General features: G+C 42.5%; 7 protein-coding genes and 1 non-coding gene across 16 annotated transcripts; 4 read left to right on the top strand and 4 right to left on the bottom strand.

The window, feature by feature from the left end:
- Positions 1–32374: 32374 nt before the first annotated feature.
- Positions 32375–133998, bottom strand: LOC124022249 (calmodulin-binding transcription activator 1). 2 transcript variants are annotated; one of them, XM_046337196.1, is made up of 4 exons: positions 133922–133998; positions 127607–127708; positions 110263–110366; positions 32375–32887 (listed from the first exon to the last, which is right to left on the bottom strand). In XM_046337196.1, exons 1-4 carry the CDS (start codon positions 133944–133946, stop codon positions 32801–32803), a joined length of 318 nt encoding a protein of 105 aa, XP_046193152.1. In that variant the 5' UTR covers positions 133947–133998; the 3' UTR covers positions 32375–32800. The 2 variants fall into 2 exon arrangements, with proteins under 2 accessions (XP_046193152.1, XP_046193149.1); XM_046337193.1 differs by lacking the exon at positions 32375–32887 and adding an exon at positions 87938–89973.
- LOC124032469 lies at positions 110811–110865 on the bottom strand. Its single transcript, XR_006838285.1, has one exon. It is a non-coding gene; the product is annotated as a U7 small nuclear RNA (small nuclear RNA).
- A 1151-nt stretch (positions 133999–135149) lies between the features above and the next one.
- On the top strand, positions 135150–145666 carry LOC124032024 (dnaJ homolog subfamily C member 11-like). 2 transcript variants are annotated; one of them, XM_046343979.1, is made up of 16 exons: positions 135150–135282; positions 135949–136078; positions 136253–136326; positions 136472–136573; positions 136664–136792; positions 136911–137033; positions 137190–137263; positions 137417–137606; positions 137720–137805; positions 137939–138055; positions 143629–143784; positions 144035–144104; positions 144285–144342; positions 144458–144600; positions 144897–145027; positions 145175–145666. In XM_046343979.1, the coding sequence occupies exons 1-15, from the start codon at positions 135211–135213 to the stop codon at positions 144996–144998; spliced, it is 1626 nt and encodes a 541-aa protein (XP_046199935.1). In that variant the 5' UTR covers positions 135150–135210; the 3' UTR covers positions 144999–145027; positions 145175–145666. The 2 variants fall into 2 exon arrangements, with proteins under 2 accessions (XP_046199935.1, XP_046199936.1); XM_046343980.1 differs by lacking the exon at positions 135150–135282 and adding an exon at positions 135308–135867.
- A 14311-nt stretch (positions 145667–159977) lies between these two features.
- Positions 159978–193608, top strand: LOC124032025 (F-box only protein 6-like). 2 transcript variants are annotated; one of them, XM_046343981.1, is made up of 6 exons: positions 159978–160568; positions 173838–174096; positions 174203–174320; positions 180058–180153; positions 180253–180388; positions 193152–193608. In XM_046343981.1, the coding sequence occupies exons 2-6, from the start codon at positions 173847–173849 to the stop codon at positions 193296–193298; spliced, it is 747 nt and encodes a 248-aa protein (XP_046199937.1). In that variant the 5' UTR covers positions 159978–160568; positions 173838–173846; the 3' UTR covers positions 193299–193608. The 2 variants fall into 2 exon arrangements, with proteins under 2 accessions (XP_046199937.1, XP_046199938.1); XM_046343982.1 differs by lacking the exon at positions 159978–160568 and adding an exon at positions 163141–163289.
- Positions 193609–212403: 18795 nt separating this feature from the next.
- LOC124032026 (F-box only protein 44-like) lies at positions 212404–225711 on the top strand. 4 transcript variants are annotated; one of them, XM_046343986.1, is made up of 7 exons: positions 213112–213126; positions 216812–216985; positions 217242–217500; positions 217608–217725; positions 218441–218536; positions 218636–218771; positions 224877–225711. In XM_046343986.1, exons 2-7 carry the CDS (start codon positions 216890–216892, stop codon positions 225021–225023), a joined length of 852 nt encoding a protein of 283 aa, XP_046199942.1. In that variant the 5' UTR covers positions 213112–213126; positions 216812–216889; the 3' UTR covers positions 225024–225711. The 4 variants fall into 4 exon arrangements, with proteins under 4 accessions (XP_046199939.1, XP_046199940.1, XP_046199941.1 ...); XM_046343983.1 differs by lacking the exon at positions 216812–216985 and having other exon boundaries at positions 212404–213126; XM_046343984.1 differs by lacking the exons at positions 213112–213126; positions 216812–216985 and adding an exon at positions 212404–213099.
- Positions 225712–227661: 1950 nt separating this feature from the next.
- On the bottom strand, positions 227662–231006 carry LOC124032027 (cell division control protein 42 homolog). 3 transcript variants are annotated; one of them, XM_046343990.1, is made up of 6 exons: positions 230747–231006; positions 230166–230294; positions 229912–229984; positions 229703–229812; positions 229301–229498; positions 227662–229055 (listed from the first exon to the last, which is right to left on the bottom strand). In XM_046343990.1, the coding sequence occupies exons 2-6, from the start codon at positions 230268–230270 to the stop codon at positions 228972–228974; spliced, it is 570 nt and encodes a 189-aa protein (XP_046199946.1). In that variant the 5' UTR covers positions 230271–230294; positions 230747–231006; the 3' UTR covers positions 227662–228971. The 3 variants fall into 3 exon arrangements, with proteins under 3 accessions (XP_046199946.1, XP_046199943.1, XP_046199945.1); XM_046343987.1 differs by having other exon boundaries at positions 227662–228598; positions 230747–230888; XM_046343989.1 differs by having other exon boundaries at positions 227662–228598; positions 230653–230748.
- Positions 231007–243758: 12752 nt separating this feature from the next.
- Positions 243759–251094, top strand: LOC124032029 (acidic mammalian chitinase-like). Its single transcript, XM_046343992.1, has 11 exons — positions 243759–243783; positions 243878–243907; positions 244421–244622; positions 244737–244793; positions 245660–245825; positions 245985–246109; positions 246292–246415; positions 246530–246715; positions 249192–249311; positions 250178–250319; positions 250455–251094. Exons 1-11 carry the CDS (start codon positions 243759–243761, stop codon positions 250757–250759), a joined length of 1482 nt encoding a protein of 493 aa, XP_046199948.1. The 3' UTR covers positions 250760–251094.
- On the bottom strand, positions 251000–255042 carry mfsd4ab (major facilitator superfamily domain containing 4Ab). Its single transcript, XM_046343991.1, has 10 exons — positions 254629–255042; positions 253723–253921; positions 253376–253624; positions 253028–253190; positions 252720–252835; positions 252452–252625; positions 252127–252274; positions 251855–251925; positions 251655–251775; positions 251000–251542 (listed from the first exon to the last, which is right to left on the bottom strand). The coding sequence occupies exons 1-10, from the start codon at positions 254856–254858 to the stop codon at positions 251448–251450; spliced, it is 1566 nt and encodes a 521-aa protein (XP_046199947.1). The 5' UTR covers positions 254859–255042; the 3' UTR covers positions 251000–251447.
- Positions 255043–268373: the final 13331 nt, after the last annotated feature.

Below are 268373 nucleotides of genomic sequence, written 5' to 3' on the forward strand. Positions count from 1 at the left end.
AACTGAAGGAATGATGGATGGCGCTAAATACAGGGAAATTCTTGAGGGAAACCTGTTTCAGTCTTCCAGAGATTTGAGACTGGCACAGAGGTTCACCTTCCAGCAGGACAATGACCCTAAGCATACTGCTAAAGCAACACTCAAGTGGTGTTGGGGAAACATTTAAATGTCTTGGAATGGCCTAATCAAAGCCCAGTCCTCAATCCAATTGAGAATCTGTGGTATGACTTAAAGATTGCTGTACTCCAGCAGGAACCCACCCAACTTGAAGGAGCTGGAGCAGTTTTGCCTTGTATGAAATCAATACACTAGTGTCTAGCCTATAGCTGCAGTAGGTAAGGATCCCTATTGTGTGCATACTATACATATCAAAACTCAATAAAATAATGTTTCTCTGTTTTCTGTTTGGGTGTCCAATTAGTGAGGCCTTTTATGACATGAGTGTGGAAGCGGCAGACACACTGCCGTACTGTAGTTACTGATCCAAGTTTACTGCTGCTGTTGTCCACATGTGGCGAAACACTCATATAGAGGCCTATATAGGCTTTGAGTTGGGGTCAGTGCTATGGAGTGTCTAATTAATGGTGACATAATCTGATACTACAGCTTGAAGTTGACGGCTGATCCACCTGACATGCTTGTTCTTTCCTGAAGTCCACGATTATGGGCCTGCTGTACTGACTGTCATTGCAAAGCTGTTGCTCCTGTGTCACAATTAGATGAGGAAATAGCCCTTATTTGGTACACACTCATAATCTCTGTCAGGCCCTATTCACCCCCAGCTCTCCATTTGGATTTCCTTTCTTTTGAAATGATGCCAAGACTGTATCATAAAAAAACTATAGCCGCTCCTAAATCCCTGAATCAATCAACTGCTGCTGGAAGTCCAGCTAAGGAGGCCGTTAATGAGAGCTCACAAGACCACTCAGTGTCATGGCAACAGCGTTGTGGATTCATTCCTGGTATGGAATGACAGATAAACAAAGAGGCCAAGATGCCTGTCCTGAAGAGTTTATGGGCTTAAATTGACTAGTTAAAGGCCCGGTGCAGTCAAAAATGTGATTTTCCTGTGTTTTATATATATTTCCACATTGACGTTGGAATAATAATGTGAAATTGTGAAAATGATAATGCCCTTTTAGTGTAAGAGCTGTTTGAAAAGAATGAAATTTCAACCTGTTTTGTTGCGAGGGAATTTTGACCTTCTATGGTGACATCACCTTGCGGTAAATTAGTTAATAGACTAATAAGAATTAGTTCCAACCGCTCAGCCAATAACAGCCAATTTTCACTCAAACCACTCCCAGACAGTCCTAGCAAAATTCTTGCTTGAGAAATTGCTCTTTGCTAAGATGCTATTTTTGGTTATTTTTGACCATTTTAATTTAAAACAATCACGGCAAAGTACTTCATTTTTACCCAGAAGAAAACAGCTGCATTAGACCTTTAAGATACAGTACATCCATTTCTTCCAGTCACCGCAACAAGCCTGTAAGTCATCACAGGGCGTAGGTTTGTTACATGCTCCAGGGAGCCAGTCACCTCTGACCGCCAAGAGAGGTTTCTCTCCTCAGCTGCCACTGGCCTGAGTGACAACCCTCTCATTGATTCCATTATCTGCTGGGTAAGAGGAGGACACAGGAGGAACTCAAGAGCAAAGTCATTTGTAGAGCGGGTTTGAAAGAGGGTCCTCTGTGTGTTATTAGAACCTTATGGTCACACTAGGAATGCCACTGGTAGAGACAAGTTGAATACTGAACTGACGTCTTGACTAGAGTTCAAAATGCAACGCAGCGTCTCTGAGAGAAATGCTAACAAGTGTCTTCTTTAACACCTCTCTCAGGGAAGACTTCTAACCAGTTACTTTCTCAAGGCTTCTCTACTGCAGTAAGCGAGCGAGACACATCATATTTATCAGAAGAACAGAGGAGCCGTGTGGCAATAAAGAAAGGGAGACCATTTAAACAGTTATCTTTGATAAACCAGTGTTTTTGAAGCATAGCCCGTTTAGCTTCAACAGGACAAGAGGAAATAGCAATGGGAAAGAGAGTCTCATGATGCTGCACCACATCAATACCCACCGCGGGTACCTGGATGCCTCCCAAACAGTGGAGAAGACTCTAAAACTATGCCCCTCCTTCCTTTAAACTTTCACTCTTTGATCTTCGCCTTCCTGAATGTAAAGACTGTTACCACCTGCACCACTGAGAGTTCAACCACCCCCTCCCTCTCCATTCCAACTCCCTACCTCACCCCAACATCCACACTATCTCCTCTCTCTCAGCAAACTTTGGAAAAAAGGAAGATCAACTGTTTCAAGCCAGAAGATAGTCATCTCTGAAAACATTGTTCATGCCACACCTTAGAGGCTGCTGCCCTATGTACATAGAGACGGAATGCTGTTCACAGTCAATGTTTGACTCACTTCATATGTACAGTATATACTGTATTCTAGTCAAGGCCTATCCCATTTACCTATTGGTGTACATGTGTACACCTAATGCAGCACAACACATCTCCTTCATATAGAGTTGATCAGGCTGTTGATTGTGACCTGTGTAATGTGCTCCTCTTCAATCGCTGTCATACACATTGATCCAGAGCATCCCAAACATGCTCAATGCTTGACATGTCTGGTGAGTATACAGGCCATGGAAGAACTGGGATATTTCCAGTTTCCAAGAATTGTGTACAGATCCTTGCGACATGGGGTCACGCATTATGATGTTGAAACACCAGCCAAACCCGGAGGGCACAGGGCCAATTGTGCACGGCCCTATGGGACTCCCCAATCACGGCTGGTTGTGATACAGCCTGGATTCGAAGCAGGGTGTCTGTAGTGACGTCTCAAGCACTGAGATGCGGTGCCTTAGACGGCTGCGCCACTCGGGAGCCCACTTGAGGTAATGACGGCAGATGAATGGCATGACAATGGGCCTCAGGATCTCATCACAGTATCCCTATGCATTCAAATTGCCATCGAAAATGCAATTGTGTTCATTGTCCGTATCTTATGCTTGCCCATACCATAACTTCACGATGGGGCACGTGGTCTGCGGTTGTGAAGCCGATTGGAAGTACTGACAAATTCTCTAAAATGACGTTGCGGCCTATGGTAAAGAAATTAACATTAAATGATTTGGCAACAGCTCTGGTGGACATTCCTGTAGTCAGCATGCCAATTGCACACCCTTTTTGTGCATATGGAATATTTCTGGGATATTTTATTTCAGCTCATGAAACATGGGACCAACACATTACATGTTGCAGTATATATAAAGTATGTGGACACCTACTCGGCGAACATCTCATTCCAAAATCATGGCCATTAATATGGAGTTGGTCCCCCCTTTGCTGCTATTACAGCCTCCACTCTTCTGGGAAGGCTTTCCACTAGATGTTGGACTGTTGTGGGGACTTGCTTCCATTCAGCCAACAAGCATTAGTGAGGTCGGGCACTGCTCTGGAGTCCAATGGAGTCCAGCCGATACTTGTCATTGTGCATGGTGATCTGAGGCTTGTGTGCGGCTGTTCTTGTGCTGATATTGCTTCTAAAGGCAGTTTGGAACAGTAGTGAGTGTTGCAACCGAGGATAGACGCTCAGTGGTCTTGTTCTGTGAGTTTGTGTGGCCTACCACTCCGCGGCTGAGCCATTGTTACTCCTAGATGTTTCCACTTCACAATAATATCACTTACAGTTGACCAGGGCAGCTCTAGCAGGGCAGACATTTGACGAACTGACTTGTTGGTAAGGTGGCATCCTATTATGACGGTGCTATGTTGAAAGTCACTGAGCTCTTAAGTAAGGCCATTCTGCTGCCAATGTTTGTTTCTGGAGATTACATGGCTGTGTGCTTGATTTTATACACCTGTCAGCAACGGGTGTGGCTGAAATAGCAGAATCCACTCATTTGAAGGGGTGTCCACAGACTTTGGTATATAGTGTATAGTGTATTTCAAACATAGTGTAATATCTGTATACCAGATCTTTGTATTTCTCTCTTTGTTCAGATTGACAGTGTTTAACCCTATCAGGACCTTAAGTTGAACTGTTTTTCTATTCATTTTACTCTTCAAACAAGTTTTTCAGGAGGTTGGAGCAAAGTTTGTACAAAGGAGTCTGGGAACCATTGAAATAGTGTTGGATTGAGAAGACAAAGCATTTGTTTCACAGTTGAAGGCAAAAGCATGGCAGCACAGGGCATTTTAAGGACTAAAGAGGGCAGTTCCCTGGGGTTGACAACAGTCCAGCAGTTTACTGTGTCTTTCATAAGCTAAGATAGACTGTTTAACTGTTTATAGTTTGGCACAATTATTTCCGAAACTCATCAACTCTTCTTTCATTTGGTTAGTTTAGCTTACTTAAAATGTGCTATCCAGTAGTGAACGTCTTGGGGAGGCCGTGTCGTCTTCCCACTAGTAAGAGAGTCACACTAGAGTGGGTTCACAGGACTCAGACAACTGGAACTTAGAGTGTGTGACAGGACAGTTACGGCTCTCCTCTCCCCTCTTCTACTCTCCTCTCCGAATCCCTCCCGTCCCTTCCCCTCCTCTCCTCCCAAGTCCTGTGAGGACTGAGACTGTTAACACAGCAATGACTCCAGCTCTGCTGAGTGACACTACTGAGAAAGGGGCTATGGTGGCAGGACCTTTCTCTACCCTACGATTTCCCACATCTGGCGAAAAAGCTTTCTCATGTCTCTTGGTCCTGTGGTGTAATGTACATCAGGATCTCAGGAATTGAATTACTGATCCCTTTTAGTTGTGCCCTAATCCCCCTGTTCCATCCATGTGCTGTGTGCCAGCAGCATACCTCACACCCACACTTCCCTTGACAACTAGCCTCACACCCTCACATCCCCTGACTACCAGCCTCACACCCACACCTCACCTGACAACCCTGCCTCACACCCTCACCTCCCCTGACAACCAGCCTCACACTCACCCGCACCTCCCCTAACAACCAGCCTCACACCCAGGCATCTCCTCACAACCAGCCTCACACCCACACCTCCCCTAACAACCAGCCGCACACCCTCGCCTCCCCTGACTACCAGCCTCACACAAACACCTCCCCTGACAACCAGCCTCACACCCAGGCCTCCCCTGACAACCAGCCTCACACCTGCACATCCCCATGCCTACCAGCTTCACACCCGCACCTCACCTGACAACCAGCCTCGCACCCAGGTCTCTCCTGACAACCAGCCTCACACCTGCACCTCCCCTGACTACCAACCTTACACCCACACCTCCCCTTAACAACCAGCCTCACACTCAGGCCCCCCCTGACAACCAGCCTCACACCCACCCGCATCTCCCCTAACAACTAGCCTCACACTCAGGCCTCCCCTGACAACCAGCCTCACACTCAGGCCTCCCCTAACAACCAGCCTCACACCTGCACCTCCCCTGACTACCAGTCTTACATCTGCACCACCCCTGACAACCAGCCTCACACTCAGGCCTCCCCTGAAAACCAGTCTCACACTCAGGCCTCTTCTGACAACCAGGGGTAGGGGTAGCATGGATCTAGTGTCTATGCAGGCCAACAGGCCACTTAAATCATATGGTTGAGACAAAAGTACGGCCAACACATTAGGGGATACAAATAGTTACTTCAGTAATTGCATCTACTGTTCTCTGATTGGCATCTTGTCTCCATGCTATCCCACTGATCCAAGTCTCCAGCAGCACGCCATGCGATGTCTACAAAAGACCTTACAGATCACGATGATTACATGCTAGTTTCCTTTTCTCTATTTGCACCTGGGTGTTTAATTATAAAAGTTGGTAGGGGGCATTTATACCAGCGCACCAGGAAGTTGTGTTGTTTTCACTGTGATGTGTGTCAGAGACATGGACAGGAAGAGGTGGTGTAGCCACTGGACAAAGAGAGAGAGTGTCCATGGGTAGTCGCCAACCTTTGACAAACATTAGGTTGTGTGTAATTAGCCAGTGTTTACTCTCCTCTCCCTCTATCCTATGCATCAATCTTACAGGCTCTGAAATTCTGACGGAGCTGTCAGGAACTGCGCTGTGGGCCCCCGATGCTATTAACTCAAGTCAACAGAGCGATGATCTACGCTCACCGCCCGCTTGTCTTCTGATAGGTCTGGATCTGTCCCCACCACCTGCCTCTCCTCCCTCAGTTCATTTATTTGGGAGATAAGCAGGTGGACTAGGGGAGAAGAGGACCTGGGAGTGAGCTACACTGAGAAAGGTTCATGCACACAATAATACGATTATTGTGGATAGTCAGATTAATATAATAGTTTGAGTAAAATATGTACATGCTTTGCAAGAATAACAATTTCCCTATTAATCCTGTTTACATGGACACATCTGAAATACGGCTACCTGATGGGACTTTGATAAAGCAGGTTTTGGGACGCCTAATAGATTCTGTAGTTCGGACATATAAAAGTTGTATGTGAAAACTCATTCTAAGATGCATACTCTCAGTTGTTCAGGACCTCACTTCACTTTGGCTAAAGAGGGAGGCTCACCAAGCAGTTGCAAGCACATGTGCAGATCAAATACACCCCTGGAACTCCGATGAAGGTGTTTACATGTTCTAATCATTCAAAAGACTGCTCAGAAAACCAGGTGTGTTAATCGGGCAATGCTTACTTCAATTAGGACCGTATGCCGATTAAGATAAGTAGAGTAAGGTGCTTACATGACTAATGCCATACTCGGCCTTCTGCCATAATCAGTTTAATATAGAAATATTATTAGTGTATTTAAGCGTGCTCACTGTCAGACCTGCCTGGCACACTGAGAGACTGTGTTAATAGCGCAGTCTCATTAACCTCTCCACACGCCAAGCCTTTATCTGCACCAGAAAACACTGCTTGTTTGCTTGTTGAATGATAATATTTACCCCTGGCTTCACCACCCAACCCAGACATGACAAATATATTTGTGCATTTTCAAAAGGCTTTCTTGGGTGGCGCTGAGATTCAAGCAAAGTAACGGGAGAGACTGACTATAAAAAGGAGACAGTGATTTGTGTGTCTGCAACTTCAATCTGTCATACAAAGGATCTCAGGGTCATGGACTCTAACGATGGAACTTTCTATAGATCTTAACCAAAGATTTGCCAACCACACACTGAGTGTACAAAACATTAAGAACACCATCCTATTATTGAGTTGCACCCCTTTTGCACCAGTCTCAATCCCTCAGGCATGGACTACAGGGTGTCGCAAGCATTCCACAGGGATGCTGGCCCATGTTGACTCCAATGCTTCCCACAGTTGTGTCAAGTTGGCTGGATGTCCTATGGGTGGTGGACCATTCTTGATACACACGGGAAACTGTGTGGAAAAAGCCAGCAGCGTTGCAGTTCTTGACACACTCAAACCAGTGCGACAGGCACCTACTACTAAACCTCTTTCAACGGCACTTGAATCTTTTGTCTTACCCATTCACCCTCTGAATGGCACATACACAGTCCATGTCTCAGTTGTCGCAAGGCTTAAACATCCTTCTTTAACCTGTCACCTCCCCTTCATCTACACTGATTTAAGTGGATTTAACAGCTGGCATCAATAAGGGATCATAGCTTTCACCTGGATTCACCTGCTCAGTCTATGTCATGGAAAGAGAACATGTTCCTAATGATATGTACACTCTGTGTATGTCTTGAATCATCTTGCATTTCACTTCCTTGAGCCTTAATAGCCCTATTGACAAGAACGTTATTGTAGTGTTAATGAATGTGTCCTGTGAGTACTGTGCTCAGAACTGGGGTGCCAGGCCTTAAACTGAGAGATATAGCTTTAATTGGAGAGGTACTGATCCTACCAGGCTTTTTGGTGCTAGACGTTAGCATCAATGTTTCTTCTTCTGCTGCGCAATCACAAAATTGATATTGGGGGAGAGCGGATCACCCATAAAAGACGTGTTTTAAAGCCTTAGTTATTCCTTTAGAAGTCTAATGAACAATGGGGATAAAACCCTGAGCAAGGTGAATCTATTTGCAGGGGAGAGAGGAGGAGTCCACATTCTTTCAGCTACTTTAGAGACTTTGCCCCATAGTGATCTGTCAACATGAGTCCCTCCTTCATAAAGGCTCACCTTTATGGTTTGATGTAGGGAATGAATGCAGCATCTGAAATAATATAGCGATGGTATTTACATCTGGCATAATTAGAATTGTATCATTTGAAAACTACAGGTATTTGAGAATGGTTTATTCCATTTAAACAAAAAAATATTGATGTTACAGCGTTTTAAGCATGATTAAACATATTCTGTTGTTTTAGCGGCCATTATGTATTACTGGGCATAATGTATCAAAAGGGTAAATCCCAGCTAGTTATAATAATTCACACATTTAAAAAAAGACTCCCTATTCTGAAAAGATGGAGTTCTTGAATTTCAGGTGAAAGCCCATATTTTGCCTGCATTTCCCAGAGAACAGACGTCATATTCTGTCTTTGGCAGGAGACGGCTTAATGTATGGCAAGTCTGCCAGCTCTTCCCACCGTAGGAGATATGAGAAGGGAGACTAGCTCAGCTACCTCTCCATGACCTTGATATTACGATGAACACGGATAAGAGCTTTCCTCTTCCTCCACCTGCCCAAAGCATACAAGCCTGTTTGAGCAGTCACACGGCAGAAATTCTAAATATATATATATATTTTCTTTTATCAGCTTTCCTTAACCTTCCCCTAAATCAATAAATGGTGCCACATTCCTAGCTAATATTGTAGTTTCTATGGAGGGAGGTGCTGCTTATGGAAATGAGAAGAGCCTGCGTTAGACTGTGGCTGTATTAGTGTACTGTACATACAGTATATCACTTTTACTTTGTCTGGGGGGGTCAAACAAGCCTGTGATAATATAAGACAATCAACAACAGAAACCAGACTAATCATGATAGTTTATCTCCCTATTGAAAATGTATACCGGTACTCAAATTCACCTCCTAAATTACTATCCCTGAACTGGAGCTATGTGGCTTTAAAGATGACCAGTGTTACAGTGCACAGGACCAAAAAGCAAAATATCACCCAATCAAATTCCCTCTCACTCAAACCAAAGGTTGTAAACCAGTAAGTAATGAGTGAGGGTGAGGTGCCTTCCCCAGTCCCCAGTTACCAAACACTGATTATGCAACGCAGAGCGGAGGAATTCAGCAATTGCTGACTAACCTAAAAACAAACTGTTAATGTATACTGCTTTTCACAGCTTTAAGGTTGGTGAAAGTTTTCTTCTCTTTTTACACCACATCCCAAACCCAGACCTTCTCTGTTTATTTAAGTTGTAGTGTCCATCTGCCACAACACCACTACTGTCTGACCATCATGGGTTTTCCCCTATGATGTGTCTTTATTTGGGTCAGGGAAGTGCAAGAGGGAAAGCCTCCTGGATATCAGCAGTGTTGCTGTCACAGGAAGAGAAGCTCTACTGTAGCTCTTATTATCCTCTCCTGCTCTTTTCATGTCCTTTCCAAGAACTGTTCAGAGCTAAAAACTGTGCTTTACAGAGGTGGGACAGAACAGGAGAAGAACCAACCAATCAACAGACAGAATCAGGGCTTTTAGTCCCACTCCCTGGCCTCTGATTGGCCACGTTAACAGTTGACAGATTAATAATTTACTGGTTCTAAAATAGTCCAGGCATGCTCTGCATCAATGTGGTGATTCCCTGTCATATCAGCTCAGGCTGGCTATTCGTCCCAGATTGCATGACAACTGCCTTCCTCTTATTACTGAATCTCACTAAAAGCATTAAGAGTAGAACACTGTACCATGATAACATGAGGAGAGGCTGAGGATAAATGTTGACAAGGCCTACATTCCTTTCCTGGCATAGTGTTTTTCCCCCTAAAGATTACATTACAGTATATTGAGTAAAAAGTGTTTCCCTTACAGTCTGGGTGTTATGGAGCCAGTAGTGGGTGGATGATGCAGTAGTAGGTGGATGATGCAGTTGTGGGTGGATGAAGTTGGACTGTTTCCTGCGTAGTAATTATCTACTCCAGTGTACGGTATGGTTCTACTGAGGGACACACTTGGTTTGGCACCTCTCTTTCCCATGTCAATTTTGGGGTTTTGAATTTAAACTGAACTAAAAACAGGCCTTTCAGAGACAGAGATTTTGCACACATACTGTAACTATGCTAAGTAGAGACCGCACTGGGGGAGACCGCACTGGGGGAGACCGCACTGACTCTGTCCCCTACGAGACCCTGTGTTATAAGCCCCTGGATTTGACTAATAAAGCTCAAAATGCCCTTTTGACCAAAAACTGAACTGATCTCATTTCCAGAGAAAGATAGAGGATTAATATGCAGGCACCAAATGCACTGGAGGGTAAGAAGAGAAAGTGTGGGAAGCAAGAAGGGAGTTGAAAGATGAGAGAAAAAATTGAGGGAAAATAGGTGATGTAGAAGGAGAAAGGGGGAGGGGGAAGCGATGAGGTAGTGTAGAAGGAGAAAGGGGGAGGGGTTAGTGATGAGGTAGTGTAGAAGGAGAAAGGGGAGGGGGTAGCAATGAGGTAGTGTAGAAGGAGAAAGTGGGAGGGGGTAGTGATGAGGTTGTGTATAAGGAGAAAGGGGGAGGGGAAACGATGAGGTAGTGTAGAAGGAGAAAGGGGAGGGGGTAGCTATGAGGTAGTGTAGAAGGAGAAAGGGGAGGGGGTAGCAATGAGGTAGTGTAGAAGGAGAAAGGGGAGGGGGAAGCGATGAGGTAGTGTAGAAGGAGAAAGGGGGAGGGGTAGCAATGAGGTAGTGTAGAATGAGAAAGGGGAGGGGAAGCGATGAGGTAGTGTAGAAGGAGAAAGGGGAGGGGGTAGCGATGAGGTAGTGTAGAAGGAGAAAGGGGGAGGGGGTAGCAATGAGGTAGTGTAGAAGGAGAAAGGGGGAGGGGGTAGTGATGAGGTAGTGTAGAAGGAGAAAGGGGGAGGGGGTAGTGAGGTAGTGTAGAAGGAGAAAGGGGGAGGGGGTAGTGATGAGGTAGTGTAGAAGGAGAAAGGGGGAGGGGGTAGCAATGAGGTAGTGTACAAGGAGAAAGGGGAGGGGGTAGTGATGAGGTAGTGTAGAAGGAGAAAGGGGGAGAGGGTTGCAATGAGGTAGTGTAGAAGGAGAAAGGGGGAGGGGGTAGCGATGAGGTAGTGTAGAAGGAGAAAGGGGAGGGGGAAGCGATGAGGTAGTGTAGAAGGAGAAAGGGGGAGGGGTAGCAATGAGGTAGTGTAGAAGGAGAAAGGGGGAGGGGGTAGCGATGAGGTAGTGTAGAAGGAGAAAGGGGGAGGGGGTAGCGATGAGGTAGTGTAGAAGGAGAAAGGGGAGGGTTAGCAATGAGGTAGTGTAGAAGGAGAAAGGGGGAGGGGGTAGCGATGAGGTAGTGTAGAAGGAGAAAGGGGGAGGGGGAAGCGATGGAGGCTGTTGTGTGCCAAAGTTACTCACTGATCCATGCAGAAACAGTTGCATTTGATCACAGCAAATCTGGGGCTTAGAGCATAAATACATAATAAACAAGAATGTATTGGGCGAGTGCAATGCAGGGTGTTTCATCTCCCTGTGTGTTGCCACTACACTGACTGGAAGGGACATGAACAGGGACCGCGTGGAGGCATCCATATGGATGCTGGGTAGAGAACAGACTTGTTAACATAACTCCACTACTGCCACTACCAAACCGTTACAGAGTTTAAAAAATAAATAAATACTAAACTATGTGGAGGGAGAGACTCACAGCAAAATATCATACAGCTAAAATATTCCCAGCCAAACAAGATGTTAAGTGGATCAATATCTCCAAATAAGTCTGTTATGTACAGTGCAGCACTTCATGCACTGAAAATGGTACTGTAAGTGTTCACCGGTTCATAATGAAAGGGAGGTGAAGAGAGAGAAAGAGAGAGAAAGAAAGAGATACAAAAGAAAGAGAGAAAGAGAAAGGACAGGAGAGAGACAGATTTACTTATTTCACTTTGTTTATTATCTATTTCACTTGCTTTGGCAATGTAAACATATGTTTCCCATGCCAATAAAGTATGAGCTTCTGTCACTTACATATGAATACCCTGATTTGCAATAAAATAAAAATACACTTATTGTCCTCCAAACTTAGAGTGGGAACCATGAAGAAGTCAAAGAAGATGAATTAGCCTAATGATTTCACAGCAATATCGCTCTGAGATAGTCAAAGAAGGAGGAAATCACTGTTCCCAAATGAGCACCCGAAAATGATCCCTAAAAATAATACTGCCACCTGCACTTATACTAACACCATCAGCATCCCGTCCTCTGCTGTTCCTCATTATTCAGGGAGGCGGCCTGTTCTGTTTGGGATGAGTATCACTGTCTGCCTGGCCTCTCCCTGCACCCTCTCCTGTGGCTGCTGTCTGGAGCCTGAGAGACTCACATGCTAGGCTAACGAGCACACAGCCCAGTGGGGAAGCTAGCGCTCACCACCTCCCCTCTTTCTCTCTAACCAACCACTTGTCACTTATGATGGTCCCATCGGAGGATCATGGAGCCTGATGGAGAAGATCCATTGGAGGTCTCAGTTCGGTGGTCTGGGCTCTATAGTAGATAGAGGGTTGAAGAAGTCAACGTGATGGAAACTCCACACACAGATACCACCATGGGGGCTAAGGGGTGAAGAGCACAGGAGTCCTCCCATCGGTTTGGTTGGTTCAGTAAAGAAGCATGCTAATTAGTGCACAGCTCTGACCTCGACAAGCCCCATCCCTTTCTCCTCCGTCAATGAGCACGTCTCTGTCTCAATGCAACGACGCAGAATGAAAAAGAGTCCTCGCTCGCTTGGATGAGATCTATTGACAGGAGGGTAAGCGATGAAGGTGGAGGGAGACAGGCATAAAAAACTGCCACATCACTTGGCATAAGTCCCATGGTGGTCTGGCGTGCTGCTGTGGCTTTTGTCCCCTCATTTGAATGCATTAGTAAACCTCCTAAATACAAAAACACACCTTGATAAATAAGCCCTCTGTGTTTCAGGCCTTGTTTACGCCACAACTAAGGGAATTAGATAAAGCACAATAATCCTTAAAAATGAAATGTAGAAGTTACAAAGAAGCCAAACACAAAGTTCCCAAAAAGTAAAATAAGTAAATAAATATACTGAACAAGAATATAAACGCAGCATGCAACAATTCCAAAGATTTACAGTTCATAAGGAAATCAGTCAATTGAAATACATTCATTAGGCTCTAATCTATGGACACCACCACCACCACCAACATCACCAACCCCACCACCACCACTACCACCACCAACATTACCACCCCCACCACCACCACCACCACCACCCCCCCACCACCACCAACATCAACATCACCAACCCCACCACCACCACCACCACCAACATCACCACCCCCACCACCACCACCACCACCACCACCACCACCACCACCACCACCACCACCACCACCAACATCACCAACCCCACCACCACCACTACCACCACCAACATCACCACCCCCACCACCACCACCACCAACATCACCAACCCCACCACCACCACTACCACCACCAACATCACCAACCCCACCACCACCACTACCACCACCACCACCACCACTACTACCACCACCAACACCACCACCACCACCACCACCACTCCCCCCACCACCACCAACACCACTACCACCAGTTTATAGTGTAGTGTAGTATAGTATAGTATATGAATAGAATATTACAGTATAGTGCTGTGTAATAGCTACAGCAGTACAATAGTGTATAGCGAAGAAAGGTGTAGCTTAAAGTACTGTAGTGTGATGTAGAAATACAATAGTAAATACAGTAAATTCCAGTACAGAGAGGTAGTGTGATGCAGTGTGTGTAAATAGATAATAGTCTGTAATTAATCTGCGCTTGTCACGTCCTGACCTTAGTTCCTTTTTTATGTCTCTATTTTTGGTTTGGTCAGGGCGTGAGTTGGGGTGGGCATTCTATATTTTTGTTCTATGTTTTGTATTTCTGTGTTTGGCCTGGTATAGTTCCCAATCAGAGGCAGCTGTCTATCGTTGTCTCTGATTGAGAACCATACTTAAGTAGCCTGTTCCCACCTGTGTTTGTGGGTAGTTGTTTTCTGTTTTGTGTGTCTTCACCTTCCAGAACTGTTTCGTTTCGTTCACTCTCTCTCTTTGTTGGTTTTTTTGGTTATTGCAGTGTTCAGTTTATTTATTAAAATTAACATGGACACTTACCACGCTGCGTTTTGGTCTGAACCTTCCTATTCCTCATCTGAGGAGGACAACGATCGTTACAGCGCTGTGTACTGTTTTCCTCAAAAGATTACTGCAGTTATAACTTTTTCATAAGGGTTTTCATGTATAATGGAGGCCAGCGGGAGGGAAAGTATGTAAATGAAAGAGAGTCAAGCATGTTAGAAGGCCAGTTTGACTGTTTACATGCCCGGCTTGTCCCGGGTAGACCATAGTTAACTATTCATGGAGGAACTTTCTCTTTGTTTGGACCAGAACGGCGCACAAAATGCTTCTAGAGCCATTAGGCACTGTAGGTACTTACACATGCAGCCTGCCTGTGGGCACTCACTCAACACCCTTTTAGGGCATCTACTCCTCCTCTCGTCCTCCTTCTCTTCCTACAGAGGACCTTCCGGTCAAGGTTCCTCCTGCGTTTCGCCATAGTCTCGGAACACCGAGCATTCAGGCCAAAACACTCCAGCAGCATCAGAGTGGTGCCCAACAGCCAAGTGTTTCAAAGAATAACTGGATACGTTAGGAACCTATTCGGTTGAGTTAAGAGCAGAATTTAAAAGAAAACATGTAACAACCTCTACTTTGAAGCATATACTCTATGGGTTTAACTGTGCTTTGACAAATAAATGTATTGTTCAAAGAGGCTTTAGCTGTTATCATAAATAAATGGCTATTACATTTAAATACTACATTTGAGATATTTATCAGACACACTTATCCAGAGTGACTTTCAATCAGTGCATTCATCTAAAGATAGCTAGGTGAGACAACCACATATCACAGGCATAGTAAATACATTTTTCCTCAATAAAGTAGCTATCAGCAAAGTCATAGTTGGAAGGGGGGAAAAAGGAAAGTGTAAGTGCTAGTTCATGTAAGGCAGAACGGCGTGCTCGGGTTGGTGTGTAGGGTTTGAACATAACCTGAAGGTAGGGAGAGGCAGTTCCTCTTGCTGCTCAGTAGCCAAGTACCATGGACTTGTAGTGGATGTGAGCTTCCACTGGAAGCCAGTGGAGTGTGTTGAGGAGCGGGGTGACATGGGAGGAGCAGGGTGACATGGGAGGAGCAGGGTGACATGGGAGGGGCGGGTGACAAGGGAGGAGCGGGTGACATGGGAGGAGCAGGGTGACATGGGAGGAGCGGGTGACATGGGAGGAGCAGGGTGACATGGGAGGAGCGGGTGACATGGGAGGAGCAGGGTGACATGGGAGGAGCAGGGTGACATGGGAGGAGCAGGGTGACATGGGAGGAGCAGGGTGACATGGGAGGAGCGGGTGACATGGGAGGAGCAGGGTGACATGGGAGGAGCGGGTGACATGGGAGGAGCAGGGTGACATGGGAGGAGCAGGGGGACATGGGAGGAGCAGGGTGACATGGGAGGGGCGGGTGACAAGGGAGGAGCGGGTGACATGGGAGGAGCAGGGTGACATGGGAGGAGCGGGTGACATGGGAGGAGCAGGGTGACATGGGAGGAGCGGGTGACATGGGAGGAGCAGGGTGACAAGGGAGGAGCGGGTGACAATGGAGGATCGGGTGACATGGGAGGAGCGGGTGACATGGGAGGAGCAGGGTGACATGGGAGGAGCGGGTGACATGGGAGGAGCAGGGTGACATGGGAGGAGCGGGTGACAAGGTAGGAGCGGGTGACATGGGAGAAGTGGGAGTGACATGGGAGAAGAGGGAGTGACTTGGGAGGAGCAGGGTGACATGGGAGGAGCAGGGTGACATGGGAGAAGAGGGAGTGACATGGGAGAAGAGGGAGTGACTTGGGAAGGTTGCAGCATTCTGGATAAATTGCAGGGGTTTGATGGCACAAGCGGGGAACTCAGCCAATAGCGAGTTGCAGTAGTCCAGACGGGAGATGACAAGTGCCTGGATTAGGACCTGTGCCGCTTCCTGTGTGAGGTAGGGTTGTACTCTACGGATGTTGTAGACCATGAACTTGCAAGAGCGAGTTACCACTGGCTATAGGCCTGTGTACAGACAGGCAGTTTTCTGTATGAGCAACCAGCCAGGCAGCCATCAGGGAGCTACTGTAGGGCTTGTCTGTGTGTTCAGCAGAGTATATCACATCAGGACAGACAGGGACATGGATGGAGGAATGAGAGAGGAGGAGGATAGCGCAAGTCTGTGATGAGTGGGAGGGGAGGGGGTCGTGTGTGTGCCTGTGACGGGGGGACGGGGGGACGGGGGGTCGTAGAGCTCTACAGTCGACGGGGTTAATGACTTCTGGGAGAGAAGAGTCCATCTCACATTCCCATTCGCTCTCCATCCATACCACCACCACCACCACCACCACCACCACCATCACCAATAAAATGTATCATGAATATTAAAACACAAGGCCTCAACACTGAAAATACAGAGCGCATTAAAGAATACAGGAACGTGGAGAGAAAACAAAAGCCATAGAGGGAGGAGGCCATAAAGAGAGGAGAGAGAAAAGTCTGGGCCAGTGCCAGCCCTCCCTCCCCCAGCTGAGAGATAAAGATGACTGATTCCCGCTCCACTTCCAGCCCAATCTCTTTAGTGCTGAGAGGAGGGAACAGTGGGAGTTAAGAGGCAGAAGAGGGAATTCAGCCTGAAGCTTTTGACTGTGTCTCTCTCGCTGTCTCCACTAAGTTCATTTCAGTTGAATTCAGACGTAGGGAGTTTTTTTCAACGCTTGTTTTGTCTTGACTCGTGGCTGACAAATATCACAAAGCAGCTGATGTGTTCAGCTCTGTTCCACACGGAACGCGTCTGAATGTTCAAACGCTGAATAATTACCATGATAATCATCTTCTCTTCCACGAGGGGGTCTCAAAATGCAGACTGACATCTAATACCCATGGCCCCTCTCACAGTCTACATCATTACATTTCTACCTCATTTTCATATATGTTATGTTTGTAAATAAGGCTCAAACGTGAAGTGAAGACTTGATAACCCTCTTGCCCAGTATGTATGTATGTATGTATGTATGTATGTATGTATGTATGTATGTATGTATGTATGTATGTATGTATGTATGTATGTATGTATGTATGTATGTATGTATGTATGTATGTATGTATGTATGTATGTATGTATGTATGTATGTATGTATGTATGTATGTATGTATGTATGTATGTATGTATGTATGTATGTATGTATGTATGTATGTATGTATGTATGTATGTATGTATGTATGTATGTATGTATGTATGTATGTATGTATGTATGTATGTATGTATGTATGTATGTATGTATGTATGTATGTATGTATGTAAGGGGCGGCAGCGTAGCCTAGTGGTTAGAGCGTTGGACTAGTAACCGGAAGGTTGCGAGTTCAAAATCCCGAGCTGACAAGGTACAAATCTGTCGTTCTGCCCCTGAACAGGCAGTAAACCCACTGTTCCCAGGCCGTCATTGAAAATAAGAATGTGTTCTTAACTGACTTGCCTGGTTAAATAAAGGTACAATAAATAAATAAAAATGTAATGTATGTATCGAGTATGTACTGTATGTATGTATTGAGCTGCTGGGAATTCTAAGCTGTCTTTATTGGACCATGTGATTTATTATAAGCAAGACTGTGGAGAGAGAGTCACAGTAGAAGAGCTAATGATGCACTCTTTTGGAAGGTTACACATTTATTAAAGTGCATCTGCCAAATCAATGATTGGCTTGTCAACACATTGCACAGTAACCCCTTTTTGTTGTTCAGTTACTCTGGCATTTCATTTGAGGTAACAAGTTTGAAATTGTGAGAAGCGATAAGGAGGGATGGAGTTGGCAGGCAGATACAAGGAAGGGAGGCTGTTTTTCACTGTTTTCCACTGGGTGTGAAGACTGTGAGTACACTCTATCCCCCTATGCTCCCCCTTCTCTCCCCCTCTCAGAGACCCAATCACATATTCACAGCTCTGTGGCCTGTGTGTGACAGTGCCAATGCCAACCACAGTCCTCACCCCTCCCACTCACACTGTGTAAGGACACAAGTCCATCTCTACGCTTCAGCGGTCACAGCAGCCACAGTCCACTGATACAAAGCTTTACTGGCAGTCAGATTCAACTCTGTAGCTTTAATGTTGTTTCCACCAAGGAAAACAGGTCTTTAACTGTTATGGGATGGCCACTCACTCGTCTGCATAACAACGTAATGTAGCATTTATGACAGGCCACCTCAAGGTAACTGTCATCCATTCGTAAGAGTGTCATCTGATATGACGTTCTATTGATTGGGGTGACTAGCTGTTAATGTGTCACAATACAGAACAATGTTAGCTACAGGCCCTCACCAGTCATCATAGCACACTGCTACAGAACTAGCCCCCTTCCCTCTCTCATTATAAAGCTAAATGGAATTAAGAGCTTTTCTATTGGGATTTTGCATGGTGCAGAGTTGCCCTTTTAAAAAACCTGAGGGGGATTTTAACATGCCATTACACTTTGACACCAGTCTCGTATTAGAGGTAGGAAAGTTCTGCGAGAGCCCTGATTCTGACTGTGAGAGGAGAGGCAGACGGAGAGCCATGCTTCTCTCCCCGGGTCCCTGGGAGGAGAGATGGAAAGGGGGGCGCTCTGTCGCTCCGTTCAGGGCAGCAGTAATGGTGAGGCCCCAGCCTGGGCTCTGCCGACCGCAGTCTGCCAGAAACAGCCGGAATCCCATTTATTCCCGGTGACCTTAAATAAAATGACAGCTACCCCTGTGGGCCCCATCTGAGGCCAAAATCAAATAGCTGTTCTATGCTCTCCCACTACCCCACTGCTAGGAGAAATTAGTTGTATCTATGGGGGAACTACGGGCCATGTGAATAAAGCCCCTGCTTCCCTGCCTGTGTAACCCCGCTAACTCCGTAGGAGAGTTAATCGGAAAAGCTGTTGCTTTTTAATTACTGCCGTTTGGAATGAAATGAAAGTGCCCCAACGCTCGCTTATACACCTGGGATTACTTTGGGAAGTTTCCAGTGATGCACATCACTATAACACTTTGAGATTGGAGACACTAAAACACACTGACACACAGACATAGACACACATACACACACACACACACACACACACACACACGTTCCCCCAAGGTGACATGAGCTTTTCGACAAATATGTTAGATAATTACTGCAACCAAACCAATATTACTACCAAATGATGCACTCCCATTTCATTACGTTGGAACTGTGGTGACAACTCAGAGTGGTGAGTACCTGTGACATTCATCCCACAGTGTGTCTGGCAGGACTCTCATTCCAAGACTCTGTCAAGGACTCAACAGAGGGCTTACCGGATGTGTTACGTGATGTTAAACCATGTAACAAAAGCTTAGATATTTGAATTGAATTGGGAGAGATTGTTTAGCTTGCATAACATGCATCAGATGAGATTTCCACTCCTTCACCTCCTTGAGCTCTCCAGACAATTTAAAAACCACGACCGACCAACACTTGGCAAGAAAGTTACCGTTCTATCAAGGACATCTCTTTGTCTTGTGGAACCAGATCAAGCAGGGCTACTGGTGTTCAGTCTTGGAGTGCCCACTACATGTCTGGGCCGAGCCAAAGCATGAATCAGTAAGCCTAATTAAAGCAGAGTTAATCACAAATAGCTGGATATGGGGCCACAATCGAGACATAATGTTAAGAAGGAATGACTAATTAGGCCTATCTGGCGAGCGGTGGGCGAGACCGGTCCCAGTCTGCTTGAGGAGTCTCGGCACGTTACTAATATATGAAAAGGTATAAACAAACAGCAATCTGGTTGTTTAGCTTCTCCAACCCACTTCCAAGGATCCAATTATGGCAGATCCCTGGAGCCACCAGTACAATCAGCCAGGACTGAGTCTGCTTTCTGAATAACTGTGAAGGCCACACTCAATGGCTGATCCACCCAGGCAGGCAGGCAGCAGGGTTGCCCTACCGAGGGGGCAGTTATGTGCGTCAGTGAGCTCCGAGGCTCCAACATCCAACCCTAGGGCTGATAGAGACGAGGAAAACACAACACAACATAGCACAATACAGCCCAGCCTTTGACATTGCATTCGAGGCTGTGCATGCATTGTATTCTATTCAAGCTAATTCACTGGATGGCTTGGCTTTATGGTCTCCCCCCATAGGGTGCGGTATAACACATCATTAGCACTGTGGGTTCTTTGAACAATGCTTACGGCGATGATCTGTTCATCTGTACACCTGCTCCTCTCTCGCACTCTCTGTGTTTTATGGAGGTAGGTGGCTATAGTCTATTCAGCAGCACAGCACAGCAATATACAACTCAGCTTCTGGGAACTAAAACTCAGTCAAAGCCGCATTGTTCTACCGACATATAATAGAGGCGCCATCTTTGTTTACTTTGTCTCTGAACTGCCTTGTTTCTTTGTGGTTTTTAAAGGCACTGAGATTTGAAGACCGACCCATCTGTAAACACTATGCATACAGGATAGCAGGCAATATTCAGAGTTGGAATGTTCGGGTGTAGGGGATGGACGAGGGGTGGTGTGGTGGGGTGTAGGGGATGGATGAGGGGTGGTGGGGTGGGGTGTAGGGGATGGATGAGGGGTGGTGGGGTGGGGTGTAGGGATGGATGAGTGGTGGTGTGGTGGGGTGTAGGGGATGGATGACGGGTGGTGTGGTGGGATGTAGGGGATGGATGAGGGGTGGTGGGGTGGGGTGTAGGTGATGATGAGGGTTGGTATGGTTAGGTGTGGGGGATAGATGAGGGGTGGTGTGGTGGGGAGTAGTGGATGAATGGGGGTTGGATGGATGGCAGATGGTGTGGTGGGGTGTAGGGGATGGATGAGGGTTGGTGGAGTGGGGTGTAGGGGATGGATGAGGGGTGGTGTGGTGGGGTGTAGGGGTGGATGACAGTTGTTGTGTTGTAGGGGATGGATGAGGGGTGGTGTGTTGGGATGTAGGGGATTGATGAGGGTTGGTGGGGTGTAAGGGATGGATGACAGGTGGTGTGGTGGGATGTAGGGGATGGATGAGGGGTAGTGTGGTGGGGTGTAGGGGATGGATGAGGGGTGGTGTGTGTAGGGGATGGATGAGGGTTGGTATGGTGGGGTGTTGTGTTGTGTTGTGGATGGATGGATGATAGATGGTGTGGTGGGGTGTAGGTGATGGATGAGGAATGGCGTGGTGGGGTGTAGGTAATGGATGAGGAATGTTGGGGTGGGTGTAGGGGATGGATGAGGGGTGGTGTGGTAGGGTGTAGTGGATGGATGAGGAATGGTGTGGTGGGGTGTAGGTGATGGATGAGGAATGTTGGGGTGGGGTGGGGTGGGGTAGGGTAGGGATGGATGAGGGGTGGTGTGGTAGGGTGTAGGGGATGGATGAGGAATGGTGTGGTGGGGTGTAGGTGATGGATGAGGAATGTTGGGGTGGGGTGGGGTGGGGTAGGGTAGGGATGGATGAGGGGTGGTGTGGTAGGGTGTAGGTGATGGATGAGGAATGTTGGGGTGGGGTGGGGTAGGGATGGATGAGGGGTGGTGTGGTAGGGTGTAGGGGATGGATTAGAGTTGGTGTGATGTAAGGGATGGATTAGTGTTGTTGGGGTGGGGTGTAGGTAAGATAAGAGTTGGTATGGTTAGGTGTGGGGGATAGATGAGGGGTGGTGTGGTGGGGTGTAGTGGATGGAGGAAGGTTGGATGGATGGGTGTAGGGGATGAATTGTGTGTTGTATGGGACGGATGAGGGGTGCTTTTATTTCCATTCATCATTCAATGCAGGAGGTCGTGTACAGTTAGTCGCTCGGCTCCCAGGGATCTGTAAAACACTCTCCCTGATGCCTAGCTGTCAGCAGTAGTGAAGCCAGAGGAAAGACAACACACACGCACAGACACACGCACACAGACACACGACACAGACACACACACACACACACACACACACACACACACACACACACACACACACACACACACACACACACACACACACACACACACACACACACACACACACACACACACACACACACACACACACACACACACACACACACACACACACACACACACACACACACAAACCATCCCTCCTCAGCAACAGACCAATCAATCCTACACCAGACTTTTCACTTTATATTCAAGGTTAGTAGAGAACTGCTACTTTACAACAACAGCCTCATTGACAAAACAGCGATTGAACACTGATGTCATTCATTCAACAGATATCATGTAAAACAAATCCCACATTGACGTTATTTGTGATGACAATGTTTCATTCCTGTTATACTATTCATACTGATGGTATCTTGTGACTCGCCTGTATTCCTTCCGGTTACTCTCTCCTCTCTAAGATGTGTGTAGATGACTCAGATGCTCAGCACCTGTCCAGCCTTAACAAGACAGACACCTACAGCCTCTCTACCGGAGGTAAACAGCATGATCCAGACGATCTGTCAGCTGGCTTCCTTCTCCTCCTCTTCCTCCTCACACACAACATGTGTTTCTCCCATCAAAGAGGCTCACTCCCCAGGACATACTGCAGGTGGCTAACAGCATGCTCCAGCTTTACCAGGCTTCAGCCCGCCTCTCCCCTCATCTCCCCACCTCAGACACATGTACACACCAACAGGCCTCCCTCCTTCCCACCCTGCTAGTGGTCTCCCACCCCCTTCTCCTTCCCTGCCCGGGGAGCCCTCCCACTCCACTCTAATTAGGGGAGAGCTGATTGGCGATGCCCCTTGCTCCAGCATGAAGCCACCCCTTCTTCATCCCATGCCAACCTTTCGGCCCTCCCTCCACTTTGGATCTTCCACCTCCAGGCCTGGCACTCTTTCTGAGCGACACCATGGCAGAGTCAAGGGTAAGGCCTGGGGCGGTGTGTGACTGTAATAACAAACACAACAAAGCACCTCTTACACACATGCTCTCCCATAATCCATCGTGATTAATATGCAGGTCAGTAGATCTGCTGGGACAGACGGAGGAAATTTGTCCGTGGTTTAATTAGTTGCAGCTCTAGCAAATATTCAGTCAGTAATTATGGTCAGGATTTTCCTGACCTTTCTCCTGTTTGGCTTTTATCCGACCATGTACTATGCAGGGACTTTGTTGCGTAGCGGTAGCCTACATTATGCTGCTCAGCTGAGCTCTGCTCTACCTCTGTATCTCTCACAGCTTATCGGATGCACATACAGTCTCATAGAAAAAACCTTGTTTTACAGGATGGCCAAATGGCCATGGTCTATTTTCTATTATTTGCCTTTGATTTTTTTGCTTCTGAAATGACAGAGTTCCACTATGAAACGGCGGGGCCAAGCCTCACACAGTCTGAGCAGCTTGTCCAGAAGGCAGCCATCCATATTTATAAGCATGTCATTCTGTTTGCTTTCATAAGATTCAATTTTGGACGTACAGTAAGAAGACCAACATTGTAACATGTGAATAGCCTGCCAATGTCTTCCCCCCCCCCCCCCCTCGACACCGCCACCACCTCGACACCGCCACCAGACTGAATACTGAAGTCAGGAAAATAATATTATTAAAATAAAATATTTGCCCTCCAAGGTGTTCTTTCATGTTAAAAGGGATATGGGGGGGGGGGACATGGAAAGGGAGCAAAACGTACAGAGGTGAAAAGGAGGGATGAGAAGAGGAGGATGGTACTGTAGAAGGCAAAAGTGTGTCTGAATGTGACATGCAGAGGGTCTCTCACAGTGCCATTCTAACTAGGTTATTAGAGGATTAATTACTGGGTTAACAGTGGGTGTCAAAGCAGGGCCTGGCTGTGTGTTTAAAACCCCACAACCACTAACTCAACCTCTCAACAGACACACATCTCAAAATAATATACACACACAGGAGCAGAGAGACACTGACTGTTCAAATCTGGCTATACATGAGAAGCGCCAGACAAGTTCTCATACTCTGAGCATATTAAATCTGGGCTAAGCTGTGCCATTCTGCAAACAGGATCATAGACCACACAACTAGGCCTGCACACAAAGAATACACACTACAACTACACACAATGACAGGAGCAGGGTTACACATGCTCTGACTGTCTACAACACACTACTAACACACACCCACAAACACACACACTACTAACACATACTACTAACACACACACGTGGTATAAGAGCAGAGGCGGCGCTGAAGGGATTTGAGCTGCCAGGGCCCCTGTGAGGGAAGCTATGGCTTCCTGTTTGCAAGCCTTTCTTTAGTGAAAATGCTTAAAACGGGCCAAACAAGAGCAGTGCTTATCCAGCAAAATTGCTGCTAGATGGAGCAGAAAGTGCACAAATGTTCTATGACACCCCAGTAATGAGGTTTTATATTGACCCAGCCACGGTGAGTGGAAAGGGCCGCTGCTCCTCTCCTCTCCCCCCCTAGCTGCTCCAGCCTTTCTTCCCTTTCCCTCCATTTATTCTGGGTGCTTTCAGTCAGTCACTATCTGGTGGAGCTGCCTGGCTGGCTGGCCTCAGCCATGCAGGTAGAAGAGCACAACACACATCACTCAAAACTCGACATCAACTATTCATAAAGCTCCATTATATTGTTGGTCTGAATAAAGGGCTTAAGGAAATAAAAACGGTTGTTGTTGTTGTCGTGGGGTGCTGTCAGTATACTGTACGTAAATCATAGGTACAATGTGACTTTTTGAGGTTGTTTGAAAGGTTGACATACCATCAAGCTCAGTTGTTTACGGTATAGCTTGTTATATTCAGACTGGCCAGAGAATACAACGCTGAACAATCAGAGCAATAGTTCTAATAAAGTGCTTAAACAGCCATTTCCTATTTCACATGACGTTTATAGCTTTTGTGTAGTTTGTATCCACATATAGAAGTTTTCAAATTGATTTAAACAAGGCTATACGAACTGAACAGAGTAGTACCATTATTGTTGGCAAACACAGGTGTGAGCATTGTGCTGTGACTGCTTTGATAACAGTGCATGTTTCCTCTTTGATCAGATTATCCCTGAAGACATCTCTCTCCCAGAATGCCAAGTGCCTGAGGCTGTGGGCCGTGAGGCTCCGTGAGGCATCATGATGCATAGCTCCATATCCCTATGCTGCTACTCTTAAAGGTCAGGCTTCTCTGGCTGGAGGTGTGTGTGTGTGTGTGTGTGTGTGTGTGTGTGTGTGTGTGTGTGTGTGTGTGTGTGTGTGTGTGTGTGTGTGTGTGTGTGTGTGTGTGTGTGTGTGTGTGTGTGTGTGTGTGTGTGTGTGTGTGTGTGTGTGTGTGTGTGTGTGTGTGTGTGTGTGTGTGTGTGTGTGTGTGTGTGTGTGTGTGTGTGTGTGTGTGTGTGAGCGGGGTGTTGGGGGATAGATAGACACTGATCTCACTGTGATCTTTGAACAGTTATTGCATTCATAGGTTTGGTGTTCTGTCTAGCACCTCACAACGCCCCTCGCCCCTCTCTGAACACTGACATTCAGACCTGAAAAACAAAACAGAATTTTGACCCATCCATCATGTATTCATTAGATGTGTCCCTGGTTCTCTGGACCCTGACACAGATATATAGTGCTGGATGCTGCCTGCTGGAGCTGTGCCTGTCATGGTAACCAAGGCGCTCTCCCTTCCCTCTCTACTCCTCTGCTCCGCTCTGCCACCCAGGCTGGGTTGGGTTCTCTCATTAGCAATATTTTTGTATGTCCGTCAGGGTAGCATGCGCCAAGCTATTTTAAGTAAATGCATCAACCACCAGTGAGATTTTGCAAAGTCTGCAGTCTTCCGATAAATGAAAAATGTATGCTTGGATGGGAATCATTTCTGTATTACACCAATGGTTATTATTATCTTACAGGGCTACACATATCATTTCTAGAGAGGGTCATTATTTTTTCGTAATTACCCTTCTGAACATGTTAACATCTTAAGTAAGGATTTTGGCAAACTTATTATACTCTAAAAATAACTTCCTATCTACACTTTTCTCACATTTTATCCGAGATGCCAAGAATCGGTCACTGCTTTCAGACAAACATAACATACAGTAAGCCTCAAAGGTTACCCATAATGCATTAAGGCTGTTTTCTTTTTGACAGACAGAATGTGACCTTTAAATGATTTTTGTTATGAGCGAAACAGAACAGGAACATGTGTGGGATGCAGCGGGACAGGAGGGATTTACACCAGATTGATCCTTCCATGTCATTTTCATCTTGATCAGAGATGCTCCCGGCAACACACTTCTGCCCCATCACCTCCTCCTGTTTGTTACACACAACCATGTCTTTCTAATAGAAACATTGTGAAGATAAAGATTCTCCCATCCACATGTACACCATAAGTTGTGTCACCGTGAACAGGTCTCTCTTGTAAAATACATGTAATCTCAATGAGAACAAACTGGATAAAACCTGTTCAACTGAAGAAATAAGTCCCACTACAACACAGTGGTTGAGACATAGCTTATGGTGTCTTACTAGCCTCCATCAGTAGGAGGAAATGAGAGGAACATTCCTTTCAAACTAGCGTGTTGGTCCATCACACAATAAAAACAAACACATTAATCATCTGAACAACATTGATAGATCATTAATTATTTTTCCTTACTGTTGTTGTCACACATTGTTGAATCCATTCACGGGTAGCCAGAGCAGTTTGTCAGAACTTTATAAGACACTTTCAGTTACGTACACTGCCATATCTTGATGAGCGGGAATTTGACATTGAGTCTCTGCAATAAAGATGTTTTCTTAAGGAAAATTCCGCAAACATTCAAAAGAGTTGGACTCTTTTCTCCAGTTTCTATGCTCACGGTTGGGATCGTTCGAGCTGCAAATGCCAAAGGCTCTACAAGAGAACAATGATAACAAATCTAGCAGATCTACCAAATGAAAAATGGCACTTCTCCCTTACAAGCAGATACATCAGTGTTTATTAAATCAATGGCAGACGGAGGAATCTGAAGGTAAAATAATGAACCACTTATAAATGATCTTTGCTTCACTGGGCCTTACCTGATCGGGGGCTGCTAGGGGACCACCAATGCGAGTTATATTAGGAGAGGTCTATTAATCCTCGCCTCTCATAGCTGACTATTAAATGGGAGAGTCCTCTGTGACTTGCTAGGCACATCCTTTTTAATTTTCCTATGATAAAAAAAAGAAGTCAAGCCGCACGGCTCTCATTGATTGGGTGTGAAAGTTTCTGTTTCCCTGTACTGTATATCTCTCCTTGTGCAGCCTGAGGTTTTCCTGCTGGTGCTGTGGGAGCTACGCTAGGTCTAGGCAGCCCTGCTACCCCCCCCCCCCCCCCTCCAACACACATACACACACGCGCACACTCACATCCATGGCAACAAGGGAGCTATGGCTAGGCCGCTCTGCTCAGTTCTCTCAACAGCAATGTGCTTTTAATTGAGTGACATCTAATCAGGCGGTGAAATACAGCGGTGGAGTTAACAAAACAGGTCAACGAGGGACAAGCAGCGCCAGCTGCACCAAACGCTATAACAGGACAGCGAGGCAGAGGAGTCAAGATACCGAGGTGGCGAATCAGTCTGGTGGTTTTAATGAACCAAAATCACGGGTTCGGAGACATTTCTGTGTGAGATCCTGGGGTGGATGTGTGATTGGATGGGAGGGGAGCTTCAGAAGAGAATACACAGGCTTTGGGAGGAGGAACACCTTTGATGTCGCTGAGGGGTCTCACCAGCTACATCGTAACACATATTAAACAGGCTCTTCGCAAAGGAGGAATATTTCATTGCAGAACATAGCGGGCCATGTTTAGGGTTTAGGCTTTTTTAAATCAAATGTCAAATCTGTGGACTGGGGGAAAGCATCAAGTTTCCAAACATAAATCACAGTGAACAGTCAGGACTGTGATTGTAGAGGTAGTGACATGCAGTACACAGATAAAGGAGTGAAGGCAGACGTAAGACTAAAATCTCCCTCGTGTTCTTGGTTGGGATCATTTGAATTCATGGCCTTTCTGAGTATGCTAACCATAATCCCCTGCTCTCTCTCTCTCTTCATCCACCTGATACGGCAAACACGGTTCCCTTCATTCCTCACATCTCACTCAGTCTCTGTCTCTCTCTCTCGTCTCTCTCTCTCTCTCTCCTCTCTCACCAAACACATTTAGGAGATGTACTATGTGTTCCCTCTGCGTGTGAGAAACAACAGGCTCGACCTTTTTGCATAGTGTCATTCAGCGCAGCTGAAATTAAATGAGATTTTAAATGCCGCTCGTCACCAGCTTGACGCGCAGATACAACGGGCAGATTGGATCTCATAGAGGACATTGTTTTTGATACACCCCCCCAAGTCACAAATAATTGCCAATGAACTTTTGGCCTTTCGTCCAGCAGAGCAGGATGAGTCTCTCTGATGAGTGTGCTTCCTCTTAAGGCCTCGAACCAGAGGGAGGTTTGCCCTGGGAACAGTAGCCTACTGCGCTAGCTTCCTACTTAGAGGAAGAAAAGAAAAGGGGTCTCTTGTTAAAGTCACTCTAACAAATGTCCCTGTGAAAACTGCTGTATAAATACAACTGAAGAGAAGAGATTTAGCTGTGTTTGTATTTGTTGTAATGTATGCGAGATGCCGAGTGGGCTGGGCTCTAATTGGAAGCACCTCACAGCATGTGAATGTTACACGACTCCATTTTGTTGCTCCCAGCCTATAGACAGAGACTAAAACAGAAATCTCCCGCGCTCAGGTCTGTTCAACGCTGGTCCGACCAATCTGATTCCACGCTTCAAGATTGCTTCGATCACGTGGATTGGGATATGTTTCACATTGCGTCAAACAACAGCATTGACGAATACACTAATTCGGAGAGCGAGTTTATTAGCAAGTGCATCGGCGATGTCGTACCCACAGCAACTATTAAAACATTCCCAAACCAGAAATCATGGATTGATGGCAGCATTCGCCCAAAACGGAAAGCGCGAACCACTGCTTTTAACCAGGGCAAGGTGACCGGGAACATGACCGAATACAAACAGTGTAGCTATTCCCTCCGCAAAGCAATCAAACAAGCTAAGCGTCAGTATAAAGACAAAGTAGAGTCGCAATTCAACGGCTCGGACACAAGAGGTATGTGGCAAGGTCTACAGTCAAAAAGATTACAAAAAGAAAACCAGCCTCGTCGCGGACCAGGATGTTTTGCTCCCAGACAGACTAAACAACTTCTTTGCTCGCTTCGAGGACAATACAGTGCCACTGACATGGCCCGCTACCAAAACCTGCGGACTCTCCTTCACGCAGCCAACATGAGTAAAACATGTAAACGTGTTAACCCTCGCAAGGCTGCAGGCCCAGGCAGCATCCCCAGCCGCGTCCTCAGAGCATGCGCAGAGCAGCTGGCTGGTGTGTTTACGGACATATTCAATCAATCCTTATCCCAGTCTGCTGTTCCCACAGGCTTTAAGAGGGCCACCATTGTGCCTGTTTCCAAGAAAGCTAAGGTAACTGAGCTAAACGACTACCGCTCCGTAGCACTCACTTCCATCATCATTAAGTGCTTTGAGAGACTAGTCAAGGACCATATCATCTCCACCCTACCTGACACCCTAGACCCACTCCAATTTGCTTTACCGCCCCAATAGTTCCACAGACTACGCAATCGCAACCACACTGCACACTGCCCTAACCCATCTGGACAAGAGGAATACCTATGTGAGAATCCTGTTCATCGACTCAGCATTTAACACCATAGTACCCTCTAAACTCGTCATCAAGCTCAAGACCCTGGGTCTCTACCCCGCCCTGTGCAACTGGGTACTGGAATTCCTGACGGGCCGCCCCCAGGTGGTGAGGGTGGGTAACAACATCTCCACCCCGCTGATCCTCAACACTGGGGCCCCACAAGGGTGCATTCTGAGCCCTCTCCTGTACTCCCTGTTCACCCACGACTGCGTGGCCATGCACGCTTCCAACTCAATCATCAAGTTTGCAGATGACACTACAGCGGTAGGCTTGATTACCAACAACGACGAGACGGCCTACAGGGAGGAGGTGAGGGCCCTCGGAGTGTGGTGTCAGGAAAATAACCTCACACTCAACGTCAATAAAACAAAGGAGATGATCGTGGACTTCAGGAAACAGCAGAGGGAGCACCCCCATATCCACATCGACGGGACAGTAGTGGAGAAGATAGTAAGTTTTAAGTTCCTCAGCGTACACATCATGGACAAACTGAATTGGTCCACCCACACAGACAGCATCGTGAAGAAGGCGCAGCAGCGCCTCTTCAACCACAGGAGGCTGAATAAATTTGTCTTGTCACCAAAAGGACCGCCTGGTACGGCAACTGCTCTGCCCACAACTGTAAGGCTGCACAACGCATCACCGGCGGAAAACTACCTGCCCTCCAGGACACATACACCACCCGATGTCACAGGAATGCCATAAAGATCATCAAGGACAACAACCTCCCGAGCCACTGCCTGTTCACCCCGCTATCATCCAGAAGGCGAGGTCAGTACAGGTGCATCAAAGCAGGGACCGAGAGACTGAAAAACAGCTTCTATCTCAAGGCCATCAGACTGTTAAACAGCCATCACTAACATTGAGTGGCTGCTGCCAACATACTGACTCAACACCAGCCACTTTAATAATGGAAAAATTTATGTAAAAAATGTATCACTAGCCACTTTAAACAATGCCACTTAATATAATGTTTACATACCCTACATTTACTCACCTCATATGTATATACTGTACTCGATACCATCTACTGCATATTGCCTATGCCATTCTGTACCATCACTCATTCATATATCTTTATGTACATATTCTTCATCCCTTTACACTTGTGTCTATAAGGTAGTTGTTGTGAAATTGTTAGGTTAGATTACTCGTTGGTTATTACTGCATTGTCGGAACTAGAAGCACAAGCATTTTGCTACACTCACATTAACATCTGCTAACCATGTGTATGTGACAAATAAAATTTGATTTGATTTGATTTGACAGTCTGCAGCTCTAGTACTGTAGGTAGCATTGCTTATAATGCCCCAATTTCCTTTTCGGTGGGGCTAACTGTGGTGCTAGAGACAAATTTAATTTCAATATTGGTGCCAGCAATAGCACCCCCCCTCTCTCTCCTCCAGCTGAAGGGTTGGAGGTTGACAGGCAGGGGAAGACAGCTAATCAAAAAATCTGCCAAACAATCGCGGGTCAGAGCCAAAGATGTTCTCTATCGCTCACAATTTCCTTTATGCAGAGCAGGCACCGATGTGACAGACTGACTGTGTGTGTATGTGTGTGCATGCACTCGTGTGTGTGTGTGTGAGAGACAGTCTGTGTGTGTGTGTGTTTGTCTGATTCTCTGTGTGTGTGAGTGTGTGAATCTGTGTGTGCGTTTGTACAAAACTGTGTGTATGTTTGTGTGCATGCCTGTGTGTATTTGTGGCAGGGCCACAGATAGGACCCAGTCACCCTTGCGACCCTCGGCCACACTGCACTTGTCTGAGGATAAGAGCAGTAGCATTAGAGAGGTCCGACCGCATCACCCTGAACCAGCCAATATGAGGAGGGGCAGATAGGACACTTGTTAACAAATGCAGCGTGATCCCTGTCATCACAAACCGTGTGTGTGTGTGTGTGTGTGTGTGTGTGTGTGTGTGTGTGTGTGTGTGTGTGTGTGTGTGTGTGTGTGTGTGTGTGTGTGTGTGTGTGTGTGTGTGTGTGTGTGTGTGTGTGTGTGTGTGTGTGTGTGTGTGTGTGTGTGTGTGTGTGTGTGGGTAAGTAGGTGAGTGAGTATGTGTCTCTGTGACTATGATAATGCCTGTGCCCACTGCTTTACACAAGGGTGGAGACTCATTGCTTGTTTTTAGGGGGACTGGGAAGGAGAAGATAAAAAAGGAATGCCTGTGTGCCATGCGGCCTGCTGTGCTAGACAGAGCCAGCAGCCAGTCCCTATCCTCCTCATAGTGTTTCTGTCCACGTCCTTCTCTGTTAGCTATTACTGCGTGCAGACGAGGGGTGATGTTTACTCTGCTGAGACAAGCAAGTCTACTGCTCTGGGTGGCAACCTTGTGACTCCCCTCTTCTCTCCTGCCGCCAGCTCACCTCATGTCTAACCCTGGCCCTCACACAGGCAGCCGGGAGGCAGGGAAATGTCTTTCATATTAACCCGGTTGGTGCGTGTCCTTCAAGAATCATTCAGTCAGAATTTGTAAAAGGTGATACCTAACATATGGAAAACAACGGATCCACACAGTTACTTAATAGAATAATATTGAATTATCTTTGTCTCCCGCTCTCTCCTTCTTTCTCTTACACAAATACACATATGCACACACAGGGAGGAGGGAAAGGGGAATGGGAATCCTTGGTAATAAGAAAAAAAATAACATTGTCAATGAAAACGTGACTAATTAGATATTCTATCAAATTCAAATGAAAAATAAAACAATAAGAAGCAAAGAAATTGCTATGTATTTTTAGAAATGTTACGGGTTAAGGACAGAGGAGGTCATTGAGAATGCAGAGAAGTAGGGAATAATGAAAAGGACACAGATATAAATGAATAGAACAATGCAGTCATTTCTAAATGCCTAAATTGAGAACATATCATGATAATCAGAAGGAACAAAGGTATGAAGAAGATGAAATAACAAGACATCTGGAAATGACATCTGGAAATTATATGATGATGAGAAAATGGCCAAATTAATACAACGTATCAAATAAAAATGAAATGATTACCAAGATTATGCAGGAGTTCAGGGTTCAGAGGTCAAGTTCAATATAAACAGGAAGGAGGAAAACCAATATGGCGGATGGATGTCTGCCTGCATGGAAGGATGTCTCTGGAAGAAATAAAGCAAGGTGAGGTAAGTACACTTCACTGTTAAGTGGTGTTGAAGCCCTACACCTACTTGACAATATATAGCACTCAAATATTAATGGGACACAATACAGTAATAAGCACTGGAACACAGCAGCATAGTACTTCACAGCACTGTAGTAGTAACCCATTGCTGCAATCAAATGACAAAATCACCCTAGCAGCCTCATGGGTGGAATGTTATTCATATTTTTCATAATTTAATAATTAATAAACAATCTAACATTTAAAAAAAATGAAAATCTGGTGTTTCTATGTCAAATGGTTTTGCTATATTTCAGTCTTCGGTGATGTACAGGACCAGTCAAAAGTTTGGACACACCTACTCATTCAAGGGTTTTTTACTATTTTCTACATTGTAGAATAATAGTGAAGACATCAAAACTATGAAATAACACATACGGAATCATGTAGTAACCAAAAAAGTCTTTATCAAATCAAAATATATTTAAAATGTAAGATTGTTCAAAGTAGCCACCCTTTGCCTTGATGACAGCTTTGCACACTCTTGGCATTCTCTCAACCAGCTTCATGAGGTAGTCACCTGGAATGCGTTTCAATTAACAGGTGTGCTTGGTTAAAAGTTCATTTGTGGAATTTCTTTCCTTAATGCGTTTGAGCCAATCAATTGTGTTGTGACAAGGTAGGAGTGGTATACAGAAGATAACCCTATTTGGACAAAGTCCATATTATGACAAGAACAGCTCCAATAAGCAAAGAGAAACTAAAGTCCATCATTACTTTAAAACATGAAGGTCAGTCAATTTGGAAAATTTCAAGAACTTTGAACGTTTTTTCAAGTGCAATTGCAAAAACCATCAAGCGCTAAGATGAAACAAGCTCTCACGAGGACCATCACAGGAAAGTAAGATCCAGAGTTACCTCTGCTGCAGAGGATAGGTTAATTAGTTACCAGCCTCAGAAATCGGCAATTAACTGCACCTCAGATTGCTGCCTAAATAAATGCTTCACAGAGTTTAAGTAACAGACACATCTCAACATCAACTGTTCAGAGGAGACAGTGTGAATCGGGCCTTCATGGTCAAATTGATACAAAGAAACCACTGCTAAAGGACACCAATAAGAAGAAGATACTTGCTTGGTTCAAGAAACACGAGCAATGGACATTAGAATGGTAGAAATCTGTTCCTTGGTCTGATGAGTCCAAATTTGAGATGTTTGGTTCCAACCACCGTGTATTTGTGAGACGCAGAGTAGGTGAACGGATAATCTTTGCATGTGTGGTTCCCACCGTGAAGCACGGAGGAGGAGGTGTGATGTTGTGGGGGTGCTTTGCTGGTGACACTGTCTGTGATTGATTTAGAATTCAAGGCACACTTAACCAACATAGCTACCACAGCATTCTGCAGCGATACACCATCCCATCTGGTTTGCGCTTAGTGGGACTATAATTTGTTTTTCAATAGGACAATGACCCAAAACACACCTCCAGGCTGTGTAAGGGCTATTTGACCAAGAAGGAGAGTGATGGAGTGCTGCATCAGATGACCTGGCCTCCACAATCACCCGACCTCAACCATGTTGAGATGGTTTGGGATGAGTTGGACCGCAGAGTGAAGGAAAAGCAGCCAACAAGTACTCAACATATGTGGAAACTCCTTCAAGAATTTTGGAAAAGCAATCCAGGTGACTACCTCATGAAGCTGGTTGAGAGAATGCCAAGAGTGTGCAAAGCTGTCATCAAGGCAGAGGGTGGCTTCTTTGAAGAATCTAAAATATAAAATATATAAAATATATTTGACCCTTTTTTGGTTACTACATGATTCCATTTGTGTTATTTCATAGTTTTGATGTCTTCACTATTATTCTACAATGTAGAAAATAGTAAAAAATAAAGAAAAACCCTTGAATGAGTAGGTGTGTCCAAACTTTTGACTGGTACTGTATATAAAGCGTAATATTTGACTAGTTTCAGGAAACAAGGCTTATGTCTTGAGTCACTACTTCTTAAGAGAGACATTTGAAGATAAACTTTTTTTTCAATCAAAAAGATTTTTTGGCAGAAATGCCTTCTGGAACATGTGAGCTTTCATGTGCCTTAATAACAAACATGTATGCCATCTGTAAATACATTTGTTAAATTACGAGCCTAGTTGGTTTTGTCACAGAAAAAGCCAGGAACCTTCCCTCTAGCCATGATTGGCTAAGATAATGGATGGGCTGGACGCCGAGAGAGGAGTTTGGATTGGTCTGTCATGTACCACGCTTCTGTCTATAACATGAGCCAGTCAGTATGGTCCTTCTGTAGCTCAGTTGGTAGAGCATGGCGCTTGTAACGCCAGGGTAGTGGGTTCGATTCCTGGGAACACCCATACGTAGAATGTATGCACACATGACTGTAAGTCGCTTTGGATAAAAGCGTCTGCTAAATGGCATATTATTATTATTATTTATTAGTATGTGTAAGTAATCCTTTCTAACACTGATTTTTTGAAAGATATCACGTAGTAGAACTGCAAAAATGTTGCTCTCCACTTTCTGGAGGACCAAGTTTTGAAATCAGTGGAATGCCCATTGGAATTAGAGTATGATAGCTAAGGAGACGGAGAAAAATTGTGCATTTTATTGTAAATATGCAGAGGGAGTCGAAAAGAGAACACACAGCAGGCTGTTGTAAGGGCATCCATGGCATCCGTGACAGAGAGTGAGAAGATTCCATTCATGTATACGGGTAAGATTGTCTAGCTAGCTAAATTTACAGATATTATACACATTTAGTCAGAAAGTCGTTTTCATTTCCAGTTAAAGCGTACTGTTAGCTAGCTAGCTAACGTTAGCTGGTTGGCTCGCTAGCTAACATTACAAGTATGATCTGTGTAGTAATATTATTCTTATCTCATATTATTTGCATTGCTAGTTATAGTCTAATGTTAGCTAGCTAACATTGAACATTGTTGGTTAGCTACCTGCAGATTCATGCAGAAGAGTAACGTTATGGATTGGGATTATGGTTCATTGTTTAGCTAGCTAGCTACCTGCAGATTCATGCAGAAGAGTAACGTTATGGATTGGGATTATGGTTCATTGTTTAGCTAGCTAGCTACCTGCAGATTCATGCAGAAGAGTAACGTTATGGATTGGGATTATGGTTCATTGTTTAGCTAGCTAGCTACCTGCAGATTCATGCAGAAGAGTAACGTTATGGATTGGGATTATGGTTCATTGTTTACCTAGCTAGCTAGCAAGCTGCATGACTAAACAAAATACTCCACGATGCAAGTAACCATTTCACTACACCTTCAAATTGGCTCGCCATTAATTAAATTGTAAATAATAATTTTGTTGTGAGTTTATATTTTCCTGTAATAATGAAGACAAATGAGCTAAAGTGAAGGTGTTGTCAGCTATATGATATCGTCGTTATTTGAAATGGCTAGCCAGCTCACTTAACATTAGCTAGCTAGCTAACAAGCTAGAAACTAATCAAAACATTGTTTAGAACATATTTTTTTCTAGATTGATACTAAATTAATTTATTAACAGGTGGGTTTATTTGTGTTAAAACAACACTACTTATGTTTTACCATCATGCAGACTGTAGTTTTGTGTTTATACTTGTTCATAATGACAACGACAAGCTTGGTGTCGGACGACAATAGAATGTACCTGATGTCATTGCGACAACTGTCGATAGATGTAGTATAAACCGGCCTTAAAACGTTTGGTTGTTTAGTACATGGACTCACGTGAATCCTTCACGAGATGGGTGGGGCTAAGGCTTAAAGGGATGTGAACGATGCTGAATGGGTGTAGACAATGAAGACCTCTCCAGCAGGTTTACCAAAAATTTAAGGGTCATTTTCTCAAAAGTGAGGTTATAAGTTTATCAACTTTCAACCGCAAGGGTAGTGGGTACGGCCCAGTACATCACTGGGGCTAAGCTGCCTGCCATCCAGGACCTCTACACCAGGCGGTGTCAGAGGGCCCTAAAATGTGTCAAAGACCCCATCCACCCCAGTCATAGACTGTTCTCTCTACTGCCAAGTCTAGGACTAATAGGCTTCTCAACAGTTTTTACCCCCAAGCCATAAGACTCCTGAACAGGTAATCAAATGATTACCCGGACTATTTGCATTGTATGCCCCCCCACCCCTCCCAACCCCTCTTTTTATGCTGCTGCTACTCTCTGTTTATCTTATATGCTTAGTCACTTTAACTATACATTCATGTACATACTTCCTCAATTGGCCAGACCAACCAGTGCTCCCGCACATTGGCTAACCGGGCTATCTGCATTGTGTCCCACCACCCGCCAACCCCTCTTTTACGCTACTGCTACTCTCTGTTCATCATATATGCATAGTCACTTTAACCATATCTACATGTACATACTACCTCAATCAGCCTAACTGGTGTATGTATATAGCCTCAACTACTTTTATAGCCTTGCTACTGTATATAGCCTGTCTTTTTACTGTTGTTTTATTTCTTTACTAACCTATTGTTCACCTAATACCTTTTTTGCACTATTGGTTAGAGCCTGTAAGTAAACATTTCACTGTAAGGTCTACTACACCTGTTGTATTCAGCGCACGTGACAAATAAACTTTGATTTTATATGAAGACCAAATTGAGGATGTCGGTCACATATTGGGATGCAAACAAAAAATGTAATACATTTCAACTCTAAATCTGACATGGAACAGGTGTCTTTTTTAAAAGCCCATAACTGTCACGTTCTGACCTTTATTTCCTGTGTTTTGTATTTAGTTAGTATGGTCAGGGCGTGAGTTGGGTGGGCAGTCTATGTTTGTTTTTCTATGTTTTGGGTATTTCTATGTTTCAGCCTAGTATGGTTCTCAATCAGAGGCAGGTGTCATTAGTTGTCTCTGATTGAGAATCATACTTAGGTAGCCTGGGTTTCACTGTGTGTTTGTGGGTGATTGTTTCTGTCTCTGTGTTTGCACCAGATAGGACTGTTTTAGGTTTTCTCACGTTTGTTGTTTTTGTTAGTTATCTCATGTGTAGTTTCTTTATAAATTAAAGAACATGAATAACCACCATGCTGCTTTTTGGTCCGCTTCTCTTTCACCAGAAAACTCTTACAATAACCACGTATGTGTACTTTTGTTTCAAAGAAGACTTGTTTAAGACTACCAAGAAACACCCTGTGTGACCCTGATTTAGCTCACTGCAGTAAAAGGCTCAAGATAAAGAAATACAAATCTGTTCCACTAAGTGACAGTGGTGGGCTACTTTGGTGGTCACTAAATCTCAGACATTTAGTTCACCCCCCATAAAAATCAGACAGGATCTTTTAATCATCCCATAACAGAGGCTAGGTCATCTTCAACACCTCTCAGGAAATTGGGAAGAATTAGCAGGACACCAGAGTGCCATACTGTAGATTGTTAAAACAGCTAACATTCACTCTCTAGTCTCTCTCTCACACATACAGTACATTGTGTACACACCTTAACTCAGGCACATAAGTGTGCACTGTACACATGAATGTAGGCTCGTTTGTGTAACAAAAAAGTAAATATACAAAAACTGAAACAAATGATCAGGCACCAAGACAAAAGAACAAGTATGTTGACCCCACGATCTACTGTATATCCAGTCTGTGTATCTATACTTTTAACAAACATTACATCTAAGCCCCCTGTGTCCTTGATTAGTTATTTTGCCTCAGATACACACATATGCAGAATGCTCCCTCTCCAAAATCCATGTTAAGTCACAGCACTGCCTCCAACACTCAACACACTAACTTCACAACAACCATAAGGTTTGAAAACTTAATGCCACAACACTGAACCACTTTCACACTAACCTTACTGCTAATAACTTCATAAAAAACAACATGAAACAGCCTTAACGCTGTAATTTCACAACACCAAACTCACTAACAACCCTCCGCCTGCCTCAGTTCATTGTGGAGCTGGGAAGGAAGCAGCACGAGGTAGTGCAGAGCAGAAGGGAGATCTCACGGGTATTAGCAGCTAATTGCCATCAACGAAACAAGCTGCACTTTCTGGAAGGAAAAACAATCTATATTAATTCCTCCTATTCTCCCCCGTAGAATACACGCCACAACTTCTTGGGCACACAAGATAAATGCTTATACCGTAATTACGACTAATTGTACAAATAATTGCAACGTTTTTGTGCCACCTAAACCCGACTCAAACAAAAGCAATCTATGGCTCTTGGCTGTGGAATAGAGTGGGCCCTGGCTGGTAGAATATGAAGGATTCAATTATTTTCACATCTCTCTCTCTCTCTGTTCTTTATAGGAAACATGACTGGGCAGAGAATTCATCTGCTTCATGGAAATACATCTAAACATCACAAAATTGACCAAGGGACGGTAAGGGAAGGGAGGGAGGAGGGAAGGGAGGGAGGGAAGGGAGGGGGAGGGAAGGGAGGGGGAGGAGGGAAGGGAGGGAGGGAGGGAAGGGAGGGAGGGAGGAGGGAAGGGAGGGAGGGAGGGAGGGGGGGGGAAGGGAGGGGGGAATGGAGGGAGGGAAGGGAGGGAGGGAGGGAGGAGGGAAGGGAGGGAGGGAAGGGAGGGAGGAGGGGAGGGAGGGAGGAGGGAAGGGAGGGAGGGAGGGAGGGAGGGAGGGAGGGAGGGAGGGAGGGAGGGAGGGAGGGAGGGAGGGAGGGAGGAGGGAAGGGAGGGAGGGAAGGGAGGGAGGAGGGAGGAGTGAAGGGAGGGAGGGAGGGATGGAGGAGGGAAGAGAGGGAGGAGGGAAGAGAGGGAGGAGGGAAGAGGGGGAGGGAAGGGAGGGAGGAGGGAAGGCTGACAAGGAGTCATGGATGTTCCCAAAGGAGACATGCTCTTAAAATGGGACTCATCTCTACAACCAAAACATTTGAAGGCCCCGGGAGCTTAACGCTCCAGGATGGCATCTTTGAGATAATATCCAAGTCCCCCTTTTTAAAGGAGAAAACACAAACAACAAACACAACATCACCTGTATGTCCAGATAGCCTTCTGCTGCAGGTTTTACAGCCTAATCCCTTTCATTTTGGGTCAGGATGATATTAGTGCTTTCTCACCGCTCCCGTGGTCAAAGCACACTTCAAAGATGTGATTCTCTCACCGACAGAGGGGAGAGGGAGAGGGCAGGAGGGAGACCAAGGAAATCCTCAGTCTATTACAGACAAGCCAATCATCAAAGAGAAATTACTGTACACTTCACTGGGATATGCTAATTCCAAATGAGATGAAAGTCATCAAAAGATAAGCACTGAGATATTTTGCATCTACAAATTGAAAATGTCTTGCTTTCAAATATAGTTGTTTTTTTCCGCTAACTTAGGTCCAATCTGGGGTTGCATTGGTGTTGGGGCAATTTGTAATGAATTGGCAAACAGTATGGGAATGTCACATCATATTAATGGTATAGCATTATATTATTGCCTAGCCCTAGACTTAACAGAGAGTACACATCAAGTAACTAGACAGTCTTTTTAAACTCCAATCTGAATAGCATGGATATCACTTGTCATTCATCATGGTTTCATTTGTTTCCGGCATAGATTATTTTGTGAGGAAGCCAGAACAGAGTTAGTTTAAACAATAGAGACACACAGAGACAATGACCCTATCCTCAGGGAGCCCCAGACTAAGGACATAGTCAATACTTCTGTGCTACAGACACGTCAAAACGGCTGGGTCAGCTCCAGCACGCATTCCTCTCACCCTGGTTACCCTCTGAATGCTCCTTTACAATCTTTTTTTCTAAAGAGGAGAGCAATCACTGCCAGCCACTACAGCCCTGAGGTGTGAACTGTGTTTATGACTTTTGCCCGTATGCTTGACATCTGATATGGAAGACCATGGGCTTATGCTCCAGTCAAGAGGGATGAACAGTAGACAATGTCGATATTTTCCCCAACATGCAGACTAGGCATACACACTCATAACAGAACAAGTGTTAGAGCAAATGAAAGTAGAGGGCCAGGGGGGTTGGATGGAACAAATAGCTTGCTACAACAAATGATGATCTGACACCACAAATACATGACACACAAACAAGCTGCAAAGATATGCCAAGGGGTTAGATTTCTTTAGTAAATACAAGAATAGAGTTTGACCATAAAAGAAATGCATGGGTGTTTGAGAATGAGGGGAGACGCAAGGCAGTCATCGTTGCCATTGAAAGTAGTAGGTAGGCTAGTGTTCATAAGCACCTTCATCGTCACAGCCTCACCGAGGGCTACAGACGTAATAGTTTTGTGTCAGTCACTCCTCCTCCAGGGTCAGTTTATGTACCGGTACACCATTGGAGGTGAAGTCAGGGGATTCAAGGTTCTTCAGTAGAAAAACGTCTCACCTACACACCATTTGATGTCTTCCCCCACCCCATCTTCTCCCCCCACCCGATGTCTCCCCCCTTTCCCTCAGAATATGATGGGGCTTATCATAAAAGCGCAGCGTGGAGATATTGTCAAGACCCCTTTCAAGTAATCCTGATTAAAAGCTTGACTTGTATTCTCTCAAGAGCACTCTCTCTCTCCCTGCCCTCTACCATGGCCCACAAGGGTGCCATTCTAGTGCTGTTGGACTCCATCCATTCACCATGCACCCCATTTGGGTGTAATATCACATATCAGGTGCTGGGCTGGCCCCTGTTAAATCATCCGTTTTGTTGTCCTGCCTGTATAGATAACTGGCTCAGCCCAGGCAGCTGTGTGTGTACACACCAACACCACAGATATTACTGTAGAGAACTCAGAAAAGGAGAGGAAGTGTTTTCATGAATTTTGAAAAACTACTATCTAAAAGCACTATGAGAAATATGAAAGTATATTTACATCTAGATGACAAAAAAGTACTTGGGTAATGACTTGAGTAAGACCTTAAACTGCGTGCCAGTAGGTGGAGCCTGACACAGCTGTGTGCCTGTAGGTGAAGCCTGACACAGCTGTGTGCCAGTAGGTGAAGCCTGACACAGCTGTGTGCCTGTAGGTGGAGCCTGACACAGCTGTGTGCCAGTAGGTGGAGCCTGACACAGCTGTGTGCCTGTAGGTGGAGCCTGACACAGCTGTGTGCCTGTAGATGGAGCCTGACACAGCTGTGTGCCTGTATGTAGGGAACTACATACGGACTGGGAGGATTATTTGTCCATTTTTATTTGTCCTTTATTACACAACCACTTCCTTGCATTATTCATCACTATTCATCCTTATTCATGGTCAAACAGAATCCAACACCATGTTTTAATCACACACAGATTGACAAAGCTGAAAGGACGCTCTGGCTGCGAGAATCCTCTCCTCTTTTTTTAGTGTCACCAATGTTAAAACATCAACAGATTAAAAAACTTTCTGTGCAAATGTTGTTCCTAATTTCAATGGAAAAGAGGGAAGCTTACATACTTTGTGTAAATGGATAAAGAAATGTACCTTTAATAAATGGGAAGTATGCGGAACAGAAAAGTGGCAGATTGCTGTTTGTGACTGTGTTCCCTCTCTTTTCTGTCCCTGTCTACTCTGTTCCATCTCTTTTCTGTCCCCCTATACTCTGTGTTCCCTCTCTTTTCTGTCCCTGTCTACTCTGTGTTCCATCTCTTTTCTGTCCCTGTCTACTCTGTGTTCCCTCTCTTTTCTGTCCCCCTATACTCTGTGTTCCCTCTCTTTTCTGTCCCTGTCTACTCTGTGTTCCCTCTCTTTTCTGTCCCCCTATACTCTGTGTTCCCTCTCTTTTCTGTCCCTGTCTACTCTGTGTTCCCTCTCTTTTCTGTCCCTGTCTACTCTGTGTTCCCTCTCTTTTCTGTCCCTGTCTACTCTGTTCCATCTCTTTTCTGTCCCTGTCTACTCTGTGTTCCCTCTCTTTTCTGTCCCTGTCTACTCTGTGTTCCCTCTCTTTTCTGTCCCTGTCTACTCTGTTCCATCTCTTTTCTGTCCCCCTATACTCTGTGTTCCCTCTCTTTTCTGTCCCTGTCTACTCTGTGTTCCCTCTCTTTTCTGTCCCTGTCTACTCTGTGTTCCCTCTCTTTTCTGTCCCTGTCTACTCTGTGTTCCCTCTCTTTTCTGTCCCTGTCTACTCTGTGTTCCCTCTCTTTTCTGTCCCTGTCTACTCTGTGTTCCCTCTCTTTTCTGTCCCTGTCTACTCTGTGTTCCCTCTCTTTTCTGTCCCTGTCTACTCTGTGTTCCCTCTCTTTTCTGTCCCTGTCTACTGTGTTCCCTCTCTTTTCTGTCCCTGTCTACTCTGTGTTCCCTCTCTTTTCTGTCCCTGTCTACTCTGTGTTCCCTCTCTTTTCTGTCCCTGTCTACTCTGTGTTCCCTCTCTTTTCTGTCCCTGTCTACTCTGTGTTCCCTCTCTTTTCTGTCCCTGTCCCTGTCTACTCTGTGTTCCCTCTCTTTTCTGTCCCTGTCTACTCTGTGTTCCCTCTCTTTTCTGTCCCCCTATACTCTGTGTTCCCTCTCTTTTCTGTCCCTCTCTACTCTGTGTTCCCTCTCTTTTCTGTCCCCCTATACTCTGTGTTCCCTCTCTTTTCTGTCCCTGTCTACTCTGTGTTCCCTCTCTTTTCTGTCCCTGTCTACTCTGTGTTCCCTCTCTTTTCTGTCCCTGTCTACTCTGTGTTCCCTCTCTTTTCTGTCCCTGTCTACTCTGTGTTCCCTCTCTTTTCTGTCCCCCTATACTCTGTGTTCCCTCTCTTTTCTGTCCCTGTCTACTCTGTGTTCCCTCTCTTTTCTGTCCCCCTATACTCTGTGTTCCCTCTCTTTTCTGTCCCTGTCTACTCTGTTCCCTCTCTTTTCTGTCCCTGTCTACTCTGTGTTCCCTCTCTTTTCTGTCCCTGTCTACTCTGTGTTCCCTCTCTTTTCTGTCCCTGTCTACTCTGTGTTCCCTCTCTTTTCTGTCCCTGTCTACTCTGTGTTCCCTCTCTTTTCTGTCCCCATCTACTCTGTGTTCCATCTCTTTTCTGTCCCCCTCTACTCTGTGTTCCCTCTCTTTTCTGTCCCTGTCTACTCTGTGTTCCCTCTCTTTTCTGTCCCCCTCTACTCTGTGTTCCCTCTCTTTTCTGTCCCTCTCTACTCTGTGTTCCCTCTCTTTTCTGTCCCTCTCTACTCTGTGTTCCCTCTCTTTTCTGTCCCTCTCTACTCTGTTCCCTCTCTTTTCTGTCCCCATCTACTCTGTGTTCCCTCTCTTTTCTGTCCCTCTCTTTTCTGTCCTCTCTTTTCTGTCCCTGTCTACTCTGTTCCCTCTCTTTTCTGTCCCCCTCTACTCTGTGTTCCCTCTCTTTTCTGTCCCTCTCTTTTCTGTCCCTGTCTACTCTGTGTTCCCTCTCTTTTCTGTCCCTCTCTACTCTGTTCCCTCTCTTTTCTGTCCCTGTCTACTCTGTGTTCCCTCTCTTTTCTGTCCCTGTCTACTCTGTGTTCCCTCTCTTTTCTGTCCCTGTCTACTCTGTGTTCCCTCTCTTTTCTGTCCCTGTCTACTCTGTGTTCCCTCTCTTTTCTGTCCCTGTCTACTCTGTGTTCCCTCTCTTTTCTGTCCCTGTCTACTCTGTGTTCCCTCTCTTTTCTGTCCCTGTCTACTCTGTGTTCCCTCTCTTTTCTGTCCCTGTCTACTCTGTGTTCCCTCTCTTTTCTGTCCCTGTCTACTCTGTGTTCCCTCTCTTTTCTGTCCCTGTCTACTCTGTGTTCCCTCTCTTTTCTGTCCCTGTCTACTCTGTGTTCCCTCTCTTTTCTGTCCCTCTCTACTCTGTGTTCCCTCTCTTTTCTGTCCCTCTCTACTCTGTGTTCCCTCTCTTTTCTGTCCCTGTCTACTCTGTGTTCCCTCTCTTTTCTGTCCCTGTCTACTCTGTGTTCCCTCTCTTTTCTGTCCCTGTCTACTCTGTGTTCCCTCTCTTTTCTGTCCCTGTCTACTCTGTGTTCCCTCTCTTTTCTGTCCCTGTCTACTCTGTGTTCCCTCTCTTTTCTGTCCCTGTCTACTCTGTGTTCCCTCTCTTTTCTAGGGTATTGTAACCAGGAGAGGAAGGGGATGGAGAAGGCAGAGAGCAGAGAAGAAAGAGAGGTACCCATTCCCCTCACAGAGACAGACCCCAGACAGTGGTGATGGTGTTCCTGCTATCTTCCCGTACTGAAGCTGTCATTCGTAGCGTCAGGGCTGGGAGGCAGGCAGGCAATTTTAGCGCTGTGCAGAGGAATCGATACCCCATCACAGCACGTTCGCGGGCAGCACACCGCCCTGAAGAGGCTGCAGCGCAATTTACAGCATATTGTTTTTGGCCCCTGACGCAAACAGGCCACCGCCGCCTAGAGCAATGGAAGGAGCATGGAGGAGCAGGACTAAGTCAAGGCGTGTCATTGCCATATCTGCCTTATCACTGGACAACATGGAGGGGACAAGGACGAACATTCATATGAAACACCTCAGACCTCGTCCTCAGACTAGGGGAGCACTTACAAAGGCTGCATGATGCATCAATTTGTCTGAAGCTAAATCGTTGAGGCTAACTTGTTTTACTTTCTTATTTGCTGACTATTGTACATGAGCCAATGTAAAGGTAGGAATCAGAGAGAGGAGAGAGAAAAACATCCGCCCAGGTGTTCAAGATGCACACTACAGGAGGTGTACAACAACACATGCAACAGATGATTCATTTGGTGGATAAAAAGCAGCAGCTATGAGTACGTGTATGCTGCTGTTCACTCACCGGTATGCCAACAAGTGCCTTGCATACACCTGCAATCATTACCATCACACAGCGGGACAGACACTCTGGAACAGACACACTGTGCACAGTAGGCACTATGGATCAGGATAGAGCAGCAACTCCAATAGGATTCACGCGAAACAAACACCAAGTAGCCTACACTACAAATAGTCTGGCACACATACCTTCAAATAGATACGGACTCTGTCGAACCGGCAACACTGATCCAGTACATAACAGTGATGTGAATAGGCATGTGTGAGATGAAGAACGCGATCTGGTTTAATCGATAGCAACAGCCTCTTATGGTGACACGCTTCAACAGTCATTACTGCTATGCAGATCCTCTCTTGCATGAGACACATTGTGTTGTTGATATTCTGTAGGCCTGCCCACAGACCTCTAGGGAGATCTAGGCGACAGTAAACGACGCCTCCCGTGTTCATACAGTGAACACTGTGTGCACCTTGCCTGTTTTCCTGTTTCTGTGTTTGACATTGGTCTGAACGCAAAGCCCACAGGATTTTCAAGTACCTTTTCAATCTAGGTATGTGATGGGGGTTTATGTGGGGAAGGTGCAGCCAGTGTGCTTGTTGTGTTCAATCACTAATCTTGTCCAGGAGGCACGGTGGGAAACAGGGCTATTATAGGTCAAAATGAAAGAAAAATCATTGCTGTTTGATTGATGGACCTATTCCCCTGGGCGATAAGCCACTATTTCACTTTCACCAACTGCAATTGACACAATCCTCTGTAGCTAGGCTGGTTACTATACTGTAGGTAAATCTCTTTAAAATTATACTTTCATACACTAGAAAATCAACAGACGTAACACAGTCAAGGGCACTTAATGTCTGTCTGTCTGGGTGGGTGGTTGCAGACAGACTAACTACCTCTAATGTCACAGTTGTGGCTTCTCTTTAATAATGCAGCTGTTGTGACGAGACAAGAGGACAGCAAGCCTGTATTGGGATAGAGATGAAGAGCCAGTCTTTAGACTAGATTGATAGTGATTGGCCAGGGAAGTCAAACAGAGCTGGAAGTGGCCTATTATTTGGCTGTGTTTTTAACAGCTGGAGCAGGAACGTCATTACGAGGAGAGCTATGGTGGTGACAGAGCAGGAGCTAATAAACATGAGGAGAAAAGCAGACATTAGGGTGTCTGGGACACCTAACCCACCACAGCCGTTAAACTGGAGTTAAGGATAAACAGGCCTTTCTAAACAACAAGTGCATTGTTTGGCTGCTAGGCTACGTCTTAAACTACTTCAATTAGATTATTTATCTACACATAATCATATAACTCAGTGAATTTCCCCAGATAAGGTCCAGCAAATAAATTATTACACACGCAGTTAATGTGTACTGCACAAATAATTGCTTTGCTTCTCAGTTTTGTTTCATACAAGTCTCAAACCATTGAGCATTTAGGGACCAGCACAAAAACACTAATTTGATTTTGAGGCTCAAGATTTAAATCTACTTTACCACGCAGTATATTCAGTACGTCAGTGCTACAGTCAGTACATCACTCCTCAACCTCATCCACTCTGCTCAGAACAAGACCTCCATCTCCCATCTCACCCAATAAGTCATGCAATAAGGATGTGTACCTTCTAGTGGGAAGGCAGAGGGCCATGTGGCTGCAACCAGACATTTTCATTTGAAGATAGATAGATATCTCTAATGCCTTGACACTGATTAGGAGGTGTCAGTCCTGAATTTGATTAGTAATCAATAGATGATGTACATAGTGCTGGAATAGGGTGGAGGGTCAAAGATGGCCATGTGTGTTTGCGTCTCAAATGGCACCCTATTCCCTTAATAGTGCAGTACTTTTGACAAGGGCCCACATGTGCACTATAAAGGACTAGGGTGCCATTTGGGATGCAGTTTCTCTCTATCACCATTCCAGATAACATCCCTCATTGGGATGCAGCCTCTCTCTCTATCACCATTCCAGAGAACATCCCTCATTGGGATGCAGCCTCTCTCTCTATCACCATTCCAGAGAACATCCCTCATTGGGATGCAGCCTCTCTCTATCACCATTCCAGAGAACATCCCTCATTGGGATGCAGCCTCTCTCTATCACCATTCCAGAGAACATCCCTCATTGGGATGCAGCCTCTCTCTATCACCATTCCAGAGAACATCCCTCATTGGGATGCAGTCTCTCTCTATCACCATTCCAGAGAACATCCCTCATTGGGATGCAGCCTCTCTCTATCACCGTTCCAGAGAACATCCCTCATTGGGATGCAGCCTCTCTCTATCACCATTCCAGAGAACATCCCTCATTGGGATGCAGCCTCTCTCTATCACCATTCCAGAGAACATCCCTCATTGGGATGCAGCCTCTCTCTATCACCATTCCAGAGAACATCCCTCATTGGGATGCAGCCTCTCTCTATCACCATTCCAGAGAACATCCCTCATTGGGATGCAGCCTCTCTCTATCACCATTCCAGAGAACATCCCTCATTGGGATGCAGCCTCTCTCTATCACCATTCCAGAGAACATCCCTCATTGGGATGCAGTCTCTCTCTATCACCATTCCAGAGAACATCCCTCATTGGGATGCAGTCTCTCTCTATCACCATTCCAGAGAACATCCCTCATTGGGATGCAGTCCTCTCTATCACCATTCCAGAGAACATCCCTCATTGGGATGCAGTCTCTCTCTCTATCACCATTCCAGAGAACATCCCTCATTGGGATGCAGTCCTCTCTATCACCATTCCAGAGAACATCCCTCATTGGGATGCAGCCTCTCTCTCTATCACCATTCCAGAGAACATCCCTCATTGGGATGCAGCCTCTCTCTCTATCACCATTCCAGAGAACATCCCTCATTGGGATGCAGCCTCTCTCTCTATCACCATTCCAGAGAACATCCCTCATTGGGATGCAGCCTCTCTCTCTATCACCATTCCAGATAACATCCCTCATTGGGATGTAGCCTCTCTCGCTTTCACCATTCCAGAGAACATCCTCATTGGGATGCAGCCTCTCTCTCTATCACCATTCCAGAGAACATCCCTCATTGGGATGCAGCCTCTCTCTCTATCACCATTCCAGAGAACATCCCTCATTGGGATGCAGCCTCTCTCTCTATCACCATTCCAGATAACATCCCTCATTGGGATGTAGCCTCTCTCGCTTTCACCATTCCAGAGAACATCCCTCATTGTGCATTACTAGCGCTTCCACAAGGAAATCAGTGTGCATATGAGGCACATAAATGTGAATTTTCATCATATTTCACATGCAGGGAATATTAATCAGCAGCTACATCCCCTACCGACCAGAACTCATCCATATTCCTGTCTGGCTTACTGCTCGGAGAGCCAGTGGCGATAAAACAGGATCGATATGCAGAATTGGTGAAAACACAGCCAGTACAACAGCAGGACACAAAAGCAAAGAGCAGGAATAGAGAAGTGGAGAGAGGGCAGATCAGAGAAGAGAATGAGAGAGCAGAAAGGGGAGAGAAGTGGAGAGAGGGCAGAGCAGAGAAGAGAATGAGAGAGCAGAAAGGGGAGAGAAGTGGAGAGAGGGCAGATCAGAGAAGAGAATGAGAGAGCAGAAAGGGGAGAGAAGTGGAGAGAGGGCAGAGCAGAGAAGAGAATGAGAGAGCAGAAAGGGGGGAGAAGTGGAGAGAGGGCAGAGCAGAGAAGAGAATGAGAGAGCAGAAAGGGGAGAGAAGTGGAGAGAGGGCAGATCAGAGAAGAGAAGGGGAGAGCAGAGAAGAGAAGAGAATGAGAGAGCAGAGGGGAGAGAAGTGGAGAGAAGGCAGAGCAGAGAAGAGAATCAGAGAGCAGAAAGGGGAGAGAAGTGGAGAGAGGCCAGAGCAGAGAAGAGAAGGGGAGAGCAGAGAAGAGAATGAGAGAGCAGAAAGGGGAAAGAAGTGGAGAGAGGGCAGAGCAGAGAAGAGAATGAGAGAGCAGAAAGGGGAGAGAAGTGGAGAGAGGGCAGAGCAGAGAAGAGAATGAGAGAGCAGAAAGGGGAGAGAAGTGGAGAGAGGGCAGAGCAGAGAAGAGAATGAGAGAGCAGAAAGGGGAGAGAAGTGGAGAGAGGGCAGAGCAGAGAAGAGAATGAGAGAGCAGAAAGGGGAGAGAAGTGGAGAGAGGGCAGAGCAGAGAAGAGAATGAGAGAGCAGAAAGGGGAGAGAAGTGGAGAGAGGGCAGAGCAGATAAGAGAATGAGAGAGCAGAAAGGGAGAGAAGTGGAGAGAGGGCAGAGCAGAGAAGAGAATGAGAGAGCAGAAAGGGGAGAGAAGTGGAGAGAGGGCAGAGCAGATAAGAGAATGAGAGAGCAGAAAGGGGAGAGAAGTGGAGAGAGGGCAGAGCAGAGAAGAGAATGAGAGAGCAGAAAGGGGAGAGAAGTGGAGAGAGGGCAGATCAGAGAAGAGAATGAGAGAGCAGAAAGGGGAGAGAAGTGGAGAGAGGGCAGAGCAGAGAAGAGAATGAGAGAGCAGAAAGGGGAGAGAAGTGGAGAGAGGGCAGAGTAGAGACGAGAATGAGAGAGCAGAAAGGGGAGAGAAGTGGAGAGAGGGCAGATCAGAGAAGAGAATGAGAGAGCAGAAAGGGGAGAGAAGTGGAGAGAGGGCAGAGCAGAGAAGAGAATGAGAGAGCAGAAAGGGGAGAGAAGTGGAGAGAGGGCAGAGCATAGAAGAGAAGAGCAGAGAGGGGAGAGAAGTGGAGAGAGGGCAGAGCAGAGAAGAGAATGAGAGAGCAGAAAGGGGAGAGAAGTGGAGAGAGGGCAGATCATAGAAGAGAAGAGCAGAGAGGGGAGAGAAGTGGAGAGAGGGCAGAGCAGAGAAGAGAACGAGAGAGCAGAGGGGAGAGAAGTGGAGGGTAGAGCGGAGAAGAGAAGGGGAGAGCAGAGAGGGGAGAGAAGTGTAGAGAAGGCAGAGCAGAGAAGAGAAGAGAAGGAGAGAGCAGAGAGAGGATAGAAGTGGAGAGAGGCCAGAGCAGAGAAGAGAAGGGGAGAGCAGAGAAGAGAATGAGAGAGCAGAAAGGGGAAAGAAGTGGAGAGAGGGCAGAGCAGAGAAGAGCATGAGAGAGCAGAAAGGGGAGAGAAGTGGAGAGAGGGCAGAGCAGAGAAGAGAATGAGAGAGCAGAAAGGGGAGAGAAGTGGAGAGAGGGCAGATCAGAGAAGAGAATGAGAGAGCAGAAAGGGGAGAGAAGTGGAGAGAGGGCAGATCAGAGAAGAGAATGAGAGAGCAGAAAGGGGAGAGAAGTGGAGAGAGGGCAGAGCATAGAAGAGAAGAGCAGAGAGGGGAGAGAAGTGGAGAGAGGGCAGAGCAGAGAAGAGAACGAGAGAGCAGAGGGGAGAGAAGTGGAGGGTAGAGCGGAGAAGAGAAGGGGAGAGCAGAGAGGGGAGAGAAGTGTAGAGAAGGCAGAGCAGAGAAGAGAAGAGAAGGAGAGAGCAGAGAGAGGATAGAAGTGGAGAGAAGGCAGAGCAGAGGAAGAGCAGAGAGGAGAGCGGGCAGAGCAGAGAAGAGAAGGGGAGAGCAGAGAGGGGAGAGAAATGTAGAGAAGGCAGAGCAGAGAAGAGAAGGAGAGAGCAGGGGGTATAGAAGTGGAGAGAAGGCAGAGCAGAGAAGGAGAGAGAGAATGGTATAGAAGTGGAGAGGCAGAGCAGAGAAGAGAAGGAGAGAGCAGAGAGGGTATAGAAGTGGAGAGAAGGCAGAGCAGAGAAGGAGAGAGCAGAGAGGGTATAGAAGTGGAGAGAAGGCAGAGCAGAGAAGGAGAGAGCAGAGAGGGTATAGAAATGTAGAGAAGGCAGAGCAGAGAAGAGAAGGAGAGAGCAGAGAGGGGATAGAAGTGGAGAGAAGGCAGAGCAGAGAAGGAGAGAGCAGAGAGGAGAGGGCAGAGCAGAGAAGAGAAGGGGAGAGTAGAGAGGAGAGAGGAGAGAGGGCAGAGCAGAGAAGGAGAGAGCAGAGAGGAGAGGGCAGAGCAGAGAAGAGAAGGGGAGAGTAGAGAGGAGAGAGGAGAGAGGAGAGAGGGCAGAGCAGAGAAGAGAAGGAGAGAGCAGAGAGGAGAGCGGGCAGAGCAGAAAAGAGAAGGGGAGAGGAGAGGGAAGAGCAGAGAGGAGAAGGGGAGAGCAGAGAGGAGAGCGGGCAGAGCAGAGAGGAGAAAGGGAGAGCAGAGAGGAGAGAGGGCAGAGCAGAGCAGAGAAGAGAAGGGGAGAGCAGAGAAGAGAAGGGGAGAGCAGAGAAGAGAATGGGAGAGCAGAGAGGGAAGAGGAGAAAGGGAAAGATGACTGGTAAGTCAGACTTAAAAATATTGCATATTGATGAGAGAGAAGGCAAAGTCCTGATCTTCTGTTGTAAATATCACAAAGGAAACATGCATGCACATCTGATGTAGTCACAGACGAAGAACCAATTATGTTGAGGGAAATGGATGTCACAGTCAATCTTCTCAGTGAATTTGTTGTAAATCATGTGACATCTGTAGATCTACTTGTTGCTTTGGAGGTGCAAATTCTCAAAGCATAGTGCAAAACAAAAACCTATATATTTCTTTACATAAGATAATGATAATGCACACAGCTTTCATTACATTCATAAGATGAATGAGCATAGGCTATGTGCATGAAACACATAGTTAACCAAAAAATTCAATATAATTTTAAAGTGGAAAATGTATAATCCTGTATCGAAACAGGATTGGCAGATTGATGAGTCTACCTTTACACCAACATTTATTTGGTCAATGCATACAGAGGTACAGAACAGTAGGATTTGAGTTTTTACATTCCACATGGGGAAATCTAGACACAAATCAAACATTTTCCCTCTCTTCAGCACATCTGAAAAACTGCTGCAGAAAATGAGTGACAACTTTATTCCTCATGTGTTACGTGAACCAACTGAACCAGAAAGAATAAACTGAATCTTTAACTAAGAAATGTTCCCAGCATTCTTAGCTTCCAAGCATTTTCTCAGTAAAGTTTCACCAAAAAGAGAGTAATTTCTTTGACAGACAGGCTTTATGTGATAGAAGGGGACTTTTACCCACATAAAGAAAGGAGAGTTTCAAACAACACAACAGATAGCAGCTGTTTAAAAGGCCAATTTCCCAGTCCACATTGTCATTGTCACCCCTTTAACGCCAAAAGCACATACCCACTCTAGCATCAAAGGCCATTGATTTTATAATCAAGAGCAAATGATGATTAAGGCATATATGCTCCCTTATCTTTCCGTTTAAAATCCTCATTTCTGGATTCAGTTTGACTCTGGGTGTTTTCCCCCGATGTTGAAGGGAATCAGGGGAGGCAAAGACACCACGTGACTGAAGGTGTCATAAATGATTAAGTCACACAGAAAATAACTGTGCCCCCCAAAAACCGGCCTGTTTTGGAGGTGAAGAAGGGCTAGCGTTGTGTAAAAGGAGGACAGGCCTAGGTCTGCTTTTCAATAGCTATCCTTCAATATTAAGAGATAATTTGTCCCCTAAAAGTAGATGTTAAAATGAGAGTAGTTTATGGAGGTTGGATAGGAGATACCAACCCCTGCCAGGGGCATCAATAACACCCATTACTCATCCCTGACTGACTGAGGCAGCTCTAAGGTCTAACACAGAGTACTATTAATTCCCCCTCTGGAGCTCTATGGACTCCCCCTCTGCTCCCATACACCCATCCCTAGCTGGGGCTTCCTGGATCTGGGCAGCAATAAACAACATTTAAACCAATGCCTTTGAAGACTCGTAGAGTCTGAGTCCTTCCTTGAGCTTGATAAAGTTAAGAAGTAAGGCAACGCAACACTGCTGTTGACTACTAGCCCTCAGGATGCAGCTTGAACGTACATTCTATCTTACCAGACTTGAATTATCCTGCTTTCTCCCCTGGCCTGTCTGACTGTGTATCTGTTTACCCTTCCTTTAATACACCTGCCTGTGGCTCCAGGATTAACCCCTACCGTAGCCTATCTAAAGCCCAGTCTGGTGTATCTGGTGTAGGTCTGGCCTGGGTTGAGGTCTGTATCTGTTTACCCTTCCTTTAATACACCTGCCTGTGGCTCCAGGATTAACCCCTACCGTAGCCTATCTAAAGCCCAGTCTGGTGTATGTCTGGCCTGGGCTGAGGTCTGTATCTGTTTACCCTTCCTTTAATACACCTGCCTGTGGCTCCAGGATTAACCCCTGCCGTAGCCTATCTAAAGCCCAGTCTGGTGTATCTGGTGTAGGTCTGGCCTGGGCTGAGGTCTGTATCTGTTTACCCTTCCTTTAATACACCTGCCTGTGGCTCCAGGATTAACCCCTGCCGTAGCCTATCTAAAGCCCAGTCTGGTGTATCTGGTGTAGGTCTGGCCTGGGCTGAGGTCTGTATCTGTTTACCCTTCCTTTAATACACCTGCCTGTGGCTCCAGGATTAACCCCTACCGTAGCCTATCTAAAGCCCAGTCTGGTGTATCTGGTGTAGGTCTGGCCTGGGCTGAGGTCTGTATCTGTTTACCCTTCCTTTAATACACCTGCCTGTGGCTCCAGGATTAACCCCTACCGTAGCCTATCTAAAGCCCAGTCTGGTGTATCTGGTGTAGGTCTGGCCTGGGCTGAGGTCTGTATCTGTTTACCCTTCCTTTAATATACCTGCCTGTGGCTCCAGGATTAACCCCTACCGTAGCCTATCTAAAGCCCAGTCTGGTGTATCTGGTGTAGGTCTGGCCTGGGCTGAGGTCTGTATCTGTTTACCCTTCCTTTAATACACCTGCCTGTGGCTCCAGGATTAACCCCTACCGTAGCCTATCTAAAGCCCAGTCTGGTGTATCTGGTGTAGGTCTGGCCTGGGCTGAGGTCTGTATCTGTTTACCCTTCCTTTAATACACCTGCCTGTGGCTCCAGGATTAACCCCTACCGTAGCCTATCTAAAGCCCAGTCTGGTGTATCTGGTGTAGGTCTGGCCTGGGCTGAGGTCTGTCTGTCCTTCAGGAGGATGGATGCCTGATGAAGACATAAGGGTGGAAACATTGTTATAAATAAAATCACCTGGGAGCCTGAGCAGCAGTGTGCAGCGTTTTCCTTTCTGTTGTCCATGATTTCACCTACAACTCCAGCACCTGCAAAAAGTACCTGGTGGTGCATATGTTCTTCAGCTTTTGTCCTTCAGGAGCCTGGAGCTCAGCTTAACAGAACTCTCTCTCTTTCACCCCCTCTTTATCCACACTGACTCGGTATCTCTCTCTTTCACTCCCCTCTTTATCCACACTGACTCTGTATCTCTCTCTTTCACCCCCCTCTTTATCCACACTGACTCGGTATCTCTCTCTTTCACTCCCCTCTTTATCCACACTGACTCTGTATCTCTCTCTTTCACCCCCTCTTTATCCACACTGACTCGGTATCTCTCTCTTTCACTCCCCCTCTTTATCCACACTGACTCTGTATCTCTCTCTTTCACCCCCCTCTTTATCCACACTGACTCTGTATCTCTCTTTCACCCCCTCTTTATCCACACTGACTCGGTATCTCTCTCTTTCACCCCCCTCTTTATCCACACTGACTCGGTATCTCTCTCTTTCACTCCCCCTCTTTATCCACACTGACTCTGTATCTCTCTCTTTCACCCCCCTCTTTATCCACACTGACTCTGTATCTCTCTCTTTCACCCCCCTCTTTATCCACACTGACTCTGTATCTCTCTCTTTCACCCCCTCTTTATCCACACTGACTCTGTATCTCTCTCTTTCACCCCCCCTCTTTATCCACACTGACTCTGTATCTCTCTCTTTCACCCCTCCCCTCTTTATCCACACTGACTCTGTATCTCTCTCTTTCACCCCCCTCTTTATCCACACTGACTCTGTATCTCTCTCTTTCATCCCCCCTTCATCCACACTGACTCTGTATCTCTCTCTTTCATCCCCCTCTTTATCCACACTGACTCTGTATCTCTCTCTTTATCCACACTGACTCTGTATCTCTCTTTCACTCCCCCTCTTTATCCACACTCACTCTGTATCTCTCTCTTTATCCACACTGACTCTGTATCTCTCTCTTTATCCACACTGACTCTGTATCTCTCTCTTTATCCACACTGACTCTGTATCTCTCTCTTTCACCCACCCTCTTTACCCACACTGACTCTGTATCTCTCTCTTTCACCCCCCTCTTTATCCACACTGACTCTGTATCTCTCTCTTTCACCCCCCCCCTCTTTATCCACACTGACTCTGTATCTCTCTCTTTCACCCCCTCCCCTCTTTATCCACACTGACTCTGTATCTCTCTCTTTCACCCCCCTCTTTATCCACACTGACTCTGTATCTCTCTCTTTCATCCCCCTCTTCATCCACACTGACTCTGTATCTCTCTCTTTCATCCCCCTCTTTATCCACACTGACTCTGTATCTCTCTCTTTATCCACACTGACTCTGTATCTCTCTTTCACTCCCCCTCTTTATCCACACTCACTCTGTATCTCTCTCTTTATCCACACTGACTCTGTATCTCTCTCTTTATCCACACTGACTCTGTATCTCTCTCTTTATCCACACTGACTCTGTATCTCTCTCTTTCACCCACCCTCTTTACCCACACTGACTCTGTATCTCTCTCTTTCACCCCCTCTTTATCCACACTGACTCTGTATCTCTCTCTTTCACCCCCCTCTTTATCCACACTGACTCTGTATCTCTCTCTTTCACCCCTCCCCTCTTTATCCACACTGACTCTGTATCTCTCTCTTTCACCCCCCTCTTTATCCACACTGACTCTGTATCTCTCTCTTTCATCCCCCTCTTCATCCACACTGACTCTGTATCTCTCTCTTTCATCCCCCCTCTTCATCCACACTGACTCTGTATCTCTCTCTTTCATCCCCCATCTTCATCCACACTGACTCTGTATCTCTCTCTTTCATCCCCCTCTTCATCCACACTGACTCTGTATCTCTCTCTTTCATCCCCCCTCTTTATCCACACTGACTCTGTATCTCTCTCTTTATCCACACTGACTCTGTATCTCTCTCTTTATCCACACTGACTCTGTATCTCTCTCTTTATCCACACTGACTCTGTATCTCTCTCTTTATCCACACTGACTCTGTATCTCTCTCTTTATCCACACTGACTCTGTATCTCTCTCTTTCACCCACCCTCTTTATCCACACTGACTCTGTATCTCTCTCTTTCACCCCCCTCTTTATCCACACTGACTCTGTATCTCTCTCTTTCACCCCCCCCCCCCTCTTTATCCACACTGACTCTGTATCTCTCTCTTTCACCCCCTCCCCTCTTTATCCACACTGACTCTGTATCTCTCTCTTTCACCCCCTCTTTATCCACACTGACTCTGTATCTCTCTCTTTCACCCCCTCCCCTCTTTATCCACACTGACTCTGTATCTCTCTCTTTCACCCCCCTCTTTATCCACACTGACTCTGTATCTCTCTCTTTCATCCCCCTCTTCATCCACACTGACTCTGTATCTCTCTCTTTCATCCCCCTCTTTATCCACACTGACTCTGTATCTCTCTCTTTATCCACACTGACTCTGTATCTCTCTCTTTATCCACACTGACTCTGTATCTCTCTCTTTCACCCACCCTCTTTACCCACACTGACTCTGTATCTCTCTCTTTCACCCCCTCTTTATCCACACTGACTCTGTATATCTCTCTTTCACCCCCCCTTTATCCACACTGACTCTGTATCTCTCTCTTTCATCCCCCCCTTTATCCACACTGACTCTGTATCTCTCTCTTTCACCCCACCGCCTCTTTATCCACACTGACTCTGTATCTCTCTCTTTCACCCCTCCCCTCTTTATCCACACTGACTCTGTATCTCTCTCTTTCACCCCCCCTCTTTATCCACACTGACTCTGTATCTCTCTCTTTCATCCCCCTCTTTATCCACACTGACTCTGTATCTCTCTCTTTCACCCCCCTCTTTATCCACACTGACTCTGTATATCTCTCTTTCACCCCCCCTCTTTATCCACACTGACTCTGTATCTCTCTCTTTCATCCCCCCTCTTTATCCACACTGACTCTGTATCTCTCTCTTTCACCCCACCGCCTCTTTATCCACACTGACTCTGTATCTCTCTCTTTCACCCCCTCCCCTCTTTATCCACACTGACTCTGTATCTCTCTCTTTCACCCCCCCTCTTTATCCACACTGACTCTGTATCTCTCTCTTTCATCCCCCCTCTTTATCCACACTGACTCTGTATCTCTCTCTTTATCCACACTGACTCTGTATCTCTCTCTTTATCCACACTGACTCTGTATCTCTCTCTTTATCCACACTGACTCTGTGTCTCTCTCTTTATCCAAACTGACTCTGTATCTCTCTCTTTATCCACACTTACTCCGTATCTCTCTCTTTATCCACACTGACTCTGTATCTCTCTCTGTATCCACACTGACTCTGTATCTCTCTTTCACTCCCCCTCTTTATCCACACTGACTCTGTATCTCTCTCTTTATCCACACTGACTCTGTATCTCTCTTTATCCAAACTGACTCTGTATCTCTATCTTTATCCACACTGACTCTGTATCTCTCTCTTTATCCACACTGACTCTGTATCTCTCTCTTTATCCACACTGACTCTGTATCTCTCTCTTTATCCCTCTATTCTTCTCTCTCCTTCTTGACACACTCTTTGGTCTGGGATTTAATCACACTCACACGCCCCTGGACCTCATCAGTTCCTCTGTCTTTAATAATACCATCCACCTCAGTACCCCTTTTCCTGCATTCAAATGACCTAGTGGCCTCATGGGTGGAATGTTATTCATATTTTTCAAAATTAATAAACATTATTTCAAAAAAATCGCTGAAGATCTGGTGTTTCTATGTTTGTTATATTTCAATCTTTTGCGATGTATATAAAGTGTAATATTGGGACGCAAACTCAAAATGTAATACATTTCAACTTTATATCTGACATGGTGCAGGTGTGTTCTTTTTGTAAGCCCATGACCACGTGTGTGAGGTGTATACTTTTGTTACAAAGTAGATTTGTTTAAGACTACCAAGAAACACTATGTGTAACTCTGATTTAGCCCACTACAGTAAAAGGCTAAATAATATGGAAACCAACCCACATCGACCAGCTACAGGTGAATATTATCTGTGCAGAAGACCACTGACAAAGGCACTGTTTTGGTGCTCAGCTGGGAAGCTGGTACTCAGTACAGGATTTTGTCTTCTTGGAGTCAGAGTGATGAAAAAGAGAAAATAATAATTGCAAGGCCCAATAGCTTTTGATGAATAGGGGTCATTGTGTTACAGCTGCTTGTGTTAATTACCCCAGTTATATGAGTTATTACTCTCTGTGTAAACCTCTCTCTCTCTCTCTCTCTCTCTCTCTCTCTCTCTCTCTCTCTCTCTCTCTCTCTCTCTCACACACACACAAACGTTTACTTTCAGATTCATCATTGCTACTATCCAACAACTAATATACTGTAACTACCATTCCTCAAAACCCTGTGAATGTTCTTATCTAGCCAACTTCACCTGTTGGTAATTGATGGGTGTTCCTAGTTCATCTCTCCCTATGAATGCCTCTTCTTTGCCAGCAGCAAACAATCTTGCATCCCACTGCTGGCTTGCCTCTGAAGCTACGCAGGGTTGGTCCTGGTTGGTCCCTGTATGGGAGACCAGATGCTGCTGGCTTGCCTCTGAAGCTACGCAGGGTTGGTCCTGGTTCGTCCCTGTATGGGAGACCAGATGCTGCTGCCTTGCCGCTGAAGCTACGCAGGGTTGGTCCTGGTTGGTCCCTGTATGGGAGACCAGGTGCTGCTGCCTTGCCTCTGAAGCTACGCAGGGTTGGTCCTGGTTGGTCCCTGTATGGGAGACCAGATGCTGCTGCCTTGCCTCTGAAGCTACGCAGGGTTGGTCCTGGTTGGTCCCTGTATGGGAGACCAGATGCTGCTGCCTTGCCTCTGAAGCTACGCAGGGTTGGTCCTGGTTGGTTCCTGTATGGGAGACCAGATGCTGCTGCCTTGCCTCTGAAGCTACGCAGGGTTGGTCCTGGTTGGTCCCTGGATGGGAGACCAGATGCTGCTGCCTTGCCTCTGAAGCTACGCAGGGTTGGTCCTGGTTGGTCCCTGGATGGGAGACCAGATGCTGCTGCCTTGCCTCTGAAGCTACGCAGGGTTGGTCCTGGTTGGTCCCTGGATGGGAGACCAGATGCTGCTGCCTTGCCTCTGAAGCTACGCAGGGTTGGTCCTGGTTGGTCCCTGTATGGGAGACCAGATGCTGCTGCCTTGCCTCTGAAGCTACGCAGGGTTGGTCCTGGTTGGTCCCTGGATGGGAGACCAGATGCTGCTGCCTTGACTCTGAAGCTACGCAGGGTTGGTCCTGGTTGGTCCTTGGATGGGAGACCAGATGCTGCTGCCTTGCCTCTGAAGCTACGCAGGGTTGGTCCTGGTTGGTCCCTGTATGGGAGACCAGATGCTGCTGGAAGTGATATTGGAGGGCCAGTAGGAGGCACTCTTTACTCTGGTCAACAACAAAAAATATCTGAATGCCCCAGGGCAGTGGTTGGGGACATTGCCCTGTGTAGGATGTGATGTTAAACGGGTGTCCTGACTCTCTGTGTTCACTAAAGATTCCATGGCACATATTGTAAGAGTAGGGATGTTAACCCTGGTGTCCTGGCTAAATCTGGCCTTCATACCATCATGGTCACCTAATCATCCCCAGCTTCCAATTGGCTCATTCATCCCTCCTCCTCTCTCTTGTAACTATTCCACAGGGTGTTGCTGTAAATGAGAATGTGTTCTCAGTCAACTTATCTGGTAAAATATATATTTTTTTTGGTTAGCTTGATGTTTTCAGTTCTGTATCTATCAATGGTGTTTCCTTGATGCAAAGGGCTGTGATTTGACAGTGTGATTAGCTAAGAGAGGGAGGATTAGATACCTCCAGCATGAAGGCTTGGTACAGTTCTGTGGAAGAGCAAGAGAAACGATGGAAAGCAAAGCAGGCGGACACTCGTTGGTTGCACGGTTCTATATGGACGACAGCGAGTGAGAAGTAGTTTATTCTCTATGTATTTCTTCGTATCTGGTGGACGCATATGCTTGTTGAGTGCATCTCATCTCTCCGTGTAGCTGCTCAGAGAGAGGGAGATGAAGTTGTGCCATTTTTAATCTGTTTATTTGGCTGTGTGTAGTGGAGTCATTGACAGCTTCATATAGACATAACAAGGTCTTTAAAAGCAGATGCCTTTTTGCACTTTCCACAGTCTAGTGTTCATATGAATATATCCGCTTTCATACTTTGTATGTAATCTATGAAGGCCTATTCTGTGCGTCGTCCACACGCCCAGCTTATGACCTTAAAATGTAACTGCTTGTTTTTTATTTGGTTCATTAAAGATGCACTACACAGAAATCGCTCCGCCATCTCATGGTTGCTAAAATTCTAATAGTTTTCCTAATTTCAGTTGATGTGACAAAACAAGCAAGTATAGTGTACAGAATCATTGCACCATCTAAACCAAGCTGGTGAACAAAATCGGAAGTAAAAAGACGCCAAAAAGTTCCCTCTGTGTCCAAATCACTAAGTACTTCAAATGGTCCAGTCAGAAGAGCACAGTGGTGAAGAAGACAGCACCTCTTCCCCCTCAGGAAGTTGAAAAGGTTTGGCCTCATATCCTCAAAAAGTTCTACAGCCAGAGGTCCTGGATGGCAGGGAGAGGATCTTGACTGGGTACATCATTGCTTGATATGGCAACAGTAGCGCCCTCTATCGCATGGCGCTACAGAGGGTGGTGTGGACAGCTCAGTACACCACTGGGTTTGAGCTCCCTGCCATCCAGGACCTCTATACCAGGGGGTGTGAAAGGAAGGCCCAGAAAATCATTAAAGACTCCAGCCACCCAAGCAATAGACTGTTCTCTCTTCTTCTACAAGGCAAGCGGTACCGGTGCATCAAGTCTGACACCAACAGGCTCCTGAACAGCTTCTATCTCCAAGCCATAAGACTGCTTAATAGCTAACAGAATGGCTGAGTTGACCCTTGTATTTTATTTTCATCACTCTTTGCACACTCACAGGACTCTACACACTCAAGCACACTGACATTCCGACACACACATAACATTCACACACATTTATGCTGACTCTACACACACACACACACACACACACACACACACACACACACACACACACACACACACACACACACACACACACACACCCACACACACACACACACACACACACACACACACACACACACACACACACACACACACACACACACACACACACACACACACACACACACACACACACACACACACACACACACACACACACACACACACACATAATCAGAATGTACGCTGATGCCACTCTATTCATCATGTATCCTGATGCCTGGTCACCTTACCCCAAAACATACAGTGCATTCAGAAAGTATTCAGACCCCTTGACTTTTTCCACATTTTGTTATGTTACAGCCTTATTCTATAATGGATTACATCATCATCATCATCATCATCATCATCATCATCCCCCTCGTCAATCTACACACAATACCACAAAGCAAAAACAGTGTTTTAGAAATGTTTGCATAACAAAATCAAAAATGTAAATATCACATTTAAATAAGTATTCAGACCATTTACTCAGTACTTTGTTGAAGCACCATTGGCAGCGATTACAGCCTCGAATCTTCTTGGGTATAACGCTACAAGCTTGGCATACCTGTATTTGAGGAGTTTCTCTCATTCTTCAGTGCAGATCCTCTCAAGCTCTGTCAGGTTGAATGGGGGGCATCCAGAGATCGGGTTCAAGTCCAGGCTCTGGCTGGGCCACTCAAGGACATTCAGAGACTTGTCCCGAAGCCTCTCCTGCATTGTCTTGGCTGTGTGCTTAGGGTCGTTGTCCTGTTGGAAGGTAAACCTTCGCCCCAGTCTGAGGTCCTGAGCGCTCTGGAGTAGGTTTTCATCAAGGATCTCTCTGTACTTTGCTCTGTTCATCTTTCCCTTGATCCTGACGAGTCTCTCAGTCCCTGCCGCTGAAAAACATCCCCACAGCATGATGCTGCCACCACCCTGCTTCACCGTAGGGATGGTGCCAGGTTTCCTCCAGACGTGACGCTTGGCATTCAGGCCAAAGGGTTCAATATTGGTTTAATCAGACCAGAGTATCTTGTTTCTCATGGTCTGAGAGTCCTTTACAGTAGGTGCCTTTTGGCAAACTCCATGTGGGCTCTCATGTGCCTTTTACTGAGGAGTGGCTTCCGTCTGGCCACTCTACCATAAAGGCCTGATTGGTATAGTGCTGCAGAGATGGTTGTCCTTCTGGAAGGTTCTCCCATCTGCACAGAGGAACTCTGGAGCTCTGTCAGAGTGACCATCGGGTTCTTGATCACCTCCCTGACCAAGGCCCTTCTCCCCGATTGCTCAGTTTGACCATGCGGCCAGGTCTAGGAAGACTCTTAATGGTTCCAAACTTCTTCTATTTAAGAATGATGGAGGCCACTGTGTTCTTGGGGAACTTCAATGCTGCAGAAATGTTTTGGTACCCTTCCCCAGATCTGTGCCTCGACACAGTCTCGGAGCTCTAAGGACAATTACTTCAACCTCATAGCTTGGTTTTTGCTCTCACATGCACTGTCAACTGTGGGACCTCATATAGACAGGTGTGTGCCATTCCAAATCATATCCAATCAATTGAATTTACCACAGGTGGACCCCAATCAAGTTGTAGAAACATCTAAAGAATGATCAATGGAAACAGGATGCACCTGAGCACAATTTTTCTCCCCAATTTCGTGGTATCCAATTGTTGTAGTAGCTACTATCTTGTCTCATCGCTACAACTCCCGTACGGGCTCGGGAGAGACGAAGGTTGAAAGTCATGCGTCCTCCAATACACAACACAACCCTGCTTCTTAACATAGTGGGCATCCAACCCAGAAGCCAGCCGCACCAATGCGCCGGAGGAAACACCGTGCACCCGGCCACCTTGGCTAGCGCACACTGTGCCCAGCCCGCCACAGGAGTCGCTGGTGCGCGATGAGACAAGGACACCCCTACCGACCAAGCCCTCCCTAACCCGGGCGACGCTAGGCCAATTGTGCGTCACCCCACGGACCTCCCGGTCGCAGCCGGTTACGACAGAGCCTGGGCGCGAACCCAGGGACTCTGATGGCACAGCTGGCGCTGCAGTACAGCGCCCTTAACCACTGCGCCACCCGGGAGGCCCGGAATTGTTTTATTTACTCCATTTTAGCATAAGGATGTAACATAACAAAATGTGGAAAAAGTCAAAGGTTCTGAATACCTTCAGAATTCACCCTATCTACCTCTATCACTCCAGGATCCCTGCACGTTGTAAATATGGTACCGGAACTGACCCTGTATACAGCTTCTTACTTTCTCCTGTTCTTCTTATTTCTTATTTTTATTTCTCGTTTTTTTGTGCTACCATTGTTTGGTTTGGACCTTGCAAGAAAGGCATTTCACTGTACTTTTGCATGTGACATTAAAAATGTGAAACTTGCCCCATTGGGTTATCCAAAGTCAACCTAAATTTGCCACGGGTATTACAATGGGTCGTGTGCAGCTGTACTCCGAAATGATGATTATTTGTGTGCTTTCAGCTGTGGGCCTGTGGGCACGATTGAAACAAACCCAACCATTACACATACTCAGAATTGTACTTGGTGATATGGTGCTGCTAGTTGTAGACACCATTTAGAGACAGAATACAGACAGTGGAGTTTAAATAAAGTTTACATACATTATATACAACTCGGTAGTGAGCATAGCACTATAAGAGAATGAGCATATATACACATATACAGTACACTGGGTTGATATAGAGTGGATGTACATATTTACAATATCAGAATGAATATCTCTAAATGCAGAGAGATGAAAAAAGTACAAATGCAGTACAGTGCAGTTATTTTGTGTACAGTTCAGAGACGGCTTGATGCGCTGTGCAGCATAGAGTGCATCGTCCGGCGATGATCTTTCCTGAACATTGTGCAGGACCTTGATGGAGGGCAGGTGGCTGCCGATGAACCTCTCTGCAGACCGGACAATGCTTTGCAGTTTGCCCTTGCTGCAGGCAGATGCAGACCCAAACCAGAGGGTGATGGAGGAGGTGAGGATGGACTCAAAGATTCATTTGTAAAACCGAATGAGGATTGACTGGTAGATTTTAAAAAATCAGCTGCTGCAAGTAGTTGATCCTCTGTTGTGTCTTCTTGGTGACCGGTGTGATGTTGTCCTCCCACTTGAGGTTGTGGGAGATGATGGTCCCAAGGAATTTTAATGATTCAACCGAGCTAAATCCACAAGTTTCACAAAATACAATTTTCCACAAGACTGACTTTGCGACTGAAATTGTACTATTTACGCTTTGTAGTCAATTTTGACAGTAGAATAAATGTTTCTAACTCATATCGATGCCACATAGGTTGTTTTCTAAATGAGAAGTTGGTTTTAGTGGCAGTTTCTCTTTAAAATAAGATGTATAATAAATCACTTCTTGTTTTTATAAGAAATGTTAGTGTTGGGAATTCCAAATTGTTTGCATAGTCAACTTACACACAGCAATGACACACATACTTACCCTACCAAACATACCACCAGGGGTCTTTTCACAGTCCCCAGGTCCAGAACAAATTCAAGGAGACGTACAGTATTATACTGAGCCATGATTGGATGGAACTCCCTTCCATCTCATATAGCGCAAGAGAACAGCAAACATGTTTGTTTTTTAAATGAATAAAGCAACACCTCACGGCACAATGCCTTTGCCTTATGTGACCTACTTTTTGTGTGTATGTATTGGCATGTATGTGTAACTGATAAATGCACACACACACACTACATGTTAATGTTTTTAAATGTATGTAAATTGTAAAGTCTTTTGTCTGTAATGTATTTTTCATTAAATGTCGTATCCCAGGAAGACAAGTCTCCATTGGCGTCGGCTGATGGGGATCCTAATAAATCACATCAAAATTAAACAGTCAAAAAAATATATATATATAAATAAATAAAAATATATTTTTGTATTTTACCCCCTTTTTCTCCCCAGTTTCGATCTTGTCTAATCGCTGCCACTTCCCTACGGGCTAGGGAGAGGCGAAGGTGGAGTCAGGAACCCTCCGAAAAATGACCCGCCTAATCACACTCCTTAACACCCACCAGCTAGCCGCACCAATGTGTCGGAGGAAACACCGTTCCACTGGCTGACAGGGGACAGCCTGCAGGCACCAGGCACGCCAAAAGGAGGGCGCCAAGTAAAGCCCCCCCCGGCCAAACACTCCCCTAACCTGGATGACGCTGGGCCAAACCCTCCCCTAACCTGGACGACGCTAGGCCAAACCCGCCCCTAACCTGGACGACGCTGGGCCAAACCCTCCCCTAACCTGGACGACGCTGGGCCAATTTGGCACCGTCCTATGGGACTCCCGGCCACGGCCGGTTGTGGCACAGCCCGAGAATGAACAGTGCCTTAGACCGCTGCGCCACTCTGGAGGCCCAAGATTAAACAGGCTTAATGACATCATTGTTGTAAGGAAAATAATGAGACTCATAATGCTACAAGGTTGCTGGTTAAGGTTGGCTAGAGGCTGGTGATGCAGTATCAGATAGGAGACCTAGGTCATGTGATCTCCATCATCAGATTGGCGGAGCAGAACCTGTCTGTCATGATTACTTCCTAACTCCTCTTCTTATCTACCAAACCACCAAGCATACACATAACACCTCAGTGTCTGTACCTAGGATTGTGTTTTTATCAAGAGGTTTCCTGTCACTTTTTACCTTAATCCTATCAGCTAATGTGAAGGCACTGATCCGCGTCTGTCTTGAAGGTTATCTGTGTATGTTTCACACCCCGGGGCATTCATTATTTACATAGCTGCTCCCCGAGGCACCGCCAGGTCTTTCTCCACAGGAGGTGTGGATGGAAAAATCTCCCTCCCCAATCTACCCGGGGACACATCCATATCTCGGCTGCAGCGCTCCGTTCTAACGCCACGCCTGACTTACTCAGAGAGGATGCAGTGTCAGAATGATCATCCTCTCCCAAGACACTTCATCATCATCGGCTTGGGAGCAGTAAGGCACCAGGGAGTAGACAGAAACAGCAACATCAGGGAGGGAATCAGGGATTCCCCAACTCTGCAGCCCCCAGGGGACCAGTCTTAGAGAAGAAGGCTGTTTCTTAAACTCATTAGGAAACAAATCAGAATGTAACAACGCTACGCCAGCTAACAACGAGCTCCTTGTTATGAAGAGCCCCCAGGACATTTTGTCTGCGTGAGAAGGAGTGGAGTGCACCAACTTAAACTTACATTGAAGTGGAGAGTAAGAGAATGTTTTCCTAATATCATATATAAATTCGGCTCTCGTTTCTGGATGTGATAGAGGCGTTAAGAAAGCTTGGTGTTTTTACCCAGATATTTTCCCTGAGGAGGTGGAGGGAGAGAAACGGACTGACTTCCTGAAAGGGTTTATAGTGACTCAGCTCATGCAAAAGTGCTAATAATTCATGTTTTGTAAACATCTATCCACACATGAATACATTCTACATCCACACAGACATGTGAAGTAGAATAGCTCAATAGCAGCTGTTGCATAGCAAGGATTTTGTTTCACAACAACCTCATCTCTCTAACCTCCCTCTCCAACCTCCAACTATTTCTAATGATACTGTTATACTGCTATCTGTGACATTCATTATGATAAACGTCAATACACCAGCCCACTCATCTGAATGTGTTATTGAGCAGAACGTTGACTTTTGCAGAGCCCCCCATACCATCTCCGATATGGGTAAAAAACATCCACGCCTGCCCTTTCAGAGCACAGGGCTCATTTGATAGAAGCGTGACAGGGGTATTTATAGAAACAGAGGCAGACAGGGCAGAAAGCGTCCTCCTCCTCCTCCTATTCCATGGGCATGAGCCTGTTCTAGTCCAGTCCAGACAATATTGGCAGCCCCGCTCACTCACAGGAAAAGCAGCACACAGGCAGCGCCTAGAAACATGTTGAGGTAACCGGTTTGGTAGGGAAATAGGGACAGCGGCATATCAGGACAGTGCTGTCCATTCTCTATGGCCTACCCTAGAAATGGCCTAGCAATACATCAGTACTACATTCTCTATGACCTACCCTAGAAATGGCCTAGCAATACATCAGTACTACATTCTCCATGGCCTACCCTAGAAATGGCCTAGCAATACATCAGTACTACATTCTCCATGGCCTACCCTAGAAATGGCCTAGCAATACATCAGTACTACATTCTCTATGGCCTACCCTAGAAATGGCCTAGCAATACATCAGTACTACATTCTCCATGGCCTACCCTAGAAATGGCCTAGCAATACATCAGTACTACATTCTCCATGGCCTACCCTAGAAATGGCCTAGCAATACATCAGTACTACATTCTCCATGGCCTACCCTAGAAATGGCCTAGCAATAAATCAGTACTACATTCTCCATGGCCTACCCTAGAAATGGCCTAGCAATACATCAGTACTACATTCTCTATGGCCTACCCTAGAAATGGCCTAGCAATACATCAGTACTACATTCTCCATGGCCTACCCTAGAAATGGCCTAGCAATACATCAGTACTACATTCTCCATGGCCTACCCTAGAAATGGCCTAGCAATACATCAGTACTACATTCTCCATGGCCTACCCTAGAAATGGCCTAGCAATACATCAGTACTACATTCTCTATGGCCTACCCTAGAAATGGCCTAGCAATACATCAGTACTACATTCTCCATGGCCTACCCTAGAAATGGCCTAGCAATACATCAGTACTACATTCTCAATGGCCTACCCTAGAAATGGCCTAGCAATACATCAGTACTACATTCTCCATGGCCTACCCTAGAAATGGCCTAGCAATACATCAGTACTACATTCTCCATGGCCTACCCTAGAAATGGCCTAGCAATACATCAGTACTACATTCTCTATGGCCTACCCTAGAAATGGCCTAGCAATACATCAGTACTACATTCTCCATGGCCTACCCTAGAAATGGCCTAGCAATACATCAGTACTACATTCTCTACGACCTACCCTAGAAATACATCAGTACTACATTCTCTACGACCTACCCTAGAAATACATCAGTACTACATTCTCTATGGCCTACCCTAGAAATGGCCTAGCAATACATCAGTACTACATTCTCTATGACCTACCCTAGAAATACATCAGTACTACATTCTCTATGGCCTACCCTAGAAATGGCCTAGCAATACATCAGTACTACATTCTCTATGACCTACTCTAGAAATACATCAGTACTACATTCTCTATGGCCTACCCTAGAAATACATCAGTACTACATTCTCTATGACCTACCCTAGAAATACATCAGTACTACATTCTCTATGACCTACCCTAGAAATACATCAGTACTACATTCTCTATGACCTACCCTAGAAATACATCAGTACTACATTCTCTAAGGCCTACCCTAGAAATACATCAGTACTACATTCTCTATGGCCTACCCTAGAAATACATCAGTACTACATTCTCTACGACCTACCCTAGAAATACATCAGTACTACATTCTCTACGAACTATCCTAGAAATACATCAGTACTACATTCTCTATGGCCTACCCTAGAAATACATCAGTACTACATTCTCTACGAACTATCCTAGCAATACATCAGTACTACATTCTCTATGGCCTACCCTAGAAATACATCAGCACTACATTCTCTACGAACTACCCTAGAAATACATCAGTACTACATTCTCTATGGCCTACCCTAGAAATGGCCTAGCAATACATCAGTACTACATTCTCTATGACCTACCCTAGAAATACATCAGTACTACATTCTCTATGGCCTACCCTAGAAATGGCCTAGCAATACATCAGTACTACATTCTCTATGACCTACTCTAGAAATACATCAGTACTACATTCTCTATGGCCTACCCTAGAAATACATCAGTACTACATTCTCTATGACCTACCCTAGAAATACATCAGTACTACATTCTCTATGACCTACCCTAGAAATACATCAGTACTACATTCTCTATGACCTACCCTAGAAATACATCAGTACTACATTCTCTATGGCCTACCCTAGAAATACATCAGTACTACATTCTCTATGGCCTACCCTAGAAATACATCAGTACTACATTCTCTACGACCTACCCTAGAAATACATCAGTACTACATTCTCTACGAACTATCCTAGAAATACATCAGTACTACATTCTCTACGACCTACCCTAGAAATACATCAGTAGTACATTCTCTACGAACTATCCTAGCAATACATCAGTACTACATTCTCTATGGCCTACCCTAGAAATACATCAGCACTACATTCTCTACGAACTACCCTAGCAATACATCAGTACTACATTCTCTACGACCTCCCTAGAAATACATCAGAACTTCATTCTCTACGACCTACCCTAGCAATACATCAGTACTACATTCTCTATGGCCTACCCTAGAAATACATCAGTACTACATTCTCTATGACCTACCCTAGAAATACATCAGTACTACATTCTCTACGACCTCCCTAGAAATACATCAGAACTTCATTCTCTACGACCTACCCTAGCAATACATCAGTACTACATTCTCCATGGCCTACCCTAGAAATGGCCTAGCAATACATCAGTACTACATTCTCCATGGCCTACCCTAGAAATGGCCTAGCAATACATCAGTACTACATTCTCCATGGCCTACCCTAGAAATGGCCTAGCAATACATCAGTACTACATTCTCCATGGCCTACCCTAGAAATGGCCTAGCAATACATCAGTACTACATTCTCTATGGCCTACCCTAGAAATGGCCTAGCAATACATCAGTACTACATTCTCCATGGCCTACCCTAGAAATGGCCTAGCAATACATCAGTACTACATTCTCAATGGCCTACCCTAGAAATGGCCTAGCAATACATCAGTACTACATTCTCCATGGCCTACCCTAGAAATGGCCTAGCAATACATCAGTACTACATTCTCCATGGCCTACCCTAGAAATGGCCTAGCAATACATCAGTACTACATTCTCTATGGCCTACCCTAGAAATGGCCTAGCAATACATCAGTACTACATTCTCCATGGCCTACCCTAGAAATGGCCTAGCAATACATCAGTACTACATTCTCTACGACCTACCCTAGAAATACATCAGTACTACATTCTCTACGACCTACCCTAGAAATACATCAGTACTACATTCTCTATGGCCTACCCTAGAAATGGCCTAGCAATACATCAGTACTACATTCTCTATGACCTACCCTAGAAATACATCAGTACTACATTCTCTATGGCCTACCCTAGAAATGGCCTAGCAATACATCAGTACTACATTCTCTATGACCTACTCTAGAAATACATCAGTACTACATTCTCTATGGCCTACCCTAGAAATACATCAGTACTACATTCTCTATGACCTACCCTAGAAATACATCAGTACTACATTCTCTATGACCTACCCTAGAAATACATCAGTACTACATTCTCTATGACCTACCCTAGAAATACATCAGTACTAAAGGCCTACCCTAGAAATACATCAGTACTACATTCTCTATGGCCTACCCTAGAAATACATCAGTACTACATTCTCTACGACCTACCCTAGAAATACATCAGTACTACATTCTCTACGAACTATCCTAGAAATACATCAGTACTACATTCTCTATGGCCTACCCTAGAAATACATCAGTACTACATTCTCTACGAACTATCCTAGCAATACATCAGTACTACATTCTCTATGGCCTACCCTAGAAATACATCAGCACTACATTCTCTACGAACTACCCTAGAAATACATCAGTACTACATTCTCTATGGCCTACCCTAGAAATGGCCTAGCAATACATCAGTACTACATTCTCTATGACCTACCCTAGAAATACATCAGTACTACATTCTCTATGGCCTACCCTAGAAATGGCCTAGCAATACATCAGTACTACATTCTCTATGACCTACTCTAGAAATACATCAGTACTACATTCTCTATGGCCTACCCTAGAAATACATCAGTACTACATTCTCTATGACCTACCCTAGAAATACATCAGTACTACATTCTCTATGACCTACCCTAGAAATACATCAGTACTACATTCTCTATGACCTACCCTAGAAATACATCAGTACTACATTCTCTATGGCCTACCCTAGAAATACATCAGTACTACATTCTCTATGGCCTACCCTAGAAATACATCAGTACTACATTCTCTACGACCTACCCTAGAAATACATCAGTACTACATTCTCTACGAACTATCCTAGAAATACATCAGTACTACATTCTCTACGACCTACCCTAGAAATACATCAGTAGTACATTCTCTACGAACTATCCTAGCAATACATCAGTACTACATTCTCTATGGCCTACCCTAGAAATACATCAGCACTACATTCTCTACGAACTACCCTAGCAATACATCAGTACTACATTCTCTACGACCTCCCTAGAAATACATCAGAACTTCATTCTCTACGACCTACCCTAGCAATACATCAGTACTACATTCTCTATGGCCTACCCTAGAAATACATCAGTACTACATTCTCTATGACCTACCCTAGAAATACATCAGTACTACATTCTCTACGACCTCCCTAGAAATACATCAGAACTTCATTCTCTACGACCTACCCTAGCAATACATCAGTACTACATTCTCCATGGCCTACCCTAGAAATGGCCTAGCAATAAATCAGTACTACATTCTCCATGGCCTACCCTAGAAATGGCCTAGCAATACATCAGTACTACATTCTCTATGGCCTACCCTAGAAATGGCCTAGCAATACATCAGTACTACATTCTCCATGGCCTACCCTAGAAATGGCCTAGCAATACATCAGTACTACATTCTCCATGGCCTACCCTAGAAATGGCCTAGCAATACATCAGTACTACATTCTCCATGGCCTACCCTAGAAATGGCCTAGCAATACATCAGTACTACATTCTCCATGGCCTACCCTAGAAATGGCCTAGCAATACATCAGTACTACATTCTCAATGGCCTACCCTAGAAATGGCCTAGCAATACATCAGTACTACATTCTCCATGGCCTACCCTAGAAATGGCCTAGCAATACATCAGTACTACATTCTCCATGGCCTACCCTAGAAATGGCCTAGCAATACATCAGTACTACATTCTCTATGGCCTACCCTAGAAATGGCCTAGCAATACATCAGTACTACATTCTCCATGGCCTACCCTAGAAATGGCCTAGCAATACATCAGTACTACATTCTCCATGGCCTACCCTAGAAATGGCCTAGCAATACATCAGTACTACATTCTCTACGACCTACCCTAGAAATACATCAGTACTACATTCTCTATGGCCTACCCTAGAAATGGCCTAGCAATACATCAGTACTACATTCTCCATGGCCTACCCTAGAAATGGCCTAGCAATACATCAGTACTACATTCTCCATGGCCTACCCTAGAAATGGCCTAGCAATACATCAGTACTACATTCTCTACGACCTACCCTAGAAATACATCAGTACTACATTCTCTACGACCTACCCTAGAAATACATCAGTACTACATTCTCTATGGCCTACCCTAGAAATGGCCTAGCAATACATCAGTACTACATTCTCTATGACCTACCCTAGAAATACATCAGTACTACATTCTCTATGGCCTACCCTAGAAATGGCCTAGCAATACATCAGTACTACATTCTCTATGACCTACTCTAGAAATACATCAGTACTACATTCTCTATGGCCTACCCTAGAAATACATCAGTACTACATTCTCTATGACCTACCCTAGAAATACATCAGTACTACATTCTCTATGACCTACCCTAGAAATACATCAGTACTACATTCTCTATGACCTACCCTAGAAATACATCAGTACTACATTCTCTATGGCCTACCCTAGAAATACATCAGTACTACATTCTCTATGGCCTACCCTAGAAATACATCAGTACTACATTCTCTACGACCTACCCTAGAAATACATCAGTACTACATTCTCTACGAACTATCCTAGAAATACATCAGTACTACATTCTCTATGGCCTACCCTAGAAATACATCAGTACTACATTCTCTACGAACTATCCTAGCAATACATCAGTACTACATTCTCTATGGCCTACCCTAGAAATACATCAGCACTACATTCTCTACGAACTACCCTAGAAATACATCAGTACTACATTCTCTATGGCCTACCCTAGAAATGGCCTAGCAATACATCAGTACTACATTCTCTATGACCTACCCTAGAAATACATCAGTACTACATTCTCTATGGCCTACCCTAGAAATGGCCTAGCAATACATCAGTACTACATTCTCTATGACCTACTCTAGAAATACATCAGTACTACATTCTCTATGGCCTACCCTAGAAATACATCAGTACTACATTCTCTATGACCTACCCTAGAAATACATCAGTACTACATTCTCTATGACCTACCCTAGAAATACATCAGTACTACATTCTCTATGACCTACCCTAGAAATACATCAGTACTACATTCTCTATGGCCTACCCTAGAAATACATCAGTACTACATTCTCTATGGCCTACCCTAGAAATACATCAGTACTACATTCTCTACGACCTACCCTAGAAATACATCAGTACTACATTCTCTACGAACTATCCTAGAAATACATCAGTACTACATTCTCTATGGCCTACCCTAGAAATACATCAGTAGTACATTCTCTACGAACTATCCTAGCAATACATCAGTACTACATTCTCTATGGCCTACCCTAGAAATACATCAGCACTACATTCTCTACGAACTACCCTAGCAATACATCAGTACTACATTCTCTACGACCTCCCTAGAAATACATCAGAACTTCATTCTCTACGACCTACCCTAGCAATACATCAGTACTACATTCTCTATGGCCTACCCTAGAAATACATCAGTACTACATTCTCTATGACCTACCCTAGAAATACATCAGTACTACATTCTCTACGACCTCCCTAGAAATACATCAGAACTTCATTCTCTATGACCTACCCTAGAAATACCTCAGTACTACATTCTCTACGACTTACCCTAGAAATACATCAGTACTACATTCTCTACGACCTTCCCTAGAAATACATCAGTACTACATTCTCTATGACCTACCCTAGAAATACATCAGTACTACATTCTCTACAACCTACCCTAGAAATACATCAGTACTACATTCTCTACAACCTACCCTAGAAATACATCAGTACTACATTCTCTACGACCTACCCTAGAAATACATCAGTACTACATTCTCTGCGACCTACCCTAGAAATACATCAGTACTACATTCTTTAAGGTCTACCCTAAAAATACATCAGTACTACATTCTCTACGACCTACCCTAGAAATACATCAGTACTACATTCTCTACGACCTCCCTAGAAATACATCAGAACTTCATTCTCTACGACCTACCCTAGCAATACATCAGTACTACATTCTCTATGGCCTACCCTAGAAATACATCAGTACTACATTCTCTATGACCTACCCTAGAAATACATCAGTACTACATTCTCTATGGCCTACCCTAGCAATACATCAGTACTACATTCTCTATGGCTACCCTAGAAATACAACAGTACTACATTCTCTATGACCTACCCTAGAAATACCTCAGTACTACATTCTCTACGACCTACCCTAGAAATGCATCAGTACTACATTCTCTACGACTTACCCTAGAAATACATCAGTACTACATTCTCTACGACCTACCCTAGAAATACATCAGTACTACATTCTCTATGACCTACCCTAGAAATACATCAGTACTACATTCTCTACGACCTACCCTAGAAATACATCAGTACTACATTCTCTACGACCTACCCTAGAAATACATCAGTACTACATTCTTTAAGGTCTACCCTAGAAATACATTAGTACTACATTCTCTACGACCTACCCTAGAAATACATCAGTACTACATTCTCTACGACCTACCCTAGAAATACATCAGTACTACATTCTTTAAGGTCTACCCTTGAAATACATCAGTACTACATTCTCTACGACCTACCCTAGAAATACATCAGTACTACATTCTCTACGACTTACCCTAGAAATACATCAGTACTACATTCTCTATGGCCTACCCTAGAAATACATCAGTACTACATTCTTTAAGGCCTACCCTAGAAATGGCCTAGCAATACATCAGTACTACATTCTCTATGACCTACCCTAGAAATACATCAGTACTACATTCTCTATGGCCTACCCTAGAAATGGCCTAGCAATACATCAGTACTACATTCTCTATGACCTACTCTAGAAATACATCAGTACTACATTCTCTATGGCCTACCCTAGAAATACATCAGTACTACATTCTCTATGACCTACCTTAGAAATACATCAGTACTACATTCTCTATGACCTACCCTAGAAATACATCAGTACTACATTCTCTATGACCTACCCTAGAAATACATCAGTACTACATTCTCTATGGCCTACCCTAGAAATACATCAGTACTACATTCTCTATGGCCTACCCTAGAAATACATCAGTACTACATTCTCTACGACCTACCTTAGAAATACATCAGTACTACATTCTCTACGAACTATCCTAGAAATACATCAGTACTACATTCTCTACGACCTACCCTAGAAATACATCAGTAGTACATTCTCTACGAACTATCCTAGCAATACATCAGTACTACATTCTCTATGGCCTACCCTAGAAATACATCAGCACTACATTCTCTACGAACTACCCTAGCAATACATCAGTACTACATTCTCTACGACCTCCCTAGAAATACATCAGAACTTCATTCTCTACGACCTACCCTAGCAATACATCAGTACTACATTCTCTATGGCCTACCCTAGAAATACATCAGTACTACATTCTCTATGACCTACCCTAGAAATACATCAGTACTACATTCTCTACGACCTCCCTAGAAATACATCAGAACTTCATTCTCTACGACCTACCCTAGCAATACATCAGTACTACATTCTCCATGGCCTACCCTAGAAATGGCCTAGCAATAAATCAGTACTACATTCTCCATGGCCTACCCTAGAAATGGCCTAGCAATACATCAGTACTACATTCTCAATGGCCTACCCTAGAAATGGCCTAGCAATACATCAGTACTACATTCTCCATGGCCTACCCTAGAAATGGCCTAGCAATACATCAGTACTACATTCTCCATGGCCTACCCTAGAAATGGCCTAGCAATACATCAGTACTACATTCTCCATGGCCTACCCTAGAAATGGCCTAGCAATACATCAGTACTACATTCTCCATGGCCTACCCTAGAAATGGCCTAGCAATACATCAGTACTACATTCTCAATGGCCTACCCTAGAAATGGCCTAGCAATACATCAGAACTTCATTCTCTATGACCTACCCTAGAAATACCTCAGTACTACATTCTCTACGACTTACCCTAGAAATACATCAGTACTACATTCTCTACGACCTTCCCTAGAAATACATCAGTACTACATTCTCTATGACCTACCCTAGAAATACATCAGTACTACATTCTCTACAACCTACCCTAGAAATACATCAGTACTACATTCTCTACAACCTACCCTAGAAATACATCAGTACTACATTCTCTACGACCTACCCTAGAAATACATCAGTACTACATTCTCTGCGACCTACCCTAGAAATACATCAGTACTACATTCTTTAAGGTCTACCCTAAAAATACATCAGTACTACATTCTCTACGACCTACCCTAGAAATACATCAGTACTACATTCTCTACGACCTCCCTAGAAATACATCAGAACTTCATTCTCTACGACCTACCCTAGCAATACATCAGTACTACATTCTCTATGGCCTACCCTAGAAATACATCAGTACTACATTCTCTATGACCTACCCTAGAAATACATCAGTACTACATTCTCTATGGCCTACCCTAGCAATACATCAGTACTACATTCTCTATGGCTACCCTAGAAATACAACAGTACTACATTCTCTATGACCTACCCTAGAAATACCTCAGTACTACATTCTCTACGACCTACCCTAGAAATGCATCAGTACTACATTCTCTACGACTTACCCTAGAAATACATCAGTACTACATTCTCTACGACCTACCCTAGAAATACATCAGTACTACATTCTCTATGACCTACCCTAGAAATACATCAGTACTACATTCTCTACGACCTACCCTAGAAATACATCAGTACTACATTCTCTACGACCTACCCTAGAAATACATCAGTACTACATTCTTTAAGGTCTACCCTAGAAATACATTAGTACTACATTCTCTACGACCTACCCTAGAAATACATCAGTACTACATTCTCTACGACCTACCCTAGAAATACATCAGTACTACATTCTTTAAGGTCTACCCTTGAAATACATCAGTACTACATTCTCTACGACCTACCCTAGAAATACATCAGTACTACATTCTCTACGACTTACCCTAGAAATACATCAGTACTACATTCTCTATGGCCTACCCTAGAAATACATCAGTACTACATTCTTTAAGGCCTACCCTAGAAATGGCCTAGCAATACATCAGTACTACATTCTCTATGACCTACCCTAGAAATACATCAGTACTACATTCTCTATGGCCTACCCTAGAAATGGCCTAGCAATACATCAGTACTACATTCTCTATGACCTACTCTAGAAATACATCAGTACTACATTCTCTATGGCCTACCCTAGAAATACATCAGTACTACATTCTCTATGACCTACCTTAGAAATACATCAGTACTACATTCTCTATGACCTACCCTAGAAATACATCAGTACTACATTCTCTATGACCTACCCTAGAAATACATCAGTACTACATTCTCTATGGCCTACCCTAGAAATACATCAGTACTACATTCTCTATGGCCTACCCTAGAAATACATCAGTACTACATTCTCTACGACCTACCTTAGAAATACATCAGTACTACATTCTCTACGAACTATCCTAGAAATACATCAGTACTACATTCTCTACGACCTACCCTAGAAATACATCAGTAGTACATTCTCTACGAACTATCCTAGCAATACATCAGTACTACATTCTCTATGGCCTACCCTAGAAATACATCAGCACTACATTCTCTACGAACTACCCTAGCAATACATCAGTACTACATTCTCTACGACCTCCCTAGAAATACATCAGAACTTCATTCTCTACGACCTACCCTAGCAATACATCAGTACTACATTCTCTATGGCCTACCCTAGAAATACATCAGTACTACATTCTCTATGACCTACCCTAGAAATACATCAGTACTACATTCTCTACGACCTCCCTAGAAATACATCAGAACTTCATTCTCTACGACCTACCCTAGCAATACATCAGTACTACATTCTCCATGGCCTACCCTAGAAATGGCCTAGCAATAAATCAGTACTACATTCTCCATGGCCTACCCTAGAAATGGCCTAGCAATACATCAGTACTACATTCTCAATGGCCTACCCTAGAAATGGCCTAGCAATACATCAGTACTACATTCTCCATGGCCTACCCTAGAAATGGCCTAGCAATACATCAGTACTACATTCTCCATGGCCTACCCTAGAAATGGCCTAGCAATACATCAGTACTACATTCTCCATGGCCTACCCTAGAAATGGCCTAGCAATACATCAGTACTACATTCTCCATGGCCTACCCTAGAAATGGCCTAGCAATACATCAGTACTACATTCTCAATGGCCTACCCTAGAAATGGCCTAGCAATACATCAGTACTACATTCTCCATGGCCTACCCTAGAAATGGCCTAGCAATACATCAGTACTACATTCTCCATGGCCTACCCTAGAAATGGCCTAGCAATACATCAGTACTACATTCTCTATGGCCTACCCTAGAAATGGCCTAGCAATACATCAGTACTACATTCTCCATGGCCTACCCTAGAAATGGCCTAGCAATACATCAGTACTACATTCTCCATGGCCTACCCTAGAAATGGCCTAGCAATACATCAGTACTACATTCTCTACGACCTACCCTAGAAATACATCAGTACTACATTCTCTACGACCTACCCTAGAAATACATCAGTACTACATTCTCTATGGCCTACCCTAGAAATGGCCTAGCAATACATCAGTACTACATTCTCTATGACCTACCCTAGAAATACATCAGTACTACATTCTCTATGGCCTACCCTAGAAATGGCCTAGCAATACATCAGTACTACATTCTCTATGACCTACTCTAGAAATACATCAGTACTACATTCTCTATGGCCTACCCTAGAAATACATCAGTACTACATTCTCTATGACCTACCCTAGAAATACATCAGTACTACATTCTCTATGACCTACCCTAGAAATACATCAGTACTACATTCTCTATGACCTACCCTAGAAATACATCAGTACTACATTCTCTATGGCCTACCCTAGAAATACATCAGTACTACATTCTCTATGGCCTACCCTAGAAATACATCAGTACTACATTCTCTACGACCTACCCTAGAAATACATCAGTACTACATTCTCTACGAACTATCCTAGAAATACATCAGTACTACATTCTCTATGGCCTACCCTAGAAATACATCAGTACTACATTCTCTACGAACTATCCTAGCAATACATCAGTACTACATTCTCTATGGCCTACCCTAGAAATACATCAGCACTACATTCTCTACGAACTACCCTAGAAATACATCAGTACTACATTCTCTATGGCCTACCCTAGAAATGGCCTAGCAATACATCAGTACTACATTCTCTATGACCTACCCTAGAAATACATCAGTACTACATTCTCTATGGCCTACCCTAGAAATGGCCTAGCAATACATCAGTACTACATTCTCTATGACCTACTCTAGAAATACATCAGTACTACATTCTCTATGGCCTACCCTAGAAATACATCAGTACTACATTCTCTATGACCTACCCTAGAAATACATCAGTACTACATTCTCCATGGCCTACCCTAGAAATGGCCTAGCAATACATCAGTACTACATTCTCCATGGCCTACCCTAGAAATGGCCTAGCAATACATCAGTACTACATTCTCCATGGCCTACCCTAGAAATGGCCTAGCAATAAATCAGTACTACATTCTCCATGGCCTACCCTAGAAATGGCCTAGCAATACATCAGTACTACATTCTCCATGGCCTACCCTAGAAATGGCCTAGCAATACATCAGTACTACATTCTCCATGGCCTACCCTAGAAATGGCCTAGCAATACATCAGTACTACATTCTCCATGGCCTACCCTAGAAATGGCCTAGCAATACATCAGTACTACATTCTCAATGGCCTACCCTAGAAATGGCCTAGCAATACATCAGTACTACATTCTCCATGGCCTACCCTAGAAATGGCCTAGCAATACATCAGTACTACATTCTCCATGGCCTACCCTAGAAATGGCCTAGCAATACATCAGTACTACATTCTCTATGGCCTACCCTAGAAATGGCCTAGCAATACATCAGTACTACATTCTCCATGGCCTACCCTAGAAATGGCCTAGCAATACATCAGTACTACATTCTCCATGGCCTACCCTAGAAATGGCCTAGCAATACATCAGTACTACATTCTCTACGACCTACCCTAGAAATACATCAGTACTACATTCTCTACGACCTACCCTAGAAATACATCAGTACTACATTCTCTATGGCCTACCCTAGAAATGGCCTAGCAATACATCAGTACTACATTCTCTATGACCTACCCTAGAAATACATCAGTACTACATTCTCTATGGCCTACCCTAGAAATGGCCTAGCAATACATCAGTACTACATTCTCTATGACCTACTCTAGAAATACATCAGTACTACATTCTCTATGGCCTACCCTAGAAATACATCAGTACTACATTCTCTATGACCTACCCTAGAAATACATCAGTACTACATTCTCTATGACCTACCCTAGAAATACATCAGTACTACATTCTCTATGACCTACCCTAGAAATACATCAGTACTACATTCTCTATGGCCTACCCTAGAAATACATCAGTACTACATTCTCTATGGCCTACCCTAGAAATACATCAGTACTACATTCTCTACGACCTACCCTAGAAATACATCAGTACTACATTCTCTACGAACTATCCTAGAAATACATCAGTACTACATTCTCTATGGCCTACCCTAGAAATACATCAGTACTACATTCTCTACGAACTATCCTAGCAATACATCAGTACTACATTCTCTATGGCCTACCCTAGAAATACATCAGCACTACATTCTCTACGAACTACCCTAGAAATACATCAGTACTACATTCTCTATGGCCTACCCTAGAAATGGCCTAGCAATACATCAGTACTACATTCTCTATGACCTACCCTAGAAATACATCAGTACTACATTCTCTATGGCCTACCCTAGAAATGGCCTAGCAATACATCAGTACTACATTCTCTATGACCTACTCTAGAAATACATCAGTACTACATTCTCTATGGCCTACCCTAGAAATACATCAGTACTACATTCTCTATGACCTACCCTAGAAATACATCAGTACTACATTCTCTATGACCTACCCTAGAAATACATCAGTACTACATTCTCTATGACCTACCCTAGAAATACATCAGTACTACATTCTCTATGGCCTACCCTAGAAATACATCAGTACTACATTCTCTACGACCTACCCTAGAAATACATCAGTACTACATTCTCTACGAACTATCCTAGAAATACATCAGTACTACATTCTCTATGGCCTACCCTAGAAATACATCAGTAGTACATTCTCTACGAACTATCCTAGCAATACATCAGTACTACATTCTCTATGGCCTACCCTAGAAATACATCAGCACTACATTCTCTACGAACTACCCTAGCAATACATCAGTACTACATTCTCTACGACCTCCCTAGAAATACATCAGAACTTCATTCTCTACGACCTACCCTAGCAATACATCAGTACTACATTCTCTATGGCCTACCCTAGAAATACATCAGTACTACATTCTCTATGACCTACCCTAGAAATACATCAGTACTACATTCTCTACGACCTCCCTAGAAATACATCAGAACTTCATTCTCTATGACCTACCCTAGAAATACCTCAGTACTACATTCTCTACGACTTACCCTAGAAATACATCAGTACTACATTCTCTACGACCTTCCCTAGAAATACATCAGTACTACATTCTCTATGACCTACCCTAGAAATACATCAGTACTACATTCTCTACAACCTACCCTAGAAATACATCAGTACTACATTCTCTACAACCTACCCTAGAAATACATCAGTACTACATTCTCTACGACCTACCCTAGAAATACATCAGTACTACATTCTCTGCGACCTACCCTAGAAATACATCAGTACTACATTCTTTAAGGTCTACCCTAAAAATACATCAGTACTACATTCTCTACGACCTACCCTAGAAATACATCAGTACTACATTCTCTACGACCTCCCTAGAAATACATCAGAACTTCATTCTCTACGACCTACCCTAGCAATACATCAGTACTACATTCTCTATGGCCTACCCTAGAAATACATCAGTACTACATTCTCTATGACCTACCCTAGAAATACATCAGTACTACATTCTCTATGGCCTACCCTAGCAATACATCAGTACTACATTCTCTATGGCTACCCTAGAAATACAACAGTACTACATTCTCTATGACCTACCCTAGAAATACCTCAGTACTACATTCTCTACGACCTACCCTAGAAATGCATCAGTACTACATTCTCTACGACTTACCCTAGAAATACATCAGTACTACATTCTCTACGACCTACCCTAGAAATACATCAGTACTACATTCTCTATGACCTACCCTAGAAATACATCAGTACTACATTCTCTACGACCTACCCTAGAAATACATCAGTACTACATTCTCTACGACCTACCCTAGAAATACATCAGTACTACATTCTTTAAGGTCTACCCTAGAAATACATTAGTACTACATTCTCTACGACCTACCCTAGAAATACATCAGTACTACATTCTCTACGACCTACCCTAGAAATACATCAGTACTACATTCTTTAAGGTCTACCCTTGAAATACATCAGTACTACATTCTCTACGACCTACCCTAGAAATACATCAGTACTACATTCTCTACGACTTACCCTAGAAATACATCAGTACTACATTCTCTATGGCCTACCCTAGAAATACATCAGTACTACATTCTTTAAGGCCTACCCTAGAAATAAATTAGTACTACATTCTCTACGACCTACCCTAGAAATACATCAGTACTACATTCTCTACGACCTACCCTAGAAATACATCAGTACTACATTCTCTATGGCCTACCCTAGAAATACCTCAGTACTACATTCTCTATGGCCTACCCTAGAAATACATCAGTACTACATTCTCTATGGCCTACCTCAATTGAGTTGAGGTCGGGTGATTGTGGAGGCCAGGTCACCTGATGCAGCACTCCATCACTCTCCTTCTTGGTCAAATAGCCCTTATACAGCCTGGAGGTGTGTTGGGTCATTGAAAAACAAATGATAATCCTTCTAAGTGCAAGTGGATATCAGAGCGGCTGTAAAAAATTCTGTATTCTATTCTACTGTATTTAGTCTATGACACTCCGATATTGCTCATCCTAATATTTATATATTCCTTAATTCCATGATTTTACTTTTAGGTTGTGTGTATTGTGTGTATTGTTGTGAATTGTTTGATATTACTGCACTGTTGGAGCTAGGAACATAAGCAATAACATCTGCTAAACATGTGTCTGTGGCAAATAACATTTGATTTGATTTGGAACCAGATGGGATGGCGTATCACTGCAGAATAGTGTGGTAGCCATGCTGGTTAAGTGTGCCTTGAATTCTAAATAAATCACTGACAGTGACACCACCAAAGGACAGATTTCCACTGGTCTAATGTCCATTGCTCATGTTTCTTGGCCCAAGCAAGTCTCTTCTACTTATTGGTGTCCTTTAGAAGTGGTTTCTTTGCAGCAAATCGACCATGAAGGCCTGATTCACGCATTCTCCTCTGAACAGTTGATGTTGAGATGTGTCTGTTATTTAAACTCCTTGAAGCATTAATTTGGGCTACAATTTCTTAGGCTGGTAACTCTAAGGAAGATATTCTCTGCATCAGAGGTAACTCTGGATCTTCCTTTCCTGTGGCGGTCCTCATGAGAGCCAGCTTCTTCGTAGTGCTTGACGGTTTTTGCAACTGCACGTTCTTGACATTTTCAGATTGATTGACCTTCATGTCTTAAAGTAATGATGGACTGTCGTTTTGCTTATTTGAGCTGTTCTTGCAATAATATGGACTTGGTCTTTTACAAACTAGGGCAATCTTCTGTATACCACCCCTATCTTGTCACAACACAACTGATTGGCTCAAATGCATTAAGAAGGAAATAAATTCCACAAATGTAGTTTTAACAAGGCACACCTGTTAATTAACTGAAATGCATTCCAGGTGACTGCCTCATGAAGCTGGTTGAGAGAATGCCAAGAGTGTGCAAAGCTGTCATCAAGACAAAGGGTGGCTACTTTGAAGAATCTCAAATATAAAATATATTTAGATTTGTTTAACACTTATTTGGTTACTACATGATTCCATATGTGTTATTTCATAGTTGTTATGTCTTCACTATTATTCTACAATGCATAAAATTAAAATAAATAAATGACTAGGTACTGTATATAAGTCTGTAATGCCAATGTTAACGTTTTAAATATAGCCGTTGCCCTTGGCGTTGGCTAATGGAGATCCTAATATATCTCATCTCCATGGGCCTGCCATCCTATGTATCATTAGCCTACACATTAGCCTACACATTAGCCTACACCAGGAAGGAACAATTTTCCTAAACATTTTAAATGTATGTTTTATCAAACCCTACAAAAAATGTCCATTAATTATAATGCCCCCAAAAAATTACATGTTCCGTTGCTGTAGAATTATTTTCCTGCTGTAGCAAACTGGCTCAAATTAAGATCCTACATCTGTAGGAAAAACAGATGTGACATTTTCTTCATTGAGCCACCATTAAGCCCACATTGTGCAATCATTGTCATGATATACTTAGACCATGTGATGTGTCTTGGTAACGACAAACAAATTAACATATTAGGACAAAAAAAATCTGATCTGTAAATCTGGCTGATCCACACTGACATGTTTCAATTCCTATTCATCACCAAAGTATAGGCTACCCCCTGTAGCTAGCAGGGTTTATGTCCCTTCTTCAGCCAAACCATTACAATCAACAAATCAGTCACACAAGCCAGCAAGGGGAGATAAATAAATCAAATGAATAAATGAGAATAACACCCCGAGCAGGTGTTTACATAAACATTATTTACAAATACATTATGCATCACAATGCACATTTGACTCCTACTGAAGTCTTTCATTAAGATTCCAGGTGTTTCTTTAGGGTGTCGAGATATGCAGGCACAGCTTTGATCAGCATATCAGAACAATCCCCTCTTTCATACCCAGGACTGGAGGGAGGGAACATGGTTTGGTTAAGGGTAGATTTTGGATCAAGGTTGGTTCAGCCTAGCCGAGACTTGGCACACCCTGCCTCCCCTCTCGTTTGGTATTCAATCCCAGTGCACTAATCTGGTGTTGTTCTACTGGAGTCATCGGCAACATCAATCTCCCATTAATACACAGCGCAAATATTCCAGGAAGCAGAGGAACCGATGCTGTGCGAATACAGTTCTGGAGAAAAGACCCAAAACAAACAATAACACAAACACAAAGAGAGAAAACAAAACAACGAAAATGAGAGAATCTTTCAACATGCAAAGCCTGTATCAACATAGTTTTAGTTAACTTCTGATTCTAAACTTCGAGTTTCAAACTTTGATGTATCACTGGTTATTATCTTTTCCATTGTCTAATCTACAGCATGATGTCTAATAATATTTCATGAATTCATCTGAGAAAGGCATGCTGTAAAAATGCCTGTAGGACTAATGATTCATTATTAGTATTACTTATGCCCTCAAAATAAATCTAACAACTAACCACACTCAAAAAGGAAGCATTAAAAACAATACATTGTTTTTATAAAAATTTAATTACTCTGATTTTAAAACCAAAAAAGAGCCTTCAGCTGCCAACGTTCGCCATTGAGACTCTAAGCAAAATCCATAGTTTGTTCTTATAAATGAAAACAGTTTTATTCTCCGTGCCGACACTGCTGCGTTGAGCTCCAGTGTTGACTCAAGAGGTTATAACTGGAGGCACAGTGGCCATAGGAGACTACAGAACAAGCGAGAGATTAATAAAATACATGAATACAGAACTATATAGGCAAGTAAAAATCTGTCTCCTCTGTGGCCTATCTGTCATTAGTGGAGAGGTGGCATCCTGTTACTCTAGCTAGCAGTAGGCCTGGGTCTAGGCTACAGAAGATAGTTACACATACATCTAACTTGAGTCAACTAAGAAACTTGGGCTGGAATAAATATCACTGCCTATTGGGCTAAAACAAGACAAAGACAGAGACTGAGTAAGTACAGCCTGGGCTCAAAAAACTAAATAATTTAGCCGGGGAGACAAACTGATAAATGGTGGAGTTACAGGGACCTGTGGACAGGGATTTATTATGCATGGGGGAGATTAAGGCCATTGATTGCCTCCAACAAGGTCACCATGAGAGGTTGTGCTCGTCTAAGGCCTCGGTCCGTCGTGGTAACAACTCTCTACGACCAGTCGAGAAATACATATGCAATAAGGTTAATGAAATTCGCTAAAAGAAATGCTGAGGTTGAGGTTGGGACTGGTGCTGGCCTCTTACCATGAAAATAGAACTTGGATAATAGCCTGTATTTATTTGAGGGAAAACTGTCCGACTTGTACATTATTCATAGGGACCGGAGGAAAATGTGATAGCTGTGCTAATATAATACTGACCTGACCCATACACTACAAGAATGGCAATAGAGACATCGCTAAACCCACAATGACATACTGGGTTACTCTCATTGAAAGATATCACTTTTTGCCTCAATCAATTCACATGTACCTACAATACATCATTTGGAACTCAATATACCATTGTTTTAAAGGTCATGGGAGATTGGGATTGACTGGACAGTGGGCAGAGAGGACCATTGAGGTTCATAAAGAAGTAGTGAGACACAATCATCTCTCCAGCTATAGTTGAACAGCATTGGATTGAGCTTGTTGTCCACAAATACGCAAGAGGGAGTTTTCTCTCTTTATTTGGCTTACTGTGTGGGTGGACAAGAATACATGGAAATAAAACAGTGCACGAATGGATTAATGGTTTATCAACCCACATCTAATGAAGATTTGTGTCTGTCGGCCTTTGTAGTGAGACACAATCATCTCTCCAGCTAGCAACAAAGGAGGGAAGAAGAGACTTAAAACAAGATCTGATTTGCAATTAAAGACTTTCAGGGATGTGACACTTAACAAGAGTAAAAATCTTGGCAATGAAACAAAAGCATGTGCATTCATCTTTTCACAGTTAAATAGCAAATATAATCGTCTTCCAATAACAAAGTGTGCGATTCTTGTCATGGTAAAATGTGTTCAGACGATGAGAATGTTTTTTTACTCATCCTAGCAGCCCCCATCGTCTCTCACTCCCTGCTCCTCCAAAAACAGTTTTTGTCCTCTATCTTTAAGAGAGTCAACGGCAAACACTCTCACATAAACACTTCTGTGTTCCGGCTGGTTCATGACTGGGATTTATTCAAACTGTGTACCAGGTTGTCACAGATCATTAGTTAGATGGTAAAGTAACCCCTGAAGAATGACAACATAGAAACTGGGGAAAACACTAACAACATTTCCTACTGAGCGAGAGAGTGAGCGAGTGTGTGTCCCTCCCTGAGCTGAGACTGAGAACAGGTCTCAGTGAAGCAGTCAAGCCTCTCCTTCAGTCCAGATGAGACTGCTAAGCATTTCCATTATAAGGAAATCGTCAAAGCACTTTGACTCCTTGCTAATTATATAAACATGACTTTGAAAAATGTCCAGCGCTGAGAGAACAGAACAGCAGACTAGCAGAGTTATGGTGGCTGAGCGGCTCTGCTGCGTTGCCTCATCAACAGAGATTTCCAAGGCGGGCAGCCTGGAATTTCAATGGCTCCTCAAGGTTCTGCTAAAGGACAGGCCAGGGTAGAAGACAGGAGGAACAAGGGAGGGAAGAGGACGGGACGCTATAAAGAAGTGTTGAAGCGCACCGTTGTCGACACCTAAACTTTTTGGGCTCTTGCTAGAGAGCATGTGCTGGAGGCGATCTCCAGGGTTGAGGGTTCACATTTTGAGAAACTTGAGAATTTAGAGAGAAACCCAATTATGTCTAAAAATCCACCCGTGTTTGCAAGTGGAGATACAGTAGGCCTAGATGTTCCCCAGCACAAACAAATGTATGAGCTCTGAAAGCCACAGCTGAGCACTTACTAATCAATACTAGGCTATTTGTCAGACATATTGGTTATCTATACATTCAATAGGTTTGAGGCCCAGGCTTTGCAAGCACTGGAATAGAAGGGATTGTAGAAGCCTACTGACCTAGGATCAGGTGCAGGAAATGTTCAATACATTGAACCCCATCCAGGTAAAGAAGCGTGCCTGGTAAACATTATCATTATACTATCTTCACCGCCCCAGAAGACACAAGGTGTTCGGATAATAACAGCTAAATCACTGTTTGAAGTGATTAAGAGGCAGAGACAGATCCCCCTTCTGTAACTCGGCCTAGCATTAATCTCAGTATAGAATAGTCTCTTTTCTACAACAAAACATGTTGTTTTCATCTTACTTTCCTAATAAAACAAAACATAGTTGATCACATATATAAAGAGCAATTCAACGGTTCAAGAGGAACCATATTATACCATTCAATCTTTATCATGGAGACTGAAGTCTATTGCCTTGTCAACCAATCTCAACAACTTACTGAGACAGCCTCCTGACAAAGCTTATCACTTGTGAGCATTACAAACTGTTTAGAAGAGATATGCACAGTTTAGATTGAGTTAATATTCTATCAACATAATTAAGAATCATATGATTGTTTATACAGTTACCTAACAGAGAGATTACTTAGCTCTATAACTATGCTGTTCTATTTTGGTGCTGAAATGGCTTTCAGAACATGTCCAGTCCCTGATCTGGGACCTGCGAGATGGATCATTATGGCCTTGTCAGCCTGTTTCTCAAATCCCAGCAGTTCCATTGATGTGTAAACATTTCTGAGAAAAAGGGCTTCACAAGTGGCCCAGATGAACAAAGAAGGCTGAAGGACATCCCTCCAAGAGGACGTCTGAACCGTGCGGGTCTGGGATCCGGTGAGCTGTGGGATACAGTGGAGGACAATGCCTAAATGAGCAGCTCTGACAGGATGAAGACAATGCACAACTAAAAGGGGATAATCGTTGATATTTCAGAAAGACTTTTCTATATCATGTAAAAGGCCTTGTGAGGTTCCACCTAGGGATGTGCAAGGTTATTAGAATATCCGAACAAACTTTAGCATTTTAATACATGTTAAGAGTATTTATTTTTGCCCACCCCAAAAAAATGATAGGCCTATTTCAACACTGAAAAGGCTTTAAAAATATATATATATCCATCTGACATTGTAACATACAACAGTATACCATGACATTTAAAAATATTAATTTAATAAAAGAAAACACTTTACAAAAAAAATGTATGAGGTACGGCCCATAATAAAGACTGGTAGCCGTCCAGTAGCCTTCATGGGTGTAGCTTGGTGTTTATGTTGGCCAATCACAGCCGCAAAGTTGCTTAATGTGTAGCAAGTGTAGTGAGAGTTCACTTATGTCCTTCTGTAGCTCAGTTGGTAGAGCATGGCGCTTGTAACGCCAGGGTAATGGGTTCAATCCCCGGGACCACCCATACGTAGAATGTATGCACACATGACTGTAAGTCGCTTTGGATAAAAGTGTCTGCTAAATGGCATATATTATTATTATTGTTATTATGCAATGCAAGATGGAATCAAATTACGGAATTAAAAGTTAGCGAAATGAGGAGTAGGCTGTTGTTTTATCTGAATGGAGTTGTGGAGAAAATGCTAAATGTGGCCTCCATTAGCCTAGCTAGCTAAACGTAAAAATATATTTTTTTAAACACATATTCAAAAATCTGGCTATCCGACAAAAATTCATGATACTATTTGAATAGTGAAATTATTTCAAACTCCCATCCCTTGTTCCACCAAGGTTAAAGCGTAGATTATCTCCCTAGTTTTGTCAGTAACCGTGAAGTACAAGTTTTGATTGGGATGAAAATACTCTAGTTAGTTCTTTCAGCACCATATTCTTACTACTCTTTGTATTCACACGGGAATACAATTCTACATTGTAAATTCTAGTGTAACTAGGTCTTTGCTAAAAGGTGAGAAAGTAAGCTCCCCACCAATTCCATTCAAATGGGAAAAAAAAGAAGAAGAAAGGGATGGTGAGGAAAACACCTTGTTAGCTCAATGGACGAGGGCCTTGGTGTTTGACGGAGTACCTGGGTTTAACTCAGGGAGAGATGACAGCCCAGTCAGCTGGACATGCAGAGAGTCTTAAATCTCATAAATGCTTAACACTTACAGTGTGAGTGCTAAGATTGGACAGGTCGGGCAGAGCTCCTTCCATAAGAGAGGGAGAGAGGGAGAGAGGTCTCACCAAAGAGGAGGGAAGTGCCGCCATCAGCTTAACTGCCTCTTTGAGTTTGTGAAAAATGATTACTCTTGAGGATATGAAAGGATCAGATAAATGCATGAAAATGCCTGTATTGTAATGATGTACCAACTTAACAAACAAGGTCAGTGAGAGCTCCCGCTCTAGTTTCCTTTCTCTTTGACAATGAAAGGGGGGGGGGGGGTATCAGGCAAGCAAAGCCCTCAATATGTCAGGGTTGTAGAGGGGAGGCATGAGAGGCGAGGTGCTGCCTGAGCTTGTCATGACTGGAGCTGTCCATCAGATGGAGAGAGGATGATGGGAAGGGATCCAAGCAGGCCCAGAGAGAATCCCAGGGTGCTGCTGCCTGGCTACTGCTGGCTCCTCATTCTCAAGGACCTTTAAAGATCAAAGCCCCACACACAACAAGAAAGGGAAGAGGGGGTGAGAACAAGCTAGAGTGAGATCGAGAGAAAGGAGAGAGAAAGAGAGAGAAATAGAGAAAGACAGAAAGAGAGAAAAGCAGGAAGGGTGCCATGAAGCAGAAGTAGTAGAGCCCATGCGGCCTTCCACTGATTACCCAACGACATCCCTCCTACTGGGCCGAAGAGGAGCGGCGTCAAACGGATTTCCTGGAGAACCTCTATGAAACATCCACCGTGACTCATCCCAGCCTCCCGCCCTTCCGGAGCCAGATAAAGTGCCTTGCCTTCCGACCTCAGTCAACACCAGCCTGCTTCTTACTCTTTTCATGTTATATTCTGTAGTGTGGAAGTGATGTGTTCTTTTGATCCTCTAAAAAAAGACTGGCTCCTTGTGGAATAGAAGATTGCGTCTCGCTCGGCTCCCAATAAAAATATAAAGATACATAGTGTCCTCTCTGCTGACCAGCTGTGACTGCATTGTTTGACCTTGATGGAAAACGAAATAGGACAAGCAGCTTGACCAAACAGATACTGAGCTAGGAGACAACCGTTATGAAATTGAATTCAGTCAAAGACAAGTGCCAAAACAGAAATAACAGGAAACAACGCTGTAGCTAATGTGTTAAGATATACACTACCATACAAAAGTTTGGGGTCACTTAGAACAGTGAAGAGGCGACTCCGGGATGCTGGCCTTCTAGGCTGAGTTCCTCTGTCCAGTGTCTGTGTTCTTTCGCCCATCTTAATCTTTTCTTTCTATTGACCAGTCTGAGATATGGCTTTTTCTTTGCAACTCTGCCTAGAAGGCCAGCATCCCGGAGTCGCCTGTTCACTGTTGACATTGAGACTGGTGTTTTGCAGGTACTATTTAATGAAGCTGCCAGTTGAGGACTTGTGAGATGTCTGTTTCTCAAACTAGATACTCTAATGTACTTGCCCTCTTGCTCAGTTGTGCCCCCGGGGCCTCCCACTCCTCTTTCTATTCTGGTTAGATCCAGTTTGTGCTGTTCTGTGAAGGGAGTAGTACACAGCATTGTACGAGATCTTCAGTTTATTAAATCTGGGCATTTTGAGCCTGTAATTGAACTCACAAATGCTGATGCTCCAGATACACAACTAGTCTAAAGAAGGACAGTTTGATTGCTTCTTTAATCAATACAACAGTTTTCAGCTGTGCTAACATTGATGCAAAAGGGTTTTATAATGATCAATTAGCCTTTTAAAATTATAAACTTGTATTAGCTAACGCAACGTCCCATTGGAACACAGGAGTGATGGTTGCTGATAATGGGCCTTTGACAACCTATGTAGATATTCCATTAAAAATCAGGTGTTTCCAGCTACAATAGTCATTTACAACATTAACAATGTCTACACTCTATTTCTGATCAATTTGACGTTATTTTAATAGACAAAAAAAAAGCTTTTCTTTCAAAAACAAGGAACTTTCTAAGTGACCTCAAACTTTTGGACGGTAGTGTAAATAGTTGAGATGTAGGCCCTAATCAATGGATTTCACATGACTGGCCAAGGGTGCAGCCAAGGGTGGGCAGGGGAGGGCATAGGGGGAGCCAGGTCTAGCCAATCAGAATGAGTTTTTCCCCACAAAGGGGCTTTATGTTGTGGGGGTCTTGGGCTGGCATGGTTACAGATGGTCTGTGGTTGTGAGCCTGGTTGGACGTACTGCCTAATTCTCTAAAATGACGTTAGAGGCAGCTTATGGTAGAAAAATGTACATTCAATTCTCTGGTGGCCCTTCCTGCAGTTTGCATGCCAATTGCACGCTCCCTCAAAACTTGAGACATCTGTGGCATTGTGTTGTGTGATAAAACTGCACATTTTAGAGTGGCCTTTTATTGTCCACACCTGTGTAATGATCATGCTGTTAATTCAGCTTCTCGATATGCCACACCTGTCAGGTGGATGGATTATCTTGGCAAAGAAGAACTGCTCACTAACAGGGATGTACAAATTTGTGCACAAAATTGCAGATAAATAAGCTTTTTGTGCATATGGAACATTTCTGTGATTTCTTATTTCAGCTCATGAAACATGGGACCAACACTTTACATGTTGCGTTTATATTTTGTTCAGTATAAATATTAGAGACCGACTACGATCACTGAAATGCACAAACAGAAGAAAGATGAAAGAACTCAGGAAAAGAAATCAGGATTGGAACTCCTTTCCCTTTGTATCTAGTAAATAAACTTCAAGTCCATTACAAAACGGTTCCGCCCAAAAAACCCTGACCCAGCAATTTAGTGCAAAAAGGTATAGAAATCTATTCCTCCATCCCTGAATAGCTTTGCACCTCAGTGAACACATGAGGGAAAAGGAAAAGAGTAAGGGAGGGAAACTAACGTGAGAGAGAGAGAGAGAGAGAGAGAGAGAGAGAGAGAGAGAGAGAGAGAGAGAGAGAGAGAGAGAGAGAGAGAGAGAGAGAGAGAGAGAGAGAGGGGGGGAATGGAAGACACAAGCTGGGTTCAATTTAGAGTCTTCCCACAGGAGGTGGAGTGACCTGTATGTGCTACAATAGAGGTCATGCAATTTTGAGCGGGCACCCCTGTCTTCAGAGGAAACCGAGGACCCCTGCCTTGATGTGCACATCCATAAGAAGAACCCAAAAGGTCTCTGTAGCATGAACCTTACTGGTGGGTTGCTATTGCAAACAGACTCACCACACCAATGCTACAAAATGTACACTTCACAGTAAGTTACAGCACTGGCAATTACTAAAGCTATCAAGACATAGAGCAGGGTACTACGAGGCCAGGCCAGTCGACCTGAGGCCTACTTTTGTTCTGCACATACTTCATGTTCTTTTCACAAGAATATGGATTTGGGATTGAAATGTGCTCAAACCCCTAAATAGCGATGTGGTGTATGTTTACGCCTTTATCTCGATTACCTACACAAAGCTAATGACTGGAATCCCTAGCCTAGGTGGAAGCACATGGATCACGACAGGATGGAGATGGTATTTCCCCCTTCATCTCACCCCAGCCACTTAAAGCACTAGTCCAGACTCCACCTGAGACAAAGCCCTGAGCACCGGGCCCATTCATATTCACAACACACACCGGACACCTGTTCATGGTGTAGAAAAAACATTAAGGGATCTCCATTTGAAAAAATAAAACAAATAAACAAACAAACAAACATGACCTTTAATTTCCACTGATTGCCCCAGAGAAGCTAATGAACATTTCCGTAAACATTTGTGGATTCGGAGGGAGTCATTTTAATTAGGCTACATTCCGTAGAGGAAGGATGAGGCCGGGCAAGGAGCTCAAATGAAGATAAACATTTAATCAGACGCAGCCTTGAGTTCGACGAGGTGAATTCTCCGAGCACTGACGTCCATAAAAACAACACTGACAGGCCCTGGAAAAAGATCCAATTTGTTTGTGTAGCAACAACGACCAAAAATGCATTAAAAGGAGAGTTAAGGGAGTCAAACACCTGGCTGTTTGATGAGGGCAGGCCCAATCATCCTAATCAGAATGATCCTATTCCATAGGAGAAAGCCTTAATCCAGCCACTGTTGTAATGAGGTCAGGATATTCCGTGGGGGATTCACCAGCCTCAGCAGTAAGCAGCAGCACTAGAGAAGCTGCAAGCCACAGTAAAAGGGTTCTGGGAAGAACACAAACCTTACAGAGTTGAGCATCCAGGGCTACAGGGAGGACATCATGTAAATGAACCTCATTTAGCTTTCAGCAAGATATTAAAAAATTGCATATTCATTAATGATACAGTATACAGTACATGCTTCATTTGGGTAGAATGGAACGACAAGACATTGGTAGCTAGCTTGTTTAGAAAGGAGAGACGCTCTGAGCTCAACTGCCTTTGTAGTCCTTTCATATTGTGTTCAATAAACACTTAAAAGGTAATCATTACCGTTACAAAAGAACAGAGGAAAGATGAAAACTGTATCTGATTGAAGCAATCTCCTGCAGCTCTCTGAAAGATTGTGCCGTGTATTCTCAAATAATAACAGTTGGGAGTTGAAGCAAACAAAAGCAGAAGAAAGGGTTAACAGACATGACGTTCCAGCCAGAGATAAGGTTCCGAATGATTACATCACGGTATCCAATTGTCCTTATTATTATTGCTGCCTATCTCCTATTGTCAGTGAACAACTCCCGAGGATACCTCCCTTCCTCAGCCATATGCATTTCATTACTCGTTAGCTGATTTTGTCCAGCACTGTGTCGCTAATGTAGCTGCCTTCCTAGCCCTCTCTCCCTGTTGGTCTGATTCACCCACTGCCCAGCAGTGTGTCCACTGAGTGTGTCCAGTCTCCAGTGAGGCTGGCTGGGTGCTGTCCTGAGCGGAGGCATATTGCATGCAAGCACCATGCCGTGCCACTGCCAGCATTGGATTATTACTGACAACAGGGGTATTAAATGTGCAGCAGGCCGAAGGAGGCCTGAGCTGATGCTGTCTTGTCTCTCTAGGTTCAGCACCAGTTCAGCGGCAGCAGGCAGCAGCAGCACTCCCACTCTAAAGCTGAGGCTGTGGGGGAGGTTTTTCTCACAGTGCAGTACTCAGAGTGCTGCTGCTGCGGCGCTGTATAGCGTTCATTAAAGACTGAGGGTGTCACACCAGCTAAGGTTCCAGGTCCCCTTCGACTGTGGACTAGTGCTTCTGCTATTCAAGACACGGTGACTGAGGATCAGACTCTACTCCCCTCAATATGGTGTTTCTGGTTGCTATATGTTTTTTGAATGCATTGATCCAGAATTTATGCCTTGAATTTATATTGCTTGGTGGGTATTTGATCAACTATTTTGGAGACAATTCAACTTAATTCTGTCTGATTCGCGCCTGTCTGAGTGGACTGATCCATTCTGGAGGCCATGGGGATGGCACAGCCTATCACTCTAAGACATGTGCTACTGAAATTGTATGGTTATATTATGTAAGAACAATGGTACAACACAAATAAAAATGATATTATTTTATAACCAATGTCCTTTCTCCCTTGATGGATAGTGGTAGCTGTCCGCAGTTCCGAAACACATCAGTGTGCTGTTGAATTGGTGCCTTTTCCTAGACCATGTAGCTATGTGCATAATAGCAAAGTTAACCAGCATATTGGTGTTGCTGTCACGACTTCCGCCGAGGTCGGTCCCTCTCCTTGTATGAGCGGCGTTCGGCAGTCGACGTCACCGGTCTTCTAGCCATCGCTGATCCATCTTTCATTTTCCATTGGTTTTGTCTTTATTTTCTACACACCTGGTTTTCATTATCCAATTACATGTTCATGTATTTAACCCTCTGTTTCCCCCATGTTTGTTGTGCGTAATTATCTCTATGTTCAGTTCGGTTCATGATGGCTGGTTTTTTCGACGTGGTGCTGTGTTCACCCATGAGTAATATTTACTGTTGGTTTTTGGTCAAGTGTATTTGTTAACCTTGTGCCTTTGTTTTTTGATTAAAGTACGTTGCTCACTCATTTTTCTCTCCTGCGCCTGACTTCATGCACCAGCTACACTCACCTTCTGACAGTTGCGAACAATGTGGCGGAGGCAGCAGTGGAGTTAGGAGACGAGAAAACACCCCTTCCCTTAATTGTCTAAGAAAAGTGAGGAGAGCATAAACCCCAACTTAATTAGGTCTATAATCAATAGCCTAACTGTTAAATGTGCCTGGCTTTAGAAATCATCCATATACTGTATATCTACAGAAATAATACAGATCCTGCTTGTGTTGCCTGTTTGAGTGTTTGTTTAATAGCCTACTGATTCCGTGAGCACAAAGCCTGTCGGACAAACAATTTCACAAATTCTGCTGTTTTTAATCTTTCCTATGCTGTAATAAAGGCTTTACACTTTTTCTGTGAGAGCAGTCTCTCTGGTATTATTTATAATATATTTAGTGTTGTTTACATTGTTCCAAATTGTCAGCAAAATTATATTTATAATAATAATAACCCTCATTTTTGCTTTATCGCCTTGTTATTGTTATTATTACTATTATGATCATCCTTATAATAATAAGTAATGTCATTATCATTAGTAGGCTTAGTATAGCAGACTTGTATAACCACCATTGAGCTGTAGGACTAAGAGCACATCCTGTTTAGACTTCTTGGATATAGGGGGCGCTATTTAAATTTTTGGATGAAAAACGTTCCCGTTTTAAACAAGATATTTTGTCACGAAAAGATGCTCGACTATGCATATAATTGACAGCTTTGGAAAGAAAACACTCTGACGTTTCCAAAACTGCAAAGATATTGTCTGTGAGTGCCACAGAACTGATGCTACAGGCGAAACCAAGATGAAATTTCAAACAGGAAGTGCCCCAGATTTTGAAGGCGCTGTGTTCCAATGACTCCTTATATGGCTATGGCTCACAAATGAGCTTACACTTTCTGTCGTTTCCCCAAGGTGTCTGCAGCATTGTGACGTATTTGTAGGCATATCATTGGAAGATTGACCATAAAGACACTACATTTACCAGGTGGTCACTTTGTGTCCTCCGTCTTAATTATTGCGTAATCTCCAGCTGCAGTACTTTTCCGTTTGATACTGAGGAGAAACCCAACTGCCACGAATGATTTATCATCAAATAGATATGTGAAAAACACCTTGAGGATTGATTCTAAACAACGCTTGCCATGTTTCTGTCGATATTATGGAGTTAATTTGGAAAAAAGTTTGGCGTTGTAATGACTGAATTTTTGGGGGGTTTTCTTAGCCAAACTTGATGAACAAAACAGAGCGATTTCTCCTACACAAATAATATTTTTGGAAAAAATGAACATTTGCTATCTAACTGAGAGTCTCCTCATTGAAAACATCCGAAGTTCTTCAAAGGTAAATTATTTTATTTGAATGCTTTTCTTGTTTTTGTGAAAATGTTGCCTGCTGAATGCTAGGCTTAATGCTATGCTAGCTATCAATACTCTTACACAAATGCTTGTGTAGCTATGGTTGAAAAGCATATTTTGAAAATCTGAGATGACAGTGTTGTTAACAAAAGGCTACGCTTGTGAGTGAATATATTTCCTTCATTTCATTTGCGATTTTCATGAATAGTTCACGTTGCGTTATGGTAATGAGCTTGAGGCTATGATTGGGATTGATACGGGATTGCTCGACGCAAGAAGTATCCTAACTTATTTAGGTCTATATTACAATACTTATATATAGTAGGCTACTTTAGTAATCAATAAGGTTTTCATTCATGTCATCACACTGGATTCGACACATTCTTTATTTGAAATGCAATCAAGCATTTTAGTTTCAAAATAAAACAACAAAGTGACTATTGAATAATTAGCGTAAAAAAATAAATAAAAAACTTCAATTTCGGAAATTTCATTCATGAATGAATGCGACTGTTTTTAGTCTTTGCTGTAAAAAATGTTTTACAAATTAACTTTACAAGAGACTCTGGTACGCTTATAATTTATTTAGTGTTGTTTACATTGTTCCAAATGGTCAGGAAAATGCTATTCTAATCTAACAACACGTGTTTGAACACATAAAATGAACGCAGCACTTGCTCCTTACCTTCTTTTTCTTGATCTCCAGTATTTTCTACAACTAGTGGAATGTATTACACACATCTGACTTCCCCTTTACCTCCTGAGCAACCAGTAAACATTCCCCCATTTTGAGTTTATTTGTCAAGTCCTCTGTCACATGTGTTACGTGTTCAAAATTGGTTATAACCAATTTATTGATTTGATTATGATATGCTATAGGTCAGGTTCTGTTGGTCATGTGCATGTGATGCATACATGTGTCATGGAAAGAGAGCAAGGGTTGAGGGAATAGGGAATGTTATTCCTAAATAAATTAAGGATTTCGGCGACATCATTTTTCAGTCAGAAATGGCTGTAATTATGTTGCAGCTTCAGCAACACGTGCAGTGTGATACACAATGATGATGTTCTGTGGTGGTCGCTGCAGCAGGGAGGAGAGAGCGACAACAGATGCTAGTCATACAGTCACTCGCTGTCTTTTCTTTTTAACACAGCACAGCAAGTCTGAGCTGGGCCCGGCACACTCAAATAAATTGTGGTCGGACTTCCTCTAGTAATTTGTGTGTCTTAATTATTTCATCAAACAGTACGCTTAAAGCAACATACAAGAAATAAAACACTATGTGCATATAGTGGATTTAATTCAAACACATAGAATGTGTCTATATATGGAAAAATACATGTAATAAAATTTTGACCAATCGATTGGTTGATAGAAAAACGAATCTTGGTCGATTAAGATTTTTTTAGTCGGAGACAGCCCTAGAATGAATGCAGTTGTTTTATTCCCACAATGATAAAGCCAGGGCGAGACTCTGGACACAGAGTTCCAACGAGAGCCAAAGAGCAAGTGATGCATATAAAAAAAGCACTTATGCATGGCATTGCAATTCTGCCACACATCTCTGGTCCTCCTACCTTCCCATGCCGAGGTAACCTAAACATGGAAGCGGTTCTGTTTGATCTGGAAAGGAATTTAAGCTTTAAGCCCTTTTGTGTGTGAGGTGTATTTCTATACAAATATTTTAATCTCAACAAGACTGTCCGGAAAATAGAGGTCATGGCTGCCAGAGCAGCCAGCAGACAATAGCACTTGGTTGCAGACCTGATAGGAATAGGATTAGGAATAGGGTAGGATTTGTTTCTCCTGGACCTATAGCCTACTCCTCTCAGAAAGACAAAAAAGGGTGAAGGCTGCTGACTGAATAGAAAGAGCAATGACACAAAATGATAGGCCTACATGCTTCGACTACAGGAAAAGGCGTGGCTAGTCTTAGTGACTAAAAACATTGGAATAGATTTAGTTTTATGGGGGATAATAGCCTAATAGTCTGCATGTAAATCAATGTTCATGTCATGCAACGCAAGATATGTAAACTCTGCCATAAAAGACAAATGATAGGTAATATTTTAAACTCTCTGCATTAGCCGAACTTGAGGTACAAAATGTCCTATTCTTTATGAATGGTTCACATTTTTTTTACTATTATTATTTTTTATTATTTATTACAAAAAACATAAGGAAGAGGTAACATTAAAGTATTAGAACATGAAGGACAAACAATACAGCATCAAGACACTATCAAGATCCCCCCCCCCCCCACAGTTCCCCAATAGCTGTCCCTCAAACATTCGAGATCCATCCCACAGCCCCCCCCTCCGAAAAAAATACAATTAATTCCATTACCCACCCACAAGAACCCCCCAATGCACCAACAACCAAGAGAATGAACTAAAGAGAAAAAAGGAAAAGACAGAAGAAAACAGCAGACAACAATGCAAATAAATAAATAATAATAATACATTTAAAACAAAGGACATCAAGGACAACTGAAATCATAACATCAATGCCTACTTTATGTTTGTGTGCATGTCTGGCACTATTACATGTATGTGTGTGTTCTTGTATGTGCTTATTTGAATGAGTGTGTGTATATGCATGTGTACAAACACCTGCACGGCATCAGCATCAGGCAAACCTGCATTAGTTGTAAAAACACTGCCACTTAGTGTCATTCAAATGTACTTTTATTATGTTTTATTTTGACTTGATTTCCCCCTTTATCTTTTGACCATCATTCTTTCTCTCTCTCTCTCACACACAGCAACTCCACTCCCACTTGTCTCCAATTCCACAGACCAACCCTCAGCTTCCCTTAGCCCATCCCATCTATCTCTGCTGGCCACCCACTTCGTATTTCTACGCAACACATATCTTTCAACTATGCTATGATGTTTAACGTACAATTTCAATCTACCTAATCGAATAGAATTGCGTATTGAAGATAAATACTTTCACTAAGAGTATTAGTATATTAGTAATTGACTGACCCAGTCTCTCCAGATCTCCTAACAGTACTATTTCTAGGGGCAATTTTAGATCAATGCGATGCATTTTCATCCATTCCTGAACCTGAGACCAGAAACAGGCTACCTGAGGGCAATACCAAAACAAATGGTCTATTGATTCTGTATCCTCACGACAAAATCTGCAGAGCTTCGATGATTTTATGCCCCAAATATTCAACATTTTGTTGGTGGCAAGAATTCTATATAATAATTTTAGCTGAAAAGCATGAAGTCTTGAATCTTGCATTGTGTAATATATCAACTCATACACCCTGTACCATGGAATCGGTACATCAAAAATCTCTTCCCAACTATTTTGCAATCGGTATGGCACAGTTGGCAACATCCTGGTCCTCAAATTAAAAACTGGTAAACTTTCCTATTTATGCTATTTTTATTCCTCCGTCAGTTTTGATCCTTTATATTGGGCAGACAGACCAGTTCCCAATCTCCTCCTACTGCCTGTCAATTGGTTGTACTCTTGGATTGAGCAGACCTTCCCGTACAATTCTGATAACTCCATGAAGGACATAACTCAACTATTACAATTTACAATATAATTTAAGAACAAAATACCCTTTTCAAACATCTTTCCCATAAATACAGGTATTTTATCAACCAGCACATTTGAGTTCAGCCATAATATTTGTTGTAATATTTGTTCTATCTTTTCAGGGGGATGAAATTGAAATTGTAGCCAGCTCTGCAATTGCTTGTTTGAAAAAGACAGATACTTTGAAAAAAGTATCATTTTCAATTAATTGAAAATGAGACATGGCAATCTGCACAAAGGCAACATTTTTAAACAATGGGTGAGCTTTTCTTATTAATCTACTTGAGAACCATTTAGGATTCAAATACAACTTTAGAATGAGTGAAGCTTTTAGAGAAAGGTTTAGTGCTTTTATATTTAATAATCTCAATCCACCCAATTCATATTCATTATATAGATAGGCATGTTTTATTTTGTCTGGTTTAGCGTCCCAGATAAAGTGAAATATTTTTTGCTCATATGATTTGAAAAACGAATCATCAGGAGTAGGCAGCGCCATAATTAAGTGACTAAACTGAGATATGACTAAGGAGTTCATTTTTCCATAAATGGACATAAATCAATTTACCTCTCCATGATTTACAAGTTTTCTATTGAAATTCATTGTGGAGAGCTTATTTATATCTGTTGTGATATGAATACCGAGTATGTCTAATTCACCATCAGCCCATTTTATAGGTAAGCTGCAGGGTAATGTAAAAGTTGTATTTTTTTTTAAGGATCCAATACGTAATATTGTACACCTATCATAATGAGGTTTTAGTCCAGAGAGCACAGAAAAGTTATCTAGATCTTTAATGAGACATTGCAGGGATCTAGCTTGCGGACTTAACATAAAACTTGAGTCATCGGCATACATGGACACCTTTGTTTTTAAGCCTTGGATTTATAATCCTCTAATGTTGTTATTGGATCTGATTTTAATAGCTATCAATTCGATGGCCATAACGAATAGATATGGTGACAGCGGACACCCTTGTTTAACTCCTCTTGACAATTCAAAACTCTCTGAGAAGTAGCCGTTATTTACTATTTTACACCTGTGGTTGCTATACAATATTTTTACCCATTTTATAAGAGAATTACCGAAATTGAAAAAATCCAGGCATTTATAAATAAAATCCAGACTTACTTTATCAAATGCCTTTTCAAAATCCGCTATAAATACCATTCCTGGCTTCTTATATGTTTCATGATGTTCTATTATTTCTAGTAGTTGTCATATATTATCTTCAATGTATCGTCCAGGTAAAAAGAATTGTCTGATCAGGATGAACAATACCTGGTAAAAACCCTTTTAATTCTGAGTGCTATGCATTTTGCTAGTATTTTTGCATCACAACATTGAAGTGTAAGGAGCCTCCCGTTTTTTAGATAGACTGGGTCTTTATATTTGCCATCTGGGTTTTGTTTAAATAATAGAGAAATTAGACCTTCCTGCTGAGTACCTGACAGACTACCATTTTGATAGGAGTAGTTAAAACAATCTAACAATTGAGCTTTTAGTATATCAAAAAATACTTGATATACCTCTACCGGTATGCCATCAAGCCCTGGGGTTTTTCCAGACTGAAAGTATTTAATAGCCTCAAAAAGTTCTTCCTCTGTAATTTGGCATTCGCACTGATCTTTCTGTACATTTGTTAATTTTCCATTTTTTAGGATTATTTGAAAATAATTCCGTACCGTAATCTTCATTCAGTGGGAGAGGATGAGACGGAAAGAGAACATCTGCCTAAAATAATTTGCTTCCTCTATTCAAATATTATTCGGAGAATCATAGATGACTCCGTCTTCAGTAACGAGTTTCTGCAAATTATTTTTGTTAGCGTTCCTGTATTGGAGAATCAGGAAGAATTTTGTGCATTTTTCTCCATATTCCATCCAGTTTTTATAGATTACATTAGATCGTTCTTGAATAAGTTCCTCAGGTTCTTTTTGTTTGTCCTCTAACTCTGGATAAGAGCGTCTGCTAAATGACTTAAATGTAAATGTAAATGTAACTTATTTTGTATCTCTGTAGTGTCGTTTTTTATTGCTATCTACCTGTACTATTATTTTATGGATTTCCATAGTTAGTCTTGTTTCCTTAACCAGAAACTGCTTTTTTATTATTGATGAATATTGAATTGAATGACTCCTGAAGATACATTTAAAGGTATCCCAAACAATAAGGGGATTTGCTGAACCTATATTATACTGGAAAATTCTTGTTATAAATTATTTTGTCTTAGTTAAAAATAAGTTGTCCTCCAGTAAACTTTGATTACATTTCCAATATCCCCGTCCATGTGGAAAATCTATAAGAGTTATGTGAATGCCAATTAGATGACGATCCGATCGCATTCTGTCTCCTATTAAAACGTTTTTAACCTTTGACGCAAGAGAGAAAGAGACAAGAAAGAAGTCAAGATGACTAGCTTGATTAAGTCTCATTCATGTATATCTCACTAGGTCAGGGTTTTTTAGTCTCCAAATATCCACTATTTCTAATGTGTCCATAATATTTGTGATTTCCTTAAGGGCACGGTGATGACAGTCTGTAGAGTGATTACCTTCACGGTCCATTTAGGTACTTAACACTGTGTTGTAGTATCCTACCATAATGATTAGATAATTTGTTGTCTGTAAGTTCAATAAATTGGTAGAAATGTTTGAAGTGAAGTATGGATCATCCTGATTTGGAAAATATAGATTCATGAGCCAATATCTTTTTTTTGTCCACTTTCATATTCAAAAGGATCCACCTAGCTTGCAAATCATTCCTGATTCCATCATTATTTGCACATTCAGATCAAAATTTTTGTTAATTAATATCATCACACTCTTTGAGTTCCTTTATCCATGACAGAAAATGATTTCACCACCCCATTCCTTTTTCCACGCAACTTCATCTAAGGATGTAGAGTGAGTTCCCTGTAAACAGTATATGTTATATTCATTTTCTTTTAGCCAGACTGATCTTCTTTTTTGATAATCTGCCAAATCATTACATTTATAACTAGCTATATTTATTTCACCCCTTACCATAACTAGATACTATTCTCAGGCTAAATTGACCATAATTAGTACTTGTAAAGTTACTGCCATCAGAGGTATTATGAAGGTCAAAACTAGAGCTTTCAAATGTCTGATATTAAGAATTCAAGAAATAGGTTCTAGCAATATTTTTTTTATTCCCTTGCCTGTTTGCCTGTGATCCAATGCCACAGATGTTAGAAAATGGAGACAAATTATGTGTGTAACAAATATGAGTAGGTTGATGTGTATGATATTGGATATGATATAATGAGAGTGTGTATGATGTCTGTATAAGAATAAGACTGTAATGTGTGATGTCCAAATAAATAATAACTCTGGCAATTTGCTTGTTTGACTGTCTATGTGTGTAACATGTAGTGCGTATAGCCTTAATATTCATAATTGTAATCCATATCATATCACCATCATAGTTGCATCATAATTACCTTTAACATAATTGAAAAACACATCCGAGCATTTCCATAGCAATTGACGTTTCACCTGATCATGAGAGACCTTGCATTACACTAGAGACGTCCTCACTACAGTACAAATGTATTCCATACAATATTTTATTATTCCCCAATGCCCCTATTTTGATATCTTCAAGTTGATTGTTGTAAACATATTAAATGTGTAGACAAATACATAAAAAGATAGACAAACAATAAACACATTCAACGGTTCACAAATTGTACAAATCTAATACTTCCCTCCATGAGAAAACACAGATTTCTGGCATGCACTCCTTGTAATTTCTTTAAAAACATCCCTCCCTTTCTTTCTGCTATGGTTGTGTCAACTAAATTGTCAAGCTCGCCCCATATTTCCTCTTAATCTCACTTTGACAATTTAGAAGCTGAGAGCAGCATGCCTGCCTATCAGCAGCTCTGAGAGAGGCTGAGGCTGCTTCAGAGTTACTGAGGCCAGCCCCCTTCCCTTCCTCCGCCAGCCCCCTTCCCTTCCTCCGCCCGCTTCCTTCCCTTGCATTTTGATCAGATTGGTTTATCTAATTTTCCAGTAAATGCTTGAAATGTATTCATGCACACCTTCTCCCCATAAACGTACACAGGGGAATAGGGAGAATGAGATAGAAATTAATAGCTCGGCATTAGCACTCTTCACACCCTCGTTCCTCCATTCCGATACACATTTGGGGCAGGAGGAGCGAATCTGTTCCACCTATGGAGGGATGACTAACACTTATTCAGCAACAAGGGAGAAACCAAGACCTTTCCAACCTGTAGACCCTATAAGGGATGTGGCCTTTACACAATACAGAAAGGTGAGAAAGGCATATTTTCTTGAGGTGCTATCTAACCAGATACTTTTGTATTCAAAGAGAAGTGAATTGCCCTTCCGTGGGCAGTATGACAATAGCTACACACTTTATGATCATTTTAGGTTTTAGGAAAGCATTTAGTTTGAGAGCAGTTGTATTGAATCGTGCATTCAAGCTAAAGTGGTCATCAAATGCACTCTCTATACCCCCAAAATGTTGAGAGTTTAATCAGAGGGGGAGAAAAACAACAAGGTGGCATTAGGCATGCTGAACCAGCGCCAGGAATATGCAGAGAATTGATGAGGTGTCACTTTCGCTAAGAGTCACACAATCGCTGCCGACAAGAGACTCTGTAATCCCCTGCCTGCCTGCCTGCCCGCCCGCCCGTCCGCGTGCCTGCCTGCCTGCCTGCCTGCCTGCCTGCCTGCCTGCCTGCCTGCCTGCCTGTCTGTCTGTCTGTCTGTCTGTCTGTCTGTCTGTCTGTCTGTCTGTCTGTCTGTCTGTCTGTCTGTCTGTCTGTCTGTCTGTCTGTCTGTCTGTCTGTCTGTCTGTCTGTCTGTCTGTCTGTCTGTCTGTCTGTCTGTCTGTCTGTCTGTCTGTCTGTCTGTCTGTCTGTCTGTCTGTCTGTCTGCCACCAACGAGCCACAGCAAAGAGAGAGAGACCCTGGTTCACTTCGCATGGTGCTCATGAAAGGGAAACGCCCTTGATTTTAGGGAAGGTTACCTCGGTCTCCTTCTCTATCCTCAACCCTGGAAAGTATTGCTCCGCAGCACTAACGCACATCGTGCAACATAATTAGGATTGATGCTTTTTGGTTGTGCTATTGGAAAATCTTGACAGGAGGTACCTTACCTATGACGTTAATCCTAAACCCACATGCCAATATATGTAAAAACATTTCAAATAAATAATACCAGTGACATAACTTGGTCTGCCTTTTAATAACATGTCTGTTGTTTGTGTTGTTAGTAATAAATGACATGACAACAGCTGTAGCCAACAACAAGTGCTTACATTTATGAAATCAATTTCAAAATACATGAATGAATTTAAACTGCTAGCAGAACACTACAGGTAGAAAACGTGAAGGTGGATTATTTGACATTTCGTATGGAAAAGAGAGGCAGACTGAGAGAAAGATAGACTGAGATGTCTAATGCAGCGATGTAAAAGTGTGTGTTTATGTGTAGGACTTTGCAGCACTGTAAGAATTAGGCTACTCCAAAAGGCTGATGGGTTAAAACACATCAGATAGATTGCTGTGCAAATCATCTAAACAACAAACACAATAGAAGTAAGGACTTTTGTCTTGTGGTACAGATAACATGAATAATCTCCCGTCATGTTTGTGCTGACGCTTACACTTGTTTTTCACTCAATTAATTAGAAAACCAATGATGACAGTATTTCTGGCCCAAATTTGTAATCAAAAGTACGGGTGGCTGGGTTTTGCACATCGCTTTCATTTCCTCTCATTAGTAGTGGCAGTGACTTTGATCAAATCTTCATGCATCTAATTAGATTGATTCACTCATTAACAACTAATTATATCAAAATCGAGATCAATATTTGAAATTAAAGCCATGGGATCATTGAACTAAATTGACCTGCACCCAGAGGAAAAGTGGTGACAGAATTCAGACAAAACTTGACGCTTGAATGTCATACCAAAAACTGCTTCCTTCTCTCTCTGTCTCTATCTTGGTACTGTCATGAATTCCTTATACAGCATATTCAAGCACAAATACTTGTCACTACATGAAAAAAAAACACTTCACTGTTGAAGGATCAAAATGCCTTAGTATTTCATAAAAACACCTTTAAGAGAGGATGGATTCTGATTTGTAACTCCAGAGGTTTGGCAGGGCCTGAGTTGATGTGAGAGTGACAGGTAAGTTATGAAAGGAGGGCTGAGACCAATCACTGTGCTCCATTATACAATTAAAACAGTGCTGCTTTTCTTTGCCTGGGCTCCTCTGATGATTCCATTGCCTGTCGGTTAATGTGCTGAAACCACCACGTTTGCTTCATTGGGATCAATTGTATTATAAATGCAGCAATGCCTTCACTGGCAGCAGCTTATGAATTTCCTTAGAGAAACTTTTGTAATTGCAATCATTCAAAATCCATCCAGCATTAGGCAGCAAGCTAAATAATGTTTAGTTCCAATCTCCCTGACAGTCTCCACGTACGTAGACTAGAGAGAGAACCCATACCCCAAAAAGAGATTGAACATGAACGACAAATAAAATGTGAACATCAAGCAAGACACTGTCTCACTTCCATTAAATGATAAAGTAGCTGTACTGAAAAGAAAATAACTAATTTAAATGGCTGGCCTATAGGTCAAGGACAGCCGGAGCAAATGGCTTCTGTGATTTCTTTTCACAACGGCATACAAATAAAAACATTTTGCACTTTCATTTTCTGTGACAGAAAGCTAAACAAGTTGTGTTATCTTTTCTTATTGGTGTGATACAGTATATGAAATGTGAAACACCTCTAGGCTTATGCAACCTATGCTAAATACTTGTTTATGTTAACATTATGAGTTCTACATAATGCTGGATGAATACAACCTCACTGAATAAGAACCCAGGTGTGATTGACAGTTACATTTATGGTTGAGGCCAAACAGGAATTCCTTTAAGAATGGGTAACGTAAAAATAAACATAAGCTAAGCGATAAGACACATCAATGATCTAGCTCTTATTCCACAGATACATAGGTGAAAATAGACTGTTGCAAGTTCTTATGTGTGTAGGCTTAGTGCTTTATTCAGCCAGTAAGCATCATCAAGGTCGCACTATACTTAAAGGGATACTTTGGGATTGAAGGGCAACGAGGCCCTTTATCTTCTTCCCCAGAGTCAGATGAACTCGTGGATACCATTTTTATGTCTCTGCATCCAGTATGAAGGAAGTTGGAGGTATTTTGGGAGCCAATGCTAACTAGCGTTAGTGCAATGACTGGAAGTCTATGGTATCTATTAGCATGCTAGCAGTTACCATAAACTTCCAGTCATTGTGCTAACAGTAGTTAGCAATTATGCTAGCGCTAGTTAGCAACTTCCTTCAAACTGCAAGCAGAGAACTAAAAATGGTATCCACGAGTTCATCTGACTCTGGGGAAGTCGACAGTAAAGCTCTTCACTGCCAAAATCCCAGAGTATCCCTTTAAGGAGCTCAATGACACTGTTCTCACAATACAGATGAAACCTCCAATTAAGATCGGCCGAGAACATCATGCTCTCCAATGTCCTTTATACAGCAGCTAAACACAAAATGAGCCTATTCCTATTTTACAGTGGTTTTCATAATGTACAGTGGGCATGCACATGATGAAAATCACCATCTTAACTGTTCAATAGATGGTGTACATGCTCAATTCTGTATCATACATTCTTCCTCCTTGTCTTACTGTTGGCAGATAGACAACAGTCCCAAATAAAAACAGGAAAGGGGAAACTAGGTGACAGGAACAAATGACATTAAAAACTCATTCTGTCAGCTGCAAAAACATGTGTTGATGTTGGAACCTAAATAAATGGAATCATGTGATTCTACACAGAAGACAATCAAGATACTTTTAGATAATATGTACTTTGCCAGTATGAATAAAATATCTATAAATTAGATTAGAAAAATAATAAAGTAAAATAATCAAGTAAAATAATCAAATGCTCATACCTATATCCCTGAAGAATATGGCTGATTTTGTGTCTGAAGTGGTTTTACATTGTCACGGAGGACATCAGAAACATTTGCAATGATAGCCACAGAGTGGCGAGGAGAAGAAGGGGCCATACCTCATTGGTGTTCCATCTGTGTCTCTCCTTTGGCAGCGACGAGCATTTTGGTAGACATTCAAGCAGCTTTTTGGGCAGGTATATTTTCAAATGTCCATGTTCATCTGCAAAGAGAGAAAGAGATAAGTCACATTACAGTGCATGCTTGCTCCTTTCTCCTTTTGGGTTTTTTGATTTTTTTGTTAGACCTGAGGAATCAGAACTGTGTCATAGATGGGGCAGCTTTTAGTATAAATAATGTAGTGGAAAAAAACTGTAGAATATACTATAGTAATTCATGTGTTGTTTTTGCGGATGGAAGTATACTGTAGTATTTACTGTAGTGTTTTTGTGGACTGTAGTATACTGTAGTATTTACTTTTGTGTTTTGCGGACTGTACTATACTGTAGTATTTACTGTAGTTCTTTGAGGACTGTAGTATACTGTATTATTTACAGTAGTGTTTTTGGAAATTGCACTATACAGTAGTACGTACTGTAGTGTTTTTGCAGACATTACTGTAGTATTTACTATAGTGTTTTTGTTTTATTATCTTTGACATAGAAGTGGAGGCTTTCTCCTTCAGAAAACCAAATGGAGAAATACTAAAAGAGCTGATTTTCCATAACCTTTACGTAGGTAGGACTGGGTTCTGAACGGCCAGCTTCTGCTCTTTTTGATAACCTGTAGGGAACACAATATATAGTCTCTACTTGGCATGTAAGTTTCTCAGTTATGGGGGAGGGGCATGGGCAGGGTATGTGCAAATGAAATACTGTAGTATTTACTATAGCTAAAAAAAAAGTGTTGTGTTTTTGGGGACTGTAGTGTTTTTGCAGACATTACTGTAGTATTTACTACAATTTTCTACAGTATAATACAACATTCTATACTAAGTACTACACGTGATAGAGGGATACTACAGTGTGTAGTGTAGTATTCTACAGTAGCTTATGCTAAAGTTTACTATAGAATTCTATAGTAAGTACTGTATTATTCTATAGTAAACTGTAGTATTTTTCATGTGAGCACTCTCCACTGTTTCAGTGATTCAAACTGCAAGCTGAAGTGGGACCACATCCTCTCACACAAGCTCAAATGCCAGTGGATGATACAAAAAGGAAATAGGCCAACAAGTTGTTGAGTAGGGAAATTAAAGCTGTGTTGTATCTTCCCCTCTTCTCCCAGTTTCAAAGGGCCTGGCAGCCCAGTCAAATCAATGTCGTTCTGAAGCAGTGATACTGTCTGTAGCCTTATCTGTGAATCAGCTTTAATTACACACTTGTTATTATCTGTCGATTATATCCATCTCCTAAAGTTGTCCACTAACTTTATTTTTACATAAATGTTTCCATATTCACAAAGAGAACCATGGGGCCTAATGCAGAAAATGTAAAAGCCCAATCATAATACCATAATTCAGTGAATTATTGAAAGAGTAGGCCTAACCTAGTCAATAGAAAGCCCATTGCTTTACATGGTTACACGTCATGTTACATTTCACAATCATTTCATAAAGATTATGTAGCAAATTCAGTGCAGAGGAGACATGCTTAGATACAATCATGCATTAGGCCCATGCTGTTTAAGGTCCTATTGCTCATTCAAGTTGCACTGCCTCCTCATTCCTGCTATTCAAATATGCAGATGGCATTTCATCCAAGACTTAAGTGGGTGCAAATTCTATTTGTCTGGAGACCAAATTTACTGTGAATTTATAATTATGAACAAAACTAATATAGTCTTTGGGATGAATATTACAAGGAAATTAAAATAATATTTTTTGTAAGCATAAACACACAGCTTTTAGAAAGCCTATGCATCCATAGCTTTTGCAATTTACATACCAAATGAGCATATCTCATTCCCAGCCAACAGCTTATCATTAAGGGTGGGTTTAAAGACAGAGAGAAGCTACTGGCTGCCAATCATAATGACATGACATCATAGTAGCAGGTGGCCTTTCAAAGAATGGAAGCAATGCTACTGTACGAAGAAAACAACCCACTAACCTTGGCTACTATGTAAATCAAGTTTTCTGGATAATTATTTGTTAGGAGAGAAGTTCACACTGAATAATAATGTGTTTACATAACAAAACAAAAATGATCAATTATAGACAGTGTTATGTTTTGTAGGCCTACATTATGGCTATGGGCCTAAACAATAATATTCCTGCTCAGCTTTACCTCTTCCGACTAAAGTCACCAATCAAGGCACATCTGCTGAACAAATTGTACTGTTTCCTGATACATTTGTTGTGAAGATTCAGACTGAATAATACTATTTCCAATTACCATTACATTTGTTGATATGTGAAAGAAATGTTGATCTTCTTATCCAGTTGTAAGGTTTTTTTAGTAGAATGATAATAATAGAACCTTATAATAAAACCTTATAATAGAACCTTATAATAGAACCTTATAATAGAACTTCATAATGGAACCTTATAATAAAACCGTATAATAGAACTTCATAATAGAACCTTATAATAGAACTGTATAATAGAACCTTATAATACTACCTTATAATAGAACTTCATAATAGAACCTTATAATAGAACTGTATAATAGAACCTTATAATAGAACTTCATAATAGAACCTTATAATAGAAGTCTATAATAGAACCTTATAATATAACCGTATAATAGAACTGTATAATAGAACCTTATAATAGAACTGTATAATAGAACCTTATAATAGAACTGTATAATATAACCTTATAATATAACTGTATAATAGAACCTTATAATATAACCTTATAATAGAACGCTTTAATAGAACCTTATAATATAACCTTATAATATAATTGTATAATAGAACCTTAGAATATAACTGCATAATAGAACCTTATAATATAACTGTATAATAGAACCTTATAATAGAACTCTATAATAGCACCTTATAATAGAACCTTATAATAGAACCGTATAATAGAACCTTATAATAGAACTGCATAATAGAACCTTATAATAGAACTGTATAATAGAACCTTATAATAGAACTGTATAATAGAACATTATAATAGAACTGTATAATAGAACCTTATAATAGAACTGTATAATAGAACCTTATAATAGAACAGTATAATAGAACTGTATAATAGAACCTTATAATAGAACCTTATAATAGAACTGTATAATAGAACCTTATAATATAACTGTATAATATAACCTTATAATAGAACCTTATAATAGAACTGTATAATAGAATCTTATAATAGAACCTTATAATAGAACTGTATAATAGAACATTATAATAGAACTGTATAATAGAACCTTATAATAGAACTGTATAATAGAACCTTATAATAGAACAGTATAATAGAACTGTATAATAGAACCTTATAATAAACCTGTATAATAGAACCTTATAATAGAACAGTATAATAGAACTGTATAATAGAACCTTATAATAGAACCTTATAATAGAACTGTATAATAGAACCTTATAATAGAACTGTATAATAGAACTGTATAATAGAACATTATAATAGAACTGCATAATATATCCTAAAAATAGAACCTTTCTGATTTGGCATTACAATTTAAGCAACCACACTTGCTTTAGAGTTGGGATGGATATCAGTAAAATAGAACCTTATAATAGAACTGTATAATAGAACCTTATAATAGAACAGTATAATAGAACTGTATAATATAACCTCATAATAGAACCTTATAATAGAACTGAATAATATAACCTTATAATAGAACATTATAATAGAACTGTATAATAGAACTGCATAATATATCCTTATAATAGAACCTTTCTGATTTGGTATTACAATTTAAGCAACTACACTTGCTTTAGAGTTGGGGTGGATATCATTGTGAGGTATACATCATCTTTAGTACCAGGGGAATACCATCTTTCTCAGATTGTCATCCTCCTACTAAAGTCACTGGTGACACATCAAGGCACATCTGCTGAAAAAATTCCATAGTTTCCAGCAATTCTGGTGAGGCCATGCACAGAGAGCCCATGGCAAATACTTTGATTTTAAGTACAGAACCTCCATTCCAGTCGTGTACTAGGCCTATGTCAAGAGACCTATTGAAAGGAACAGAATTTATAGCCTAGGCCGAGTAGGCCCGAGCTTGTACAATCCCATTATTCATTCAGATGGTACAAACAAACTGCTGTTCCAGCCACCTGATCAGGGAGGAAGAGAAACATCAGAGCCGTGTTTAGTGTTGCTCCCACTGGGAGCCGGTAGTAGAGATGGATTTGTAGAACTGTAGCCGTTTGCTGCATCCAACTGTACCTGGAAATTCTGCGTGTGTAAACTCTTTTTATATGAGATGAACAGGTATCTGTAATCATTCGTTTCGCCCAATTACCAAACCCGTACAGCATCTGCTTGTAGGTTCCACCAAAGTGGTGTTATTGTTGTCATCAGAGGTAAACAGGATGGAGCTGAATGATCAGAGATGTATCAGGCAGGGAAATGAGAGGGGAAACGGGACATGGGCAAATTAGGGAAACAACTAAATAGGTAATAAGGGAAAGAATCACACAAAACAAAAAGAGAAACACATAATGAAAAGGGAGAAAAACAAACAACTATCACCTTATAATGAAATGTTTTCTCTTTCCTTTTTAAGACTAGACCAATTAGCTGTTGTTGGACTAATTGCATTTTCTACATTTTTTCTAACTGTGGATTGGCTTTCAGCATGTGTCACACACTCTGCCTGCGGAATGTTTATCTGTTGTTTGTTTTCTAATGAGAAGCCATGAGTCCACAGTCCACTGAGTCCTGGCTCAAACATTAAAGGTGATGCTTAAAGGCAGACCAGACCACTCAGATTGAACTAGTTGTGTCCAGGGGAAGCCAACTCTCACCTCCCTCTCTATAGTACAAACAGAGCAGAGTTCTCCGACTGCCTGCTCTTGAAATCAATCCTCAACAGAGCAGCAGCAGGCCCACTCGCCAGCCAGCCTATCCCACCATGGAGCTCTGCCAATGATCAATGCTAACCTATGACATACCCTCAGATGACATCATCGAGGGGAGAGACTCCGTCAGAGAGACTCAATAATTATTGTATTCAACGTCACTACAATTTCATTTTAGAAATCAAGAATATGTACTGCACTACTGAATTCAACATCAAGCCATTGATAAAACTTCCTTAAAACCTGGTCATATAATGTTTTGGATAATGTCTCAAAAAGCTCTCTGAGTGGTGTAATGGGAATTTCCAGGTGAACAAAAAGGAAAGTAGCCGTTGACAACATCAATAAAAAATCTACCCCGGTTTATTATTTTATGCACAAAACTCGGTGATATACTGCAGGAGGTAACTTAAACTGTAAACTTGCCACCTGTTTGCAAAACTACATGGAGATATGATATCAGAGCATGACAATGTTATATTTCACACCGAGGCTCGGTGGTTATCGGGGGGGAATGCTGGAAAGATTTTTCAGATTCTTCACAATGACACACTGTTGTCATTCAAAATGGATGTTTAAAAAACAGACTTTGTTGACTTTCTGTGTAATGAAAATAAAATGTGTCTCCTTGCCTATGTAACAGACATATTTGGGAAACTGAATGAACTGAACACAAGCATGCAGGGGAAATACAAACACATTCTACAGATGTGTGACCAAATCAGTGGATCAAGTGGAAACAATTCTTATTGGAGATTCTTTCAAAAGCGAATCATGCCCCCTTCACTAGGCTGTGCATGTTTCTAACAGAAAACAGCATCAGTAAGTATCACAAATGAGTGATGACTGTTCACCTCCGACGCTTGGGAGAAAAAAACGCGCTCCGACTGGGAAAAATCGCTTTGAAAGGGTCATCCGACCTGAAGGTCACTGATGTCATGATTTGACCTCGTATTTTTCAGTTTCCTGGTAACCTTCACCAGCTCATATCTGTTTGAAGCTGGATTCAGTGCTCTCGTCTGCATTAAAACCAAATATTGATCCAGGTTGGATGTGACAGCAGAGATGAGGTGTGCGCTGTTGACCACGTCCCCTGACTTTGAGAAGCTCCGACTCGACATGCATCACACATCCATCTCATTAGTGGTGATGAGATAAGATACATTATGTTAGACTAATTTCCAATTGACTGTCATTAGCCCCACATTAAAAGTATGTGATGGTGAGTTGAGAAGACAATCAGAAATAGTGTTAGAATGTTTTTCAATTGACTGCCAGAGCCTCAAGTAAAAAAGTCAACATTGGATGTTAATTACATCATTTTTTTTTCACATGGTTGAAGTCGCGAGATGTTTCAGATATCAAAATGGGGTCGTGGGCCAAAAATGTTTGAGAATCCCAGCTCTAAACTGAACAGGAACTTTATTCACCTTAAATTTCCCAATTACAAGTGGTCTTATAGTTCAAGACCAAAATGTTTAAGACATTGGATCTATGTTTCAGATTTTAAATGGTTGTCTGTCTAAGCCCTGTATACCAGATATGTTCAGTCAGAGTTCATTTAACTACCTCTTAACTTAAGCACCTTAGGAGGGTGTTCTCCACCTAACGTTCACCTCCTGTTATGAGGCTATAGGCTGTATCTCTCTTTGGAGAACAGACAACGAACCACAGAACTTGTTTCAAATGCTAAACTGAAGCATCTTTTCTCCCATTTATTAGGCCCACATCGTCAATTTGTTCACGTTATTCCAGCGATCCTCAGATGTTCTCCAGCAGGCTTTTCTATGGCCATAGTGGAGGAGAAGGGGCTCCTTTGGAAGTGATAGTTCAGAGTTTTGCACACTAATAAAAGGTTTGTCAACTGTGCCAGTGGGACGAAGGGAATCAACATAATGTAGATGTGGTAGAGAGCCTCAGCCTGCTTCCACATGGGAATAGGTTGGATGCCAGACACACAACACAAACCTTTGACAAAATTCTGAAAGTCACTGATTAATCTACAGCTGAAACACAGGTTATACCGGAGACAAATTATATTTGTGAATGTTTATACAGAAAGGAAAATCAAATCATAAAATGAATAAAATAGGGTGGCTCTAATTGGGTAAACAGTAATATCTATATGATACACGAAAACACACTGTTTCTTTTTTCAATTAATAATTGAAACGATGTGACTGTTTAAAAAGAAAACGTCTTACAGGCCTTACCACTTTATAAAACTTGTCATTTTAAATTTCTCATCTACTGAAAGGATAACTGGGCCTAAATGTTCATCAGATTCAGTTATAATGAAATACTCAATCGACATGGTCTTCCTCTCCATTTCAACATTGAAAAGGGACATCCTGGGAAATCTGGGATTTCTGTGCTTCTAATTAAATTAATCAGACTAGCTAAATGAAGGCTTTGCATTTAGATATAACAGGTTTGTATAAAGGTTTGTTTTGCGTGTCTGGCATCCAACCTATTCCCATGTGGAAGCAGGCTCTCCATCACATCTACAACACATTGATTCCCCTTCATTTCACCGGAACAGTTGACAAACCTTTTATTAGTGTGCAAAACTCTGTTTGAACTATCACTTTCAAAGACTATCTTAAATAAAACCTTCTGTGTTATCCCCCCCTTAAAAAAGAAACAACATGCACCTGGCGTTTCCTACTGGCACTGACTTAGCTGATAACTTCTTTAAGAGAGGAGAAACGTATTTGACACCCCCCTCCACAAAGCAAGTCCTACAGGCTCTAGTTTAATTGTATTTGGATTATTGTCCCGTCACATGGTCAATATCTGCAAAGAAATAGCTAATTCATCTGCAGCTGGCCGGGAACATAGCGGTACGTTTTGCTCTTCATTGTAATCAGAGGGATAATATGAATACTATGCATGCCAGTCTCTCTTGGCTGAGAGTTGAGGAGAGACTGACACACTTACCCCACCAAACATACCACCAGGGGTCTTTTCACAGTCCCCTGGTCCAGAACAAATTCAAGGAAATGTACAGTATTATACTGAGCCATGATTGGATGGAACTCCCTTCCATCACCTGACCGCTGGCTACGTCCCTTCCGTCTTCAAGAGAGCGAGAGTTGCACCCCTTCTGAAAAAACCTACACTCGATCCCTCCGATGTCAACAACTACAGACCAGTATCCCTTCTTTCTTTTCTCTCCAAAACTCTTGAACGTGCCGTCCTTGGTCAGCTCTCCCGCTATCTCTCTCAGAATGACCTTCTTGATCCAAATCAGTCAGGTTTCAAGACTAGTCATTCAACTGAGACTGCTCTTCTCTGTATCACGGAGGCGCTCCGCACCGCTAAAGCTAACTCTCTCTCCTCTGCTCTCATCCTTCTAGACCTATCGGCTGCCTTCGATACTGTGAACCATCAGATCCTCCTCTCCACCCTCTCCGAGTTGGGTATCTCCGGCGCGGCCCACGCTTGGATTGCGTCCTACCTGACAGGTCGCTCCTACCAGGTGGCGTGGCGAGAATCTGTCTCCTCACCACGCGCTCTCACCACTGGTGTCCCCCAGGGCTCTGTTCTAGGCCCTCTCCTATTCTCGCTATACACCAAGTCACTTGGCTCTGTCATAACCTCACATGGTCTCTCCTATCATTGCTATGCAGACGACACACAATTAATCTTCTCCTTTCCCCCTTCTGATGACCAGGTGGCGAATCGCATCTCTGCATGTCTGGCAGACATATCAGTGTGGATGACGGATCACCACCTCAAGCTGAACTTCGGCAAGACGGAGCTGCTCTTCCTCCCGGGGAAGGACTGCCCGTTCCATGATCTCGCCATCACGGTTGACAACTCCATTGTGTCCTCCTCCCAGAGCGCTAAGAACCTTGGCGTGATCCTGGACAACAAACTGTCGTTCTCAACTAACATCAAGGCGGTGGCCCGTTCCTGTAGGTTCATGCTCTACAACATCCGCAGAGTACGACCCTGCCTCACACAGGAAGCGGCGCAGGTCCTAATCCAGGCACTTGTCATCTCCCGTCTGGATTACTGCAACTCGCTGTTGGCTGGGCTCCCTGCCTGTGCCATTAAACCCCTACAACTCATCCAGAACGCCGCAGCCCGTCTAGTGTTCAACCTTCCCAAGTTCTCTCACGTCACCCCGCTCCTCCGCTCTCTCCACTGGCTTCCAGTTGAAGCTCGCATCCGCTACAAGACCATGGTGCTTGCCTACGGAGCTGTGAGGGGAACGGCACCTCAGTACCTCCAGGCTCTGATCAGGCCCTACACCCAAATAAGGGCACTGCGTTCATCCACCTCTGGCCTGCTCGCCTCCCTACCACTGAGGAAGTACAGTTCCCGCTCAGCTCAGTCAAAACTGTTCGCTGCTCTGGCTCCCCAATGGTGGAACAAACTCCCTCACGACGCCAGGACAGCGGAGTCAATCACCACCTTCCGGAGACACTTGAAACCCCACCTCTTTAAGGAATACCTAGGATAGGATAAAGTAATCCTTCTCACCCCCCTTAAAATATTTAGATGCACTATTGTAAAGTGGTTGTTCCACTGGATGTCATAAGGTGAATGCACCAATTTGTAAGTCGCTCTGGATAAGAGCGTCTGCTAAATGACTTAAATGTAAATGTAAATGTAAATCTCATATACCGTAAGTGAACAGCAAACCTGGTTTCAAAAAAACAAATAAAGCAACACCTCACGGCACAACGCCTCTCCCTCATGTGACCTACTTGTTGTGTGTATGTAGGCTCCCGAGTGGCCCAGCGGTCTAAGGCACTATATCTCAGTGCTAGAGGCGTCACTACTGACCCTGGTTCAATCCTGGGCTGTATTACAACCGGCCATGATCAGGAGTCTCACAGGGTGGCTCACAATTAGCCCAGCGTCGTCTGGGTTAGGGGAGGGTTTGTCTGGGGTAGACTGTCATTGTAAAATAAGAGTTTGTTCTTAAATGACTTGCTTAGTTAAATAAAGGTTAAATGATGTGTAACTGATAGATGCACACACACTACATGTTAATGTATGTAAATTGTAAAGTATTTGTCTTTAATGTATGTAAATTGTAAAGTCTGTAATGTATTTTTCGTTTTGTGTCGGATCCCAGGAAGACCTGCTGTCGCCATTGGCGTCAGCTAATGCGGATCCTAATAAATCAAGTCAAATCAAAAATGCAGCACCATTGGGTAGGCATCCCTTCTATAGGCCTAATCACTTCTACAGGCCTAATCCCTTCTATAGGCCTAATCACTTCTATAGGCCTAATCCCTTCTATAGGCCTAATCACTTCTATAGGCCTAATCCCTTCTATAGGCCTAATCACTTCTACAGGCCTAATCCCTTCTATAGGCCTAATCACTTCTATAGGCCTAATCCCTTCTATAGGCCTAATCACTTCTACAGGCGCCTAATCACTTCTACAGGCCTAATCACTTCTATAGGCCTAATCACTTCTATAGGCCTAATCACTTCTATAGGCCTAATCCCTTCTATAGGCCTAATGACTTCTATAGGCCTAATCCCTTCTATAGGCCTAATCACTTCTATAGGCCTAATCCCTTCTATAGGCCTAATCACTTCTATAGGCCTAATCCCTTCTATAGGCCTAATCACTTCTACAGGCCTAATCACTTCTATAGGCCTAATCACTTCTATAGGCATAATCACTTCTACAGGCCTAATCACTTCTATAGGCCTAATCCCTTCTATAGGCCTAATCCCTTCTATAGGCCTAATCCCTTCTATAGGCCTAATCACTTCTACAGGCCTAATCACTTCTATAGGCCTAATCACTTCTATAGGCCTAATCACTTCTACGGGCCTAATCACTTCTACAGGCCTAATCACTTCTATAGGCCTAATCCCTTCTATAGGCCTAATCACTTCTACAGGCCTAATCACTTCTATAGGCCTCATCACTTCTACAGGCCTAATCACTTCTACAGGCCTAATCACTTCTATAGGCCTAATCACTTCATTAGGCCTAATCACTTCTACAGGCCTAATCACTTCTATAGGCCTAATCCCTTCTATAGGCCTAATCACTTCTACAGGCCTAATCCCTTCTATAGGCCTAATCACTTCTACAGGCCTAATCACTTCTATAGGCCTAATCACTTCTATAGGCCTAATCACTTCTATAGGCCTAATCACTTCATTAGGCCTAATCACTTCATTAGGCCTAATCACTTCTATAGGCCTAATCACTTCTATAGGCCTAATCACTTCTATAGGCCTAATCACTTCTATAGGCCTAATCACTTCTATAGGCCTAATCACTTCATTAGGCCTAATCACTTCTATAGGCCTAATCACTTCTATAGGCCTAATCACTTCTATAGGCCTAATCACTTCATGGGCCTAATCACTTCATTGGGCCTAATCACTTCTATAGGCCTAATCACTTCTATAGGCCAAATAATTTCTATAGGCCTAATCACTTCTATAGGCCTAATCACTTCTATAGCCCTAATCACTTCTATAGGCCAAATCACTTCTATAGGCCTAATCACTTCTATAGGCCTAATCACTTCTATAGGCCAAATCACTTCTATAGCCCTAATCACTTCTATAGGCCTAATCACTTCTATAGGCCTAATCACTTCTATAGGCCTAATCACTTCTATAGGCCTAATCACTTCTATAGGCCAAATCACTTCTATAGCCCTAATCACTTCTATAGGCCTAATCACTTCTATAGGCCTAATCACTTCTATAGGCCTAATCACTTCTATAGGCCTAATCACCTCATTAGGCCTAATCACTTCTATAGGCCTAATCACTTTTATAGGCCTAATCACTTCTATAGGCCTAATCACTTCTATAGGCCTAATCACTTCTATAGGCAAAATCACTTCTATAGCCCTAATCACTTCTATAGGCCCAATCACTTCTATAGGCCCAATCACTTCTATAGGCCTAATCACTTCTATAGGCCAAATCACTTCTATAGCCCTAATCACTTCTATAGGCCTAATCACTTCTATAGGCCTAATCACTTCTATAGGCCTAATCACTTCATTAGGCCTAATCACTTCTATAGGCCTAATCACTTCTATAGGCCTAATCACTTCATTAGGCCTAATCACTTCTATAGGCCTAATCACTTCTATAGGCCTAATCACTTCTACAGGCCTAATCACTTCTACGGGCCTAATCACTTCTATAGGCCTAATCACTTCTATAGGCCTAATCACTTCTATAGGCCTAATCAAATTCCTCATAGCCAACATGGGCAACACATTTTCAAGGCTATGATGTAAAATCTATCAGAATGCATAGTTTACAACAAACAGAACTCACAAGTTGGAGCAACAACTGAAAATATAACTAAGTGTCTAAGATCTAAGATGACCCTCAGATGGCCTTCTAAGCCAAAATGATGAGTAAGGCGCTTATCTTTCAACATACCTGCCAGTCTGTAATGACTGAGGATTTTAGTCGCTAATACTCTCAGATTAAGGAATGCTCATGTACCAACAAATAAGCCTACTGAGTTAATTGTGTGCAAGATTACATAAATAGGGTAGCCATCAATAGACACCCATTGGGTAAAAATATGGAACATTTTTGATTTCACCACCTTTCATAACTGCATCATTATAAGAATAAATAATAATAATATATGCCATTTAGCAGACGCTTTTATCCAAAGCGACTTACAGTCATGACATTATGAGAAACAATGGTCTTGTTTTGCAAATCAGATCAATGTTGGTCAGATGTTATGCCGGTGTGATTATTATTACCTTCTGGCTGAAGAAAGAACAACAAACAATTGGTTGTACAACACTAAAGTGTAACAAACACTGAAACAAGAGCTTGTTAATCAGAAGGCGCTGAGCTGGGCTGAGCAAGGCTTGGCTGAGCTGGGCTGAGCAAGGCTTGGCTGAGCTGGGCTGAGCAAGGCTTGGCTGAGCTGGGCTGAGCAAGGCTTGGCTGGGCTGGGCTGAGCAAGGCTTGGCTGGGCTGGGGAGCAGCCAATTACTGCCCTGGTGTTGACGAAGGAAGGGAGAAAGTCTCTAAAGGGAGTTGTCCAAGAGAAAATGTACCTAGGGCCTACCCACCTACCACCCATCTCATCAGCTGCTTAGGTCAGGAAGAGGTAGGGCTGGGAATTGCCAGGGACCTCACGATACAATATTATCACGATACAACTTTTTATGTATTGCAATTCGATATTGCGATTTTGTTGCGATTGGATGTTCCAAACATATTGCTCACTATATGTCGGCTGCAGAGAGACTAGAGAAAGTCATGAGAAAGCATCAGGGAAATAAATATGCTGAAAATATGTTGGCTAACTATTTAAAAAGAAGATGGAGAACAAGCCATAGGATGAAAAACACCGCGTTTTGGCGCAGGTACAGCCAACTAGCGCTAGCCAATGCTTTTCAATAGCAAAAAATATTATAATTTTTAGGCCTTACAAGTACAATATCAATACAATATGGGCCCAAAATAATATTGCGATATGCAGCTGTATCTATTTTCTCCCCATCACTAGGAAGGGGCCTATAAAACCACGTTTACTGCCCGCTACAGGGCCTGTTTTTGAGGAGTACCACTGACCAACACTGTAGGCTATTTCTATTCCTTGGTTGTAGGGACTGCAGAGGGTAAAGCATGTCTGGTCATCAGTTACAACACCCTCAGTCAAACGGACCACAAAAATATATTTCTCTGTGCTGATCTTTGGATTATCACTGATCCTACCAGTGAAGCAGCGAACAGTAGGGGAATTGAAGGGTATCTGTCATGCTAGCTTGCTCCGGCTCCACCCTGGAGACCAGAGCGTGGGTCATAAGGCTGGAAAGGCTGACAAAAACAAATCTTTAATCAATACCCTGGCCCTCAATGCAAACCCCTCTCTCCTCCGTCTCTGTCTCAGTGCGTTCCGTGAGTGACAGTTTTTCCTTTTCATCTGTGCCCAGTGCTGCTCATATTGTTCGGAAATAGTGAGCTAGTGTTACGGTACCTTGGCTAATTCAGCAAACTATTGTTGGCTGCGCATAGTGTCTAGGCTATGTAGTAAAACCCTCATGAAGATCTACAGGTTCAACACTTATAGGGCTTATTTCGAAAGAACTGGGCTGAAATGCAAAACACTCCGCAACAGGCCAGTATTCACTTTGCAATGTTGGCCTCGTCTAGGAAGCCTCTGTCTTTAGTGACAGTTGAACAACACTCTACCACAAACATGTATACACAGTCCTCTATATATATATAACAGAAAAATAACTCCAATCAGAGAAACAAAGAAAATGTTAAACAACAGTAAATGACCATATTTAAGGCATTAAGCAGCCATGCATGAAAGGAAATCAAGCACACAGCCATGCAACAATTGTTCTATAACATGCAATTCTACCATGCATTATTCTGCACTCAGTACTACATCAGGGACCATTCAAGCATCTGAAACCAATGGCAGAGTAAAGACATCACACACACAACCAACAGAATGGTTGGCTATACAATTAGAGTGTCTGGTATATTTACAGGGTCATTGTTAACCGATCCATATGAATTACAGAACCAGATAGAGGGATCACATCAGTGAATAGCGTGACAAAGTGGACTCAACACTTTTCTAACTCAGAATACCATCTCTGCGCAGACAGAGACACATCCCTCAAGAACTTCAATCATGTGGCGCAAAACACCCCTAATCCTCAAGGCGCACTAAAGGCCCACTGTCTGTCTGTCCAGAAACACTGTCCCCGCCTCAGCAGCTGGCGCCACACTAAAAACACTTATTAGGATAGAAATAAAAACACTGTGATTGAATCAAAACCGGAGCAAGAAGGCATTTGTCAGCCAAGATGCGGTGGCCGGTTACTAACATGCTGTCAATCAAAAGCAATCAATCTGGGTGAGCTGTTGTGAGGCATATGGGAGGAGGGAGGAGGGGAGGGGGAGGTACAAGGGGTTAACCTGTGTTATGTGTTGTTGCCATTAAACAAACCATTTCTGATGACAAATAACGCACTTGAGTTCCACCTCCAGAATGAGCTAATCGTGACACTCAGCATATGATTGGCATCAACAAGGTCATTTTAAATGTCCATCTTGACTGCCATGTTGCATGGGTCATACCTAGACTCTATTTACAGGAAATAGCCTATAAAACAAAACATAGGAGGCTATTGCTAAATGGACCTCTTCTTCACTCAGTTCAACTTTATAATATGATGCCAATATCCAGACCTCTATCCAAACTAAAAAAATATTTAAGATCTCACTGATTTTTGCATCTGGCTTAACAAGGCTTTGATTGCACTGGACCTCTACTTGATTAGCACAATCTTTTCAAATATTAATGATCAGAGAGGCAGAGTATTCCCCACACTTCTGAAAAGTCAACACAATGCTTGATTAGGCCACTGCTAGGGGGGAAACTTGAGCCTGGGGTTTACTACTACAGAAAGCAAATTAAAGTAGCTGCGTCATGTTTCCCTGGCAGTAATAATAAGGGCAACTTTCTTACGGTCTGGTGACTCTTGATGGGGGGAAAAGAGGGGGAGCTTTTTGGGCAACCAATTATCGTAATTAGTCTATATTATTTATATAACAGTGTTAGTCTACTTAGAGTTAAAAAAATATGCAACCTGGCTACTTACTCTAGTAAGACTTGAGTACTACGGTGTTGCTTAATGTATAGATTCATAAGTGAGGAGGCTAAGCTAGGCTAGGTCAAAAAGCTGCAAAAATAATTCAATGGGAAGTTCAACAAACGTGCACTCGGACGGTTAACTGCCTGCAACAAACTGAAAAGGTCTCTTTTCAAACTTTGTGTGCTCCAACCCTCACCACACACACACATCCATGAACATCCCATCTCAAGGAGAGCAGAGGTGAGGGCTTGTGGTGCGTACACACGGCACACACACACACAGTCAGCCAGTGAAGGACGCAGCCACGCTACAGCCCTTTATCCTTATCAGACCTACTTCCACAATTACTCAGATCACTGATTTACCTGCCTGGGCCTGGGCTCTGTGCTCTGGGCTCTGTTCCTGGGCTCTGGGCTCTGGGCTCTGTGCCTGGGCTCTGGGCTCTGGGCTCTGGGCTCTGGGCTCTGGGCTCTGGGCTCTGGGCTCTGGGCTCTGGGCTCTGTGCCTGGGCTCTGTGCCTGGGCCTGGGCTCTGGGCTCTGTGCTCTGGGCCTGGGCTCTGGGCTCTGTGCTCTGGGCTCTGGGCCTGGGCTGTGTTACAGTGTCCTGGTGGTATAGAAACCTCCAGCCAGCCAGCCAGGCAGAGAGAGCACATTAACGAGGCCGTCTGACATGGGAATAGGATGCCATAATAAAAAGCACCAGCATGAAGGGAGAGCTAGACTAGAGAAGACACACAAGAAGTCCAACTAGTCAGAGCTGTCACACATTGTTTTTACATTTGAGTCATTTAGCAGACACTCTTATCCTGAGCGACTCACAGGAACAATTAAAGTTAAATGCCTTGCTCAAGAGCACATTAACAGATTTTTTTTTTCCCTAGACGGCTCAGGGAGTCAAAGCAGCAACCTTTCAGTTACTGGCCCAACACTCTTAACCGCTGGGCTACACAAGAGGGGTGACGTGTTAGTCAATCAACAATGACCCGAATCCCAATCATTAAGAATCACAGACTACAACACAAACCAACTCTTCTGCTTCCTTTAAATCTACATCTCAACATGTGTTGAGTCAAATCACTGAGCTTTACAGCAGCTAAAGCAATATTAAGGACATCAGCGTAACGATGAAGACTCTCTTTTCAAAACATTACTGCAAACATGAACACACTTAATTACCTAGATCAACAGAGCCTTTGGCAGTGGAGGAACTGTAGAGGAAGCTGCAGTGTTCATTAAGCATGAAGAAAGTAGTCACTTTCACAGAGACACAAACTGCTGTATGGCGCCAAAGCGTGCATGGCAATCTTTCAGTAACGGAATGTTGTGAATTCAAAGAATCCTCCTCTTGATTAGGCTACATGTTAAAACAGAAATGATACAACGTATCAGGGCAATAAAAACACTTCCAGCACATTCTCTCTGTGCATTTCTCATTCTCAGGCCTACTCTTATCCCACTGCAGTCATCACTCAGATGAATGGAGGAATCCTCATTCAGATGAATGGATAGGAGAGTTTTCCACTCAGAAACATACAGTAGGTGTCCTAGCAGACTTCCTACTCTCTCCCGCTCCTGATCTCAACCTGAATCAATCACTCTTAGTTAACGGCAACACCTCTACTGTTGACAGCAGACACTTCCATCAACAGAGCAGTGAGCTCCTCTCTGGTCTAGGAGGAACACCCAGAGGAGGAAAGGAGGAAGTGGAGAGGAGAGGAAGGGGGGGGGGTGAAAATCAAGAGGTAAATAAATGACTCAATGAATGAATAATAGATTGACCAACTATAGTGGGCTCTTGGAGAAGAGCACAGTGCCACGGGGGGGGGGGGGGGGGGTGCAGTATTAATAACACTCTCTTACTGTTCATCTCTGTGTCATCACTGATACTCTTAGGAGGAGCATGGCCGGCATAACACACAGCTGATCTGTACATTCCATCCGGATTTCGAATTTTCTTCAGTCCTTCAGGAGGCAAAAAGAGAGTAGAGAAAATCGAGGAAAAGAAGTAGGGCATTCTCCCAGCTGCTTACAATAGCCCCATACCGCCCTGTTTCCCCTCATGCAAACACATTGACAGACAGACGCTAGACAGTAAGGATGGTTAAGTGCAAACAACACATTAGAAACAAATCCCACAATAAAGGAATGAGGCATGAGCTGTTCAACAGACAGAGGTTGTAAACACACAACAGAGGCTGGCTAGCTGAGTTCTATTGCTATTCCTAACCATGACCTTGGCTTAACCTAGACCCTTGGCTTAACCTAGACCCTTGGCTTAAACTAGACCCTTGGCTTAAACTAGACCCTTGGCTTAACCTGGACCCTTGGCTTAACCTGGACCCTTGGCTTAACCTAGACCCTTGGCTTAACCTAGACCCTTGGCTTAACCTAGACTCTTGGCTTAACCTAGACCCTTGGCTTAACCTAGACCCTTGGCTTAACCTAGACCCTTGGCTTAACCTGGACCCTTGGCTTAACCTAGACCCTTGGCTGGTGAATCAACAGTTACATTACATATTTTTACCCCCCCCCCCAAAACAAACACAAAAAGGACAGTTGCTTGGGCATCACTGCTGAAGTATAATGCAAAATAGTCATCCACAGATATACAGTAGCCTATAGCCTATTCAAGCTATTGACAAAGAGCAACTGGTGAACCTAAGCTCCAATAAGAAAGTTTATACACCCCATAATACTTCCATTATGAGGCACCGCTACTGACAAGTGAAGGGATTGTATTGATATATGGTGCTCAGTTGAAACTTTCAGACAGTTAGAACAAAAAAACATTATAAGTCGGGAAAGTATACAGAATCTCAGTAACGGTTCCATGTGCCTAGTTCACTGTTCTGTTGAGAGTTCAAGGCTGACACTTCTACTGTCACGGATTCTGGCATACTTATTTGACATCTTATTGATCTCAGAGATCCTCTTTTCAAACTGCTCTGACAGGCCACAGCCTAGCATACTATACAGACATCTTATTTAAAACATCAAACAACAAATAAATCATTGTATCATGGTTTAAAAGGCAAATATGTAGAATAAACCAGAGATCTAAATGAGCAGTTGAGAACAAAAGAAGCGTATCAGAAAATGCAACCTAATTGATTGGTTCTTCTGCAGTGCCAGACATTCAGCTTGCTCGTAGGCTTAGGTACACATGCTTGTTTATCTAGTCTATTTAGGATTTGTTTTTCTATGTTGCTGAACGACGCATCTCTTGGTGAGAACAACCAGTTAAATGTTTTATATTCTGGGAATGCTCCCTAATGAATGGCAAGTGAAGAGGCCAGCAATCAGGCTCATTGTAGGCTGGGTTTGATTCAGGTCGATATTGGTCCAGATCATATCAGTAGTAAGCTGGATGAATCAATGTGATCAATCAGAGAGGGCCTTGTGAGGCAGCTTGTAAAGGCTTGTTAGAGACAGACAGGAATGATACCAGGTCTCAGCAGACAGAGTCAGCCAGAGTCTGTAGCACGGAAGGAGCAGACTACCATCCATCCACGCCTCACTAATTCAATTAAGAGGCAGGAAAAGGGAGAATCTCCAGCCTGATTGTAGGTTATAATAATAATAATAATATATGCCATTTAGCAGACGCTTTTATCCAAAGCGACTTACAGTCATGTGTGCATACATTCTACGTATGGGTGGTCCCGGGGATCGAACCCACTACCCTGGCATTACAAGCGCCATGCTCTACCAACTGAGCTACAGAAGGACCACAGGTTGATTCCACACGGGTCTGTCTGAAACCAGGAGAAGGCCACTTGTTTGACGATGTAAACACTAGGTTACAGCCAGCACTGACTGAAGTTAATGACAGTGGGATTTCCTGATGCTGTATTCTATTGTTGCAGCCTGTCAACTTTCTAACTCAGACATCAATTAGAAATAGCCCTACACTACATTTGATTTGTAAAGCATTGATGTTTTTAATGGGTATTCTCTCGTCTTTTACTCACAGGGCTATAGTACTGTTTCACATGTATTGACTGCATTCAGGTTTTGACATACAAGATTATGTTCTCTTTCTTGAGGGAGATACCTTTCAGTGTGAACATGTTATTACCACGTTAAATTGCACTAATAACTAATTGAGAGATCTAGGCTATTAATTCCGTCATATACATTAGACCTACTACTAAACTATCAGCGTTAACTATGTCCTGGCGTGGTCATCCTTTCCACAGCTCCATACCACCCCCCTGTGGAGCTTTGTTTATAAGTTGACACTATCAGATCACAGGCTCAGCTCTCTGATCTTTGTTACAGTGGTCACTAGAGTCTGGGAACACATTCACCACCAGCGTTATGTTTATTGTATAACCTAGATCGTAAATGTGTTTCAAATCTTTTATTTTGCGTTGGAAGAGGCTCAAGCGGTGACACACCTACACACACAAATAGGAAGTAGATGATGTCAACTCTTTTCTTCGCTACTGATGCTAAAAAGACCAGCCGGACTTAAAACCCTCCCCTCATGTTCTTGCTGTCAACAGTTACCTCTGCAGTGGTGTGTCAATATGGGACGTCGAATAATTGCACGCCTGTTTTAGGCACTATATCTATGTATTCCAGTGATTGACAACAATTTGAAAATATGAGATCGCTCTTTGTCGCCACCCACTGGTTACACATGAACAATACAACTCCATGTATTTGTAAACAATTTGAAGAGCATCATTGACTAAACGCAAGCAAGCTTGATTGCATGGTAAGAAATCGACGCAGAACAACAACTAATATTAATGAAAACTGTGCAAACTCGGAAGTTTAAATGTGTGTACCGTAAGTCTATATTGTATATGACTAAATAGGCTGTCCATTAGATTGTATTTTCACATGTTATTAGTGATACAGCAGCCTACAAACGAAGAGTTTCATTCCAAAATGCTATATCCACATATTTTTCGCATTTATGTTTTTTCATCAGAAATTATTGCTTATGGGCACCTTCATTTGTGTGTAAAAAAAGAATGTCTAAAAATTTTGTTAGATGTATATTAAAACGTGTTTTGTTGGAAAATGCTATATATCCATTGTTTAGCTGAAATGGAATACTCTTATCCTGTTGGCTGTGATTTGTGGTTGTACTAAGTGTAAGTTGCTCTGGATAAGGGCATCTGCTAAATGACAAAAATGTCAGAATATCTCATATTACCATATTGATTCATTTTGTTTTTCACATTTGTGTTGTATATATATATATATAGTACCTTCGGAAAGTATTCAGACCCCTTGACATTTTCCACATTTTGTTAGGTTACAGCCTTATTCTAAAATGTATTAAATAGTTGTTGTTTTTCCTCATCAATCTACACACAATACCCCATAATGACAAAGCAAAAACAGGTTTTTATAAATGTTTCCGAATTTATAAAAAATGTAAATAGCACATTTACGTAAGTATTCAGAACTCAGTACTTTGTTGAAGCACCTTGGCAGAGATTACAAACTCGAGTCATCTTGGGTATGACTCTACAAGCTTGGCACACCTGTATTTGGGGAGTTTCTCCAATTCTTCTCTGCAGATCCTCTCAAGCTCTATCAGGATGAATGGGGAGCTTTGCTGTACAGCTATTTTCAGGTCTCTCAAGAGATGTTCAATCGGGTTCAAGTCCAGGCTCTGGCTGTGCCACTCAATGACATTCAGAGACTTGTCCTGAAGCCACTCCTGCATTGTCTTAGCTGTGTGCTTAGGGTCGTTGTCCTGTTGGAAGGTCAACCTTTGCCCTAGTTTGAGGTCCTGTGTGCTCTGGAGCAGGTTTTCATCAAGGATCTCTCTGTACTTTGATACATTCATCTTTCCCTCGACCCTGACTAGTCTCCCAGTCCCTTTTGCTGAAAAATATCCCCACAACATGATGCTGCCACCACCATGCTTCATCGTAGGGATGGTGCCAGGTTTCCTCCAGACGTGACGCTTGGCATTCAGGCCAAAGAGTTCAATCTTGGTTTCATCAGACCAGAGAATCTTGTTTCTCATGGTTCTGAGATTCTTTAGGTGCCTTTTGGCAAACTCCAAGCGGGCTCTCATGTGCCGTTTACGATCTGGCCACTCTACCATAAAGGCCTGATTGGTGGAGTGCTGCAGAGATGGTTGTCATTCTGGAAGGTTCTCCCCTCTCCACAGAGGAACTAGAGCTCTGTCAGAGTGACCATCTGACATGCACTGTCAACTGTGGGACCTTATATAAACAGGTGTGTGCCTTTCCAAATCAAGTCCAATCAATTGAATTTACCACATGTGGACTGCATTCATGTTGTAGAAACATCTCAAAGATGATCAATGGGAACAGGATGCACCTGAGCTCAACTTTGAGTCTCATAGCAAAGGGTCTGAATACTTATGTATATAAGGTATTTCTGTATTTTTATTTTTAATACATTTGCAAATATTTCTAACAACATGTTTTTGCTTTGTCATTATAGGGTGTTGTGTGTAGATTTTGAAATGGTTTTATTTAATACATTTTAGAATAAGTCTGTAACGTAACAAAATGTGGAAAAAGTCAAAGAGTCTGAATACTTTTCGAAGGCACCGTATATATTGATGTCACAAATGTATCATTTGTACAGTTCTTAATTAAAGATGTAGTTACTTGTCACGTTTGACATGTCACAAAACGTATCACTACTAGTCATTTCTCTGAAAGTAAAGGGAGATATATAGCGTTTTGCAGTAAAACATGATTATTTGTCTCTCTGAAATGAAAGCATCAATATTTAAACCAAATACATGTCTGTCATTGAACAACCCCATGCCATCATTAGATGGTGAAAAAACACATCAATCTCTTTCATAACTTCTTTAAACAATAAATACTCATTTACCAACATGTCTAAAAATGGATATGTAGCGTTTTGGAATGAAACTCTTCAACTAGTTCTACTACAATTAGGCTACTAATCACAAACATTGCTTGAAAAAAGATATATAGTTCATACAGGTTCACATAGTTTAGTCATACTCTCACTTCAAACAAAAACCATGAACAGAGTCAATTGTAGTGTATGCATTCTTGTCTCATGCAAAGGTGCTGATCTTTAAAGCGACAATGTGCTATGTACTTGTCCTCTGTAGTTTCGACTCTATAATTCCGACTTGTAACCAAATACTCAGGAGTATTACCCTCTAACTCAAATGACATATTCAAATCAATATATGGATCCTGACCAGAAGCACATTTCAACCCAAATCAGCTTTAAATATTCAATAGACTAGAACATCAAACGTGAATTTTAAGATCATGCCTTAAAAAGAAAGATAAACTACACTTTCTGCCTAAGATATAAGAAAAACGCTCTTTAGAATCTTACTGTTCATTAAAAACCCACATCTGGTGTCATTCCATTCCAAAGCTGTGTATGACACAACATCCTAGCTTTAAAATATATCTGATTGCTATATCAAACATCGAAATGATTATAAAATACCACTTTTAACTGAACAATAATATAATAGGATGCTCTCTGTAATATCGACACCAGTCAAAATCGCACTTGAAATTAGAGTAGTACAGGAGCCTCAACCAACGCGGGTGGACTGGTGGAGTAAATAAAAAGATTGTCCAGGACTTGCAAGCAAGCATTTTTGTAACCAGACATGGTCACTGGATGGCTGAAATGCATTTGAAAGAAACTAAACTACAATCCAACGTTTGATACATAGGATGTTAACTTCGAGCTGTGCAATGTCAAATAGCCTATGTAATAGCTTGCTTGCATTTATGTAATAAAAACAACATTTTCAAAACTGGATAAATGGAAGAGAAGTTGGTCGATGGCAATGACATGTTGTCATTAACTTAGCTTGGTTGTAAACTACTTAGCTTGCTGCTTCACTGAACTGAATCTGGAATAAAATAGGATTCTTCAATTCGGTTCTTTGATCATGCTGGCTATTTTGTCTCGTTGTTTTTTATCATGTGTAGACGGGTATATCTGGATAGAAAGCTAGCAGATATTAGCTGGCTAGGTAATGTTGTATCCACGTTTAGCTGCCTAGTATTTCGGAAGAAATATATTTCGGAAGAAATATAAGAGTGCGATTCTTTTTTTAAACTCCACGTCTCTTGTCATGTATGTCACCATTGTCTGACTTTGTAATCTTGTATATCACATAGTTGTCATACTGTTAAATTAATCCCATTATATCGCTCTTACCTTCCGGCTTGTTTTCGGCAGCCATTTCCCCTTCGCGCGCAACATCCTCCTCCTCCTCACGACCGTGGGTACCACGCGCGTGCACGCGGCGAGGACAGCACAAGGAGGGACTCGAGGAGCAGCAGCGAGTCCAGCCAATGCAAACTTACCATTGGTTGTGAGGCAATGACTGACAATGAAACTCTGGAATGGCTAGTGACATCAAGAAAAATAACCATCCAATGCAATTACCAGAACACGTCATTGGACAAAGGGTATTATTTAACTACACCTCGAAAGGATATCTGCCAATCGGTTTTGGAATGGACTAACAATTAGTGTTTAGTCTACTTGAAACAAAATATGATGTGGTGAACTGTTATGTTGAAACAATATTTGGAATTGAGCATGAAGTCAGATTTAAATGTATATTGCTAAGATTTGGCTAAATACAATAATGTCATAAAGTCAAGCATTTAGCTTATGCAACACAATAAAATAATATAGATACATGTATAAGTGTTTTATATAGGCTAAATGATAGACATGTACATGTACTATGTGGCTCTGCTTGAGACAGGCCCAGACGGAGAGGTGCTGAAAAGACAGCTCCATTCAGCAAGAAGGCGGATGATGTCACAGAGCAGCGCCCTATCTACACGCTTGCACAGCAGTATCACAAACGGAGCAAATACCACTGAGAAAAAAGGCCTTACTATTCAGAAGTACAAGACAGGCATTGAATCTTTATTCCGAAAAAATATATAAAAAGGAATGAAAAAGCATAATGTGCACAATGCACTGAATATGGTATATATTTTTCTTTACCCAATTATTTAATTTGGCTGTAATCAAGTGAATTATCCCACGGAATTATGTAATTGGATGAGTCATTTAATAACAACTGTGTAACAGTTGGACAGGCAGACTCAAAGTGTGAGTTTTCACAAAACTGACCTGTAACGCAAGCTTAGAGAGATGCACTGCGTCCATTAAGCCTACCCAATTATTTATTAAGCAGTTGCCAAACAGTTGTCAAATGTATTTTTTGTTGCGATTTTTAACTGAACATATTCCCTTAGGACTAGGAACTAGAACACCCGTTTGAGGCACATTATGGATCAAATTGATTAATATAGCCTAATTTGGCAATTAAAAGTTATTTATAATATTTCTGGTGCGCTGGTTTTGGACACTGTCAAAAATGTTTATAGACGCGCTTGATAAAGACATCCAGTCCACAAGGTGGCAACAACAGCGGAAGTTTTGCACAGAGACATAGCGGAAGTGGAGATGAAAGGTTGTAAAACATGGCGCCGGCCTTAGAAGACGATGAAATCGACAACAACGATTACTATTCTTTACTTAATGTCAGAAGAGAGGTAGTGCATGTTTGGATCCTGTTGGATGTGTTTTTGTGGATGTTTTGAGAAGTGTTTTCACAGTCGGTTTAATTAATTTGTTAAAGTTTTATGGGACAAATTGAAGCGGCTTCCCGTTTTGCTATCCATCTAAGCTAGCTAGCTAAGTCAGTTGACCCTCGCTTATCATTGATTTCGGACTGTTCTGTGGCTAGCCTAACTTCTATCAAATGTGGCTAGCCTAAGGCAATATTGATAGAATTTAAGAGGATGCGCCCTGATTCTACCTGCCACTGGCACCAGAAGCCAAACATCCCAACTCTCCACTAGAACCAAATCCAGTAACTATCAGGATGCCACTGTTCACGAGAGGTTTGGTTCTGAGTAGACTAGAAAATGGCCAGCTTTCAAATTGCTAGCAAGTTTGTTTCTGCCAAGCAAAGACTAGCTGCTTTGGCTTGTCACCCGTCATAGTCAGGCCTTAATTGCAACATCTAATTTTAGGTGTTGTCACTTTTAAACCTATTTGTAAAGATGTATATGTCTACTTGCAATGTCAAAGAAGCCAAGGCAACACTGCACTGAACTTAGTGACTTTGCATAACTGTAAGTGGAATCATATTAACTAACTAGTACTTTCTTACAAGTAAGTTGAAATTCTCACTTTTTGTTCTGTTTGTCCATTAGGCGACACAGGAGGAGCTGAAGGGATCATACAGGCGACTGTGCATGCTCTACCACCCAGACAAGCACAGAGACCCAGAATTAAAGAGGCAGGCAGAGCAGCTCTTTAACCTAGTGCATCAAGCTTATGAGGGTAAGATGAATCCTAGACTGGGACTTCATGTAATTTACCATCATGATTTTGATCTGTTTTAGCTGAACATTTAGCTCAACTTACCTATTATTTTCTCTGCTCAGGATTGTATGCAGGATTGTATTCATGTGTACCTTTCATTGAAACTGATCATTTGCATGTTTCTCGCTGTAGTCCTAAGTGACCCACAGTTACGAGCCATCTATGACATCTATGGCAAGAGAGGGCTGGATGTTGAAGGATGGGAGGTTAGTCCAGCAGTTTTTCATTGGCTTGTATTTATAACATACATAGGGTACTGTGGCAGGAAAAGTACTATATATTTTAATTGTCAAGGTAATGAGTGTCGCTGATCATCAGGCAGCAATGGCTCAAATGGTATACTGATTCCAGGTGATGGAGAGAAAAAGAACTCCAGTAGAGATCCGAGAGGAGTTTGAGCGTCTGCAGAGAGAGAGGGAGGAGAGACGGCTACAGCAGAGGACCAATCCCAAGGTTTGTGTGTATTGCTAATGTGTTTGTAACTATATGACTGAAATCCTGCTATTACATGATCAATTATTGATGTGACTGTGTCTCATTCAGGGGATGATCAGTGTGGGTGTAGATGCCACAGACCTCTTTGATCGCTATGAGGAGGATTACAAGGATTTGCCCGGAGGGGGCTTCCCACATGTTGAGATAAACAAGATGCACATATCACAATCCATAGAGGTAATAGAACATCTTGAAATGGGTTTGAAAATGGGGCAAAGTCACAGTGGGTAAAAGTATGGCTGATGGACCATCACATTGGATAATCAGTAGTATTGTTATTTGTTACCTACTGCAGGCCCCCCTCACCACCACAGACACGGCTGTTCTCTCTGGCTCCCTGTCAACCCACAACGGAAACGGAGGAGGAAACATTAACCTGGCATTACGGAGAGTCACCTCTGCTAAGGGATGGGGGGAGGTCAGGAACCACTTCATCATTTACAATTTCTACCTACATATCACTCACACACAATGCAAGCTAGTGCTTTCACATGCTCACACACCTACACATTTGTGTTTTATTTTACACTGAGTAGTCCAATGTGAGAGGTTATATATTTGTGTACCTACCCAGGTAGAGTTTGGGGCAGGAGACTCACACGGGCCCCTCTTAGGAATGAAGATATTCCGCAACCTCACTGCTCGCTGGTAAGTCAAGATTCCAGAACATTTGAAATCTGTAAAGCTGCATCAAATTGTGTTTGGGCTATAGTTGAATCAGAAAGGACATATGGTAGAATGAAAGTTGTTTTTCTCCAGGCTGAAGACATATACTGAATAATGACTGTTGTTTTTCTTCAGCTTTGTGACTGCTCAGTGTGGACTCCAGTTCTCATCCCGTGGCGTGCGGCCTGGTTGCACCACGGTGCTGGCTCGGCACCTGGACAAGAACACCATGGGTTACCTGCAATGGCGCTGGGGCACCCAGTCCTCCATGAACACCAGCATCGTCAGGGACACCAAGACCAGCCACTTCACCTTCGCCATGCAGGTCAGCACAGCATAAGATAATTATATACAGCAATTGTAGTATATTTTTTTCACCTTCTGTTGCGGATGTATTCTCTATTTCCTGTCCTAACTGTATTTGTTGGCCCTCTGCAGCTTGGGATCCCTCACTCCTTCATGATGATGAGCTACCAGTACAAGTTCCAGGACGATGAACAGACCAAAGTCAAGGGCTCAATCAAGTATGACAACTTCATGATACAATTTTTAAATTAAGGCCATTGAATCTTAGAACTGAAACCTTTATTATAAATCATCAGGTCAGGCCACTGACAACATGGGAAGACTTGCTGACTGTCTGTCATTGTCTTGTAGATCAGGCTTTTTTGGGACAGTGGTGGAGTACGGTGCGGAGAGGAAGATCAGTCGGCACAGTGTCCTGGGGGCAACTGTCAGTGTAGGAGTACCTCAGGGAGTCTCCCTCAAGATAAAGTAAGTATAGCTCAGTTTTCTTCTAGGTGTGCCAAAATGTTTGTTGCTATACTAATTAAATGTTTGGGAGCATAATTATTGTGCAACTTTTTATTTTTAGTGTACTCTCCCTTAAATAGCACCTCTATACAAAATGTTCCGTCAGCTTATGCCTTTTACTAGTAAGTTTTGGTGCAACAATCAAAAAGCATTCAGTCAGCAACAGTCCTGCGTGGGAAAACAGCTCATTGATGAGAGGTCGAAGGAGAAAGGCAAGAATCGTGCAAGCTAACTGGCGGGCCACAAACAGGCAAATGTGTTTTTGCAGTGGATGACCATCCCGGGTTCCACTCCTATCAGCTAAAAATAATAAAAGGTGACTCCAGTGGGCATGCGATCACCATCATTGGACAATTGAGGAGTGGAAAAACATTGCCTGGTTCGACGAATCCCGATTCCTGTCTAATAATCATGCTGTTTAATCAGCTTCTTGATATGTAACACCTGTCGGATGGATGGATTATCTTGGCAAATGACAAATGCTCACTTACAGGGATGTAAACAAATTTGTGCACAAGCTTTTTGTGCATATGGAAAATGTTTGGGATCTTTTATTTCAGCTCATGAAACATGGGACCAACACTTTACATTGCGTTTTATATTTTTGTTCAGTATAGTTAATCCACAATACTAACCTAAATGAGTTAAAAGAAGGAAGCCTGTACAGAATAAAAATGTTTCAAATCATACATCCTGTTTGCGAAACGGCACTAAAGTGAAACTGAAAAACATGGCAAAGAAATGTAACTTTATGTCCTGAATACAAAGCGTTACATTTCGGGCAAATCCAACATAACACATCACTGAGTACCATATTTTTAAGCATTGTGGTGGCTGCGTTGTGCTATGGGTATGATTGTCATTGGCAAGGACTAGGGAATCTTTTGGGGATAAACATAAATGGAATAGAGCTAGGCAAAGGCAAAATCCTTGGAGACAAAATGTACCTTTCAGGAGGAGAGAAACCTAAAACCCAAGGCCAACTATACACTGGAGTTGCTTACCAAGATGACATTGAATGTTCCTGAGTGGCCTAGTTAGAAATTTGACTTAAATCATCTTGAAAATCTGACAAGATATAAATGACTGTCTAGCAATTAACAACCAACTTGACAGAGCTTGAAGAATTTTAATGTGCTAATATTGTACAATCCAGGTGTGCAAAGCTTTTATATGGTGACCAGACCGGACGCGCCATGTGCGCGAGCGTTGCAAAATAAATGTACACGTTATTCAATCATTCCACCCACACTGCTCGCTAGCGTCTGCGTGGCCAGGTGCTAAATAGAACTTGGTTCTATTTGTGACACTCGACACGCTGCAAGTCCTGCCTCTCCCACCTTCTCATTGGTTTTTAGGAGCATATACCCACGTGGGTGATTGAAAGATGAACTGAGGTCCACACTTCAGTCAGTTGTGGTAATGCACCTTTTAAAGTTGGTGCCAGTCCAAAGAAGAAGAAGAAGCCTGAAGGGGGAGAAATGGGAGAGTTGGAGTATAAGGCAAAACTTCGGCTGTTTTGTTCCCATGGTAAAAACATTGTAAGACCGTAAAGTGAACCCGTGCACATGCGCAGTGTGTGCGCGAGAATGTTTTTTTATATACCAGGACAAATTAGCTAGCAATAGCAAGCTAGCTAGCTAAATTGCCATAAATGTTTCATGCTTTTCGACCAGTCCCCAAACTAATATAATTGGTCGAGAGTTCGTTTTGATATTTCAACCTGCATGTCCTGATCGCGTCTGGTGTGGGGGGGACAAAATCAACGCATGCAGACTTGCGGTCTGGTCATTATGTTAAGACTTACCGAGAAAGACTCACAGCTGTAAACAATCGCTGCCTAAGGTGATTCTAACATGTATTGACTCATTTACTTATGTAAATGAGATTTCTATATTTCAATACATTTGGAAAATGTTGGAAAATGTTGAAATACATAGTTTCACTTTGTCATTATGGGGTAATGTGTGTAGATGGGTGAGATTGTTTTTTTAAATTCCAGCTGTAACACAACAAAATGTGGAATAAGTCAAGGGCTATGAATACACTCTGAAGGCACTGTTTATACATTTGCAAAAAAGAATCTAGTGTGGGCCTTATGTTCTAAAAATAAGAGAGGAGGATGAGGCAAATAAAGCAATTATTATCCAATTCTGAAGACTGTAGACTTTGCTTCTCTCCAGCCCATGATTTATAACCTAACTCACTACAGCAAGACAGCATGTTCCTCATCAGTTGACTATCACTTTGCTCAGTCGTGCTATGTGCACAAAGCTGTTTCATGCTGAGGCTCCACCAGAAAGGAAAACGTAAAACATGTGCCTGCACTTGGCCTCTCTCCAGGCTTTCAACAACATTCGCTTTCATTATGATTCGTCCAGTTCATTATGATTCGTCCCCCAAAATAAACAAGGTAAATTGGTTGGCCAACCATCGTATGTCACAATATTTTATGAACAAAGGTTGACATCGCCCCGCCCTATTTACACACCTTCACTGCAGAACATTTTCTCATGAAATCATATGAATTTAGTTAGAGAAAAGGATTCCTGTAAGTTATGGATGAACCTGAAATGTGACATATCAATGAAGAATGTCATCTTTTTGGCTAACCGCATTGGAACATTCTAGTCTTTAGGACATGAACTGGCAGAAAAGGTTTAAGCAATGTATAGTGCCATTGTTTTCAGGAAGGTGCACCATGGCGATAGGGGGGACAGGAGTGAGACAAAGGGAGGGCTTCCAAATGTGTAGTTACTGCTGTTTGCACTCATTACTGGGAGGGAGGCGAAGTATTTTCTTGCTCGCCCTAAGTACTTAGGTAGAGTCAGCTAAATGATGTAGCAGCACCGCAGATATTGCGAAGAACGAGGTGCAAGACCTCGCTCTCGTGCAAGGGTTCACTTTACGCTCTTACAATGTGGTTACCACAGGAACAAAACAGCCAAAGTTTTGCCTCTTACTCCAACTCTCTTAGCTGTTGCGTAAATTGACCCACTATGCTGCTTACTTTGTGCATCCATGTCATATCGTTGACTCCAACTTTAAAACAAATTATTACAGTAGATAGTATAGAATACAGTATACACATATGAGATGAGTAATGGAAGATATGTAAACATTATTAAAGTGACATTAGAAGTGACTAGTGTTCCATTTATTAAAGTGGCCAATTATTAAGTCTGTATGTAGGCAGCAGCCTGAGCTTTGTATGCAGATTTGTAAACTGGATTGAAGTTTACCTGCATTAAAGTCTCCGGGCACTAGGGGCATCGCTTCTGCAAGGGTAGTTTTCTTGTTTGCTTATGGCCTTCTATAGTGAGGTCTAGTGCCAGTATCGTTTTTTTTGGTGGTAAATAGATGGCTGCGAATAATATAGATAGTGGTCTACAGCTTATCATACAGTGCTCTACCTCAGGCAAGCAATACCTCGAGACTTCTTTAATATTAGATATCGCGCACCAGCTGTTATTGACAAAGACACACAGCCCCGCCCCTTGTCTTACCAGACGTAGCTTCTCTGTCCTGCCGATGCATGGAAAATCCCGCCATTGTCGTTGTTTAACCACGACTCAGTGAAACATAAGATATTACAGTTTTGAATGTCCCGTTGGTAGGATAGTCTTGATAGTCTCGTATATCATCCATTTTGTTTGCCGATGATTGCACGTTGGCCAATAGAACGGATGGTAGTGGAGGTTTATTCACTCACCTACGAATTCTCAGAGGGCACCTTGACCTCCGCCCGCTTTTTCACTGACTTCACGCAAATGATGAATTTGGGCCCATTCGCGAGAAAGCACTATCCTTCGCGTCAGACTCTCGAAAGAAAAAATATTTGTCCAGTTCGAGGTGAATAATCACTGTTCTGATGTCCAGAAGTTATTTTCGGTCATAAGAGATGGTAGCAGAAACATAATGTACAAAATAATTTATTTTTTAAATAACAAACCATACGAAAAAACTAACAAAACAGCACATTGTTTAGGAGCCCGTAAAACGCCAGCCATCCCTCTGGCGCTATTCTAGTGGACTCTTCCTAGTGCTGGCTGCCTGGTCAAGCTGAGCAATCGTGTGAGAAGGGTCTTGGTCAGGGAGGTGACCGTGAACCCAATGGTCACTCTGACAGAGCTCCAGAGTTCCTCTATGGAGATGGGAGAGCCTTTAGTCCTTTTACGGTAGTGGCCAGACGGAAGCCACTCCTCAGTAAAAGACACATGACAGCCCACTTGGAGTTTTCCAAAAGACACCTAAAAGACTCTCAGACCATGAGAAACAAGATTCTATGGCCTGATGAACCCAAGATTGTACTCTTTTGCCTGAATGCCAAGCATCACATCTGGAGGAAACCAGGCATGCTCATCACCTGGCCGATATAATCCCTACAGTGAAGCATGGTGGCGGCAACATCATTCTTTGGGGATGTTTTCTGGTACTGGGAGACTAGTCAGGATTGAGGGAAAGATGATCTGAGCGAAGTACAGAGAGATCCTTGATGAAAACCTGCTCCAGAGCGCTCAGGACCTCAGACTGGGGCAAATGTTCACCTTTCAACAGGACAACGACTATAGGCACACAGCTAAGATAATGCAGGAGTGTCTTTGAGACAAGTCTCTGAATGTCCTTGAGTGGCCCAGCCAGAGTCTGAACTTGAACCCGATCAAACATCTCTGGAGAGCCCTGAAAATAGCTGTGCAACCTGACAGAGTTTGGGAGGATCTGCAGAGAAGAATGGGAGAATCTCCCCAAATACAGGTGTGCCAAGCTTGTCGCGTCATATCCAAGAAGACTCACGGTTGTAATCACTGCCAAAGGTACTTCAACAAAGTACTGAGTAAAAGGTCTGAATACTTAGGTAAATGTTGTATTTCAGTTTTTTATTTTGAATACATTTGCTAATAAAAGGCTGTGCGTAATGACATAGCCCAAATAAAAAACAGTGCTCTCTGTTTCCATCCCAACTCTGTTGATGGTTTTGGCACAAAATGTCTGCAATAAATAGCACGTGTCTACTCTGGTCTTGATACTTGCACTCTAGCCAAAAGTTTGCAGATCCAGTGAAGAGGGTAGATTATGGATAACAGCAAGATCATTTGCCAATTGGCAGCCATCATCATGTCACCAGCATACAAATGAAGACCCCCAATATTTATTGGAAAGGAGCATTAAGCTCATCACCATGCACTTTCAGCACCCTGTGATGTTCATTATTACTTATTTCGTATGTACCCTAAAACTCAACGTTTTTCCAAGTCGTAGTGGGGGGACCCCACAACACTGCTAACGGTGACTGCGGCAAGTTTACTGCCACATAGAAAAAAATATCACCAAATGCGCAAGAAAACATTTACACTGCCATTTGTTGTATGATCTATTTCACCAACCCAAAAAATATCCACACCTGTCAAGCGTATCTGGTTCTGTCGACATTTAGAGTTTACTGAAAGTTATACTTTTTTTATATTCAGGTATTTAACTCTCATAAAAATGTTTGGATCGAAAAGGGTTATTGTTGATGCATCTTATTTGTGCAGGCTGAACCGTGCCAGCCAGACATATTTCTTCCCCATCCATCTGACTGACCAGCTCCTGCCCAGTGCAGTGTTCTACGCCACGGTTGGACCACTCGTCTTCTACCTCGCTATCCATAGACTTATCATAAGGCCCTACGTGCATGCCCAGCAGGAACAGTAAGATTGCCCACTTATCTACAGTTAATGTTAGTCTGTGTCACTCTGACAGTATTTCAATTGCTCAAAATGCATACGTACTACTTTCTGTCAACCTACCTAAAACACATAATGGATAGTGTGTGATGGCCTTACAGCATCCTAGCTTGGCTTTACTAATAGAAGTAAGAAGTAAAAGTAAAAAAAATTGTGTGCAATGAAATCTTGTGAAGCTCTCCTAATTATTCCATTATTCCTCTCCACTGTATAGGGACCTAGAGAAGCACCGGGAGAGTTCAGCCTCGGACATTGCTAGGAAAAAGCAGGAGGCAGAATCTGCTGTGAGTGCATGATGTCTCCTTATAGACATACAGAAACAACTTCTCCTCATAGACGTACATAATGTATATTGGTGTCAAGCAAATACATTTCTTATACATGATTAAAACACTAGGACTGGATGCTCTATTGGTCTCCTTTTTTGTGTGAATTTTAGCAAATCTGACATTTCTCTTCTGAAGGTTTTGCTAATGCAGGAGTCTGTGCGCAGGATCATTGAAACTGAGGAATCCAGAATGGGTAAGTAAATGGGCTTCTGTCAGCACCAGAATGATCAGTATAAGAAAACATTAGAAAATATATCAAACTAGTTGATTGACTCAACATGCTGACAGGATGTTATGTCCTGGATCAGGTCTCATCATCCTCAACGCTTGGTATGGCAAGTTTGTGACCGACAACAGTCGGAGGCATGAGCGGGCAAAGGTCATTGATGTGTCTGTTCCACTGCAATGCTTGGTGAAGGACTCCAAGCTCATCCTCACTGAGGCTACAAAGGTATAAAGCTATAGTTATTGGACTAACTCTATCATAGCTCGGTTGCCCTGAATGTCTGAATAAAAAAATTCCCTCTTAAAAAAAAAACATGTTTTTGCATGACTGAATGCAAAATGTCAGTTGAGTAATGTGTTGGTTAACATTTTTCGGTATATGATACTGATCATGGTACTGCTAATGCTACTGCAATTGTGTGATTACAGAAACTCACCTTGAAACTATAAACCACCTTAGGTGTAGAAAGTAGTGTTAACAGGTCTGTGATGATGACAAATGTTATTGTGTTGTTCTCCCAGACTGGATTACCTGGGTTCTATGACCCCTGTGTGGGGGAGGAGAAGAGCCTGAAAGTCCTGTATCAGTTCCGGGGGGGTGATGCATCAAGTTCTCTCCCCTGATGGGGAAGCACTCAGGATACCAAAACAATGTAGGTAGCCTTATCAATGTGTCTGCTCAACTAAATCAGTTACATTTCTTAAAATACAGTGTATTTGTATTCAAGATTTGCAATTGAATGTGTTTCATAGATTTGTTCTTGGTTTTGTTATTTCTTTTCTTTTTTTACCTCATGTAGCTCACAGGATTGATGCTGACACATAGGAGCCTCTTTTCTGGACCAAAAGGGACACGACACAATGTTAAACGTTGACAATGGATGGACAGACGTGTATTGTAGAGACACGGAGTTACTCATTGTGCCCTAAAAAGTCATGCATATCCACCTTCATGTTGTCCATCTAATTATGCCGATGAGACATGTCAGAAATGTACTCCGCAGGGGTTGCCCTTTTGAATGAAATTCAGTCTAAAGTCTAAATTCACTCTAAAAATGGGATGGTCATAATCTTGCTTTCCTCAGCCTACAGTAGTCTATGGATCTTTAAAGTACTCTCCTTTCAGGTATGGCTTGTAATGTCTGACTCTGTACTGTACTAACACTGCAGTGCCTATGTGACCCTATTGAAGGTATGAATGCATCTCTGTATATGCCATATTATTAAAGTCTATTTTTCAAGCTGCAATAACTCATTTGGGAAATTGTGCTTGAAACAATATTTTGTCACAATTTCGTTTATTTTACTTTATTTTTAATTAAACAAACTAATGGGCTTTCTGAAATGTAAATAATGATACAAGAGTATAAGGATTATTGGCCTGCACATTTGTACAAAATAATCAAATATTTGTCAAAACATAAACCCAAAGATGATTGGAAGTGTGCCCCACCTTCTGCACTGTCAGGAGATCAATTGATAAGCCTATGACATTTGGAGGTCCAGTGCCTGACTGGTTAGTGAATAGTACAAGGCTGACTATCTCCCTTCTCATGCAGTATAAAATCACTCTTATAACATGACATACTGTACTTAGAAGTACCAGACCAGGTGTAGGGCTATAATCAGTTATGTCATTTGAGTGGGATATTGTTGACATTTTAGATCGAATTCACTGTAGTCACAAGTTTTAGGGTAACTTGACAGATGGTAATATATTAGAAAAAGTACACTACCGGTCAAAAGTTTCAGAACACCTATTAATTCATAGTTTTTTTTCTTTATTTTTACTATTTTCTACATTGGAGAATAATAGTGAAGCCCTCAACTATGAAATGACACACATGGAATCATGCAGTAACCAAAAAAGTGTTAAGCAAATCTAAATGTATTTGTTATTATTCAAATAGCCATCCTTTGCCTTGATGACAGCATTGCACACTTTTGTCATTCTCTCAGCCAGCTTCACCTGGAATGCTATTCCAATAGTCTTGAAGGAGATCCCACATACGCCGAGCACTTGCTGGCTTTTTTTCCTTCACTCTGCGGTCCGACACATCTCAAACCATCTCAATTGGGTTGAGGTCGGGGGATGGTGGAGGCCAGGTGATCTGATGCTGTACTCCATCACTCTCTTTCTTGGTAAAATAGCCCTTATACAGAACGGAGGTGCTTCTACACCTGCGTTGCTTGCCGTTTGGGGTTTGAGGCTGGGTTTCTGTACAGCACTTTGACATCAGCTGATGTAAGAAGGGCTTTATAAATACATTTGATTGATTGATTGTCCTGTTGAAAAACAAATTATAGTCCCGCAAAGCAGATGGGATGGCATATCGCTGCAGAATGCTGTGGTAGCCATGCTGGTTAAGTGTGCCTTGAATTCTAAGTAAATCACAGACCGTGTCACCAGCAAAGCACCATAACACCACCTCCTCCATGCTTTATGGTGGGAAATACACATGCGGAGATCATCCGTTCACCCACACCGCGTCTAACAAAGATAAGGCGGTTGGAACCAAAAATCTCAAATTTGGACTCAAATTTCCAACGTCCAATGCTTGTGTTTCTTAGCCCAAGCAAGTCTCTTATTGGTGTCCTTTAGTATTGGTTTCTTTGCAGAAATTTGACCATGAAGGCCTGATTCACACTGTCTCCTCTGAACAGTTGATGTTGAGATGTGTCTGTTACTTGAACTCTGTGAAGCATTTATTTGGGCTACAATTTCTGAGGCTGGTAACTCTAATGAACATATCCTCTGCAGCAGAGGTAACTCTGGGTCTTCCTTTCCTATGGCGGCCCTCATAAGAGCCAGTTTCATCATAACACTTGATGGTTTTTGCGACTGCATTTGAAGAAATTTTAAAAGTTATTGAAATTTTCCGGATTGACTGACCTGCATGTCTTAAGGTAATGAGGGGCTGTCGTTTCTCTTTGCTTATTTATTTGAGCTGTTCTTGCCATAATATGGACTTGATCTTTAACCAAATAGGGCTATCTTCTGTATACCAACCCTACCTTGTCACAACACAACTGATTGGCTCAAACGCATTAAGAAGGAAAGAAATTCCACAAATGAACTTATATTAAGGCACACCTGTTAATGAAAATCCACTCCAGGTGACTACCTGGAAGCTGGTTGAGAGAATGCCAAGAGTGTGCAAAGCTGTCATCAAAGCGTGGCTATTTGAAGAATCTAAAATATATTTTCACTTTTTTTCGTTACTATATGATTTCATGTGTTATTTCATAGTTTTGATGTCTTCACTATTATTCTACAATGTAGAAAAGAGTCAAAGTAAAGAACAACCTTTTGAATGAGTAGGTGTTTCAACTTTTCACCGGTAATGTACGTGTTCATTAAATGCCATTTATACAGTTGAAGTCGGAAGTTTATATACACTTATGATGGAGTCAATAAAACTCGTTCTTCAACCATTCCACAAATTTCTTGTTAACAAAATATCGTTTTGGCAAGTCGGTTCGGACATCTACTTTGTACATGACACAAGTCATTTTTACAACTGTTTACAGACATTATTGTACTTATAACTCAATGTCACAATTCCAGTGGGTCAGAAGTTTACATACACTAAGTTGACTGCCATTAAACAGTTTGGAAAATTCTAGAAAATGACATCATGGCTTTAGACACTTCTAATTTACATAATTTGACTCAATTGGAGGTGTACCTGTGGATCTATTTCAAGGCTTACCTTCAATCTCAGTGCTTGCTTGACATCATGGGAAAATTAAAAGAAATCAGCCAAGACCTCAGAAAATAATTGTAGACCACAAGTCTGGTTCATTCTTGGGAGCAATTTCCAAACGCCTGAAGGTACCATGTTCATCTGCACAAACAATAGTACGGAAATGTAAACACCATGGGGCCACGCAGCCGTCATACCGCTCAGGAAGGAGACTCCTAGTTCTGTCTCCTAGAGATGAACGTACTTTGGTGCGAAAAGTGCAAATCAATCACAGAACAACAGCAAAAGACCTTGTGAAGATGCTGGAGGAAACAGGTACAGAAGTAGGTAGGTACACTTCAACTATGACAGACAAAATGAGAAGAAGAAAAAATCCAGAAAATCACACTCGTTACCTGTATTAATGGCACCTGTTTGAACTTGTTATCAGTATAAAAGACACCTGTCCACAACCTCAAACAGTCACACTCCAAACTCCACTATGGCCAAGACCAAAGAGCTGTCAAAGGATACCAGAAACAAAATTGTAGACCTGCACCAGGCTGGGAAGACTGAATCTGCAAGGAAAGCAGCTTGGTTTGAAGAAATCAACTGTGGGAGCAATTAGGAAATGGATCCCTCGATCTGGGGCTCCAGGCAAGATCTCAACCCGTGGGGTCAAAAGGATCACAAGAACGGTGAGCAAAAACCCCAGAACCACACAGGGGGACCTAGTGAATGACCTGCAGAGAGCTGGGACCAAAGTAACAAAGCCTATCATCAGCAAGGGCATTGAAGATGAAACGTGGCTGGGTCTTTCAGCATGACAATGATCCCAAACACACCGCCCGGGCAACGAAGGAGTGGCTTCGTAAGAAGCATTTCAAGGTCCTGGAGTGGCCTAGCCAGTCTCCAGATCTCAACCCCATAGAAAATCTTTGGAGGGAGTTGAAAGTCCGTGTTGCCCAGCAACAGCCCCAAAATATCACTGCTCTAGAGGAGATCTGCATGGAGGAATGGGACAAAATACCTGCAACAGTGTATGAAAACCTTGTGAAGACTTACAGAAAACGTTTGACCTCTGTCATTGCCAACCATAATAAAGTATTGAGATAAACCTTTGTTATTGACCAACTTATTTTCCACCATAATTTGCAAATAAATAAATTAAAAATCCTACAATGTGATTTTCTGGATTTTTCTCATTTTGTCTGTCATAGTTGAAGTGTACCTATGATGAAAATTACAGGCCTCATCTTTTTAAGTAGGAGAACTTGCACAATTGGTGGCTGACTAAATACTTTTTTGCCCCACTATATATCCACAGTATAACGAGTCCTATATCGGCCACTCAGCAAGGAAGAAGCCACTGCTCCTAAACCGCCATAAAAAAGCCAGACTGCGGTTTGCAACTGCACATGGTGACAAAGATTGTACGTTTTGGAGAAATGTTCTCTTGTCTAATGAAACAAAAATAGAACTATTTGGCCATAATGACCATCGTTATGTTTGGAGGAAAAAGGGGAGGCCGAAGAACACTATCCCAACCGTGAAGCACTAGGGGTTGCAGCATCATGTTATGGGGGTGCTTTGCTTCCAGGAGGGACTGGTGCACTTCACAAAATAGATGGCATCATGAGAGAAGGAAAATTATGTGGATATATTGAAGCAACATCTCAAGACATCAGTCAGGAAGTTAATGCTTGGTCACAAATGGGTCTTCAAATGGGGTCAATGACCCCAATAATACTTCCAAAGTTGTGGCAAAATGGCTTAAGGACAACAAAGTCAAGGTATTGGTTTGGCCTTCACAAAGCCCTGACCTCAATCCTATAGAAAATTTGTGGGCAGAACTGAAAAAAACTTGTGCGAGCAAGGATGTCTACAAACCTGACTCAGTTACAGCAGCTCTGTCAGGAGGAATGGGCCAAAATTCACCCAGGTTATTGTGGGAAGTTTGTGGAAGGCTACCCAAAACATTTGACCCAAGTTAAACAATTTATAGCCAATGCTACCAAATACTAATTGAGTGTATGTAAACCTCTGACCCACTGGGCATGTGATGAATGAAATAAAAGCTTAAATAAATAATTCTCTCTACTATTATTCTGACATTTCACATTTTTAAAATAAAATGGTGATCCTAACTGACCTACGACAAGGAATTTGTACTAGGATTAAATGTCAGGAATTGTGAAAAACTGAGTTTAAATGTATTTGGCTAAGGTGTATGTAAACTTCTGACTTCAACTGTATATACAGTCGTGGCCAAAAGTTTTGACAATGACGCAAATTAATTTTCACAAAGTTTGCTGCCTCGGTTTGTATGATGGCAATTTGCATATACTCCAGAATGTTATGAAGAGTGATCAGATGAATTGCAATTAATTGCAAAGTCCCTCCTTGCCATGCAAATGAACTGAATCCCCAAAAACCATTTCCACTGCATTTCAGCCCTGCCACAAAAGGACCAGCTGACATGTCAGTGATTCTCTTGTTAACACAAGTGTGTGTCATGCAGGTGAATGAGGACCCAAAAGCGACTTAACAGAAACAGAGTTTATTCCAGTCTTTAACAAAAACGATAATCCTGGATACTATCACAGGTAAAGTCAAAACAGGAGAACTGAAACCCTCTAGTCAGTAGAGGGGAACAACAGGAGATGCGACCACAGACTGCAGGTCGCTTCGGGAAGACGCAGGCCGTAGCTGATATAGACACCTGCTCACACGCAGCATCTGAAGAAGGCAAAAACACGACAGGACGGAACAAGGACACAGTACAGCAAACATCAAACAAGGATCCGACAAGGACAGACGCAGAAAGCAGAGAGAGAAATAGGGACTTAATCAGAGGGCAAAATAGGGGACAGGTGTGAAAGAGTAAACGAGGTAGTTAGGAGAATGAGGAACAGCTGGGAGCAGGAACGAAACGATAGAGAGAGAGAGGGATAGAGAGAGAGGGATAGAGAGAGAGGGAAAGAAACCTAATAAGACCAGCAGGGGGAAACGAATAAAAGAGAAAGCACAGGGACAAGACATGACAATATATGACAAAACATGACAGTGTGAGTGTTCACAAGGACAAGGCTGGAGATCACTCTGTCATGCTGATTGAGTTTGAATAGACTGGAAGCTTCAAAAGGAGGATGGTGCTTGGAATCATTGTTCTTCATCTGTCAACCATGATTACCTGCAAGGAAACACGTGCCGTCATCATTGCTTTACACAAAAAGGGCTTCACAAGCAAGGATATTTCTGTCAGTAAGATTTCACCTAAATCAACCATTTATCGGATCATCAGGAACTTCAAGGAGAGTGGTTCAATTGTTGTGAAGAAGGCTTCAGCAAGGACAGTCTCCTAAAGTTGATTCAGCTGCAGGATCGGGGCACCACCAGTACAGAGCTTGCTCAGGAATGGCAGCAGGCAGGTGTGAGTGCATCTGCACGCACAGTGAGGCAAAGACATTTGGAGGGTGGCCTGGGGTCAAGAAGGGCAGCAAAAAAAACACTTCTCTCCAGGAAAAACATCAGGGACAGACTGATATTCTGCAAAAGGTACAGGGATTGGACTGCTGAGGGCTGAGGTAAAGTAATTTTCTCTGATGAATTTCCTTCTTGATTGTTTGGGGCATCTGGAAAAAAGCTTGTCCGGAGAAGACAAGGTGAGCGCTACCATCAGTCCTGTGTCATGCCAGCAGTAAAGCATCCTGAGACCATTCATGTGTGGGGATGCTTCTCAGCCAAGGGAGTGGACTCACTCACAATTTTGCCTAAGAATACAGCTATGAATAAAGAATGGTACCAACACATCCTCCGAGAGCAACTTCTCCCAACCATCCAGGAACAGTTTGGTGATAAACAATGCCTTTTCCATCATGATGGAGCACCTTGCAACAAGGCAAAAGTGATAACTAAGTGGCTCGGGGAACAAAACATTGATATTTTGGGTCCATGGCCAGGAAACTCCCCAGACCTTAAACCCATTGAGAACTTGTGGTCAATTCTCAAGAGGCGGGTGGACAAACGAAAACCCACAAATTCTGACAAACTCCAAGCATTGATTATGCAAGAATGGGCTGCCATCAGTCAGGATGTGGCCCAGAAGTTAATTGACAGCATGCCAGGCCGGATGGCAGAGGTCTTGTAAAAGAAGGGTCAACACTTCAAATATTGACTCTTTGCATCAACTTCATGTAATTGTCAATGAAAGCCTTTGACACTTATGAAATGCTTGTAATTATAGTAGTAACATTATTATAGTAACATTATAGTAACATCTGACAAAAATATCTAAAGACACTGACGCAGCACCAAACTTTGTGGAAATTAATATTTGTGTCATTCTCAAAACTTTTGGCCACAACTAGTCAAGTTTGGACACACGTACTCATTCCACGATTTTTCTTTATTTTTGCTATTTTCTACATTGTATAATAATAGTTTCGACATGAGAACTATGAAATACCACTGCTTTGCACACACTTGGCATTCTCTCAACCAGCTTCAAGAGGTAGTCATCTGGAATGCATTTTTTTTAAACAGGTGTGCCTTATTAAAAGTACATTTGTGGAATTTCTTCCTAATGCTTTTGAGCCAATCAGTTGTGTTGTGACAAGATAGGGTTGGTATACAGAAGATAGCCCTATTTGGTAAAAGTCCAAGTCCATATTATGGCAAGAACAGCTCAAATAAGCAAATAGAATTGACAGTCCCGCATTACTTTAAGACATGCAGGTCAGTCAATCCGGGAAAATTAAGAGCTTTGAACATTTCTTCAAATGCAGTCGCAAAAACCATCAAGCGCTAAGCGCTTTGATGAAACTGGCTCTCGTGAGGACCGCCACAGGAAAGGAAGACCCAGTTGTTACCTCTGCTGCAGAGGATAAGTTCATCAGAGTCACCAGCCTCAGAAATTGCAGCCCAACTAAATGCTTCACAGAGTTCAAGTAACAGACATCAACTGTTCAGAGGTGACAGTGTGAATCAGGCCTTCATGGTCAATTACTGCAAATAAACCATTACTAAAGGACAACAATAATAACAAGAGACTTGCTTAGGCCAAGAAACACGAGCAATGGACATTAGACCGGTGGAAATCTGTCCTTTGGTCTGATGAGTCCAAATTTGAGATTTTTGGTTCCAACCATTGTGTCTTTGTGAGACGGAGAGTAGGTGAATGGAAGATCTCCGCATGTGGGGTTCCCACCATGAAGCATGGAGGAGGAGGTGTGATGGTGCTTTGCTGGTGACACTGTCTGTGATTTATTTAGAATTCAAGGCACACTTAACCAGCATGGCTACCATAGCATTCTGCAGCAATACGCCATCCCATATGGTCATTGTTTTTCAACAGGACAGTGACCCAGCACACCTTCAGGCTGTGTAAGAGCTTTTTGACCAAGAAGGAGAGTGATGGAGTGCTGCATCAGATGACCTGGCATCCACAATCACCTGACCTCAACCCAATTGAGATGGTTTGGGATGAGTTGGACCGCAGAGTGAAGGAAAAGCAACCAACAAGTGCCCAGCAAATGTGGGAACTCCTTCAAGGCTGCTGGAAAAGCATTCCAGGTGAAGCTGGTTGCTAGAATACCAAGAGTGTGCAAAGCTGTCATCAAGGCAAAGGGTGGCTACTTTGAAGAATATAAAATATATTTAAATATATTTAGATTTGTTTAATGCTTTTTTGGTTATTACATGGTTACTACATCATTCCATATGTTATTTCATAGTTTTAATGTCTTCACTATTATTCTACAATGTAGAAAATGGTCAAGTAAAGAAAAGGCCTTGAATGAGCAGGTGTGTCCAAACATTTGACTTGTACTGTGTGTGTGTCTATATCTTTGAAAAAAAATCAGGTCAAGTTTTAAATGCCTGCATGCGCAGGGTTTTTGGAAAAAGTGGACCCTTGCCAATTGGCTGATCTCTTTGTAGTTTCAGGGTGGGTCAAAACAGAGTTTTCGGTGAGGGTAACCAGAAGTGGTCTTGTGATCATTGTTTCTGCTGGTCAGAGGGAGAAGGCGCTCCGCTTTAAACTAATGTGAATTATTTTGCTCTCATGAAAAGGGCGCCACTGTGAGTCTTTGCTCAACAATGTGATGATAGGATATACAGTATAAGTTATCCTGTGCAAGCTTTTGTGTCGAATACATTACGTTGTTAGAGTTGTCAAGCCTATGGGCATGTGGCAGCAGTTTGTAGGAGGGAGGTTCCTAGGTGTGAGAAGTATGCAGAAGGGCATGAGACTAAGGAATGTGTAGCATTGGGGAAAGTAGGGGTAGGTGTTAATTGTAGGGGTGCCCATGGGGCTGGGGATCAGAAATGTCCCGTGCGAGAGAGGTAGGTTGAGGTTTCCAGGATTGAGGCAGCGAAGAAAGTAGAAGAAGATGAGACAAGGAGGAGGGATCTTGAGAGGAGGGGTGTGAGTAGTAGATTTGTACCAGTACAGAGGGATAGGCCAACAGGTGATATCTTTCAGTAAGATTGGATTTTTAACTGTACTGCAGGAACGTAAGTCGCAGAAAATTGAGGTTGTGGTGACAGCTGCAGAGAGGTATTAGGGTGTGCGAGACTTGACATCAGAAGAGTTACAGGGTGTGTTAGGTGGTGGTGTCCCATCCTTTCCAGTTGTGTGCCTGAGGTAGGAATAAATAGATTTAAATAGTGGAGTAGAATGGTGCACTTTTTTTCATATATACTTTTTGGGGGGGGTAGTGTTAGATGGTAGGGTATTGTATTTTTATTTTTTAAGTATAGTATAAGGGAGTTGTACCCCAGTCTAGTAGGTGGTGGATGTGAAACATTTATTGGATGCCAATCACCATTAAACCTCATTGAAGAAGAAGAATGCTGGTGACAAAACTATTTATTTTTATTAAGAACAAATCAATACAAAAAGTACATGGGGAACACAAGTGTATATATAAAGAATATACAACGGACATTTGGGCTAGGGGGTATAATATCACATTACACAAGAATCTTAAGGGACATACACAGAATTCAAACAGCTTTTTTTGTTGGTAGAGTATTTACTTGTCTTAAAATATAGTTACATTTCTTTTTGCAAGGTAATAAAATGTGGTGTTTTGATGGTAAATTGACATTTGTGAATATGAAATTTGGCCAAAATATTGAACGGAATCTATAGTCCCTGTAACGTGTCTGGGTTACCCCGTTGGACAGCGGCGCTACTTTATGGCAGCATTCCAAACACATAACAGACACACCCTCTCCCCTCAGCCCCCAACTGATGAGGTATCATGACGTCTGACGAATTTTCACTTGCAGGGCGAGGGAGCAAGGAAGGAATCCATTAGCCCGTTGATTAATGATGGGAAATTATTTGCCCCTGTATTTGCTAAGAGGCTGAAACAAGGCTTGCATCATATAATTGATGAAGAACAATCTGGTTTTATGCATGTCGACACATTAGTAATAACATCAGGTTGATCTTAGATATGATTGACGATAATGACCTCATCCTTGATGATAGTTTTCTTATGTTTGTTGATTTTTATAAAGCTTTTGACACTGTAGAACAGTTATAGAACAGGGCTCCGGGCAGCCGTGCGGAAATGGAGGAAAACTCGCCTCCCTGCGGACCTGGCATCCTTTCGCTCCCTCCTCTCTACATTTTCCTCTTCTGTCTCTGCTGCTAAAGCCACTTTCTACCACTCTAAATTCCAAGCTTCTGCCTCTAACCCTAGGAAGCTCTTTGCCACCTTCTCCTCCCTCCTGAATCCTCCTCCCCCCCTCCTCCCTCTCTGCAGATGACTTTGTCAACCATTTTGAAAAGAAGGTCGACGACATCCGATCCTCGTTTGCCAAGTCAAACGACACCGCTGGTTCTGCTCACACTGCCCTACCCTGTGCTCTGACCTCTTTCTCCCCTCTCTCTCCAGATGAAATCTCGCGTCTTGTGACGGCCGGCCGCCCAACAACCTGCCCGCTTGACCCTATCCCCTCCTCTCTTCTCCAGACCATTTCCGGAGACCTTCTCCCTTACCTCACCTCGCTCATCAACTCATCCCTGACCGCTGGCTACGTCCCTTCCGTCTTCAAGAGAGCGAGAGTTGCACCCCTTCTGAAAAAACCTACACTCGATCCCTCCGATGTCAACAACTACAGACCAGTATCCCTTCTTTCTTTTCTCTCCAAAACTCTTGAACGTGCTGTCCTTGGCCAGCTCTCCCACTATCTCTCTCAGAATGACCTTCTTGATCCAAATCAGTCAGGTTTCAAGACTAGTCATTCAACTGAGACTGCTCTTCTCTGTATCACGGAGGCGCTCCGCACCGCTAAAGCTAACTCTCTCTCCTCTGCTCTCATCCTTCTAGACCTATCGGCTGCCTTCGATACTGTGAACCATCAGATCCTCCTCTCCACCCTCTCCGAGTTGGGCATCTCCGGCGCGGCCCACGCTTGGATTGCGTCCTACCTGACAGGTCGCTCCTACCAGGTGGCGGGGCGAGAATCTGTCTCCTCACCACGCGCTCTCACCACTGGTGTCCACCAGGGCTCTGTTCTAGGCCCTCTCCTATTCTCGCTATAGACCAAGTCACTTGGCTCTGTCATAACCTCACATGGTCTCTCCTATCATTGCTATGCAGACGACACACAATTAATCTTCTCCTTTCCCCCTTCTGATGACCAGGTGGCGAATCGCATCTCTGCATGTCTGGCAGACATATCAGTGTGGATGACGGATCACCACCTCAAGCTGAACCTCGGCAAGACGGAGCTGCTCTTCCTCCCGGGGAAGGACTGCCCATTCCATGATCTCGCCATCACGGTTGACAACTCCATTGTGTCCTTCTCCCAGAGCGCTAAGAACCTTGGCGTGATCCTGGACAACACCCTGTCGTTCTCAACTAACATCAAGGCGGTGGCCCGTTCCTGTAGGTTCATGCTCTACAACATCCGCAGAGTACGACCCTGCCTCACACAGGAAGCGGCGCAGGTCCTAATCCAGGCACTTGTCATCTCCCGTCTGGATTACTGCAACTCGCTGTTGGCTGGGCTCCCTGCCTGTGCCATTAAACCCCTTCAACTCATCCAGAACGCCGCAGCCCGTCTGGTGTTCAACCTTCCCAAGTTCTCTCACATCACCCCGCTCCTCCGTTCTCTCCACTGGCTTCCAGTTGAAGCTCGCATCCGCTACAAGACCATGGTGCTTGCCTACGGAGCTGTGAGGGGAACGGCACCTCAGTACCTCCAGGCTCTGATCAGGCCCTACACCCAAACAATGGCACTGCGTTCATCCACCTCTGGCCTGCTCGCCTCCCTACCACTGAGGAAGTACGGTTCCCGCTCAGCCCAGTCAAAACTGTTCGCTGCTCTGGCCCCCCAATGGTGGAACAAACTCCCTCACGACGCCAGGACAGAGGAGTCAATCACCACCTTCCGGAGACACCTGAAACCCCACCTCTTTAAGGAATACCTAGGATAGGATAAAGTAATCCTTCTCACCCCCCCCCCCTTTAAGATTTAGATGCACTATTGTAAAGTGACTGTTCCACTGGATGTCATAAGGTGAATGCACCAATTTGTAAGTCGCTCTGGATAAGAGCGTCTGCTAAATGACTTAAATGTAAATGTTATATCTATATAAAAAAAAAATATAACATTTAACATCTTGGAGTACTTCTCCTGTCCTATTCGGTGTCCTGTGTGAATCTAAGTGTGCGTTCTCTAATTCTCTCCTTCTCTCTTTCTTTCTCTCTCTCGGAGAACCTGAGCCCTAGGACCATGCCCCAGGACTACCTGACAGGATGACTCTTTGCTGTCCCCAGACCATGCCCCAGGACTACCTGACATGATGACTCCTTGCTGTCCCCAGTCCACCTGGCCATGCTGCTGCTCCAGTTTCAACTGTTCTGCCTTACTATTATTCGACCATGCTGGTCATTTATGAACATTTAACATCTTGGCCATGTTCTGTTATAATCTCCACCCGGCACAGCCAGAAGAGGACTGGCCACCCCACATATGCTCTCTCTAATTCTCTCTTTCTTTCTCTCTCTCGAGAACCTGAGCCCTAGGACCGTGCCCCAGGACTACCTGACATGATGACTCCTTGCTGTCCCCAGTCCACCTGACTGCGCTGCTGCTCCAGTTTCAACTGTTCTGCCTTATTATTATTCAACCATGCTGGTCATTTATGAACATTTGAACATCTTGGCCATGTTCTGTTATAATCTCCACCCGGCACAGCCAGAAGAGGACTGGCCACCCCACATAGCCTGGTTCCTCTCTAGGTTTCTTCCTAGTTTTTGGCCTTTCTAGGGAGTTTTTCCTAGCCACCGTGCTTCTACACCTGCATTGCTTGCTGTTTGGGGTTTTAGGCTGGGTTTCTGTACAGCACTTTGAGATATCAGCTGATGTATGAAGGGCTATATAAATACATTTGATTTGATTTTGATTTGAAGAACAAGGAGGTCTTGAGGTTTTAGATTTCAATACTCTAAATAATACTTTTAAAATAAATTTGATTCTGAAGTATATTAAGAACCAGAACAGTATTTGGAATGTCTTCCCTAAGTATTTATTTGACTCTGTTGGTGGTTTAGAATTTTTGCTTCAATGTAATTTTGATGTTGATAAAATCCCAGTAAAATTGGACAAATTCCATAATTCATGTACAAAGTAGATGTCCTAACAGACTTGCCAAAACTATAGTTTGTTTACAAGAAATTTGTGGTGGTTGAAAAATGAGTTTTAATGACTCCAACCTAAGTGTATGTAAACTTCCAACTTCAACGTTATGCTTGTTTGCATGTGACTATTCCTCTTTTGTTTGTTGAGGTTTGTTAAATTAAAAATAAATTAAAAACGAGGGAGGAACGAATTAATTTTAAATGGACCGTACTTGCCCAGAAATTCGTCACTCATTCGTCCCTTGACGAATGTGTTGTTTTCAGCCACCTGTAGCTTGCTTTATGCTGTACAGTCAATTATGTTTGCATGTCTACTTATATTTACTATATCATTTTTAATAAACATCTACTGTATGATAGCTAGCAAATTAATTAGCTATTTAATGTTAGCCTGCCTAGCTACTTCTGAAGTAAAATGCTTTATTTGTACAATTTCCAAAAGCTAACCAAACAAAAGCATATTTACTTTTACAAGACGTGTTTGTGCATTAGTAGCAGAATTTCTAACTTATGTACATTCGTTTTTACTTACACTTGTATGTTGAGGTTTTAAGTTTTGGTGGACATTTCTTAGCGGATGCACAATCATTGCGAATTGAATTATGGGGCATTTCAGGCCCCGAAGTGAACATAATTGTTCACTCGCAAACTCTATTAAAAACGAGTGCTGAGGGGCTTACGTTGCAAACTTTGACGACAAATATGTCCCCGGCAATTCCCCCAAGGGCATAACACGGAACCCAAACCGGCTGCGTGCGTGCGTGCGCCATCGTGCATAAATGTATTTTGTTCGCCCACACCAAACGTGATCACGACGCGCAGGTTAAAATATCAAAACAAACTGAACCAATTATATTAATTTGGGGACAGGTCGAAAAGCATTAAAATGTTATCATAATTTAGCTAGCTAGCTTGCACTTGCTAGCTAATTTGTCCTGGAATATAAACATTGCGTTGTTATTTTACCTGAAATGCACAAGGTCCTCTACTCCGACAATTAATCCATGCATAAAACGGCCAACCGAATATTTTCTAGTCATCTCTCCCCCTAGGCTTTTTCTTCTCTTGACTTTATATTACGATTGGCAACTTTCGTAAATTAGGTGCATTACCGCCACTGATCTCATTCGTCTTTCAGTCACCCATGTGGGTATAACCAATGAGCAGATGGCATGTGGGTTCCTGCTTCTATAAACCAATGAGGAGATGGGAGAGGCAGGACTTGCAGCATCGCGTCAGAAAAATAACTGTTTTCTATTTTAGTCCTTGGAAATTTAGATGCTCGTTGGTGCAAGCAATAATTGAATAACATAGATTTCAAAATGTATTTTGCCGTTGTAGTCAGCCTGTTATGAGTTTGAAACGTAGCCGTTATGTCTGGGGAAGCACAGGCGACTATGTTATTATTATTATTTTTTAGATAGAATGACTCCACAACCAACATTAAAAACGAGTGCTGAGGGGCTTATTGTTGCAAACTTCCCTAACTTGCCTGACGACAAATATGTCCGCGGGGATTCCCCCAAGGGCGTAGGTTTGAAAGGTAGCCGTTTATGTCAGGGGAAACACAGGGGATTTCATGTTGTTAGGGGAGTTTGAGCCCGATTTACTATATACAGGCAAGTTCAACGTTGTGTCCTGTTTCGTTCACGGTAGTCTGAAACATAAGTAGTATACGAGCTAACTAGCGTTCTAACGTTTCACTTGTGTATTTAGTTTGACGAGCCTATAACAACACAGGAGCCCTTGCATTCGTATGTAGACTACACCTCTTCGTGATGGAAAGGAGAGCAAGAAATTGCCAATTACAAAGCCATTCGGACTCGAGTTTGGTCTAGGAAAACGTAAGTATGTCCAAAGTATGAGGTTTCTGTGTTTTACACTATAGCCATTACCATATATATCATTGAATATTATCTGCTGTTGGCTTGTGTGGATGTATGTAAGTATGTGTTATGCAACATAGCTGACTTGAAACATTGTTAACAGTTTCAAGGCCATTGGCCTTTCTCATTATGGAAAAGTAGCATGAAGACAGGAACTGTTCAATGAGTTGGGAGTGGGGCACATTCAGAGCGGGGTGTTGCGAGAACAAGCGGTCTTTTGTTAGATAACAGGAGCCAGGTGCGAGATAACGGTATGAGCGCATGGATGTTCTTCACAGCAACACTTACATCTATCAACAGAAACGCCAAGAGGCGGGGACCCGCCTGAGCGCCTGCAATAGGCTGAGCAAGTTTAAACCACGCCCAGTCTCTACTGTGATAGGCCAACAGACGGGTTGGAACTGTCTATCACAGTATAAAGAATACTGTTTTACACACGTCTTGTCAGTTCTATGTTCTGCCCTGCGTGGTATTACAGTGAGCCCGTATATACGAAAATTGCATTTACCACTTATTGCTTAGCTAATTAAAAATACATAGTATACAATCGGTGACTCATTGTCATATTTATCCTGATACCAGATTTGAATTGACGCAACTCTAACAAAAGTCATATGTTCTTTGTCAAACAGATTGAAAAGGAGTCTTAGAAAACAGTACCAGAAAGTCAAAAAAGGTATTAAATATTGTGTTGTACTTTTAAGTAACGACCCCCGCTAATTAATATCAACACTTATATTTTGTTTTTTCTTCTTCTCCCGTCTTCAGTAAATTTAAGATAAATTGCCCTGTGCCTGTAATTCCGTTACCAAAAACCCCAGGTCGTTAAGATGTTTTATAATTTGTCTCAGGAGGGAAGGGAATAAAAGTTCACATAAGTAACAATTAAGGTAGACCTGTCAATTAGACTGTTTTACTGGTAATCATTTTAGTTTAATCATTAAGTTATTTAAACTAAATTATGTTACCAAATCAGTAACAAGATTTCTGAAAAATAGTTCATGGGATTTATTCAATGGAATTTGCTACAATGGGAAATTATTGTAGTCACAAACCACATTGCACGTGCACTACGTTTTTTGATCGCCCCAATAGTAAAAACCTTATTACCTTGTTTAATGTGGCATGAACACAACCAGGCATGTTTTCATCAGATTGTAAAACGAATCACTTAAAGTAGACTACCTGCGCATGTTGTCCACTCCAGAATATACTGAACAAAAATAGAAACGCAACATGACACAATTGCAACGATTTTATTGAGTTACAGTTCATATAAGGAAATCAGTTCATTTGAAATAAGTTCATTAGGCCTTGATCTATGGATTTTACATGACTGGGCAGGGGAGCAGCTACGGGTGGGCGCCAGGTGAAGAAGATCCTGGGCTAGCATGGTTACACGTGGTCTGCAGTTGAGGCCGGTTGGAACTACTGCCAAATTCTCTTAAGCAGGTGTTGCTGCTTTAAAAAAAAACAAGAATGAAAGTCTAGCCTATGCCTAGGCCAAATAAAGCAATTATTATCCAGTTCTGAAGACTGTAGACTGCTTCTATCCAGCCCATGATCTATAACCTAACTCAATATGTTAAGACCATTCCTCGTCAGACTCACTGCTCCATCACGTGCGTGCCACACACGTGTTCCATGCTTAAACTCCTCCACCAGAAAGGAATATTAAATAAGATTTGTCTGCAATTAGCATTTGCCAATTCTTTCAACAACTATCTTTTGTCATGATTCGTCCAGTTGTAGCATTCAATTTCGTGCTATAGCCCAATGGTCGTTTGTTTTATTTTTCATGAAATAAACATTTATTTGGTTGGCCAAAAGGGGGCGATACCATTTTATATCACAATGTTTTATTGGTACATAATCATGATAGGATTATTTAGGATATATCACCTATTTAGGATAAATCACCATGTAAAGAATTACATTGATATCCATAATTATGCATTTCTGAATACAAATCAGAACAGGGACCCATGAGGAAATTCAGTTTCCTCTATTCTGTTACCAGGTGTAAGACACTTCACTTACTCTAGTTCAATAACCAAAATAGATGTTTTCAAACTCAAGGAGTCATGTCATAGCTGACACCCCATTCTTTCTGCAGACATCTTTGAGTCTTAATTCGGAACAGATATCCCACATGGAAAATTATAATGAAAAACAAATAAGAATCTTGTATGGCACAAACAATCCTATTTAGTATCTAAGACTTAATATATTTAGCCTTATGTCATTGTATTTGTATATGTGTCAGAGGTTGGAACCAGTTCAGGGAACAGAACATTAAAATACGTTTCAATTAACAGAAACTGAACAGGAACGAAGGTGATCCGTACTGTTCCGGAACAGACCCGTTATTTTAAAAGCATGGGAAACGGTTAATAACGTTATTTTACAATCCGTTTTTTCTAGTCCCACAAAAAAACGCAACAAAGCACCAATGCAAAACCCTCAATCTGTAACAAAAGTTATTCCAGTGTTGACCTGCAAGCTGCAAATCTTTGACAGAGCGTGTTTAGGCCCCTCCCCCCTCCGAAGGATAGGCTACTGTACTTACGTTTCAAGCGTTATTCAGAAAATGGGATTTTTAAAAATTAGCTACAGAAGACTAGATTAACCTTTTCAATGCTATATGTATGGATACGTTGGATTTACTAACTACAAAAGGTAAGATGTGTTTTTCGTTCTGGTGCTGCTCTGCACACACAAGCTTGTTAGCTCGGTAGATCTAGCTAGTTAGCTCAATGGACATTCAAAGTTTCTCCTTAGAAACCGCTCCTCCTAGGTATAATTCTGTGGACCTGATTCAGATAATGCATGTCATAACAAGATGCCCAGCGCTTCTAGACTCCTGAACTCTCTCTCGCTCTCTCCCCACCCTAAAATTTCAGTCGCATCTTGCGCTATAGGCAAGGTAGTTGTTTGTCCATCTGAACTGATGGGTAAAGTAATTTAATGAGCTAAATATAAACTTGATTTCACAGGTTTAAAAAATGAAACTGAAAGAAACGATATAAACACCTTTTTTTCCTTTTTTTTGAACCGGTACCAGAATGTATTTTGCTGGTTGGACGAGTGGAACGGGAAAAAAATTGTGGTTCCGTTCAAAACTAAACTAATGGAAAATAGTTCAGGTTCCAACCCCTGATGTTACTGTTAACTAACTTAATCCTAGTAAAAAGTTCCCTGTCTTAGGTCAGTTAGGATCACCCCTTTTATTTTAAGAATGTGAAATGTCAGAATAATAGCAGAGTGATTTATTTCAGCTTTTATTTTTCATCACATTCCCAGTGGATCAGAATTTTACATACACTCAAGTAGCATTGCCTTTAAATTGTTTGACTTGGGTCAAAGGTTTCTGGTAGCCATCCACAAGCTTCCCACAATAAGCTGGGTGAATTTTGGCCCATTCCTCCTGACTGAGCTGGTGTAACTGAGTCAGGTTTGTAGGTCTCCTTGCTTGCACACACTTTTTCAGTTCTGCCCACAAATTTTCTTTAGGATTGAGTGATGATGTGTTGGCCACTCCAATACCTTGACTTTGTTGTCCTTAAGCCATTTTTCCACAACTTTGGAAATATGCTTGGGGTCATTGTCCATTTGGAAGACCCATTTGCGACCAAGCTTTAACTTCCTGACTGATGTCTTACATTTACTTGAGATATTGCTTCAATATATCCACATAATTTTCCTTCCCTCATGAGGCCATATATTTTGTGAAGTGCACCAGTCCCTCTGGCAGCAAAGCACCCCCACAACATGATGCTGCCACCCCTGTGCTTCACGGTTGGGATGGTGTTCTTCTGCTTGCAAGCCCCCCCCCCCCTTTTTCCTCCAAACATAACGATGGTCATTATGGCCAAACAGTTCTATTTTTGTTTCATCAGACCAGAGGACATTTCTCCAAAAAGTACCACCTTTGTCCCGATGTGCAGCTGCAAACTGTAGGCCTTTCAGGTTATGTGGCTATAGATACTTTTGTACCCGTTTCCTCCAGCATCTTCATGGGGTCCTTTGCTGTTCTGGGACTGATTTTCACTTTTCGCACCAAAGTACGTTCATCTCTAGGAGACAGAACGTGTCCGCTTCCTGAGCGGTATGACTGCGTGGTACCATGGTGTTTATACTTGCATACTATTATTTGTACAGATGAACGTGATACCTTCAGGCATTTGCTCCCAATGATGAACCAAATCAAATCAAATCAAATTTATTTATATAGCCCTTCGTACATCAGCTGATATCTCAAAGTGCTGTACAGAAACCAGACTTGTGGAGGTCAACAACAAAAAAATTCTGAGGTCTTGGCTGATTTCTTTTGATTTTCTCATGCTGTTAAGCAAAGAGGCACTGTGTGTGAAGGTAGGCTTTGAAATACATCCACAGGTATACCTCCAATTGACTTAACTGATGTCAGTTAGCCTATCAGAAGCTTCTAAAGCCATGACGACATAATTTTCTGGAATTTTCCAAGCTGTTTAAAGGCACAGTCAACTTAGTGTATGTAAACTTCTGACCCACTGGAATTGTGATAGTGAGTTATAAGTGAAATAATCTCTCTGTAAACAATTGTTGGAGAAATTACTTGTTCTGCACCAAGTAGATGCCCTAACCGACTTGCCAAAACTACCGTTTAACAAGAAATTTGTGGAGTGGTTGAAAACGAGTTTTAATGACTCCAACCTAAGTGTATGTAAACTTCTGACTTCAACTGTACAGCTATGCGTTTGGTCTCCCATCCAGGATTTTAACCAAGCCCTGCTTAGCTTTGATATTTGTCACTGACTACCAATGTGCTGTCATGAGAACGATTGAGTAGTCTCCACTTAATAATGAATTGGATTCACTGCTGTTATCGGAGTCATTACTCTTCCTCCCCAACTGTCCCTCTATCTCTTCCCCTCCTCTCCTACTTGCTACTCCTCGCGGCGGACTTTGCGTCTTTCTTCAATAAGTGTGACGTTGCATGTGTCAGTGGTATGCAAGCGCTTTGAAATATGTATGTGAGACCTTAGAAGGTTTAGCTGTTTTATTTTAATGCAGTACTTGCAACATTTCTGTTATGTCTAAATGTTATCCAACCATGTAAGTCAGATTTTTAAATAATCTTTGCGAATTTACTGCCATAGGGATTACTGACCAGTTCCGGGTAGAACATACAGGAATCTTGTTAAATTCTCCTAGATCTTTTGTATGATTTTAAGAGTTTTTGGAAAATGTGGTCAAGTAAGAAACTGAGGGAAATATGACAGAAATTCTATTAACAAACTTTGCATCTGCACAGTTCTTTCATCAGTCTGTTTTTGTAAATCGTTGTGTAAATTGTTAAAAGTAGTCCTTGTGCAGGTTTGTTAAACTCTGAAATCATTGTTTTGCTTGGCATACATTTTAAGTGAAAGATCTGAGTCAAGACAGAATGTCTAGGAAGAGACGTTCTAATCATGTCTGTCCACTTGTCTGTACAGAAGCGGAAAGATGGTGGACTGAACACAATCTGGTGGGTAATAACCTTCAATCTGGATAACAACACCAAACAAATCATAAGACTAGAGAAATGTATTGACAAATATTAGGAAAACGAGCAACACCCAAACATGACAGAATAAGACAGGAAATCTATTTCAAAATGAAAACGTGACTCTTCTACAGACAGACAATTTTAATATTTTCACCACCGGGAATGGTAAAGGTCGAAACCGACATGTTAAAATCAATAAATGATAAACTGGATATATTTGAACAAGTCAGTAAGGATATAAAAGAGTTGAAGGCAAGCCTCGAGATGAGTGACGATAAAGCTGCAACATTGTAGAAAGACACAAACGAGCTCAAAGGGACAGTAAGATTGAAACCGAAGTTAATGAACTTAAAAAGGCAAACACCGTTCTGAGAGAAGCCTTACTTGACATAAAGACTATGTCCATGACAGAGAATCTGGTACTTACAGGTATCCAAGAGAAAGAAGTTCCTGAATCTGTAGTTTGAGTTCCTCCTTACAGCGCTTCAGATTCCACGGGAAGCCATCGACAAAATCCAACTCGAATGTGTACACCGCTTCGGGCAGAGGTATGAACACCCATTTGTTGTCAAATTTGCTTTCTTTAAAGATAAAATAATGGTTAAAAGCCTGGGTAAAAGACTTGCTGGCATGAAAATAGGCATGAAGGACCAGTTACCGAAGTAAATTCTAGAGCGGGTAAAGTTCTATATCCAATTTTCAAGGAATACAGATTGAAAGGGAAATGCGTAGCTCTCGTTGTCATTAAACTGTATATTGGTAACCAGTTGTTCAGAGACACAGACTACTCCATGGCTATTTTAAAAATTAAAGTTCTCATAGAGGAGGCAAATATGGAGCAAACAGAAAAGCTATATTTTTTTTATCTTCAAATTTAACTAATTGGAACACAAAAGTACTAATTCAACATGGTGGAGAAACTCAGTAAACAGAAGGCACAGTATCTTTGGGAAAGTGTGGTGTTGAGTGAGAAAGGAAATAGTTGCATATACCAGAACCAATGTATTGCTGTGAGCAGGGGTTGTGAGAGCTTTCAACTTTGCTCAGATGTGGGATATACATTTTATGATGAATGATACACATGTATTTATTGTCCTAATGTGGTGGAACAGTGTTTAAAATATATTTAATTTATTGTCCTGTCATGGGGATTTAAAAATAATTGCTGATCCTATATTGATGGACTAGTCCACAATCTAATACCCTAGACATCCATCTGAATGACCCAAATACTAAGGAGAAGTCCCTAACTGTTTTATGGGCCTGCTGTAAGCATTCTGTATGCAGCCATAATGCAGTCAGAGACCTAGAGCAGCACCGCCCCCTCAAGATTCTGACTCTGCTTGGCAGGGTTGGTCCTGCAAAGCCCGCTGAAGGGAGAGCATAATATACAAGGAAATTCTTAAAGCTGCTAATGAGATCCTTGACGAACTTGTACCTAGCCGGTGGGGATTCTGGTTGGGTGGCAGTGCTGGCAACACTAGCTGCAGTAGCCCATGTGGGGGGGTCACACTCAGACATTCAGAGAAGGGGCAAATTGTGGCACAAAATCAAAGGTCTGGCTGCACAGAGATGCTTGGTAATATGGTCACTACGGAGGACCATCTTGTGGGTGTTTCATGGTAAGGGAGGAAATCTGACCTCCATCTAGGATGTGACGACAATTTTAAAAAATCTCCTTTTTATTTTTTGGGGCACAGCTTTGCAGGCCTTCTCACACCGCTGCAACTGTATATGCATTTGTAAATCAATACCTTTTATTGAGGTGGGCTCTGGGATGGTGCAACAGTTGAGAATCTGAGTCTTTGGTTGTTGTGGGGGAAAGGGGTTGAGTGTGTTAGTATTATACAACTGTTGCGAGGGAGTAAAAGGTGTTGGGGACAATATAGGATGATTCACAAGAATTGTTTGCTAAAATAATAATTGCTTGCCATAATGTCATTTTGGTAATGGCGAGACTAGTGAGGTAAAAATCGTTTGCATAAATTGCCTACATTACTACAAATGTTAATAACTAATTATGGAAAATAAGAAACAGGATGTAATATATTTAAAGGCTATATATAATTCAAATCGAGGTGAGGGCAATGGAAATGCATTTGGCGGTTGATCTGCTTCTGTTTTATGGATGGCACTGTGTGCTCTTTTCGATGGATCCCGGTCTCTCCAGGGCTATGGGATCCGGGGGGTTGGGGGTGGGCTGCCGGACATTGGGATGACAACCCAACTCGGGATGAGGAAGGATTTTAGTGGTGGAATAGTGGGAACCAATAGGAGGTTTGCTTATCAGCAATGCAAATATCATGGTACAGCTATATAGACACTCAAACATCATGTTACTTTTTTTAATGGTATGTTTACAAACATGTATAGATAAATATAATTGAAACGTGTCTTATGTTAAGTGATGGAGTGAGTATAGCCAGTTATAATTGTAATGGCTTAGCAGATAATAAGAAAAGACTATCAATCTTTACCTGGCCAAAAGAGAAGGAATATACTATTGTTTACAGGGAACTCAACAATTTTAGATTCAGTTTTGTGGAAAAACGACTGGTGGAGAAAAATATATTTATCCCATTGGCAAAGAAATTCAAAAGGGGTGAAATTAATTAACAGTAATTTTGATCCAAATGTGCAAATTGTCCAAACATATCAAGGTAGATGGATTATTTTAAATATGTTATTGGAAAATAAACAGATATTGCTTATTAACCTATACGGTCCAAATAATGATGATGATCCAAGCTTCTTTGAAGATAAGGTTGAAGTCGGAAGTTTACATACACTTGGGTTGGAGTCATTAACTCATTTTTCAACCACGCTACAAATTTCTTGATAACACTACTGTGTGCTTGACACATCATTTTTCCAACAATTGTTTACAGACAGATTATTTCATGTTTAATTCACAGTATCACAATTCCAGTGGGTCAGAAGTTTACATACACTAAATTGACTGTGCCTTTAACATCTTTGGGCTAGGGGGCGGTATTTTCACGTCCGGATGAAAAGCGTGCCCAAAGTAAACTGCCTGTTTCTCAGGCCCAGAAGCTGTGATATGCATATAATTGGTAGATTTAGATAGAAAACACTAAAGTTTCTAAAACTGTTAAAATCATGTATGTGAGTATAACAGAACTTATTTGGCAGGCGAAACCCCGAGGATAAACCATCCAGGATTTTTTGTTGTTGGAGATGACTGTTTTCAATTGGCTTTCTATGAGATACTAGATTTGAGGCATCTGGTTGCAGTTCCTATAGCTTCCACTAGATGCCAACAGTCTTTAGAAATGAGTTAATGTTTTTCCTTTGAGAAAGGAAGAAGGAGCCCTTTCCTTTCTGGGAGTCGAGCCAAGTGGACTGTTTTGTTTGGGGCGCGCAACCTGAAGCTCGCTCAACATTCATTTTATCTGCTATTGAACACAGTTTATCCAGTCTTAAATTGTATTGATTATTTACGTTTTAAAATACCTGACGTTGGATAAGGAAAGTTTGGACCAAGTTTACAGATAACATATTAGATCATTTGTAGTCATGTTGGGGGAGTTGGAACCGGTGCTTTTCTGAATTAAACGCGCCAAATAAACCGACATTTTGGGGATATAATGATGGAATTAATCGAACAAAAGGACCATTTGTGATGTTTCTGGGACATATTGGAGTGCCAACAGAAGATCTTCAAAGGTAATGCATGAATTATATTGTTATTTCTGAGTTTTGTCGCGCCTGGCGGGTTGAAATGTGATTGTCATGTGCTGGTATGATGGGGTGCTGTCTTCACATAATAGCATGGTTTGCTTTCGCTGTAAATCCTTTTTGAAATCTGACACGGTGGCTGGATTAAGAAGTTAAGCTTCATTTTGGTGTATTGCACTTGTGATTCTGAAAGTTAAATAATTTAATTTGAATTTGGCGCTCTGCCATTTCACCGGATGTTGTCAAATCGATCGCGCTAACGCGATTTGATCCATAAGATGTTTTAAACAGCTTGGAAAATTCCAGAAAATGTCATGGCTTTAGAAGCTTCTGATAGGCTAATTGACATAATTTGAGCTAATTGACACAACCTGTGGATGTATTTCATGGCCTACTTTAAAACTCAGTGCCTCATTGTGACATCATGGGATCTTCAAAATAAATCAGCCAAGACCTCAGAAAAATAGTAGACGACCTCTACAAGTCTGGTTCATCCTTGGGAGCAATGTCTAAATGCCTGAAGGTACCACGTTCATCTGTACAAACAATAGTACGCAAGTATAAACATCATGGGACCACGCAGCCGTCATACCGCTCAGGAAGGAGACACGTTCTTTCTCCTCGAGATGAATGTACATTGGTGCGAAAAGTGCAAATCGATCCCACAACAACAGTAAAGGAACTTGTGAAGATGCTGGAGGAAACGGGTACAAAAGTATCTACATCCACAGTAAAACGAGTCCTATATCGACATAACCTGAAAGGCCGCTCAGCAAGGAAGAAGCCACTGCTCCAAAACCGCCATTAAAAAAGCCAGACTGTTTGCAACTGCACATCTGGACAAAAATCATACTTTTTGGAGAAATGTCTTCTGGTCTGATGAAACAAAAATAGAACTGTTAGGCCGTAATGACCATTTATGTTTGGTGGAAAAAGGGGGAGGCTTGCAAGCCGGAGAACACCATCCCAATCGTGAAGCACGGGGGTCTCAGCCTCTTGTTGTGGGGGTGCTTTACTCAGGAGGGACTGGTGCACTTCACAAAATAGATGGCCTCATGAGGAAGGAAAATGATGTGGATATATTGAAGCAATATTTTAAGACATCAGTCAGGAAGTTAAAGCTTGGTCACAAATGGGTCTTCCAAATGGACAATGACCCCAAGCATACTTCCAAAGTTGTGGCAAAATGGCTTAAGGACAACAAAGTCAAGGTATTGGTTTGGCCTTCACAAAGCCCTGACCTCTATCATTTAGAGAATTTGTGAGCAGAACTGAAAAAGCGTGTGCGAGCAAGGAGGCTACCCATGAAACGTTTGACCCAAGTCAAACAATTTAAAGGCAATGCTACCGAATACTAATTGAGTGTATGTAAACTTCTGACACACTGGGAATGTGATGAAAGCTGAACTAAATCATTCTCTCTACTATTATTCTGACATTTCACGTTTTTAAAATAAAGGGATGATCCTAACTGACCTAAGACTGGGAATCTTTACTAGGATTAAGTGTCAGGAATTCTAAAACTGAGTTTAAATGTATTTGGCTAAGATGCATGTAAACTGCAAGCAACATTAGTCTATTATGGTGGGGGATTTTAATACGGTTTTAAATACCTCTGGGGACCATAAAGGAAATCACACTACAAACTATCACCCTCAGGCACTTAAGGAAATCATGAATGTCATGGATATATTGGAATTGGTGGAGATATGGAGTCTTAAATACCCTGACCTAGTGAGATCTACTTGGCGGAGGCTTAATCAAGCTAGTCGTCTTGCAATCCTTCTTTGTGGCTTCTACTGATCAGCTTCTCTATTGACCCACGCACACTGCGTTTCCTGTTTCTCCCTGGCGTTCTTCAATCCTGCTCTGCCACTTAGCACTTCCCTAATAAACTTCTGTTTCCTTTCCCTGATTAGAATTTATTCCTTTGCTTTTCCCGGGTCCTCTTTCACCTTTTCTTCGCACCCCCGTGTTTTTTGCCTTCACAGAAGGGTGTCTCTGTCTACTACCGGTTACCCTGAAGGAAGTGGAGTTGGGTTCCCAGACTGCTGGACCCGTTCACTCATCGATGATTTCTCCTGACGCTGTTAAATCGGATTCCCTGCATGACAGAAGGAACCGACCAAGGAATGCCCAGTCAGGCGCTCGGTGACTGGGATCCAAGGAGCTTTGTCATTCTCTCTGGCACCAAAAGTTAGTGTTGATAGGGGACAGAATGCAGTTGGATTATATATACACTGCTCAAAAAAATAAAGGGAACACTAAAATAACACATCCTAGATCTGAATGAATGAAATATTCTTATTGAATACTTTTTTCATTACATAGTTGAATGTGCTGACAACAAAACCACACAAATTATCAATGGAAATCAAATTTATCAACCCATGGAGGTCTGGATTTGGAGTCACAATCAAAATTAAAGTGGAAAACCACACTACAGGCGGATCCAACTTTGATGTAATGTCCTTAAAACAAGTCAAAATGAGTCTCGGTAGTGTGCGTGGCCTCCACGTGCCTGTATGACCTCCCTACAACGCCTGGGCATGCTCCTGATGAGGTGGCAGATGGTCTCTTGAGGGATCTCCTCCCAGACCTGGACTAAAGCATCCGCCAACTCCTGGACAGTCTGGTGCAACGTGGCGTTGGTGGATGGAGCGAGACATGATGTCCCAGATGTGCTCAATTGGATTCAGGTCTGGGGAACGGGCGGGCCAGTCCATAGCATCAATGCCTTCCTCTTGCAGGAACTGCTGACACACTCCAGCCACATGAGGTCTAGCATTGTCTTGCATTAGGAGGAACCCAGGGCCAACCGCACCATCATACGGTCTCACAAGGGGTCTGAGGATCTCATCTCGGTACCTAATGGCAGTCAGGCTACCTCTGGCGAGCACATGGAGGGCTGTGCGGCCCCCCAAAGAAATGCCACCCCACACCATGACTGACCCACTGCCAAATGATCATGCTGGAGGATGTTGCAGGCAGCAGAACGTTCTCCACGGTGTCTCCAGACTCTGTCACGTCTGTCACGTGCTCAGTGTGAACCTGCTTTCATCTGTGAAGAGCAAACACCCTATCTTGGTGTTTTCTGGCAAATGCCAAACGTCCTGCATGGTGTTGGGCTGTAAGCACAACCCCCACCTGTGGACGTCGGGCCCTCATACCACCCTCATGGAGTCTGTTTCTGACCGTTTGAGCAGACACATGCACATTTGTGGCCTGCTGGAGGTCATTTTGCAGGGCTCTGGCAGTGCTCCTCCTTGCACAAAGGCGGAGGTAGCGGTCCTGCTGCTGGGTTGTTGCCCTCCTACGGCCTCCTCCACGTCTCCTGATGTACTGGCCTGTCTCCTGGTAGCGCCTCCATGCTCTGGACACTACGCTGACAGACACAGCAAACCTTCTTGCCACAGCTCGCATTGATGTTCCATCCTGGATGAGCTGCATTACCTGAGCCACTTGTGTGGGTTGTAGACTCCGTCTCATGCTACCACTAGAGTGAAAGCACCGCCAGCATTCAAAAGTGACCAAAACATCAGCCAGGAAGCATAGGAAGTGGTCTGTGTTCCCCACCTGCAGAACCACTCCTTTATTAGGGGTGTCTTGCTAATTGCCTATAATTTCCACCTGTTGTCTATTCCATTTGCACAACAGCATGTGAAATGTATTGTCATTCAGTGTTGCTTCCTAAGTGGACAGTTTGATTTCACAGAAATGTGTTTGACTTGGAGTTACATTGTTTTGTTTAAGTGTTCCCTTTTTTAGCAGTGTATTTCCCAAAAAAGGTATGGGGGATTGGAACTGATGCAGACAATTACATTGATGGAAGCAACAATCGTTCTGCAATATTAAAGCTGATGCACCCCTTAAGATTAAAAAAAACAACTTGTTGCTAGAGCTATCATCATCCTAACATAGAGCTAACATCATATTCTAAACTGTACATCGTTTGTCTAAAGTCTCTCATGTCAATGAAAACTGATGTTCTTGTTCAGTTCACAGGCATGCTACCTGTGCTCCCTCTTGATGTCCTGGAGGAGATGCTCCTAAATGTCCCTCCACAGCAGGTGGTGTGTGTCTGTCGACTTGTGTGTCGTGAGTGGAAAGAAGTGGTGGACAGTGATTCTCTTTGGAGAGAGAGGTGCCGAAGAGAAGGATACCAGACATATGTGACTAAACTACCTAAAGACTGGCGTTTGTTTTACTTCTTGTGTAAGAAGAGACGTAATCTTCTCAAGAACCCCAGAGCAGATGGTAGGAGTCAAAACAACAATGTTTAAATTCTCTGTTGGTGTATGGGGGTCCTGTTATTAACCCCAGAACCCACATTTCAAATCCCTCCCTTACTATTTTTCTCCAGATAAATTCAAGGGCTGGCAAATTATGGAGAATGGAGGGGATAAATGGAAAATAGAGTCAGTGGAAGAAGTGCCGCTTCCTGACAACACTGTCCAAAAGTACTTTGCGACTTCTTACTCGTGAGTATACTACTATACCATTTTAGTTTTTCAGTGAGAGAATATCACTTGGTCCCACTTCGTTTCACATCGACATTGGTGTTGACTTATTTTCCAGCTCTTCAAATACATTTGGATGATAACACCTAATAATGCCTATCATTGGCAATGACCTTGCTGTCTAGTTTACATTGACTTCAGAAAGTTTTCACACCCCTTACGTTTTTCTACGTTTTGCTGTTACAAGGTTGGATTTAAAATGAATTGAGTTGTCCATTTTTGTCAACAATGTACATAAATAAAGAACATGCATACATCCAGTCCCAGTCAAAAGTTTGGACACACCTACAAGGGTAGAAGGTTGAATAATAAAGGACATCAGAACTATGAAATAACACATGGAATAATGTAGTAACCAAAAAAGTGTTATAAACAAATCAAAATATATTTTGGTTTCTTTCAAAGTAGCCACCCTTTGCCTTGATGACAACTTTGCACACGCTTGGCATTCTCTCAAACAGCTTCATGGGGAATGCTTTTCCAACCGTCTTGAAGGAGTTCCCACATGCTGAGCACTTGCTGGCTGCTTTTCCTTCACTCTGCGGTCCAGAGGTCAGGTGATTGTGGAGGCCAGGTCATCTGATGCAGCACTAATCACGCTCCTTAGTCAAATAGTCCTTACACAGGCTGGAGGTGTTTTTGGACATTGTCCTGTTGAAAAACAAATAATAGTCTCACTAAGCGAAACCAGATGGGATAGCGTATCACTGCAGAATGCTGTGGTAGCCATGCTGGTTAAGAGTGCCTTGAATTCTAAATAAATCACGGAGTGTCACCAATAAAAGCACCACCACAACACCTGCTTCATGGTGGGAACCACACATGCGGAGTTCATCAGTTGACTCAAATTTGGGCTAGTCAAACCAAAGGACACATTTTCACTAGTCTAATGTCCATTGCTCGTGTTTCTTGGCCCAAGCAAGTCTCTTTTTGTAGTGGTTTCTTTGCAGCAATTCGACCATGAAGTTCTGATTCACAGTCTCCTCTGCAGCAGAGGTAACTCTGGGTCTTCCTTTCTTGTGACGGTCCTCATGAGAGTCGTTTTATCACAGCGATTGATGTTTTTTGCGACTGCACTAGAAGAAACTTTGAACATTTTTTAAAATTTCCGGATTGACTGACAGTCATTTCTTAAAGTAATGATGGACTGTCGTTTCTGTTTGCTTATTTGAGCTGTGCCTGCCATAATATGTACTTGGTCTTTTACCAAATAGGGCTGTCTTCTGTATACCACCCCCAACTTGTCACAACACAACTGATTGGCTCAAACGCAGTAAGAAGGAAATAAATCACACAAATTAACTTATGAAGGCACATCCATTAAATTAAATGCATTTTCAGGTGACTACCTCATGAATCTGGTTGAGAGAATGTCTTGACAGCTTTGCACACTTGGCAAAGGGTGGCTACTTTGAAGAATCTCATAAAATATATTTAGATATGTTTAACCAGTGTTTCCATATGTGTTATTTCATAGTTATTATGTCTTACATAGAAAAGAGTAAAAATGAAGAAAAACCTTGGAATGAGTAGGTGTCCAAACTTTTGACTGGTACTTATAGTGGCAAACCAGGGGGTTTTATCTAGACGTTTACACAGATCAGGCACCGACACTAGTGTGGTACTTCAGTTTCAAGTGTTTTTTTTTGTTTGATTTAAAACAATAAAAAATACACACAGGTCTCCTCCAGGAGACCTTTTCTGGGTTACCTCCTTCTGGAATCCAGGGAATGCTGTCTCCTCTGGGGTAGAACACCTAGCCCCTCGGTTCTACGTCTATCCGGTAGTAACCTCTTACTACCTCCAACCCTCCCGTGTGCTGTCTTCCTGGCAACATTATGGACACTGTACGGCTGTTGAACAATCAGCTCCAATTTAGACCTGGCCGGAGGACCTGTCAAAACCTGGCACGTCCAGCAGAGGGAACCACCGCTGCGGGATACAGGCTCTGTCACCAGGCCTTGAAGTGTCTCCCCTCGGTGGCTTGTCCGCGGTACGCCCGCTTAGCCCTGCCGGGGAGACTCCCTTCTCGATAGGGCATCCGCGTTCTCATGCATCTCCCCTGACAGTGCACAACAGAAAAAGAGAAGCGTTGAAGTTGCAAGAACCACCTGGTGACTCGATCGTTTGTGGCCTTTCCCCTGGCCATCCAGACCAGGGGAGGATGGTCTATGGCCAGGGTGAAGTAGGTGCCCAACAGGTAATACTTAGGAGTGTCTAGCTCCCACTTCACAGCTATTTTGCGACAATCAAGTATGTATTTTCTCAGGCTATCAACTTCCGGCTTATGTACATGGGGTGTTCCTCCCCATCATCTACCTGGGAGAGGACAGCCCCTAGTCCCGTGTCGCAGGCATGCATCGGTACCAGACAATCGTCCGTAACAAGAATCGGGTGGGAGCACAGAGCTTCTTTTAGGCGCCTGAACTCCCCTTTGGCCTCATCTGATCACTTCACTGTTTTTGGTAGGCAGGCAAGCCCTGGTCAGATCGGTAAGGGTGGAGGCTATACCTTCCTCTTCTGGACCTTGATGTTCCTCTGTCCCATCAAATACCCCAGGTACTCCACCACTTCAAACCCCATTTTGCATTTCTTGAGAATCCATGCAATAGCTATTCTCGCGGCAGTCGACGTAGGGACAGTAAATGGAGGAGTATTAATGGCAGCGAAGGATGCTATATTGACAGTGTGGAATTGGACTATGGCACAAATGAAGGATTGTGAAGTACACATCATGGACAGTGTTAGCAGTAGTAGCGGTTACTTTTCTGAGGGCATTGATGATGAAACATATATACAGTGCTGAGTTACTTCAAGATGAGGCAAAGTCCATCGCACATCGGCGGCTATGGAGGAAGTAGCAGATGGGGAGCAAAGTGAAAGTGACATGGCTTGGGAAAACCTTGGCGCTTTTGGCCAGATGGGGGAAGACTGGGTGAAAGCATGAGTTTTTTTTTTCATTGTTGTGTACCCAGCAGAACAGAATCCAGAAGGCATAGATTTGAAGAGTTTATTACTTAATGTCCTTCCTAGCAATGAAGATGTAATGGGAGATTATATACACACACACATATATTTATATATACGCATCAAGTTACATATTGCAGCTTTAATAACTCTCCGATTTGGGCATCTCCGGCGCGGACCACGCTTGGATTGCGTCCTACCTGACAGGTCGCTCCTACCAGGTGGCGTGGCGAGAATCTGTCTCCTCACCACGCGCTCTCACCACTGGTGTCCCCCAGGGCTCTGTTCTAGGCCCTCTCCTATTCTCGCTATACACCAAGTCACTTGGCTCTGTCATAACCTCACATGGTCTCTCCTATCATTGCTATGCAGACGACACACAATTAATCTTCTCCTTTCCCCCTTCTGATGACCAGGTGGCGAATCGCATCTCTGCATGTCTGGCAGACATATCATTGTGGATGACGGATCACCACCTCAAGCTGAACCTCGGCAAGATGGAGCTGCTCTTCCTCCCGGGGAAGGACTGCCCGTTCCATGATCTCGCCATCACGGTTGACAACTCCATTGTGTCCTCCTCCCAAAGCGCTAAGAACCTTGGCGTGATCCTGGACAACACCCTGTCGTTCTCAACCAACATCAAGGCAGTGGCCCGTTCCTGTAGGTTCATGCTCTACAACATCCGCAGAGTACGACCCTGCCTCACACAGGAAGCGGCGCAGGTCCTAATCCAGGCACTTGTCATCTCCCGTCTGGATTACTGCAACTCGCTGTTGGCTGGGCTCCCTGCCTGTGCCATTAAACCCCTTCAACTCATCCAGAACGCCGCAGCCCGTCTGGTGTAGGTCTGGTGTAGGTTCATGCTCTACAACATCCGCAGAGTACGACCCTGCCTCACACAGGAAGCGGCGCAGGTCCTAATCCAGGCACTTGTCATCTCCCGTCTGGATTACTGCAACTCGCTGTTGGCTGGGCTCCCTGCCTGTGCCATTAAACCCCTTCAACTCATCCAGAACGCCGCAGCCCGTCTGGTGTTCAACCTTCCCAAGTTCTCTCACGTCACCCCGCTCCTCCGTTCTCTCCACTGGCTTCCAGTTGAAGCTCGCATCCGCTACAAGACCATGGTGCTTGCCTACGGAGCTGTGAGGGGAACGGCACCTCAGTACCTCCAGGCTCTGATCAGGCCCTACACCCAAACAATGGCACTGCGTTCATCCACCTCTGGCCTGCTCGCCTCCCTACCACTGAGGAAGTACAGCTCCCGCTCAGCCCAGTCAATACTGTTCGCTGCTCTGGCCCCCCAATGGTGGAACAAACTCCCTCACGACGCCAGGACAGCGGAGTCAATCACCACCTTCCGGAGACACCTGAAACCCCACCTCTTTAAGGAATACCTAGGATAGGATAAGTAATCCCTCTCACCCCCCTTAAGATTTAGATGCACTATTGTAAAGTGACTGTTCCACTGGATGTCATAAGGTGAATGCACCAATTTGTAAGTCGCTCTGGATAAGAGCGTCTGCTAAATGACTTAAATATAATGTAATGTAAAATTTAGTTGGTTAGTAAATAAATTACGAAGACAGTTGGTGTATGGATGATTCATAGTAAAGGCTGGGTTCGTGCAGATAACCAACCATTTACGACGTTTGGAATGCGACTAACGTGAGGTAAAGAATAATTCATTAATTAGATGACTAATTGATCAGACATTAAAATATCTGAAGAGTTATATTAGGAAAATTATAACGTTAATCTGAAGATTCTCCTTGGTGCCCCGACTTCCTAGTTAATTACATCTGCATGATTAGTTTAATCATGTAATAATAATTAGAGAATTGAGTTGATAAAATAAGTCTTCACTTTAATGATGCCAATGACACGACACCTCCAACACTCTACTCAGCAAACTGGATGTAGTCTATCACAGTGCCATCCTTTTTGTCACCAAAGCCCCATATACTACCCACCACTGCGACCTGTATGCTCTTGTTGGCTGGCCCTCGCTACATATTCGTCGCCAAACCCACTGGCTCCAGGTCGTCTAAGTCTTTCCAAGGTAAAGCCCCGCCTTAGCTCAGCTCACTGGTCACCATAGCAACACCCACCCATAGCACACGCTCCAGCAGGTATATTTCACTGGTCATCCCCAAAATCCAAACCTGCTTTGGCCGCCTTTACTTCCAGTTCTCTGCTGCCAATGACTGGAACGAATTGCAAAAATCACTGAAGCTGGAGACTTATCTCCCTCTCTAACTTTAAGCATCAGCTGTCAGAGCAGCTTACCGATCACTGTACCTGTAAATGGCACACCCAACTACCTCCTCCCATATTGTTATTTATTTGTGTTTTTGCTATTTTGCACCCCAGTATCTCTACTTGCACATCTATCACTAATGCTAAATTGTAATTATTTTGCCTTTTATTTCCTTAACTCCCTAATCTTACTATAGTTGCACAAACTGTACATAGATTTTTCTATTGTGTTATTGACTGTACGTTTTGTTTATCCCATGTAACTCTGTCACACTGCTTTGCTTTATCTTGGCCAGGTTGCAGTTGTAAATGAGAACATGTTCTCAACTGGCCTACCTGGTGAAATTAAAAAAATAAGAATAAAAATGGCCTCCTAGATATGATGCATTGAATTGAAATAGCTTTCAGGCTGCTTACTATCAACCTTGGTAAATGTGTTGTCTGTGTGTGTCGTCTTGTCTTTGGTTCATCTCAGGACCTGCAGGAAGTCTCAGCTGATTGACTTGGAGAAAGAGGGTTACAGGCCTTCTTTCATGGATGACTTTCAACCCGACATCATTATATCTGACTGGTGAGAGGAATATTAGAATTTTGTCATTCAGTGTCTGCTACTCTATACTTGTCAGAGGAATAGTTCTGTACAACTTGTACGTTTGTGTGTCCATATCAGGTATGCTCCACGCTGGGACTGTGGCTCTGAATATGAGATCTGTGTTGAGTTGCTAAATCGTAAGAAGAAGCCAATTAAGAAGTTTAGTCCAGATACTGTTGTCTTTCAACAGTGGGATGATCATAAATGGAATCAGGTAAAACCTTCAGACTTTAAGATAATTCTCCATATACATGGGTCTGTAAATAGCTGACTACACAATCAACAATGTGATTTCTCCTTGTCTTGTGCATTGGACATTTTCAGTGATTGCATTGCACTAAAAAAATGCACACTAAACATTTGAAAGTTAAATAGTGCAGATAAAAAAATAGGCTAAATAAAGTTGTGTGTGTGTACTCACTTTTGTGATACACACCCCTCACATTAGTGAGTGTACAGCTTGTAGTGAGTGTACAGCTTGTATAACAGTGTAAGTTTGCTGTCCCCTGAAAATAACTCAAAACACAGCCATTAATGTCTAAACCGCTGGCAACAAAAGTGAGTACAACCCAAAGTGAAAATGTCCAAATTGGGCCCAAAGTGTCAATATTTTGTGTGGCCACCATCATTTTCCAGCACTGCCTTAACCATCTTGGGCATTGAGTTCACCAGAGCTTCACAGGTTGCCACTGGAGTCCTCTTCCACTCCTCCATGACGACCTCATGGAGCTGGTGGATGTTAGACCTTGCACTCCTCCACCTTCCGTTTGAGGATGCCCCACAGATGCTCAATAGGGTTTAGGTCTGGAGACATGCTTGGCCAGTCCATCACCTTTACCCTCAGCTTCTTTAGCAAGGCAGTGGTCGTCTTGGGAGGTGTGTTTAGGGTCGTTATCATGTTGGAATATTGCCCTGTGGCCCAGTTTCCGAAGGGAGGGGGATCATGCTCTGCTTCAGTATGTCACAGTACATGTTGGCACTCATGGTTCCCTCAATGAACTGCAGCTCCCCAATGCCGGCAGCACTCATGCAGCCCCAGACCATGACACTCCCACCACCATGCTTGACTGTAGGCAAGACACACTTGTCTTTGTACTCCTCACCTGTTTGCCGCCACACACGCTTGACACCATCTGAACCAAATAAGTTTATCTTGGTCACATCAGACCACAGGACATGGTTCCAGTAATCCATGTCCTTAGTCTGCTTGTCTTCAGCAAACTATTTGCGGGCTTTCTTGTGCATCATCTTTAGAAGAGGCTTCCTTCTGGGACGACAGCCATGCAGACCAATTTGATGCAGTGTACGGCGTATGGTCTGAGCACTGACAGACTGACCCCCCCACCCCTTCAACCTCTGCAGCAATGCTGGCAGCACTCATACGTCTATTTCCCAAAGACAACCTCTGGATATGACGCTGAGCACGTTTACCCAAATTCTTTGGTCGACCATGGCGAGGCCTGTTCTGAGTGGAACGTGTCCAGTTAAAACGCTGTATGGTCTTGGCCACTGTGCTGCAGCTCAGTTTTAGGGTCTTGGCAATCTTCGAATAGCCCAGGCCATCTTTATGTAGAGCAACAACTCTTTTTTTTTCAGATCCTCAAGGTTCTTTTCCATGTGGTGCCATGTTGAACTTCCAGTGACCAGTCAGTATGAGGGAGTGTGAGAGCGATGACACCAAATTTAACACACCTGCTCCCCGTTCACACCTGAGACCTTGTAACACTAACAAGTCACATGACACTGGGGATGGAAAATGGCTAATTGGGCCCAATTTGGACATTTTCACTTAGGGGTGTACTCACTTTTGTGGCCAGCGGTTTAGACATTAATGGCTGTGAGCAAATTTACACTTATACAAGCTGTACACTCACTACTTTACATTGTAGAAAAGTGTAATTTCTTCAGTGTTGTCACATGAAAATATATACTCAAATATTTACAAAAATGTGAGGGGTGTACTCACTTTTGTGATATACTGTACATACATACATACAACAATTTTTTTTACCTTGTTTTTATCTGCACTATTTAATTTTAAATGTTTAGTGTGCACATTTTTTTAGTGCAATGCAATCACTGAGAATGTCTAATGCACAAGACAAGGAGAAATCACATTGATTGTGTAGTCAGCTATTTACAGACCCATGTATATGGAGAATTATCTTAGTGTGTATGTGTATATATGCACATGCATACACACTTTTTGTTGGACAAGGTTTTTCTTTTACTATTTTCTACATTGTAGAATAATAGTTTTCATGTCTTTGGCATCATTAAACTGAAGATTAAACTTTATTATTTTATTATTATTATTATGATTAAACTACTTAATCACGTAACTGTAATTAACTAGGAAGTCGGGTCACCAAGGAAAATATTCAGATTACGAAATTATAATTTTCCTAATATAACTTTCAGATATTATAATATCTGATGGCATATATTATTATTATTAATGACTTATTCTTTACCTCGCTTTAGTCTCATTCCAAACATCGTAAATTGTTGGTTATCTGCACGAACCCAGTCTTCACTGAGTCATCCATACATCAATTGTCTTAAAATAATTTATTTACTAATTAAGTACTCTCAGAAATGCATCACACAAACAAAGTAGATATGGTTCCAAAGAAATGACAGAGGAATGTGCCCCAGTGGGCTAAACCGGCATGGCGGCTTGTTAGACAAAAGGGGAGTGGGGGTCAACTGAGATGAGACACTACAAAGTTGATAATTATAACAATTGAAATGCTAATCCTTTGCACATGAACGCTCACTCATTCGGGAATAATTGCAATCAATATATATATTTACGCTCAGTGTGTCGTCGGGATCTCTGTTGAAAAGTTAATTTCTGTTGGAGAGTTTGTCCACTCTCTCTCATGGTTAGAATGGATAGTTCAGAGTGACATTTATTAATGTTATAGAATAGATGTTTCGGCGGTTGTTGGTCTTCGCGTTCAATGATACCGAATTCCTAGCTGTAGACTAGTAATTAATATCAAAGACTTGTTCTTATTATATCGATAGTCTAAGAGTTTAACCACGTGGGATGGTTAAAAGATACAGCAATCTACTTAAACCTTATTTCCTTCTGTGATAGAGGTACTGGTCTCGTCTCAACATTAGCCCGCTCATAATTGAGGTAAGCTCGGTCTGGTGATAGAAAACCCAGGTGGGGGTTTTATTCTGGAAAAGGCTGTCTCATGTTGCCAGGTCCTTTCTGTACCCCTGGGGGCGTCCCAATGACTTAGTGAAACTTTTTAGGGAATTGGAGTTTTCTTCATGAAACGTCATGAAAAGTCCAAAACCACATTACACAATTTCACAAACAGTATCACTCATTCATCTTATACAACAATTAGATGTAAGCCTCATAACTGAGGCTATTGTATAAACAGCGTTATGGCAATGTGGCCGTATTGTCTCCCATGAGTTTCACAAAATTATACCAAACGAACCAGTTTGTAGCTGGATTCTTCACCGATCTTTTATACCTTCTCCAGAACATAAATGTCGTTCCGTTCTCCAGTTCTGAGGTGGAAGAAATTCCTTTGTTCTCTCTATGAAACTCACTCTCTTTCTATACTGTCTGGCCATGAGGCAGGATCTTCTCTAGGAATTTACGATCTCTCTGGCCACAGCAGCCCTGGGTGTGGGAGACAGAGGTAGGGGGATGGTGCTTTGAAAAGGGCTGGTGCGGAGGGAGGGGGAAATGGTGCTCGCTGTACCCAAAGAGGGCAACTTCATGATAAGGTGAAGACATTAAAACTATGAAATGGCACATGGAATAATGTGGTAAACAGAAAAAGTGTTAACTTCTTGCGTCGAGCCAACCAGGATCCGGTATCATGACTACAGCCTCAAGTCCATTACCATAACGCAACGTTAACTATTCATGAAAATCGCAAATGAAATGAAATCAATATGCTAGCTCTCATGCTTAGCCTTTTGTTAACAACACTGTCATCTCGGATTTTCAAAAATATGCTTCTCTACCATAGCAAACTAGCATTTAGCATTTAGCGTTAGCATTTAGCATTAGCATTTAGCATTAGCATTAGGCAACATTTTCACAAAAACCAGCAAACACATTCAATAAATCATTTACCTTTGAAGAACTTTGGATGTTTTCAATGAGGAGACTCTCAGTTAGATAGCAAATGTTCAGTTTTTCCTGAAAGATTTTTTGTGCAGGAGAAATCGGTCCGTTTGGTGCATCACGTTTGGCTACCAAAAAAACCCGGAAATTCAGTTATCCAAACGCCGAACTTTTATCCAAATTAACTCCATAATATCGACTGAAACATGGCAAACGTTGTTTAGAACCAATCCTCAAGGTGTTTTTCACATATCTCTTCAATGATGTATCGTTCCTGGAAGTATGCGTCTCCTTCTGTATCGCATGGTAAAATGATTGCCACTGGGAATTACGCAACAATTTAGACAAAGGACACCGGACGGCCCCCTGGCAAATGTAGTCTCTTATGGCCAATCTTCCAATGATATGCCTACAAATACGTCACAATGCTGCAGACATCTTGGACGAACGGCAGAGCGCATAAGCTCGTTCACAGCATATTCACAGCCATATAAGGAGACGATAGTAAAACAGAGCGTCAAAAATCCTGCTCATTTCCTGTTTGAAGTTTCATCTTGGTTTCGCCTGTAAGATCAGTTCTGGGGCACTCACAGATCATATCTTTGCAGTTTTGAAAACGTCAGCGTTTTCTTTCCAAAGCTGGCAATTATATGCATAGTCAAGCATCTTTTCGTGACAAAATATTGTGCTTAAAATGGGCATGTTTTTTTTTATCCAATAATGACATAGCGCCCCCATAGGTTGAAGAGGTTTTAAACAAATCAATATGTTTAAGATTTTTCAAAATAGCCACCCTTTGCCTTGATGACAGCTTTGTACACTCTTGGCATTCTCTCAACCAGCTTCACCTGGAATGCTTTTCCAACAGTCTTGAAGTAGTTCCCACATATGCTGAGCACTTGTTGGCTGCTTTTCCTTCACTCTGCGGTCCAACTCATTCCAAACCATCTCATTTGGGTTGAGGTAAGGTGATTTGTGGAGGCCAGATCATCTGATGCATCACTCTCCTTGGTCAAACAGCCCTTACACAGCCTGGAGGTGCGTTGTGGTCATTGTCCTTTTGAACAACAAATGATAGTCCCACTAAGCGCAAACCAGATGGGATGGCAATCACTGTAGATTGCTGTGGTTGCCATGCTGGTTCAGTGTGCCTTGAATTCTAAATAAATCACTGAGTGTCACTAGCAAAGCACCATCACACTTCCTCCTCCATGCTTCACGGTGAGGACTACACATGTGGCGATCATCCTTTCACCTACTCTGCGTCTCAAAGACGAGGCGGTTGGAACCAAAAATATCAAATTTGGACTCATCAGACCAAAGGGCAGATTTCCACCGGTCTAATGGCCATTGATCGTATTTCTTGGCCCAAAGCAAGTCTTGTTATTGGTGTCCTTTAGTAGTGGTTTCTTTGCAGCAATTTGACCATGAAGGCCTGTTTCACACAGTCTCCTCTGAACAGTTGATGTTGAGGTGTCTGTTACTTGAACTCTGAAGCATTTATTTGGGCTGCAATTTCTGAGGCTGGTAACTCTAATGAATATATCCTCTGCAGCAGAGGTAACTCTGGGTCTTCCTTTCCTGAGGCGGTCCTCATGAGAGCCAGTTTCATCATAGCACTTGATGATGTTCTTGCCATAATATGGACTTGATTTATTTTTTAACTCTGTTTATTAAGTTTTACACACACACACACACAGACAAGACAACACAAAGCAATATAAATAATATACTCAACTAGAAGAAAAAAAAGAAAAAAAATGCAAAGAAAAAAATAGCTTTAAAGATACCATACTTTAGACAAGATAAACACACCAGGCTGAAGGCTACAAAGGTTAAAGGGCAATCTATAGTACAGGGACAGAGCAAACACCTCACCATTGTTCCTGTAAACAGTCAAGGGATAAGGGTGGAGAAATGCAACCACTCACAGACAGTCATGGCCACAGACCGACCACCCACTGGACCAAAAATAAAGTTTACAATGCTTTAAAATAAAATAAAGCATTATTCATGTAGGCGTGAACAAAATGTAAAAATAAAAATAACTGGGAAAAACAATCTCACACTTCAGTCTCTGCCCTGGCAAGATGAACAGGGCATCCGCGGGTCACAATCAATAAGCACATGAACCTTGATGCCCCCCCAGCAAAAACACAGAGGAAAGCTCCTCCAACCCTTAAGTCACAGGGGGGTCAAATACAGACTTATTTTAGTTTTAATAGGAATGACATCAGAAGATGGACTGTATAAGCAACAGTGTCCGACTGGATTCTTGATAGGGGGTACCTATGGGCAGTACTCCAAAAAGGGCTGTAATTCGGAGACGGATCTATAACAGTGTCATATATACCAGAGAAACATTTAAATATTAATTCCCAGAAACCTGACAGTTTATGAAAGCCCCAAAACATATGCAACAGTGTGGCTGGTTCCAGTTTACATCTGACACAGGTAGGATCAAAATCAGAGAATATTCTTCCAAGTTTGGCCCCCGACCAGTGGATACGGTGAACCACCTTGAATTGAATGAGGCTGTGTCTAATGCTAAAAGAGGACGAGTGCACCCTGTGCAGCACAGATTCCCAGGTGTCTTCACCAAGTTCCTCCCCCAAATCCTTTTCCCATCGAGTCTTTAAAGGCACCAAAGAAGGGTTCTGTAAGTCATGAATGATTGCATATACATCTGAAATTGCGCCCCTAGGAAGCTTGTTCATTTCAAGATGCTCTCTATAGCTGTATTCACAGGCCTATGGGGAAATCCAGGTGGGTTAGCTCTGACAAAGTTTCTAGTCTGGAGATAATGGGATTGGGGGATATTGAACTTTTCCTGCAGCTGAGAAAGAGGCAAATGTATCATCAAAGAATAATTGTGCTAGGGAGGAGAGGCCTTGTGAGTGCCAAATGCCCCATCACTCAAAGGAAATAAAATGTTCTGATTGATTGGGCCTGATAGAGAAAAGCCTCGGAGGCTAAACGGAACTGATTCCAAATTTTAAGAGACTGCTTTACAATTGGGTTGACACACCTTTTGCCTCGGGACACTGGGAGAGATGAGCACAGCACAGAGGAAAGTGCTGCAGGTTTACACGATTCAGACGCCATCTGGACCCAGAGTGGTCTAGGGCCAGTAGGATCAGTCTGCAGCCAGTACAGAAGGGCTCTGAAATTTGCAGCCCAGTAGTATGTCTGAAAATTTGGTAGAGCTAAACCCCCCAATGACCTAGGCTTCTGTAAATGTTTTCTACCAATCCGTGGTACCTTGCCATCCCAAATAAAATGCATGAATGTTTGATCCAGTGAAATAAAAAAAGTTTTTGGAATAGAAATGGGTAAACATTGAAATAAATATAAAAATTTGGGCAACATTTTAATGGCATTAATCCTTCCGATAAGAGAAAGGGGTAGCGAGTTCCAAAAAGTAAAAGATTGTTTCAAACTGTCTGCTGGAGCAACAACGTTTTCCTGAAACAAATTTGAATATTTCCTTGTCACTTTAACTCCCAAGTAGGTGAATTGATCCCAGGCAATCATAAACTGAGAACTTTTTAAAGAGCACTTTAAAGCAGCCTTATTTACCGGAAAAATCTCACTCTTGCCTAGATTCAGCTTGTACCCTGAGATTGATCCAAACTTTTTATGAACAGATAGGGCACGTGGCAATGAGGTATCAGGGTTGGAGATAAACCAAAAGGAGGTCGTCAGCATATAGCAAGACATTCTGCTCTAAGCCCATCCTGATTATACCTTGAATGGCATCATTAGAGCTTAGTGCAATGGCGAGTGGCTCGATTGCCAAAGCAAACAACAAGGGGGAGAGTGGACAACCCTGTCTGGATCCGCACTGCAAGGGAAAATAGTCAGAGGACAAGTTATTAGTCCGTACCGAAGCCATGGGGGAAAAATAAAGGATCTTTATCCACGCAATAAATTTGGGGCCAAATCTATAAAGGGCAGCTGTTACGTAATCCCACTCAACGCGGTCAAACGCTTTTTCCGCATCATGTGAGACCACCACCTCTGGGTCCCCCGACGCTGGGGAGTACAGTATATTCATAAGGCGCCTAATATTGAAAAATAAATGACTATTTCTCACAAAGCCAGTCTGGTCAGAGTGTATTACTTGGTGCAGCGAGTCTATCATACAGATGGCTAAAAGCATGGCTAGGATTTTGTAATCACAGTTTAAAAGCGAGATTGGGCGATAGGATCCACATTCCAGGGGTCTTTGTTTTTCTTTAATAGTAATGAAATTGAAGCCTGATAAAGACTAGGCGGTAGCTTTGAGGTATTAAGGCACTCTGCAAATAGTCGAGACAAGAATGGGCAAAGCAGACTAGAAAACGTCCTGTAAAATTCAGTTGGAAAACCGTCCGGACCCGGGGCGGCAGGGTAGCCTAGTGGTTAGAGTGTTGGACTAGTAACCAAAAGGTTGCAAGTTCGAATCCCCGAGCTGACAAGGTACAAATCTGTCGTTCTGCCCCTGAACAGGCAGTTAACCCACTGTTCCTAGGCCGTCATTGAAAATAAGAATTTGTTCTTAACTGACTTGCCTAGTAAAATAAAGGTAAAATGTAAAAAACAACAACATTTTTTTACCACTTTTCATTGCGGGCACTGCTGTTGCAATCTCCTCAGGTGTAAATTCTTCTTCTAGACAGTCATGGGAGTCTGTATCAATTGAAGGCATATTCAAGCCATCAAAGAAGGAATCAATCAGCGAAGGGTCTTGAGGGGATTTAGAGGTGTGTAGTGCAGAGTAAAATTGTTTGAATTGATCATTGATCTCTATGTATAACTGTGGTGGCACCAGACGGGGTCCTTATTTGTGGGATTAAACGTGAGGCCTCAGATTTACGGATCTGATGTGCAAGGAGTTTACTGGCCTTGTCGCTTTGTTCATAGACTTTTTATTGAGCTCGCAAGAGTAAATGTTCAGCTTGCCTGGTAGAAAGCTCATCAAATTCAGATTGGGGTAGTTGGCGCTCTTTATGCAGATCAGAGGAAGGATCCGTAGCATACTTCTCATCCAATGTGGCTATGGACTCGCTCAGGTCCCGAAATCGCTGAGAGCGAACTCTGTTTTGGTTGGCTGTATAAGAAATATTTTGGCCACGTAGTTATGCTTTGAGAGACTCCCATATGGTAGAGCAGGACATACCTGGTGTTGAATTAGTTTATAGGAATAAGGTGATTTCAGAAGAAATTAAATTGACAAACTTCTTATCTGAGAGTAAAATGGGGTTGAGACGCCATTGATAACACATAGGTCGATGGCAAAACTCTAGTTCAAGCACTAATGGTAAATTGTCAGAAATTATACTCTCAATACAATACTCTCGTAAGTACACTGCCGAAGGTTAGGCAGGAGTGTTTTGTCCAAAAATAAGTAATCAATCCAGGAGTATGTTTGATGAACATGCGAATAAAAGGAATACTGTCTATCTGTAGGATGTAGGAAACACCAGGCCTCAAACATAGCATATTTCTGAAGAAAGGCTTGAATAAGTAGGGCACATTTAGATGGGCCTGTAATTGTTTGTGAGGACTTGTCAAGAACTGGGGACATTTTACAGTTGAAATCCTCCCTAAAATCAACAAATGAGAATCTAAATTGGGTATAGCAAACAAAAAGGAAGAAATGGAACTTGTGTCATTCCAATTCGGAGCATAAACACTAGTCAAAACGAGAGGGGTAGAAAAAAGTTTACCGGTTACTATGATGTACCGTCCCTTAGGATCAGCAATAACCTCAGAAGCTACATAGGGAGTAGCTTTATCAATCAGAATAGCAGTACCTCTTGATTTACTATGAAAGTTTGAGTGGAACACTTGACCAACCCAGTCCCTACGCATCCTAAAATGCTCACCAGTCCTCAAGTGAGTCTCTTGTAGAAATGCAATATTTGCATTCAAACCCTTTAAGTGTGTCAACACCCTCTTACGCTTCACCGGGTTATTAACACCTTTGATGTTCCATGAAATGTACTTGATGGCATTATTTCGGCCCCTCTGGGCATTCCCGTTATTCAACCCTGTCATTAGAGCATAGAATGGAAAAGCAATGAGCGCCCAGAACCCCCGGAATAACTTGTCTCAGAGTAATAATGTACGGTGGTAGATGTTTGGAGAAAGTACAGGGAAAAAAAATTAAAAGACAGAATGACAACATTAGAACTGAACAATTCAATCTCCCCACCCCCTCCCCCCATCCCAGACAATACCTCCCCAAATGAGGTGCAAGCCTAAATAGAACATATTCTCTTCGCACAGTATGTCTGAGAGTGCGGTCTTAAACCTAAACCCACAGTCCCGCTCTTTAAAGTCGCGTTTTGTTAGTGGATCAAGCAGCAAAAAGAAAGTTTTTATTTTATTTTAATTTTTTAATTAAAAAATGTATTAAAAAAAGTGAATCCCTTGTGCAAACTAAATGACAAAAGCACCACTTGTAGATATATAGTATATAATTATATTCCCAGTCTTATAACAGGCATTGAGAGAGAAAATAAATAAAATGTATGAAGGCTCTCAGCCAAAAACCTTAATTTGAAGTAAGGAAATCGTAGTAAGACAATCAAAAATAATAATAATTATAATAGTTGTCCAGTTGACGCTGAGACCGCTTACAACCAATACCAAAAAACTATGTGTGCGCAACGTTGAACGTTAGCTGGGCATAAATGACGCTTAAAACTTAAAAAATTGAAGTGACACCCACAAAAAAAACGTGTATCCTCGAGACATTTACTGTTTACTGGGTCAATGCAAACGGATGCAGTAAACAAATAACCAAAAATATTTTGAGTCACTGAGACACTGTGTAAACAAACTGAATAGCTGAGCGAGAGCCTAGAAACACAGGAGTTAAGTAAAACCTTAATACAATTAATTTAAAATGACTGAATGCTTGTAAGGCACACACACTAGATGATCAAAACATTAGATCACATCAAATAAGCCTGAATGGGTTCGCCAACTATACAAGACTAGCCTGTTATATCTAAACATAATTGTACCACAGGTGGGTTACTTACTATCCACAGTTCGCAAGCAACAGTTGCTGAACTGTGAGCAAGTTCAAGACTTCTTGATGTGACGGTGAATGTGAGCCATAGCCTCAACCGAAGACTCAAATGTGTAGTGTTTACCCTCGTGAGAGAGCCATAAACGGGCCTGGAATCGCAGTCCATACTTCAAACCTGGATTGTCGTTTGGCCTGTCCGAAAGCTGCGCGCTGCCTGGAAACAGTAGGGGAGTAGTCTTGTTAGATGTAGAAGCTCTGTCCTTGAAAGCTCAGTGGTATTGCAGGCTCGTCGGAGAATCTCCATCTTCTCATGAAAAAAGTGCACTCGAAGGATTATGTCACGGGGCCTCTCCCGATCCTGGGGCTTTGGGCACAGCGACCGGTGGGCATGATCAATCAGGGGCTTTTCATCTAAGGTAAGAACATCCTTCAGCAGCCCTGAAACAAAATCCTTGGCGCGATGCATTTCCGCTGACTCTGGGACCGATTATTGCGGCGAGAGAATCCCTCTAAACTCACACAGCTCTCCTTCACCTTTTTCAAATCTGCAGCTAGGCGTTTCACTTCAGCCTCCAGGGATGTAGTTAAGTCGGAGACATTAGTAGCGGAGGTCTCCAGTGCTGCAATCGTTGTAGTGTGCGACGCCGTTGTTGTTTTGAGTGATGTGATTGCTGGCACAGTCTCGTTCCGCAGGATGGTTAAATCTGCTTTTAAAGTATCAGAAACCTCCTGTATTCGGGCCTCAATCGTAGCAACCACCTCCGTTTTCATTTCAACTATTTCAGAGCGTAGTAGTTTGATGGCCTCGAATGTTCATTTCAGCGCCGCCAAGCCGCACCCCCGGGTAAAGTGGGAGTCCCCGGGTCTTCAGACTCAGGAGAGGGCGGTGATGAGAGTGGGTCTTGTTGGCCGGGTGTTCTCAAAGTCATGCTTTTGGCCTTATGTTTCGTCGACATGCTGACATTCGGAAGCAAAGTACAAAGTAATCTTGGTTTTTACGGAAAGGGATCACCAAATTAATATTTGAAAATAAATATGGTTCTGCTGCAAAATTCACAAACTTTAAGAATACCACGGGAGCAAACGGAAAACACGTCACATGGCATCCCTCCAATCCCCCTGGACTTGATCTTTAACCAATTAGGGTTATCTTCTGTATACCAACCCTACCTTGTCACAACACAACTGATTGGCTCAAACGCATTAAGGAAAGAAATTCCACAAATGAACTTTTAACAAGGCACACCTGTTAATTGAAATGCATTCCAGGTGACTACCTCATGAAGCTTGTTGAGAGAATGCCAAGAGTGTGCAACGGGTAGCTACTTTGAATAATCTCACTAAATATATTTTGATTTGTTAATACTTTTGGTTACTATATGATGCCATATGTGTTATTTCATAGTTTGATGTCGTTACTATTCTACAATGTAGAAAAACCCTGGAATGAGTAGGTGTCCAAACTGTATGTATGTATGTATGTATGTATGTATGTATGTATGTATGTATGTATGTATGTATGTATGTATGTATGTATGTATGTATGTATGTATGTATGTATGTATGTATGTATGTATGTATGTATGTATGTATGTATGTATGTATGTATGTATGTATGTATGTATGTATGTATGTATGTATGTATGTATGTATGTATGTATGTATGTATGTATGTATGTATTATATATGTATGTATGTATATATAATTTATTATTATATGTATGTATGTATGTATGTATGTATGCAATTTATATATGTGTATATATAATTTATTATTATACAACATATTTCCCAATTAAACAAAGCATACGAATTACAATTGAACAAATGACCTTTTCAATGTTTCAGATGACTCATGTGTTCAAGAATTATGGCCCAGGTGTGCGTTACATCCGATTCATTCATGGAGGAAATGACACTCAGTTTTGGGCCGGCTGGTATGGAATTCGGGTCACCAACAGTAGCATCGAGATCTGCCCATCGGTGGACAGATAGATTTCGGTGTTCACATTTACTCTCCTAAGAGGTTACATTTGAATGTTTTTTGCTGACCTGCACGCTTTGAAACCTCTCTTAGTGTAGTGAACATCATTCTGTCTTTTCAGCCTTAGGCAATAGACATACTGATGTTTCTCTGTGGATATACATCATTCTGTATTTTCAGCCTTAGGCAATAGGCACACTGATGTTTCTCTGTGGATATACATCATTCTGTATTTTCAGCCTTAGGCAATAGGCACACTGATGTTTCTCTGTGGATATACATCATTCTGTCTTTTCAGCCTTAGGCAATAGACATACTGATGTTTCTGATCATTCTGTCTTTTCAGCCTTAGGCAATAGACACACTGATGTTTCTCTGTGGATATACATCATTCTGTATTTTCAGTTTCTCTGTGGATATACATCATTCTGTCTTTTCAGCCTTAGGCAATAGACATACTGATATTTCTCTGTGGATATACATCATTCTGTATTTTCAGCCTTAGGCAATAGACACACTGATGTTTCTCTGTGGATATACATCATTCTGTATTTTCAGCCTTAGGCAATAGGCACACTGATGTTTCTCTGTGGATATACATCATTCTGTATTTTCAGCCTTAGGCAATAGACACACTGATGTTTCTCTGTGGATATAAATGATTCTGGCTGTACAATACAGGTAACTGCCAAAATAATGGAAAGGTTTGAGTAAATGAGGGATACAAAGTATATTGAAAACAGGTACTTCCACACAGGTGTTGTTCCTGAGTTAATTAAGCAATTAACATCCCATTGTACATCGGGTCATGTATAAAAATTCCCAGCTGCCCATTATTTTGGTTACTATGGCTAGAGGAGATCTCAGTGACTTTGAAAGAGGGGTCTCAAAGCAGCATAGTGGTCTGCCTGTGTCAGTCACCAGATCTCAACCCAATTGAACACTAATGGGAGATTCTGGAGCGGTGCCTGAGACAGCGTTTTCTACCACCATCAATATATCACCAAGTTATGGAATATCTCATTGAAGAATGGTGTTGCCTCCCTCCCATGGAGTTCATCACACAGAATGTGCTCAGGCACATTGAAGCTGTTCTAGCTAGTGGTGGCCAGCGCCCTATTAAGACACTTTGTTTTCTTTATTTTCTCAGTTACCTTTATCATTTGTGTCTATCTCTGAATTGTACAGAGCAAAGCAAAAATTCACATATGCCTGGAATACTTCAATGTATTACAGGCATATAATGTGCATTTCTGTTTGCTCTGTACAATTCAGAGGAAGACAGACCAAAGGAAAGTGTGAACTTCAATGTAATGTATTAGGTACATAAACGTCTGACCCATTTTGACAAACACCTTTTAAGAAACGTAGTTGAACACTTTTGCTTGTACTCACCTATATCTTAACATCTATAATGTAATTGTTGTCACTTACAGTGCCTTCAAAGTATTCATACCCCTTGACTTACTCCACATTGTCTTGTTACAGCCTGAATTCAAAATGTATTAAATCAATTTTTCTAAAACATGTACACACAATACCCAATAATTGTTTCTCATTTATTGTAAATTAAATACAGCTATCTCATTTACATAAGTGTTCACAGCCCTGAGGCAATAAATGTTAGAATAATCTTTGGCAGAGATTACAGCAGTCTTTCTGGGTAACTCTTAAGAGCTTTGCACACATGGTGTATAATATTTGCACATTCTTTTTAAAATTCAAGCTCAGTCAAGTTGGTTGTTGATCATTGCTAAACAGCCATTTTCAAGTCTTGCCATAGATTTTCAAAAGGATTTAAGTCAACTGTAACTAGGCCACTCAGGAACGTTCAATGACGTCTTGGTAAGCAAGTCCAGTGTATATTTGGCCTTGTTTTAGGTTATTGTCCTGTTGGAAAGGTGAATTTGTCTCCCAGTGTCAAGTTTTCCTTTAGGATTTTGCCTGTGTTTAAATCTCTTCTGTTTCTTTAAATAAAAAATACAAACTTTGTCTTTGCTGATGACCAGCATACCCATAGCATGCTGCTGCCACCATCATGCTTGAAAATTAGAAGAGTGGTACTCCGTGATGTGTTGTTGGATTTGCCCCAAACATAACGCTTTGTATTCGGGACATAAATTTATTTTCCCTGTTTTTTTGTTCTTCTTTTTTCAGTTTTAGTTTAGTGCCTTACTGCGAAAAGGGGTCAAGTTTTTAAATATTTTTATTCTGTGCTGGTTTCCTTTTCACACTTATTTAGGTTAGTATTGTGGAATAACTAGTGTTGTTGATCCAACCTCAGTTTTCTCCTATCACATCCATTAAACTGTAACTGTTTTAAAATCACCATTGACCTCATGGTAAAATACCTGATAGGTTTCCTTTCTCTCTGGCAACTGAGTTAGGAAGGACGCCTGAATCTTTTTTTGTAGTGACTGGGTGTATTGATACACAAGTGTAATTAATAACTTCATGCTCAAAGGGATATTCAATGTCAATCTAATAGGTGCCCTTCTTTGCAATGCATTGGAAAACCTCCCTGGTCTGTGGTTAAGTCTGTGTTTTGAAATTCACTACTCAACTGAGGGACCTTACAATTACCTGTATGTGTGCGGTACAGAGATGAGGTCATTCAAAATCATGTGAAACCCTTGCACACAGTGAGTCCATGTAAGATTATGACTTGTTAAACAAATTTTTACTCCTAAACATTTTTTGTTTAAACATTTACCTAATTTAAGTATTGATTGCTAACTATTAATATTAAACAAATAGGACATTTCTGTTCTGTTTAATTCTGTTTCTGTAAAGAGATGGTTTCCACTCCAGCTTCCTGCAGTTAGTCTGCTAGAGATAGTTTGAGCTGACAACGACTTAGTAACAACCTAAAAGCTGGCATTCCATAGACAAGATGTGGTGTGTTACCCGAGAGAGAGAACCTTGAAGAGTTTAGAACAATGTCTCATTTTTCTGGTCTAATTTTTCTTTACCTCGGTCCTGACTAGTCTCTGTCCATGCCGCTGAAAAACGACCCCACAGCATGATGCTGCCACCATCACGATTCACAGTAGGGATGGTGACAGGTTTCCTCCAGACGTGATGCTTGGCATTCAGGCCAAAGAGTTCAATCCTGGTTTCATCAGACCAGAGAATCTTGTTTCTCATGGTCTGAGTCTTTAGGTCCATTTTGGCAAACTCCAAGCGGGCTGTCATGTGCCTTTTACTAAGGAGTGGCTTCCGTCTGGCCAGTCTACCACAAAGTCCTGATTGGTGTAGTGCTGCAGAGATGGTTGTCCTTTTGGTTCTCCCATCTCCACAGAGGAACTCTGGAATTCTGTCAGGGTTACCATTGGGTTCTTGGTCACCTCCCTGACAAAGGCCCTTCTTCCCCAATTGCTCAGTTTTGCCTTGCGGCTAGCTCTTGGAAGAGTCTTGGTGATTCCAAACTTCTTCCATTTAAGAATGATGGAAGCGACTGTGTTCTTGGGCTTCAATGTTGCAAAATGTTTTGTTAGTGGGCCAGTGGGTCAACGAGAGCATTATGTATTGTTCTGTACATAAATTGTTATATTTCCTTTGGTACTGTATATGTTTGTCACGCCTTGATCTTAGTATTTTGTGTTTTCTTACTTTATTTGGTCAGGCCAGGGTGTGACATGGGTTATTGTGGTGTGTTTTTGTCTTAGGGGTTTTGTGGGGTGTCTACGTAGTCTATGGCTGCCTGAGGCGGTTCTCAATCAGTCAGGTGATTATCGTTGTCTCTGATTGGGAACCATATTTAGGCAGCCATATTCTGTGAGTGTTTTCGTGGGGGATTGTTCCTGTCTTTGTGTTTGCACCAGATAGGGCTGTTTCGGTTTTCATTATTTCATTTCATTACTTTTGTAGTTTCTGCATGTATAGTTTTTTCTTTATTAAAATATATCATGAATCATCATCACGCTGCATTTTGGTCCGATCCTTGTTCTACCTCTTCGTCAGAGGAGGAGATAGAAGAGAGCCGTTACAATGTTATTTTGTGGTTGTCCATGATCCATTTCGTTGTATAGGTTACTTAAGGTATATTGCAACTAGTAACATATCTCATGTAATCATACCAAATATGTAACATATCATTCTCATTTGAGTGTCCCGGATTTACGTTTACCATGTTACATCTAGTCTTTGAGACCACTCCTGTTTTGTTCTGTTTCCTTCATTTAAGAAACATTTTGCAACAGAATCAGCGGATTTATCACTCCCTTCAGCGGCGCTCTGCTTTGGAGAGCAAAGCCGGACACAGTTCTCCTCCTGAGCACCGTAAGGCGTAGTGCCTTCTCCTCCTGGGTAGAAGACACTCACAAGATCAACACATCAAGTCCAATTCTGGATACTTTGACCAATTGACAGAAGGTACCTTGTGGCCAATGGTTTTCTGAGTGAAAGCGGAAAATTAGGTTACTTGAAAATGGCCTGGTTTAAAAATATATATATAATAACTGAAAGACGGCTTGTTTTTGTGTTCTCCTTTTTTGCATGGAAACCGTTACTCATGATACTTATGATACCAACGTTTTAGAATACCGTAGTACCGTTTCATATGATACTACCTAATTTTTCAGCCCTACCAATCTAAAGAACCTGCTGGCTCTGGTTATACATGTTTATAAGGTCTGTTTTGTTAATAAATTCAAATTTAAGCAACAGCCGCTAGTCTCTTGTATGCGCCAGTCCAATAATATCCACTTCATTTTCAACTGTATTCAGCCAGCCGCATCCCCTACCTGCCCTCACTCACCTGCTTCTCTCCGTCCCATTTCCTGTGCATTGCCGTAGAAATTATAATCAAAGGAAACAACACTTTTATAAGATTTGTTATTTACTTAACAAATAAGGAATACTCAAAATGTGCACTTATAAATCATAACAATTTTTATCAAAATTCAGCTTTAGACAGAAGTCAAACATCAGACATACAACTGATGTCTCTTCTGAGTTCTGCCCCGAACAAAAGACAGGATCTTATATACCCGAGATCACACCTTATGTGTGATCTATGTCAAAACCTATTCTTAACACAAGGTTTCTGAGAACCTGTCTCAGTGGTATGCAAATCTGACCTTTTTTCAGAGAAAAACAGACGCCGTCTCACTATCACCCACAGTCCCTTTTCTCACAGACGCGGGGCTGCGGGTTTTGGCAGAGAGCTGACACAGACAGAGGTCTCAATATTCAGCTATACAGTGAGCATAAGTACAATGGCACGTAAGCAAATTAATAACATAATCAAAGGTGGGGGTCTTTAGAAGATCCCCAAAATCAACTTTAACCCTTCAAAAGCTTAACAAGCATAGTCTGGTCTCTGCTTTTATAGAAAAATAAATATTTTTTGTGTACGTGGCATTCAGCAGATGGTGTGTGTAAAAGGCACTTAGTTGTGTTATGCGGGTGAGTGAGGACCCAAAAGCGACTTTAACAGAAACAGAGTTTATTCAAGTACAAACAGAAAAACGACAAATCCTGAATCCTTAACAGGAAATGTCCAAACGGGGATAACAGAAATCCTCTAGTTTGTAGAGGGGAACAACAGGATTAGCGGCCACAGACTGCAGGTCTCTTCGGGTAGGCGCAGGCCGTAGCTGACAGAGACACCTGCTCACACGCAGCATCTGATGAAGGCAAAAACACGACAGGACGGAACAAGAACACAGTACAGCAAACAAGGATCCGACAAGGACAGAAGCGGAAACAGAGAGAGAAATAGGGACTTAATCAGAGGGCAAAATAGGGGACAGGTGTGAAAGAGTAAACGAGGTAGTTAGGAGAATGAGGAACAGCTGGGAGCAGGAACGGAACGATAGAGAGAGAGAGGGAAAGAGAGAGGGAAAGAACCTAATAAGACCAGCAGGGGGAAACGAATAGAAGAGAAAGCACAGGGACAAGACATGACAATCTATGACAAAACATGACAGTCCCCCCCCACTCACCGAGCGCCTCCTGGCGCACTCGAGGAGGAACCCTGGCGGCAACGGAGGAAATCATTGATCAACGAACGGTCCAGCACGTCCCGAGAAAGAACCCAACTCCTCAGGACCGTAACGGGAAACGATGAAGAGGGAATCTAGTGCAATAACTCTTATAAAAATGAGACACGGGTAGAGAACTGTAAGCGTTTGAGCAATCAGGACCAAACAGGCCAGGAGAGTAACAACTAGGGACAGACTGAGACACAGCAAGACTAAGACCAGGAACAGGAGAGAGGCGGTGGCTGTGGACAGACTGATACACAGCAAGTCCAGGAGCAGAAACAGGAAGAAAGTTACCGGACTTAGTCTGCGCGCAGTCCGAACAAGCAGCCACGAAACGGCGCGTGTCACGCTCCTGAGTAGGCCACCAAAAACGCTGGCGAATAGAAGCAAGCGTACCCCGGATGCCGGGGTGGCCAGCTAACTGGGCAGAGTGAGCCCACTGAAGAACGGCCAGACGAGTAGAAACGGGAACGAAAAGAAGGTTCCTAGGACAAGCGCGCGGTGACGGAGTGTGAGTAAGTGCTTGCTTTACCTGTCTCTCAATTCCCCAGACATTCAACCCGACAACACCCCCTCAGGGAGAATTCCCTCGGGGTCGGTAGAGGCTACAGAAGAACTGAAGAGACGGGATAAAGCATCAGGCTTGGTGTTCTTAGTGCCCGGACGATAAGAAATAACGAACTCGAAATGAGCGAAATACAGCGCCCAACCAGCCTGACGCGCATTAAGTCGTTTGGCAGAACGGATGTACTCAAGGTTCTTATGGTCAGTCCAAACGACAAAAGGAACGGTCGCCCCCTCCAACCACTGTCGCCATTCGCCTAGGGCTAAACGGATGACGAGCAGTTCGCGGTTAGCCACATCATAGTTACGTTCCGACGGCGACAGGCGATGAGAAAAATACGCGCAAGGATGGACCTTATCGTCAGTATGGGAGCGCTGGGACAGAATGGCTCCCACGCCCACCTCTGACGCGTCTACCTCGACAATGAACTGTTTAGTGACGTCAGGTGTAACAAGGATAGGAGCGGATGCAAAACGCTTCTTGAGGAGATCAGTACAACACTCATACGACCGGTGAGGAGGAAGGGAGGTGGCTCTGGACCGACTGAAGACCGTGGGCAGATCATGATATTCCTCCGGCACTCCTGTCAAATCACCAGGCTCCTCCTGTAAAGAGGGGGCAGAAGAAACAGGAGGAATAGCAGACATTAAACATTTCACATGACAAGAAACGTTCCAGGAAAGGATAGAATTACTAGACCAATCAAAAGAAGGATTATGACACACTAGCCAGGGATGACCCAAAACAACAGGTGTAAAAGGTGAACGAAAAATCAAAAAAGAAATGGTCTCACTATGGTTACCAGATACTGTGAGGGTTAAAGGTAGTGTTTCACATAATATACTGGGGAGAGGACTACCATCCAAGGCGAACATGGCCGTGGGCTCCCCTAACTGTCTGAGAGGAATGTCATGTTCCCGAGCCCAGGCTTCGTCCATAAAACAGCCCTCCGCCCCAGAGTCTATTAATGCACTGCAGGAAGCTGCCGAACCGGTCCAGCGTAGATGGACCGGCAAGGTAGTACAGGAACTTGACGGAGAGGACAGAGTAGTAGCGCTTACCAGTAGCCCTCCGCTTACTGATGAGCTCTGGCCTTTAACTGGACATGAAATGACAAAATGACAACAGAGGCGGTTGGTGATTCTCCGTTCCCTCTCCTTAGTCGAAATGCGAATACCCCCCAGCTGCATGGGCTCAACACCTGAGCCAGTGGGGGAAGATGGTAGTGTCGGGGAGAGGGGGGACACAGTTAACGCGAGCTCTCTTCCATGAGCTCGGTGACGAAGATCTACCCGTCGTTCTATGCGAATAGCGAGTTCAATCAAAGAATCCACGCTGGATGGAACCTCCCGGGAGAGAATCTCATCCTTAACCTTAGCGTGGAGTCCCTCTAGAAAACGAGCGAGCAACGCCTGCTCGTTCCAGTTACTGGAGGCAGCAAGAGTGCGAAACTCTATAGAGTAATCCGTTATGGATCGATTACCTTGACATAGGGAAGACAGGGACCAGGAAGCTTCTTTCCCAAAAACAGAACGATCAAAAACCCGTATCATCTCCTCCTTAAAGTTCTGATACTGGTTAGTACACTCAACCCTTGCCTCCCAGATAGCCGTGCCCCACTCCCGAGCCCGTCCAGTAAGGAGAGATATGACGTAGGCGATACGAGCAATACCCCTGGAGTACGTGTGGGGCTGGAGAGAGAACACTATATCACACTGGGTAAGGAACGAGCGACATTCAGTGGGCTCCCCAGAGTAGCACGGTGGGTTATTAATTCTGGGCTCCGGAGACCCGGAAGCCCAGGAGGTAACCGGTGGATCGAGGCGGAGATTGTGAATCTCCTCCGAGAGGCCGGAGACTTGGGCGGCCAGGGTCTCAACGGCATGTCGAGCAACAGACAATTCCTGTTCGTGTCTGCCTAGCATCGCTCCCTGGAACTCGACAGCAGAGTAGAGAGAATCCTTGGTCGCTGGGTCCATTCTTGGTCGGATCCTTCTGTTATGCGGGTGAGTGAGGACCCAAAAGCGACTTTAACAGAAACAGAGTTTATTCAAGTCCAAACAGAAAAACGACAAATCCTGAATCCTTAACAGGAAATGTCCAAACGGGGATAACAGAAATCCTCTAGTTTGTAGAGGGGAACAACAGGATTAGCGGCCACAGACTGCAAGTCTCTTCGGGTAGGCGCAGGCCGTAGCTGACAGAGACACCTGCTCACATGCAGCATCTGATGAAGGCAAAAACACGACAGGAAGGAACAAGAACACAGTACAGCAAACAAGGATCCGACAAGGACAGAAGCGGAAACAGAGAGAGAAATAGGGACTTAATCAGAGGGCAAAATAGGGGACAGGTGTGAAAGAGTAAACGAGGTAGTTAGGAGAATGAGGAACAGCTGGGAGCAGGAACGGAACGATAGAGAGAGAGAGGGAAAGAGAGAGGGAAAGAACCTAATAAGACCAGCAGGGGGAAACGAATAGAAGAGAAAGCACAGGGACAAGACATGACAATCTATGACAAAACATGACAAGTTTTCTGTGCAGATTTAAGATAGGCTATCAACCTCGTGCTGAGGGCTCAACCGTGTAACTGCATTCACAACAGCAATCACTATATTGTACTCCTTTCTGCAGGTTTCTGTACATGTGACTTGTAGATAGTAAACCCACGGGATGGCACATGCTACAGTCGCACCCAAACGTCTCTTAGCTCTATGCCCAGTCTTATGACTAAGTCACACAAAGATAAGTTTGTATCAAGTTAGAAAACACTAAAATAACGAGAGATTATTCTTTAAGCAGTAAAACACAGGATAGCATGACTAATTATGTAATTTTCCACAACAGCATTTATTCCTCCATCAGTTTAAAAATATATAATTTAGCTGTAATGACGAGCTGGGTGCAGACCCTGATATGGGTTCTGTTAGATTAGTAAATGTGTTACATTGGAACAGCGCACCGAACGAGCAAAGTTGATACATTGTATAATTTGATCACCTGTTATAACCAAGAGCACAGTCCAGCTTGCGTAGAATTTGCAAGTTTGCTGTCACGCAGCCTCAGAGTGCCAGAGCAGAGAAATGGAGCAGCTTCACAGCAAAGAGAGCAGCTTGTGTCTAGCCTAAATTATTTGAAAAAATATGACCCGTATTACCAGAGATACCTTTTTTTTTCCTAATGGAATTTGTGCGCATTTTAGATAATTTCACAAACCATGCCGAGGGCCATTTTAAACTAATTGTAAAAAGAGGCCGTCCTGCTCCTCTCCTCTACCTAACTTCCCCTACCTAACTTCCTCTCACACTTCCTTCAATTTCCCTTAAGTCTCATTAATTTGGCTTCTCAGCCTACCTAAGCAACCCAGTCTCTCATTTTTATTTCCTAATAGCACAAACTTATGGAGCATCAAACTCAGTTACATAGCCCTGCCATTCCCAACCTTGGAAATGCGCATCTGGACACTGCACCCACCCACTCAGGTCAGTGTTATCTTTCTATCTTTGACAGTAACACAAATGTCTGAGTGTTGTGCGTACAACAAAATGGAAGTCGCAGGGGGGGTTATTGGGGGTTTTACATGCTGTGTAATAAAAATAATTACCACTAAATACTTACTGTTACTTTGATAACTTTAAGACATTTGTTCTACTTTATGGCTGTTACTCTTCTTTAATGTTAGCGTTTCCAATATCGCGTTGCCTATTGTGTGTCGTATGTAGTATTATTCCATACTGCCATAAGTGTTATTACATTGGTTGCACAAGGTCTCAGCCTGGCAGATTCTCATGCAAGGCTGAAGTGAGAGAGTGGCACAAATCTTTACCCTTTGCCAATCCAAGTAATTGGTTTCTTTCTCTGTCCAAAAGGTGAATGTTTATGTTAACATTGATGCCGTGTTTATTGCCCTTTATAGACATGTTGTAATTGTAATGCCATTTATTAATGTACACAGGGTTGCAACTTTGGTTTTAGAAGTGGGGGGGACATAACTGTATTACATACACTGCTCAAAAAAAATAAAGGGAACACTAAAATAACACATCCTAGATCTGAATGATTTAAATATTATTATTATTTAATTTCTTTACATAGTTGAATGTGCTGACAACAAAATCACACAAACATTATCAATGGAAATCAAATTTATCAACCCATGGAGGTCTGGATTTGGAGTCACACTCAAAATTAAAGTGGAAAACCACACTACAGGCTGATCCAACTTTGATGTAAAGTCCTTAAAACAAGTCAAAATTAGGCTCAGTCGTGTGTGTGGCCTCCACGTGCCTGTATGACCTCCCTACAACGCCTGGGCATGCTCCTGATGAGGTGGCGGATGGTCTCCTGAGGGATCTCCTCCCAGACCTGGACTAAAGCATCCGCCAACTCCTGGACAGTCTGTGATGCAACGTGGCGTTGGTGAATGGAGCGAGACATGATGTCCCAGATGTGCTCAATTGGATTCAGGTCTGGGGAACGGGCGGGCCAGTCCATAGCATCAATGCCTTCCTCTTGCAGGAACTGCTGACACACTCCAGCCAAATGAGGTCGAGCATTGTCTTGTATTAGGAGGAACCCAGGGCCAAACGCACCAGCATATGGTCTCACAAAAGGTCTGAGGATCTCATCTCGGTGCCTAATGGCAGTCAGGCTACCTCTGGCGAGCACTTGGAGGGCTGTGCGGCCCCCTAAAGAAATGCCACCCCACACCATGACTGACCCACCTCCAAACCGGTCATGCTGGAGGATGTTGCAGGCAGCAGAACGTTCTCCACGGCGTCTCCAGACTCTGTCATGTCTGTTACATGTGCTCAGTGTGAACCTGCTTTCATCTGTGAAGAGCACTGGGCGCCAGTGGCGAATTTGCCAATCTTGGTGTTCTCTGGCAAATGCCAAACGTCCTGCACGGTGTTGGGCTGTAAGCACAACCCCCACCTGTGGATGTTGGGCCCTCATACCACCCTCATGGAGACTGTTTCTTATCGTTTGAGCAGACACATGCACATTTGTGGCCTGCTGGAGGTCATTTTGCAGGGCTCTGGCAGTGCTCCTCCTGCTCCTCCTTGCACAAAGGCGGAGGTAGCGGTCCTGCTGCTGGGTTGATGCCCTCCTACGGCCTCCTCCACGTCTCCTGATGTACTGGCCTGTCTCCTGGTAGCGCCTCCATGCTCTGGACACTACGCTGACAGACACAGCAAACCTTCTTGCCACAGCTCGCATTGATGTGCCATCCTGGATGAGCTGCACTACCTGAGCCACTTGTGTGGGTTGTAGACTCAGTCTCATGCTACCACTAGAGTGAAAGCACCGTCAGCATTCAAAAGTGACCAAAACATCAGCCAGGAAGCATTGGAACTGAGAAGTGGTCTGCAGGTCACCACCTGCAGAACCACTCCTTTATTGGGGGTGTCTTGCTAACTGCCTATAATTTCCACCTGTTGTCTATTCCATTTGCACAACAGCATGTGAAATTTGCAGTGTATATGTATGTATGTATGTATTATTTTTTATCCAGTCAGATAAACACCCCAAACAGCCTACCCGACTGATCACATTCCAATGATAAAACTCAGGGAGACAAAATTTCAGAATGTGGGGGGAACATGTCACCCCCCATCCCCAGTGAAAGTTGCGCCCCTGCATGTACATATGTATATTGCATAGTTATACCCATGAACTAATTATGTTTACATGTGTGCTTATCTTTGTCTTTATAGAATCACAACAATAAGATTCCAAGTCATACAGATTACCAAGTCATATAAACATCTTCAGGTGTGTGTGTGTGTGTGTGTGTGTGTGTGTGTGTGTGTGTGTGTGTGTGTGCGTGCGTGCGTGCGTGCGTGCGTGCGTGCGTGCGTGCGTGCGTGCGTGCGTGTGGTGAATATCAAGAGTACAGTGATGTGCCTCAATATCATCTTCTAACCGGACAGCACTATAGAGGACAGAACCAAACCAATAAGTAAACTCAGCAACAACAAAAAAGAAACGTCCTCTCACTGTGAACTGCGTTTATTTTCAGCAAACGTAACATGTTATGTTCATACAAATATTTACACAAGATTCAACAACTGAGACATAAACTGAACAAGTTCAACAGACATGTGACTAACAGAAATGGAATAATGTGTCCCTGAACAAAGGGGGAGTCAAAATCAAAAGTATCAGTCAGTATCTGGTGTGGCCACCAGCTGCATTAAGTACTGCAGTGCATCTCCTCCTCATGGACTGTATCAGATTTGCCAGTTCTTGCTGTGAGATGGTACCCCACTCTTCCACCAAGGCACTTGCAAGTTCCCGGACATTTCTGGGGGGAATGGCCCTAGCCCTCACCCTCCGATCCAACAGGTCCCAGACGTGCTCAATGGGATTGAGATCCGGGCTCTTCACTGGCCATGGCAGAGCACTGACATTCCTGTCTTGCAGGAAATCATGCACAGAACGAGCAGTATGACTGGTGACATGCTGGAGGGTCATGTCAGAATCAGCCGGCAGGAAGGGTACTACATGAGGGGGGAGGATGTCTTCCCTGTAACGCACAGCGATGATGCTGTGACACACCGCCCCAGACCATGACAGACCCACCACCTCCAAATTGATCCCGCTCCAGAGTACAGACCTCATTCCGTAACGCTCATTCCTTCGACGATACGCGCAAATCAACCATCTCCGCTGGTGAGACAAAACCGCGACTCGTCAGTGAAGGGCACTTTTTGCCAGTCCTTGGTCAAGCAACTGTGGGTTTGTGTCCATAGGCAACGTTGGTGCCTGTGATGTCTGGTGAGGACCTGCCTTACAACAGGCCTACAAACCCTCAGTCCAGCCTCTCTCAGCCTATTGCGGACAGTCTGAGTACTGATGGAGGGATTGAGAGTTTCTGGTGTAACTCGGGCAGTTGTTGTTGCCATTCTATACCTGTCCTGCAGGTGTGATGTTCTGATGTACCGATCCTGTGCAGGTGTTGTTACATGTGGTCTGCCACTGCGAGGACGATCAGCTGTCTGTCCTGTCTCCCTGTAGTGCTGTCTTAGGCATCTCACAGTACAGACATTGCAATTTTTTGCCCTGGCCACATATGCAGTCCTCATGCCACCTTGCAGCATGCCTAAGGCACCTTCACGCAGATGAGCAGGAAGCCTGCTCTTTCTTTTGGTGTTTTCCAGAGTCAGTAGAAAGGCCTCTTTAGTGTCCTAAGTTTTCATAACTGTGACCTTAATTGACTACCGTCTGTAAGCTGTTAGTGTATTAGCGACCGTTGCACAGGTGCATGTTCATTAATTGTTTATTGTTTATTGTCCATTGAACAAGCATGGGAAACAGTGATATTGTGCAACGGTCGCTAATACAATGAAGATCTGTGAAGTTATTCGGATTTTTACGAATTATCTTTGAAAGACATGGTCCTGAAAATAGGACCATGGCATTCATAGCCCGACTGTTCAGACAGGTGAGGGCAAGATTGCGTGCTTTGCGTAACGATAGCTAGTCTACGAACCACTCTTAGATGATTTGTTGAGAGCCCCGACACAAAGGATACACCCCCTTAGTCTACATGACAAAAAGCAGATGTGTGGAATGGGTCACAAGGTTAGACTTGATATATGAGAAAGAGCAATCCCCCAGCCAGATAGCATTTGCCATGAAGACTGTTCTTATTGTACAGAGTTTGGCTCCGAAGACAAGACTTTTAAATCAATTGTCAACTCCAGATACCCCTTTCTCAAGAAAAATTAATGTCCTTGACCACACGCCTAGACGAACTCAAGGAGGGGAGTGAGCTTCTAGGTCCTACACTATCCCAGGACAGGTGCAACATCAGAGGTGACTTACAATGTTTCCAGACACTACCCCACACACATACTGTCTCAGACCTTATCTCCCCCAAAGCCGAAGGAGGGAGTGACTGGGCACAGACATTGTGGAGTAATTGGTTCCCCATTAATCTACATGTGAAGACAATGTTCCCTCCTGTCCTCTTTTCTTTCTGATATTTTGCATAGCAACAGGGACATGTGATAGACAAGCCTGACTTCTCCCCTCTCTGGGCCCCAGGTGACTGAGGCCCATATGAAGGAGGAAGTACAACTGCCAACACCAGAGTGAAGGGATACATTCTAATAAAAAGAGTTCAACAGTTCAATCATATAAGCATATTATGTATTTCGGGTTTCAGGTAAGACCCAGATTCAGACAACGTTGAAGTAAACAACAGCTTATTAATCCAACAGGGGCAGGCAAAAGACAGGTCAATGGCAGGCAGGGGCCATAATCCAGATAGGTGGGGCAAAGGTACAGGACGGCAGGCATTCTCAGGGTCAGGGCAGGCAGAAAAGGTCTACACCGGGAAAACTAGAAAACAGGAACAATCGAAAGACAGGAACAGTGGGAAAAACCCTGGTAGGCTTGAAGAAACAAAACGATCTGGCAACAGACAAACAGAGAACACAGGTACAAATACACAGGGGATAATGGGGAAGATCGGCGACACCTGGAGGGGGGGGGGTGGAGACAATCACAAAGACAGGGGAAACAGATCAAGGTGTGACATTATGCAGATAAGACATCTTAATGATCTATGTTACCGAGCTTCTTCTGATTCTTCCGCCACAATATCCGTGATCCTTGGGACGTCCCTTCCCTAAACCCTCTTCTAAAAGGCAGGATACCTCCAGGCAAATCTGGTTATAAGGATGTGATGGTTGTGATGATTTCATTTCAACCAGTTTTGCCTTCAGGGTAATTTAGGCCTGGAACAAAGTGTCCATTTGTAATTCTTCCATGTTTGGATGTTACAAAATGATGGAGAATAAAAATGAATTGAAGACCTATGTGGAATTGTCTTGATAGTCCTGCACTGCATGATTAAAATGACAATTTAGGGATGGCTGTATTTCTAAACTCTGAACACCCCAGACTTTTAATGTAACTCTTGACCCTATGGGCCCTAAAAGCAAGTTGATTTATTAGCTTGACTCTAGATCAAAGAAATTGATTAGTTATTGTGAGAGGAGACTAAAAATCTACTTCATTATCCAAGTATCGGTTCATAGTCAGCACGTTGCCTTGTTACAACAATATTACTACATAGATTTGTATTATTATATATCTGTTAACTGAATGCAGCAATGGATAACAGTTTGCAGTTGTACTTTCAAATACAATACAAGTTGTTTTAATCACCTACAGTATAAAAACACAACATGTAAAGTGCTGGTCCAATGTTTCGTGCGCTGAAATAAAATAAACCAGAAATGTTCCATATTTTGTGCACAAATTTGTTTACATCCCTGTTAGTGAGCATTTCTACTTTGCCAAGATAATCCATTCACCTGACAGGTATGGCATATCAAGAAGCTGATTCACTAGCATGATCATTACACAAGTGCATCTTGTGCTGGGAACAATAAAAGGCCACTCTAAAATGTGCAGTTTTGTCACAACGCAATGCAACAGATGTCTGAACTTTTGAGGGAGTGTGCAGTTGCCATCCTGACTGCAGGAATGTCCACCACAGCTGTTGCTAGAGAATTGAATGTTAATTCTCTACCATAAACTGCCTCCAAAGTGATTTTAGAGAATTTGTCAGTACGTCCCACTGGCTTCACAACTGCAGACCACATGTAGCCATGCCAGCCCAGGACCTCCACTTCCGGCTTCATCACCTGTGGGATCATCTGAGACCAGCCACCCGGAAAGCTGATAAAATTGGGTTTGCACAACTGAATAATTTCTGCACAAACTGCCAGAAACCGCCGCAGGGAAGCTCATCTGCATGTTCGCGTCCTCACCAGGGTCTTGACCTGACTGCAGTTTGGCATCGTTGCCGACTTCAGTGTGCAAATGCTCACCTTTGATGGCCACTGGCACACTGGAGAAGTGTTCTCTTCACGGATTAATGCTGGTTTCAACAGTCCCGGGCAGATGTGTATTGCGTTGTGTTGGTGAGTGATTTGCTGATGTCAACATTGTGAACAGAGTGCCCCATGGTGGTGGTGGGGTTATGGTATGGGCAGGCATAAGCTACAGGAGACAAACACAATTGCATTTTATCGATGGCAATTTGAATGCCTAGAGAGAACATGACGAGATGCCATTCATCGGCGGCCATCACCTTATGTTTCAGCATGATAATGCACAGCCTCATGACGGAGCTGTAAAACACAAAAGGGGGCATATTTGCACGTTATGGTCTTGTGAAGGCTGGCTGAATTCTGGAAAAGAGTATCTTATCGTAGCATGTCTACAGATTCTCCCTTCTTCCTGTTTTTGTTTGCTTGGAAATCTTGATACTGGAGACTGTTATTTGAAGAAACTGTGGAACCAAGGGTTGGTTATCCTCCTAAAATGTCAAGTTACGTATCACTAGATTTTATTTTATACAAGATTATGGGTATACTGGGCATCTTTCATAAGGCCTGGATGCCTTAAATCGAATACAGTACGACTGCAATGAGAAAATGCCCACGTCAGGAGAGATACGTGTTTAGGCAATCCCTAGCTGCTGGCCTGCTCAGTCCTGGACCTGGGGGTCTGCCATCCTGTGGGTTGTCACTCTAGCCTTGGCCTAACACACCCAAAAACCAATAATGAATATTTCACTAAGATTCTAAAGCTGATGTGTTGGGTTGGGGCACAGCAGAGGGTGAGATGGTTTGTTAAAGAAGAATGGTAGAAAGTGTAAGCAGAGTGAGCTGAAGACAGGAGGATAAATGGAAGTGAATGATCGGAGGTGGTTGGTGTGGTGAAGTTCTCAGAGCCCGAGGCTTGCACAGAGGGTCAGGATAAAGATGAGTCTGATAGTACGGGTGAAGTTTTTGAAGTGTTTGGAGAAAGTGGACCCTTGCCTTTTGGCTGAACTATTTGTAATTTCAGGGTGGGTGAAAACAGAGTTGGGTGATGTGGAATTGGTCAGGGTAACCAGAAGTGGCTTTGTGATAATTATTTGTGTTTCTGCTGGTCAGAGGGAGCAGGCACTCTGCTTTAAATGAATGGGGTAAGAGATGTGAATTATTTTGCTCCCATGAAAAGGGCGCCATTGAAAGGAGTGATTACTGGGGTAGCGGTAAATGTGAAAGTTGACCAACTGAAGATTCCTGGTGTTTGTGATGCTCGTCGTTTGGGGCCCGCAGGAAGGGTGGCGTGAGTGGTGAAACAGAAGAGTCGTTGTCTGTTATTTTGAGTTCTGATGTTGTGTCTTTACCTGATAAAGAGATGTTCGGATATACTGTATAAGGTATCCTGTACGAGCTTTTGTGCTGAATACATTACATTGTTACAGGTGTCAAGCTTATGGGAATGTGGCAGAAGTGTGAAGGAGGGAGGTTCCTATGTGTGAGAAGTGTGCAGAAGGGCATGAAGCAAAGAAATGTGTAGCATTGGGGAAAGTATTGGTATGTGTGTGCGAGGGTGGGTGTGCACATGGGTGTGCGAGACTTCCCAGCTAGCAATGAAGAATCTGCCCAGAAGCCGGCCCTCTTCCGGGGGGGCCGGAACTGATTGAATTGGCCCAGTGTTGGACTCGGCCTGGAATCAAAATGAATGACTGCCCTGAATCGGCCCAAGTATATCGGGCCGTTTCCATCTACCGGAATTCAGCTGACTTTGCCGGCATCTTACCAGAATCCCCCCAGAAGCGGCCCGATGCAAATTTAAATAAATGTATACAAAATTACCTGATTTAGTCATTTTAAATATTACTATTATACATTTTATGCATATAAATTATACCCATCCACCCCCTAAAAATACATGTTGGATCGTACACCTGGGGACCCTGTCAGCGTACATGCGCCTGGCCCTCCACTGGAGTCGCTACAGCGCGATGAGATAAGGACATTCCGGCCGGCCAAACCCTCCCCCTAACTCAGAAGATGCTGGGCCAATTGTGCGTCTCTCCCGGTCGCGGCCGGCACGGGTATCGAACTAGCATGGCTCCATCCACAAAGTTTTGAATGCTTATAAATTGCGTTAAATGAAGTACTAAAATACTACTTAATCTGGACTCTGAAAGAATGTAATTTAAATGTTAATTGTATTTTTTGATCACAGTGAAATGAGAAAATATGGAACAATAAATAAATAATGAAATGTTATATAAAGCAGCCCGTGTAATCATCTGCCAGAGAGTAGCCCCAATCGGCCTGAGACCCAAGTAATACATTTGGGCCAGAAAACTCACACCAGAATCGGCCCAAGCTCAATCCCCACATCCTAGAAATAAGTAATACTGCCTAAAGCGGCCCAGGGTCACATGGCGTCGGCCGAGTCTGACTCTCGGAATTGGCCCAGATCCACTGTGCTAGCTGGGTTGAAAATCAGAAGATTTACAGGGTGTGTTAAGGGCTGGTGTCCCATCCTTTCATGCTGTTGGCCTGAAGTATGACTAAATAGATTTAAATAGTGTAGTATTGTGCGTTTTGTTTTGATGTATTTTTTTTGTGAGTGTAGTGTAAATGGTAGGGTATTTTTATTTATTGAATCAATGTATAAGGGAGTTACACCCCAGTCTAGTAGGTGGCGGTAATGCAACATTTATTGGATGCCAACCGCCGTTAAACCTCATCGAAGAAGGACAGGGGCGAGGAAGGAAAACTAACAAAAATGCTGTAAACTTATGTTAAGTCGTGCTGACGTGATTAACATGCAAGTAAACAGTACCTTTCGCGTTTGAGTTTATAGTACAAGCTCATAGAAAGGGTAACAAATTTGGAGGCACAGCTGGGAGTTATTTACATGTGAGCACAGGCCCATATTCATTGAACGGAAAACGAATGAGAGACGTTTGAGAGTAACTAGCTAGCTAACGTTAGCGGGCTAACCACACAACGGATTTCTAGCTATCTTGCCATTGCCTGCATTGTCGTTATTTCCACGTGAGTAGGAAAATATGAATCTAGAAAGAGAAACGTTGTTGGATGAAATCGAACAGAGTTTATGGACTTTAACTGAGGACAATTTACGGCACCTGTGTGTACGTTGTGGAATAGGAGGTGTAGATGATTCTGAAGTGAAAGGAAAGAGCCGTCGCGCATTGCGGCGCAAACTGATTCAAGATTACTGTGAGAAGGAGGATTTAATGGAATCAGAGGATGGGGGAATATTTTGTCTTTTACAACTGAAAGACGAAATAAAAGTAATATCAGACTCGGAGGATGCTGCGAACCGTCTGCCTACAAGTCCTAGCCAGTCGGCGCCAACGACGCACTTGGACAGTGAACCCAGCGGAGAGACAGGAGCTGCGGCAGGACGGAAAGAGGAGGTAGGGTGTCCTCAGTCCAGCAGAAAGGTGAGCCCAGCTACTGAAAAGCATACATCACAGAGAGAGTGGAGTTAGTATGCCCAGTCATAAAGACTTAAAAAAAATCCACGGACAGATAGATCAGAATCAGAAAGCGAAGCTCAGCTTCAGCAGCCTAGAACATCAGATTGAAAATGTACTGAGAAAAGGATACACTGAATTAGAAATCATAGAAGCAGTAATCAGAGTTGTGAGCCCAGGGTTTTAAGATGAGGTGTTATATGGAGGGAAAAACAGACATGACATTCTACACACTTAAGTCAAATCTTGAGGACACATTATGCAGAGAAGGACACCACTGAATTCTATCACAAGTTCACTAAGGCAACAAAAAGAGCATAGAGAGTCTGCCTTGAACTTCCTAGTCTTTGACCTGAGACCGTGTTATCAGCCTTAGCTCGTGCCCAATCAGGAATGAAATATGGGTGAGTTAGTCAAGAGCCAGTGCCTGCACGCCATCGTTACTGGATTAACAAACGATAACGTCAGGACAGAGATGAGAGTGCATCTCCAGAATTTTAACACCAGTCATGAACTGTTGCTTGAGAAAATGAAAATTTCTCAGGGCAATGAAAGCGAACACATGCAAAAGGCCAGGATTTGACGTGAGTTCACACCAACATGAGTGAACGCACTACAGAGTGAGGATAATGGGGATAACGGAGAGGAATGTGCACAGGCAGAGCCCCCACAGACCACAGTCCAAAACAAAATAAATACAATTGATGCACGCGATCAAAGAACTGACATGTAGCATCATTAGTACAGTCAGTGCAAGGCCAGGGTGACAGTTAGGAATCGCTCCAACAGAAAATCAAGTACAACCAACAGGGAGAGAAGAAAATTCAGAAGTTGTTATGAGACTGGTCAACAGACTGGTCATCAGACTTGCCAGCATTACTACAATTGTGGCAGTGATAGCCATTGGGCAGTAGGATCAGGGGCAACGCACAGCCATCAGGAAACGCCTGAGGGTCACAACCATGGAACGGTGTGTGACCTTAGATACGTCTAGTTCCATCCAGTGTTGCTGCAGTGTAAAGGGAGAGAGAACCTCAGAGTTTAAGATGTGTTCATAAAGCTGAAGACCAGCACTATAGGACACAGGGAATCAGGTACCCATCATAAGTGAGGAATGGAGAAGACCAGCACTATAGGACACAGGGAATCAGGTACCCATCATAAGTGAGGAATGGAGAAGACCAGCACTATAGGACACAGGGAATCAGGTACCCATCATAGGTGAGGAATGGAGAAGGACACAGGGAATCAGCACTATAGGACACAGGACACAGAATCGGTATCCATCATAGGTGAGGAATGGAGAAGACCAGCACTATAGGACACAAGGAATCGGGTATCCATCATAGGTGAGGAATGGAGAAGACAAGCACTATAGGACACAGGGAATCAGGTATCCATCATAGGTGAGGAATGGAGAAGATTGAATTTGCAACACACACATTATAGACCTCTGGCAGAAATCATAAGCAATACTAGGGTTGCACATTTTGTGGAATATTCAGAGGTGGAAACTTTCAGTGGGAATATATGGGAATTAACGGAAATATATGCACATTAATATTAATACCATTTAAATGTAATGTTTTTTGCATTTGATATATTTACCATATCATATGCAGACAGAAACATACACATTTGGACTTTAATCCCACACTGAAGTATCGTCCTAAAAATGTAAACACTGACGCAGACTTTGTCACGTTCTTCTTTGCATGCTGAACATTAAATGGAAGAATGCACCGAGAAACACTCACCTGAGACGGTAAAAGCAACACTCAATAATGTTCAGACACAACAGAATGACTGTGTAACTTGGATATCCACAGTCACACTAAGGCCATCGGCGCAAGAGGAGCTGTTAAGGTGGGTGGGAACAGTTACAGACCGACTGTCTCCACACGATCTCATGCAGGCTCAGTTAAAGAATGCAGCTGTATGGTGAATCTTGGAACTGAAAAGGCAAAGGACTAAGACAAAACCAACAATGTCAACAACATTCATGCTAAGTCAGTTACTGCAAGAGTGTAACAGGCTCTATGTCTCACCAGAGGTATTCTTACAAAGGGAAACAGCAGAAAGGACACAATTTGTGGTACCAAGTCAGTACAGAACACTAAATGACAAGTACTTAGGCACCGAAATGGCCCATCTAGGAACAGAAAGAGTGTTGAACTTATTAACACAAACACTTTTATTGGCCACGCATGCAACATGGCATTGAACAATTTATCACTAAAGTGTGTATCAAACAAAATAGACCCTGTGTAATAACTAGGACTCCAATGCAACATGTACGGGCTACAGGTCCTTTCCAGATTTCAATTGACTGCGTTTGGAGAAGAGCAGAGGGTGCTATGAGTACATTTGAGTTATTTTAGATAACTTTACAAAATATGTACATGCCAACCCCAACAGAAATAAGTCAGGGAAAACTGCAGCAAAAAAGCTTTTCGAGGACTTTTTCCTGAAGTTTTTGGCTTTGTCATAAACCATCATGATCAGGGAAGAGAGTTTGAAAATCAGTTCTTCAGAGCCTTCCAGAACCTCTCCATATTATCCACAGGGGAATCCGGTGGAGAGATTTAACCGTACACTAAGGTCATTCATGCATATATTGTACCACAAGTGAAGCTACTGGATTCGCACCACATTTCCTGCTATTTGGAAGGGCTCCACTGCTACCTATTGACCTTTTTTTTGGGTTACAGATAAAGGAACAGGAGAAATCATGCTAAGAAGTTGCAGCAACAGATGGCGGAATACTATGATATCGCCATAAGAAACATGGAGAAATCAACAGCAAAGTTAAAAGCCTACTACGATCGGAATAAAATGAGTTTGGTTCTGTTCTCAGGGGATCATGTCAGAACGTGGGGCACCGGGAAAGCTAAGATCACACTGGGAGGACCAAATACACATGGTAGTAACAAGGAAAGGTGACTGCCCTGTCTAGGAGGTCAAACCCAAGAGGGGTACAGACAGGGCCTGGGTTTTGCGTTGCAATATGCTCTTGTCAGGTAATTCTCTACCATTTGAGGAACCATTTCAAGCACCGCATAGTCTGTGGAGAAGGGAACCGCCCCAGTGTAGAGGTCTGTGGAGAAGGGAACCGCCCCAGCGTAGAGGTCTGTGGAGAAGGGAAATACTGAGAGCACTGAGTCAGAGCTCAGATGAGGATTCTTATCCAGTATTCATCAACAGGCCACTTATGGATGACGAAAGCAGACAGAGTAGCACACAGCTGGTATCCGATAATAGTGAGGAACAGGATCAAACTGATAGAAACTTCACTGTGAAGGAGTGCCAACCTGTCCTCAGGGAGACTCACGAAGAGGACAGGGGTTCAGCCTGGCAGAGGAGGCCCAGAGACATCCTAACCTATAACAATTTAGTGCTGCCAAGCTCTTATCAGGATACGAACAAGAGATTCTCTTATTATTAATGAACAGTACCTTTCGCTTTGGAGTTTATATTATAAGCTCATTGAAAGAGTAAAATAAACGTTTGTTGTAGCTGTCAATGAGCTTGCTGCACCCGCTACTGAGAATTTTGACAATTTTTCAGCAGCAAACTGCTCTAACTCTTCAATGTTTGAGGGGTGCTCTCCACCAACTGCTTTTTTCATCTTTTGGTTTTGGATGTGATTCAGATCTGGACTCGTTGCTGATTCAGATCTGGACCCCACAACAGTCAGCATCTCTTGTTAACCATTCCTGGTTGCTTTTTGATGTGTGTTTGGGGTCGTTCTCCTGCTGGAAGATCTACAACCTTTAATGAAGACCCAGTTTTGGACACTGTGCTGAACATTGGACTCAAACAGCTGGTAATCTTCTGATTTCATGATGTCTTGTGCACATTCAAGACATCCAGTACCAGAGGCAGCAAAGCAACCTCACAGCATTATCAAACCTCCCCCATCTTTTATTCTTATTCTAGGGAGTTATTTTATTTTCACTTAATTTGGTTGTAAGTAAACACAACACTCATCTGTATTGCCAAATAGCTATAATTTTGTTTTATTAGTCCATAGTACATAATTTGTCTCCCATGTCAACGAAAACATCCATTCTCTTGTTCAGTTCACAGGCATGCTACCTGTGCTCCCTCTAGAAGTCCTGGAGGAGATGCTCCTAAATGTCCCTCCACAGCAGGTGGTGTGTGTCTGTCGACTTGTGTGTCGTGAGTGGAAAGAAGTGGTGGACAGTGATTCTCTTTGGAGAGAGAGGTGCCGAAGAGAAGGATACCAGACATATGTGACTAAACTACCTAAAGACTGGCGTTTGTTTTACTTCTTGTGTAAGAAGAGGCGTAATCTTCTCAAGAACCCCAGAGCAGATGGTAGGAGTCAAAAACAACAATGTTTAAATTCTCTGTTGGTGTATGGGGGTCCTGTTATTAACCCCAGAACCCACATTTCAAATCCCTCCCTTCCTATTTTTCTCCAGATAAATTCAAGGGCTGGCAAATTATGGAGAATGGAGGGGATAAATGGAAAATAGAGTCAGTGCAAGAAGTGCCGCTTCCTGACAACACTGTCCAAAAGTACTTTGCGACTTCTTACTCGTGAGTATACTACTATACTATTTTCAGTGAGAGAATATCACCCTGTCCCACCTTGTTTCACATCCACATTGGTGTTGTATTTCTTTTCCAGCTCTTCTAATACATTTGAATGGTAATAATTCCTATGATGCAAGATGGATACAGTGCAATTGACAATGACCTTGCTGTCTAGCCCAGGGTTGGGAGCCACAAAAAAATCTGAACTCATCATGGGAGTCCTCAGTGGCTCGCGGGCCTGCATACCCACATCCATACCCCCAGCGTGCGAGCAAAACATATTAGCGGCCCTCTTGACAGTGGAGAGAAAAAGTTTTAGATTTAATTTCCTGCAATTCGACACATTTTGCCTTGGGGTATAGAAAAATTGTAGGTAATACGACCATGATTAAGACAAGTTTAGATAGCTCGCCGCTGGACTAACTTACCAACCTTAAAGGTTTTTGCTGACGTAAGCTAATTGAGTGACTATCAGTGACTAACATAAGAGAGAAACTGCTGGTGCACAACCTAATTTTGAGATTGCACCTTGTGTATTCTACTATTTACATTTCACTGAACCTTTATTTAACTAGGCAAGTCGGTTAAGAACAAATTCTTATTTACAATGAGTTGCCCATCCCTGGTCTAGCCTATATGGACACTTAGATGGCTGCTTACTATCAACCTTGGTAAATGTGTTGTCTGTGTGTGTCGTCTTGTCTTTGGTTCATCTCAGGACCTGCAGGAAGTCTCAGCTGATTGACTTGGAGAAAGAGGGTTACAGGCCTTCTTTCATGGATGACTTTCAACCCGACATCATTATATCTGACTGGTGAGAGGAATATTAGAATTTTGTCATTCAGTGTCTGCTACTCTATACTTGTCAGAGGAATAGTTCTGTACAACTTGTATGTTTGTGTGTCCATATCAGGTATGCTCCACGGAGGGAATGTGGCGCTAAATATGAGATCTGTGTTGAGTTGCTAAATCATAAGAAGCAGCCAATTAAGAAGTTTAGTCCAGGAACTGTCATCTTTCAAAACTGGGATGATCATAAATGGAATCAGGTAAAACCTTCAGACTTTAAGATAATTCTCCATATACATGGGTCTGTAAATAGCTGACTACACAATCAACAATGTGGTTTCTCCTTGTCTTATGTTTTACTAAGATTGTGTGCATTAGACATTTTCAGTGATTGCATTGTAAGATGTTTGTTTTATTAATTTGCACCAAAAAATACTATTAAAAGACTAACAGTGCAGATAAAAACAAGGTAAAAAGGTGTGCATGTGAGGTTGTAAACCTACGAAAGAACTATATATTAGAGTCAGTCAAAGTTTGGACACTTACCCATTCCAGGGTTTTTCTTTATTTTTACTATTTTCTACATTCAAGACATCAAAACTCTGAAATAACACATATGGAATCATGTAGTAACCAATTTATTTTATTTTTTACTTTTTATATTTGAGATTCTTCACAGTAGCGACCCTTTGCCTTGATGACAGCTTTGCTCTTGGCATTCTCTCAACCAGCTTCATGAGGTAGTCACCTGGAATGTGTTTCAATTAACAGGTGTGCTTTGTAAAAAGTTAATTTGTGGAATTTCTTTCCTTAATGCGTTTGAGCCAATCAGTTGTGTTGTGACAAGGTGGGGGTGGTATACAGATGAAAGCCTTATTTGTTAAAAGACCAAGTCCATATTATGGCAAGAACAGCTCAAATAAGCAAAGCAAAACGACAGTCCGTCATTACTTTAAGACATGGGGAACATTTCAAGAACTTTGAAAGTTTCTTCATTTGCAGTCGCAAAAACCATCAAGCGCTATGATGAAACTGGCTGTCATGGGGACCCGGACAGGAAGGGAAGACCCAGAGTTACCTCTGCTGCAGAAGATAAGTTCGGTAGAGGTAGATGCACCTCAGATTGCAGCCCAAATAAATGCTTTACAGAGTTCAAGTAACAGACACATATCTGAATTAACTGTTCAGAGGAGACTGCATGCATCAGTCCTTCATGGTCAAGTTGCTGCAAAGAAACCACTACTAAAGGACACCAATAAGAAGAAGAGACTTGCGTGGGCCAGGAAACACGATCAATGGACATTAGACCGGTGGAAATCTGTCCTTTAGTCTGATGAGTCTAAATTTGAGATTTTTGGTTCCAACCGCCTTGTCTTTGTGAGATTCAGAGTAGTTGAACGGATGATCTCTGAGTGTGTAGTTCCCACCGTGAAGCATGGAGGAGGAGGAGGTGCGTTTGCTGGTGACACGGTGGGAACTACACATGCCGAGATCACGATTTATTTAGAATTCAAGGCACACTTCACCAGCATGGCTACCACAGCAGTATGCAGTGTTTTGCCATATAATCTGGTTTGCACTCAGTGGGGCTATCATTTGTTTTTCAACAGGACACTGACTCAACACACCTTCAAGCTGTGTAATGGCTATTTGACCAAGAGAGAGAGTGATGGAGTGCCGCATCAGATGACCTGGCCTCCACAATAACCCGACCTCAACCCATTGAGATGGTTTGTGATGAGTTGGACTGCAGAGTGAAGAAAAAGCAGCCAACAAGTACTCAGCATTTGTGGGAACTCCTTCAAGACTGTTGGAAAAACATTCCAGGTGATGCTGGTTGAGAGAATGCCAAGAGTCTGCAAAACCATCATCAAGGCAAAGGGTGGCTACTTTGAAGAATCTCAAATATAAAATATAGATGTTTGGGGGTTACTACATGATTTCATGTGTTATTTCATAGTTTTGATGTCTTTACTATTAGTATACGATGTAGAAAATAGTAATAAATTAAGAAAACCCTTGAATGAGTAGGTGTGTCCCAACTTTTGACTGGTACTGTATATACAGTGCCTTCGGAAAGTATTCAGACCTTGACTTTTTCCACATTTTGTTATTAAACTAAATTGTATTGGTCACATACAGGTGTTTAGCAGATGTTATTGCGGGTGTAGCGAAATCTTGTGCTTCAAGTTCCGACAGTGCAGTAATATCTAACAATTTCACAACATATACCACACACAAATCTAAGGAAGGGAATTAAGAATATATAAATATATGGACGAGCAATGTCAGAGGCGCATAGAATAAGATACAGTAGAATAGTATAGAATACAGTATATGAGATGAGTGCAAGATATGTAAACATTACTAAAGTGACGAGTATTCCATTTATTAAAGTGGCCAATGATTTCAAGTCTGTGTATATAGGCAGCAGCCTCTCTGTGCTTGTGATGGATATTTAATTAACAGTCTAATGGCCTTGAGATAGAAGCTGTTTCTCGGCCCCAGCTTTGATGCACCTGTATTGACCTCGCCTTCTGGATGATAGCGGAGTGAACAGGCAGTGGCTCAGGTGGTTGTTGTCCTTGATGATCTTTATGGCCTTCCTGTGACATCGGGTGCTGTATGTGTCTTGGAGGGCAGGTAGTTTGCCCCCAGTGATACATTGAGCCATACCAGGCGGTGATACAGCCCAACAGGATGCTCTCAATTGTGCATCTGTAAAAGTTTGTGAGGGTTTTAGGTGACAAGTCAAATTTCTTTAGCCTCCTGAAGTTGAAGAGGTGCTGTTGCGCCTTCACCACACTGTCTGTATGGGTGGACCATTTCAGTTTGTCAGTGATGTGTGCGCTGAGGAACTTGAAGCTTTCCATCTTCTCCACTGTTGTCCCATCTGTGGATAGGGGGGTGCTCCCTCTGCTGTTTCCTGAAGTCCACGATCATCTCCTTTTGTTTTGTTGACGTTGACTGAGAGGTTATTTTCCTGGCTCCACACTCCCAAAGCCCTCACCTCCTCCTTGTAGGCTGTCTCGTCGTTGTTGGTAATCAAGCCTATTACTGTTGTCTGCAAATTTGTTGGAGGCATGCTTGGCTACGCAGTCATGGGTGAACGGAGTACAGAAGGGGGCAGAGCACACACCCTTGTGGGGCCCCACTGTTGAGGATCAGCGAAGTGGAGGTGTTGTTTCCTACCTTCACCGCCTGGGGGCGGCCCGTCAGGATTTCCAGGACCCAATTGCACAGGGCGGGGTTCACACCCAGTGCCTCGAGCTTAATGATGAGCGTGGAGGGTACTATGGTGTTAAATGCAGAGCTTTAGTCAATGAACAGCATTCTAACATAGGTATTCCTCTTGTCCAGATGGGATTGTGCAGTGTGATGGCGATTGCATCGTCTGTAGACCTATTAGGGCGGTAAGCAAATTGAAGTGGGTCTAGGGTGACTGGTAAGGTGGAGGTGATATGGTCCTTGACTAGTCTCTCAAAGCATTTCATGATGACAGAAGTGAGTGCTATGGGGCTAAATTTATTTAGTTTAGTAACCTTTGCATTCTTGAGTACAGGAACAATGGTGGCCATCTTGAAGCATATGGGGACAGCAGACTGGGATACGGAGAGATTGAATATGTCCGTAAACACACCAGCCAGCTGGTCTGCGCATGCTCTGAGGATGTGGCTAAGGATGCCTTCTGAGCCGTCAGCCTTGTGAGGGTTAAGACGTTCAAATGTCTTACTCACGTCTGCCTTGGAGAAGGATAGCCCACAGTCCTTGGTACCGGACTGGGTCAGTGGCACTGCGTTATCCTCAAAGCGGGCAAGGAACAGGTTTAGCTTATCAGGAAGCAAGACCTTGGTGTCCGCAACATGATTTGGCTTTCCTTTTTTAGTCGGATGATAATTTGCAGACCCTGCCACATACGTCTCTTGTCTGAGCGATTCCACTATGTATAGAGACAGACGTTTTGCCTGTTTGATCGCCTTGCGGAGAGAATGACTACTCTGTTTGTATTCTGCCATATTCACAGTCACCTTGTCGTGGTTAAATGCGGTGGTTCGCTCTTTCAGTTTTGCGAAAATGCTGCCATCTATCCACGGTTTCTGGTTAGGGTAGGTTTTAAGTCTTTTGGTACAACATCTCCTATACACTTCCTGATAAACTCAGTCACCGTCTGTGTATTCATCAATATTATTCTCGGAGGCTGCCCGGAACATATCCCAGTCCGTGTGATCAAAACAATCTTGAAGCGTGGATTCCAATTGGTCAGACCAGTCTTGAATAGTCATTAGGACAGGTACTTCCTGTTACGTTACAGCCTTGATATAAAATGGATTAAACAAAACATTTTCCTTAGCAATCTACAAACAGCGAAAACAGGTTTTATTTTAATATTTTGGCACACTTGATAACAAATAAAGAAATACCTTGTTTACATAAGTATTCTGACTCTTTGCTATAAGATTTGAAATTGAGCTCGGATGCATCATGTTTCCATTCCATTGATCATCCTTAATGATTCTTCAACTTGATTGGAGTCCACCTGTGGTAAATTCAATTGATTGGACATGATTTGAATATTCAAGCACCTGTCTATATAAGGTCCCACAGTTGACTGTGCATGTCAGAACAAAAACCAAGCCATGAGGTTGAAGGAATTGTCCGTAGAGCTCCGAGACGACACAGTTCCCTCAATCATACTTAAATGGAAGAAGTTTGGAACCACCAAGACTTTTCCTAGAGCTGGCCGCCCGGCCAAACTGCGCAATCGGGGGAGAAGGGCCTTGGTCAGGGAGGAGACCAAGAACCCAATGGTCACTCTAACAGAGCTCCAGAGATCCTCTGTGGAGATGGTTGTCCTTCTGGAAGGTTCTCCCATCTCCGCAGCACTCCACCAATAAGTCCTTTATAGTAGAGTGGCCAGACGGAAGCGAGTCCTCAGTGAAAGGCACATGACAGCCTGCTTGGAGTTTGCAAAAGGCACCTGTCCGATGTAATCAAGAATTGGCCTGAATACCAAGAGGAGACCTGGCACCATCCCTACGGTCAAGCAAGGTGGTGGCAGCATCATGCTATGGGGATATTTTTCAGCGGCAGGGACTGGGAGACTAGTCAGGATCGAGGGGAAAGATGAACGAAGCAAAGTACAGAGAGCTCCTTGATGAAAAGCTGCTCAGGACCTCAGACTGGGGCGAAGGTTTACCTTCCAACGGGACAACGAAGAACACAGCCAAGACAATGCAGGAGTGGTTTCAGGACAAGTCTGAATGTCCTTGAGTGGCCCAGCCAGAGCTCGGACTTAACCCGATCTAACATCTCTGGAGAGACTTGAAAATAGCTGTGCTGCGACTCTCCCCATCCAACCTGACAGAGCTTGAGAGGATCTGCAGAGAAGAATGGGAGAAACTCCCCAAATACAGGTGTGTCAAGCTTCTAGAGTCATACCCAAGAAGACTCAAGGCTGTAATTGCTGCCAAAGGTGTTTCAACAAAGTACTGAGTAAAGAGTCAGAATACTTATGTAATATTTCAGTTTTTGTATTTTTTTAAATACATTTGCAAACATTTCATTGCTTAGATTTTTTGGTATTGTGTGTAGATTGATGAGGGGAAAATACTATTTAATCCGTTTTAGAATAAGGCTGTAACATAACAAAATGTGGAAAAAGTCAAGGGGTCTGAATACTTTCCAGAAAACACAGTACACTGACTGGTAATGTACAGTTGAAGTCGGAAGTTTACGTACACTTAGGTTGGAGTCATTAAAACTTGTTTTTCAACCACTCCACAAATGTCTTGTTAACAAACTATAGTTTGGGCAAGTCGGTTAGGACATCTATTTTGTGCATAACACAAGTCATTTTCCAACATTTATTTACAGACAGATTATTTCACACCTATTATTTCAAACCTGACTGTACACACCAGCTCTGTCAGGAGGAATGGGACAAAATTCATCCAATTTATTGTGGGAAGCTTGTGGAATGCTACCCAAAACGTTTGGCCCAAATTAGACAATTTAAAGGCAATGCTACCAAATACTAATTTGAGTGTATGTAAACTTCTGGCCGACTGGGAATGTGATGAAATAAATAAAAGCTGAAATAAATAATTCTCTCTACTGTTATTCTGACATTTCACATTCTTAAAATAAAGTGGTGATCCTAACTGGCCTAAAACAGGGCATTTTTACTAGGATTACATGTTTGTGAATTGTGAAAAACTTAGTTTAAATGTATTTTGCTAAGGTTTATGTAAACTTCTGACTTCAACTGTATATACAAAACAGATTGTTCCCAATTAAACAAAGCATACTAATTACAATTGAACATTAAAATATGGTCTCTTCAATGATCCTCTTCCATGTTTCAGATGACTCATGTGTTCAAGAATTATGGACCAGGTGTGCGGTACATCCGATTCATTCATGGAGGAAAGGATACTCTGTACTGGGCTGGCTGGTATGGAATTCGGGTCACCAACAGTAGCATTGAGATCTGCCCATCGGTGGACAGATAGCTTTCGGTGTTCCCATTTACTCTCCCAAGAGGTTACATGTGAACATTGTGCCTACCTGCAAGCTTTACTTTAGCATCTGTACCTTAGCATAGTGTACACCGTGTTCTGTCTTTTCTGCCTTTGGCACCCTGTTTCCATGTGGATATAGACGATTCTAGCTGTAGAATATATACTTTTTTATATATTAATATTAATTTTCCCCTAGTCTGATTTAGTGCCTGTTTTTGTCCACTCTGTCCTTGTGGACACTGTAGAGAGAAACGGAAGACAAGAACGTGTTCCTCAGTCTTGTCTTTCAGTGATGGGGTTAGAGTATTTTGTATTTTAAACCGTAAGAAGGATATAGCCACATTTGTAGTAAGAAAACAGAAACCACTGTTTATTACAACCACATCTAGCTGCTGTCGTCAAGGGAAAGGGTGGCTACTTTGAAGAATCTCAACATATATTTTGATTTAATACTTTTTTCAGTAATTACATGATTACATATGTTATTTCATAGTTTTGATGTCTTTACTATTATTCTACAATGCACAAAATAAAGAAACCTGGAAAGGGGTGTCACCTTTTGACTGGTAATGTACAGTTGAAGTCTGAAGTTTACATACACTTATGTTGGAGTCATTAAAACTCGTTATTGTTTTATTTTATTTTACCCCCCTTTTTCTCCCCAATTTCTTGGTGTCCAATTGGTAGTAGTTGCTGTCCTATCGCTGCAACTCCCGTACGCCTCAGGAGAGGCGAAGGTCGAGAGCCATGCTTCCTCCAAAACACAACCCAACCAAGCCGCACTGCTTCTTTTTTTGTGTCTAAAAATATATATAATTTGCCCTTTTTCTCCCCAATTTCGTGGCATCCAATAGTTTTTCGTAGCTACTATCTTGTCTCATTGCTACAACTCTCGTACGGGCTCGGGAGAGATGAAGGTTGAAAGTCATGCGTCCTCCGATACACAACCCAACCAAGCCGCACTGCTTCTTAACACAGCGCGCACCAATGTGTCGGAGGAAAAACCGTACACCAAGCAACCTGGTCAGCGTGCACTGCTCCCGGCCCGTCACAGGAGTCGCTGGTACTAGATGAGAGGAGGATATCCCTGCCGGCCAAACCCTCCCTAACCTGGACGGCTGCGACAGAAACTGGACTCGAACTCAGAATCTCTGGTGACACAGCTAGCACTGCGATACAGTGCCTTTAGAACACAGCGCCACCCGGGAGGCCTTAAATCTCGTTTTTAAACAACCCCACAAATTTCTTGATAACAAACTATAGTTTTGGCAAGTCGGATAGGACATCTACTTTGTGCATGACCCAGATCATTCTTCCAACAATTGTTTACAGAAAGATTTTTTCACTTATAATTCACTGTATCACAATTCCAGTGGGTCAGATGTTTACATACACTAAGTTGACTGTGCCTTCAAACAGCTTGGAAAATTCCAGAAAATGTCATCCCAACACCATCCCAACCGTGAAGCACAGGGGTGGCAGCATCATGTTGTGGGGGTGCTTTGCTGCAGGAGTGAGTGGTGCACTTCACAATATAGATGGCACCATGAGGAAGGAAAATGATGTGGATATATTGAAGCAACATCTCAAGACATCAGTCAGGAAGTTCAAGCTTGGTCGCAAATGGGTCTACCAAATGGACAATGACCCCAAGCATACTTCCAAAGTTGTGGCAAAATGGCTTAAGGACAACAAAGTCAAGGTATTGGTTTGGCCTTCACAAAGCCCTGACCTCAATCCTATAGAAAATTTGTGGGCAGAACTGAAAAAGCATGTGCGCTCTAGGAGGCCTACAAACCTGACTCGGTTACACCAGCTCTGTCAGGAGCTTATTATGGGAAGGTTGTGGAAGGCCACCTGGAACATTTGACCCAAGTTAAACAATTAAGGCAATGCTACCAAATACTGAGTATGTAAACTTCTGACCCACTGGGAACGTGATAAAAGAAAGTGAAATAAATCTCTCTATTCTGACATTTCAAATTCTTAAAATAAAGTGGTGATCCTAATTGACTTAAGACAGGGTATTTATACTCTGATTAAATGTCAGGAAATGTGAAACTTAGCCAAATATATTTAACTATGTAAACTCCCGACTTCAACTGTAGGTGAATTAGACAAGGATTTCATTTTTATTAAAAAGACTGCATGGAGGCTTTAAACAAGGCAGGCCGACCAAAGGAAAGAAAGCAAAGTGAACTTGAATGTAAATTTGTATGTACATAACCATCTGACAAAGGACACCTTAAGAAACATAGTTAACACTTTTGTAAACATTTTATTTGTTAACATGTACAGTATATATTGAGGATACACAGAACATGGTGCACTACCTTACTATATGTATGAAGATCATTATTTCAAGTGTTGGTATAACTGTTTGTAAAACTAATACTTTTCAATTCAATAATATAATGTAGCCTAATTTGGTTGTACTGCAATCCTGTCGAGATTGCTTCTTATGCCTTTACAATATTAAATAAAAGTGTACTGTCCTTGTTTCTTCAACTAGTGTGATTGAGTGTCATCCTCTATGCCAGAACACTGACAATACAATATACTGAGAGCCCATACTTAAAATCAGGGGCATATCAGCACTCCTATTCTGAGAATGAATCAGAAAATAATGCACACTTGAGAATTCTAAACTTTATTTGGTTGATACATTTCAAGAAATTCACTTATACTCAAATTGTGACAACGGGAGATGTACATTTTTGTATAAAACAAATAAACATCCTGTAAGATTCTGTTCCTGTCAAAGGAGGAACAATTTGTCAACTGAGGGAAATTCTAAAGCCAAAGTCTCATGGTGGTTTTACACTGCAACAATGAGCCGTTTCATTCAGAGCAGTAAAGACTTAAGTGCCTAGAATGCAATAGAGTATGTGACATCAGACAAGGCATTTGCTTTAAAAGACAAAAAAAAAAGACTATATTGCCCTGACAAACATAGCATATGTTGTAACTGGGTTGGCACCAACATATTGTTACTACCGACTGTTACAGAATCTATTATCACTTTCCCAATTGAAAGGGGATTTATGTTCACCTCAGGTGTTCATGAAAACATTATATACACCTGAAAAAAGGGAATCATAAAAATAAAAAAACTTGTGGAATATTGCCGACAGTATTGAAGGTAAAATTGTTGTCTTGTTGTCACTGGTCCCAATCATCAGCTGTGTGTGTCTGTGACCCTTCCACACATCTGATAAGACTATGCAGCCACCAATCTGTTTAACTGAAAAATACTGAGATGGCTCTAGGAATGATGTGTACTACTACATAAGAGGGTTATATTGCAAAGGTTCTAGTAGAGAGCAATCTAGTTCAGTTCACACACTACTTTGCAAACATTGTAAAAATATTTGTGTCAGTTACCAATAGGAGTGAAGTAACGTTGTGCAATAATGGTTTGCTTTTCTCCGAGTAGTGTTGATGAAATGCTCTAACCAATAGAAGAGAGGAAATGCTCAGAGCAGCACACATTTGCGCCTCTTCTTGGGTTCCGGAGGCTCCAGGGCAGCCAGTATTGCCTCATCAAACACATTCTTTAGTCCTTTCTGCAAACACAAAACATGAATGTACCAAATACATTTTTTACCTTGCAGTGTGTAACCACAACTGGTAATACCATCTTTTAAAAGGAAAACAAACTCAGCTGCTCTCTTACGTAAACTTGCCACTTAAGTGCCAAACTGGACATGTTCTCTCCCATAGAAAATACAGGTTAGCATCCTTGCCGTGAAGGCCAAGGTAGTATGGGTTATTATGACTAGGCTAGGCGTAAACAAAATTGACTATGAAATGAAAGAAGTTAATGGGCACTCATTTAAAAAGAGCATCTTGGTTATTTACTTGACAAATAGACATTCCTTTACATTAAAAGACGCAGCAGACGATCAGAGGCAAAGCAAATATTTTAAAAGACCGCCGTCAAAACAGACAGCACTTTCTCTGGGTTTCAGGGGGTTCTAGAGCTGCTAGGATAGCTTCATCAAATACATTCTTCAGACCTCGCTATAGAGAGGGAGGAGAAAGAGGGGAATATGACCAGTGTTAGATAGAGGTTAGTTAGCAGACATACAAGAGTAAAGTGATTTCGGATGGGTTTCCAATACTAGGCCACCACTAACACAGAAAGAATGAAGGCAAGACAAGCTTAGCACAAAGACAACACAGACTATATGCACATTAACATAAGTTGCTATTATGCAAGTCATAACTCTATTCCCTATTTTATATGTTTTAGATAGAAGTCTCACCTGTGTTAGGGCAGAGCACTCAACGTATTTGACTGCTTTCAGGTCACGGGCGAGCTTCTCAGCTGTCTCAGGGCTGATGGGCTTCTGTTTGTTCTTGGCCAGCTTCTCTACTGTGGAAGGGTCATCTCTCAGGTCAATCTGAGTTCCAACCAGCAGGAATGGTGTCTTCGGACAGTGGTGAGTGATTTCAGGTACCCACTGCAAGAGAGAGGAAACATTATTTTCAAACAATCAGAAAAGTTAATCCATCAGAATGTGTCATAACTAGCATCTTCCCCATCACTTCACATGTTACCAATTTAACATTCTATTTAACCTACTAGAAATAATGTATAATTTAGTCAATATTGCTTTATTAAAATGTGTGCATTGTATGCTTCAAGGGCTTGGCGTTGTACTCACCTTTTCTTTAACATTCTCAAATGAAGAGGGTGAAACACTAGAGAAACAAACTAGGAAAACATCAGTCTGGGGATAGCTCAAAGGTCGTAACCTGTCATAATCCTCCTGACCTAAGAAACAGATAACGTGTTGATTAAATGAATAGCATTCAACGAAAAATATGATCTATTCAAATTGTGAACATGTCCTTGAAAAGGATCCACTCTTACCCGCAGTATCAAATAATCCTAGGGTGTAAGGTTCACCTCCAATCATGACAGTTACTGCATAGTTATCAAACACCTGTGATGAGAAAATGAAAAGAATGAGATGTCCTGTTCCATGATTATTCTGAATGGTAGTTATTGAGAAGAACAAGCTACGCCTCTTTAAAGCGTGCGAAACACGAGAATGAGACACCTAACTCTGGTGATCAATAATCACTGTGACTGAGATAAACCCAATGTATAGAAGATACACATACTGTTGGTACATATTCAGAGGGGAATTTGTTGGTTGTGTATGAAATCAAAAGGCAGGTTTTTCCCACCGCTCCATCTCCAACCACAACACATTTAATCGTCTGCATATTTGTGTTCTGTTTACTGTATGTCTGAAAGAGAAAAGACAAAGAAAAAACTTCCGCATAAGTTAGCTACAAGACTTAAGACGAGTGGCAGGGAAGACGTATCCAGTAGTAGCTGGTTGTATGCTACGAACGTTAGCTAGCTAACGTCTGAAACTTGTTTCCTACGTGGCTAGCAAGCCAGGTCTAAATGAAGAAGTTGTAGCAACAACCAACTAGACTCAATAGAAATCCATGACAAAAGATAACTAGCTACAATTGATACTTTTCTCTAACTAATTTAAACTGACGTCGCTAATGTTTGCTAGCTATCTGGGTTGGTGTTCGCAGATCTCATTCTCAATTTCATATTCATTTGATTTGTTACTAACGATGAATGACAAACCTATAGCTAAAACACCTTCATGAACAGCGTTGGTATCATTTCAATTGATACCCTATTGATGATGATAACATGTAATTCGAAAGATTTCCCTTACCTCTTTCTTCTTCTTGTGCGTTTCCGGCAGACTAGACGCTGTATTGCTGCCGGTCTCAGATCGGAGGGAGAATTACACATTTAAATATCTAATAGCCTATCAACTGTAGGTGCAGGCTGGTGCAATAAAGACCGACAACAGTTTCCTTTCTATTTTGTCTCTGCCTGTCATTTGAGCCCAAGATTGTTACAAGCAAAAATTCAGTTACACCCAACTCGCAGAAAAGTGTCCTCAGCAATATTTTTGATTTAACTAGGCAAGTCAGTTAAGAACAAATTCTTATTTACAATGACGGCCTACACCATCCAAACTCAGACGACACTGGAGAAATTGTGCAATGCCCTATGGAACCCCAAATAATAGCCAGGTGTGACTCTGTCTGGATTCGAAACAGGGACTGTAGTGACGCCTCTTACACTAAGATGCAATGTCTTAGACTGCTGCGCCACTCATCAATATAACAGGGCATGCTTCACAGTCAATACCTCTTCATATGCCTTACACTTTTCACCTGGGTGTTTCCCCACTAACAATAACCCACTTCCCAATCCACAATGACCCAACCTCAGCCTTGTCAACAGAACCTCATCCCTCCTTTCACGCCACACATACTTACTGACCTTTCTCACAAAATTCTGGATAGAATCCCCCATTTACGTTCCCACTCCTGTGTCAACCAGTCTGCTATGATGCTTCTACATTCCCCTTAATGGGAACCCCACATATATCTCCTACCTCTTCAGAGCTTTCTTCACAACCTTATCCACTGCCTCATTTCCCCCTACCCCAGCATGAGTTCTGGGATCCACAGAAAACGTACCTTACACTAGTGATGGGTCGTTCACAAACTAATGGCTCTTTTTGAACTGATCTTTTTGGTTAAAGTGGAGAGCCGTATCGCATCGGTGAAATATTTTCATTCTACTGGTTTGCATTCTTCTTGTGTTTCTGCAGTTACGTTACAAAATAATTATCTTAAGAGGGTGTATCCTCACTGCAGAAAGAAATTGTAGGGCGAGCTCATCAATCTGGTCCACCCTGATTTTCTACAGTGCATAAAAAAACGTAGGAGTTGTGCTGTTCCTGCGGTGATCTCGGTGGTGCATGTAGCTTTTGTCTTCAACACCTGTTGCCAAAAACTCCCCAACAGCAAAATGAAGAGGATCCACTGAAGAATAGCCCACCAACTACATCAGGAAAAACTAAAAGTAGTCTAGTATAATTACTTGACTTGGCGTGTCTGTCTACCAAACACCTGGATCTGCTTGTTTGAGTTGGTTACCCTATAAATATTGGAAGGACACAATGATACTTTTTGTTTTCCCCCTATAGACCTAACATTCTAACCATTAAAATATATTTTTTTTTAGGACTCACGATGTTGCACTTTCCTCTCTTCCAGTTTTGTTGTTGAATTTATAGATGTAGTTGTAGCAGTTGAAGAAGATATGCCTGTAAAAAATATATGCAAAAAATAACAATGCCATGTTATAATTTACAATATGATCAAATACAAGGACATACAGTGTTTGCATATTCTCATTTTCTCCAGAAAGCTATGTGGAAGGAACACAGTAGTTGAATTTAAATTCAATGATAAACTTCATTCAGATTATACTCATCTGGCTTATTGCATGGTCTTACAACACTGTGGGTAGAACATTCTGAAGTTGAAGCAGGACAATCTGAGTGGCATTACCTGCGTTGAGGACTTGTAGCTTCAAACCTGTGTAGACAATCCTCCCTGGTCTGGAGATGACACACCAGTACTTCCCCTCATCACTTTACCTCAGTGCACTCATTGTGATAGTGAAGATCCCAGCTTCCTGATCCTCCCCTCTCTCACTCTGGGCTTGCTGGTCTTCACCACAATCTGACAATAATCATAGACTGGTCCCCTACACCAGTACTTTGTGTTCTGCCTGTAGTTGGAATTGTACTGGCAGGAGATGGTTACATCTCTGGTTACCACGTTGGGAGCAAACAGCTGAATCGAGCCCACACTCCTCCATGTTAGAGGGAGGAGAATGAAAAGAGCTGTACAAACATTTAACATGGTCAGGAGATGCAAAGTAAACTTTGGAAAAATACTTAAGTTTAAATTAGTCCATTTTTACTATTTTCTTTTAACCATTTCCAACTGATATCTTAATCACAATAGAATCAAAATTGTTGACTTAATCATGTTTCTCTTGAAGCTCGTAATAATCATCTTCTAAATATAACTATCTATTATAAACTGGGTGGTTCGAGCCCTGAATGCTGATTGGCTGACAGCCATGGTATATCACACGGTATACCACGGGTATGACAAAACATGTATTTTTACTGCTCAAATTACATTGGTAACCTGTTTATAATAGCAATAAGACACCTCGGGGTTTGTGATATATGACCAATATACCATGGCTAAGGGTTGTGTCCAGGCACTCTGCGATGCTTGGTGCAAAAGAACAGCGCTTAGCCGTGGTATATTGGCCATATATTACACCCCCTCGTGCCTTACGGTGACATATAAACTTTACCATTGACAAATGTAATATACTGTATATCACAGACGTCTTCATGATGAGAAGGAAAATACTATGTGAAATATTTATGTAGAACTATGTGTTCTTCACTTTGTGTATGTGGTTTATTGTCTGTCCTTCCCCTTAAAACACATTGAGCAAAATCTGCTTGCCAATTCTCTCTCTGTGTGTGGGTGGGTGGGTGTAATATTATGTTCCTCATTCAAATGATGGGCACTACTCCAAGTGTACTGCTTAGACAAATTATCTGCAGTAGGTGGCAGTAAAGGCCTCCTTCTGAAATGTGTTTTGTCATGGCAGATTATCGATTGAAAGGAATTTGACATTTACATTTTAGTCATTAAGAAGATGCTCCAGACTGATTTACAGTAGTGAGTGCATACATTTCCATACTTTTTTTGTACTGGTCCCATGTGGGAATCGAGCTCAAAACTGTCATGCCCCTTAGGACAAAACCCACATATATACACTACTGTTCAAACGTTTGGCGTCACTTTGAAATGTCCTTGTTTTTGAAAAAAAGCACATTTTTTGTCCATTAAAATAACATGAAATTGATCAGAAATTCACTGTAGACATTGTTAATGTTGTAAATAACTATTGTAGATGGAAATGGCAGATTTTTTATGGAATATCTATATAGGCGTACAGAGGCCCATTATCAGCAACCATCACTCCTCTGTTCCAATGGCATGTTGTGTTAGCTAAACCAATTTGATAATTTAAAAGGCTAATTGATTTGAAAACCCTTTTGCAATTATGTTAGCACAGCTGAAAACTGTTGTATTGATTGAAGAAGCAATAAAACTGTCCTTCTTTAAACTAGTTGAGTATCTAGAGCATCAGCATTTGTGGGTTCGATTACAGGCTCAAAATGGCCAGAAACAAATGACTTTCTTCTGAAACTCGTCAGTCTATTCTTGTGCTGAGAAATGAAGGCTATTCCATTTGAGAAATTGCCAAGAAACAGAAGATCTCGTACAACGCTGTGTACTACTCCTTTCACAGAACAGTGCAAACTGGCTCTAACCGTAATAGAAAGAAGCCTCATTAAATAGTACCTGCAAAACACCAGTCTCAACGACAACAGTGAAGAGGCGACTCCGGGATGCTGGCCTTCAAGGCAGAGTTGCAAAGAAAAAGCCATATCTCAGTCTGGCCAATACAAATAAAAGATTAAGATGGGCAAAAGAACACAGACACTGGACAGAGGAACTCTGCCTAAAAGGCCAGCATTCCGGAGTCGCCTCTTCACTTTTGACGTTGTGACTGGTCTTTTGCAGGTACTATTTAATGAAGCTGCCAGTTGAGGACTTGTGAGGTGTCTGTTTCTCAAACTAGACACTAATGTACTTGTCCTCGTGCTCAGTTGTGCACCGGAGCCTCCCACTCCTCTTTCTATTCTGGTTAGGGCCAGTTTGCACTGTTCTCTGAAGGGAGTAGTAGACAGCGTTGTACGAGATCTCCACTTTCATTTACAACATTAACAATATCGACACTGTATTTCTGATCAATTTGATGTTATTTCAACGGACAAAAATTGTGCTTTTCTTTCAAAAACCAGGATATTTCAAAGTGGCCCCAATCTTTTGAACGGTAGTGTATATTTTTTTAGGATCCGCATTAGCAGACGCCAATGGTGACAGCTAGTCTTACTTGGGTTCGTCTTACTGGAAAAATACATTACAGACAAAAAACTTTACAATTTACATACATTTAAAAACATGAACATGTAGTGTGCGAGTGTGTGCATGTATGTGACACATAGATGTCAGTACATACACACAACATGTAGGTCACATGATGGAGCTGCCTGCATTGTGCTGTGAGGTGTTGCTGTATTTGTGTTTTAAACCAGATTTGCTGTTCACAATATGAGATGGAAGATAGTTCCATGCATTTATGGCTCTGTATAATACTATATGTTTCCTTGAATATGTTCTGGACCTGGGGACTGTGAAAGGATCCCTGGTGGCATGTCTGGTGGGGTAAGTGTTTGTGTCAGTGCTGTGTGTAAGTTGATTGTGCAAACAATTTGGAATTTCCAATATATTCATGTTTCTTATAAAAACAAGAAGTGATGCAGTCAGCCTTTCGTCTACTCTTAGCCAACAGAGACGGGCATGCATAGTAATAATATTAGCCCCCTGATTACAATGAAGAGCAAAACGTACCGCTCTGTTCTGGTCCAGCTGCAACTAGGTCCTTCTTTGCAGCACACAAGATAAAACTAAAGCCTGAAGGACTTGCTTTGTGGAGTGGGGTGTCACGGCCAGACCTCTCCCCATCTTTACAACCATTGAATCAATATGTTTTGACCCTGACAGTTTACAATCTAAGGTAACACCAAGTTAGTCTCCTCAACTTGTTCAATAGCCACACCATTCATTACCAGATTTAGCTGAGGTCTAGAATTTAGGGTAAGGTTTGTAACCATTCCAAAAATGACTGAAACTTTTGTTAAGGGTTTCAGTAGCTTTGTTAGCTGTGGTTGCTGAATCATCAGCATACATGGACATACAGGCTTTGTTAAATGCCAGTGGCAGGTCATTGATTTTAAAAAAAGTTTTAAAAAAGAGTGGAGGGCCTGAGGGCAAACACTTTCCTCTAGGCTCAGAATAAAGACATGACAGATTGGAGTAGCTATAGTGTCAGCTACAGTACCATCCCACGTAGCTTTCCATCTATGTTGTCAATGCCAGGATTGTCATTATTAATCCATAACAATATTTTTCCACCTCTCCCACACGACCTTTACAAAATTCAAACTTACAATGATTTTCTTTCTGTAAATTTTTTTAAATGCATGAATACAGTGGCTCACTGTTCGTTGTTGGCATTTCCTGCCTGAGTTTGCCTACTTTACCAATGAAGTAATCATAAAAATAATTAGCAACATCAAATGGTTTTGTGATGATTAAACCAACTGATTCGATTAAAAGTGGAGCTGAATTTGTCTTTCTGCCTATATTTACATTTAAAGTAGTTACATGTTTTTCAAATAATTATTGATATAATTTATCTTTGCTTCTTTATATCATTGATTTTGAGAGACACCATTTACATATTTAAAAGTGATATCATGAAACTTCATGTGATATCATTTGAACGTTTTCACATGTAAAACTGCAAATTAGATTTTCACATTTTTGGGGGGACGGGAAGTAATTAAATGGTATAGGAGTTTTAAGGTTAGTGGTACGCTGTTCGGCTAAAATAGTGTAATATGATTACATTTGACATGATCACTTAGTGCTGACTTTTTTTCAATGACCCCACCTGGGATTTGGGGTAAACTGATCTGCTGTGTTACGAAGTCCCCCACAGATTCATTAGCTATATGTGACTACCCTCCACTCTGTCTGCCATATTCTCTCTTTGTTGTTTCCTTATTAGGATGCTGGTGGGCGGAGTTGGGAGGGTCGTCAGCTACATGGGAAACACCTGGGCCCGGTGTCTCCCAGGATAAATACACCACTTCCCCATTCATGGAGGAGACTCTCTCCATGCAGACACTTTGATAGTTTTTGTTGTGTTGCTTGGTGGTTTTTGGTTGTTTGCCTTAGCACCTTTCAAAACCCTGCATTATCACATTCATGCATGAAAAACACTCACTTACACTACTGATTACTGATTACACACACCATTGTATATTTTCCTTAGTTGCTTTAGTTAATAAATATATCTTTTGTTACTCCTTATCTCCACGTTGTCTCCCTTTTGTTACGGGCTTTGAGCCGGTTTGTGACATATAATACATCTCTGCACTTAGCAAAAAAGTGCCATCGGCACCACTTTTAGTTATCAGTTACAGTGCCTTGCGAAATTATTTGGCCCCCTTGAACTTTGCGACCTTTTGCCACATTTCAGGCTTCAAACATAAAGATATAAAACTGTAATTTTTCTATGAAGAATCAACAACAAGTGGGACACAATCATGAAGTGGAACGACATTGATTCGATATTTCAAACTTTTTTAACAAATCAAAAACTGAAAAATTGGGCGTGCAAAATTATTCAGCCCCTTTACTTTCAGTGCAGCAAACTCTCTCCAGAAGTTCAGTGAGGATCTCTGAATGATCCAATGTTGACCTAAATGACTAATGATGATAAATACAATCCACCTGTGTGTAATCAAGTCTCCATATAAATGCACCTGACTGTGATAGTCTCAGAGGTCCGTTAAAAGCGCAGAGAGCATCATGAAGAACAAGGAACACACCAGGCAGGTCCGAGATACTGTTGTGAAGAAGTTTAAAGCCAGATTTGGATACAAAAAGATTTCCCAAGCTTTAAACATCCCAAGGAGCACTGTGCAAGCGATAATATTGAAATGGAAGGAGTATCAGACCACTGCAAATCTACCAAGACCTGGCCGTCCCTCTAAACTTTCAGCTCATACAAGGAGAAGACTGATCAGAGATGCAGTCAAGAGGCTCATGATCACTCTGGATGAACTGCAGAGATCTACAGCTGAGGTGGGAGACTCTGTCCATAGGACAACAATCAGTCGTATATTGCACAAATCTGACCTTTATGGAAGAGTGGCAAGAAGAAAGCCATTTCTTAAAGATATCCATAAAAAGTGTTGTTTAAAGTTTGCCACAAGCCACCTGAGAGACACACCAAACATGTGGAAGAAGGTGCTCTGGTCAGATGAAACCAAAATTGAACTTTTTGGCAACAATGCAAAACGTTATGTTTGGCGTAAAAGCAACACAGCGCATCACCCTGAACACAACATCCCCACTGTCAAACATGGTGGTGGCAGCATCATGGTTTGGGCCTGCTTTTCTTCAGCAGGGACAGGGAAGATGGTTAAAATTGATGGGAAGATGGATGGAGCCAAATACAGGACCATTCTGGAAGAAAACCTGATGGAGTCTGCAAAAGACCTGAGACTGGGACGGAGATTTGTCTTCCAACAAGACAATGATCCAAAACATAAAGCAAAATCTACAATGGAATGGTTCAAAAATAAACATATCCAGGCGTTAGAATGGCCAAGTCAAAGTCCAGACCTGAATCCAATGGAGAATCTGTGGAAAGAACTGAAAACTGCTGTTCACAAATGCTCTCCATCCAACCTCACTGAGCTTGAGCTGTTTTGCAAGGAGGAATGGGAAAAAATGTCAGTCTCTCGATGTGCAAAACTGATAGAGACATACTCCAAGCGACTTACAGCTGTAATTGCAGCAAAAGGTGGCGCTACAAAGTATTAACTTAAGGGGGCTGAATAATTTTGCACACCCAATTTTTCAGTTTTTGATTTGTTAAAAAAGTTTGAAATATCCAATAAATGTCGTTCCACTTCATGATTGTGTCCCACTTGTTTTTGATTCTTCACAAAAAATACAGTTTTATATCTTTATGTTTGAAGCCTGAAATGTGGCAAAAGGTCGCAAAGTTCAAGGGGGCTGAATACTTTCGCAAGGCACTGTACAGTACATCTGACTATTCTCTCATCATTGTTTTCATTTACTGATTTCTGTCACACCCCGATCTGTTTCACCTGTCTTTGTGCTTGTCTCCACCTCCCTCCAGGTGTTGCCCATCTTCCCCATTATTCCCAGTGTATTTATACTTGTGTTCTCTGTTTGTCTGTTGCCAGTTCGTTTTGTCCGTCAAGCCTACCCACGTTTTCCCCTGTCTTTTTCTATAGTTCATGTTTTCTAGTTTTCCCGGTTTTGACCATTCTGCCTGTCCTGACCCTGAGTCTGCCTGCCATTCTGTATCTTGTCAGACCGCCCTGGATTATTGACCTCTGCCTGCACTGACACTGCCTGCTGTTCTGTACCTTTTGACTCTGATCTGGTTTTACTGACCTCTGCCTGTCCTTGACCTGTCGTTTTGCCTGCCCCTGTTCTAGTAATAAACTTCTGTTACTGTCTGCATCTGGGTCTTCCTAAAATGTGATAATTTCACCAATTGGAGTCTTTTTTGTATAGTTGGTGTGCATATGTTTTATGTAACTCCTGAATCACTATGATAAATATAGTTTTCCTTGAGTGTATTTTTAACAAAGCTGAGAGTTATTTTGAATTCCAAAGTGTAGGAATACAGGTGAAATCAGTCATTGACACAGACATGGTGGCGTAGCAGGAAGCTCAAAATGCCATGAACCAAGAGGTTTGGTTGTGAGTTCAAATCCCAGATGAGGACATGTTGAATAAAATAATACTGTATAAATAAACATACACAATGTAATCATTTACTGTGTGTCAAATAGGTCATTTGAAAACACTGCAATAACATGACATTGAGGGGACATTTTTGTTTAATTGTGAAAAATATCCAGATGAAATATCATCACATGTGAAGTGTTCCAAAACCACATGGTTTCACATCATTTCACATGTGAAATGAAACGTTGTGTGTGCAAAACATGTCTTTTTTTTCATAAGGGGCTCTACCAACTGAGCCACAAGGACAATTAATGACACTAGAGCCAAGGTGTTCCCATAAAGAGTTAGGTTTGATTTACTTATAAACAATGGTTTATTGGTAAAGTTGTGAGGAAACAACTAAATAGGTGTAATGCAGTTTTTTTCATTAAGCTACAGTACATGGTATCTAAACTATATTATAGCCTACTTTACTCTCATGATTCAAAACATTTACAAAAAGGATACATACTAATACTAATATATTAAATGTATAGAATACAAAACATTATGATAAGTAGAATCATTGCAATCTAAATCATATTTTTAAAACCATACAAAATAAACTTCAAAAGATTCAATTCTGAGCTGCCCCCACCCTTGTGACTTTAGAGCATTATCCTTGAAGAGATGTATATTTGTGCATTATTATGCATGCTAAATTTCAGAAGTGCTGATTACAACACTGACATATTCAGTCATCTCTGTGGCTGGCGATGGTTTGGCGTCAGCCCTTAGGATGGTCAGGTCACTGTAAGTAATGTGGTCTTCCATCCTCTGCACCTTGGATTTACCAGCGTTCGCATGTGTGTGCTCATTTGCAATAACAAACACCTGAAAATAATATACAACCAAGTTACAGACTAAATGTGTCTTTCATGACAGACAGTTCAAATGTTGCTTTTATCTCCTGTACAAATAATATAAATGTGTCTAAATGCTTAGGAATAGGGTCTGCTTTTGTGCTCATGTTGTTGAGTGATGCATTTCTGTACCTGTGGTTTGTCTGGGGTATTTGTTTCATCATCCAACTCTCTTGATTTTGACACACATGCTGGAGAAAAAAACATACAAGGGGAAAAAGAAGAAAAGGAAAACATTTAGAATCTTTCTTAGAATAAATCAATATACATCTTTTGTCTGTGTTAGGTTCAAAAGGATCAATATGTTTTAAAAGAAGATGTTACTCACGTAAAGCTGTCTTTCTCCAGAGGGTATAAACGAACAGACCTGATGCAGCCACAACAAGAAGTAGACAAATACAGGTGACCAGGCCAATTATGATCTGCTCTGCTGATACGGGCCTGAAGAGTAAAAAGGAAGGAGAAAAACAGTGATTTAAGAGTGATAATATAAGCCGTAAACATGTTTTATCTGATTTGGTGTGTGTGAAGAAAATGTATGACTTTAAGCGACTGTATGAATTAGTCGTAGAATTCAATGCTTACCTTTGGTCAATGAATGGTGTTGTTGGCATGTATGTGGTTGTAGGAATAGTTGTTGTTGCTGCTGTTGTTGGTGCTATTGTAGTTGTTGTTGCTATAAAGGATATTAGTACATTTGAAGTAGGCCACTTAGTGCTTTAAAATATTGTCAAAAGAAGACTACATAATAACAGAAACATGTGTTCATGACAATGTTTCTTAAAGTCCCATCACTACCACCACAAGGTCACCTTTTATTTATCCATGTTCAACCAAGGACCAAAACCACTAACCAGTCTGAGGTGTGAGTCCCACATGTAGACTATTACAACTAAATACACACCTTTGATCACATCGCAATGTAAAGATTTATGTTGTGTACATTATATTATCTAAGGCAGGGAACATCAACTAGATTCAGCCTCGGGACAATTTTTTCTTGAGCAGATGATCAGGGGGCCGGAACATTATTACAAATAATTGAAGACTGCAAATTGACTACAAAATCCCAAACATATATTATTTGACTAAAACATAATTTCAAACCTTGCTTACATGTGTATATGATATTTTATCTCTCTCTATTATATGTGGGAATACTTTGGATCAGATTAAAATCCCCCTCGGGCCAAATTGGGCCCGCATGCTGCTAGTTGGGGAACCATGATCGAAGGGATACTCTGGATCTTCTATCTCATTTTGGGAAATGACTTACTTGCTGGTTTGTTTCCCATTTTCATCAGAAAAGGTTGTTGTTTTCTATAAGTGAACGGAACAAATTAGTGACGCACACACAGGGAGATGAATAATCCTCAAATGTATTTCAACACATCTTTGTCTAAACTAACCGTGAAAATGTTACATGGCATAATGCATTAATCAAGCTGAAAACTTAGTCTCTGGTTATACAGTAGCCTAAGTAAACTTGTATACTATTATGGCTTAAAGGGTTATGAGGAGAATATGCAGACATTCTCTAAAATATAAAAGTTCTTACCTTTAGTAACACTTCTAGAATGAGCCAAGTCTGAAGTTTCTAAATGTGCCTAGAATCTCACTATTGTAATAATGTATGTCTCAAAATCACAAGTATTCCTTCAAATTACAGTTTCGTCAGCTCAAATTATATGTATTAGGGGAAGTGATTCCAAAATGAGAAATAGGACATTTGCTATTTGCTTAAGCAAGAACGCAGCAAATGAGAGAGCAGAGAAGTGTGTGGTTATTAATGATTCATTATGTAACATTTGTCCATTGGCATTATAATCACCGACTAATTTCAGTAGTTATAGGCCAATAAGAGATGTTGAAACCTGGTTTGGTGTGAATCTGACCTCAGATTAGTTCACCATGAATTCACCAGGTTTTAATAGAGGACCTTGGATTGTGGCCAGTGTTTAACAAAATACTGTAGTTGCACACAGCTACTCCTGACAACATGGCCTACATTTGACCTTGGTAAGTTGAGATCCAATGAGGATACTAGGAGGGATCCCCTGCTGCTGTCCCACTAACATCTGGTTAGCGTCCCTGTTCACTTTACAAACACCTCCAGCAGAACAAACAAGGTTTCTATGGGAAATCCATAAAACAAATGGTCACTTATTAAAATAACTTTTGCTTTAAGGTTTTTACTCACACTATAACTATCACTGTTCAACATGTTCCATTAGCATCAGCATTTCTGTTGCATAATCTGATGCAGTCTGAAATAACGGAAGCCTGAAATAAGGAAGGAAAGATTGAGATAAGTAATCTATTGACTTTAACGTATCACATAGGTTGAATAGCTACAGTGTAAGCATCTCTATTTTGTGCCTTGTTTATGTTAGCAGTGCGATAACAGTATATGTTTTTTAGGTTACCACTTAGCTGTTCAAACAGAAAAACTTCACCATTTATTCAATGTTACTGTAACAATGTTCATCTGAGGAAGAAGTAGTAGACCAAAGCGCAGCACGTGTTCATATTTCCTTAAATTAACTGAACACTAAATACAAACGAACAAGCGCATAAACAAAAATATGGTGCAAACACTAAAAAAGGAAAACAACTACCCACAAACACAGGTGGGAACAGGCTACCTAAGTATGGTTCTCAATCAGAGACAACGTTTGACAGCTGCCTCTGATTGGGAACCATACCAGGGCAAACACATAGAAGTACAAAACCTAGAACAAAACATAGAATGCCCACCCCAACTCACGCCCTGACCAAACCAAAATAGAGACATAAAAAAGGAACTAAGGTCAGGACGTGACGGTTACATTATTCTGGCTTATAGTGCAATAAAAAAACACAGCCGAATCTTCAACACATTTTCCAGTCAATGTGTTTTTTATTTATTTTGATTGAACAAATTCTTATTTACAATGATGGCCTACTGGGGAACAGTGGGTTAACTGCCTTGTTTAGGAGCAGAACAAAATATCTTTACCTTGTCAACTTGGGAATCCAGCAACCTTTCGGTTACTGGCCCAACGCTCTAACCACTAGGCTACCTGCCACCCCTGTAGTTTTAATATTTGGGATATTGTGTTCCCCTAAATTCTCAGTGCCAATATGTGCATACATATTTTCTTAGTTGCCAAGTAGGCCACATGTACTTGTTAGTTACTGTTATGATCAGTATGTTCATGAAACAATCTACCATAAAGGTCCTTCACACAAGGAGAAATCCAATTTGGCAGTGTACCTGCAGAACATAATGGAAAGATAGGTAATCACACCTCACAGCTTACGCCAGCACAGCAAATATGTTAATCTTTGGTAATGCACAACAATCTTTAGTAAATATTCCCTTTTTTTGCAAAAATGCACGTCAAGGCGTTTTGAGCAAATGCAGATTGTATAAAAGTGGTAACCGTAGACACAGTCTTTATTCAAGGCAATCATGGGCAAAGTACTGTTTGTGACGGGTAAAGTAGTTATGGTGAAAGCTCAACACTACATTATTGTATGGTATCCAACGTATGCATAACAAAATGTAATCTATGTCTTCTCTTTCCATAGCTCTAGCCCTGCTGCTGCATGCACAGCTCGGTAAGTGGACTCCAGAACACAAACTCTTTGTGGGCTGGGGATAGGGGTCTCAATTGAACTCAATTGGTCCATAGACCAAGTACAGTACATACTGTATGTAGTATCTTAATTTGAGCCAGTTTATGACAGCAGGAAAATAATCCTGCAGTAACAGGAAATGTGAATTATTATGTGGATTATAATTAATTTACATTCATTGTTGTAGAGGTTTATGCATTTTTCACAAGGTAAAATCTAGTCTGAAATGTCTAAGTGAAAATTACAAACTTCAGAAGCCTTTTTAAACCTCAAATACACTACATGTTTTACATTTCCTGCATTGATGGAAAGTTCTCCTGCAACAGAGTGATCAAATTAAGATCCTACATCTGTAATTGACTAAATATGGGGCAATAGAATATGTAAACTAGGTGGATTATGTGACTATAGTTGAAAATTAAGTAATTCCATCCTATAAACAAGTGAATGAGCAAATATCAAACTATTCATATCCTGTTTTAACTTGTGTCTCAGGGTCCTCCTACATTTTGTCATGCTACTTCACAAACTGGGCACAGTACAGACCACCCCCCGCCATTTACATGCCCAATGACATTGACCCATGTCTGTGTACCCATCTTCTCTATGCCTTCGCCACTATGAAGAACAACGAACTGGCCACCTTCGAGTGGAATGACGTAGAGCTCTATAGCCAGTTCAATGGCCTGAAGAACCAGTGAGCTCCTACTGAGAAACTAACACCTCATGAGATTGTGTCAAGAGAGACAAATGTCATCAATTTACTACTTTAATTTCCCTTAATATGGAATAACATATTGTATTTCAACAGGAATGGCAACTTGAAGACTCTTCTGTCTGTTGGAGGATGGAACTTCGGCTCTTCTGGGTAAGATGATCCGTTATATCTGTTCGCATCCTTTCCTCTTGATAACGGCCATCAGAGTCTCTCTATTTCCCTCTATTTCTCTCTATAGATCATCAGTATATTCATCAGAATATTCTCAGATTTTTTTCATGCGAATATTCTAAAATTGGCATGGTGAAAATATGTATTTTCCCCCCAGTTGTGTTTCCACAAACAGACTTGTTGCAGAAAAGATGTACTTTTTCGCTTACATTTTCATGTACCAAATACAAATCTGAAGTTCAATCTGTTTCCATTGCATTTCGACTCTACTGATAGTTTTGTCACAAAAACTGTTGCAAAATAGCAAATATGGTCTTGGAATGTGAGACCTATCCAACAGCTCGCAGACAGGCCGACAGTGCCGGTAGGCCAGTCTACATTATGATATTATTATGGTTAAGAGCATCGATCATCATGTCAAAAAAAATCATTCCCTCTATATTTATTGAAAGGAGCATCAAACTCATCACTGCACACTTTCACCACCCTGTGAAGTTCATACTGTATTTAATCTGTAGCCTAATAAACTGCATGGTCTCCCGAGTCATAGTGGGATGACCACACAGCATATCATCGCGTGACTCCAAAATTTACTTCAATATGATGGTCATTATATTATTATTTGAGCATAGAGGCGTTTCCACCGCCATTTCTCGCAAAAAAATAATTTTACAGACACAAAACGATTCCACCATGTCAAACAAACAAATTATCTGTAGGCTTTTATAACATTCTAGCGAAAGGTAATGCTTCCATCACAGCTGTCGTGATTTTTTTACAAGGTCTTTACTCGCCTAAAAACTGTGGATGGAAACGTGATTTGAGTCATTCTATTCCCCCATCAGATTCTCTGCCATGGTGGCCAGCCCCACCAACCGCCAGACCTTCATCAACTCTGTGATAGTGTTTCTGAGGAAGTATGAGTTTGATGGTCTGGACATCGACTGGGAGTACCCAGCCAACAGAGGGAGCCCTCCTCAGGATCAGCAGCTCTACTCTGTTCTCGTGGAGGTAAAGTTGACTAAACAAGAACAACAATAATACAACTGAGAGAGTTTAATATATTTATTTTGCAATAGTTATTGTAAATAGTAAAGCCCTAATACTGACTTTCCTAGTTAAATAAAGGTTAAATCAAAAATATTAAAAATAAAAATGTGTTTATAACAGGAAATGAGGGCAGCATTTGAGACTGAGGCTAAGCAGACTAACAAGGCCCGTCTCCTGCTGTCTGCTGCTGTCTCCGCTGGAAGGGATACCATCAGCTCTGCTTACGAAATCCCCAAGCTTGGACAGTAGGCATCATCCACTCTGTAGTTACCTATCCACTCTACACTCACTCTGTAGTGGCCTATCTACTGTATTTTGTAGCCTGTATACTGCCATACAGTCATTGTCTTTCTCAAAAAGATATTACTGCTACTCAGGCTATGATACTGACCATATAATAACAGTTTGCCACTTTTGCAACCTCTAGGGCCTTGGACATGATCAATGTCATGTCATATGACTTCCACGGCTCCTGGGATCCCTTCACTGGAGAGTGCAGCCCCCTGTACAAGAGCCCTGCTGACAATGGTGGCTTCATCTACTTCAATGTGGTGAGTATGTCAGGACAAGGGTGGATGGCTCTTTGTGGGTGTGATGAGTCTGCTGAAGAGCAAAGTTCATCCAGCAGGCAGCAAACACTAACATATGAAGCTATTGTGTTCCAGGACTATGCTATGAACTACTGGAAGAACCATGGAGCACCAGCAGAGAAACTGATGGTTGGGTTCCCCACCTACGGCAACACATTCACCCTGAGGAATGCAGCTAACAACGGAATCGGAGCATCTATTGCCGGGGCTGGAACTCCAGGCAAATACACACAGGAGGCTGGAGAGCTGGCTTACTTTGAGGTACTTTAAATGGTGATATTTCTTTCATCATAAAAAGTGAACCCTAACTGTTGAGGGCCTCCTTATGATCTGGTTTCAATTGTATCTCAACTTCGACTCAACTGGTTGCTTCTTATTTGATGGCTTTATCATAACAAGGGAAATCATACTGAACAAAAATATAAATGCAACATGGAACAATTTCATTGATTTTACTGAGTTACAGTTCATATGATGAAATAAATTAATTAGGCCCCAATCTATAGATTTCACATGACTGGGAATTCAGATATGCATCTGTTGGTCACAGATACCTTTAAAGCCCCACTAAAGGCTTCAGGACCTCGTCATAGTATTTTTGTGCATTTGAATTGCTAAAAATAAAATGCAATTGTGTTCGTTGTCCGTAGCTTATGCCTGCCCATACCATAACCCCACCGCTATCATGGGGCACTCTGTTCACAACGTTGACATCGGCAAACCACTCGCCCACACAACACCATACACGTAGTCTGCGATTGTGAAGCCGGTTGGACGTGCTGCCAAATTTTCTAAAACTATGTTGGAGTCGGCTTATGGTAGAGGAATTAACATTACATTTTCTGGCAACAGCTCTGGTGGACATTACTGCAGTCAGCATGCCAATTGCATGCTCCCTCAAAACTTAAGATATCTGTGGCATTGTGTTGTGTGACAAAACTTCACATTTTAGAGTGGCATTTTATTGTGCCCAGCACAAGGTGCACCTGTGTTATGATCATGCTGTTTTATCAGCTTCTTGATCTGCCATACCTGTCCGGTGGATGGATTATCTTGGCAAAGGAGAAATGCTCACTAATAGGGGTGTAAACAAATTTGTGCACACAATTTGAGAGAAAAAAGCTTTTTGTGCTTCCGGAACATTTCTGGGATCTTTTATTTCAGCTCATGAAACATAGGACCAACACTTTACATTTTGCATTTATATTTTTGTTCAGTGTACTTTCAAGAACAACAAAAGAAAGTGATGACACTTGATGGAGATAGGTGTTGTTGATCCCCTGTGCTTTCATGTACAGTTGAAGTCGGAAGTTTACATACACTTAGGTTGGAGTCATTAAAACTCATTTTTCAACCACACCACAAATTTCTTGTTAATTAACAAACTATAGTTTTGGCAAGTCGGTTAGGACATCTACTTTGTGCATGACACAAGTATTTTTTGAGTCAATTGGAGGTGTACCTGTGGATGTATTTCAAGGCCTACCTTCAAACTCAGTGCCTCACTGCTTGACATCATAGGAAAATCATCAGGAAAAAAATTGTAGACCTCCACATGTTTGGTTCATCATCGGGAGCAATTTCCAAACACCTGAAGGTACCACGTTCATCTGTACAAACAATAGTATGCAAGTATAAACACCAGCCATCATACCGCTCAGGAAGGAGACGCGTTCTATCTCCTAGAGATTAATGTACTTTGGTGCAAAAAGTGCAAATCAATCCCAGAACAACATCAAAGGACCTTGTGAAGATGCTGGAGGAAACAGGTACAAAAGTATCTATATCCACAGTAAAATGAGTCCTATATCGACATACCATGAAAGGCCGCTCAGCAAGGAAGAAGCCACTGCTCCAACACCGCCATAAAAAAGACAGACTACAGTTTGCACCTGCATATGGCGACAAAGATCATACTTTTTGGAGAAATGTCCTCTGGTCTGATGAAACAAAAATTGAACTGTTTGGCCATAATGACCATCGTTATGTTTGAAGGAAAAAGGGGGAAGCTTGCAAGACGAAGAACACCATCCCAACCGTGAAGCACGGGGGTGGCAGCATAATGTTGTGGGGGTGCTTTGCTGCAGGAGGGACTGGTGCACTTCACAAAATAGATGGCATCATGAGGGAAGGAAAAGGATGTGGGTATATTGAAGCAACATTTCAAGACATATATCAGGAAGTTAAAGCTTGGTCGCAAATGGGTCTTCCAAATGGACAATGACCCCAAGCATACTTCCAAAGTTGTGGCAAAATGGCTTAAGGACAACAAAGTCAAGATATTGGAGTGGCCATCACAAAGCCCTGATCTCAATCCTGGAAAATTTGTAGGCAGAACTGAGAAAGAGTGTGCAAGGGCAAGGAGGCCTACAAACCTGACTCAGTTACAGCATCTCTGTCAGGAGGAATGGGCCCAAATTTACCCAACTTATTGTGGGAAGCTTGTGGAAGGATACCCGAAACGTTTGACCCATGTTAAGCAATTTAAAGGCAATGCTACCAAATACTAATTGATTGTATATAAACTTTTGATCCACTGAGAATGTGATGAAAAATAAAAGCTGAAATAAATCTCTACTATTATTCTGACATTTCACATTCTTAAAATAAAGTGGTGATCCTAACTGACCTAAAACAGGGCATTTTTACTAGGATTCTATGTCAGGAATTGTGAAAACTGAGTTTAAATGTATTTGGATAAGGTGTGTGTAATCTTCCGACTTCAACTGTATCACAGATCTGTGGGTTTTTGAAAGACGGAGCCACAGAGGTTTGGGACACACCACAGGATGTGCCGTACGCCTACAAAGGAACCCAGTGGGTGGGCTATGACAATGTCAAGAGCTTTGGGATCAAGGTAAGAACAATACAATAAAAAAATAGTATTTGTTGCAATGTGAAACTACTTCGTTAAGCATTATGGTCACATACACTGAGTGTACAAAACACTCGGAACATGCTCTTTCCGTGACATAGACTGACCAGATGAATCCAGGTGAAAGCTATGATCCCTTATTGATGTCACTTGTCCACTTCAATCAGTGTATATGAAGGGGCGGAGACAAGTTAAAGAAGGATTTTTAAGCCTTGAGACAATTGAGACATAGATAGTCCATGTGTGCCATTCAGAGGGTGAATGGACAAGAAAAGTATTTACGCGCCTTTGAACGAGGTATGGAAGTAGGTGCCAGGCACACCGGTTTGAGTGTGTCAAGAACTACAATGCTGATTGGTTTTCATGCTCAGCAGTTTCCGTGTGTGTCAAGAATGGTCCACCACCCAAAGGACATCCAGCCAACAAGACACAACTACGGGAAGCATTGGGAGTCAACGTGGGCCAGCATCCCTGTAAATCTCTTCCAACACCTTGTAGAGTCCATGCACTGACAAATAGAGGCTGTTCTGAGGGCAAAACGGGGTGCAACTCAATATTAGGAAGGTGTTCTTAATGATTCATACACTCAATGTATAAAACGTGGGTAGGAATGACAATGCGTTATATTAATAGGTGTGTGAATTGGACCATATTGCTGTTCTGCCTAAGCATTCAAAATGTACTTTTGGGTGTCAGGGAAAATGTATGGGACTAAAAAGTATATATTTTCTTTAGGAATGTAGTGGAGTAAAAGTAATAAAAATATAAATAGTAAAGATACCCCAAAAAACTACTTAAGTAGAAGTTCAAATCATTTTTACTTAGTTACTTTACACCACTGTTTATAGGTTGACTGGCTGAAGAAGAACAACTTTGGAGGAGCCATGGTCTGGACTCTTGATATGGATGACTATACCGGCACCTACTGTGGCCAGGGAAAATATCCTCTCATCAACGTCCTCAAGAAAGGCCTCAATCTGGAATCAGCACGTAAGAGACCTGCACACTAGATTGGGTTCAATAGCAGAAAAGTATGACATCTCTGACTGCTGTGCTACATAATTATATCAAACACCTAAAATGTGTTCTTTCAATTCATGATTTTGTTTTTAATACCCATTTCAGCTTGCAATCCCCCTGCAACTCCCCTGCCCCTTATTAAGGGAACTACGAATGGAGGTGATGATGGTGGGGACTCTGGAGGCAGCTCGAGCGGAGGCAGTTCCAGTGGAGGCAGCCCCAGCGGTGGGACCACCAGTGGGACCAGTGGCATGAACAGTAACTTCTGTGTTGGCAAAGCTGCTGGGCTGTACGCCGACCCCAAGAACAAGAACCAGTTCTACAACTGCAGTCAGGGCAAGACCTACTTCCAGTACTGTGCTACTGGCCTGGTCTTCGACACCTCATGCTCTTGCTGCAACTGGTCCTAAAGTCCCTATTTCAGAATGGCAGGTGACATTTCATGGTCAGATACCCTCCATTTCAGAACTGGAGGCATCCCTTTTTGACTATATATCCTACATTATATTTCAGATAGCAATAAAAAAAAAACTTATTTCAATAAATTGTTCTAAAATGTTTTGAATTATCCCCTTCTTGTGATCAACTATTAATGAAAGCAAAAGAGTTCACTGTCTTATCTGTTGAAATAAAAAAACTAGTCATTCAACTCATGTTCAAATGTTTTTAAACATTTCAACATTGTGACAATGAGCAACAATGAATACCAATCCAAATGCCTTGAAAATAAAGCACATTATTTTCATATACTGTAACCTAACTACCCCTTGCTCACACACTTATTACAAAGTCATTATCTATAGGGGCTTTAAACAGAAGGTAACATTAGCATATCTAAAGGGATGATGATGATTGGAATAAGAAGCAGTATCCATTTTCAGGAAGGAAAAAAGGAGGGACTAAATCATTTTGAATATATTAATAACTTAAACATGACTTATTCACTCCTCTGGCTATTGCAGCCTTCAGGATGGCTAAAACATTACACATGTCCTGGTACTGTACGTATTTGTCTTCACTGACGGCGTGTTTTCTTCCTCTTCACATTGTTGGTCAATAACAATACTGAGCACCAAATGGCCCCAGCTACATAGCCTCTCAGCTACTCTCCTTCTGTTCTGTTTTCCTGTCTACTACTACTGCTGCTGCTGCTGCTGGGAGCTCCTCCACCATGGCTGACTTCACTGAGGTTCCTGTGGGGTGGAGAAAGATTAGAATGTAAACAGATGGGTTACAGATCAATTATGTACTTTTTCCTCTATGTACAGTTGTTCAACTGTGATATGGCTGAGGTGGTCCTAGTACCAGTGAGGTATTTCCTGTGCATGCGATGTAAGAACAGCAGCCCGAAGAAGAGGATGGAGCCCATACAACCGATTATCATTCCACAGAGCAGGAAACTATAGCTGCCTTCACTCTGGATGATCTGGAGAATAAAAAGCACAATTTTAGACTGTTAATCTTCCCCTCTCTTTAACATGTACTACGTCTCTGAGCAGTCTTACCGATCCAACAAGGACTTGCATGACCATTTCTCCCATCCCAGCACTTGTTACCAGAACTGAGGTTGCACATCCTGCCAAGAGAGAAAAGATAAGCAGAGTAAGACAGAGAGATTATATACTGTAGTATCATCATTTATCAAACCACTCTATTACTGTGTCATTACTGAGTTGTTACTGTGTTGTTACTGAGTCGTTACTGTGTTGTAACTTAAAAGTAATGTAAATGTTACTGAGTCATTGACACTTATTGTGCTGGCGATTGAAGAATGCACCTTGGTAGTCCAGGATGTCCTCAGTGTAAGCCAGCATACAGGGGAAGATGCTGCTGAGGAACAGGCCCAGTAGAGTGGTCCCAACAAACAGGAATATACTGCTGGTGTCGAGGACAAGCAGCAACAACACTGTGACAATGACACCGGCCTGCAGAGATGAAGAAAGACTTCAATTGGATATATAGACAATCAATTATTGAGAGAAATGCCCATTTAAATATAAACATATTGGAATTGAAAGACAATAAATATTTTATTACAAGCCTTCATTAATGTTAATTCATTTTCCTTAGGGATTAATAAAATATTATATCATTGACATTACCAGATTAATCATGAGCAGTCGAACGGGCTGGAAGCGGAAGGTGAGAGGGATGGACACCAGACGTCCTGCAGTAATGGCTGCCCAGAAGATACTAACCAGGTATCCCGCAGTCTTATTAGGTAGGGAAATGGGGGGAGACACTGCATATGTGTACACAAAGCCTGCATACGCACCCTAGGAATAGAAAGTGGAGGTCCTCAGATGAATCCATTGCTGCATACATACACTAATATGGAGCAGACTGCATAACAGAATCGGTACTACTCACCACAATGCCATCGGTCATGAACAGGACCATTCCACCAACGATATGAATCCCAAAGAAGGACACAGGCAACTCACGCAGGTTGTTATTCTGACAGCAGCTGAAGATATCCCCATGACCTGCAAACCGAGAGAAACATTAGGAGAGATCTAAACCACTTGGCTAGTACAGTGGGTGTGAATTCTCAACTGATCCAAACTCAGAATTTGATGTGATCCAAGTATTATAATCAAATTATCTTGGGTACACTGTTATCTTATAGAGGAAATGAGGAGTTCAGGTCAGATCCAAAAGATCCCAGATCCCTTTACCTCCTCCCTCCTCCTGGTCTTTAGGTTCTGTGTCAGGCCCCTCGGCCCCCTGGTTCTCCATGGACAGCTCGTCTTTGTCCAGCAAAAGAGGTGTGGTGCTGCGGCAGCAGGGGATCAACTGCTCCTGGTACATCAGGAATAACACTGCCATTGGCACTGGCAGCTGGGAGAGGAAAATATCATTCAAATGATGTATCATGGGAAGAAATGTAAACTCTTGGACCAAAGCCTTTGCAATAATCAATCAACATTATTAAACGTTTGGAGTGAGCGGAATCAATATTAGGAGCCGTTATGCTTGAGCTTACACACTATGTTTCACCTCACTATGCTTGGCCAAGATCTTACATTGATCATTGCCATGATCCAGAAGGCGTAGGACACGATGGACTCCTCTGGCTCCTCTGCTAGGGGCAGTTGGTCCATGGACACGTTGTGCATCATAATGGGGCTGTTCCTCAGTGTGTTCCTGAAGTGGTGCATGATCTCGGTCACATTTTCTGTCACATTCCCCACCCTGCAGCCTGTCTCCGACAGGAAGGGATCAGCAATCAGAGGGCTCACCAGTGCTCCGAACCCAATGAAGAAGTGGAGGGCCTGCAAAAACAACAAAGTTTCTATCATTCATTCTAAATATAAAGCACTTTGGGTATATTCTGAAAGCTGAACTGAACTGGGCATAGTTACTCTCTCACCTGGAGAAAGACAGCCGAGTCCTTCTGATATATGGCGACCAGCTGGATGTTGGCGATGGTGTCAATGATGCCCATGGCCAGACCGGACACAGCCATGGCAATAGCCAACAGCAGCACATTATGGCAGAGAGGGATGATTGCAAATATTACAGAGATGAGTAGCGAGGACAAGAACAGTGCAGCTAGAGCACTGAACAACCTTTGGGAGAGAGGGGAGGAATTATTACTACTAGAAATAACATACACATATACTAGAGGTTTGAATGGCTCAAACATTGAACAAGATGTTAGCCAACACTATGGTTGAAATATGCAAAGGACTGCTGGCTAGGGGCTCACTGTTGATAGAATAGGCTACAGAGATAATTGCCAACTGATGCATACACACACCTTCACACTCTTAAAGGCTCTGCAAAGTGATTTCACAGTTTAAGCAAAAAGAAGCTACGGAACTGTTTGCATTGTGTTTTAAAAAAATGCAGTATCTAGAACTACGTAGAAAGACCTTTAAATTACAGCTATCTTTTTGTAATTGGTTTAAAGTGAGAATCCAGGGAACACAGTTCCCATACTGTAGGAGAACCCTTTTTGGTTCCAGGTAGAACTCTTTTGGGTTCCATGTTCCACCTGGAACCAAAAGGGGTTCTTCAAAGGTTTCTCCTATGGGGACAGCCGAAGAACCCTTTTTGGTTCTAGATTGCACCTTTTTTTCTAAAAGTGTAGGGTTGCACATTATGGATTTTGGGAATCCACCAACCGGGATTTTGGGAATCCACCAACTGGGATTTTGGGAATCCACCAACCGGGATTTTGGGAAAACCAGAGATTGTTTTTTTTAAAGTTCCCGGAATTTTTCGACCCTATGCTTCACACAAGGATTAGAGAACTATTTGAATAGTCACTCACGTTTTCTTGAAGACCCCTCCAATTGAGCTGCCGATGAGCAGGCAGAACTGCTGGGAGAAGAAGACCCAGGTGATCTGGCTCAGTGTAGACTGGGTTTGACATCGCAAGTCCAATATGGTGGGTCCCAGGAAGGCTATACACAGTCCAAAACTGAAGAACACACTCCAGTATGTACAGGTGTGGTGAAAGTTCCTTTTAAAAAGTGTTATAATCCGCTCTTCTATAAACATTATTGTTCCAAAGCTTCAGAAATTCAAATTGAGAAATTATGAACAAAAGTCAGTCCACAATTTTGCAAAGAGAATTGTCCAGTAGTAGACCTAACTAGCCTCTATGTTATTGGGTGTCCAGTCAACAGTATGGTTAGTAACTACTCTGTCTCTTCCTGCTGAAGGTCTTGCAGTATAATATTTGAGTGATTCACTCTCTTTTAAATATTTTCAAGTTCCCACCAAAATTACTGAACTGAAAGGATGTCCTTTGTAGTTAATGGGTAGAGGAGACTCTATGAACATTGGGTATCTTTCAATTGTCAATGATTTGCTGTTAAGCGTCAAACTGTGTCAAAATTATATTTTAAAGCTAACTATTGTTTTATCTGTCATAGTCAGTCATGTCAATTCATTCATTCATTCATTTAGGTCAGGAAATTACACAGGATGAAAGGGTGCCTTGGCTTCCCTTGGTGCCAGCATGGAGTTGTATCACCAGGAGGGCTTAGGGGACCTAACCTGTGGAGGGCCCAAAATAACTTCCCATAGATGTAAAAGCATCATACTTGATAAATTATTGGAATATAACTTCAAAAGGACTACAACATGCTCTTGATCATTTCTATGGCACTCTCCTCCTCCGAGACTTTCTCTGTGTGGGCGGCAAGGGAAAGTACTGATGATGAGAGTCAAGGTGGGGAAAATGATTATCGCAAGTCATTGACAAAGTGTCACTTATACTCGCTGTCAGTTGTATATTTAAAATGGTCTAAAGTCTAGGAGGTTGACTGGGGTTGGAGGATGTGCATCACACAACACCACTAGTTTTATATTGACTTACATTTGTTGTAAAACTTCAACCATGACAGGAAGATAAAATTGTTTAGCAGCAGGGACATCCCCAAGACTGGTCTTGGTGAGTGTCTTGGTTTGCTGGCTTACAACTCATCCCTGAATTGATTTACTGAGGCTCATGGCCAGTTATGAATTTTTGGGTCACAACAAGGTCGAAGAGTAGGAATGGGTGCCAACAAATGGTAGCAATTCGAACAATCACAAGCATTTATTGAATCCTATTCCTTACCATTTACCATATTGCACCCAGGCCAGTATCTTCCACATAGATGCTAATACAACGACCTTCATGTAATTTGGAAGAGAGTATTTATGCTACACATTTATTACTTCATGCTGCAATATGCTACATATGCTTCATATCCTCGTGAAAGGCTAAATACAGTGCCTTTGGAAAGTTTCCATACCCCTAAACTTTGTCAATATTTGATTATGTTACAACCTTATTCGAAAATGGATACAAAAAAAGTGGGCAGAGATGGTTGTCCTTCTGGAAGGTTCTCCCATTTCCACAGAGAGCTCTGTCAGATTGACCATTGGGTTCTTGGTAACCTCCCTGACCAAGGGCCTTCTTCCCCCGATTGCTCAGTTTGGCCGGGCGGCCAGCTCTAGGAAAAATCTTGGTGGTTCCAAACTACTTCCATTTGGGAAATTGAATGCTGCAGACATTTTTTGGTACCCTTCCCCAGATCTGTGCCCCGACACAATCCTGTCTCGGAGCTCAGCGGTGAATTCCTTCGACCTCATGTCTAGGTTTTTGCTCTGACATGCACTGTCAACTGTGGGACCTTATATAGACAGGTGTGCCTTTCCAAATCATGTCCAATTAATTAAATTTAGCATAGATCAATGGAAACGGGATGCACCTGAGCTCAATTTGGAGTCGCATAGAAAAAGGTCTGAATACGTTGAAGTCGGAAGTTTACATACGCACCAAATACATTTCAACTCAGGTTTCACAATTCCTGACATTTCATCCAAGTAAAAATTCCCTGTCTTAGGTCAGTTAGAATCACCACTTTATTTTAAAAATGTGAAATGTCAGAAAACTAGTAGAGAGAATGATTTATTTCAGCTTTTATTTATTTCATCACATTCCTAGTGGGCCAGAAGTTTACATTCACTCAATTAGTATTTGGTAGCATTGCCTTTAAATGGTTTAACTTGGGTCAAACGTTTCGGGTAGCCTTCCACATCCTTCCATGAATACGTTGGGTGAATTTTGGCCCAATCCTCCAGAGCTGCTGTAACTTAGTCAGGTTTGTAGGCCTCCTTGCTCGCACACGCTTTTTCAGTTCTGCCCACGTATTTTGTATGGGATTGAGGTCAGGGCATTGTGATGGCCACTCCAATACCTTGACTTTGTTGTCCTTAAGCCATTTTGCCACAAGTTTGGAAGTATGCTTTGGGTCATTGTCCATTTGGAAGATCCATTTGCGACCAATCTTTACCTTCCTGACTAATGACTTGAGATGTTACTTCAATATATCCACATAATTTCCCTTCCTCATGGTGCCAGCTAGTTAGTGAAGTGCACCAGTCCCTCCTGCAGCAAAGCACCCCCACAACATGATGCTGCCACCCCGTGCTTCACGGTTGGGATGGTGTTCTTCGGCTTGCAAGCCTCCCCCTTTTTCCTCCAAACATGACGATGGTCATTAAGGCGAAACAGTTCTATTTTTGTTTCATCAGACCAGAGGACATTTCTCCAAAAAGTACGATCTTTGTCCCCATGTGCAGTTGCAAACCGTAGCCTGGCTATTTTATGGCGGTTTTGGAGCAGTGGCTTCTTCCTTGCTGTGCGTCCTTTCAGGGTATGTCGATATAGGACTTGTTTTACTGTGGATATAGATACTTTTGTACCGGTTTCCTCCAGCATCTTCACAGGGTCCTTTGCTGTTGTTCTGGGATTCATTTGCACTTTTCGCACCAAAGTACGTTCATCTCTAGGAGACAGAATGCGTCTCCTTCCTGAGGGTATGACGGCTACGTGGTCCCATGGTGTTTATACTTGCGTACTTTTGTAGAGATGAACATTGTACCTTCAGGCATTTGGAAATTGCTCCCAAGGATGAACCGGACTTGTGGACATCTACAATTTATTTCCTGAGGTCTTGGCTGATTTCTTTTGATTTTCCCATGATGTCAAGCAAAGAGGCACTGAGTTTGAAGATAGGCCTCAAATACATCCACAGCTACACCTCCAATTTTTATTTTACTAGGCAAGTCAGTTAAGAACAAATTCTTATTTTCAATGACGGCCTAGGAACAGTGGGTTAACTGTCTGTTCAGGGCCAGAACGACAGATTTGTACCTTGTCAGCTCGGGGTTTGAACTTGCAACCTTACGGTTCCTAGTCCAACGCTCTAACCACTAGGCTACCCTTCCGCCCCAATGATGTCAATTAGCCTATCAGAAGCTTCTAATGCCATAACATCATTTTCTGGAATTTTCCAAGCTGTTTAAAGGCTTAGTGTATGTAAACTTCTGACCCACTGGAATTGTGATACAGTGAATTATAAGTGAAATAATCTGTCTGTAAACAATTGTTGGAAAAATTACTTGTGTCATGCAGAAAGTAGATGTCCTAACCGTCCTAAAACGTTATGGGGTCTGAATATATTCCAAAGGCAATGTAGTTCCATGTGTGTGCAAGTGGATAAACTATGCCCAAAATTGAACAACTTGCTGGGTTCATATTGTGTAACTGATTTGCCAAGTCTTTTCCTTGGAGCGGAGATGCTGGTTGAGTCATGGCCCTGAGAAATACTGTATCTGTTTTTATAAAAGACATTGATTAACGACAATCAGCCTGCACACTTCCTCTTTCAAGGTTACACCAACACACAAGTAACTTTTTAGGTAATTGTCAACTAACAATGTCAACAAACTAACATCCTTGCAGAGATTTGTAAGGCGGTTGTTAAATTTCAACTGCATTGTAATTTGAATGAGGCTGAAGATGGTGGTTTTCCATGGTTAGTAGAACTGGTTCTGCCAAAGTTGTCACAAGCAGAATTATAAGAATTGGTGTCTATTGCAAACAAAGTATAATTTTTTACTCAATCTCTCAAATATTTGGTTAAGAAATCTGGTCTACCTATCACAATCACTATTTGTTACATCCTACTATTCTAATATATATATCTTTTAAAGTGTTAATACTGTATATTTTTAAAAATTATATCCCAGAGTTATAATTCACAACTACATCATCCAAATATCACGTCTAATGAAGTACCACTTGCTTACTAACGCTCTGATTATAGTGGGGTTGAGGTTGTTGACTTTAAACACTAGATGGTGCACATTTCCTTTATAGTTTACCTTAAAAAAATGTGGAACCCATTTGTTGTTGGGGATACATTATCCATTTTAAATTATACTTTTATGAAACATGTACCTGTAGATTGCCACTAAAAATAAAAAACTGGGGGAGGGGGGACAGTGGAGCAGGTAGACAGCTTCAGTTCCTCTGTGTCCAAATCACTAAAGACTTAAAATAGTCCATACACACCCGCACAGTTGTGAAGAAGTCACAAACATCACTGATAGGTATGGCAACAGCACCACCCTCAATCACATGGAGCTACAGAGGGTTGTGTGGACGGCCAGTACATCACTGGGAACAAGCTCCCTGCCATCCAGGACCTATATATCAGGCTGTGTGAAAAGAAGGCCTGGAAAATCATCATAGGCTCCAACCACCCAAGCCATAGACTATTTTCTCTGCTGTCGCACGGCAAGAGATACCAGTACATCAAGTGTGACACAAACAGGCTCTTGAACAGCTTCTATCCTCAAGCAATACAACTGATAAATGGCTAACAAAATAGCTACACAGACTGAGTTAGCCTTGTATCTTTACTGACCTTTTATTTCAGTATTTGCACTGTCTCTATGCACACTGACAGGGCCTACACACACACTGGCACTCCATCATCTGCTCACTCACACATAATATGCACACACATTTGTCCTTTTTGTTATTTAGCAGATGCTCTTATCCAGAGCAACTTATAGTACTGTGTGCATACATTGTCATACTTTTTTCGTGCATACATTTATACTGACACCCGCACACATACAAGCTGCTGCTACTCTATCTTATATCCCGTTGCCTAGTCACCTTACCCCTATGCATATTGACCTCCACCACTCCAGTATCTCTGCACATGTAAATATGGTATCGGAACTGACTTTTTAAATATTTCCTTTATATAGTATGCATACTTATTTAATTTGTGTATCTCATATTACTTGTGTGTTTTCTTCTAGTAATACATTATTATTGATTATTGCATTGTTGGGTTTTAAATTAGCAAGAAAGGAATTTCACTATACGTGTGCACATGACATTAAAACTTGAAACTCATATTTTTCCATACTCTGTTCCAGTTAACTTAAAGGGTTGTTCAGATTCAATTAGGTCTGTGTACCATACTTTTTAATGGCTAGCTTAGAATATGAGCTTTCCAAAAGTTGTTTAGACTGTATATTATAGAGATCAGTCCTTTCAGGAGCCCAGATAATTGATTTATAAATCCCATCATTGGATGGTTGGGTGGTTGCGTTTTGTCAACATGAAATTACATTTACTGCTCAGTAATTGTATCCAATGAAATTAAATGCCAATTATGGCAATATCAACATAAAGACGGCCCTTCTTCATAAGATTGGCGACAGAATGTAGAAATGAAACAAGATTATGACACAGAATGATTTATTTAGCCATAGTAGATGTTCTGTAAATAGATTTAGTGAAGAGAAAATATGCTGATTAATCCTGCAAGTCAGATGTCTCTAATACTGAATGTTTCTGAGATGAACACTTTTACACTCTGAATAGCAGACGAACTTTATCACGTATCTTGATCCATACGTTATCGATCATATTAAATGAAAACAAACTTGAGTTCTGGCAGACAGTTTTTCATTTTCTCTGCAGGATTAATGCCCATGAATCAACCTCTAATATTTTTTCTATTTGTCACATCTTTTGTCTCGGTGTGTCGCATATAGGCACACATTCGCTCATGCACACACACACATGTTTTTCTATTGAAGCCTTCTGACATTTAGTATGCTGGCCACATCAACGTCAGTAGCCGGGCATAAACTAGAGGGAAGCGTCTCAGGCCTCTCAACTCCTCTCCGTCTCATCTCCATAGTCTGACATTTAGCCAACACTTAATCAGAGGCCTAAGACAGTGCGAGGTCAAACTGTGTATGGAATCTTAATCTGCTAGTTTCACTTTTTTACTCCCGGCCCCCTATTCTTCCTCACTCTGTTTTTGCTGCAGGCTGCGGGTCTCTCTTGTATTTCCCCCAGGGTTCTAGTAAGACTGGCTGCAGTAAGGGGGAGGGACTGCAGATTGTTTTGCTATTGAAGCGGTCACTGTAATAAGAAGGAGAACAGGTTGCCTCACTTCATTCATCAAGAGACATTTATACTGCTATAACTCACACCAGCCCTACAACCGCTTAAGATAAATGTCAATAGCACTAGCTACATGATCTAAAAGTACATTTTAATGTAGGCCTACTTTGAAATTAGAATTGACTAAAATGCCTAAAGAGAAGAGTGCCAATGATTTTAAAAGAGTAAATAAGTTATAAGACTAAAGATGTCTTGTCCCAACCAGACAGGGCTCCATTCTGAGGTAATGTTCAGATTGTCCAGAGAGCTATAACGATAAGCCATAAATGTCCATGTTCAATTTAGATTCTAAATGGGCTCTGGAATTGAAATGGACTCTTCACGCATCTAGCAATCTGTCACACACCTTTCGGTGCATTGGAGGGCACAGAGACACGAGTTGTGTCAAACCTGGCCCCACCCCTCCCCCTCGGACAGAGATTCCCCCATGCTACCCCTCTCCAAGGCCAAAAATAGAGTCAAGGATATGTCGAATGCAGAAGACAGGCAGCTGAGCAATAGCATAATGTTAGCACTGCAGTGCAAAATAGCCTTACCCCTCAGGAAAAAAAGTATATTTGACTAATTCTGAATGCTAGGTAGAAGCTAATTTGATCAGGTTATTAAGTGGCAGCAACAAATGCCTGCAAGTTCTCCATCTTTACAGGACCTTGACGGTTGCAATGAATGAATCCTAGGGTTTCAATAAGACTCATTTCTGGTGTATTACAATATGACATACTTAAAATAACAACATGATGCAAGATTAATTATACAAAAGACTAATAGGAGTCGTTTTTGTAATCATGGTTCATAGAAACAAGTCAACTAATGTATCAGTTTCAGGGATGAGGGTCAAAATGTGGTTGAATGTGAGAAGTGTCACTTACAGTAGAAAATGGCTGTGGTCAAATGAGCATGAAGCATAATTCCTTGAAAAGTCCTCCCACGATATACTTATACTAGATTAAAGTTCAGTGAAGCAGCTCTGATCACCCAAGCTGTCACATGGTTTGATGCTGGAGAGATGAAGCAGGTACGGGGAGTAAAACATTTAATAAAGACGGACATAGAACGAGACAGGAACAGTGTCACAAACCAATGTTAAAAGGCAAAAATAATACAATGCAGCAGCGGGGAACTGACAAATATCGGGGAGGAAATTAACAGGTGATAAGTGAGTCCATGTGAGTCCAATAACACTGATGTGCGTGACGAGGGAAGGCAGGTGTGTGCGATGGATGGTAGGAGTGCGTGATGCAGGGCAACCGAGCGCCCTCAAGCGCCAGGGAGAGGGAAGAGCGGGAGCAGACGTGACAGTACCTCCCCCTCTTGGGGCGCCACCCGGCGTCCCACCTCAGAACAGGCTCATTTCGTCATGGACTCTACAAGGTGTTGAAAGTGTTCCGTAGGGATGCTGGCCCATGTTGACTCCAACGTTTCCAACAGTTGTGTCAAGTTGACTGGATGTCCTTTGGGTGGTGGACCATTCAAATCAAATCAAAGTTTATTTGTCACGTATGCCGAATACAACAAGTGTAAACCTTACAGTGAAATGCTTACTTACAGGCTCTAACCAATGGTGCGAAAAAAATATGTTTGTGTGTGTGAGTAGGTAAGTAAAGAAATAAAACAGTAAAAAGACATTAAAAAAAGAGTAGCAGGGCTATATACAGACAGCTGTTAGTCAGGCTTAAGGTAGTATGTACATGTAGGTATCGTTAAAGTGACTATGCATATATGATGAACAGAGAGTAGCAGAAGCGTAAAAAGAGGGGTTGGCGGGTGGTGGGACACAATGCAGATAGCCCGGTTAGTCAATGTGCCGGGAGCACTGGTTGGTCGGGCCAATTTAGGTAGTATGTACATCCTTGAATGTATAGTTAAAGTGACTATGCATATAAGATAAACAGAGAGTAGCAGCAGCGTAAAAGAGGGGTTGGGGGGGGACACACAATGCAAATAGTCCGGGTAACCACTTGGTTACCTGTTCAGGAGTCTTATGGCTTGGGGGTAAAAACTGTTGAGAAGCCTTTTTGTCCTAGACTTGGCACTCCGGTACCGCTTGCCATGCGGTAGTAGAGAGAACAGTCTATGACTGGGGTGGCTGGGGTCTTTGACAATTCTTAGGGCCTTCCTCTGACACCGCCTGGTGTAGAGGTCCTGGATGGCAGGCAGCTTTTGCCCAGTGATGTACGGGCCGTACGCACTACCCTCTGAAGTGCCTTGCGGTCGGAGGCCGAGCAATTGCCGTACCAGGCAGTGATGCAACCGGTCAGGATGCTCTCGATGTTGCAGCTGTAGAACCTTTTGAGGATCTCAGGACCCATGCCAAATCTTTTTAGTTTCCTGAGGGGGAATAGGCTTTGGCGTGCCCTCTTCACGACTGTCTTGGTGTGTTTGGACCAATCTAGTTTGTTGTTGATGGGGACACCAAGGAATTTGAAGCTCACAACCTGCTCCACTACAGCCCCGTCGATGAGAATGGGGACGTGCTCGGTGCTCCTTTTCCTGTAGTCCACAATCATTTCCTTAGTCTTGGTTATGTTGAGGGATAGGTTGTTATTCTGGCACCACCCGGCCAAGTCTCTGACCTCCTCCTTATAGGCTGTCTTGTCGTTGTCGGTGATCAAGCCTATCACTGTTGTGTCGTCAGCAAACTTAATGATGGTGTTGCCTGGCCATGCAGTCGTGGGTGAACAGGGAGTACAGGAGGGGACTGAGCACGCACCCCTGGGGAGCTCCAGTTTTGAATATCAGCTTGGCAGATGTGTTGCTACCTACCCTCACCACCTGGGGGCAGCCTGTCAGCAAGTCCAGGATCCAGTTGCAGAGGGAGGTGAGTAGTCCCAGGATCCTTAGCTTGGTGATGAGCTTTGAGGGTACTATGGTGTTGAACACTGAGCTGTGGTCAATGAACAGCATTCTCACATAGGTGTTCCTTTTGTCCAGGTGGGAAAGGGCTGTGTGGAGTGCAATATAGATTGCATCATCTGTGGATCTGTTTGGGCGGTATGCAAATTGGGGTGGGTCTAGGGTTTCTGGGATAATGGTTTTTGATGTGAGCCATTACCAGCCTATCAAAGCACTTCATGGCTCCGGACGTGAGTGCTACGGGTCTGTAGTCATTTAGGCAGGTTGCCTTTGTGTTCTTGGGCACAGGGACTATGGTGGTCTGCTTGAAGCATGTTTGTATTACAGACTCAATCAGGGACATGTTGAAAATGTCAGTGAAGACACCTGCCAGTTGGTCAGCACATGCCTGGAGCACACGTCCTGGTAATCCGTCTGGCCCCGCAGCCTTGTGTATGTTGGCAAGGCTTACTCACGTCGGCTACGGAGTGCGTGATCACACAGTCGTCCGGAACAGCTGATGCTCTCATGCATGCATCATTGTTGCTTGCCTTGAAGCGAGCATAGAAGTGATTTAGCTCGTCTGGTAGGCTCGTGTCAATGGGCAGCTCGCGGCTGTGCTTCCCTTTGTAGTCTGTAATAGTTTGCAAGCCCTGCCACATCCGATGAGCATCGGAGCCGGTGTAGTATTATTCAATCTTAGCCCTGTATTGACGCTTTGCCTGTTTGATGGTTCGTCGCAGGGCATAGCGGGATTTCTTGTAAGCTTCCGGGTTAGAGTCCCGCACCTTGAAAGCGGCAGCTCTACCCTTTAGCTCAGTGCGAATGGTGCCTGTAATCCATGGCTTCTGGTTGGGGTATGTAGTACAATCACTGTGGGGACGACGTCCTCAATGCACTTATTGATAAAGCCAGTGACTGATATGGTGTATTCCTCAATGTCATCGGAAGAATCCCGGAACATGTTCCAGTCTGTGATAGCAAAGCAGTCCTGTAGTTTACCATCTGCTTCATATGACCATTTTTTTATAGACTGAGTCACTGGTGCTTCCTGCTTTAATTTTTCCTTGTAAGCAGGAATCAGGAGGATAGAGTTGTGGTCGGATTTACCAAATGGAGGGCGAGGGAGAGCTTTGTATGCGTCTCTGTGTGTGGAGTACAATCAACATTTTTTTCCCCTCTGGTTGCACATTTAACATGTTGATAGAGATTTGGTAGAACTGATTTAAGTTTCCCTGCATTAAAATCTCTGGCCACTAGGAGCGCTTCCTCTGGATGAGTGGTTTCCTGTTTGCTTATTTCCTTATACAGCTGACTGAGTGCGGTCTTAGTGCCAGCATCTGTCTGTGGTGGTAAATAAACACGAAAAGTATAGTTGAGAACTCTCTAGGCAAGTAGTGTGGCCTGCAGTTTATCACAATATACTCTACTTCAGGCGAGCAAAATCTAGAGACTTCCTTAGATTTCGTGCACCAGCTGTTGTTTACAAATATGCACAGACCCCCCCCCCCCCCCCCCCCCTCTGTGCTGTTCTATCCTGCCGGTGCAGCGTGTATCCCGCTATCTGAATATCCATGTCGTCATTCAGCCACGATTCTGTGCAGCATAGGATATTACAGTTTTTGATGTCCCGTTGGTAGGATATTCGTGATCGTACCTCGTCTAGTTTATTGTCCAATGATTGCACGTTGGCGAGTAATATTGACGGTAACAGCAGCTTTCCCAGTTGTCTTTTGTGGGTCCGGACGAGGCATCCGGCTCTTCGTCCTCTGTGTCGCTTCCTTTTGCGAATAATTGGGATGTCTGGCCTGTGGGGTGTTTGGAGAATATCGTGTGAGTCCTGCTCGCTGCTGCTGTTGAAGAAATCTTTGTCTAATCCGAGGTGAGTGATCGCTGTCCTGATATCCAGAAGCTCTTTTCTTCCGTAAGATACGGTTGCAGAAACATTACGTACAAAATAATTTACAAATATCGCAAAAAAAAAACACATAATAGCATAATTGGTTAGGAGACCATAAAACGGCGGCCATCTCCTCTGGCACCATTTTCACCGGTGAGCCATTCTTGATACACAAGGAAACTGTTGAGCGTGAAAACCCCATAGTTGCATTTCTTGACACACCGGTGAGCCTGGCACCCACTACCATACACCAGCCAAAGGCACATACATTTTTTTACTTGAACATTCACCCTCTGAATGCACACATACACAATACATGTCTCAACTGTCTCAAATTTTCTTTAACCTGTCTCCTCCCATTCATCTACACTGATTGAAGTGGATTTAATAAGTGACATCAATAAGGGATAATAGCTTTCACCTGGATTCACCTTGTCAGTCTGTCATAGAAAGAGCAGGAGTTATTAATACTTTGTATACCCAGTGTAAGTCCATTATCATATCAAGATCCTCTTTATTAAGACATTCTTTTAGATTATTTTGAAGAGCCACAATATTAAAATTGTTCTTGATAAAGCAAACCTTTATATCAAAAGTATTGCTGCAGAAATATTTTGGTACCCTTCCCCAGATCTTTGCCTCAACATAATCCTGTCTCGGAGCTCTACGGACAATTCCTTCGACCTCATGTCTTGGTTTTTGTTCTGACATACACTGTCAACTGCGGGACCTTATAAAGACAGGTATGTGCCTTTCCAAATCATGTGCAATCAATTGAATTTAACCCAGGTGGACTCCAATCAAGTTGTAGAAACATCTCAAGGATGATCAATGGAAACAGGATGCACCTGAGCTCAATTTCAAGTCTCATAACAAAGGGTCTGAAACCTTATTTACATAAGTAATCTGTTTTTTATTTTCAATAAATTTGCTCAAATTTCTAAAAACCTGTTTTCACTTTGTCATTCTGAGGTCTTGTGTGTAAGTTGATGAGGAAAATGTTTTGTTTAATCAATTTTAGAGTAAGGCTGTAATGTAACAAAATGTGGATAAAGGGAAGGGGTCTGAATACTTTCTGAATGTACATCTGTATTCTGCGTTAGTAATGGAGAGTCCATCTAAACAGCAGAAAGCTCCATTTGTTCACTGCATTTGTTGCTAGTGGTGTGGATTAGAATAAAACTAGCATTGTTGTTTACCTGGATATATGCGGTCACACAACAGAAAAACAAACCACCAGATGATGCTTAGCACATAACAGTCTAGTAAGTGTTTTTTTTACACACATCTGGATCGTCTATTGTGATTTATTCTCCTCCATTGCAAGATTGATCTGTGCCTCTACCTTCCCTCCCCTCCCCAGTGGTAGTGAGTGGGGCAGTGAAGCTTGTCTTAGTGAGACCTGGTGAATAGTAATGAACTGAGCCTGTGTGTCTATTTGATGGAAAGGGAGAAGGAGAGACCGAATAGAGTTGGGTCTGGAGCTGGCAGTGGCAGAGAGACAGTGAAACTGGGCTTTTCTTGAATGTACAGGGAGCTGGGGAGAAGAGGAGGGATGCAGATTTATTTATCTCCACCATCTAACCATTCTCCAACACACTTCTAATTTTCCTCATCAGTCTTGTACTACAGAGCTGATCAAGATGTCGTGACATTTTACATGTTAGTTATTTAGCAGACACCCTTACCAAGAGTGGCTTGCATCCATGTTCATTTTTTTCCCTTACTAGTCGCAATGTGGACATCGAACCCACAACCCTGGCATTGCAAGCGCTACGCTCGTACCAACTGAGCCTCATGGGACATCATGACCTAAACCTTTTTACTAATTAAATCTTCAACAATTCACACACATTTCTTCTTCCCTCTGGTTTCTTGCCCTTTATTTATCTCCCCTTCTACTTACGTATACAGTAGCTCATATTCTCCCCCCTTCCTTTCACCCCGTTTTCTCAAAGGGGAATGTGTTAACAGGGGAAGCGGAAGGAAGGAGGGAGGAGAAAGCTGAGAGAGAGAGTGTGAATGTGGCTCAGAGAGGGGCACAGCACCTGCTGGCTTCATCCCTGCACACTGCAAACTACATTCTTCCTCTGCCAGTGATGGACTGTTTAAGAGGACAAAAAAGGAATAAAGAAGGCCTGAACAAAGAATAGTGAAAAAGCTCTTTGAGGAATGAGGATTGTCCTGCATTGATTTGAGTCCCAGTGCTTCTCAGACATGTTTGGATTGCCTGCTCTTTTCTTCCCTGTAAATCAACTAATTTTCTGTGCTGGGAATAGATGTCGAAGTTTATGTCAATTTTGGCAGTTATAATCTCACAGATTAAACAAAATGTACAAAACTTTCCAATCTGGAGGTTGATAAAGTAAAGATTCTTTGAGAATAATCAGCAGCCGCCCACTGCCTGCAAGGATCAACTGGAGTGCTATGGTTGAAAGGAAGGGGACACAATAGACACCCCGCTACCTCAACCCTCTCTTTTATCCTCTCCATCCAACACACATGG

The sequence above is a fragment of the Oncorhynchus gorbuscha genome, linkage group LG03 (assembly GCF_021184085.1).
Source record: "Oncorhynchus gorbuscha isolate QuinsamMale2020 ecotype Even-year linkage group LG03, OgorEven_v1.0, whole genome shotgun sequence".
NCBI classification, from domain to species: domain Eukaryota; kingdom Metazoa; phylum Chordata; class Actinopteri; order Salmoniformes; family Salmonidae; genus Oncorhynchus; species Oncorhynchus gorbuscha.

What these genes read in the sequence shown, in the direction of transcription:
- LOC124022249 (XM_046337193.1), bottom strand. Translation starts at nt 133,946, where the DNA reads ATGGCTGCCGAAAACAAGCCGGAAG. An exon ending in TGCCGAAAACAAGCCGGAAG is followed by an intron (nt 127,709 to 133,921) that starts GTAAGAGCGATA and finishes TGCCTCCTGAAG; the next exon opens with GACTGAAGAAAATTCGAAAT. An exon ending in ACAGATGGAACACCAATGAG is followed by an intron (nt 89,974 to 110,262) that starts GTATGGCCCCTT and finishes TGTATCCCACAG; the next exon opens with CTCACCGGATCCCAGACCCG.
- LOC124032024 (XM_046343979.1), top strand. Translation starts at nt 135,211, where the DNA reads ATGGCGCCGGCCTTAGAAGACGATGAAATCGACAACAACGATTACTAT. An exon ending in AGCAGAGGACCAATCCCAAG is followed by an intron (nt 136,574 to 136,663) that starts GTTTGTGTGTAT and finishes TGTCTCATTCAG; the next exon opens with GGGATGATCAGTGTGGGTGT. An exon ending in GGAGTCTCCCTCAAGATAAA is followed by an intron (nt 138,056 to 143,628) that starts GTAAGTATAGCT and finishes TTATTTGTGCAG; the next exon opens with GCTGAACCGTGCCAGCCAGA.
- LOC124032025 (XM_046343981.1), top strand. Translation starts at nt 173,847, where the DNA reads ATGCTACCTGTGCTCCCTCTTGATGTCCTGGAGGAGATGCTCCTAAAT. An exon ending in TACTTTGCGACTTCTTACTC is followed by an intron (nt 174,321 to 180,057) that starts GTGAGTATACTA and finishes GGTTCATCTCAG; the next exon opens with GACCTGCAGGAAGTCTCAGC. An exon ending in GACATCATTATATCTGACTG is followed by an intron (nt 180,154 to 180,252) that starts GTGAGAGGAATA and finishes TGTCCATATCAG; the next exon opens with GTATGCTCCACGCTGGGACT.
- LOC124032026 (XM_046343983.1), top strand. Translation starts at nt 212,728, where the DNA reads ATGAATCTAGAAAGAGAAACGTTGTTGGATGAAATCGAACAGAGTTTA. An exon ending in GTCCTCAGTCCAGCAGAAAG is followed by an intron (nt 213,127 to 217,241) that starts GTGAGCCCAGCT and finishes TCTCTTGTTCAG; the next exon opens with TTCACAGGCATGCTACCTGT. An exon ending in GACATCATTATATCTGACTG is followed by an intron (nt 218,537 to 218,635) that starts GTGAGAGGAATA and finishes TGTCCATATCAG; the next exon opens with GTATGCTCCACGGAGGGAAT.
- LOC124032027 (XM_046343987.1), bottom strand. Translation starts at nt 230,270, where the DNA reads ATGCAGACGATTAAATGTGTTGTGGTTGGAGATGGAGCGGTGGGAAAA. An exon ending in CCTCTGAATATGTACCAACA is followed by an intron (nt 229,985 to 230,165) that starts GTATGTGTATCT and finishes TTCTCATCACAG; the next exon opens with GTGTTTGATAACTATGCAGT. An exon ending in AGGATTATTTGATACTGCGG is followed by an intron (nt 229,813 to 229,911) that starts GTAAGAGTGGAT and finishes TCTGTTTCTTAG; the next exon opens with GTCAGGAGGATTATGACAGG.
- LOC124032029 (XM_046343992.1), top strand. Translation starts at nt 243,759, where the DNA reads ATGGGCAAAGTACTGTTTGTGACGG. An exon ending in TCAAGAGCTTTGGGATCAAG is followed by an intron (nt 249,312 to 250,177) that starts GTAAGAACAATA and finishes CACTGTTTATAG; the next exon opens with GTTGACTGGCTGAAGAAGAA. An exon ending in CCTCAATCTGGAATCAGCAC is followed by an intron (nt 250,320 to 250,454) that starts GTAAGAGACCTG and finishes TACCCATTTCAG; the next exon opens with CTTGCAATCCCCCTGCAACT.
- mfsd4ab (XM_046343991.1), bottom strand. Translation starts at nt 254,858, where the DNA reads ATGTTTATAGAAGAGCGGATTATAACACTTTTTAAAAGGAACTTTCAC. An exon ending in AGACCAGGAGGAGGGAGGAG is followed by an intron (nt 252,836 to 253,027) that starts GTAAAGGGATCT and finishes CTCGGTTTGCAG; the next exon opens with GTCATGGGGATATCTTCAGC. An exon ending in GGACATCCTGGACTACCAAG is followed by an intron (nt 251,926 to 252,126) that starts GTGCATTCTTCA and finishes CTCTCTTGGCAG; the next exon opens with GATGTGCAACCTCAGTTCTG.